The following is a 288,358-nucleotide window of genomic DNA, read 5'->3' as shown; positions in this document are numbered from 1 at the left end:
TATAATTTTCTAAATCGAACAAGTCTCATAAAATACATTGTGGTACTCTATTTCTTATAGAGAATTATATAATTATTGTAGTGAGATTTTTTTTTATCTTCAACAGACTTTGACATAAAAAATTTCTATTGGCAGTGAATTTTTTGTACTCCGTACGCAAGCAAGCTTTGAGAAAGAAATATAGTACTACCACTACAAAGAAACTAGTATTAGCAAAATTTGACATAGAAAAGTGATGATAAAGAAATTGGGTTCTATAATATTTTTTTTGCTTTATAAAGTTGAAGCTCGTTAGGATTTAGGTCCGACATGTATTTCCTACTTATTAAGGTTCACGCACATCAGAGGTGTGATACACGATTCAAAAATATAGGTATATAGTATATTAATTTTTTTGTTGAATGAGTTGACCTTTAGAGCATGCGTAACGCCATGGGCCGGGCCGCAAATCGCGAGTCCCGGCCTGTCCCATGCATTACACGGAAGGCCGGCACGGCTCAGGCCCGTCCCGGGGCAGCGTTCCCGGCCTGGGGAGCGTCCCGCGTCACGGCCCGGGACGGCGTTGCACGGTGACGGGCCGCAACTGGCGAGTCCCGGCCCAAGCGTTACAATGTCCTCGGGCCGGGCCGCAACCAATTTTTTTTTAATTTTAAATTCAAAATTTTTTTCTATAAATACTACTCCATTTTCATACACATTCAACTTCACATTCAACTTCAAATCTCTTCCTAGAATTCGAAAAAATGCCTCCTCGTCAAAGAATATTCGAAGATCAATTGACCCGAGTGTTAGAGAGGCGGTACCGGCATCCAAGAAGAAATGAACAACGAAGTAGTGAACGCTTCCAAGCTGCTATTCAAGCTTGGAACGAACAACGAACCCGGGTACCACGTACCCGGATGTATATTTCACCGAGACCGTGAACAAGCTGCCATGCGGCTTTTCACGGATGATTTCTCTAGAGATCCGCGATGGAGTGATCAGATGTTCCGTCGCCGGTTCCGGATGCGGAGGCCTTTGTTCATACGCATTGTCAACGCCGTTGTAGCTCGTGACCCGTATTTCTGCCAAACTACCGATGCTGTGGGCCGGGAAAGTATATCGACGTTGCATAAATGCACGTCTGCCATTCGTCAACTCGCTTACGGAACTACATCAGATATGTTCGATGAGTATCTCCATGTAAGCGAGCCTACTGGACGGGAGTCCCTCGCTAGATTCTGTCGGGCAGTCGTCGAAGCATTCAAGGATACGTACTTGAGAAAGCCAACGACCGACGACGTTAGCAAGTTGGTCGACATGCACGAGCGGGCCCACGGCTTCCCGGGGATGCTTGGAAGCATCGACTATATGCACTGGCAGTGGAAGAATTATCCAACGGCTTGGAGAGGACAATACACTAGCGGGCACAAGGGCACACATCCCACGATTGTGTTGGAGGCCGTTGCCGATTGCAGATTGTGGATCTGGCATGCCTACTTTGGTGTCGCGGGGTCCAACAACGACCTCAATGTGTTGAACGAGTCTCCATTGTTCAACGACTTGTGTGCTGGGCGAGCACCGAACGTAGAGTTCACGGCCAACCACCGTCGGTATAGTATGGGGTACTATCTGGCAGACGGGATCTACCCTCGATGGCCCGTGTTCGTGAAGACTATCACAGCTCCGACAATCGATCGGAGGGCAATGTTTGCCCAAAGGCAAGAGACGGCTCGGAAAGATGTCGAGCGTGCATTCGGAGTCCTCCAAGCGCGGTGGGCTATCGTGAAGGGAGCGGCCCGTGGTTGGCAGCGGTCAAACATCGCCAACACAATGTATGCATGTATCATAATGCATAACATGATCGTTGAGGACGGACAAGATAATGTCACTTTGTGGAGCGACGATCCGCTCGCCAGCACCGGGAGTAACTACGTTGTCACCGAGCCGCCCGTGCAGGGCCTTCCTCACGACATCCGCAATGTCATGGCTCGTTCAGCTGCGATGCGCCAAGAGGAACAACACACTCGCCTCCAAGCCGATCTAATCGAAGAAATTTGGACTCGCAACAACGTTTTCCAGCATTGACGTTATGTTTTTATGTATTTTATTTTCAGTTTGAAAATTTATATGTTGTAATTTTGCAGTATTCGATGAAATTAAATTTTCCGTGTTATAAATTTTCAGCGTTTTTTTATTTTACTTTCAAAATAGGTTGGAGTTGTGAATAGTGTCATTTATTAGTTGCGGCCCTGGCCGCAACCTGCAGGGTTACAGCAGTTGGGGCCTGGGCCGCAACTGTAGAAGAATGATGACGTGGAGGGGACTTGGGGCCGGAAATGGGGACGGGGTTACTGATGCCCTTAGATCCCCGGTCATATGCTTTGTTGGATCTTTGTGCAATAAAACCTCTATAAAGCAATATTTTTAGGATTATTCTTAAATGAAAGTTGACTAAAAAAGTGGTCTAATTAAGATGAATTTCATTTTAAAAATATACAGTATAAAATACATGTAAGTGATCAAACTAAAGGGAGTGTATCTTTTTCCGGTGAGACCTCAAAAATTACTTATAAGTTATGACAATTTTAAAAGTAATTATTATTTTAATTAATCCCAAGTGGTGATCATTAATTTGTATTTCCAAATAGTATAGTTTATTTCTCAATATAGTAGTATTCTTTTAGATATTTTACAGCATTGGTAATGGAGTACATAAGTATTAACATAAATACCGTCCGAGGAGAATATTGTTTTTGTAAGAAAAATGGTTTCATTTCACTTTTGAAAACTAGCTTGAAAATGATGCTTTTGTTTTTGTTCATGTCTATACTTTTGTAAAATTTACTCATTAATCTTAGTTTGTAACATTACTAACTTACAGTTAAGGGGCATCCACAATGGCACGCCTGATGGCACGCCCGATGCGAGCCATCGTCCGCGGGCGCCATCGTCCGCCCCATTGTGGGTGCCCGCCATCGCCAGCGCCCTATCCCCACGCCTGATGCATCGTACGCCCCATTGTGGGCTCGGCGGACGATGGGCGCGGACGATGAGCTATCGTCCTCGCCATCGGGCGCCCCATTGCGGGATCGGCGGACGATGCCACGCGTTTTTTAATTTTTGTATAAATACCCCTACCTCACCTTCATTTATAACGTTTCATTTTCACGATTTCACTCTCGAAACTCACATTTTTATTATTTCGACGAAATGGATGCAAGTCCCAACAGTCCGATGTTTGGGGAGGCGCGTTGGCCGGGTACAGAACCCGACGAATATCGGCCGTTCGACGCCAACGCACAGTACGATCCCGAATTCAGCACGGAATCGTACGGTTTGTCTGACATGGAGCCGTCACTAAACCGACCCGTCGCCCCTCCCGGCAGCGCGCGCAGAAGTTGCCACCTCCGGTAGTATGTGAAGAGTACGCCCCCGGCCGTACAAACTAACAGCCGGATGAAACCCTCGTATTGGCGAGGTGTTGGGTGGATATATCGGAGGACCCGATATTCGCGAACAACCAGAGGCAGCATCGCCGAGCGCGTACAAGCGCCAACGGGAGCAGCTCCGCAAGCACTGGGACCAGGTGAATAAACAAATCAACCTGTTCTCGTCGGAGTACAAGAAGTGCGCGAGGGAGCAGGGGAGCGGCGAGAGCTTGAGCGACGTGCGCGCTAAAGCGCTGTTGTCGTACCAGTCCCTGTACGGCGACTTCAAGCACGAGGCTATCTGGGCGCTCTTGAGGGACAAGCTGAAGTTCCAAGGCCGGATTCTGCACACCGGGGCGACAAAGAGGACGAAGACCACCGAAGCTGGTGGTTACACGAGCAGCGAAAGCGGAACTCGTCCGGTGGACCTCAACCGGATGTACATGGAAGACGATAGTACCGGCACACTGATGTCCTCCCTGCGTCCCATAGGCGTCAAGGCTGCGAAGGCCAAGGGGACGGCGGTGGCGACATCATCCTCGACCGCAGCCGCGCCATCGCCTATCCCGATCCCGGCCCCGAGCGCGACGGCCGCCGCGTATGAGTCGTTGGCAGCATCCTCGATGGCGAAGACGTTGTTGCAGACGCAAAAGGCCCTCAAGAAGTGTACGGACCCCGCCGAAGCCGAAATTCTCCGGGGGTTGATCGATGAGTTGCGCCGGAAGTTGAGAATTGCGTAGATTAGCCAACTTGAATCGTGTAACTTTTGTGTATTTATTAATGCAATATTCGTCGGTTTTCGATTACTCGTTGTGTTTTTAAATTAGTTTGCATTATATATTTGAAAACATTTAAATTAATTAACAAAATAATATTAAAACATATAGGGCGGGCTTTAAGACGCCCCATTGCAGGTGGGAGGGTAAAACTGCTGACGTGGCGCGCCTTAGGGCGCACATTGTGGATGCCCTAAGATAATAATGTTTATAATGATTGAATTTTTTGTTCATTTATCAATATAAAAAATAGCGTCATTAAACTCTTTCAAAGCATTAAAAGTGTAGTTTTTTGTTAGCATTATATTTTAATCTTTATATAAAAATTTCATGCCTAGGTTGTCAAGAAGGTCATCTCCAATAGGATGCTTACACCAAATTTGATGTGAAATTTGCACCATTTCAATGCCAACCAAGCTCTATATTCAACACTCTTTTTAGCATGAAATAGAACATATTTTTAATTTCCACACTGCTCTAATTTAACATCACTAACTAACTTTTGCAGTAATAATTAGCTCCACTCATGTTCCCATTATATTGTCTAAAATATCTGGTCATTTAGTGTTAAATTGTTACTTCCTAAGTTTAAACAGTAGTACTTAGATTTTAATTACTAGTAGTAGAGTATTTCATCATGTGAGAGGAAAAAAATACTACTCCCTCCGTCCCCAAATAAGAGTCGCTAGTTTCCATTTTGGGCCATCCCCATTAAGAGTCAATCTTCTTTTTTATCATAAATGGTAGTAGGTCTCACATTCCACTAACTCACTCCACTCACATTTTATTATAAAACCAATCTACAAAAGTGGGTCCCACATTCCACTAACTTTTTCAACCAACTCTTCTTTACATTTCTTAAAACTCGTGCCCGGTCAAACAATGACTTCTATTAGGGGACGGAGGGAGTAATAGTTTTGAACAAAACATTAATTAGATGAAAGTTGCAACAGCGACTTGTGAGTCGAGGCTCAGAGTGAGAAGTAAAAACGCGTTATTGACACGTGGATAGTGGCGATTGGGTGGATGGGTAAGCCTTTGATTTGAATAGCGGATAGACAAACGCGTTTCTAGCCTTTGCGAATTGGAATGTGTATTTTGTTTTATGCAGTGAATGTTTTTTCATGGATTTATGATAATAATAAAAAAACTTGTTTTTGAATCGGATCAACTCCCAACATTGGTTATTATAATTAATATTCTCAGCGTAAAGTGGTGATAGAGCGTTGTACATTTGTTGTTAGGGACAAAGGCCCGTGACCAGGGCCAAAATCCGTAATTTTCTGAGAAGTTTCAAGGGCATTCTCGTCATTTCAAGTCTCGTTTTTGTGGTTCACAACCACCCACCCTAGTTAATAATTGCTGTCTTTTTCATCTTTAATTTTATCCATTTATTTCTATTTTCCTTTTTCTTATTTAACTGATGTTACTGTAACTACTACTATTATTCTTGAGGTCTTATTTTGTGTACTTATGTGTGAGCTGAAAGCGACGCGTGTGTCATGAACCTTCATTCGATCTACATCAACATAGTTAAATTATAATTGATGGATCCGCGAATTTCTGATGTTCGTAAATGCTGGTAGAGAATGAAGATTATGACACAAAGAATTTACGTGGTTCGATTTACTGAAGTAAATCTACGTCCACGGGAAAAAGGGAGGGCAAGATTGTATTGCTTGATCTGTTTTCTACAGCTTACAAATACAAACTTGCTATTTGCTATATGGTGTTTTATCTCTAGAGAGCTTAACCTTCTCATATCAGATCTAAGTTCTATTTATATCTTGAACTAAGATCGTGGCTTGCATCACCACCCTAAGTCGTGGATGTCGTGTAGGTCATGGCCTAAGATCGTGGATGTAGCGTAGGTCATGGCCTACGATCGTGGCCTGAGTTGACACCACGTGGTAGTGGGTGTGTTGGACATCCTGTATGGGTCCACTAACTCCTTGTTCGGTCGAATACTGAGACCGAACTGCTTTGGTTGCCGATCTGAGAGTAGAGCTTGATGCCGACCTGAGAGCAGAGCTTGATTGGATGGCTTTTACCGAGCTGTAGGCTGAGGCCGAACTCTTTGGTATGCCGAACTCATACTCCTGCTTTGGTTGCCGATCTGAGAGCAGAGCTTGATAGGTTGGCTTTTACCGAGCTGTAGGCTGAGGCCGAACTCTTTGGTAATGCCGAACTCATACTCTTCCTTGGGCTTTGGGCTGATGGGCCGTCATTGCTGTTGGGCTTGTTTAGTACGCACCCCATCACTACCCCCCCCGAAAAGCGAAGTGAATCACTTCGGCGAAGCGAGTCACTTCGGCATTCTGAAAAAGGGGACGGGGGAGGCTGAAGTCAGGGGACGTGCCTGCGCGTGACTGCATTAAATGCGGCATTAAATGCGACAGTAAAATCTGGCCGTCGAATCCTGAAAAGGTGGGATATGAAACGGTGCGATGATTTGAAATCTTTTCCAAATCTGATAAATACCGCCTTTCTTCATCATTTGAACACCTTTGCTATTGGCTTCTTCTGCACTCTCTATCTTTTGCGTGAAAAATTTCCTTCCGCTTTCAAAAATTTCCTCAGGATTTCTTCAAACTTTCAAAGAGTAAGAACCATGTCTGCTTCTTCTTCGTCTGAGTCTGGTAGCGGTAGAAAAGGGGGTAAGGGGTCTTCTAGCCGGAAAGAATCCGGGGAGAAGACCGTAGAGTATTTTCACAGTATCTTGAGTAAGGATACTGTGATATCCCTTTACGAAAAATACTCTTTTCCTGGGGGGAAGGCGGTGGTTCCCGACGATGATCATAGGGCTAACGACCCGCCGGAGGGTTTATGCCACCGTTTACGAAGCCTGCTTAGAATGCGGGCTTCGTTTCCCTCTTCCCCCACCTTTTGTAGAGCTTCTTGATTTTTTTTCAACTCCCTTTAGGTCAGGTGACTCCGAACTCTTGGAGGCACTTGTCGGCTTTTGCTGCCGAACTCCGTAGGTTAGATAAGGATCTGTCTCTGCGGGCAATCCTTAATTTTTTCCAATTTAAAAGGAAGGGATCTTGGTTTTACTTGATCCCCTTACAGCCGTTTAGGGCATTCTGCAAAACCAAGTGGCCGAAATGGCAAAACCGCTTCTTTTTTTATAATAGGACAGCGGCTCCGGGCTTCCCCTGGAGAGGGCCGAAGTCCGTGATTCCTCACCCTCGGTTAGAACCATTGGCCGAGCTCGATGACGAGCTCAACAAGATTCCCATAGTTAGGAAACAATACACGGAGTCTGAGCTCGTCAAGGGCGACGTCGTGTTCGACATCTCGTCTTCGGACGAAGAGGCCGAGGGTGAGGATTTCTCTTTACCTTTTATTTTCTACTGCTTTAACGAAGAAAACTAACCTTGCTTTCTTGCTTTTTGGCAGTGTTCATGCTGAACAAGGCTACCCGAAAATCTTCGGAGTCCAAGGAGCCGGAGAGGCCGAAACCACCAGCTCGGCGTCTGATGCCGAGAGGACTCCGAAAAGGCAAAAAACCTCTTCGGATCCGAAGAAGCCGGAGTCAACTTCGGCAAAGGGGAGGGGGAAGGCCCAGAAGCCCCCGAGAGCGCCAGAGAAAGACGTGGTCTTGGCGCCTCCTTCGGAACATATCTGTGAGCCGTTTTTATGGCCCACGGACTTCGCCGAGGTGAATTCTCTTCTTGATTTTCTGGCCTTGCTTTTTTTTTCTGTATTTTTTGTGGTCCATTTGTTGACTTTTTTCTTTATTCATTTCAGAGGAACGATATGCTCTCCAAGCTCGTCGCCGTCGAACTCTCCAAAGCGTCCAATGACTATGCCGAGATGCAGAGGAAGTTGGCGGCTGCTTGTCATCGGGCCGAACAGGCTGAGGCTAAATTTGAGAAGGCCAGAGCTGCTAGGATTTCGGCCCAGGATGAAGCTCAGTTTGCCAAAACCAGCTCGTCATCCAGCGAGAGCAGGCGAAGCGGAGCGATGCTGCTGCCGTGGTTGCCCAAGGGAGGCTCTCCGTGTTTACACGGAGAAACTCTTTTTGAGCAGCCAGTTCTCGGCCTTTGTCGGTAGTCTGGTAAGGCTAATTGCCGATAAGGGCGAGCAGGGGGCCGACGTCGTGCTGCCTCTGTACAGCCGAGAGATAGCAGCTCGGCTTCAGAATCTGCCGCTCCTTGAGGAGCTCGCTTCATCTTCGGTCCTGCTTTCTGCAGACCGAGTCCGGAGTTGTCGAGCTGATCGGGACGAGAACCTGGAGGCTATCTTTGCCTCCGTGGGACCCGTTTCACCCGCTTCGACTTACCACGGAGAGGGTGAGGCCGAGCCGCTGGAGCGGGAGGCCGAAGTCGATCAGGCCGGGCATCCGGAGAAGGAAGCCGATCAGGAGGCGGAGGCGTGGCCGGCAGGAGGCGAGGCTGAGGCTGAGGTAGCCCAGGAGAAAGAAGCTGTACCAGACCGAGGAGCCGGAGACGAAGCTGGCGGAGTATGATTTCGTCTCCCTTCTCTTAGTCTAGTTTCTTCCTTGTAAAATGGCCTTGAAGCCCTAGTGTAAAAAATTTTCCTTGTGAATGAAAAATTCTCTACACTTGTCTTCGTATAGCTTTTCGTACTCGCCTTTATTCCTGTTGTATTTACTATCTGCTCGGTACAGCTGCCGAACTAATATAGCTGCTCTTGTACCCAAGGAGATGGAGATACTTCACTGGAAACGGCTGTACTCTTCGGCTTTGGACGAAGCTGAGAGAAGAGCTATAGCCGATCAGACGAAAAATGACGAGCTTCTGGCTCGTTTAGTGAAGCTGGATGCCGATATCAAGGATTTAGAGTCCGATAAGAAAGATCTGGAGGCCGAGCTGAATACGGCCATTGCTGAGAGGACTGCGTATGAGGATTACATCCGTGTGCGCGGGGGAATGACCATATCAGATGTTCAGAGTCGAGTTGACGAACTGTGGGAGGAATATCATGTACTCCGTATGAACAATGTGCTGGAGAGCCCGGCTTGCCAACAAGTTGTGACATCACTGCGGCGTTGGGCTTCTCGGTACAACATTGTTCTTTCTCGGCGCCCCTCCATAGAAAGATTCCTTCGGCATATCGCGCCAACAGATGCTCGCACTCCAGATCAAACCTCTGGTTCCCTTGTTCAAAATCCTACTCCCAGCCAACAACGAACTCCGGAACAGCCGGAAACGTCAAGACGAGAACGGGCTCAGGAGCAACCGGAATCGTCAAGACAGGGACGGACTGAAATTCGCCGAGGAGTTGTGACTATGAGCGAGCAAGATCAGCAGATGCTTATTGCAGAGACTCTTCATCGCCGAGGTGTTAGGACTTCTCGGGCTCGGGGAAGAGGCGTTGGGTCGAGGATAGCATCTCGTCGACCTGCTTATTCTTCATCTGCTCGGAACAACCGAACTCGGCTTCCAGAGGATTTTGCAGATAGGTGGCTTAACTTCAGCAACCCTGGACAGTAGAATAGTCCTTTGTAATAGCGTAACGCCATTTTGTAGGGTAGCTAAGTTGTATGCCGAACAAGATTTGAAAAATGAAATTTTGTTTTCGCTTCTAACACTGTATTTACAGCTTAGCGAAAAAATTTCATCGTACTCGTCCTCGGTCTTATGAAGTAAACTTCTTTGACCGGACTTGGGCCTTGGTCTTATGAAGTAAACTTCTTTGACCGGACTTGGTCCTTGGTCTGATGAAATAAACATCTTTGACCGGACTCGTCTTTGGTCTGATGAAATAAACATCTTTGACCGGACTCGTCTTTGGTCTGATGAAATAAACATCTTGACCGGACTCGTCTTTGGTCTGATGAAATAAACATCTTTGACCGGACTCGTCTTTGGTCTGATGAAATAAACATCTTTGACCGGACTTGGTTTGTGTTCTAATTTGGCGATTTTTGTCGCCGGGATCGAACTTTCCCTTGTCCTAATTCGGCGAGTTTTATCGCGTGGATCGGAACTTTCCCAGTTAACCGAAGTGGTCTTATGCAGTAAACCTCTTGACTAGACGTGGTCGTCCCCGGCCTTATGAGGTAAACTTCTTTGACCGAGCTTGGTCGTCCTAATTCGGCGAGGTTTATCGCGTGGATCGGACTTTCCCTTTGCAGTTCGCTTCAGACGAAGTGCTTATTAAGCTGAATTGCGGTCTTGTATCCTCCTTGGAAGCTTGGACTCACAATCGTTGGCTTATTGCAGTTCGTTTCAGACGGACTGCTTGTTAAGCTGAATTGTGGTCTTATATCCTCCTTAGAAGCTTGGACTCACAATAGTCTTTAATAATCGATCTAAAAAGGGGATCAGTCTTTAAAGAACGATATACCTTGGTACCATTTGTAAGAGACGACAAGCACATAGAGACAAAACACATAGGGAAAAAATGAAAAAGACGAAGGAAAAAAACTTTAAACCTTTTTTTAAAACGACAAGTAAAAGGTACAAAGTAAAAAACAAACAAATAAAAACACATACCCCTATGACCGAACTAGACACGAGACGGACTGACCGGACTTTGTCTCTTACAAGTGGAACTTCTTGAGGTTGGAGACGTGCCATGTTCGGGGTACTTGTTCTCCTGACATGTGAGTCAATTTATAAGACCCTTTGCCGAGGACTTCGGACACCCGATATGGACCCTCCCATGTGGGTTCGAGTTTGCCCAGCTTTTCTGCTCGGCTTACTTCGTTGTTTCTCAAGACGAGATCTCCCACTTGAAATTGAAGCTTTTTCACCCTTTGGTTATAATACCGGGCTACTTGCTCCTTATACTTGGCTGCTTTTATGCACGCCAATTCTCTTCTTTCTTCGGCGAGATCTAGTTCTGCTCTCAGTCCGTCGTCATTCATTTCTGAGGAGAAATTTAGAGTTCGGGGACTGGGTACGCCGATCTCCACCGGAATTACGGCTTCAGTGCCGTACACCAGGCTATACGGAGTTTCACCGTTGGAGGTTTTGGGTGTAGTTCGGTAGGACCATAGGACTTGAGGGAGATTTTCTACCCATTGTCCTTTGGCTTGTTCTAACCGAGCTTTTAACCCTTTCACCAGAATCCGGTTCGTTACTTCCGTTTGTCCGTTTGCTTGGGGATGGGAGACCGAAGTGAACCGCTGTTGAATGTTCAGCTCTTGGCACCAATTCTTGAACGTCTTGTCGGTGAACTGAGTCCCATTATCCGAGATGAGGATGTGGGGTATGCCAAATCGGCACACTATGTTCTTCCAGACGAAGTCCAATGCCTTTGAGCTCGTTATCGTAGCTAATGGTTCAGCCTCCACCACTTCGTGAAGTAGTCCACGGCAACGATAAGGAATTTCATTTGCCGAGGAGCTTGAGGAAGTGGTCCCACTATGTCTATGCCCCATTGCATGAAAGGCCAAGGGCTTTGCATAGTGTATAGATCGGTCTGCGGCATCCTTGGGACATTTGCATGAATTTGGCACTTCGTACACTTCTTGACGAGCTGCACTGCCTCTTGTACCATGGTTGGCCAATAATATCCCCATCTCAGAACTTTTTTAGCTAAAGCTCTGGCTCCGATGTGGCTACCGCACGATCCTTCATGAACTTCTCTGAGGATGTAGTCCGTCTCTTCTGGTCCTACGCACCGCAATAAACGGCTGGAGGTAAGACTTTCTAAAGAGGACTCCTTCATGAAGTTCGTACCGAAGTGCTCGGCACGTGATCTTCCGAGCTTCTCTCTTATCCTCGGGCAATTGTCCTTGATCCAGATACTGCAAGATCGGCGTCATCCAGTTCGGCGAGCTGGATACTGAATGTACCTCGGCTTCATCAATGCTTCGATGCATTAATTCTTCCGCCTTTGAGCTCGGATCTGAGGCCAACTTACTTAAGGTATCTGCTCGGCTATTTTCCGCTCTAGGAATGCGGATTATCCGAAAATAGGAGAAACTTCGGCTGATTGCTTTCGCGCTTTGTCCAAATACTTCTTCATTCTCTCGTCACGAGCTTCACTTGTACCCAACATGTGATTTACTATGACTTGTGAATCACAATGGACTTTGAGAGATTTGACGAGCAGACTTTGCGCTAACAGGAGTCCGGCCAGGAGGGCTTCGTACTCCGGCTTCATTATTAGTAGTGGGGAATAGGAAACGAAGTGAGTAGGTTACCTCGTGTCCGTCGGGAGCGACAAGTAAAATACCAGCTCCACTTCCCATCTTGTTTGAAGCTCCATCTACGAATCCGCTCCAGCAGTCCGGCGGCTCTACTTCGGATTCCAAGGGCTGTGCTAGTTTCGGCATTGGCAGAATTCTTCTGTTCGGCAATAATAGGAATTGCTTGATCGAACTTCGCTTCTGCAGAAAATCTGCCAAGGCTTGTCCCTTGATGGCTTTCCGAGGTAGATATTCAATTGTGTGCTCTCCCAACTCTATAGCCCACTTGGCGATTCTGCCTGATGCTCCTGGTTTGGTCAACACTTGCCGAAGTGGCAGATCAGTTAAGACGCATACCTTGTGAGCATAGAAGTATGGCCGCAGTCTCCTTGCTGCATTTACTAACGCCAGAGCAATCTTTTCCAGTGGTTGATACCTGGTTTCTGGACCTCTTAATGCTCGGCTTGTAAAGTAGATGGGAAGCTGCTTTAGGCCTTCTTCTCGAACAAGTACCGCGCTGATGGTTTGATCCGATGCCGCTAAGTATAAGAATATTACTTCGGCTTCGGTTGGAGCAGAGAGAATAGGAAGCTCGGCTAGATAACTTTTGAGCTCGTCAAAGGCCTTTTTCTGCTCGGCTCCCCACTCGAACTTTGGTGCCTTTTTCAACACACCTTGAAGAACGGTAGTTGCTTTTCGGCTGCTTGGGAAAGGAATCGACTCAGTGCGGCTAGACATCCGGTTAGCCTTTGCACGTCATGTATGGACTTCGGCATTGCCATGTTCTGAACGACTTGAACTTTTGAGGGGTTTTGCCTTGAGTCCGTCTTTTGAAACCCAACAACCCAGAAACTTTCCCGAATCTACCAAAAAGGTACACTTTTGGGGATTAAGTTTGAGGTTGGCTTTCTTGAGCACGTTGAGAGTGGACTTGAGGTTGTGCTCGTACTCCGAGGTGCTTTTGCTCTTGACGACTATATCGTCAACATATACTTCGACTTCCTTTCCAATCAGGTGCCGAAAAAGCTTGTCTACCATCCTTTGATAAGTGGCTCCGGCATTCTTTAAACCGAATGGCATCTTTTTATAAGCGAAAATGCCGAAATCAGTAATGAAGGCCGTTTTTGAAGCGTCAATCTCATCCATTAAAACCTGATGGTATCCTTTGTATAGATCAAGAAAACAAAAAATTTCAAAGCCTATCAGAGCTTCTACTTTTTTATCTATGTTCGGAAGGGGATAGCAATCTTTGGGACAGTGCTTATTTAGATCGGTGAAATCTATGCACATCCGCCATCCTCCTTCCTTTTTCTTGATCATGACAGGATTGGCCACCCACGAAGGATACTTCACTTCGAATAACACATCCGCCTTCATAATTGACGGACTTCGTCATGGATGACTTGACTTCGTTCTGCCGCAAAGAGTCTTTGCTTCTGTTTTATCGGCCGGACCGAAGGATCAATATTTAAACGATGAGTGATTACCTCGGGGGGCACTCCGGTCATGTCCAACGGAGACCATGCAAAGACGTCTTTGTACTCCTTGAGGAGCTGGATGGTTTTTTTCCCGAAGTAGAGGCGTTCCCGCGAAGCCGATCTTAACCGTTCTGGATGGATCGTCTTCGTACAGCTGAACTGTCATCGAGTTCGGCTCCGGTATGACTTCGGTCATCGCCTCTGACTCCGGCTGCTGTGATTGCTATGCTTGGTGGTGCCGATCTGACTGCTCGGCACTTCTAAGCGCAATTTGCAGACATTCCTTTGCTCTTTTTTGGTCACCTCGGATGACCGCTATCCCTCCTTTAGTAGGGATCTTGATGGTGAGGTGATAGGTGGAGCAAACGGCCCGAACTGTGTTGAGCCAGTCTCTTCCCAGGATGACGTTGTACGGGGACCGAGCTTTTACCACGAAAAACTCAATCATCGTACTGGAGCTAGTAGGCGCTTTCCCCACCGTGATCGGAAGGCTGATAATACCTTCAGGGCGGGTGTCCTCCTGGGCGAAGCTCTTCAGGGGAAGCGGAGCCGGGCTGAGCCGAGCTGGGTCCACTTCTAGTTTGTCGAAGCACTCTTTAAAAAGAATGCTGACTGACGCTCCTGTATCCACAAACACCCTGTGGATCAGTTTGTTTGCCATTCCGGCTTGGATGACAATGGCGTCTTGGTGAGGAGAGATGGCCGGGACGGGATCAGCATCCGAGAACGTGATCACTTCGTCCTGCTTCAGCCTTTTATGCGTTGGCTCCTCTCGATTGGAGCCCCTGCGCTCTGACTTCAGGGACGACTTGGTCTTCCCGGCAGGGAGAGCGTCAATAGTCAGGATTACTCCATCATATTGCGGCTCGTCATCGTCTTCGGGATCCGGCTGCCTTTTCGGATCCTGAGGAGCGCAGTTCGCACCTCTCTGCTTCTTATTCTTCTTTGACTGCTTGCTTTGGTATTTTTTCAATGTCCCTGCCCTCACAAGAACATCGATACCTGCAGCCAAGTTTCTGCACTCCTCGGTATCGTGACCGTGGTCTTGATGGTAGGAGCAGTAGTTATCCTGGGGTCGGCGCGCGGCAGATTTCGTCATCCGCTTTGGCTTTTCGAACAGGTCGGAGTGTAGTTCGAAAAATTTCCGCTCTCGGCTTGTTCAGCGGTACGAACTGAGCGGGCGGCTTCTCGGGATTGAGACGGGGTCCCAATCTGTCTTGCACCGGAGTCCTTTGAATCCTTTCAAAAGGAGTTCGGCGAGGATGTCCCTGATCGCCAAAAGGAGTTCGGCGAGGATGTCCCTGATCGCTATGATCGGGCTTCCTCCTGTCTCCTCGGGACGATGAGCTGTCTAACGACCGTTTGCGACGGTCTGCCTCATCGGCCCGGGAGTACTGGTCCGCAATGTCCCACATTTCCTGAGCTGTCTGCGGACCGCACTCAACGAGCTTCCTGTAGAGAGCTCCGGGCAGGATTCCATTTTGGAATGCCGAGATGACAAGCAGATCGTTGAGATCGTCTACTTGCAGGCATTCCTTGTGGAATCTTGTCATAAAGTCGCTGATTTTTTCGTCGCGACCTTGACGAATGGAAAGCAGCTGAGCCGAAGTGATTCGGGCTTCCGCTTTCTGAAAGAACCTCCTGTGGAAGGCATCCATTAGATCTCGGTAAGATCTGATGCTGCCCTGGGGGAGGCTATCGAACCACCTTCTCGCGTTCCCGATGAGCAGCTCGGGAAACAGCTTGCACATGTGGACCTCGTTGAGACCCTGGTTCGCCATGTTATACTGATAGCGCCCCAAGAAATCGTGAGGGTCCACGAGCCCGTCGTAAGTCATCGACGGAGTTCGGTAGTTCTGTGGTAGGGGAGTTCGGGTGATGTCGTCCGAGAACGGAGTCTTCAGTGCTCCGTACACGGCGAATCCGATATCTCGTCGGTATGGAGGAGATTGAGTTCTCCTGTGATTCCGGTACCGAGGAAGAGCAGGAATATGTCGGGGTTGAGGATTCTTCTTCCTGGAAGACACGGCACTACTTGCGGTAGTGACTTTCATGTCTGGATGAGGAAGGAGAATCCTCCGCTTTCGTCTTCGGCTCTTGGCTCTTTTGCAGGAAGGCTAAGAACTCATCCTGCTTCTCAGCCAAGAACAGCTTGACAGCCTCATTCAAATCAGGCTGCTGGGAAGACTCAGTGGGACGATTTTTGGAGCGGCCTGTTCCTTCGCCATGAGAACTGGTGGTGGATTTATCCCTAGGCTGTTTTCCAGACCTATGGGATGGATTGGCTTCCTCCTGGTTCTCACGAGCAGGAATACGGGTACTCTGCGATCTGGTATGCATTTTTTGGGTGGAAAAAATGGATCAAAAATTCGCTTTATCACAAATTTTGTTCTTCGTTTCCCACAGACGGCGCCAGTGATGGATCCGCGAATTTCTGATGTTCGTAAATGCTGGTAGAGAATGAAGATTATGACACAAAGAATTTACGTGGTTCGATTTACTGAAGTAAATCTACGTCCACGGGAAAAAGGGAGGGCAAGATTGTATTGCTTGATCTGTTTTCTACAGCTTACAAATACAAACTTGCTATTTGCTATATGGTGTTTTATCTCTAGAGAGCTTAACCTTCTCATATCAGATCTAAGTTCTATTTATATCTTGAACTAAGATCGTGGCTTGCATCACCACCCTAAGTCGTGGATGTCGTGTAGGTCATGGCCTAAGATCGTGGATGTAGCGTAGGTCATGGCCTACGATCGTGGCCTGAGTTGACACCACGTGGTAGTGGGTGTGTTGGACATCCTGTATGGGTCCACTAACTCCTTGTTCGGTCGAATACTGAGACCGAACTGCTTTGGTTGCCGATCTGAGAGTAGAGCTTGATGCCGACCTGAGAGCAGAGCTTGATTGGATGGCTTTTACCGAGCTGTAGGCTGAGGCCGAACTCTTTGGTAATGCCGAACTCATACTCCTGCTTTGGTTGCCGATCTGAGAGCAGAGCTTGATAGGTTGGCTTTTACCGAGCTGTAGGCTGAGGCCGAACTCTTTGGTAATGCCGAACTCATACTCTTCCTTGGGCTTTGGGCTGATGGGCCGTCATTGCTGTTGGGCTTGTTTAGTACGCACCCCATCAATAATTAATGGCATCGACTTGTATAATGGAATGCAATAAAGTTTAAATTAAATAAGAATAAGAAATAAATCTTGAATTATTTTTATGTTTAAAGAAAACAAGTAAAAGCAAAATTTGGAGAGAGAGAGAGAGAGAATAAGTTTTGTGCATGAGAAGGAGATGCTCCAAATCTCAAATAATACAATGGTTACATAAAATTTTAAAATTAGAAATATATAGAGTTATACTTTAATTACTTACATTTTATTTCAAGATGATGACATCTTATTTCATCTTGTGCACAAAATGATGGATCCAACTATGATTACATCCAATCAGTTGGCATCCTATATTTAGGTGTGTATAGAAATTCTCTTATGTTAAATATGTGTCACAGAGTCAAAATAAATTAATAAACTCGTCTAGTTAGTTGGATATTCCGTGGACTTTAAAAAAATTAATACACTCTTATAATTAGTTGGACATTCCGTGGACTTTCAAAAAACATAGATAGGGCATGCATTAATTTTCGGTAGAAAATCCTAAAATATTTTGGATTTATTGGAGTCCAACTACCTGCACCTCTTGTCAGTGCACTACATTCAAACGAAGTTAAGGAAAATACTGAAACTATTACGTATACAACACCTTACGATAAAATAAAAAAATAAAAAAATAAAAAAAATCAAAGTTTAGCGTCATGAAAAATAATAAATTTGTCCCATTATAAGTAAGTCAGATGAGTATTTGTAATAAAAAGGACCTATTATTTTTTTTTCATATTTATTCTCTCCTCACTCAATTCACCACAAAATATAGTTTTTATAAATTTTGTACCAAAAAAATACCTCAATTATAATGGAATGATGAGTAGATAAAAATTTGCATGCGCTGCTGTTTATTGCAAGTATTTTTAAATATCACAATAGATAGTGATATCTGTTAAGTCTACTGCTTGATGTATAAATTAAAGTTAGTTTTTATTTATTTAATATGCACAATCTAATTTATGTTGTTGTACTTAATAATACTATAGTAGACACGCAAGAATATAGTACTCCCTCCGTTTCGTTTGATATTAGATGTTTCATTTTTATCGATTCAAATTTTATGAAATTGCTAGTGATGTAAGTTAGTGTAATGTAGAGTCTAATTGTCAAATGTAGTAAAAGTGAAATAAGATATTAATTGGCGGTGGAAAAAAAAGAAAAATAAGATATTTAATGGCGGATAGAGGAAGTGTGTATTATTATCTGTGGATCAAATCCACGAAAGGTGAGAGCCTGAGAGGTGTATTATTGTTTAATTCAACAAAAATAGTAGATTAGACAAGAAAAATACTCAAAATAAATTAAAAAAGGAGCACATACAAAAATGAGCGAATAAAATTTGAATTATTTACAAGGAAGCAATCATTGTTTATAACTAATTCATTCAGAATTTCTGACGAGAAAAATATTCAAAATAAATTGAAAAAGAAAAACATACAAAAATGAGCGAATAAAATTTGAACAATTTACAAGGAAACAATGATTGTTCATATCATCATTCAGACGGGCTGTGTTTATATCAATTCTTAATTCAGTCTCGTTTCATGTCTTCAGAAATATTGCATCAATTTTCACTCTCAAAATAACTATTGTCGTGACAATTTTACTTAGATGAGTGGAAGATGATGAACATTCCGCACAATCTATATGTCCGCCCACACGGAATATGGTGACAATTTTACCAAATCATGTGAATCAATATATATAAGAAACGATGTTGTTTTGAATAAGTGAAAATAATGTCGTTTTATACGTTGCTAGAATTTAAAATTTTCTCATAAATTTGGTGGAACTCCAAATCGTAGGAATTTCACTACTTTACATAAGTTTGTGATTTTGATTACCTTTATAAGTTCATGAAGGAAACACTAGTTTGACCTTTGTGTAGTTTTAGCATGATATTTGAAGTGTTCCACCGTTCGAGAACATCAAACCATGCGATTTCCTGATTCATAACACAAAGATTAATAAAGGTTCAATCATCATTGTTCTCCTTGTCTATATTTCAGTCTCTAGGAAAATTTAAACTCTCAAAATCTTCCGATCATCACTGGATAATTGCCATGGAAATTAAATACAGTACATGTAGACGGACGGACACATGAGTGTCAATTATGAAAATTTAGCATGCCATGTCAATGGGACCGAAAATACAAAGTATTAATTTTACAATAAATCAAAATTTGATGATATGATTTACAACGTTTTAAAGGTTCGTAAAATAGAATAAAACCGTGCATTAACAGGCCCTCCGATCCGGCCATGAACTATTTATTGACTTCTGTGGATAAAAAAAGGTATCTAAAATATATTTTAAATTTAAATAACGTAATCACAGATTGTGATATTCTATTTTACGCCCAAAAGATATCAGACTCTGATAAAGGAATAAATCATGATGTTTAATCCACTATAAAACTACACTATAGATATAGAATAGGTTTAGTGGGCCATAATTGCACTCAATTATAGTAATATTGTGTTAGCCTTAAAATGAATTCGAAACCGAAGATTCTAATGGATCAGTTTACAGTACTATAATTTAAATTGACCCTACTTAAGCTATCAGACTATATTAATTTATTTGATTAATTATGAACTGATTGAAGTCTCAAATAAGCAAAAAATAACGGCAACATTTTATATATACAATGATGAAAATAAACAATAATAGAGTTCCTTTCGTATTTAAAAATAGAACTCTCTATGATTAGGTATTTGACACAGTTTGTGTAACCTGCAAAGACTTAAATTTACGTGGTAGGTAGCAGATGAAATTATGCTTGATTGTGATACTATAAATGTGACCTGACCTGAATTTATTGGGGGCAAGTCAATTTAGATAAGAAAAAGTAAAACTAAAGAAGAATCAAAGACTTGCCTGGGAACATCAATATTCGGAGTCTTGAGCGCGCAGAAAAGACATTCAAAATTGTCAATATAAATAAAATACATTACATTACATTATAATACTGATAAGTTAATGCACATGACCTACTATGATATTGAAAAGTGTTACAATAGGGCATTTGAATGTGTCGCAATTGGTAAAGCGTGGACCATGGGCGATTATAAAAGTTCATGTCATTCAGAAAAAGGATAAACGCGATTTTCACGCAAGAATGTTTTTGATTTCCAGTAATTCCCAATCTCGCGAATTGCATCAGCACTACCTATTTTGACACTTATTGTGACATTTGCGATGTTATCATTTGAAAAATGATTCAATAGGTGAAGCTCATATTTTTGTGTACGTCTATCAACAATATGTAGTTCAGCAACACCAACGGTAGGTAAAGCCTAATAAATATTAGTACTACTTTTTTTTGGATAAGTATGGAGCATGTTCAAGCCATTTAAAAAAATTAATATCACACTGATATTAATGTAAGGGAATTGATATGATTTTAGTTCTCAAAATCCTCATTTTTAAAAAAATTCACTTGAACCATTCACCCCTACTTCTCCTATATGAGCTATAACAAAGTTCCGGGATTGTTTGGTTTGTAAAATTATATCACATGGTTAAATATAGAATATTATGTTTGATTCATGAAATTGAAGATAATGATCCATACTATAATCTCACAATTAAAAACAAAACGACACCTCCATATATTATGAGTATTATTCAAGAACGCGTATATAATTTTATATATACAACTGCCATATATTATGAGGGGAAATGCTATGTGGCCACATTATGACTGACCATAATAGGATATTTTGGTCAATATACATACCAAACAATTAATAAATTAATAAAATCATGAAGATATTCATATATTCTGATTTAAAAGTAGTTATAGATATTAAACAATTAAATTATAAAATATAAAATAATAAATTAAAGTCTAAAAAAACTAAGTGGATATCTAACATAAGAAACGAAAATGAGCTACATATTCAAAGTTCCAAGATGATTTGACGACTTAGTCTTTTATGTGTATTATTTCGGGACAAAGGGTAAATTAGTCTTAGATAATTATTACTTTTAAGATGAACTAAATCCAAGTAAATAAACATTAAAGGTAACAATATTTTATTTTTATGGTCAGCCACATTATGGCCATTTAGCACTACTCTATAATAAGTATCATTTAAGAACGCGTATATAATTTTATATATATAGCTGTGATACATGCTAACAATATTTAGGTAATTGTTCTTTTCTATAACCTTATGCATCATAGGGGCGTCACCTTTACATCATAATCCTTAATATATAAATAAAACTTTTCAAGTAATAATATCGAACAATGTGCTGGAAATTAAAATTTGTCGATCAATTCGATATGGAGTGTTAGGGCCAGTGCTGTATAGTGTTTACCAGGTCAATCCCCACAAACTTGCATTTTATGAAAAAGAATTATTAGTATTTATTTGTTAAATTGAATGATATTGGACCTGTTACCCCACCAATTTGCTAATATTCCGTTGTCGAAACTTCTACTAATATAGGATTGAGTATTTTGTTTTGGCTAAATGTCTAGTCATTTAAGTTTTATGATCAATGCTTGAATCGTAAGCTACACTGATCCTACTTGGATATAGTATACAATAAGATAAACAAATTAATTTCTTTTTTGTTATTGGAGAAAAAACTTAACATTTTTTTATTAATAAATAAATATAAATTTCAAAGGCGTGAATGAGGAATTGAAAGGATTATTTAAATAAATTTTGAAAATCAACTGTTGCCATATGGATATAGTGGAGCAAAAATTTATTCATGTATGATTGTATGCATAGTGTATACCATGTGGAGCTAAACAAGGAGCTTGATAATATCTACAATAATTTTTTCCCATGAGATCTTGCTCTATCTAAGATATTTGTATCCTCTTGCATTACATATAATATTAACTGGAAGTAGATAAATTTGTCTTATGTTTGTCTAAATATATTATTAACACTTACTGGAATACATTAAGTACATTTTGTTTTGAGACAAAATTATACTACTAATTTTATTATATGTTTTGCAATTAGCCGTTAAGTTGGTATATACAGCCTGTAATTTTGTGATATCCACGTGGTACAGTTGATTGATGCTCCCTCCGAAATAAAATAATTCAATTATTATTGGGGAACAGTATTATAGTTTCACTAATATAGGCAATTGATTAACCATGTGACAAATATACTTATATATATATATTTAAGTTCCTTCTTAATCTGGACAGTTAGATCTCATTCATCAACGCTCCAGATGATCTGCATTATTACACTATAATGGTGCATTATTAGTCGGTGTGCATTATTCAACTGAAAATGTGCATTATTACACTATAACGGTGCATTATTTGTTGGTGTGCATTATTTAATTGAAAATCTACATTATTAAATGACACGTGGCATCAATCTAACCGTCGGATGACAAAATCGTGGGGCTGAGATCAAGAAGGAAATAGGAGAAAATATGGAAAAAGGATTTGAATACAATCCTATATATATATATATATATATATATAGGGAAGCGTTATTCTCCTATTCATCCCTTAGATCCTTTATTCTTCTTAATATGAGCCGTTAGATCTCATTCATCAACGGTCCAGATGATCTGCATTATTACACTACAATGGTGCATTATTAGTCGGTGTGCATTATTCAACTGAAAATATGCATTATTACACTATAATGGTGCATTATTAGTCGATGTGCATTATTCAATGGAAAATCTGCATTATTAAATGACACGTGACACTAATCTAACCGTCGGATGAAAAAATCGTGGGGCTGAGATCAAGAAGGAAAAAGGAGAAAATATGCAAAAAGGAAATGAATACATCCCTATATATATATATATATATATATATATATATATATATATATATATTTAGGGATGTATTCAGATTAATGTGTATAAAATTAAAAAAAATAATAATTACATCCATTGATTAGGGGCAATCTTATGGTTGACATGGAAGCCACTTGCATTGAATAAATTAATAAAAAAATTTAAAAGGGCAGAAAAGGAAGACTACATATTGGACGTTATTTTCATTCCCTAAATAAACGCCTATTGTATTAAATTAATCATTGCAAGTTATTTTCACCCCCTAAATAAACGCCTATTATATTAAATTAATCACCAACTCATTGATTCACGATTCTTATATTTGATATGTTCCTTAGACTATTAAATAGTATTATCTAAAAATGAACATATTTATACTATGTTGCAATTAAGTTCGCTGACTAGAATATGAATTCAATTTATTTTTGATGTACATTGAATAAGTGAGTAATGTACTTATATAATGTACTTATATAATGTTACCAAGTTGGTACTACATCATAACCCCATGGATTACTAAACCCTTGGTGAATGAATTAAACTTTCGGTTAGCAATCCATAGGGCTAGGGTATATAGTGCCACAACATGCATTGAATTTTATTTTTTCATGTGTATTTAGGATTTCATACGGTAAATAATATATGAAAATTGGCCTTTCATGTAAATGAATCATACTAAATGATGTACCTATCTAAGGATTTAATGTTTGGTGGGAGTTGAATCCATACCCTCTGGGTTTAGCGATCCATGTGGCTAAGTTGTAGTACCCACTCACAAAATGAAATCATCATCAATGGTAGAGAGTTTGAATCATTCCCCTAGGGGTTTAGCAATCCATAGGGCTAGGGTATAGTACCACCACATGCATTGAATTTCGTTTTTTATGTGTATTTAGGATTTCGTACAGTAAATAATGTAGGAAAATTGACTTTAATGTACATGTATCATACTAAATGATGTACCTATGTAAGGATTTAATGTTCGGTGGGATTTGAAGCCATACCCTTTGGGTTTAGCAATCCATGTGGCTAGGTTGTAGTACCCACTCACAAAATGAAACCATCACCAAGGGTACGAAGTTTGAATCAATCCTCTAGGGATTAGCAATCCATGGGGCTAGGGTATAGTAGCACCACATGCATAAAATTTCGCTTTCTAATGTGTATTTTGGATTTTATACATGAAATAATGTACGAATATAGTTTTACAATGTATATGCCTAACAGTGAATAATGTACGAACGTAGTAGTTTAATATATATTTTTTCCTTCAATTTGGTTTAAGTCATTTTGGTAATGTACATATTTATGGTTTTAATGTACAGTACTAGCAAATAATGTAACAATTAACCTGAATAACTAATAAGTGTAAGAATACAACAGATACTACTACACAAAACAATAAATAATTGAATACTACAAGAACGACTCTAACTCCTTTGCCCTTAGTGAACGTTGTGTTACTGGGTTGGTACTACTCCCTAGCCTCATGGACTATTAAACCCTTGGGGAATGGATATAACGATTAACTTCAGCCCCTCATCAAACAAATTATAGTCTACATTAAAATATAATTTTCGCACATTATAATCTACAACACAATACTAATGTAGCAGATCTTTGAACATCTTTAAAGCTTGTCATTGCGTTAATGCAATGAGCATATCATCGTCAAAGTCATCCTCGAATCGATTCTTGCACTCGTTGAACCTATTCAGAAACACATACAATGCAGTATCAGTTAATGTACATCTATGGCTAAATAATGTAATAGAATATAATTTACAGATCTAGCTACATGATGTAACAGAACATGATGCATAAAATTAACATCAATTGATGTACTAATTTATCTAAATGATGTAACAGTAACTGATGTTTTAAAGTCGTGTACAAGCATGCATATATAATGTAGCATTATTTCCTACTGAAATAATATACAAATACAACCCCTAAATGTAGTTTTTTAATCAAAATACTGCACAGAAACAATGTACAATGGTAGTAGGAATAAATTTAACAGATTTGGTTTACAATAATGTACAATTATCAAATAATAATGTAGTAACCAATGATGTACAGATAAGCTACCATGATGTAGCACGAAAAGATGCATATAATTTGAAGCTATTCATGTACTAAACTGCCTACATGATGCAACATAAACAGAGGTTCTTAAATAACGTAAAATAGGAACTTATAATGTAGCACATGATCATACAATAATGATATTGAATAAGCAGTATACAAAAACCAGAGGGGAAAAAACAGAGCATAGTATGAAGAAATTTTCAACTGCGAATCCCGATTGTAAAATCAAATCCACGCCAAATGAACAATACTCGCATCCAAAAAAAAATGCAAAAAGGACGAAATCCAAACGTGAATTGCACAACAACATCAATTAAGAAAAGCTTCAAATTCGTAGCAATAATCGACCATTCAATCATCGAGAAACCCTCATCAACATAAACTACACTAGAAATCAAAATTGATATGAAATAATGTACACAAACAATTGAATAACGGTTCCTCAAGTTTAAAAAATACTAGAATTCAAAGAAAAGTTTTAATTTTGGGCCTTACCTTTCACACCGCCGTCGAAATCAGTCAGGATTTCAACTGCTTTAGTTATCCATCAAATCATCGTCGTCGAAACTGATTACTTTCGTATACACCGTTTTTCACGCTTCGTGATGGTCACCGATTCGCTGTCCTCTAGGCCGTGCGAAAAGTGTCGAGAGGAGAGACGGTAGAAGTGATGGTGAGTGAGGCGGCAGCTAGTGTTCTGGGTCAATGAGGGAGGAGAGACGGTTTAGGTAATGGGGAGAGAGAGATAGAGAGTGGGAGGGAAATGAATAGTTGCTGAAAATAAATCCCATAAATCTTGCAAATGCATTTTTGAATAATGAACCGTCTAATAGGGTGATATCAAAATTGTCCTTTAATGTACGAAAACACTATTATAATGTACCGACTGACATTTAATCAAAGCCAATAGATTAATAGATCCAAGAGATTATATTAGTGCTATGTTTTATACTAGGAGGTGATAAGAAGGGTAATGCACCCCTATATATATATATTATATATATATATATATATATATATATATATATATATATATATATATATAGGGTGCTGTTAGGTTGAGATTATTTTGCTAAATTGAGAAATTAGATGCAATCTCAACCACTAATCCACAAGATTAATGAAATGTCAACAGCTATCACATTATGTCAACACGGGGGTATAAGTGTCATTTCATTAATAATATGGCAGAAAAAATAAAATTGTATTTGAAATAATTTTCTAAAACCCTCTCTAAAGTCTCGCTGAAAAATCTGTTGATCTTCATACAATTCACACAATTGTGCAAAATCGAAGACCTTCAAAATCTATGAAGTATACAGAAGCTGAAGCTGAAGCTGAAGAATTTGAGCAATACCGTTTTTTCCCCCAAATTGAAGCTGAAGAATTTGAGCAATTGAAACATGAATATAAGAAGTAAACAGAAGCGGAGAAGACAATTGTGATGGCGAGAAGGTATGGGATGAAGACGAGCATGTTGGCGATTAGGTAGGAGGAGAGGCGGTAGACGCCGCTGGAGGCTTCTCGGAGGAGGATTGGGCGCTCGTTGATGAAGATCGGGAGGGTTTCGGTGGTGGAGGAGAGAAGGAAGGTGAGCGTGAGCGTGAACGCTAAGAGACCTAATCGTTTCTCGATCCCCAATTTGTGTAATCCGATGTTGATGTAGATCGTGCCGAGCACGATTCCGACTCCTACGGCTTGCAATGTGTTGGTGACGAGCAATTGCTTCGTTCTATAAATGATTTTTCAAAATCGGAAGGATAGGAGTGTGAATTCGTAGATTCTCGAGCTTCCAGATCTGATTTTGTGTTCAATTGGAGGAGAGATGGATTCAATTGACATCTGCTGTATACTGCCCAAAGAACAGTAGTTATTTTGATGTTGGTACATCTGCTGTTCAAATTTACCATGCTTTCTCTAGGTTAAGCTAGTTATTATCCATCCTTTTGTCCTATGAATATCGTTAGAGAAGTTTAAATGCAGTTTATACCATGCTTCCCTTGGTTTGCTTTCTTGAGTTCGGTCCTTGTTTTCATGTTCCCATGAAAGTGCAGTTTATTGAATCTAAATATTTCTATTTTCTTTAAAACTATGCTTCTTTTCTTAAAAATATTTGTATGGCAAGCATGTTGATATATATTTGAGATGAAGGATACTAACATAATAAAGAAATCCTCATGTAAATTTTGGATGTCCTGTTTCTTGATCATAACTTTCCTTTTGTGATGTATCCCCTGCCACCCTCCACCGTGTCATATCCTGCTCCGGCTGTTCCGGTGGTTGGAGGTTGGTGAGGATTTCCATGGCGAATTCGAGGGGATCGAGCTGAGGGGGACGGTGAAGCCGTTGGAGAGGAGGAAGGCTTCGAGGGAGAAGATGTCGTCGTGGTGGATCTCGAAGCAGCGGTAGCAGCAGCCGCCGCAGGGCGTGACGCCGGAGCTCTTCTCCGTGCTGCAGTAGGTGAAGAGAACGCCGGTGTCGTTCCGGAGCCACCAGCAGCGCAAGGAGACGGCGGAGGTGGTGGAGCTCGATCGGATTCTCCAGGTGTTTGATGAATTAATTCAGAAGGTTTGTGTGTTTGTGCGTGTCAAAGTTTAGAGTGATTTGTCTAGCTAATCTAACTATTAAGATTTGATTTTTTTTCCAGAAAAAAATGTTCTTTTTTCTTGTTTATAGTGATGGTTGAATGTATTATGTTTTTCTAGCAAATGTTTCCTTTCTTTTAAATGAGGGATTTTTTTTGGTGGATTGTTTTTCTTATTCTTGAGCTGAAATTGTTCTTAATGGAGTTGTTGTCTTAGTTAATTCTGCTGATTTTTTTATTAGTCTTGATATTTTATCATAGGTAATCTCTCTCTTTGTTTGCCTCTTGAGCTAAGATTTCCATAGCTTCTTGGTTCTTGTAAGAAACATATTGATCTATTTGAGAGAAAGAGTGCGAGAGAGAGTGAAAAATATCTTGATCTTATGTCAACGGCAAACGTTATTTATGTCAACTACGATGTCAACATCAAACGTTATTTTTGTCAACAATTATGTCAACAACAACATTTTACAAATAATTAATGTCAACAACAAATATTTCCATATCAACGGCCTACATTATTTATGTCAACAACAACGTTTTACATATAATTCATGTCAACAGCAATGTTTTACATATAATTTATGTCAACAACATTTTTCATAAAATTTATGTCAATGACCTATATAATTCATGTCAACAACAAACGTTATTATGTCAACGAGCTATATAATTCATGTCAAGAATAAACATTTTCATGTCAACGACCGATATAATTAATGTCAACAGCAACGTTTTACATATAATTAATGTCAACTGCAACATTTTACGTATAAATTATGTCAAATAACAACATTTTACATATAATTGACATTGTATATATATAGTTGACATTGTTTTCGTACTCAACAACAAACATTTTCATGTCAACAACTTATATAATTTATGTCAACAATAATATTTTAGGCAATATCACAACCACCTTATCTACACAACTCACAAATTCCAGCAACACAATCGAATTAAAAACTGCATCCATATATTTCACAAATTAATCGTGATGGTTGGACGTCAAATAAATCGCCTTCTCAAATTCATCTACATATTTCACAATTTCATCTACAAGTTCAAAGCGGGACCCACAAACCAGAAGTGAATTCATCCCCCAATCACGATGAAGATGGAAGCGTAGGCGAATTTGTTGAGCCAAAACAGCAGCCCTTTCTTGCCGACATACAGCCCCACTGCCTTCTTACTCAAGCTCATCGATTCCCCATCCTTTGGCGCTTGCTTTTTCGCTGCTGTTCTGCCTCCGCCGCCGTCGCCTTCATCCTCCACCTTTGAATCTGATTTCTACGGTCTCTGCCTAGATCTAAGTAAATGCTTTCTTAGATTTAAGAAGATTTCGGCTAATTAGCTTCACACACAAAGAACTAATCCACAGGAAACTGCCACTCTATTCTAAAGATGGTTGCATATCACAAAACAGGCTGCTTGAAGGAGAAAGCTATAATTAAGTGATTAACTATCAAAATTCAAAGCTATGCAACAAGAAATTAACCATCCCTACAATATTACTCTCCTTCAATCTTTAAAATCCATTTCCAGCAATGAAAGCCTTTCAATTTACACAAACAATACACATTTCCGCCAATCGCCAAACCACTATTCAAATGCAAAGCCAAATAATAGAACAAAACTACTAACAACTGAGAAAGGTAAAGCGAAATTGCAATAAAATCAGCGAAATTTCTCCGAAACGCACCGGTGAGTAAACCTCGCAGAAGCCAGCGGCTTCACGAAATTCATTCCATCACTAATCTCAGCAGCACTCAACATCGATTTCGCCACCGCAACGCACTCATTCTCCTTATTACACACGGAATCGTCTGTGCCGCTGACATTATCCGGCGTCGAATATTCACTCACGCCTCCGATTCCGCCTGAATCGAGCTTATCAGACTCTGATCCTCTCTCCACGCCTTCAAATTTGTACTCCACAGAAATTTGGTTTCACCGATCTCGATAGGCAGCTGCTGCACATTCTACGGCGTTTCAATTTTCATCTTCTTCTCGATTTTCTGTATTTTCTGATCTCCAATTCTCACTCTGATGGAGGAATACAATCATGAGATGAGAGGGAGCTCGAATTGGAGGTGCAATTTTGTGTACGGAAGCGTATGGAAGGAACACCTCAGAGATGGAGAGAGAGATCGAGAAGCAGAGAGCAAGAGATGAGAGTTGCTGAATTTTAGTTACCATAAAATTACCATTATACCCTTTCATAATAAATTAATTTAAAAATATTTTTTGTGTGGCAAAATCTAGACCACTCATTTAATAAAAATGAGTGGCTGAGATTGCATCTCATTTCTCAATTAGCTTAAAAAATCTCAATTGATCATGGACCTATATATATATATATATATATTTGGAATGAGCAAGGGTTTTGACTCGAGTATAGACAATTATTACAACACTGAAAAAAGTGATTAATTATGAGATAAATTTCATTATTATTATTATTAGTAGTATTTTATATTGTGATGAATGATTGAGAGAAATTATTGAGGCCATTTTCAAGATTTCAGCTCTCATAAAATAGGAATTTCAGTTCAAACTGGGATCCATTAATAAGTAAAGTTTCTCTTATAAGTGCAACTGCACATGCCGATGATCATAATTCCTCTTTAATCATATTCTTTATAACGACATATCAATGTCAATCCATGTTGGATTATAATGTTGAAGGCAACCCAATTAATAAATATAGGTATAGTTAAATTAAACATATGTCACATATGTATGGAGATGTAGCCCACATGATGATGGAGAATTGGGATGATATCTTACTGAGTTTGATTAACTTGGTATAAACAAATGAAGCATGCATGCATTATCAGAAAATTATAATAAAAATATGATTTCTTTGTAGATTTGTTAAATATCTATAATTTGATCTTACTTTTGTTTTGATTTCAAAAGAAATGCTGAGTAGGCTATGAATTGTCTTTCTTGGTCCCAACGCTCCTATATAGTCTCGGCGGTCATATATTGTAGTACTATATTATTAGCATACATATTGATTTATATATACGTACGCAACTATTTTTAATTTTGATAACAATTAATACGAGATATATAGGGCAATCCAAAAATTGCAGGACCAAGCTACCAAATTGAAGGTTTCATTTATTTAGGCAATTTGAAAACAACTTGTATGCATTCGCCAAAAAGAAGTCTTTCCAACTTAACTTCTACCTTTGATTTGAGATCATGTTTCTTAATTAATCCATAAATTATTAGAAGAAAACCGACCTCTTTGATGTGCCAGTCACGTTCAAAATATCGAAAATTTTTAGTTATACGTCTCATATTCAAATTACCAAAAATATCAAAGATACGCGTAATTTGACAATTTTCTTTATGTTGGGAACATATATTCCATTTAAATTGAAGAATCGTCACATGTCATTCATATGATTGAGATTTGAGACACATTTATTTGGAGGCAGAGTGTAATACTTGTGCATAACATGCATTAAATATTCCCTTAAAAAACATGCATTAAATATTCTCTTAAAAAATATGCATTAAATATTAAGTACGAAATCACGTCAAAATCTAACTATTAACTGTAAAATTGTTAATTTGAATCTCTTATATATATCCATTAATGCAATCAACATTTAAGTTTCTGATATGACTGTAAATGCATAATTGAACTTTTTATATATTTTATATTAAAAATTGATTTATAAATATTAAATTAATTTATTATAAATTATCTATTAATCATTTTGCAACAATTTGGGAAAATATAAAAAATCTAAATTAATCTACATAGTTAAGAAAAAATATATAGTGTTTTTTTAATTGAATAATGTATAATTATTTCAAATCACACTAAAAATCATATGAAATATTATCATAAAATTTTCATGTTATTTCTTCTTTTATTGGTATACAATCATATAAATAATAATAAAAATATATTTGTATTTTAATTCAATTGAATTTAAAATTTAGAGTAATTACATAAATGTGCAATTTATATATATACATTTATCTTTATTCTTTTTGAAGTTACAATAAGCGTATATGTTTTTTATAAAAGCAGTAATATGTGCACATGTTTTTTTAATAGTGGTAAAAATCTCAAACCACCAAGAATGGGTAATGTAGAGTGCAAATCAATCACATGCCAATTACAACAATAAGAAAAAGCGAAAGATAGCACATCAACCACGGAGCAAACCCGAAAAAAGAAGGTAACAAAAAACAGAGTTTAAGAGAAAGAAACCAAAAGCTAGCTAGAATAAATCGCGCAGCTAGCCACCAAGAACATCAACCAAGAACCAACGAGACCAAGGCAAACAACAAGCAAGGAGCAATAGAAGAGAGGCAAACATTTACCCAACAAGGTGATCATCTACTGTTAGAGCATCCGCAGCAGCGGGCGTCCCGACGGACGTCGGACCGGCGTGCCGGACGTCCGCCATTAGGCGAGCGACCGGCGGACATGGACGTCGCTTGTGGACACCGGAGTTCCGCGGATTTCCGACGACGTCCGCCATTGCGGGTTCCCGACGGACGTCCCGATTTTTAAATTTTTTTTAAATTCCGTAAATTGTTTAATTTGGTGAATTTGTGAATTTTTATTATTGTGGATGTCCGTCGGGATGTCCTTGGGGATGTCTGCCATTGTGCAGTGGGATGTCCTTATGACGTGGCAGGAGGTGTTTTTGGGAAGTCCATCGGGATGTCCGCCGGGACATCCGTCCCACTGTGGATGCTCTTGGGGCTAGTTGTCATCACCCACATTCTGATATCATCAAAATTTTCCATAACCTGTCCAGGTGAGAATAGAAACTTCGGGCACCATCCTCTCATCCAAGTTCTAATGCGCCACAAAGCAGTTTTTTTCCCAAAATCTCAATTAGGCTTGGAGTTTTGAAAAGTGATTTTATTATAGATATCCCAAATTGATCAGGAAATGACATAGAACACGGAAACCCAAATTTGCTTGTCAAACTTGTTAAATGGAGTACCTAGCCAAGATTAGAGGCAAGCTTTTGGTTGATTTGGGAAACATGAAGAGATATTCCACCGATCATAGCAATGGTACCAGAAGCTACTTGAAATCTTGTGGCTGAAAAAAAAATGTTCAATAGACTCTGGCTCCTTTTTACATCGATCATATTCTACTCTTATCTCTGCCCAATTTAAATAATAGAACTTTGGTGTTTAATCTTCCAAGGAAAATACACTACATTGTAGTTATGCATTATTTTGTTGAACTTTGAAAACGTAATTTATTGGTTTAAATATATACAAATGTCGTCAACTTTCTCATAAACTATCTTTAATTTGTAGTATAGTATATTTCAAGAAAAAAACAGAATTAATAAACAGAATATAAAATTTGAGATATTTGTAGAGAAATTAGAATGTCGTCAACTATCTCATATTAATTTGGAGTAGAGTATATTTTAAGAAAAAGGTTAAATTAATAAACAGAAAATTAAATTTTGAGATATTTGTATAGAGAGAGAGATTAGTTAACTTTAACCAACTACTCCATCCGTTTTATAATTCGAACATCCAAATCTGTTATACTATATTTTAAAATTAATTATCAAAAGTTCACCATCCAATTATAATATCTTGAAAACCCTTTTATGTAATGATTTTAATTAATTAAAACTTCACACGACTACATTTTAATCATCAAAGACTTCAATTACATGTCAAAAAGTTTGAAAACAAAACCTAACATCTATTAGCGAAGCTATAACCGCAAAACTTGATTTTGCTTTTTTTTCCCCTCAAAGCAATGCCAACACTTCAAAGTGGTTTTAAATTCTAAAATGTTTGATATGCTTGTAAATGTTGTACATTTGTCGCTAACACATTACAGTATTTGAAGAGTTTAATATGTAACTCATCATGACCAATGACATTTTATTCAAAATATGATCATTTTGTTATTTGTAAAAACTTAAAATTTTGTTATCGCGCGTATAATAGTATAATTTTAAAAAACACCATAGCTATAATTTACCTAATTGTGAAGTTGGCCTATGAAAACTTTTCTACAATACAACTATACAAGCTAGCTAGTACTCCCTCCGTCCACGATTTAAAGAGTTCTTTTGCCATTTTGGTTTGTCTACGATTTATAACGTCATTTACTTTATTCCATTTTTAATATGCAAACCCCACAATCCACAAACTTTTTACACTCCTAATCCAATATAAAACTTATACTTTAAATGGGTCCCACATTTCACTTGCTTTCTCCTTTTACTTTTCTTCACAAAGCCAAATAATTTCTTAACACCCGTGCCGAGTCAAAAGGGTTCTTGGACGGAGGGAGTATCTTTAACTCTTACTTTTCTGTCTTTTATTTGCTTTTATTTTCTTTTATTTCCTTTGGGGGTGATGATTTCATTTGTTCAACTACAATAGACTAGACTCGTACATCGATCAATATATATCAAAATTTGAGTAACTATTCTTCTTTTGTTATGAAATAGGTTAAATATTGAAAAGGAAATAACAGCCGAGAGATTATTCTTGCATCTCTCTTTCTTGGAATATGTATATCTCAAATTTGGCCATATTCTCCTGCAAATTTAAAGTTTCTTCGAAACAATGTTATCATAACGCATTTGTACATATTTGGTCCCTGCTTTAGCCTTGTACGACTTTCTGAAAAAATAAAAAATAAAGTTCAAAATAATTAAAGCTACAACTTACAAGAATATAATGAAAGTATGAAATAACAAATTTTCAAAAGTATAAAGCATATTAAAGTAAAGGGCGTGATGAAACGAGGGAAACATATGTATAAGTGCCACCAAAGGTGTGGTTATCAAACTCGTGCTTTTTTTTTTCATTTAGGTGAATAATAATATCATAAAAGAGAAAAATTATGTGGCTGTATAATCTCATTCATAATTAAAATATGCGAAATTCAAATTGAGTCAATTTTTGCATTAAAGTACGTATGGTGCAAATGGGCAGAAATTCATTAATGGGAAGAATATTAGCTATTTATAGTTAGGAAAAAAAGTTGTAGACGCAATAATTTAGGAAGTGAAAGACAAAATAGCTTTTATAATTTATATGTGCATAAATAAAACTTTAGCCGGACTTTTTTGCGTTATATACTACTCTCGTGTTACGTCATTATAGCATATTTTACTTCTTGGTAAGGGATAGCAACATTAGCACATTAAAGTTTTCAAGTCTACTCATCATTCACTACCTTTTATTTTGGTTCGGTTTTTTTAGAGAAATAGAAATTAGAATACTAATTTATCTTGTACTCCTAGCTACTACTTATTCATTATATTGTAATAAGGATCATATTCGCCAGAATTTATGTTAAATCTAGACTTCATTTATTAGAGTGAGGTGATCGGCTTTACAATCGATAGATCGGTTACAAACACAAAATAATATTCTCGCTGTCCATCAATAGTTGAGATACTTCTTTTTTTTCACTCGTATAGAAAAAATGTTAATAAGGAGGTAGAGAGAATAATGTAGAAAAGAGTTCATGGTCATGGGTCCCAGTCCGAGTCAGAGCGAGGCATCCGAACTGGATTAAGGGTTTGGTTATTAGGCTTTAGACATGGGCCATAATTAAAACGGACCTCTAACTCCACACATTTCAATATTTATTTTGAAACACAACGCTTGATGAATTGATTTTTCATGACCGTAACTTAAACCCTTTTCTATGAATAATATTTAAACTAATACCCGATATCATTTTATATGAATACGAAATAGAATATTACTTTAAATATTTATTGTAGGGGTTATTCGAATTAATTGTGGCTAATATATTTTGCACATTAAACACTTATTCTGATGGACTAAGATACCCAAAGTTTCATTAGATTTTAAATGGGCTTAGCTCAAATGTTATTAATAAGGCACAAAACTATTAGTCGTGGGCCTGTTGGGGCAGCTAAGTTAAATGTTTTAAATAAGGGCCGTGATCTAATCCATTTCGTAGGCCAGCCTATATATAATCCAGAAATAACTACTCATTTAATTCGACAAATAAAATATCTGATCAAAATCTTGGAGAAAACAATAAGAACATCAAGTAAACGCTGGTTCATAAATCATACTCTAGGTTTTTATGAGACAAAAAAAATTACCTGTTTTTTCTTTCATAAAATCCATACCGCAATAATTTAAGTTAATGTTTCAACTTTCCGGTTAATTGATAGTAGTACTATTTATGTTTAGTTAATTCATAATTATTTATTTAGGTTTATTCATATTTAACGTATCCCTCCAGATTGAATACATGTCAATAATGTCATTGCGGATGGTCCCAAAAATATAAATATAGTATTTGCCTTGAACTGAAGATATTATATTTGGACAATGTGATGAAGCATTCATTTATGCATTAAATTGAGGGTTTTGAGGCTTTTTTTTTACTTTCCTTTTCCATTTGGCCCAAACAATCAGAACAAAAGTATATAATTACGCCATAATTTTTCTATTTAATATCCACGGCTGATTCTTCAAAATATAAAAGGCAGAAAAATAGAAAATGGACTTACTAAATTTAAAGAGATTATTCGTTTTAAATATAAAAAAAATATATAGAAGAATCCAATAAACTATTTTACAAAATCGAATAAGACTTTTACAGTCTTATCTGTTTTAAAGAGAAGTCTTATTTACTATAAATACAATTCTTATTTGATTTTATGATGTGTATTATCGACTTGTTATTATAAATGGAGAGAAAAAGAGAGATTTATTTGAGTTTCACAAAAAGTGAGTATTTGTTGTAAATAAAAAATCTTGTTTAAATTGTGAAAATATGAAAATCTATTTATAAGTTGTGAAAAGAGAGAAAACACTTTAACTAATATTTTTATTCCAAGAAAATTGTTCTTCATACAGTATCTACTTTACCTATAATTATTTCACCTATTATAAATTTAAATTTACAAATCAACGTGCCATCTCTTTTTTCTTTTTCCTAATATTTTCTGCTTTAGAAAACCTTTGGCAGTTGACTTCACACCATTTAATTATTCTGATAATTTTTTTCCATCTTCTGTCAATAACAGAAGAGAATTTTGAATTATCAAAAGTACCATTTGTATTGTCCCAAAAACTGATTTATTTGGCAATTAATTTTATTTTCCCTTGCAAACGAATAGAAAAGGTCGTATCCTAAAAAATATGTTTCGACTTTCGAGCCACAACGGCCAACTACGTTTTGACCATATAAATATGGTAATTATCATTCTAATTAATTGTTTTTAACCTAATTAATTTAATATTTAAAATTTGTAAATTATTTTGCCTACTTACAAAAAAAATTCTTTTAAAATAAGTCATGATACAATTTATGGGATTTTTTTGACAAACTTAAGTATGTTTTATCTTTTAATTTATAATAGTAATTAACTCATAAATTTAGTTGATTGGAATGATAATTTACTCACTAATATGATAAAAATGCAATTTACTGATGGAACTGTGAATTATGACAAAAAATATTAGGATTAGAAATTAATATACTTAATGTGTAAGACCGAATTTTTTGAACAAAAATAGAGATTCAATTTTAGACTTTAGTCTTACACAATATATTAATGTCATTTTTCCTCTTTGGGTTGACAAATCTCATCCACATACAGATTTAGGATCTTATCTCCATATACTTGGCTATTACTACTAATTAATAAAATATGCCATAAATTTTGAAGGAAAATTAGTATTATTGGGGAAAGAAGGATAAAGAAGATTGCACTTTATGAAATAATGTATCTGTCTTTTCCTTTCGATTTCATTTGTTACTATATAAATTAATGATAGAAGAAATACGCTAATTAATTATGAATTTATCCCTGTGTTTTTTAAAATATGAGTATTTCCCAAGGCGGATCCAGAATTTGATAATGAGATAACCTAATCACTAATTATCACCAAAACCCATCGAACAAATGTAGATATATATTATTACATTGTCGGGTTCGATAACTTTACAATTTGGAAATAATTAAATAGAAGTATTCTGATAAAAAGTGGTTAGCACACTACAATATTGCATGTTCCGGCAACATGCACATTTTAAAAGAAAAAACAAATGCATAAAAGGGTCCTTAATTATAATTTATATACGCCCTTCCCCCTTTAGGATTTAAGTCATACTTTTTGTAGAGCACATAATAAAAATTTTTATAAAACACTAGAATTTGACTAAATTAATGGGTAGGAATGAAAATGTAATGAAGAAGATAATCAATGATTCGAAAAGTTGGCATTTGACTTGCCCATATAAAATCCCCACTAGCCACACTATCCTCTCATGACTTAATTAGGCCATCGGAAAGTAGTGTTTTTGTTAACTAAAATGATTACTTAAGTTTGACGTAGTTTCATTTAGTTTTGATCCATTCTCAACCTCAATACGAGTGTTTAAAACTATTAAATATTAAGTTGTGCCGTGCGCTCTATAGGGATTAGGAAGAGTTTGTCAAATATATTTACAAATAGAAGTGATTCGAGATATTGTACTATGTAATGTTTAAAATTGGATATCACTTAATCGAGTTAATTAAATTAAGTTATGTTTTGATATAAGTAAGAAAATTGATATTGGAGCATAGGCAATGATCCGTTTTGGGCGGAAGCAGTTCAACATTGGTCCCCACTGCAATAATATAGATAGTCAACGTCAATTAATTTTGCAGTTTTCTCTTGCAATCTGGCAATTATTGCACAGCTTGGAATTTTCTGTCACTAAATTATATAGTACATGGTAATAAAAGGATAAATTCTCTATCCATTGAAACAGTCCCAAATTCTTTCTTGTCCTTTCAACAACAATACTAATTTTCCTTGAAAAACTTTAGGCATATTATCGAAAAAATCATGAGTTCTAGTCAAATTTTGGTGCATTCTGCAATATTACACGTTGTCGTAAAAATTATAAATTTTAATATTTTTCTTAATTTTCCTACAATGTCTAATTTGAATGAAATTGTATCAAATGTGGTAAAAAAAATACTACGAATACGATGCTGTCGGTGAATTTTATCATTTTTTTTTACCACACTTAGCAATTAACTTAACGTCATCATTAATTTGAAATATGTGTGACCAAATCAACAACCACTAATAGGAAATAATAATATTTTTTATTAAAAATTGAAAAAATTAATTAAAATTTAAATTTTCAAATCATGATAGTTGGTAATCAGTTCATTAAGGTTTATTTTATTATTCGGTTTTCTCACATATTTAATTACTACTCCGTACTCCCTCCGTTCTATAGTAATGTAGGCGTTTCTTTTCGGCACGGAGATTAAGAAAATTGTGTTAAGTGAGTTAAGTAAAGAGAGAATAAAGTGAAAAATAAAAAAGGTAGAGAGATGAAGACAAAATAAAGTAGGTGTGGAGAAATGTGTTGACTTTTACTAAAAAAAGAAATGACTCTATTACTATGGAACGTACCAAAATGAGAAAATGACTCTACTATTATGGAAATGAGGGAGTATTATTTAGTGACGCAATGATATCATTTATCAATATATATGGAGAAAACTAAACATGTCAAAAAAGTGACTAGGAAATTTTTAGGCTTGAAATTGTTGAGAAATTATTACAGTACTGTCTGAGATAAAAATTGATAGAAATCCATGGGTTCCATCCTAAAACCAATTGGTTATAGGAGGAGGGGCCCACGAGACTTATATACTAGTTTCAGTTTTTAGTTTTCTCTTGACACCGATGTGGGACAGTAATATGTTATATTTTTAGTTTCAATTGCCAACAAAAATTATACCATGTCGATTTTTCTGATTGTTGAATTTGTTCAGATACGTGCCTTTATTGTGATGTTGTACAAAATTTTTCAGAAAATGAAGTTGATGAATTTCAATCAATTGATGTAGATCTTCCATATATCATTTGTAAATTCTAAAATATTAGTAACATATTGTAATTGTAAGGGCATTTCCATTTAATAGAATAATAAATGTAATCAGTGAATTGTAATAAGGATTAGTGAATCCTAATTGACCGTAAATTATCATCCTCGTAACTGTTTGAGCAGTTAGTCAGAATTTATTGATACACATAAACAAATATAGTAAGCAATCGAGAATAGCAAAATGTAATTAGAAAGAGGAAAAAATGAGAAAAAGGGTGAGTCGGTCCACTCCCACATGTTTTGATGTGCGCCATCCATCCATACTGCTGCGTTGAATATTCAGTCATCTCTCACTAACCACGGTTAGGCATCCTCTAACCATGGTTACTTCCGGCACTACTATAATAGAACAAGATCGGCCTGGCCTTTAGGACGCATTGGTTTATTCCCAGTCAGAGAAAAGATTTCTCAGGAGAAAAAGGTCCGTATCATCATCCTCCCCCACAATTCATTATTCCTCCTCTTTTTTCTTCCAATCGCTACCTCCATTCCTTTCCATTTATTTTTAATTCTGACACCCTCAATCATACATTTAGCATGCGATCGATCTCTTGTTTACTGAGTTATAATTGTTTGTTGTTTTGGGGAGAAACAACAATTTTTAAAATTAGCTAGATGTTTAGCATGTTTTTTTGGGCGGATCATTTGTGATCAGAGGCCATGGACATGGTTGAATACAAAATCTGTATTCCAACAGATTTCTTTATTTCGATTTGACCTACCTGTGATTCTTTTTGGAGCTAAAATTGGTGACCTAGCATGCACATTTGATGAATTTAGGAAAGTTTTTTTTGATGATGTATTCAGATAAATTCTGGACATTTTTTGTTTTGTGCAGAAAAGAGAGTGAAATGGCGTTGGAGGTATACGAGGAAGCCATCGCAGGACTTAAGAACCTTCTGAGGTATTCAATTCTTCGTATGATTTCCTCGGGATTCCCCCACCAGAAAACCAAATTTCGCCTTTCCCGAGGCAAATGAAGCTATCTTCCGCTACGGCCGGATTAGTCGGCCTATGGAATTGTCATGATCCATCACTGGGCCCCACCTTTTCAACCCTGACTGACTGCTTTTGTTTCCTCCAGTGAGAACGGCGAATTGGAAGGCGCCACAGCGGCCGAGGTTAAGAAGCTGATGACGGAGCTCTCAGGCGCCGCAGCCGCAAAGGTGGCCTTCGACCCGGTTGCCAGAATTCAGGCCGGGTTCGAGCATTTCAAGAAGGAGAATTACGAGTATGTTGACTTTTATTTCAGATTTTGAGGATAAGATGGAAATTAAAGGCGTTTGGAAGCATAATTCATTAAAAACACAACTGCGACATTCTTGGAGATGTTAATTTACGGGGTTCTTATGATTAGGGATGTCAATCGGGCCGGTCCATCGGGATGCGGGTCAATCGGGTGCGGGCTAATCATGTTGTGAATTCTTTCGGGTTGTAAAAGTTCAACCCTAACCCTAAGAGCTCGGGTTTCGGGCTAGCCCAGCGGGTTAATCGGGTTGCTACCGATAAGATTAACATGCTATCAATCCAATAGATAATGATGAAAATTAGTTATATTCATAAAATGTAAAATATTTAATTATGATAAATTTGAGATATATGGTCAAACTAAATCATGAACATGATAAATACTAATATTTGAGATATTTCGTGAAATTTTAATGCATGTTTTAGAAATTTAAATATTTTTTAAAGTGAATTTGATGTTTTTAATTTATTTATCAATTATTATATTAATAAAAATTTAATATATAATATGTATATTTAATATAAAATTGAAAGTTATTTTTTTAGTTATCGATATTATAAAATTAATCAATGAAGTGTCGAATTATGAGTAAAAAATAGAGTAATAGAAATTTTATCGGGTTTTCGGGTCTAACCCTAACGGGTCGTGGGTTAATCGGGTGCGGGATAATCGGATTTTAATTTTATCAGGCTAGAAATTTCCAACCCGAACCCTATAAATTTGGCTGGCTATTTGGGCCAACACACGGGCTGCAAGCTATATTGACCTAATTGTGACCTTTTTAGTTAGCCAGTGTGTTAGGTTAGATACATTTTTTATTAGGACGTGATGAACTGATGATGCATGATGTTTATAAGCATTGATTGGATGGGATCTTTCCACTATTTTGATGGGATTGATACAAGTAATACGAAATAAGTGGTCCTCCTTCATTTGCGCCAATAATTGATAAGTAGTGATAAGCATTAGTATTTTTTTTATGGTAATTACAATCAATTTCCTCGTTAATTCCCTTTGTGATACGTCATTTGGCATGCTACTGGTCTGGTCTAGACATGTCTAGTTTTATTTTACTAGCACTATTAAACTCAAATTTGGTCTGATTTAACCATAGGAAAAATCCTGCTTTGTACGAGGAACTGTCCAAAAGCCAAAGTCCAAAGGTAAATCACAAGATCAAAATGTATACAAACAAGACAGGATTATTTGATGGTTTACCATTTAAAATTTGATGGAATGAATAAATGCAGTTTTTGGTATTTGCTTGCTCTGATTCGCGAGTATGCCCTTCGCACATATTGAATTTCCAGCCTGGTGAGGCTTTTATGGTGCGAAACATTGCTAGCATGGTTCCACCATATGATCAGGTAAACATCAAACCCAAATAATAATAATAATAATAGTACTACTTTTAATTCTTTAATATCTCTATCTATTTATTAGTGACGCTTTTCCAAGTAAGCTTACCATGGTTAATTTTTATACGTTGCAGAAGAAATACTCAGGGATGGGGGCTGCAATTGAATACGCAGTGATTCATCTGAAGGTGGTTATTATTCTTTACTTTTTACGTTTTAATTTTAGTCTAAAAACTTTTAATACTGGCGCTGGTCAATTAACTTAGAAAGATGAGTCTTTCAATCAAGTATACAGGTCATCTCAATATTTGTGTATCAATTTGCAAGAGTATAGAATTGCTACGTATAGCTATATTAAAATTTTGGATTATAAGTTTGTCTACATTTTTTTGGTAGATAAACCTTCATTCTTCTTGGTGTCAACAATTCTTTGTACGTGCTTATCTACAACTTAATAAGTTGATAGTCAAAAGCAAAAGTTGTGGTGTTAGTATATGTGGAATGATGAAAATTTCTGCAGACATATACCACAAACTTCTTAATGTTATTATATATGTGCCACTTTCTCAGCCACAGGACAACCTAATTCCACAAACACTTTTTTGCTAGTGTTGTTTTCTCCCATAGGATAAAGTGTTCCTTAATGTGGAAGTCAAATAGTCATAATTTCCAAAATTCAATCAAAACTTAAATTTGGCTGTGGGAATCAGTACTAAACAGCTTCAAATTCTCTTCAAGAAAAAGGAAGATCCATCTTTTAGTTCAAGGTAACCAAGGAAATAGTTTTAGGTATATTCTGAATTAAATCGCATAAACTAATCAAACTATTCATTAATCATATGCCAGTACTTTTCGTACCCTTAACCAAAGAAGGTGCTCACGCATGTTGAACTAGTTGGGAATAGATTCCTCATCCTCATAATCATTACTTTGCTCAATCATTTAATTTGACTAATATAGACAACGCCAAATGAGTCATTTTATTAATTCAAAATAAATGTTTACTTTAGTATTTATTCTGTGATACATGTGATTTGTGTTGACTAGAAGAAATTTGTAATGTTAGGTGGAGGATATATTAGTGATTGGGCACAGCTGTTGTGGAGGGATAAAGGGCCTCATGTCCATCCCTGATGATGGGACCATGCAAAGGTTAGTGTTCTGTTATGTTCCCTTCACATCCCTTTGTTATTTTATTACAATGTCTTATACGAAAGTATCACTACTTGTACTTGGAATGCGCTTATTTTATGCTTCTTATCCTCTTTTTTTTGAATTGCAATCTTGCCTCGTGTCTTATTCTATTGTCTTTGTTTAATAATTCTGTACTTCAGTTTCATCCTGCATTTTGTGTTAAAGACACATATTTCACTATTAGTTACAAGACTGGAAAATGGTCGTTAGTTACAAGAATGGAAATTTTGTTGTGTCTTATTTTTTTCTGCGAATGCTGTAGTGATTTCATAGAAGAGTGGGTGAACATCTGTAAGGTGGCTAAGGCGAAGGTGCGGATCGAATGTAAAGACTTGGATTTCGGGGAACAATGCACTCATCTGGAGAAGGTAACGAATCCTCAACTAGTCATTTGATGCTTTGATATAATGCAAGAAAAAAAGAATCTGATTCTGATATATGGTATAAACTGGTAATGGTGACGACGATGATGATGAACAGGAGGCAGTGAATGTGTCTCTGGGGAACCTATTAACTTATCCATTTGTGAGGGAAGGTGTGGTGAACAAAACTCTGTCGCTTAAGGGAGGCCACTACGACTTTGTCAACTGCGCCTTCGAGCTCTGGGACCTCGACTTCAACCTCTCCCCTTCTCTCTCGCTATGAGCTATACCAACATTAATTCATGCTACTTCCTTCGGATCAAATGTTGTATATTATTGGCATTTCATCGCCACAGAATAAGGTCTCTTCACTGTAAAATGAGGTTACTTTCTACAATTTTTTGTTTTTCCGTTATAGATATAGCCAAGGTCTCGAAACCTTGCAAGTGTGTGCATTTTGTGAAGTGACTTGTGTTTTGAACAATACCAACCTTTCTCTTATTGCAATGGCCAAAAAGGCACGTCAAAGTTAAAAGTTATCTGTTCTTAAAACTGTTGTGATTTTGATTATATAGTACTTAATAATCTAAGGAGTGGGATATATGACGACCTTTCCAGTAGCACGACCGGTTTCAAGATACGAGAAAGCTTCATGAACCTTGTCGAAAGGGAATGGCCCCTTAGGATCCACAATGGCCTTGAGCTTCCCACTCTCCAGATAAGGATTTAGCTTCTTCAGGGTCTCTCCTGTTGAAGTTATCACAAACCTAAAACCGGGTGGCTCGGCAGGGCCAGTTAGGACGACAGCGCTTCCTCCTTCCTTCAACGCCTTAACAGCCCTATCACCTTGCCCTGTTTCCATTTCCCACATCAGCATCACCATTTTACTTTGAGACATCCATTTTTAGGTATATGTTATCTTACCAACTGTGTCGAAAACCAGATCGAATTTGTCCGGCAAGTCTTCAAAGTTTTGTTTAGTGTAGTCGATAGCCAAATCAACTCCTAAGCTTTTGAGAAGATCCAGCTTAGGTGTGCTAGCAGTAGCAGCCACTTTAGAAGCGCCAAACACTTGCTTTGCCAACTGTTAGGAGAAGAAGAGTTAGGCACATTTCATTAACACAATTTCTCTGCTGACAACACTACCTGTATGACTAGGGATCCGACGCCACCAGCTCCACCAAGAACAAGAATGGATTTTCCCTGGGAAAATGCAGCTCTTTCAAGGCCTTCATAGGCAGTCTCAACTGCAAGAGGGAGGGAAGCTGCCTCTGCAAATCCAATGTTTTTGGGCTTAAGAGCTACCAGTTTCTCCTCGACGGCTGTGTACTCCCCTAAGGATCCAAACTGTTTCGGCCCCTCCAGTGTTTTCTCACTAACATCTGCATAAACTTCGTCTCCTTCCTTCAAATCCTTCACTTGCTTCCCTACTTTCACCACCACTCCAGCAACATCATACCCTGGAACAGTCTTATATGCATTTGGATGAACAAATTATTAATCTATGTTTAACACTAACTACGCACAATATCAACAAGCAGAAACAGAATCATGCTAGTTTTCAAAGATTGTAACATGAATGTGGAAGACAGTCAAGGAGAGTTACCGGAAGAGGCGAATCAGTGGCCTTGAATTTGCCGGCTCGCCTTTTGGAATCAACGGGGTTGAGAGCAGCGGCAACCACTTTGATCAGAACCTGGTCCTCACCGATCTCAGGGACTGCGACATTGGTTTCAAGCTTCAACACGTCGACGCCACCATACTCGGAGTAGGACCATGCCTTCATTTCAGATGGCACGAAGGAAGAAGCCGTGGCGGCGGAAGTTGCAGCAGATTGTGAAGCTGCAGATATTCTGAGAGGCTGGTGAGGAGGAGAGGATAAGGCTCTTTGTGACTTGTTGAGCCTGTTTATGGTGATTTTGGAGGATGGAAATGGAGGTTGGTGGAGGGAGAGAAGGGGGTTTCTCAGTTGGAAAGTGGTGGAGGAGGAGAGGATAGAATCCATGGCACCAACGGAGTTACCAACTCATCATTTTCAACCTCATGTTTTTATATCATCTTATTTTGGATTTCTCAGTATGTGGCATTCATTCAGAGGTCCACATTCTGGTACGTTCTAGAACTAGAACAACCCCACATTTTAAAATTTTGCCAATTCAACGTATTTAGACATATTTCTCAATGGAAAGAAATAAGCTTTTCTAATACTGTACAAATCCATGCTGTTTAAGCTCCCTCTTTTGGATTATGCATTTTTCACCTAAAAACATGATAACATAGTGAACACTGAAATTATGGGAATGCCTTGCAGTTTTTCTCCTGACTGCCCATCTCTCTGATTTGCTCGCTGGTTATGTCTGTTGCTCTAGCTTCAACCTCGATGCGATTCTTCCTCTGCTATTGTTGCAAGCGACGTACTCCGCAACAGAACTGAGCTTGAAGGGGCCATAGCTCTTCATCCACAAATAAAGGTTGCATTTTCCAGCTACTTTCAAAATTTTCAACGAATCCTGATCTTCCTGATCTTGTCTGTTCGAACTTCAAAGAATCGCATCGAGGTTGAAGCTAGAGCAATGGTTACCTACACAGTGTTGAAAAATCAAATAGCAAGATTTAAAAATAAAAAATCAGTAGCACTAGCACCGGCAAGGCCTATTTATTCCTTCAGTCCAAATATGCTAATAACAGTAAATAACTAGGCTTGCATCTGTTCTCTAACAACACAAAAACTAAACCATATTGTAATGACATGGGGATTCAATCTCTGTGGAAAATGTCAAGCTTTTGTCACAATCCACCTACTCTCGATTTTGTTTCCATGCCAACTCTTTGATGTTTCTTGCAAGTAAGTCAGAGGATCTGAAATGGTATTTCTTCTTGAACAATGCCTGAGGGTTATAGGCCACTACAACTTGATGTCCAACCATCAAAAGGACATACTTAAATATCATATCATACTCAATCATTACGGTATTATATGCCATAAATCGAGTGGAATTTTACATTTCGTCCACCAGACTCAATATGTTGAAGTATTGCTACAACAAATATGTTGAAGTAATTGAAGAATTAAACCTTTTGCAGCCCAGAAAAAGTAACGCAATCCGCAATGGCATTACAGTTGTTTTACAAAAGTATAAACTTGATCCAACAATCTATTACGACACTTAACTGTACATAACAATGGCATATTGAGCTTCCAGATGGGAAATTCAACCACAGAATTGGGTAAAGCAAGACTTGATTGTAACAGTCTTCAAATCAAATTCAAACAACTCCAAAACTTAGAACGAAGAGATAAGTTAGTTGGTGAAATAAAGTAATAAACCCAACAACGGAAAAAACCGCAATCATCAAAATCATGGTCTAGTCAGCTAATATTCATCAACAGAATGCACATATTCAAGATGCAATTTTTTTCCCTAATTAATTACCATTGAAGAAATGAATGCCGATCACCTTCGACAATCTGCTCCAAGAATCCCAGAAAGCGAGCTGAAGATGGATGGGCCATACTGTATTTATTTGAAAGTGGGAATTCTTACCTTTTTCAGTTGAATAAAATATCCACAACATAACAAATTTTTTGTGAAATCAACATTTGTAAATACTAAGCAATTTTGAGAAATCTAACATGTATTTCCTCATATTGTTTTTCTTTATATATGCATGTTATTGGGCTTTAGCGTATACTTGAAGGCCCAATATACCTTGGGCTAACGAGTTAAGCCCATTAAACTTAAATATTCGTTTTTTCGTAAATTTCAAGGCCTCTTCGTTTTAGCTAGTATATGGAGTCTGTTTAAGAGCATCCACAACGGCAAGCTGCAGCTCGTCCGTCCGTCCGTGCCAGCGGCACGGAGACGCTGTCCGCCACTGCGCTCGCGCCGCTGGCACGGTGCTGCTCGATGCATCGAGGCTCGAGCACGTCCGTGCCAGCGAGCAGGCGACGTGGCAGGCGGGGATTGGCCAACGGCTATTTATTTAAAAAAAATTGTTTTTTAATTAAAAAAATCGATTAAAAATAAAAAAAATATTTTTCCACTTCCCAAATAATTATATCCGTTTTCTACCCACCTTTAATTTATTTTTCAATTCCCCCCCCCCCCAAAAATACACATTTTCATCTATAAATACCCCCCACTTTCACACCAAAAAATTCACACCACACAACACAATTCTCATCTACATTATCTCATTTCCATTCTCAATCTTTCTTCCACTCCTACAACATAACATGTCCGGCCACGACGATCACCCCCGAGCTCCCACGGTTGGAATCCCGATTGGTTCGGTTCACAACCGTTTCCTAGTCCGGAAACGGAATATTCGGCCCCTCCTCAAACCTAAAGTTCGGGAGTTCCGGGTGGTTACCGGCCTTACCCGATCGACGACCAAGATGCCCCCGAAGGGCAATACGGGTGGACACCCGAGCCTAGAGCGAGGTCGAGCGGCCCCTCCCAAACTCCGACTCCTCCTACTCGCGGTGTCCGCACACCGTACACTCCGACGGAGATGGAGCAATTGTTCAAGACGTTCTTGTCAATCTCCGAAGATCCGGAGGTTGGCACGAACCAATCCGGCGATCATTATTGGTGGCGCATCTGTCGCCGGTACAATGAAAACCGGCCGGCGGGAACAATCGAGCGCAACGAGAGTATGGTGCGCAATGCCATATACAGAGCCAACGAAGAAATCCAAAAGTTCCAGGGGTATTACCTCCAGGAAGAGCGGTCGGCGGAGAGCGGCCGGAGCGAAGTCGACATCATCAGTTCCGCCTTGTCGACATACCAATCCATGAACTACAAGCCGTTCAAGTACCTCAACATTTGGCAGAAGACGCGGTCGCATCTGAAGTATAGAGGAGGCGTAACATCCTCCTCTAGCGGCTCCTCCAAACGGTCAAGGTCGGTATCCCTATCCGACGCCGTCTCCGAAGACGTGGCTAGCCAACTTGCCGGAGCTAACTTGGGTAGCCCCGACGCCGGCCTGAGCGGTTCCCAACGCCGACGATGAGGCCACCTCCACCCCCTCCCGTTCCCGTTCCCTATGCGCCACCTCCACCCCCACCAACTCGTTGTGGTGGATTTTGGCCCAACTCAATATGGTCGATAGGTCAACTATGACCCATGAGCAACTTCGATCGCATGAGGCCATGATATTGGGCCGTCAAAAACAATTGGGGGTAGTGCCGCCGGATGAATAGTCTTCCGCGGGGGTATTTTTAGCCTTTAATTATGTAATTTTTAATTTGTAGGGGTTTAATTATGTAATTTTTAATTTTTAGAATTTTAATTATATAATTTTTAATTTTTAGGATTTTAATTATGTAATTTTTAATTTTTAATGTATTTTATAATATTATTCCAGGTATTTTTAATGTATTTTAATTTTGTGGAAATGTTTTTATTTAAATTGAATAATGGTATGATGAGACCCTTGTGCTCGTCCTTGCCGAATAGCACGGATGTGGGTGTTATGCTTTTACCTAAGAGCAGACAGAAAAAGTGGGGCCGGGCCCACAACCGTGCTCGTTGGCAAGAGCACGGTTGTGGATGCTCTAACTTTTAAACCATCAAACTGCATTACATGTGAGGTGGAAGTGACCATCATAAGAGTAGAATTCACCTATTAAGTATTTCATAAGTTTGATCATTCCATACATGATACAAGTGATAAAACAACAAATGTAGCTAATTAAACCTAATATCATACGCCTTGTTCCCATCAATCCCAAAAATCCCAAAATGTTTCTCATACTCAGTCCCAGTCTTGCCATCCTCATCAAACAAATCAAACAAGAAAACCTCGACCCCAACACCCGGCCTCTTGGGCGTCCCAACATCCCCCAACGCCCTCCTCACCACATTCCCATTATAAGCAAACGCATTCTCCGCCGAGCCCCCGTCTCCTCCTCCCGTCGGCCACCCCGTCTCCGTCACCACCACCGGAATCCCCTCGAACCCCTCCCTCTCCATCGCGTACACGAACGCATCCACCGCCGAATCAAACATGTTACCGTAGGCCAACCCCTCATCCATCTCAACCTCCGACGACCTAAAAGTAGCATACTCCAACGTCACATGCTCATGTTCATTCTCAACGTAGGTGAAAAAAGGGTAAATGTTGACCATCAACGGCGAATTAGTATCGCGCAAGAACTGGAGAAGAGGGATCAAAACCGGTTTCACATCATCGTGGAAAGCGCCGGTTGAAGGAGGGTAAGAATTGGATAAAATCGTTGCTGCGTGGGAAGATGAAACCCTAACGATGTCGTTTAGCCCTAATATTTGAAGGGCTTGGTGAATGTTGAGGATTGCGGGGACGATGAAAGGGGTGTAGAATGGATCTTTTTGTAGGACCTCGTTTCCCACGGCTAAGTATCGGAGCTGAGAGGGTGCGATGTGTGAGAAGATGTTGGATTGGAGCCAGTCGAGAGAGGCGGCGACGGTGCCGTTTGCGAGTGTGGGGAGGATTTCGTTGGGGACGCCGATGGTGAGCTCGATTCCGGTGCCGGAGAAGGGGGCGAGGGCGGCGGGGTCAGGGTTGAAGAGGCGGATTCTTGATATGCCGTTGGAGTTGAGGAGGCCGATCACGGAGGCGGGCGGGGGAAGGTCGGCTGCCACCCTGCCGTAGCAGACTCCCACCGGTGCGGCCCCTGCAAATAAAAATAATTAGGGCATGATTAACTTGTTGTGGAAAGTGGTGTTTGATGCAAACCTGAAAGCAGGGGAGAGAGGGAGAGGAGAGAGATTAAAAGGATGGTATGAGTGATTTTCATTTTCTTGACAGATGGATACAATTGTTGATTGGCATGATTTTGATGGTTATATATGGAGTGTTTTTTGTGATGTTTTGGTTTGATTCTGGTTTAGTTTTATGTTTCTGTGATCGTGTTTAAGATTGATGAACTGCATTTTTAAGTTTGGTAAAACTTTGTTAATGTTTCTCAAAATACAGTTGAACAGACCCAGACAAGTTAATTAGGCCATTTGCAAATCATAACATACTACTAGTATACTATTGGTATTGTTGATCCAATAAGTCTGGTTAAGATGAGTGAGTGCAAAGTGAATTACTTTGTTAGTAGGGGCGAGCAAAAAACTCGAAAAACAAATCGAATTTTGAAATTTAGTTCGGTTTGATTTTATTTTTAAAAAATTTTGGTTTTTCGACCGGGTATATTAGTACTTGTATTGGCTGAAGAAGACAGTGTGACTGTGACACTGCTTTTGGTGCTTTATTTTTTTGCATCTAAATCTGTCTTATTATATTTATAGGATTTGGAAAGAGAAACTTGGTTGGTGATCTGGAGGAGGTTAGGGTGGGATTGTGATAGGCATGCATTGTATTGTGGTTGAGACCAAAAACAGTTGTTTCAGCCATAAAGCAGTGGCATTCCATCTTTTCAAACAGAGCCTTACTTACCCTCTGCACAAAATGTTCTCTTCTGCTTTTTTATGTTTCTTTACAATTAAACCACTAATCCATGTCTCACGGACATAATTCCATTAATCATAACAATTAAACTCACATCCAACTAATTGAAGCTACATAATAATTATGTCATTTAATTTATGAGAAGTCGAAGAATATATATAATTATAAGATTAAAATGTAGGTAACAAATGTTGGTGGAAGTGGAAGTGGAAGTCTAAGTAATGAGTAGTTTGATGGTGGAAACAAAAACAATAATTGGTATGTTTCCAGTGATAACTGTATTTGTTTACCACTTTTGAATCATAATTGGGCTCCGGCCCAAAATAATCACAATAATTTGAAGAAGTAAAAAAGTACTAGTAAAAAACAAAGCCGTAAAATAATTGAGCTTCATCATTATTAGAGTGGATAAAATATGACTTACTCAGTTCAGGTAGCTTTAACTATAACCCTTCCTCCCACTAAGAGAAGAGGACTCACTCAGTTAATTAAACATTAAGAATCTGCCCATTATTGCGTTATTGAACAAAATAATTAATCTTATAATTATATCGATCATTATAATGATTGCGGATTTTTTGTAGGTTGATGGATCGAAAGTGGGATCTGTAGTAAGAAGAATTATTGATTGATATAAAAATATTTCTTTTCTCATCACCGAGGCATCTACAGCACCATTATAATATTTCTAGTAATAATTGCACGCCATCGAGCCCTACCCTAACAAAAGCAATACAAACAAAGATATAAAAACAAATAAAGCATCGAATAGTTTATCGGGGCAATCGACATGATATTTGCACTGTCATGATTCTTAAATTTTTTTTCATGTATATATGTTTCAATATTTTTATTTCCTTTCTTGATCAAGATATTAGATATTCAATGATCAAATAGGTTCTTTTCTAGATGAGGTGTAACATTAGATTAGTACTATACGTAGTATCTTTGAGATCAAATGTTTAAGTTAAATCTGAATTACTTTATTAGATTGGGTTTGAAGGTTTGTTAGGCCATCCACAACGCTGTTCCTATACCGTTCCTATACCGTTCCTTAAACCACTATTTGAGGGCCCCACTGTACTTTTTTACTCCATTCCTTAACTAAGGAACGGAACCTGCAACCCTCCGTTCCTTAACCGTTCCTTAACCGTTCCTTAAATTACTATTCATTCAATTTCATTAATGTCCGCCTCTTCCTCCCGGTTACGATGGATGTACGTACGGGAGCGTCGTTGGGGCGGCGCGGCTTCTTCCGCCTCCCGTCGTCGATCTTCTTCAAGTGATTGTTCCAATATTTGACGCATTTATTCATAAGGATCCATTAGTTTGATTAAATTTGGGAGAAGGAAAATATAGTTGATTTGAGATGAAAATTGGGGTGGAAATAGAGAGGAATAGATGTGTGTTTGTGATTGAAATGAGTATGAAATAGGAGTATTTATAGAGTAAATAAATAAAATTAAAATTAAAAAAAAATAAAAAACGGATATAAAAAAAACGGTCTCATTACCGTTGCAAAAAAAAATTTTTTTTTATTAAATTCGAATTAAAAAAAAATGAATTATTGCGTTACCGGACGAAGCCCACTCGCGGGGCAGCGAGTGGGCTTCACGCGTCGAATGGGAGGCCGCCACGTCGCCTCGGCGCGTGGCGGAACGTTCCGTTCCGCGTTCCTCCGGAACGGAACGCGGCACGGCATAGGAATGGCGACGGCACGGAACGGCGACGGAACGCACCCCGCAACGCGTGCCGCCGCGGAACCGTTTCGCCGGAACGGCATAGGAACCGCAACGGCACAGCGTTGCGGGTGCCCTTAGTACCTATATTTTCACGAATTTTCATCATCATAGAAACAAAATTCTGTTAAACACTGAATCATACTACAGGTATGGCCAACATGTTAATGACATTGTCTTACTACCACAAATATCGTACTCCTACACCAATTTCTACATGCATTGAATAATAATAATAATAATAATAATAATAATAATAATAATAATAATAATAATAATAATAATAATAATAATAATAATAATAATAATAATAATTTTGTACCCGATAAAAAAACACAAGCTAAAAATACAGATATGTGAAAGATGCTTTAGCAATGGGAAAACTTGGTCTCTATACACATTGATGAAAGCAATAGCGATGTGTCAATTTCCAACAATTGTTCAAACCAACAAAAAAGCAAAAGCTCTCACAAAATGTTTCTCCCATCTTTCATAGATTATTGTGATGTTTTAAAGGATCCAAAATATTTCTTTCTCACCTCACTAAGCTACAAAACCAATCACACTGATCACAAAAAAAGAAAAGCGACAACGAGAATATATCTTTAGTTGTCACTCTCTTTATTAAAGAAAAGCCCTTCCTTTTGAATTCAAACATCCCCTCTCATTACAATCTTGCATAAAACCACCTCCTCACTCCATCACATTCTTGTTTCACTCCTCTCTCTCTCCCCCAAAACCATAATTCCTTGCTTGTACCAAAATAGTTCAAAATTAAAAAAAATGTCACAACCAATTGATGCATATCCAAATCCAGAGATGACTGATCAAGCAAGCCCCTCGCCCTCCAACGGCTCGTTCGGGCCGGTTTTCGCAGTGTTGGCTGTGATCGTGGTGATATCGGCGGTGGCGTGCGTGCTGGGGCGGCTGTGCAGCAAGCGGATCCACCACCCGAAGAAGAAGGCGGAGCACGACCACCCGGCCAAGGGGAGCAAGCAGAGCAAGGGGCTCCCTAAAGAGTGGGAGTCTAAGCAGAAACCCTTCGATATCGAATTCGGATTTGATAAGAGAATGCCGCCCAAGAATGGAGGAGGGAAGCCGAAGCAGCAGCAGCCGCAGCCGTATCAGAACGGAGGAGGGAAGCTGAAGCCGAAGCCGCCGCATCAAAATGGGGGACATAATAAACCAGTAGATATCAGATTTTCAAACAATGTTTAAATTTTAATAGTGATTGCATGCGCATGGGCCGGGGGTATAAGTATACTTGGTGGTAGTACTACTATTATACTACTAGTAGACTAGTAGTAGAAGTATTGGGTTTCAATTTGATGTCAAAATCTCATGGTTAAGTTCTGGCTTAATTAGTTTTGAAGTATTTTATGCAAGTTGTGGACTAAATTTCCAAAGAATGGTGAAAGTGTAATGAATTTAATGAAGGGTTTTAAGAAATTACTTTGCAAGTACTTTGTAGTGTTTCTTTTTTTTACTTGAAAAATCTATCAACATGTTACAGGGGAATTAAGATCGCTTAATTATAAAATGGTTATATTTTTTTGGTAAAACAGCGTAATTTTTTGGTCTATGATGGGGGATTTTCTTATTTGTTCACTCTCATTTTGTTTGCATAGTTGATGAGGCCCATGTCTCTTGCGGCCCATATCAACACAATCAAAATTGAATTATAGTACGAAAATAGTAAAAGTTATTTTGAGATCCTATTTTGTTTCTTTTATGTAATCATACAATCCACAAGCTAGAATATGCAAGGATATAAAATGATACTTGCAAATGGCCACCAAGGTACAAAATACAATTGGTCTAATACTCTATCTAAAATCCAATGCGAGCAAGCAACGCTCCAAGTTTTCATACATAATTAATGCAAAAGCAAAATCTTTGATGAACTTCTCTAATATTTGTTCAATGAATTAAACTTTATGGGGCCATCTTTCCCAGTGTGTTCCACGTCAATTCTTATACAGTCAACCAAAAAAGGGAAGGAGTTTTGTGAGCGGCGCCGCCGCCGTGACTGCCGCGCGCTTTCTTTCTCTAGTTCTATATTTCTCCCAACTCTCCCTCTATTGATATATTTTTCTTCCAACCTTAAATGGAAAAATAAAATCATGAGTTGATTTACAAAATACATCAAAGCAATGTTTAATTAAACAAAATAATTGCATCACTAATGTACGAATGCTTTCGGCAGTAATGGACTCATAGACCCATAGTAGTTGGTAACGCCGTATTAGAAATTTAGAATGATATAATTGCAATTTGATTATTGATTAAATTCGAATTTTAATTTGAGATTTATTTACTAAATTTATGAATATAGTACAAAACAATATTTAAAATAGTAAAAATATGATTAAAAGCTCTTGTAATTTAACAACTGAGATGAAGAATGTACTATTGAGAAAGCGGGTAGTAGTATTTAATTTGAAATATGCGTTGCTCCTTAATTTATCTTAATCCTTCTGTAATGAAGAATGTATAAGATAAAAATATCATCGGGATTGGAAAGATCCCACTACACACTACTAAGAATAATATAAAATTTATCTTTACACAACCAAACCAGATGTGCCCATATTTTATAAATTTAACACTATTTTTTCTATTTACGTTAGGAAGCCCCTCAACATATGTACAAAATATAGTGAATTCTATCACACCAGAGCCTGTCATGCAACAAAAATAAAAACTAAGCTAACCAAAACACTGACAACACAATCGCGCCAGCCAAACAAAAGAGAGTCACTGTGAGAACGGAGACATCAAAACAAAAACCAAGTTAACTACGACGCAAGCAAGAACAAGGGTGGATCCAAGAATTAATATGACTTATAAGGGGGACAAAAATAAACTATAAACAAAATTTTAAGATATTAAGAATGGACATTTAAAGAAGAATTTCAAATAAATTTATAAATTATAAGAAAAATAGCATGAATAAAATTTTTTGAAGAGGGGCATTTACCTCACCATTCCTCCATGTAGCTCCTCCGCCCATGAACAAGACAACCAAGAAACATATTTAAAGTGCATGTCATCTTTGCATTCAATCCACTCCCAGCTTCCCATTATCTTATGTCACCAAATTTATCAATCATCTCACTTGGAGAAAGGGGAAGAAGATCAGGACATCATCCTCTAATCCATGCTCCAAGATGCCAAAATAGCTACTACTTTTTTTCATCTTCCAATTGGGTTGTAGTACTTGAAACGTTGCTTAATTTATTTCAAATGTTCCATATGTACCACGCTATGACATAGAACATTGAAATCCACACCATTTTATCAAATTTTACAAAAGATGTTCCAAGCCTCGCCAAGAAAACATACCTTTGGTTCCACTTATCACAACAGTGGTACCATATAGTTTGCTTGAAAATCTGCAACAAAAATATATGTGATCGATAGTCTCTGCTCGTCTTTGCAAAACACACAATTATTATCTTCGGTCTCGCAATTAATTCCTAGCAAACCAATGTAGAAATTTTGTTCGTTGTGGGGCGAGGTTCTTTCATGCAAATTATATTGCTCGTCTATCATATTGATTTTTCTTCTTCATATTATTTGTAGCTAGCTACCAAGAGAAAGTTAAAATCTAAAATAAATTTAATTTATCAAAATACCATAAATTTAACACCATAATCAAATAACATCAATAAACCTCATTTCCCCGTCCCATACTCTTAAAGATGGTAATCGAGAGAGGCATTGTATTGAAGATAGAACATGGTGGCAAAGATATAGGAATAGCTAAGATTGTATTTTCTGTTGTTCTATTTTTGTTTGATACAAGTCATTCCCTTTTATAGGGAGATTACAACTCTTAGGAACTCCCACTAATTAATTGTATGCCTAGGTAAATTCCACCTATTAAATGTAAATGTAATTACCAAGTGATTGGTACTTGGTACTAGCCGTTTTTCTCATCTTGGTATTTGACACTCCCCCTCAAGTTGAGCGATGGTATCCCCGATGTTCAACTTGGTCAAGACTTCTCTGAAAGTTCTGGGATTTACTGCTTTGGTTAAGATGTCAGCCAATTGTTCCTCGGATCGAACAAACGGGAATTCTATGACTCCACCTTCCAATTTTTCTTTGATGAAGTGGCGATCGACTTCAACGTGTTTGGTTCTGTCATGTTGTACTGGGTTCTTTGATATGCTGATTGTTGCTTTATTGTCGCAGAATAACTTACTTTTTCAATTTGGGGGAAAACCGATCTCAGTAAGTAATCTCCTTAGCCATATGATCTCCATGAGTCCACTCTTGATACCTCGGAACTCTGCTTCAGCACTTGATAAGGCTACAACCTTTTGCTTCTTGCTTCTCCAAGTAACTAGGTTGCCTCCTATGAAGGTAAAGTATCCACCGGTTGATTTTCTATCGACTGGATTACTTGCCCAATCAGCATCTGTATAGCCATCTACTTCAAGGTCCTTCCTTTTTTAAGAACACCCCATAATTTGTTGTGCCTTTGAGGTACCTTACTATTCGTAAGGCCGCATTCATGTGCTCTTCTTGTGGTTGGTGCATGAACTGGCTGACAATCCCTACTGCATATGCAATGTCTGGCCTGATGTGTGATAGATAGAGTAATTTTCCAACTAACCTTTGATATTTCTCTCGATCTGCAGGTTCAGCTCCCTCAACAATTTTAGCCCATGATTCGGTATCATTGGTGTGTCAGCAGGCTTGCAGTCTAAGAGGCCAGTTTCTGCCAACAGGTCGAGGACATATTTTCTCTGTCTTAAGAATATTCCATGATTCGATCTGAGCACTTCTATTCCTAAGAAGTATTTTAGAGGGCCGAGATCTTTCATGTCAAATTCTTTAAACAGATTGGTCTTGAGATTGCTGATTTCTTCTCTGTCATCCCCTGTGATGATCATGTCATCGACATAGATGATAAGACAAGTTATCTTATCTCCTTTCCTTTTTGTGAAAAGTGTATGATCAGAAAGACTCTGTTTGAACTCATGCTTGACCATTGCTTGGCAAAATGTTCCAAACCAAATTCTTGGGGACTGTTTCAAGCCGTATAGAGTTTTCTTCAATCTGCACACTTGCCCGGAACCAAATTTGATCTCGAATCCAGGTGGAACTGCCATATAGACCTCTTTTTCTTCACCTAATTCTCCATGGATGAATGCATTAGTCACATCAAATTGATGTAACGACCAATCCTTACATGCTGCAACTGACAGTAATGCCAGGATCGTGTCAAGTTTAGCAACTGGGGAGAAAGTCTCGTCATAATCAATTCCATACACTTGAGTATATCCTTTGGCCACCAATCGCGCCTTATATCTCTCGATTGATCCATCTGCACGCCTTTTGATGGTGAAAATCCACATACATCCGACTGGTTTCTTCCCTTCTGGTAGATTACATTTCTCCCACGTTTCATTCTTGATCAGGGCATCAACTTCCTTCTTCATGGCTTCCCTCCAATGTTTGTGCTTAACAGCTTCTTGGAAAGATTGAGGAATTTCTTCTTCTTCTTCTTCTTCTTCTTCTTCTTCTTCTTCTTCTTCTTCTTCTTCTTCTTCTTCTTCTTCTTCTTCTTCTTCTTCTTCTTCTTCTTCTTCTTCTTCTTCTTCTTCTTCATACAAGGCAGCCTCAAATGCTCGGGCCATCTCTGTTAGGTGTCTTTGAGCTATGTTTGCGATTGAATATTTTGTCTTCCTTCATTTCCATTCTGGAGAGTACCTTTTGGGAGGGATTCCCCTTGTGCTTCTGTGTGGTAGTTTATACCGCTTTTCATTGTCCTTTTTTTGGCTTATCTTGTCAGTGTTAGTGATTTCTAATGGAACTGTGTTGAGTTCAGCAGAATTGTTTACCTCAGGATTCGAAGATGGAGTTGATGGTTGGGTGATGTCTCCAACTCTGTGGCCTGACTAGTGGATTCTGATAGCTCATTGGCATGGCTTGTTTCCTCGAATGGAACAATTTCTGTGCCAAGAATGGGTTCCTCTTCCCTTGACTCATCCCTCTCTTGCTCGGTTTCCCTTGGTATAGGTTCCGGATGATGGATTGTGTCCTTTGGGATGTATAGCCAATTTAGTGGGTCGTTAATTGGACTATGTGGTTGACTCCCCCTGACCGCTAGATTGGCTGTATGTAGTAGTATTCACCCTCAACAAAATCACAGTTCATGGTAGTATACATGTGCTTAGTTATAGGGTCATAACACCGGTAACCCTTTTGATTGAACCCCATACCCGAGAAAAAACACATTTAACGGCACAAGGAGAGAATTTAGTACGGTCATGTTTTGGGATGTGGACAAAGACTGTACAACCAAAGACTTTTGGATCAAGGGTGAGATAGGTTGGTTTCTGTATGGCTTCATGGTTGATAAATGTATAATGGGAGTTTTGAAGTTGAGGATACCTGTTGGAAAACGGTTCATAAGGTACACCGAGGTGGCTATAGCTTCTGGCCAAAAAGATGTGGGGATTTTTGACTCGATGAGGAGAGCTCTGGTGATCTCTAGAATATACCTATTTTTCCATTCTGTTCAGGTGTATAAGCACAAGAAGTTTGGTGGATAAGCCCTTTTTCAAGAAAGAAGGTTTTCATGTTGGTATTTATATATTCCCCTCCATTGTCGGACCGTAAGACTTGGATATTTTGTTTATATTGGGTTTGGACCATACTGTAGAATTGGGTGAATTTTCCAAAAACCTCAGACTTATTTATTAAGAAATAGACCCAAGTCATACGAGAAAAGTCATTGATAAACAGGAGAAAATAACGGAGACCCTGACCCCCAGTGATTGGAGTAGGACCCCAAACGTCAGAGTGAATCAGAGAAAACGGGGTAGACACTCGAGTATTATTCAATTTAAAAGAATGACGATGACTTTTGGCCAAATGACAAGTTTCACAATCAAGAGAGTGCACACTAGAGATCATCGTAGGAAACATTAGTTTCAGATATCCTAAAGAAGGGTGCTCTAACCGACGATGTAAAAGCCAAGCCTTTGTTGTAGTTGCATCACGGGTTAGTAACGCCGCACTTTGTTGAGCTATCTCATCCACATAGTACAATCTGTTTCGTTCAGTGCCACGCCCAACTATCGTCCCCGTCTTGGTATCCTGTAACACGTAAAAATAAGGTTGCATCGTAATTTACAGTTTAACTCCTTTGTCACATGACTGACGGATAATAATTTGTGTGAGAAAGTTGGGACAAAGAGGCAGTTAGAGAGCCGGAGAGTTGGAGAAATATTGATAGTGCCTGCCCCCTCGACTTGAGCTAAATCCCCCGTGGCAGTTTGGACATAGGTTTTAGTCGGTTTTAGACATTGTGAAGAAGTCATTTGGATCGAAGGAGATCGTGTCAGTAGCTCCACAATAAAAAAATCCATTGGTTCTCTTTTTGTTCGACTATGGTGGATGAGGTAAAGGCTAAGGCTTTAAAAGAGTTGTGACACGGGATATTAGGTTGAAAGAACTGATCGTATGATTTGACGGGGAAATTGCTGGATTTTTCTTGGAATTTTTAGGATTTTCGAAGTGTTGTGGTGAATTTGGGATATTGTGGTGGTTTTGGGGTTAAATTGGGATGTTGTGGAAGTTTTGGGGTGATTTCGGGTTGGCATACAAACGCGGGGGTTGGGGGGGGATTTAGAAGAGTTCTGGGGGGATTTCGAATTCTTTTAATTTGGGGGTGTAAATGCCCCCATGAACCCTAATTTCATGCGCCTCCACCCATTTCTCCTCTCCAGTCCTCAATTCCGCCTCCCTCTCGGTCGATGTTCCGTCGGTGCCAGTGAAACTCGGCGTTGGGTTACCTTCTGACCAGACCCTGGCGACTGAGATCGATACGACGACTTTCTTCTCCTCGCCGTCGTTTCCCGCCGGGACAAAACCGTGGCGACTGGGACCGTTGATCTGCCCGCCGCCGTTCCCCGTCGTGCTGGACTGACCGATGTTGCCAGCCCGCTGAGTTCTCGGCGTTGGTAGCTCGGTCCCCAACGGTCACCGCAGCCGTTGCTCTGCCTCCTCCACTCCGATTTCAGTTCTGTCTATTTTTCTTCATGTCTTCCCACCAATAGGGAATACGTGGAGGTGGAAGAAGGGTTATTCAACCGATTGGGCGTCTTACCACACAATGGCGATGCACGTCCATTCTGTTCTTGTCGGGTCGGAGCTTTGCAGAGGGAGATTAAGAAAATTGTGTTAAGTGAGTTAAGTAAAGAGAGAATAAAGTGAAAAATAAAAAGGTAGAGAGATGAAGACAAAATAAAGTAGGATGTGGGAGAAATTGTTGACTTTTACTAAAAAAAAAATGACTCTATTACTATGGAACGTACCAAAATGAGAAATGACTCTACTATTATGGAAATGAGGGAGTATTATTTGTGACGCAATGATATCAATTTATCAATATTATGGAGAAAACTAAACATGTCAAAAAAGACTAGGAATTTTTAGGCTTGAAATTGTTGAGAAATTATTACATACTGTCTGAGATAAAATTGATAAAATCCATGGGTTCCATCCTAAAAACCATTGGTTATAGGAGGAGGGCCCACGACTTAATACCTAGTTTCATTTTTAGTTTTCTTGACACCGATGTGGGACAGTAATATGTTATATTTTTAGTTTCAATTGCCAACAAAATTATACCATGTCGATTTTTCTGATTGTTGAATTTGTTCAGATACGTGCCTTTATTTGTGATGTTGTACAAAATTTTTCAGAAATGAGTTGATGAATTTCAATCAATTGATGTAGATCTTCCATATATCATTTGTAAATTCTAAAATATTAGTAACATATTGTAATTGTAAGGGCATTTCCATTTAATAGAATAATAAATGTTAATCAGTGAATTGTAATAAGGATTAGTGAATCCTAATTGACCGTAATTATCATCCTCGTAACTGTTTGAGCAGTTAGTCAGAATTTATTGATACACATAAACAAATATAGTAAGCAATCGAGAATAGCAAAATGTAATTAGAAAGAGAAAAAATGAGAAAAAGGGTGAGTGGTCCACTCCCACATGTTTTGATGTGCGCCATCCATCCATACTGCTGCGTTGAATATTCAGTCATCTCTCACTAACCACGGTTAGGCATCCTCTAACCATGGTTACTTCTCGCACTACTATAATAGAACAAGATCGGCCTGGCCTTTAGGACGCATTGGTTTATCCCAGTCAAGAAAAGATTTCTCAGGAGAAAAAGGTCCGTATCATCATCCTCCCCCACAATTCATTATTCCTCCTCTTTTTTCTTCCAATCGCTACCTCCATTCCTTTCCATTTATTTTTAATTCTGACACCCTCAATCATACATTTAGCATGCGATCGATCTCTTGTTTACTGAGTTATAATTGTTTGTTGTTTTGGGGAGAACAACAATTTTTAAAATTAGCTAGATGTTTAGCATGTTTTTTTGGGCGGATCATTTGTGATCAGAGGCCATGGACATGGTTGAATACAAAATCTGTATTCCAACAGATTTCTTTATTTCGATTTGACCTACCTGTGATTCTTTTTGGAGCTAAAATTGGTGACCTAGCATGCACATTTGATGAATTTAGGAAAGTTTTTTGATGATGTATTCAGATAAATTCTGGACATTTTTTGTTTTGTGCAGAAAAGAGAGTGAAATGGCGTTGGAGGTATACGAGGAAGCCATCGCAGGACTTAAGAACCTTCTGAGGTATTCAATTCTTCGTATGATTTCCTCGGGATTCCCCCACCAGAAACCAAATTTCGCCTTTCCCGAGGCAAATGAAGCTATCTTCCGCTACGGCCGGATTAGTCGGCCTATGGAATTGTCATGATCCATCACTGGGCCCACCTTTTCAACCCTGACTGACTGCTTTGTTTCCTCCAGTGAGAACGGCGAATTGGAAGGCGCCACAGCGGCCGAGGTTAAGAAGCTGATGACGGAGCTCTCAGGCGCCGCAGCCGCAAAGGTGGCCTTCGACCCGGTTGCCAGAATTCAGGCCGGTTCGAGCATTTCAAGAAGGAGAATTACGAGTATTTGACTTTTATTTCATTCAGATTTTGAGGATAGAGATGGAATTAAAGGCGTTTGGAAGCATAATTCATTAAAACACAACTGCGACATTCTTGGAGATGTTTAATTTACGGGGTTCTTATGAGTTAGGGATGTCAATCGGGCCGGTCCATCGGATGCGGGTCATCGGGTGCGGGCTAATCATGTTGTGAATTCTTTCGGGTTGTAAAAGTTCAACCCTAACCCTAAGAGCTCGGGTTTCGGGCTAGCCCAGCGGGTTAATCGGGTTGCTACCGATAAGATTAACATGCTATCAATCCAATAGATATGATGAAATTAGTTATATTCATAAAATGTAAAATATTTAATTATGATAAATTTGAGATATATGGTCAAACTAAATCATGAACATGATAAATACTAATATTTGAGATATTTCGTGAAATTTTAATGCATGTTTTAGAATTTAAATATTTTTTAAAGTGAATTTGATGTTTTTTAATTTATTTATGCAATTATTATATTAATAAAAATTTAATATATAATATGTATATTTAATATAAATTGAAAGTTATTTTTTTAGTTATCGATTTATAAAATTAATCAATGAAGTGTCGAATTATGAGTAAACAATAGAGTAATAGAAATGTTATCGGGTTTTCGGGTCTAACCCTAACGGGTCGTGGGTTAATCGGGTGCGGGATAATCGGATTTTAATTTTATCAGGCTAGAAATTTCCAACCCGAACCCTATAAATTTGGCTGGCTATTGGGCCAACACACGGGCTGCAAGCTATATTGACCTAATTGTGACCTTTTAGTTAGCCAGTGTGTAGGTTAGATACATTTTTTATTAGGACGTGATGAACTGATGATGCATGATGTTTATAAGCATTGATTGGATGGGATCTTTCCACTATTTTGATGGGATTGATACAAGTAATACGAAATAAGTGGTCCTCCTTCATTTGCGCCAATAATTGATAAGTAGTGAATAAGCATTAGTATTTTTTTATGGTAATTACAATCAATTTCCTCGTTAATTCCCTTTGTGATACGTCATTTGGCATGCTACTGGTCTGGTCTAGACATGTCTAGTTTTATTTTACTAGCACTATTAAACTCAAATTTGGTCTGATTTAACCATAGGAAAAATCCTGCTTTGTACGAGGAACTGTCCAAAAGCCAAAGTCCAAAGGTAAATCACAAGATCAAAATGTATACAAACAAGACAGGATTATTTGATGGTTTACCATTTAAAATTTGATGGAATGAATAAATGCAGTTTTTGGTATTGCTTGCTCTGATTCGCGAGTATGCCCTTCGCACATATTGAATTTCAGCCTGGTGAGGCTTTTATGGTGCGAAACATTGCTAGCATGGTTCCACCATATGATCAGGTAAACATCAAACCCAAATAATAATAATAATAATAGTACTACTTTTAATTCTTTAATATCTCTATCTATTTATTAGTGACGCTTTTCCAAGTAAGCTTACCATGGTTAATTTTTATACGTTGCAGAAGAAATACTCAGGGATGGGGGCTGCAATTGAATACGCAGTGATTCATCTGAAGGTGGTTATTATTCTTTACTTTTACGTTTTAATTTTAGTCTAAAAACTTTTAATACTGGCGCTGGTCAATTAACTTAGAAAGATGAGTCTTTCAATCAAGTATACAGGTCATCTCAATATTGTGTATCAATTTGCAAGAGTATAGAATTGCTACGTATAGCTATATTAAATTTTGGATTATAAGTTTGTCTACATTTTTTTGGTAGATAAACCTTCATTCTTCTTGGTGTCAACAATTCTTTGTACGTGCTTATCTACAACTTAATAAGTTGATAGTCAAAAGCAAAAGTTGTGGTGTTAGTATATGTGGAATGATGAAAATTTCTGCAAGACATATACCACAAACTTCTTAATGTTATTATATATGTGCCACTTTCTCAGCCACAGGACAACGCTAATTCCACAAACACTTTTTTGCTAGTGTTGTTTTCTCCCATAGGATAAGTGTTCCTTAATGTGGAAGTCAAATAGTCATAATTTCCAAAATTCAATCAAAACTTAAATTTGGCTGTGGGAATCAGTACTAAACAGCTTCAAATTCTCTTCAGAAAAAGGAAGATCCATCTTTTAGTTCAAGGTAACCAAGGAAATAGTTTTAGGTATATTCTGAATTAAATCGCATAAACTAATCAAACTATTCATTAATCATATGCCAGTACTTTTCGTACCCTTAACCAAAGAAGGTGCTCACGCATGTTGAACTAGTTGGGAATAGATTCCTCATCCTCATAATCATTACTTTGCTCAATCATTTAATTTGACTAATATAGACAACGCCAAATGAGTCATTTTATTAATTCAAAATAAATGTTTACTTTAGTATTTATTCTGTGATACATGTGATTTGTGTTGACTAGAAGAAATTTGTAATGTTAGGTGGAGGATATATTAGTGATTGGGCCACAGCTGTTGTGGAGGGATAAAGGGCCTCATGTCCATCCCTGATGATGGGACCATGCAAAGGTTAGTGTTCTGTTATGTTCCCTTCACATCCCTTTGTTATTTTATTACAATGTCTTATACGAAAGTATCACTACTTGTACTTGGAATGCGCTTATTTTATGCTTCTTATCCTCTTTTTTTGAATTGCAATCTTGCCTCGTGTCTTATTCTATTGTCTTTGTTTAATAATTCTGTACTTCAGTTTTCATCCTGCATTTTGTGTTAAAGACACATATTTCACTATTAGTTACAAGACTGGAAATGGTCGTTAGTTACAAGAATGGAAATTTTGTTGTGTCTTATTTTTTTCTGCGAATGCTGTAGTGATTTCATAGAAGAGTGGGTGAACATCTGTAAGGTGGCTAAGGCGAAGGTGCGGATCGAATGTAAAGACTTGGATTTCGGGGAACAATGCACTCATCTGGAGAAGGTAACGAATCCTCAACTAGTCATTTGATGCTTTGATATAATGCAAGAAAAAAAGAATCTGATTCTGATATATGGTATAAACTGGTAATGGTGACGACGATGATGATGAACAGGAGGCAGTGAATGTGTCTCTGGGGAACCTATTAACTTATCCATTTGTGAGGGAAGGTGTGGTGAACAAAACTCTGTCGCTTAAGGGAGGCCACTACGACTTTGTCAACTGCGCCTTCGAGCTCTGGGACCTCGACTTCAACCTCTCCCCTTCCTCTCTCGCTATGAGCTATACCAACATTAATTCATGCTACTTCCTTCGGATCAAATGTTGTATATTATTGGCATTTCATCGCCACAGAATAAGGTCTCTTCACTGTAAAATGAGGTTACTTTCTACAATTTTTGTTTTTCCGTTATAGATATAGCCAAGGTCTCGAAACCTTGCAAGTGTGTGCATTTTGTGAAGTGACTTGTGTTTTGAACAATACCAACCTTTCTCTTATTGCAATGGCCAAAAAGGCACGTCAAAGTTAAAAGTTATCTGTTCTTAAAACTGTTGTGATTTTGATTATATAGTACTTAATAATCTAAGGAGTGGGATATATGACGACCTTTCCAGTAGCACGACCGGTTTCAAGATACGAGAAAGCTTCATGAACCTTGTCGAAAGGGAATGGCCCCTTAGGATCCACAATGGCCTTGAGCTTCCCACTCTCCAGATAAGGATTTAGCTTCTTCAGGGTCTCTCCTGTTGAAGTTATCACAAACCTAAAACCGGGTGGCTCGGCAGGGCCAGTTTAGGACGACAGCGCTTCCTCCTTCCTTCAACGCCTTAACAGCCCTATCACCTTGCCCTGTTTCCATTTCCCACATCAGCATCACCATTTTACTTTGAGACATCCATTTTTAGGTATATGTTATCTTACCAACTGTGTCGAAAACCAGATCGAATTTGTCCGGCAAGTCTTCAAAGTTTTGTTTAGTGTAGTCGATAGCCAAATCAACTCCTAAGCTTTTGAGAAGATCCAGCTTAGGTGTGCTAGCAGTAGCAGCCACTTTAGAAGCGCCAAACACTTGCTTTGCCAACTGTTAGGAGAAGAAGAGTTAGGCACATTTCATTAACACAATTTCTCTGCTGACAACACTACCTGTATGACTAGGGATCCGACGCCACCAGCTCCACCAAGAACAAGAATGGATTTTCCCTGGAAAATGCAGCTCTTTCAAGGCCTTCATAGGCAGTCTCAACTGCAAGAGGGAGGGAAGCTGCCTCTGCAAATCAATGTTTTTGGGCTTAAGAGCTACCAGTTTCTCCTCGACGGCTGTGTACTCCCCTAAGGATCCAAACTGTTTCGGCCCCTCCAGTGTTTCTCACTAACATCTGCATAAACTTCGTCTCCTTCCTTCAAATCCTTCACTTGCTTCCCTACTTTCACCACCACTCCAGCAACATCATACCCTGGAACAGTCTTATATGCATTTGGATGAACAAATTATAATCTATGTTTAACACTAACTACGCACAATATCAACAAGCAGAAACAGAATCATGCTAGTTTTCAAAGATTGTAACATGAATGTGGAAGACAGTCAAGGAGAGTTACCGGAAGAGGCGAATCAGTGGCCTTGAATTTGCCGGCTCGCCTTTTGGAATCAACGGGGTTGAGAGCAGCGGCAACCACTTTGATCAGAACCTGGTCCTCACCGATCTCAGGGACTGCGACATTGGTTTCAAGCTTCAACACGTCGACGCCACCATACTCGGAGTAGGACCATGCCTTCATTTCAGATGGCACGAAGGAAGAAGCCGTGGCGGCGGAAGTTGCAGCAGATTGTGAAGCTGCAGATATTCTGAGAGGCTGGTGAGGAGGAGAGGATAAGGCTCTTTGTGACTTGTTGAGCCTGTTTATGGTGATTTTGGAGGATGGAAATGGAGGTTGGTGGAGGGAGAGAAGGGGGTTTTCTCAGTTGGAAAGTGGTGGAGGAGGAGAGGATAGAATCCATGGCACCAACGGAGTTACCAACTCATCATTTTCAACCTCATGTTTTTATATCATCTTATTTTGGATTTCTCAGTATGTGGCATTCATTCAGAGGTCCACATTCTGGTACGTTCTAGAACTAGAACAACCCCACATTTAAATTTTGCCAATTCAACGTATTTAGACATATTTCTCAATGGAAAGAAATAAGCTTTTCTAATACTGTACAAATCCATGCTGTTTAAGCTCCCTCTTTTGGATTATGCATTTTTCACCTAAAAACATGATAACATAGTGAACACTGAAATTATGGGAATGCCTTGCAGTTTTTCTCCTGACTGCCCATCTCTCTGATTTGCTCGCTGGTTATGTCTGTTGCTCTAGCTTCACCTCGATGCGATTCTTCCTCTGCTATTGTTGCAAGCGACGTACTCCGCAACAGAACTGAGCTTGAAGGGGCCATAGCTCTTCATCCACAAATAAAGGTTGCATTTTCCAGCTACTTTCAAAATTTTCAACGAATCCTGATCTTCCTGATCTTGTCTGTTCGAACTTCAAAGAATCGCATCGAGGTTGAAGCTAGAGCAATGGTTACCTACACAGTGTTGAAAAATCAAATAGCAAGATTTAAAAATAAAAAATCAGTAGCACTAGCACCGGCAAGGCCTATTTATTCCTTCAGTCCAAATATGCTAATAACAGTAAATAACTAGGCTTGCATCTGTTCTCTAACAACACAAAAACTAAACCATATTGTAATGACATGGGGATTCAATCTCTGTGGAAAATGTCAAGCTTTTGTCACAATCCACCTACTCTCGATTTTGTTTCCATGCCAACTCTTTGATGTTTCTTGCAAGTAAGTCAGAGGATCCTGAAATGGTATTTCTTCTTGAACAATGCCTGAGGGTTATAGGCCACTACAACTTGATGTCCAACCATCAAAAGGACATACTTAAATATCATATCATACTCAATCATTACGGTATTATATGCCATAAATCGAGTGGAATTTTTACATTTCGTCCACCAGACTCAATATGTTGAAGTATTGCTACAACAAATATGTTGAAGTAATTGAAGAATTAAACCTTTTGCAGCCCAGAAAAAGTAACGCAATCCGCAATGGCATTACAGTTGTTTTACAAAAGTATAAACTTGATCCAACAATCTATTACGACACTTAACTGTACATAACAATGGCATATTGAGCTTCCAGATGGGAAATTCAACCACAGAATTGGGTAAAGCAAGACTTGATTGTAACAGTCTTCAAATCAAATTCAAACAACTCCAAAACTTAGAACGAAGAGATAAGTTAGTTGGTGAAATAAAGTAATAAACCCAACAACGGAAAAAACCGCAATCATCAAAATCATGGTCTAGTCAGCTAATATTCATCAACAGAATGCACATATTCAAGATGCAATTTTTTTCCCTAATTAATTACCATTGAAGAAATGAATGCCGATCACCTTCGACAATCTGCTCCAAGAATCCAGAAAGCGAGCTGAAGATGGATGGGCCATACTGTATTATTTGAAAGTGGGAATTCTTACCTTTTTCAGTTGAATAAATATCCACAACATAACAAATTTTTTGTGAAATCAACATTGTAAATACTAAGCAATTTTGAGAAATCTAACATGTATTTCCTCATATTGTTTTTCTTTATATATGCATGTTATTGGGCTTTAGCGTATACTTGAAGGCCCAATATACCTTGGGCTAACGAGTTAAGCCCATTAAACTTAAATATTCGTTTTTTCGTAAATTTCAAGGCCTCTTCGTTTTAGCTAGTATATGGAGTCTGTTTAAGAGCATCCACAACGGCAAGCTGCAGCTCGTCCGTCCGTCCGTGCCAGCGGCACGGAGACGCTGTCCGCCACTGCGCTCGCGCCGCTGGCACGGTGCTGCTCGATGCATCGAGGCTCGAGCACGTCCGTGCCAGCGAGCAGGCGACGTGGCAGGCGGGGATTGGCCAACGGCTATTTATTTAAAAAAATTGTTTTTTAATTAAAAAAATCGATTAAAAATAAAAAAAATATTTTTCCACTTCCCAAATAATTATATCCGTTTCTACCCACCTGTTAATTTATTTTTCAATTCCCCCCCCCCCCCAAAAATACACATTTTCATCTATAAATACCCCCCACGTTCACACCAAAAAATTCACACCACACAACACAATTCTCATCTACATTATCTCATTTCCATTCTCAATCTTTCTTCCACTCTACAACATAACATGTCCGGCCACGACGATCACCCCCGAGCTCCCACGGTTGGAATCCCGATTGGTTCGGTTCACAACCGTTTCCTAGTCCGGAAACGGAATATTCGGCCCCTCCTCAAACCTAAAGTTCGGGAGTTCCGGGTGGTTACCGGCCTTACCCGATCGACGACCAAGATGACCCCGAAGGGGAATACGGGTGGACACCCGAGCCTAGAGCGAGGTCGAGCGGCCCCTCCCAAACTCCGACTCCTCCTACTCGCGGTGTCCGCACACCGTACACTCCGACGGAGATGGAGCAATTGTTCAAGACGTTCTTGTCAATCTCCGAAGATCCGGAGGTTGGCACGAACCAATCCGGCGATCATTATTGGTGGCGCATCTGTCGCCGGTACAATGAAAACCGGCCGGCGGAACAATCGAGCGCAACGAGAGTATGGTGCGCAATGCCATATACAGAGCCAACGAAGAAATCCAAAAGTTCCAGGGGTATTACCTCCAGGAAGAGCGGTCGGCGGAGAGCGGCGGAGCGAAGTCGACATCATCAGTTCCGCCTTGTCGACATACCAATCCATGAACTACAAGCCGTTCAAGTACCTCAACATTTGGCAGAAGACGCGGTCGCATCTGAAGTATAGAGGAGGCGTAACATCCTCCTCTAGCGGCTCCTCCAAACGGTCAAGGTCGGTATCCCTATCCGACGCCGTCTCCGAAGACGTGGCTAGCCAACTTGCCGGAGCTAACTTGGGTAGCCCCGACGCCGGCCTGAGCGGTTCCCAACGCCGACGATGAGGCCACCTCCACCCCCTCCCGTTCCCGTTCCCTATGCGCCACCTCCACCCCCACCAACTCGTTGTGGTGGATTTTGGCCCAACTCAATATGGTCGATAGGTCAACTATGACCCATGAGCAACTTCGATCGCATGAGGCCATGATATTGGGCCGTCAAAAACAATTGGGGGTAGTGCCGCCGGATGAATAGTCTTCCGCGGGGGTATTTTTAGCCTTTAATTATGTAATTTTTAATTTGTAGGGGTTTAATTATGTAATTTTTAATTTTTAGAATTTTAATTATATAATTTTTAATTTTTAGGATTTTAATTATGTAATTTTTAATTTTTAATGTATTTTATAATATTATTCCAGGTATTTTTAATGTATTTTAATTTTGTGGAAATGTTTTTATTTAAATTGAATAATGGTATGATGGGACCCTTGTGCTCGTCCTTGCCGAATAGCACGGATGTGGGTGTTATGCTTTTACCTAAGAGCAGGCAGAAAAAGTGGGGCCGGGCCCACAACCGTGCTCGTTGGCAAGAGCACGGTTGTGGATGCTCTAACTTTTAAACCATCAAACTGCATTACATGTGAGGTGGAAGTGACCATCATAAGAGTAGAATTCACCTATTAAGTATTTCATAAGTTTGATCATTCCATACATGATACAAGTGATAAAACAACAAATGTAGCTAATTAAACCTAATATCATACGCCTTGTTCCCATCAATCCCAAAAATCCCAAAATGTTTCTCATACTCAGTCCCAGTCTTGCCATCCTCATCAAACAAATCAAACAAGAAAACCTCGACCCCAACACCCGGCCTCTTGGGCGTCCCAACATCCCCCAACGCCCTCCTCACCACATTCCCATTATAAGCAAACGCATTCTCCGCCGAGCCCCCGTCTCCTCCTCCCGTCGGCCACCCCGTCTCCGTCACCACCACCGGAATCCCCTCGAACCCCTCCCTCTCCATCGCGTACACGAACGCATCCACCGCCGAATCAAACATGTTACCGTAGGCCAACCCCTCATCCATCTCAACCTCCGACGACCTAAAAGTAGCATACTCCAACGTCACATGCTCATGTTCATTCTCAACGTAGGTGAAAAAAGGGTAAATGTTGACCATCAACGGCGAATTAGTATCGCGCAAGAACTGGAGAAGAGGGATCAAAACCGGTTTCACATCATCGTGGAAAGCGCCGGTTGAAGGAGGGTAAGAATTGGATAAAATCGTTGCTGCGTGGGAAGATGAAACCCTAACGATGTCCGTTTAGCCCTAATATTTGAAGGGCTTGGTGAATGTTGAGGATTGCGGGGACGATGAAAGGGGTGTAGAATGGATCTTTTTGTAGGACCTCGTTTCCCACGGCTAAGTATCGGAGCTGAGAGGGTGCGATGTGTGAGAAGATGTTGGATTGGAGCCAGTCGAGAGAGGCGGCGACGGTGCCGTTTGCGAGTGTGGGGAGGATTTCGTTGGGGACGCCGATGGTGAGCTCGATTCCGGTGCCGGAGAAGGGGGCGAGGGCGGCGGGGTCAGGGTTGAAGAGGCGGATTCTTGATATGCCGTTGGAGTTGAGGAGGCCGATCACGGAGGCGGGCGGGGAAGGTCGGCTGCCACCCTGCCGTAGCAGACTCCCACCGGTGCGGCCCCTGCAAATAAAAATAATTAGGGCATGATTAACTTGTTGTGGAAAGTGGTGTTTGATGCAAACCTGAAAGCAGGGGAGAGAGGGAGAGGAGAGAGATTAAAAGGATGGTATGAGTGATTTTCATTTTCTTGACAGATGGATACAATTGTTGATTGGCATGATTTTGATGGTTATATATGGAGTGTTTTTTGTGATGTTTTGGTTTGATTCTGGTTTAGTTTTATGTTTCTGTGATCGTGTTTAAGATTGATGAACTGCATTTTTAAGTTTGGTAAAACTTTGTTAATGTTTCTCAAATACAGTTGAACAGACCCAGACAAGTTAATTAGGCCATTTGCAAATCATAACATACTACTAGTATACTATTGGTATTGTTGATCCAATAAGTCTGGTTAAGATGAGTGAGTGCAAAGTGAATTACTTTGTTAGTAGGGGCGAGCAAAAAACTCGAAAAACAAATCGAATTTTGAAATTTAGTTCGGTTTGATTTTATTTTTAAAAAATTTTGGTTTTTCGACCGGGTATATTAGTACTTGTATTGGCTGAAGAAGACAGTGTGACTGTGACACTGCTTTTGGTGCTTTATTTTTTTGCATCTAAATCTGTCTTATTATATTTATAGGATTTGGAAAGAGAAACTTGGTTGGTGATCTGGAGGAGGTTAGGGTGGGATTGTGATAGGCATGCATTGTATTGTGGTTGAGACCAAAAACAGTTGTTTCAGCCATAAAGCAGTGGCATTCCATCTTTTCAAACAGAGCCTTACTTACCCTCTGCACAAAATGTTCTCTTCTGCTTTTTTATGTTTCTTTACAATTAAACCACTAATCCATGTCTCACGGACATAATTCCATTAATCATAACAATTAAACTCACATCCAACTAATTGAAGCTACATAATAATTATGTCATTTAATTTATGAGAAGTCGAAGAATATATATAATTATAAGATTAAAATGTAGGTAACAAATGTTGGTGGAAGTGGAAGTGGAAGTCTAAGTAATGAGTAGTTTGATGGTGGAAACAAAAACAATAATTGGTATGTTTCCAGTGATAACTGTATTTGTTTACCACTTTTGAATCATAATTGGGCTCCGGCCCAAAATAATCACAATAATTTGAAGAAGTAAAAAAGTACTAGTAAAAAACAAAGCCGTAAAATAATTGAGCTTCATCATTATTAGAGTGGATAAAATATGACTTACTCAGTTCAGGTAGCTTTAACTATAACCCTTCCTCCCACTAAGAGAAGAGGACTCACTCAGTTAATTAAACATTAAGAATCTGCCCATTATTGCGTTATTGAACAAAATAATTAATCTTATAATTATATCGATCATTATAATGATTGCGGATTTTTTGTAGGTTGATGGATCGAAAGTGGGATCTGTAGTAAGAAGAATTATTGATTGATATAAAAATATTTCTTTTCTCATCACCGAGGCATCTACAGCACCATTATAATATTTCTAGTAATAATTGCACGCCATCGAGCCCTACCCTAACAAAAGCAATACAAACAAAGATATAAAAACAAATAAAGCATCGAATAGTTTATCGGGGCAATCGACATGATATTTGCACTGTCATGATTCTTAAATTTTTTTTCATGTATATATGTTTCAATATTTTTATTTCCTTTCTTGATCAAGATATTAGATATTCAATGATCAAATAGGTTCTTTTCTAGATGAGGTGTAACATTAGATTAGTACTATACGTAGTATCTTTGAGATCAAATGTTTAAGTTAAATCTGAATTACTTTATTAGATTGGGTTTAAAGGTTTGTTAGGCCATCCACAACGCTGTTCCTATACCGTTCCTATACCGTTCCTTAAACCACTATTTGAGGGCCCCACTGTACTTTTTTACTCCATTCCTTAACTAAGGAACGGAACCTGCAACCCTCCGTTCCTTAACCGTTCCTTAACCGTTCCTTAAATTACTATTCATTCAATTTCATTAATGTCCGCCTCTTCCTCCCGGTTACGATGGATGTACGTACGGGAGCGTCGTTGGGGCGGCGCGGCTTCTTCCGCCTCCCGTCGTCGATCTTCTTCAAGTGATTGTTCCAATATTTGTCGCATTTATTCATAAGGATCCATTAGTTTGATTAAATTTGGGAGAAGGAAAATATAGTTGATTTGAGATGAAAATTGGGGTGGAAATAGAGAGGAATAGATGTGTGTTTGTGATTGAAATGAGTATGAAATAGGAGTATTTATAGAGTAAATAAATAAAATTAAAATTAAAAAAAATAAAAAACGGATATAAAAAAAACGGTCTCATTACCGTTGCAAAAAAAATTTTTTTTATTAAATTCGAATTAACAAAAAAATGAATTATTGCGTTACCGGACGAAGCCCACTCGCGGGGCAGCGAGTGGGCTTCACGCGTCGAATGGGAGGCCGCCACGTCGCCTCGGCGCGTGGCGGAACGTTCCGTTCCGCGTTCCTCCGGAACGGAACGCGGCACGGCATAGGAATGGCGACGGCACGGAACGGCGACGGAACGCACCCCGCAACGCGTGCCGCCGCGGAACCGTTTCGCCGGAACGGCATAGGAACCGCAACGGCACAGCGTTGCGGGTGCCCTTAGTACCTATATTTTCACGAATTTTCATCATCATAGAAACAAAATTCTGTTAAACACTGAATCATACTACAGGTATGGCCAACATGTTAATGACATTGTCTTACTACCACAAATATCGTACTCCTACACCAATTTCTACATGCATTGAATAATAATAATAATAATAATAATAATAATAATAATAATAATAATAATTTTGTACCCGATAAAAAACACAAGCTAAAAATACAGATATGTGAAAGATGCTTTAGCAATGGGAAAACTTGGTCTCTATACACATTGATGAAAGCAATAGCGATGTGTCAATTTCCAACAATTGTTCAAACCAACAAAAAAGCAAAAGCTCTCACAAAATGTTTCTCCCATCTTTCATAGATTATTGTGATGTTTTAAAGGATCCAAAATATTTCTTTCTCACCTCACTAAGCTACAAAACCAATCACACTGATCACAAAAAAAGAAAAGCGACAACGAGAATATATCTTTAGTTGTCACTCTCTTTATTAAAGAAAAGCCCTTCCTTTGAATTCAAACATCCCCTCTCATTACAATCTTGCATAAAACCACCTCCTCACTCCATCACATTCTTGTTTCACTCCTCTCTCTCTCCCCCAAAACCATAATTCCTTGCTTGTACCAAAATAGTTCAAAATTAAAAAAAATGTCACAACCAATTGATGCATATCCAAATCCAGAGATGACTGATCAAGCAACCCTCGCCCTCCAACGGCTCGTTCGGGCCGGTTTTCGCAGTGTTGGCTGTGATCGTGGTGATATCGGCGGTGGCGTGCGTGCTGGGGCGGCTGTGCAGCAAGCGGATCCACCACCCGAAGAAGAAGGCGGAGCACGACCACCCGGCCAAGGGGAGCAAGCAGAGCAAGGGGCTCCCTAAAGAGTGGGAGTCTAAGCAGAAACCCTTCGATATCGAATTCGGATTTGATAAGAGAATGCCGCCCAAGAATGGAGGAGGGAAGCCGAAGCAGCAGCAGCCGCAGCCGTATCAGAACGGAGGAGGGAAGCCGAAGCCGAAGCCGCCGCATCAAAATGGGGGACATAATAAACCAGTAGATATCAGATTTTCAAACAATGTTTAAATTTTAATAGTGATTGCATGCGCATGGGCCGGGGGTATAAGTATACTTGGTGGTAGTACTACTATTATACTACTAGTAGACTAGTAGTAGAAGTATTGGGTTTCAATTTGATGTCAAAATCTCATGGTTAAGTTCTGGCTTAATTAGTTTTGAAGTATTTTATGCAAGTTGTGGACTAAATTTCCAAAGAATGGTGAAAGTGTAATGAATTTTGAAGTGGTGTAGCTGCATTGCAGTAAGGCTTGAAGAAACTGAGCCCAGGCCCACATCAGATTACTCTCTCTGGCCCAGCTCAGCCCAACTCAAGAAGAAGCTCGGGTTAGATAGACGGTTTTACCCAAATGCTAGTTCTGGAAACTGTGTATATATGTTGTATAACAGAAAGAGAGAGAGGGCGAGAGATACACACAATACACACAACACATAGCTGATCCAAGAAGCAATTCACTCGAGCAAGATAGTTTCGATTGAGAGAGATTAGTTTAGAGAGTTCAGTTGTAATTGTATCTCTGATTCTTAGTTGGTGATTGAATAAGAACAACTCCATTTTCGTCCGTGGATGTAGATCTCGAAAGAGATTGAACCACGTAATCTCCTCGCGTCGTCTACCATCATTTGTTCATTCGATTTGCACAACAAATTGGCGCCGTCTGTGGGAAGGATTCGATGACGACGCCGAGGATCGAAGCGGAGAAGTTCACAGGCCGGAATGATTTTGGGCTTTGGCGGATAAAGATGAAGGCCTTATTGATTCAGCAAGGGCTAGCTGAGGCGATCAAGTCCAAGACGCCAGAGGTCGCCGATGGAGAGGATCCGAAGCAGACTCTCAAGAAAAAGGAGATGTTTGAGAAGGCACATAGTGCCATTGTTCTGTGCTTGGGCGATAAAGTGCTCAGGGAAGTGTCAAAGGAGACTACAGCTGCTGGAATTTGGGATAAACTCGAGCATCTCTACATGGTGAAGTCTCTTGCCAACCGCCTCTATATGAAACAAAGATTGTACTCCTATAAATTCCAAGAAGGGAAAGCTATAGAGGAGCAGCTCGATGAATTCAATAAAGCGATCGATGACCTTGAAAACATCGATGTAATTCTTGATGCTGAAGATAAGGCCATCCTGCTTCTCAATGCGCTACCAAGATCATTCGATCACCTCAAAGACGCCATGTTGTATGGGAGGGAGAAAACAATTACCCTCGAGGAAGTGCAATGTGCCTTGAAGGCTAGGGAGTTGCAGAAGGTATCAAGCTCAGCAGCAAGCACGAGCCGTGACAGTGCAGCTGAGGCTCTGAATATTAAGAAGTACAAGGGAAAGAAGCAATCCAAGGGCAAGGATGGAGCTGGCAAACCCAAGATGCAGGGGCAAAAATCTCTTGACAGTGACAAAGAAACCAGGAAATGTCATTGGTGTGGCAAGCCTGGTCATCTCAAGAAGAATTGCTACGCATTCAAAAGAAAGCAAGCTGAAGAGAATGGGAATTCTAGCACTGCTGATTGTGCGGAGGAAATGGAGCCAGCTCAAGCTTTGAACGTGGTTGGCAAAGAAATAGCAGAATCTTGGATAATGGATTCCGGCTGCTCGTTTCACATTTGCTCACATAGGGCATGGTTTGAGAATCTTAAGGAAGCTACTGGCACAGTCCTTTTGGGGAATAATCAGGTATGCAAGGTACATGGAATTGGTAATATTAGATTCAAGATTCATGATAGTTCGGTTAAGCTTTTGACTGGAGTTAGATACATCCCTGATATAAAGAGAAACTTAATCTCTTTGGGAACGTTGGAATTAAAGGGGTATTCATTTGAGTCATCACATGGCTGTATGAAAGTACTGAACGGGAAGGACATCATCATGAGAGCTATAAGAAAAAATAGCTTGTATTATTTGGATGCTGAGACCATCCAAGGAAGCGCACTCGTGTCAGAGAGCAGTGATTATGAAACTTGGCATAACCGGCTTGGTCATGTGGGACAGAGAGGGATGAAGGAGTTAGCTCGCAAGGGGCTAATCCAAGGAGTCGATCCTGAATACTCGAAGATGTGCGAATCATGCCAGCTTGGAAAAGGAAAGAAGCTCCCATACCAAACAGGTAAACACACCTCGAGTAAGCCTCTTGATTATTGCCACAGTGATCTGTGGGGGCCATGTTCAACCAACTCGATAGGAGGGGGGAGGTATTTCTTGAGCATTATTGATGATTTCAGTAGGAAAGTTTGGGTGTATATTCTCAAGGAAAAATCAGAGGCATTTGAAAAGTTTAGGAGTTGGCATGAAGCTGTGAAGGTGGAAAAGGGGCATGGTCTGAGGTGCCTTAGAACGGACAACGGCTTGGAATTTTTATCAAGAGAGTTTGAGAACTATTGCAAGAAATATGGGATTAAAAGGCACAGGACCCGCACCTGGGAATCCGCAGCAAAATGGGACAGCGGAACGAATGAACAGAACCTTGTTGGAAAGGGTTAGGTGTATGTTGATCACATCTGGTGTTCCAAAGAGGTTCTGGGCAGAGGCAGTTTCAACGGCTGCAAAGATGATAAATAAATGTCCTAGTTCAGCTATCAGCCATGATACTCCCGACAACAGATGGTATGGCAGTCATGGCAGTTACAGAAACTTGAAAACCTTTGGGTGCAGGGCATATGCACATATTAGGCAAGGGAAGCTGGAGCCGAGGGCCTTAAAGTGCATTTTTCTGGGATATCAAACTGGAGTCAAGGCCTACAGATTATGGAGTACAGAAAGTGGGAACCAAAAGATTATTATCAGCCGAGATGTTGTTTTCAATGAATTGGAGATGCCGTACAAAGATGCAGCTTCAGTCACGGAGTCACAAGGTCAGAGTGTGAAGTCTGACATAAACCATGATCTTGGTGATAAAAGTGATCAGGATGATCTTGGTGATAAGAGTGATCAGGATACCGTGATAGGTGCTGATTATGAACACAACTCAGCAGATTCAAGTGATCATGGCAGTTCATCAGGCCCACAACCTGAGTATCCTCCACCCTCAGTTGGTAACCAAGGTAATGATGATGGTTACTTGCTAGCAAGAGATAGAACTAGAAGGGAGGTCAGACCACCTGCAAGGTTCAGAGATGCAGATTTTGTATATTATGCTCTTTGCATTGCAGAAGAGCTGGAGTTGAATGAACCGAGCAACTACAAAGAGGCTATTGGAAGCAGGGATAGACAGAAATGGATTACTGCAATGAATGAGGAAATAGAGTCACTGCTAAAAAATAAAACTTGGGTTTTGGTTTTGAGATCCATGATCCAACAGAGGCCCATTAGTTGCAAGTGGATATACAAGAGGAAGGTGGAGGCCTCACAGAATGACTCTATTAGGTTCAAAGCAAGGCTTGTGGCAAGAGGTTTCACGCAAGAGGAGGGGATTGACTACAATGAGGTATTTTCCCCGGTTGTAAAGCATAGCTCTATCCGAATATTGTTGGCAATAGTGGCCCATCGGAATTGGGAATTGCAACAGCTAGACGTAAAAACTGCCTTCTTGCATGGGGAATTAGAGGAAGTTATATATATGGAACAGCCACAAGGCTTTGTCAAACCCGGAGATGAAGATAAAGTTTGTCTTCTTAAAAGGAGCATCTATGGGCTGAAGCAAAGCAGCCGACAGTGGTACCTTAAATTCGATGAGCAGATGATGAAGATGGGATTTAGGAAGTCATCATTCGACAGTTGTGTATATATCAGATACAAGGAAAGTAAACCAATCGCATACCTGCTACTATATGTAGATGATATGCTTGTGGCAGGACCAAGCAAATCAGAGATTGCTCAAGTCAAGGTGGAGCTTGAGGCAGCTTTTGAAATGAAAGACTTGGGAAATGCGAAGAGGATACTTGGGATGGACATCATAAGAGATAGAGCAAAGGAAGCTTATGGCTGATACAACACAGCTATGTCAGAAAGATGTTGAGTAAGTTTCAGATGACTGACTCTAAACAAGTCTCAACTCCATCAAGTCAGCAATACAAACTGAGCTCTGAACAAAGCCCAAAAACTGATGCAGAAAGAAAGAGGATGTCTAAAGTGCCTTATGCAAGCATAGTAGGCAGTATAATGTATACTATGGTTTGCACCCGTCCTGATTTGGCCTATGCTATAAGCTTGACTAGTAGGTATATGAGTGATCATGGAGAGACTCACTGGCAGGCATTGAAATGGACTTTAAGGTACTTACTAGGTACTCAGAGTCATGGCTTGTTATACTCTAAGCAAGACGATGTAGAGACTGATGAGTTGATTGGGTATTGTGATGCTGATTATGCAGCACATTGGATAGCAGAAAATCACAATCAGCATATATATTCAAGATTTATGGGACAGCAGTTAGTTGGAAGTCGAGTTTGCAATCGGTGGTTGCACTCTCAACAACGGAAGCTGAGTACATTGCTTTGGCTGAGGCAGTGAAAGAGGCAATTTGGTTAAAGGGGATCCTTGAAGATTTTGGAGTCCATCAAGATACAGTGACTATCCTCTGCGACAATAATAGTGCTATAAGTCTGTCAAGACATCAAGTTTTCCATGAAAAGAGTAAGCATATTGATGTCAAACTTCATTTTGTAAGAGATGAAGTAAGAAAAGGGGTAGTGTGTGTAAAGAAGGTGCATACTACAGAGAATGCAGCTGACATGCTCACCAAATCTCTACCAAGTTCTAAGTTTGAACATTGCTTGGACTTGGTTGGGCTTGTTCCTCGGAGATGAAGGTGGTTGATGAGGATGGAGGTGTTCCAACAATTCAGCTAAGGTGGAGATTTGAAGTGGTGTAGCTGCATTGCAGTAAGGCTTGAAGAAACTGAGCCCAGGCCCACATCAGATTACTCTCTCTGGCCCAGCTCAGCCCAACTCAAGAAGAAGCTCGGGTTAGATAGACGGTTTTACCCAAATGCTAGTTCTGGAAACTGTGTATATATGTTGTATAACAGAAAGAGAGAGAGGGCGAGAGATACACACAATACACACAACACATAGCTGATCCAAGAAGCAATTCACTCGAGCAAGATAGTTTCGATTGAGAGAGATTAGTTTAGAGAGTTCAGTTGTAATTGTATCTCTGATTCTTAGTTGGTGATTGAATAAGAACAACTCCATTTTCGTCCGTGGATGTAGATCTCGAAAGAGATTGAACCACGTAATCTCCTCGCGTCGTCTACCATCATTTGTTCATTCGATTTGCACAACAAATTTAATGAAGGGTTTTAAGAAATTACTTTGCAAGTACTTTGTAGTGTTTCTTTTTTTTACTTGAAAAATCTATCAACATGTTACAGGGGAATTAAGATCGCTTAATTATAAAATAGTTATATTTTTTTTTGTAAAACAGCGTAATTTTTTGGTCTATGATGGGGGATTTTCTTATTTTGTTCACTCTCATTTTGTTTACATAGTTGATGAGGCCCATGTCTCTTGCGGCCAATATCAACACAATCAAAATTGAATTATAGTACGAAAATAGTAAAAGTTATTTTGGGATCCTATTTTGTTTCTTTTATGTAATCATACAATCCACAAGCTAGAATATGCAAGGATATAAAATGATACTTGCAAATGGCCACCAAGGTACAAAATACAATTGGTCTAATACTCTATCTAATCCAATGCGAGCAAGCAACGCTCCAAGTTTTCATACATAATTAATGCAAAAGCAAAATCTTTGATGAACTTCTCTAATATTTGTTCAATGAATTAAACTTTATGGGGCCATCTTTCCCAGTGTGTTCCACGTCAATTCTTATACAGTCAACCAAAAAAAGGGAAGGAGTTTTGTGAGCGGCGCCGCCGCCGTGACTGCCGCGCGCTTTCTTTCTCTAGTTCTATTTTTCTCCCAACTCTCCCTCTATTGATATATTTTTCTTCCAACCTTAAATGGAAAAATAAAATCATGAGTTGATTTACAAAATACATCAAAGCAATGTTTAATTAAACAAAATAATTGCATCACTAATGTACGAATGCTTTCGGCAGTAATGGACTCATAGACCCATAGTAGTTGGTAACGCCGTATTAGAAATTTAGAATGATATAATTGCAATTTGATTATTGATTAAATTCGAATTTTAATTTGAGATTTATTTACTAAATTTATGAATATAGTACAAAACAATATTTAAAATAGTAAAAATATGATTAAAAGCTCTTGTAATTTAACAACTGAGATGAAGAATGTACTATTGAGAAAGCGGTAGTAGTATTAAATTTGAAATATGCGTTGCTCCTTAATTTATCTTAATCTTTCTGTAATGAAGAATGTATAAGATAAAAATATTCATCGGGATTGGAAAGATCCCACTACACACTACTATCATGAAGATTTACTAACGATCGCATATGAATCGACTTACTTAACCCAGAAAAGTAAGAATAATATAAAATTTATCTTTACACAAACCAAACCAGATGTGCCCATAATTTATAAATTTAACACTATTTTTTCTATTTACGTTAGGAAGCCCCTCAACATATGTACAAAATATAGTGAATTCTATCACACCAGAGCCTGTCATGCAACAAAAATAAAAACTAAGTGACAAACTCATATTTTCATAGGTGTAGTTGGTATGTTGAAGTGCTAAATGTCAATTTTATCACTCGAAATTGACTTCATCTAACCGATTATTATACCTTTGGAGTTCTATGTGTTTTGTTGAGTGTTCTAGGAAAGATAGCTGAAAAGAGGAGAAAATGGAGCATAAAGTGTTCAGAGGCAGCATGGGCACGAAAAGAAGGACCCAGCCGGGTGGATTTACAGTGCAATAATCCGACCCGGCCGGGTAGAGCCAGAGTCCAGCAACGGTCGTAAAATGGGGACCCGGCCGGGTTAATTTATAGTTCAAAAATACAACCCGGCCGGGTAGGAGTGTCTGACGCGTCTGAAAGCTGAAAACGAGATTTTTGAAGAGAATAAAAGAGAGAGAAAGCCTAGGGTTCGAGATATTCTGGACCTACCGCCTTCTACATTCACACACACCCCAAGAACACTTTGGAGAGAGAGATTTGAAGATTGAAGAGTCAACATCGGAAGATTGAAGCTTCATTCCATAAATCGATCTCACAAGAGTACTTAGTATCTTTATTTCATGTTTTTGTTGAATTCCTATGTGTTGAACATGGTTTTTGTCATGAGCATGAGTAGCTAAACATTTCTTGTAGAATTCTTGGTGATGATGCACTAATTTCATAGTTTTTATCCGATTGATTTTGTTCTTGCCTTGCTCTTGTAGTTATTTGATTATTCTTGGGTTTATTCCTTTCAATTGCTTGATCACCACTTGATTGTGTAGGATTAATTAGATTAATCGGGAGATGAAATAGTTAATCCGGAAAGAAGAATAACTCACACCTTAATACAATAGAACTCGGGAGAGTTGAGGTTTTGAGTGAGGTCATTAACCTAATCAAACTATTGGGAGTTAGGGGTTTTAGGATTAGAAGGAGACTTCAATTCTAGCATCTAATCTACAGGTTTCTCACCTCGGGAGGGGGTTTAATCTATAATCGTGGTTGACTTAGTAACTCTAGAGACACCAAAAGGTAAGGCGAATCAATTGGATAAGAGCTTGGAATTGTGCATCGGATCCTTGAGTTCTACAATTTCTCCATATTATCTTTCATATCATTATCACACCGTGTTTTCTTGTTCTTAATTGTTACTTGCCTATTATGTGCTTTCAGTAGTTGTTAGAACAAACCAAACTGCACTTGATTGTCTAGATAGTCGTTGATCTTTGTTCGTGGTAGTTAAGTTGATACAAAATTGTCTCTGTGGGATACGATACTCTTGCTTACTGTTTGCTACACTAGCCCCGTACACTTGCGGGTATTACTTGTGTTAAAATAAGTTGAGTCAAGTTTTTGGCGCCGTTGCCGGGGACAATTGTGTGTCATTATAGCTTAATATCGTGATAATAATTGAGATTACTAGTCTAGATTTTACTTGCTTTATTTTTAATTTTTATTTTGAGTTGTCTAATAAATGTGTTTCCTTGTTCAGTGTATGCACACGCGTTCTAAACGTCCACCTCTAGAGCCTATCGATCCCGAGATCGAAGTATCCAACAGAAGGAGGAACGCGCAGAGAAGGTTAAACCAAAGGATTCGGGTTTCTTCACCCGCTCACAGGCGTCTACCTTCTCATATCCAGAGAACTCCATCACCCAGTCCATCTCCACCTCCATCACCTATCCAGTACGAGCCTCATTCTCCAATTCTAATGGAGAACGACGGGGAGAACAACAATGAGGATCCTACCATTCGTGAACTCCATCTGCAGCTGGCTGCCATGCAGAGGCAATTGGATGAGCAGAACGCGAGGCCAGTGCCCGTACAGAATCAGTTTGCCTACAGACAGGTCACTAATCCCCCTGTCAACAATGCGGGGATAGCGGCCAACAGCTTTGAATTGAGACCGGGGTTGATAGACAGAGCAGAAGCGAACGCATTTGGTGGGACAGGTTCAGAAGATGCAAACAAGCACCTCACCAAGTTCATACAGATCAGCAACACAGTGAAGGCGAATGGGGTCACAGATGAGCAAGTTCGCCTCCGATTATTTCCATTCTCTTTGAAAGACGAGGCGAGGGACTGGTATGACAGCATGGGTCCTAATTCTGTGCCCACATGGGATGCAATGGTGGAGCTGTTCTTGGAGAAATACTATCCACCTAGCGAGGCACTCAAACGCCAAGCTGAGGTCATTCAATACAAGATGCACCCTCAGGAGAATATCATGGAGGCTTGGAAAAGGTTCAAGCAGCTGATGAGAAGATGCCCCAATCACGGGCTAACTCCGGGACAACAAATCTTAACCTTCTACAGGGGAGGCACGCTGGAAGCAATGCGTGAACTAAACATGAGCGCCGGAGGATCTCTCTTGAAATTGGGGGAAGCTGAAGCACTTGAAGTGATTGAGAGGGTGGCTTCAAATGATGATGGATGGAGAAACGACAGAGGCAAATCTTATAGAGTGGCATCCACCTCCGATAATGATAGGATGGATGCAATATCCAAGCAGCTGGAATTCATAACTGACAAGCTGGGGTATATGGGAACGAGTTAAGTTGGGACTGAGATGCAACAAGGAGTAGAAGATGTGAACTATGTTCATCAAGGTGGCAACAACAGAAATTTCAACAATTACCGCCCCAACCAAGGAGGAGGCAATTACAACCACTATGGGAACAAGGTGCATCCCAACTTGTCCTACGGGAACCCGAATAATGCCCTGCAACCACCACCCGGATTCCAGGTATCAAATGGCCAAATCATAGAACCGAAGAAGAATGAGCTGAAAGATGTGCTAATGGCCTTTATGAAGCAAACGGGAGAGTGCATGAAGGACTCCAACAAACGGCTAGTGCAGGTTGAAGCTAATGTGAATGACCTGAATATTCACATGAAGAGCATCGATAACCAGATGAGCCAGATTTCATAGGCCGTAGGTATTCAGCATCAACCGGGCCAATTTCCATCACAAACGGTTGTAAATCCTAAAGACTTTAAGGATTGCAAAGCCATTAATCTTAGGAGTGGAAAGAGCTATGAGGGCCCAACCATGCCTACAGAGAAGGAGGGGATCTCTAAAGAAGAGAGAGTTGTAGAAGAAGTGGTGGAAGAAGAAGAAGCAGTGGAAGAGGTGCCACCTCCTAAGGCGAGTACCGTGATACCTGCACCCCCTGCTGAGATCAAGATCCCTTTTCCACAGCGCGTGCAGAAGAAGAAACTAGATGATCACTTCTCTAGGTTTCTTGACATATTCAGAAAGGTGCACATCAACATTCCGTTGGTAGAGGCGTTACAGCAAATGCCTAGCTATGCAAAATTTTTGAAGGAAGTGATCTCCAAGAAGCGGAGGTGGGTGGAGCACGAGACCGTCAACCTGACAGAGAGCTGCAGTGCTATTATCCAGAAGAAATTGCCCGCTAAGATGAAAGACCCTGGAAGCTTCACTATATCATGCATCGTGGGGGATAGCCAAGTGGGCAAGGCTCTATGTGATTTGGGAGCGAGCATTAACCTTATGCCTTTCTCATTCTTTCAGAAGTTGAAGATTGGGACACTGAGGCCCACTACCATCACACTCCAGATGGCCGACCGATCTGTGTCGTATCCTAGGGGGATTGTTGAAGATATACTAGTCAAAGTCAATAATTTCATATTCCCCGTGGATTTTGTGGTGCTTGATATGGAGGAAGACCGGCATGTCCCTCTCATCCTGGGAAGACCTTTCCTCGCTACAGGGAAGGCAATGATTGATGTGCAGAAGGGAGAGCTCACACTCCGACTTAATGATGAAAGCGCCACATTCTCTATCTACAATGCGATGCAAAGACATGATGACGAGGATGCAAAGAGAGTGGAGCACTGCAACATGGTTGAAGTGGTCGATGACTGTGTGAGAGGGATGGCCCGAACCATCTCTCCACAAGACCAATTGGAGCGATGCCTATCGCAATCTATCTTTTCTCCTTATTATACTGATGTTATTGAGCCTAATGATGAATTATTGAATTTTGTAGGAGCTCTTAACTCGGCTGAGGAAGTCCCAAGGTTTCAACAGAAATTTCAGCCATTAAGGGACCCAAATGAGGAGGAGAAGAAATAGGAGAAGAAAGAGGAGCTTAAGCCGTTGCCATCACACCTTAAGTATGCATTTCTCGGGGAGAATGCTATTTATCCGGTAATTGTATCATCCTCACTCAATACTAATGAACTTGATAAATTGCTAAGAGTACTTAGGAAGCATAGGGGTGCAATTGGGTGGTCTATCTCGGACCTTAAGGGGATAAGTCCTACGGTTTGTATGCATAGAATTCTCCTAGAAGAGGGGTCTAAACCCAAAGCTCAAAACCAAAGGAGACTTAACCCAATAATGCGAGAGGTTGTTAGGAAGGAGGTGTTGAAGTGGTTAGATGCCGGGATTGTTTATGCTATATCGGACAGTGATTGGGTAAGTCCTACCCAAGTGGTAGCTAAGAAAGGGGGAATGACAGTAGTGAAAGGGGGAGATGATGAAATGATAGCCACTAGGTTGGTGACCGGGTGGAGAGTATGCATAGATTATAGAGCCCTCGATGCTGCGACTAGGAAAGACCATTTTCCCCTCCCATTCATTGACCAGATGTTAGATAGGTTGGCGGGGTATGAGTATTATTGCTTTTTAGATGGCTACTCCGGATATAATCAGATCTTGATTGCCCCAGAGGATCAATATAAATCTGCTTTTATTTGTCCTTATAGTGTTTATGCTTTCAGGAGAATGTCATTTGGCCTTTGCAATGCCCCCGCCACCTTTCAGAGGTGTATGATGTCCATCTTTCACGACATGGTGGAAGATATTATGGAAGTATTTATGGACGACTTCTCCGTCTATGGTAGCTCCTTTGATCATTGTTTAGAAAATCTAACCCGTGTTTTACAGAGGTGTGAAGAAACAAACTTGGTGCTCAACTGGGAGAAGTGCCATTTTATGGTGAGAGACGGTATTGTGCTTGGGCACAAGATCTCTGCAGGAGGACTCGAGGTGGACAGGGCCAAGATAGTGGCTATTGAGCAGTTGCCACCACCATCCAATGAGAAAGCTGTGAGGAGTTTCCTTGGACACGCCGGGTTCTACAGGCGTTTTATTAAGGATTTTTCTAAGATAGCAAGGCCTTTATGTCATTTACTTGCTAAGGATGTAAAGTTTGAATTTTCTCTTGAATGTTTGCAGGCATTTAAGACATTAAAGAAGGCGCTTGTGAGTGCACCCGTGCTCATCTCACCGGATTGGTCACAGCCGTTCGAGATAATGTGTGATGCTAGTGATATAGCCGTGGGATCGGCTTTGGGGCAGAAAAGAGACAAGCTATTCAGGGTGATCTACTATGCAAGCCGGACACTGGATCCGGCACAGGCAAATTATACTACTACAGAAAAGGAGATGTTGGCGGTTGTATACTCGTTCGACAAGTTCCGTCCCTACCTCATCGGGGCGAAGACTATTGTGTTCATAGACCATGCCGCCATCCGCCACCTATTTGCCAAGGTGGATGCCAAGCCGAGGTTGATAAGATGGGTCCTTTTACTGCAGGAATTTGATTTAGAGATCCCAGACCGGAAGGGATGCGAGAATGTGGTGGCTGACCACTTATCAAGATTGGAGCACTGTTTTGAAGGTGAAAATCTGAAGATGCCCATCAATGAAGAATTTCCCGATGAGCATTTGTTCTTTGCTCAAGGCTCATCTCCGTGGTACGCAGATATTGTGAACTTTTTAGTGGCAAGAGTCATCCTCGAAGAGTACAAGGAATATCAAAATAAGAAGTTCTTCCACGACGTCAAGTTCTACTTTTGGGACGAGCCGTTCTTGTTTAGGCGATGTGCCGACATGGTGATAAGAAGATGCATTCCCGAAGATGAATGAGAACTTGTGATGAGGAAATGTCACTCTAGTCCTAGTGGAGGACATTTTGGAGCCAACCGAACGGCGATGAAGGTGCTTCAATGCGGTCTTTATTGGCCAAGTATATATGGGGATTGTCAAACATTTGTGCTTCATTGCAATGAATGTCAAAGGACCGGGGGAGTTTCAAAGAAGAAAGAGATGTCTTTGACTACTATTGTGGAGGTGGAGCTTTTTGATGTATGGGGGATCGACTTTATGGGTCCCTTTCCACCTTCATCCGGGCATCAATACATACTCTTGGCGATTGACTATGTCTCAAGGTGGGTAGAGGCTATCCCCACCCACGCCAACTCCTCCAAGGTCGTGATTACCTTTGTACAAAAGAACATCTTCACAAGATTCGGGGCTCCAAGAGCTTTGATTAGCGATGGAGGGTCCCACTTCAAGAATAGGTGGCTCGAGCTCGTGTTACAAAAATTTGGTGTCAAGCACCGAATTACTACCCCCTATCACCCTCAAGCAAATGGTCAAACGGAGCTAGCTAATAGAGAGATAAAGGGGATACTTGAGAAGACGGTGAATGCTAATAGGAAAGATTGGTCTATGAAGCTCGATGATGCTCTTTGGGCATATAGGACGGCGTACAAGACGCCGATTGGCATGTCACCATATCAATTGGTGTTTGGCAAATCTTGCCATCTTCCCGTGGAGCTAGAACATAAGTCTTATTGGGCGGTGAAGCAATTCAATGCCGATTACTACAAGGCGGGGAAGGAGAGACAACTCCACCTTAACCTTCTCGACGAGTTTAGAAATGAGGCATTTGAGAACTCTTCCATCTATAAGGAGCGTCTCAAAAACTATCATGACAAGATGATCGAGAAGAGGGAGTTCTTCCCGGGGGATTCCGTGCTACTCTTCAATGCTCGAATAAAGCTCTTCCCCGAAAAACTCAAATCCAAGTGGTCCGGACCGTTCAAGGTGAAAACGGTGATGAAGAATGGAGCCATAGAGCTTCAAGGAGATGATGGAAGATTTTTCACGGCCAATGGCCAAAACCTAAAGAAGTTCCATAGCTATGAGCAAAAGGAGGAGGTGTTCGTGCTTACCTTGGAACACTCCCAATGAGCTTGCAAAACGTTGAGCATGCGACGTTAAAAAGTTGCGCTATAGGGGAGGCAACCCCTAATAGGTAATTTTATTGCTTTTGTGTGTGGTTGTGCTTTATTGTTTTTGGCTTGTTTGCTTTTTGTTCCTTTTCTTTGGTGTGTTTGTTTCCTCCTTCATCTAGTATTAGATCTTTCTAACTCTCAGTCGGAGTGGCTTCCTCTTGGAATTTTGGAATTGGGACTTGTGGTATTTGAGTTTGGTGCAGGGCTTGGAAAGGAAAAGAAGCATTAGGCGGCAGAAACCTCCCAAAAAGTGAAACCCGGCCGGGTTAATTTTCAGTGCAAAAATTCGACCCGGCCGGGTCTGGTTTGCAAATCGTCTGAAGTCAGGAAGGGGACAAAAATTGCAACCCGGCCGGGTTAATTTCCAGTTCAAAATTCCGACCCGGCCGGGTCCGAGTGGCGCGTCAGAGAAGAATCCAAAAGTGCAACCCGGCCGGGTTAATATTTAGTTCAAAAATTCGACCCGGCCGGGTCCGTATGCGCGAGCCCTATCTGTTTAAGGTACGAATTCTTTTTCTCTTCCTTCCATACCAGCCGCTGCTCTCTCTCAACCTCCGGTATGAGTCTCTCTCAACCTCCTCTCACCCATAATCTTCTCTCAATCCCACACAATTCCCTCCACCCATCTCTTATACTTGTGATTTGGAAGAGTTTCACCGATTAATTTGCGGATTTTGGCAAATTGCACAAGAATTTCAACAATTTTCTCCTTCTAAACAACCAAGGTATGTTTTCTCTTTTCCACCCCTCTAGTTCACGAAATTATTGCTATGCATTTAGTTGGATTTGAAGTTTATGGAACATTTGAGTTGAATTTGATAAGTATGGTGCTTGAGATGTGAAATATGCCTATAATTGTTGAATTGCTTGTGGGTATAGCCTTCAATTAGGAATGGGTATGGTTGAATCGTTGAATTGCCTGTTGAATTGCTTGAGATTGAATTTGTTGAAATATACCAATATGCTTGGTTTTGAATTATAACTTGATAATGTGAGCTTTGGCGTAGGGATCGAGTCTATCTCCCTAATTTTGATGTTATAGCTTTTGATCTTAGGAATTGAGTCTAACTTCCTAATTTCACCTTGTTTTTGTTTATAAACCTTTAATTGTGGACTAAAGTTTGGGGGAGTTGGCTCCTTGTTGTGGTTGATTTCAGGTACGATTTCAGATGGCCAACTTTGCTAACCCTCGGGCTTTGAATGTGACCTTAAGAAACAGAGATGAGAAGAACAGATGGCCAGCATTGGCACTTTTGGATAGTATGCCGTCCCGGTACCCGATGGTTGACTTACTCACCGATATGGGCATTCAAGAATCTTGGGAAACGCTCAGGGAAGCGGGCCACCTTAACTTTCTCTTTGCACACCGCTATGGATCTTACAAGGCTTTAACCTTGGAGTTCCTATCCACTCTCCAAGTGAATTACATCAACAGAGTATTGGTCTCCATCACTTTTCGCTTGGACAATGTCGCCCACACTCTCACTTTGGCGGAGTTCAACTCTATCTTTGAGTTACTCGATGACAATGAGGAAGGGTATACTGAAGAGCCTCAGGATTATGACAGGCACGACTTCTGGGGTCGCATTACATTAGATGAGGCTACGTCTAGCCAGGGCCCTACTTTTACCCCATCCCGTGCCAAAATCAACTCCATTTGGAACCCGGTGTTGAGATACATGGCCAAGGCTTTGGTTTGTTTCCCGTTAGCACATAAGGAACTGGGAAGCATTTCCCAAGATATTCTCTTCATGCTATGGGGCATGTTGGCCCATCGAAGAATCAATACTGGATACTATATGATCAAACATTTGGAGAGACATGCGAAGAAGAAAAGTGGGAAATTATGCTGTGGAGGTGTGATCACCCGCTTGGCCCTCCATTTTGAAGTTGACATAGAGGAGCGTCACCCAGATTCGGGGAGCATGTCAATCGATTGGGACATTCTGAAGAAATCAGGCATAATCACTGTGGACAGCAGGGGCGCCGGGCACTTTGTTATAGACCCGAATACGTTCTTCAGATTCCCCTCCCCTCAGCTAACCGCGGTTGGAGGGTGGACCTATCAGGCCAACTGGAGGATGAACTCCGAGGATCATATGGCGAGAATTGCAAGTGACCCCCCACAGGGCGAAGGATTTATAGGTCAGCGGCCAATGCGTGTGGGCACACATCACTTCCCACGCCCAAAGATACCCGACGAGCCCCTACCCGTTCAGGAAGATAATCCATCCACGGAAGAAGATGAAGAGGAGGCCGAGTCCAGCCAACCAAAGAGGAGACGTCTGGTTGGACGACCATCCAGGGACAGCCGATTGGCGGAGATAGTTGAAGGGTTTCGAGGCATACATCTTGAACAACAACGGTTGAGGGATGAGAACCAAATCTGGAGGGCCCAGCAGGAGTCCCGACTAGATTCCTTTGGGGAGCGGATAGACCACCTACAAGCTCAAGGTGACGCTAGGTGGGCGGAGGAGCAGACCTTCTACCGTGCTTACTACTCGAGATTTCCTCCACCTTCCGACTAGAGGTATCCCACCCCATCCACTTCTTTTCAAACTTATTCATTCCTTCGTATTGAATAAGTTAGGGGGAGTCTGGCGTGGATTGGTGGTGCTCCCCTTCCTTCCCCGCTATCTCCGTGGATGATTGTTGAACTCTTTTGTGCTTTAGTTTTTTATTTTTTATTTTTATTTTCTATTTGATTTGTGTACGTCTCTCCTGTGAGACTTAAATATGGGCATGTACTGATCGCATAATCATTCATACTATGAGGTGTTTATTTTGGGCGCTTATGACGATTTCTTATGAAAATGGTGGGGATATGCGTTATTGGTTATGATTTGCTTTTGAGTGAATTGCTTGTTTGCTTGTTCAATGCCGATACCCAGTGAGATTTGAGCCGAACCTTTATTTCAGTGTGATATTATCAAATACTTGTTGTTGTTTCTAGAACTTGCTCCCAATCATATTAAGTCTACATAGTGAATGTGAGTTTAGGAGATGACGTTAGGCCATCCTTCTTAAGCCACGTTATACGTCCAAATCTATGACCTTATTCAAAATATTTTTCCCTAGCTAGCCACTTTGAGCCTTTAAAGCCTTTTTCCTTGAAAGCTAAAACATAAAAAAAAATATTTTGTGAAAAGAGTTGGAGAGATAAGGTAGAAGGAAAATTAGTGGGCTTACTTGTGAAAAGTGCATAATCATGATAATAGGTTGTGCATATAAAAAAAAGGAAAAGAATAAAAGGGAAGAGAAAAGAGGTTAGAAAAAAAAATGGAGGTATAAGCTAGACGAAGTCTAGAGGGTCATTGGTTGGGTTCCTAAATAAAGGGGGACAGGAGGGTAGGAAGAAGTTTGACGCTAGTCGTGCTTTTCTGAGATGCGTTTTGGGAATTGGTTTTTTTTGTTGGTAACCGTAAGTTGGGGGGTACTTGTGCTTCCTATTCTTTTAGTCAATTGAGCCAAAATATCCCCTACCGTCCAAAGAGCCACATTACAACCTTATTAAAGTCCTCTCTGATCTCAGACTCACATTCACAATCTAGTAGAGGAGATGCTTGATTTTGAGCAAGCCTATGGTAAACACTGCTTGTATTTTGATTTGAGAGATTATTATTGAATTCCTATACACTTGAGAGTGAGTGAGACATAAAAATATATATATATTTATATATATATATATATATATATATATATATATATATATATATATATATATATATATATATATATATATATATATATATTACACTTCATAAACCTGCGAGGGCATTGAGACCAAGTGATACACGAGCCAGTAGCTCAAGGTAATGTTTGATTGATTTTGCAGGATTCCATGCCGTTGTTTTAAATATGAATCTGAAGCAAAGCCCAATTTCACCTTTTGTATGAGTTTATTCTTTTGTGCGATATTCTTCTTGATTATTTGAGGACAAATAAGGTCTTAAGTTTGGGGGAGTTGACAAACTCATATTTTCATAGGTGTAGTTGGTATGTTGAAGTGCTAAATGTCAATTTTATCACTCGAAATTGACTTCATCTAACCGATTATTATACCTTTGGAGTTCTATGTGTTTTGTTGAGTGTTCTAGGAAAGATAGCTGAAAAGAGGAGAAAATGGAGCATAAAGTGTTCAGAGGCAGCAGGGGCACGAAAAGAAGGACCCGGCCGGGTGGATTTACAGTGCAATAATCCGACCCGGCCGGGTAGAGCCAAAGTCCAGCAACGGTCCTAAAATGGGGACCCGGCCGGGTTAATTTATAGTTCAAAAATACAACCCGGCCGGGTAGGAGTGTCTGACGCGTCTGAAAGCTGAAAACGCAATTTTTGAAGAGAATAAAAGAGAGAGAAAGCCTAGGGTTCGAGATATTCTGGACCTACCGCCTTCTACATTCACACACACCCCAAGAACACTTTGGAGAGAGAGATTTGAAGACCAAAACACTGACAAGACAATCGCGCCAGCCAAACAAAAGAGAGTCACTGTGAGAACGGAGACATCAAACCAAAAACCAAGTTAACTAAGACGCAAGCAAGAACAATGGTGGATCCAAGAATTAATATGACTTATAAGGGGGACAAAAATAAACTATAAACAAAATTTTAAGATAATAAGAATGGACATTTAAAGAAGAATTTCAAATAAATTTATAAATTATAAGAAAAATAGCATGAATAAATTTTTTTGAAGAGGGGAATTTACCTCACCATTCCTCCATGTAGCTCCTCCGCCCATGAACAAGACAACCAAGAAACATATTTAAAGTGCATGTCATCTTTGCATTCAATCCACTCCCGGCTTCCCATTATCTTATGTCACCAAATATATCAATCATCTCACTTGGAGAAATGGGAAGAAGATCAGGACATCATCCTCTAATCCATGCTCCAAGATGCCAAAATAGCTACTACTTTTTTCATCTTCCAATTGGGTTGTAGTGCTTGAAACGTTGCTTAATTTATTTCAAAATGTTCCATATGTACCACGCTATGACATAGAACATTGAAATCCACACCATTTTATCAAATTTTACAAAAGATGTTCCAAGCCTCGCCAAGAAACATACCTTTGGTTCCACTTATCACAACAGTGGTACCATATAGTTTGCTTGAAAATCTGCAACAAAAATATATGTGATCGATAGTCTCTGCTGGTCTTTGCAAAACACACACTTATTATCTTCGGTCTCACAATTAATTCCTAGCAAACCAATGTAGAAATTTTGTTCGTTGTGGGGCGAGGTTCTTTCATGCAAATTATATTGCTCGTCTTGTTAGTAATTCTTGTATTCATCTAATGAGCGCAGCGGAAATTGCATACAAGAATAACAGATCTAGATTCATAATCATATTGCAAGTTGAGCACGTAATACACAACGGAACTAAATCTTACTTGTTGTGTTGTTTTCTTCTACGATTGTGTCCTGCAAGTTGAATCCACTACTATCGAGGTCCACGTGTATTCTGATCCGATGCAGGAACAATTCCTCGGTACAATCGTTCTATAGAGAAAGCTAGGAAATCTCTTGTGAACGTAGCGCCGCTTTTCTCTCTTAGAGAATTAGGTTTTCTGTGTTATGTTCTCTACAATAGAGAATATATATAATAGAATAATTGTAACATTGGACCAAGCCCAATAGAATTATTTCCTATTAATCTAATCTAGCCCATTAATCTTTCAATCTCCCACTTGGACTAGCATTAGATATAATACACAGCTCTAACATTGCACCCTTGAGCGGATCAAAATACACATATAGTGTGACCCTTTAGGCCCTCATTATCGACGACGATCTAATCGAAGTCTGCACAAAACTCCTAGACTGCGTTGGCAGCGTAGCTCGATATATGAAGGACGTTTACGTGAATTCGGTAAACAAGTCTTTACACAAAGTTTATAGTAATATCCTTTCATTCACAAACCACCCGATTGAGCCTAAGATTTGTCATGTGTCATCCAAATAGCTCAATCACTTTATCTCATCTTTATTAAATGACCCATTCGATCATATTCAATTACTTTAATTGAATATATCTTTGCATTGACCAATGACTTAATGGTCAAGTAATATAGAGAATTTGAGTGTTCTCTCAAAATTCTAATCGAGGAATGAATCTCATTCTTGGCTCAACTACCATTTCCATTTATCTTATGATGTACCCAACACAAGTCCGTGTCTTAACCCTCCGAGGGGAGGCAAAGCGTTGTACAATGTCAAAGCACACCACTCAACAAACAAAATGTGTAATGACCTCAGATCCAAGGACTATTACATACTTCATGTACTAATAAACTGTAGACACTCAACAAAACAGTTTAATAGTAGGGTATACCAATACTCTCCAAAGTATACCATGTGTCCATCACGAGTATCTAATATCTCATAGTTGTGAGAACAACTACATTCTCGAAGAATGTGATGCAAACCCCATGCTAACCTATAACATATCATCAATATCCCATTCTTGATGATCATTGGTTAGGGCTATTTTAGAATTATACTATATCATTAATGTCTCACACCATTAACGACAGTCATAATTCAAGGAACAAATATTTAGAATAAAATCAAACATTTAAAACAATTATTCCAATAAGTGCACAAAACCCATAGAAAATGAAATTTTCATATAATGTGATCAAGTAATATTGTCTCAACACAAAATGTTTCTAAGACATATAAAACTGTAACTCCCACTGATTCAAAGCCATCTACCAACATGCATAACACCTAAGCTCTCAAAGTGCTTGTTGTGTTTTGCTATACATAACGGTTTGGTGAAAGGATCAGCCAAGTTATCATCAGTGGGTACTCTTTCTAATTTTATGTCGCCTCTTTCAATTATTTCTCTGATCAGATGATATCTTCTGGGAACATGCTTGTTCCTGTTCGTAGCTCTGGGTTCTTTTGCTTGCGCAACAGCACCAATGTTGTCACAATACAAAGGTATTGCACTATTGGCACTCGGAATGACACCCAGTTCTTTAACGAACTCTAACAAAGCAACAGCTTCTTTGGCAGCTTCAGATGCAGCAATATACTCGGCTTCGGTGGTGGAATCGGCAGTTGTACCTTGTTTGGAACTATTCCAACTCACTGCTCCACCATTAAGGACAAAAACATATCCAGACTGAGACTTATAGTCGTCATGGTCTGTTTGGAAACTAGCATCAGTGTACCTAGTAACTGATAACTCTGGTTGTCCACCATAGACTAAGAAATATTCTTTAGTCCTTCTAAGGTACTTAAGAATAGTCTTAACAGTTTTCCAATGTTCCTCACCGGGATTTTGCTGAAATCTGCCTGTCATGCTAAGCGCATAGGCCACATCTGGCCTAGTAGAAATCATGGCATACATAATAGATCCTATCGCCGAAGCATACGGGATCCTTTTCATGGTGTCTCTTTCTTTGTCATTAGAAGGACAATCCTTCTTTGACAATACAATGCCATGTCCCATAGGAAGAAAACCTTTCTTAGAATTCTCCATTGAGAATCGCCTTAGCAACTTGTCTATGTAAGTGGATTGTGATAATCCCAACATCCTATTCGGTCTATCTCGATAGATCTTGATTCCAATGATGTAGGAAGCATCACCCAGATCCTTCATCATAAAGGAACTAGACAACCATTCTTTCACGGATTGCATCATGGAACGATCGCTTCCCATAATCAAGATGTCATCAACATATATGATGAGGAAGACAACGTTTCCATTTTCGCGTTTACTATAAACACATGGGTCCTTTTTGCTTCTGACAAAACCAAACGATTTGATTGTTCTGTCAAAACAAATATTCCAACTCCTCGAAGCTTGCTTAAGTCCATAGATGGACTTCTTTAGCTTGCACACTGCATTCGGCCTTTCTTTCAATACAAAACCTTCTGGCTATGTCATATAGACATCGCCTTCTAATTCTCCATTGAGAAATGCGGTTTTGACATCCATTTGCCAAATGTCGAAATTGTAGTATGCAGCAATTGCAAGTAATATCCTAATGGACTTGATCTTAGCAACTGGCGAAAAGGTTTCATCATAGTCAATGCCTTCGCGCTGACTATAACCCTTTGCCACTAACCTAGCCTTGTAGGTTTGTACTTTGCCATCTGCATCTCTCTTCTTTTTGAAGATCCATTTGCAACCTATGGGGTAAACCCCATCTGGCAAGTCAACTAGTTCCCAGACTAAGTTGAAGTACATCGAGTCCATTTCAGATATCAAGGCTTCGAGCCACTTCTCTCGATCGGTGTCCGACACCGCCTCGGTATAGGTCTTAGGCTCATCATCATCTAAATCAACTTCATCATCTTGGTTCTCAACCATTAGATTCAGTCTCTCAGGTGCACGACGAATCCTTCTAGGCGTATTGAGTTGGTTTTCTTCTGGCTCGGGCTGTTCATTCTGATTGTGAGTAGGCCCGGGAATATCACTATGATATTCTTGAGGTAGAGGTGATGCAACTATTGTATCATCTTGTATTTGATGCATCTCATTGTCTTGAGGAGGTTCTTCGAGAGTCCCTCTAAGGTCTCCTCTAATAGTATTTTCCCCTCCCAATAGATCATCAAAAACTCTCACTGAGTTATTGTTCAAACCATTTGACAATACATCATCCTCATTGTTAACTTGTGGTTCTTGAATTTCTTCAAGATCTACTGTATTTTGACCTTGTTCCTTGCAGACATAACTGTCTTCAAGGAACGTCACATTCCTTGATGTTATCACCTTGTGATTTTCAGGACAGTAGAAATCGTTTCCCCTAGTTTGTTTAGGATATCCCATAAAGTAACACTTCTCACTTTTAGATTCCAACTTATCAGTCATTAGTTTCTTAACAAAAGCTGGACAACCCCAGGTCCGCATATAGTTAAGACAAGGCTTTTTGCCATACCATAACTCATATGGTGTTTTCTCAACTGATTTAGATGGAACTCTATTCAGAATGTAAATAGCAGTCAATAAAGCATGACCCCAGAGAAATAAAGGAAGACTAGCTAAACTCATCATGGATCGAACCATATCTAATAATGTTCGGTTTCTCCTTTCAGATACTCCATTCATTTGTGGTGTACCAGGAGGTGTCCAGTCCGACTGAATTCCATGCGATTTCAAGTAATCAAGAAATTCTCGGCTCAAGTATTCCCCTCCTCAATCTGATCGAAGAGTTTTTATACTTTTCCCAAGTTGTTTCTCAACTTCACACTTAAACTCTATAAATTTCTCAAAGGCCTCAGATTTGTGTTTCATAAGATACACATATCCATACCTTGTCAAATCATCAGTGAAAGTAATGAAGTACGAATAACCACCTTTTGCTTGAGTTGGAAACGGTTCGCACACATCTGTGTGGATCAACTCTAGCACATCATTAGCACGCACCCCTTTCCCAGAAAGTGGCTTATTAGTCATCTTTCCTTTGAGACAGAATTCACAAGCACCATATGATTCAAAATCAAATGAATTTAGATAGTCTAACTTTCTCAATCTCGCTATCCTTTTCTCATTGATATGACCAAGTCTACAATGCCAAAGATAAGTAGCATTATCCGTATTACATAGCTTAAGTCTTTTATTTTGCACATTGAGAATATCCCGTTTGCATTCAAGCATATATAATCCATTCTCTAAAGAGGCATTTCCATAAAACAATCCATTATTAGAAAACGAGCACCTGCTGTTTGCAAAATGGAAGGAAAAACCTTCGATGTCCAACATCGGAATGGAAATAATATTCTTTGAAATAACTGGAACGAAATAACAATTATGTAAATCTAGTCTATGTCCTGAGGGAAGATCTAATCTATAAGTTCTCACGCGTTCGGCAGCAACTTTTGCTCCATTTCCAACACGTAGGTCTACTTCTCCAGGCCTCACTTTCCTGCTGTCAATTAAACCTTGCACATTATTACAAATGTGTGAACCACAAGCGGTATCCAATACCCAGGATTGTGAGTTATTCATAGACATATTTATCTCAATGACAAACATAGCTGAGCTCCCACTCATTGCACCTTGTGCCTTGAGTTTTGGGCAGTCTCTCTGCCACTCCGTGAAATTTGACCTAGTCAATTTGTTTGTTTCCATCATACACTCATAAGATAAGTTTGACATATTATCTGAACAGAAAATAAAACGAAAAGCAAATTAGGAAAGCATACAAAGATCACAGTCGCATCACTAATCAAACAAGGGTTTATTGTATTGATTAGCTCCCACTAATTTTAACATATATTATGTCCCCCAAGCATAAAATACGAATTTATATCTAATATAAATTTTAGTGGTCCAAGATCCAAGTCTATATTATTGCAGCCTCTGCGAGGGCTGATGACTACAATAATATCACCAGGTAGGCCTCCAAGCCAATTGTAACAACAATTTTACAATTCTTGGTTTATTAATCTAATTAATATACGTCCATAAATTATTCTGGTTGCGAGGGCTACTCAAAATAATTTAAGCAAGTCAACCCCATCACACGATGCCAACCATGCATCTATGAATGAGCCTAAACCTTGTAGATTTAGAGTAAACGCGAGGGCGTAAAACTCGTGGTCGAAAAGGCTAGGAGCATCAAACAATCGTGATGGACGACGCGTTTGTTTCAAAACGAGACTTATATTTTGTGGGGAATAATTTTGTGATACTAATTGTCAATTTAATATCTAATATTAAAATCTTAAACAATTACTGGGCGCCGCCTACCCAGACATAGTATAACACGGACTACAAATACTGGGCGCCGCCTACCCAGACATAGTATAACACGGACTACAAATACTGGGCGCCGCCTACCCAGACATAGTATAACACGGACTACACATACTGGGCGCCGCCTACCCAGACAATAAAACGGTCTCTAACTACTATAGTTAAAATAAATAAGCATAAATCAAATAGCATGCTTATCACATAAGATATCAAAGAATGCTCAACAAATAAAATCAAATTTTATTCTCTAATTAAATATGGATTTAATTATATTAATTCTAAATTAATATAATTATACATGTTTAATATTAATTCCAAATCAATATCAAATGTGGTGATCGAAATTATGATTTACTAGCCAAATTAATAAATCAGTAATTGAGATTTTACTATTAGTTAAAGAAACTTGGAGCCAAAGAAAGATCCAATCTTAAAATCGAGTCAAAAGAAACTCGCGGCCATGCCGCTTCTTAGCCGACTCTCTGTTGCCCAGCAATGCTCCGGGTAACATCCGTTAATCTCCTACTGTCAGTCGCCATCTTCACAAGCAATAAGCATAAACACCGACGCCGGTGGAGTGAAAAACGGCGTATTTCGAGCAGGAGATTTAAACCCGAATTCAAAACCTTCTCGTTTTTATTTCTTTCGAAAAATTGAAAACTGATTTGAGGTTAAAGTCTCAAATATGCTTTGAAATAAAACAATATTTATTGTCTGCACCATTTTGGAACAAGAAGCTGAATCTAATTCAAAACTAATTTAAAATTAGTTTCTGAAAACAGTTCAAAACTTTCGACTCATAGATGTAGAAAATTCCTAAAATAAAAGAAAAATCGGAAAGCAAGGATGTATGTGTGATTTTTTTGTATACTCCATTTATCAGCTTGCTTCCAAAACCGCCTTATTTATAAATCTTCAAACTAACTTATAACTGCCCCTTTCCATTCAAATCTGATTTGTGTGAGATGGAGCGGGAACCGCAGATTTCTATGACGGTGGACGAATACGACGCCGCCACGGATTCCGACTGCGAAACGTCGTCCGCACCCAATTGGGAGATTTCGCGACGAACGGGATGGAGAGGGTGGAAGTGGATGAGGCCAAGTACGGCGAGGTTGAGAGGATGTTTAGGGATGGAATGGGGGGAGCTCTCAGCCAGGATGTTAATGTGGTTGCTCTACACAAGCCTTCTTACTCCACCCTCGCGGGCCATGCCAGGCTCGAAGCTTTCCGCCTCTCTCTACTCTAATGCGGTGGCGGCGATGCTAATATTGTGTATGCTTGGTACGGCGGTGCGCGGGATGAGATCTTGGGGATTGTCACTCATAGATTTGGGAGGTGTGGCGATTTTGAAGACCGCATTTCCAACGGCTTTGGGGTTTATTTATTTTCCGGTTGAATGGTGACTCACTCGCATTACCTTATCTCAATTTCAATTTCAAATTCAAAAATTGTGATGTTTGGCAGCGCGCTGTGGGCACCTGCTGCTCTGCCGCGTGATATTGGGGAACACAGAGAAGATCGCGGCTGGATCGCGGCAAGCTCCACACATTTCGACTCTGGAGTCGACAATGTCATCCCACCTCTACAATACACAATTTGGGGTGCTTATATGAATTCACACATTCTCCCAAACTTCATCTTCAGCTTCACTGCCCCTTCTTTAACAGGCAATTACTATCACTGCCCCTTCAGCTTCATCCGACGACAAGATTGAGGACTTTAGCTGGGTACCAGGTCATGCTTTCATTGCGAAGAATGTGCATATTTCGTCCGAGTTATATAAAGGTTTTTCCTACACTTTCTTCATTTTGGATTTTGTGTTTTTAATTCTTCTTCACTGATGGGGTACGTACTAAACAAGCCCAATAGCAGTGACGGCCCATCAGCCCAAAGCCCAAGGAAGAGTATCAGTTCGGCATTACCAAAGAGTTCGGCCCCAGCCGCATTACCAAAGAGTTCGGTCCCAGCCTACAGCTCGGTAAAAGCCGACCAATCAAGCTCTACTCTCAGATCGGCAAAAGCTGCTCGGCAATAGTTCAGAAGTTCGGTCTCAGTATTCGACCGAACTGGGAGATAGTGGACTCATGCAGAACCTCCACGACCTCCACTACACGATCTATTTAGTGGTGTCAACTCATGCAGGGTCTCATGCAGGATAGCGGACCAAACAAAGAGATAGTGGACCCATGCAGGATCTCATGACCTCCACGACATCCACTACCTAGTTAGTGGTGATGCAAGCCACGACCTAGTTAGTGGTGATGCAAGCCACGATCTTAGTTCAATGTATAAATAGAACTTAGATCAGATAGAGGGGGGGCGCTAGACATCAAATAACATATAGCAAGTCTGTATTTGTAAGCTGTAAACCAGATCAAGCAATATAATCTTGCCCTCCTTTCTTCCCGTGGATGTAGATTTACTTCAGTAAATCGAACCACGTAATTCCTTGTGTCGTGATCTATATTCATTACCTGCATTTACTATCATCAAAAATTCGCCCAACCATCACTGGCGCCTAGCAATACAATCTTGCCCTCTTTCTTCCCGTGGATGTAGATTTACTTCAGTAAATCGAACCACGTAATTCCTTGTGTCGTGATCTATATTCATTACCTGCATTTACTATCATCAAAAATTCGCCCAACCATCACTGGCGCCGTCTGTGGGAAACAGAGAACCAAATTTGTGATAAAGCGAATTTTTGACCCTTTTTCCACCCCAAAAAAAAAAAATGCATACCAGATCACATAACACCCATAATACCGTTCGTGATAACCCTGAGGAAGCTAGTCCAGCCCGCAGGTCTGGAAAACAGCCTCGGGAGAAATCTACTTCCAGTTCTCACGGAGAAGGAACAAGCCGCTCAAAGACTCATCGCACCGAGTCTTCCCAGCAGCCCGATTTGAACGAGGCTGTCAAATTGTTTTTGGCCGAGAAGCAGGAAGAGTTCTTAATTTTCCTGCAAAAGAGCCAAAAGCCGGAGACGAAAACGGTGGATTCTCCCTCCTCATCCAGACATGAAAGTCACTACCGCAGTAGTGCTGTGTCTTCCAGGAAGAAGAATCCTCAACCCCGACATGTTCTTGTTCCTCCTCGGTACCGGAATCACAGGAGAACTCCATCTCCTCCATACCGAAGAGATGTCGGGTTCGCCATGTACGGAGCATTGAAGACTCCGTTCTCGGACGATATCACCCGAACTCCCTTGCCACAGAACTACCGAACTCCGTCGATGACTTATGACGGGTTAGAGAATCCTCATGACTTCCTGGGACGCTATCAGTATAACATGGCGAACCAGGGTCTCAATGAGGTCCATATGTGCAAGCTGTTTCCCGAGCTGCTTATCGGGAACGCAAGAAGGTGGTTCGATAGCCTCCCCCAAGGCAGCATTAGATCTTACCGAGATCTAATGGATGCTTTCCACAGGAGGTTCTTTCAGAAAGCGGAAGCCCGAATCACTTCGGCTCAGCTGCTTTCTATACGTCAAAGTCGCGACGAAAAGATCAGCAACTTTATGACGAGATTCCACAAGGAATGCCTACAAGTAGATGATCTCAATGATCTACTTGTCATTTCGGCATTCCAAAATGGAATCCTGCCCGGAGCTCTCTACAGAAAGCTCGTGGAATGCAGTCCGCAAACAGCTCAAGAGATGTGGGACATTGCGGACCAGTTCTCTCGTGCCGATGAGGCAGACCGTCGCAAACGGTCTTTAGACAGCTCATCCCGAGGAGACAGGAGGAAGCCCGATCATAGCGATCAGGGACATCCTCGCCGAACTCCTTTTGGCGATCAGGGACATCCTCGCCGAACTCCTTTTGAAAGGATTCAAAGGGCTCCGGTGCAAGACCGATTGGGGCCACGTCTCAATCCTGAGAAGCCGCCCGCTCAGTTCGTACCATTGAACAAGTCGAGAGCGGAAATTTTCGAACTGCATTCCGATATGTTCGAAAAACCAAAGCGGATGACGAAATCGGCCGCGCGTCGACCTCAGGATCAATATTGCTCCTTCCATCAAGACCACGGTCACGATACCGAGGAGTGCCGACATTTGGCTGCAGGTATTGATGCTCTTGTGAAAGCAGGGACGTTAAAAAAATACCAAAGCAAGCAGCCGAAAAAGAACAAAAAGCAGAGAGGTGCGAACTGCGCTCCTCAGGATCCGAAAAAGCAACAGGACCCCGAAGACGATGACGAGCTGCAATATGATGGAGTAATCCTGACTATTGATGCTCTCCCTGCCGGGAAGACTAAATCGTCCCTGAAGTCAGAGCGCAGAGGCTTCAATCGAGAGGAGCCAACGCATAAAAGGCTGAAGCAGGACGAAGTGATTACATTTTCAGATGCAGATCCCGTCCCGGCCATCTCTCCTCATCAAGACGCTATTGTCATCCAAGCCGGAGTGGCAAACAAACTGATCCACAGAGTGTTTGTGGATACCGGAGCGTCAGTCAGCATTCTTTTTAAAGAATGTTTCGATAAACTAGAAGTGGATCCAGCTCGGCTCAGTCCGGCTCCACTTCCTCTGAAAAGTTTCGCCCAGGAGGACACCCGCCCTGAAGGTATTATCAGCCTTCCGATCACGGTGGGAAAAGCGCCTACAAGCTCCAGTACGATGATCGAGTTCTTTGTGGTAAAAGCTCGGTCCCCGTACAACATCATCTTGGGAAGAGACTGGCTCAACGCAGTTCGGGCCGTTTGCTCTACTTATCACCTCACCATCAAGATTCCCACTAAAGGTGGGATAGCGGTCATCCGAGGTGATCAAAAGAGAGCAAAAGAGTGTCTGCAGATTGCGCTTAAAAGTGCCGAGCAATCAGATCGGCATCATCAAGCATAGCAATCACAGCAACCGGAGTCAGAGGCAAGCGAAATGACCGAAGTCACACCAGAGTCGAACTCAATGACCGTTCAGTTATACGAAGATGATCCATCCAGAACGGTCAAGATCGGTTTCGCGGGAACGCCCCTACTCCGGGAAAAGACCATCCAGCTCCTCAAGGAGTACAAAGATGTCTTTGCATGGTCTCCGTTGGACATGACCGGAGTGCCCCCTGAGGTAATCACTCATCGGTTAAATATTGATCCTTCAGTCCGGCCTATAAAACAGAAGCAAAGACTCTTTGCGGCAGAAAGAAATCAAGTCATCCATGACGAAGTCCGCCAATTACTGAAAGCGGATGTATTATTCGAGGTGAAATATCCTTCTTGGGTGGCCAATCCTGTGATGATCAAGAAAAAAGAAGGAGGATGGCGGATGTGCATAGATTTTACCGATCTAAACCAGCACTGTCCTAAAGATTGCTATCCCCTTCCGAACATAGATAAAAAAGTAGAAGCTTTGATCGGCTTCGAAATTTTCTGTTTTCTTGATTTATACAAAGGCTACCACCAAGTTTTAATGGATGAGAATGATGCTTCAAAAACGGCTTTCATTACTGACTTCGGCATCTTTGCTTATAAAAAGATGCCATTCGGTTTAAAGAATGCCGGAGCCACATATCAAAGGATGGTAGATAAGCTCTTTCGGCATTTGATCGGAAAAGAGGTTGAAGTGTATGTTGACGACATAGTCGTCAAAAGCAGAAGCACTTCGGAGTACGAAGACAACCTCAAATCCACCCTCGACGTGCTCAAAAAAGCCAACCTCAAACTCAATCCCCAAAAATGTACCTTTTTGGTAGATTCGGGAAAGTTTCTGGGTTGTTGGGTTTCAAGGGACGGACTCAAGGCAAATCCCTCAAAAGTTCAAGTTGTTCAGAACATGGCGATGCCGAAGTCCATACATGATGTGCAAAGACTAACTGGATGTCTAGCCGCACTGAATAGATTCCTTTCCCAAGCAGCCGAAAAGCAACTACCGTTCTTCAAAGTGTTGAAAAAGGCACCAAAGTTTGAGTGGGGAGCCGAGCAGAAAAAGGCTTTTGACGAGCTCAAAAGTTATTTAGCCAAGCTTCCAATTCTCTCTGCTCCAACAGATGCCGAAGTGATATTCTTATACTTAGCGGCATCAGATCAAACCATTAGCGCGGTGCTTGTACGAGAAGAAGGCCTAAAGCAGCTTCCCATCTACTTTACAAGCCGAGCATTAAGAGGTCCAGAAACAAGGTATCAACCTCTGGAAAAAATTGCTCTGGCGTTAGTAAATGCAGCAAGGAGACTGCGGCCATACTTCTATGCTCACAAGGTATGCGTCTTAACCGATCTGCCACTTCGGCAAGTTTTGACCAAGCCAGAAGCATCAGGCAGAATCGCCAAATGGGCCATAGAGTTGGGAGAACACTCAATAGAATATCTACCTCGGAAAGCCATCAAGGGACAAGCCTTGGCAGATTTTCTTGCAGAAGCAAAGTTCGATCAAGCAATCCCTGTTATTGCCGAACAGAAAAATCCTGCCAATGACGAACTAACACAGCCCCAAGAATCCGAAGTAGAACCGCCGGACTGCTGGAGTGGATTCGTAGATGGAGCTTCGAATAAGACGGGAAGTGGAGCTGGTATTCTACTTATCGCTCCCGACGGACACGAGGTAACTTATTCACTTCGGTTCTTATTCCCAACTACTAATAACGAAGCCGAATACGAAGCCCTCCTTGCCGGACTTCAATTAGCGCAAAGTCTATTTGTCAAATCTCTCAAAATCCATTGTGATTCACAAGTCATAGTGAATCACATGCTGGGTACAAGTGAAGCCCGAGATGAGAGGATGAAAAAATACTTGGACAAAGCGCAAAGCATTAGCCGAAGTTTCTCTTATTTTCGGATAATCCGTATTCCCAGAGCGGAAAACAGCCGAGCAGATACTTTAAGTAAGTTGGCCTCATATCCGAGCTCAAAGGTGGAGGAATTACTACACCGAAGCATTGATGAAGCTGAGGTACATTCAGTAACCAGCTCGCCGAACTGGATGACGCCGATCTTACAGTATCTAGATCAAGGACAACTGCCCGAGGATAAGAGAGAAGCTCGGAAAATCACATGCCGAGCACTTCGGTATGAACTTCATAAAGGAGTCCTATACAGAAAGTCCTACCTTCAACCGTTATTGCGATGTGTAGGACCAGAAGAGACGGACTACATCCTTAGAGAAGTTCATGAAGGATCTTGCGGTAGCCACATCGGAGCTAGAGCTTTAGCTAAAAAAGTTCTGAGATGGGGATATTATTGGCCAACTTTGGTACAAGAAGCAGTGCAGCTCGTCAAGACATGTACGAAGTGCCAAATTCATGCAAATATCCCAAGGATGCCGCAGACCGATCTATGTGCTATGCAAAGCCCTTGGCCTTTTATGCAATGGGGCATAGACATAGTAGGACCACTACCACAAGCTCCTCGGCAAATGAAATTCCTTATCGTTGCCGTGGATTACTTCACGAAGTGGGTGGAGGCTGAACCATTAGCTACGATAACGAGCTCGAAGGCATTGGATTTCGTCTGGAAGAACATAGTGTGCCGATTTGGCATACCCCACATCCTCATTTCGGATAATGGGACTCAGTTCACCGACAAGACATTCAAGAATTGGTGCCAAGAGCTGAATATTCAACAACGGTTCACTTCGGTCTCCCACCCACAAGCAAACGGACAAACGGAGGTAACAAACCGTATCTTGGTGAAAGGGTTAAAAGCTCGGTTAGAACAAGCCAAAGGACAATGGGTAGAAAATCTCCCTCAAGTCCTATGGTCCTACCGAACTACACCCAAAACCTCCAACGGTGAAACTCCGTACAGTCTGGTGTACGGCACTGAAGCCGTGATTCCGGTTGAGATCGGCGTACCCAGTCCCCGAACTCTAAATTTCTCCTCAGAAATGAATGATGACGGACTAAGAGCCGAACTAGATCTGGCCGAAGAAAGAAGAGAATTGGCCTGCATAAAAGCAGCCAAGTACAAGGAGCAAGTAGCCCGGTATTATAACCAAAGGGTGAAAAAGCTGCAATTTCAAGTGGGAGATCTCGTCTTGAGAAACAATGAAGTAAGCCGAGCAGAAAAGCTGGGCAAACTCGAACCCACATGGGAAGGTCCATATCGGGTGTCAGAAGTCCTCGGCAAAGGGTCTTACAAATTGACTCACATGTCAGGAGAACAAGTACCCCGAACATGGTACATTTCCAACCTCAAGAAGTTCCATTTGTAAGAGACAGTCCGGTCAGTCAGTCTTGTGTCTAGTTCGGTCCTAGGGGTATGTGCTTTCTTTGTTTTTTACTTGTTTTTCATGTTTGTCTATGTGCGTTTTGTTCGTCTATGTGCGTTTTGTTTGTCTATATGCGTTTTGTCTGTCTATGTGCGTGTCGTCTCTTACAAATGTTACTGAGGTATCTTGTTCTTCGAAGGCTGATCCCCTTTTTAGAACATATATAAGCCAACGATTGTGAGTCCAAGCTTCTAAGGAGGATACAAGACCACAATTCAGCTTAAGAAACAAGCAGTTCGTCTGAAACGAACTGCAACAAAGGGAAAGTCCGATCCACGCGATAAAACTCGCCGAACTAGGACAAGGGAAAGTCCGATCCACGCGATAAAACTCGCCGAATTAGGACAAGGGAAAGTCCGATCCCCAAATTAGGACAAGGGAAAGTCCGATCCGAGCGATAAAACTCGCCAAATTAGGACACAAGCTTAGTCCGGTCAAAGAAATTTACTTCATAAGACCAAAGACGAGTCCGGTCAAAGAAGTTTACTTCATAAGACCAAAGACGAGTCCGGTCAAAGAAGTTTATTTCATAGGACCGAGGACCAAGTCCGGTCAAAGAAGTTTACTTCATAAGACCGAGGACGAGCACGATGAAATTTTTTCGCTGAGCTGTAAATACGCAGTGATAGAAGCGAAATGAAGATTTCATTTATTAAAACTTGTTCGGCATACAACTCCGCTGCCCTACGAGAAGGCGTTACGCTATTACAAAGGACTATTCTACTGTCCCTGGTTGCTAAAGTTGAGCCATCTATTCACAAAATCCTCGTGAAGCCGAGTTCGGGCGTTCCGGGCAGCTGAAGAATAAGCAGGTCGACGAGATGCTCTGATCGACCTACCGCCTCTTCCTTGAGTCCGGGAAGTACTGGCACCTCGGCGGCGAAGAGTCTCTTCACGAAGCATTTGTTGATCTTGCTCACTCATAATCACAGCTCCTCTACGAACTTCAGTCCGTCCTTGTCTTGACGTTTCCGGTTGCTCCTGAGTCCGTTCTCGTCTTGACGTTTCCGGTTGCTCTTGAGTTCGTTGCTGATTTGGAGTAGGATTTTGAGCAAGTGGATCAGAGGTTTGAGCTGGAGTATGAGCATCTGTTGGCGGGAAATGCCTAAGGAATCTCTCGATTGAAGGACGCCGGGAAAGAACGATGTCGTACCGAGAAGCCCAGCGCCGCAATGATTTCACAACTTGTTGGCAAGCCGAGCTCTCCAGCGCATTGTTCCTCCGGAGTACATGATATTCCTCCCACAGTTCGTCAACTCGTTCCTGAACTTCAGAGATGGTCATTCCCCCGCGCCTGCTGATGAAATCCTCATACGCAGTCCTCTCAGCGACAGCAGTATTCAGTTCGGCCTCCAGATCTTTCTTTTCGGACTCTAAGTCCTTATTGTCGGCCTCCAGCTTCACTAAACAAGCCAAGAGTTCGTCATTCTTCATCTGGTCAGCTATGGCTTTTTTCTCAGCTTCGTCTAAAGCGGAAGAGTACAGCCGCTTCCAGTGAAGTACCTCCAGCTCCTTAAGAGTTAAGAATACAAAGCAGCCTATGTCAGTTCGGCATTTCAGTTTACTGAGCAGGTAGTAAACCACAACAGGAGTAAAAGAGAGTACGAAAAGCTATACGAAGACACAAGTGCAGAAAGAAGAATTTTTTCATTCATAAGAAAAAAAATTTTTACACAAGGAGGGCTTCAAGGCCATTTTACAACAAGGAAGAAACTAAACTAAGAGAAGGGAGACGAAATCATACTCCGCCAGCTTCGTCTCCGGCTCCTCGGTGAGGTTCAGCTTCCTTCTCCTTGTCTGCATCAGCTTCAGCCTTGGCCTCCCTGCTCCCCCCAGCCTGCTCGGTGCCCCCATCACCGATCAGCAGCACCTCTTGCTCGGCCTGCCTGTCTCCGGTCTGCCGATCGAGCTGCTCGGTCTCACCCTCTCCGTGGAAAATTGGAGCGGGTGAAACTGGCCCTAAGGAGGCAAAGATAGCCTCCATATTCTCGTCCCGGTCAGCTCGGCAACTACGAACTCGGTCAGCAGAAAGCAAGACCGAGGACGAAGCAAGCTCCTCAAGGAGCGGCAGACTCTGGAGACGAGCTGCTATCTCTCGGCCGTACAGCGGCAGGACGACTTCGGGCCCCTGCTCGGCATTATCGGTCATCAGTTTCAGCAGATCACCGACAAAGGCCGAAAATTGATTGCTCAGAAAGAGTTTCTCCGCGAAAGCACGGAGAACCTCCCCTTGGGCAACCACGGCGGCAGCATCCCTCCGTTTCGTCTGCTCTCGCTGGATGACGAGCTGGTTTTTGGCAAACTGGGCTTCATCCTGGGCCGAGATCCTAGCAGCTCTGGCCTTCTCAAAGTCTGCCTTAGCCTGTTCGGCCTGGTGACGAGCAGCCGCCAACTTCCTCTGCATCTCAGCATAATCGTTGGACGCTTTGGAGAGTTCAACGGCGACGAGCTTGGAGAGCATATCGTTCCTCTGAAAATGGAAAAAAGAAAAAGTCAACCGAGGGGCCACAAAAAATACAGGAAAAAGCAAGGCCAGAAAATCAAGAAGAGAATTCACCTCGGCGAAGTCCGTGGGCCATAAAAATGGCTCACAGATATGTTCCGAAGGAGGCGCCAAGACCACGTCTTTCTCTGGCGCTCTTGGGGGCTTCTGGGTCTTCCCCTTCCCCTTTGCCGAAGTGGGACTCCGGCTTTTTTGGATCCGAAGAAGAGGTCTTTTGCCTCTTCGGATTCTTCTCGGCATCAGGCGCCGAGCTGGTAGCCTTCTGTTTCTCCGACTCCTTAAGCTCGGAGGATTTGCGGCTAATCTTATTTAGCAAGTTCACTGCCAAAAAGCAAGAAAGCAAGGTTAGTTTTCGCCACAAAAGCAGTAAGGCACAAAAAAGAAGTCCTCACCCTCAGTCTCTTCGTCCGAAGACGAGGGAGTCGAACACGAAGTCGCCCTTGACGAGCTCAGACTCCAGGTACTGCTTCCTAATCATAGGAATCTTATTGAGCTCGCCCTCGAGCTCGTTCAACGGTTCTAACCGAGGATGAGGAATCACGGACTTCGGCCCTCTCCAGGGAAAGCCCGGAGCCGCTGTCCTATTATAAAAAAAGAAGCGATGTTGCCACTTTGGCCACTTGGTTTTGCAGAAGGCCCTAAAGGGCTGTAAAGGGATCAAGTAAAACCAAGATCCCTTCCTCTTAAACTGGAAGAAATTAAGGATTGCCCTCAGAGACAGATCCTTATCTAGCCTACGCAGTTCGGCAGCAAAGGCCGATAAGTGCCTCCAAGAGTTCGGAGTCACCTGACCTAAAGGGAGTTGAAAAAAATCTAGCAGCTCTACAAAGCAGGGGGAAGAGGGAAACGAAGCCCGCATTCCAAGCCGGCTTCATAAACGGTGGCGTAACCCTCCGGCGGCGAGTCAGCCCTATGAAGGTCGTCGGGAATCGCAACCTTCCCCCCAGGAAAAAAATATTTTTCGTGTAAGGATATCACAGTATCCTTACTCAAGATGCTGTGAAAATACTCTACGGTCTTCTCCCCGGATTCTTTCCGGCTAGAAGACCCCTTACCCCCTTTTCCTACCGCTACCTGACTCAGAAGAAGAAGAAGAAGACATGGTTCTTACTCTTTGAAAGTCTGAAGAAATTCTGAAGAAATTCTTGAAAGTGGAAGGAAATTTTTACGCAAAAGAGAGAGAGAATGCAGAAGAAGCAATAGCAAAAGTGTTCAAATGATGAAGAAAGGACGTATTTATCAGATTCGGAGAAGATTTCAAAATCATCGCACCGTTTCGAATCCCACCTTTTCAGGATTCAACGGCCGGATTTTACTGTCGCATTTAATGCAGTCACGCGCAAGGCACGTCCCCTGACGTCAGCCTCCCCCGTACCTTTATCCAGAATGCCGAAGTGACTCGCTTCGCCGAAGTGATTCACTTCGCTTTCGGGGGGGGTAGTGATGGGGTACGTACTAAACAAGCCCAATAGCAGTGACGGCCCATCAGCCCAAAGCCCAAGGAAGGAGTATCAGTTCGGCATTACCAAAGAGTTCGGCCCCAGCCGCATTACCAAAGAGTTCGGTCCCAGCCTACAGCTCGGTAAAAGCCGACCAATCAAGCTCTACTCTCAGATCGGCAAAAGCTGCTCGGCAATAGTTCAGAAGTTCGGTCTCAGTATTCGACCGAACTGGGAGATAGTGGACTCATGCAGAACCTCCACGACCTCCACTACACGATCTATTTAGTGGTGTCAACTCATGCAGGGTCTCATGCAGGATAGCGGACCAAACAAAGAGATAGTGGATCCATGCAGGATCTCATGACCTCCACGACATCCACTACCTAGTTAGTGGTGATGCAAGCCACGACCTAGTTAGTGGTGATGCAAGCCACGATCTTAGTTCAATGTATAAATAGAACTTAGATCAGATAGAGGGGGGGCGCTAGACATCAAATAACATATAGCAAGTCTGTATTTGTAAGCTGTAAACCAGATCAAGCAATACAATCTTGCCCTCCTTTCTTCCCGTGGATGTAGATTTACTTCAGTAAATCGAACCACGTAATTCCTTGTGTCGTGATCTATATTCATTACCTGCATTTACTATCATCAAAAATTCGCCCAACCATCACTGGCGCCTAGCAATACAATCTTGCCCTCCTTTCTTCCCGTGGATGTAGATTTACTTCAGTAAATCGAACCACGTAATTCCTTGTGTCGTGATCTATATTCATTACCTGCATTTACTATCATCAAAAATTCGCCCAACCATCATTCACATTTATCTTTATTTGATTGTTGCAGAGATTTGTTTGATGTGCCACTGTATTAGTTCGGATAGAGAAGGGGCGGTGTAGTCAACTGTTTTCTATTTTTTTAATCAAATATCTGTAATTGTATATAATTAGACTTTTTCGAAATTTTATATACGTTTAGAGCATCAGCAATGAAGGCGTCAAAACCGCGACGCCGATTTTTCGCCGACGCCGGTTCTGACGCCGAACCATTGCGACCGGCGTCGGCGAAATCGGCGTCAACTTCGGCGTGGCCATGCCGATTCGTGTGATGACGCCGGTTCTAACGCCGATCCTCACAGCGCCATTGTAGGCCCCGGATCGGCGTCAGACCGGCGTCAGATTTTAATTTTTAATTTTTTTTTCGAAAACACTATATATACGCGCTTAGAACGTCATTTTCATTCGCACCACTTGTTTTAACAAGTACTTTTTTAATTATTGTACTTTTTTTAAAATTATTGTAGTTTTTAAAAAATTAATGTACTTTTTAAATTTTAATAGTATTATTCGAATTTCCCGTATTTATTTCGTAAATTAAATTACGTATGTTGATACGATTGTAAATTAAATTATATAATTGTTATTAGTGATGTGGATAGGTAGTGGGGAGGCTATGTGAGGGCTATTTGATGTCCAGTTGATGTGGCAAGCTGATGTGACATGAGAATTTTAGTGCTGATCATGTGGCAGTGTGAAGGCTATATGAGAGCTATGTGAAGTCTAGTCTTATTGTGGATGCTCTTACCTTTGTTCTTGATTCAGTATTTGAGAGGCCTATCCAATCATTCAAACAGCTCATAATTTTTTCATTACAACACTTATTTTGTTTAAATGCGTCTTTATTTAAACGGATGTATGTATGCCCTGCTATCCGTGAACAGTCAGGTTATTATAGTAATATATTCCGTTTAAAATTATAAGTGCAAATTCTTCATTTCGGTTCGTTCATAGTTAGTAATATATTCCGTTTAAATAAGTTCTACATTTCACTAACTCATTTCACATTTTCACTCAAATTTTATTAGGTAAAAACTATTACTCCTAATATATTAGTACTTAAAATAGATTATACATTCCACTATTTTTTCACACATTTTTTTATACTCCCTCTAATAGGGACCTGATATTCTATTTTATTACGGAAGAGAGCTGATATTCTCTCCGTATATTTATTTAGTTTATTTATGTTTTAGTATTATTTAGTTATTATGATTTTATTTACTTTCCCTAGTAGTTAGGATTTGATTTGCTTTGTTTTACTTTCCTAGTTTATAGGAGATGTTTTTGTACCACACATATTATAAATATGTTTGAAGTCTTTCAATATTATTAAGCAGAATGAATTAAATTAATATTTATCATTCTCTCCCTACTGTTCTCCCTCTTGGAGAAACTGATTTCTCTCTAATCTCTATCAATTCACGCCTCTTTCTCTCAAATACCTCTTTTGATAGGTGAAAGCCTATCAAATTGATGCTTTAATTAGGTTCTCATCCTCCTATTGATTCATACCACTATGTCCGTCTTGCTGTCAAACTCTCCTCCATACACTCCTCCTCGGTTTTCTGGTGTTAACCATGTAAGATGGATTTTGGATATTCAGGAATGTTTTGATTACCACTTGTTCTCTGATGATGACCGTCTGTTTTTAGTGAGGTTATTTTATGACCATCCAGCATCCGTATGACTCCACGAGTATCGATGCTCGAATCCTGATTGTTCATGGCAAGAATTTCTATATGCTATTTATCATAATTTTGATGAGGATGCCATTTATTTCGCCGAGACGAATAAACTTCTCAACAAAATATTGGAGTCAGTTGCATATTTAGCAAAAAAAAGAGGCCATGGCTAAAAAGGAGGCCATATCTGATTCTATTGTCGAGACTATTGCAACAAACGACGATGAGTCAACGGCAAATGTCAGGTCTGATCCATCATCGAAGAGATAGTAAAAATTGATGACGAATCGCCTCAAAAGCTGGATGAGCCAACGGTTTTGGTAGAAACCAAACTTCCTCCGAAATCCCATAGTCCAAAAATCATTGTTGTCATCATTGGTTATGTTGTTGAAGTCCCGAAAGAGATCTCATGTCCAAAGACGGTTTCTCCATCACTCGTTGCGGTCCCAAACGATACAATTTTGTTTGCAGACGAAGATCCAAACAAACATATTGACAACAAGATAGAAGATTATTTTTCTGACTTCCACCTTGAGGGCAAGGTGGTTTTCAACGGTGGGGGAGTTGATAGGGACCTGATATTCTATTTTATTTCGGAAGGGGGCTGATATTCTCTCTGTATATTTATTTAGTTTATTTTATGTTTTAGTATTATTTAGTTATTATGATTTTATTTACTTTCCCTAGTCGTTAGGATTTGTTTTGCTTTGATTTGTTTTCCTAGTTTATAGGAGATCTTTCTGTACTACACATATTTAATGGAGTCTTTCAATATTATTAAGCAAAATGAGTTAAATTAATATTTATTATTCTCTCCCTACGGTTCTCCCTCTTAGAAAAATCGATTTCTCTCTAATCTCTGTCAATTCACGTCTCTTTCTCTCAAATACCTCTTTTGATAGGTGAAAGTCTATCACCCTCCGTCCTAAAGAAGATGATCCCTTCCTTGCAGGGACGGATCCACCTTAATATAAGGTGGGGCAAATGCCCCTCCTCAAATATTTTTACTATATGCTATTTTGTCAATTTTGTAATTTTTTTTTTGAAATTTCTTTATATTTGCCCCTTCTCAAATTCTAAATTTCCAATACATATAATTTTGCCCCCGTTCATTTATATTCCTGGATCCGTCCCTGCTTCCTTGGGCGGCACGAGAATTTACGCAACTATGTTTTGTATGTGAAGTGGGGAGAGTAAAGTAAGAGAGAATGAATAAGGTAGAGAAAATGTGTTTCTATTTTTAATAAAGGGTCATCTTGATTGAGACAAATCAAAAGAGAAAGTGAATCATTTTTTATAGAACAAAGAGAATATTTTTTAAAACTCAGTTATGAACTTAATTAAAAATAAGAGAGTAATAGAATATTGATTTCATATAAGTATATTTATTCGATTATTGAACAAGAAGCCATAAAAATGAATATGGCCTATATTTGTCGAATAGGTTCATTTCAAAATTGAGATACTATTTTGGTCATTAGTGAACAGTGAGACATCATTAATAAATGGTTGGCCTATATTTAATTATTGAGTACTTTTGATTTATAATTTGAGATATATTTTCAAGATTTATGTATTTACAGTACAAAATCTAAAATTGTAAAAGTATGATTAAAAGCTCATGTATTTAATAACAAGAAAAAATTTATGCGATCTACTTTATCTTCGTCGTTCCAACTTCCAATGAAGAATGTATATAAAATAAAAATATTCATATCGGGATTGCAGCAGTAGCTCTGATTTATTAGGGTGTCCACCACAAGCGGACGCCCCCAATAGCCATGCCCCAATTTTTGTTCATAGCTCCAGTTTTTTTCAATAGCCACAGTTTTTTTCCATAGCCCTAAAATTTTATTTCCGCCATTATAGTGGACACTTCTAATAACCCTCAACTTTTATAATCAATTTTCATTTTAAAATATTTTTAGTTTCAATAAGTATAATTAAAATCATTGCAATGTAAAATTATAAATAATTAGAAAATGAGGTAATTGGACCGAATATTCGTTGTATTGTAAAAGGGTAAAATTATACATCGAATATTTAAAATAAAATACAACTAAAAACTCCGCCACCGTCTACTCGGTGTCGGAGTCAGCTTCCTCGTCTTCTTCTTCTTCTTCTTCTTCTTCTTCTTCTTCTTCTTCTTCTCCCCCTCCTCCTCCCTCGCTGCTGCCGGTCGCATTTTCCCCAGGAGCATCATCAGCCAACCTTAGCCGACTCTCAATCCGAGTGATGAGCTTCCTATAGACGTTCCTGACGTACGGGTCAGATTCTGATGCGTATTTGCTGCATACGTCTTGCAGTTGATGTTGTTGCATCAACTGCACATCTATGTTATCCCTCAAGACCTCGTGGGGACCTTGCATCATGTGCTGTGGGATTGGGGCGGGCTGGGGGATGCGAGATCCAGACGCGGCCGACGATAGGCGGGAGGCACTTCTAGCCCCTCTGACGCTGCGGATAGAGGTCTGTTGTCCCGGGGGCCGTCCTCGCCTAGTGTGTGTAGCGGCTGACTCTTCGACTTGCTCGTCGGGCTGCTGGAACGAGTGCGAGCCGCTTCCGCTGCTGTAGTCCCTGGCAAGGTTGTGACTTGTACGCTTCGGCCCAGGAGCTGTGTTGACTTTCGGACAATCCGCGAGGACTAGATACTCCTCCCACAGTGTGAACTTCGGCCAGCCCTCCGTGTTGTATTGGCCCATCGACAGGGCCTTCACGTCTGTATCGCTTCGGCCACTCTCAGCGTGGAGAAGGTTGTTCTGGTATATGGACGTGAACCGCTTGGTAGCCCGCAGAATCCTACCCCACTTTTTTCGGAGCTGTTCCGGGTCGCGCTTATCGGCGCCGTCGGGTTTGAACTCATCGTATGCCATCATGACGCGCCTCCATAAGCTCCCCTCGGGCTGATCGGTGCCCACCATGGGGACTGATGTGATGGCATCCCACGCCCTTGCCACGGCAATGCTCTCCGATTTGGTGTAGAGCTTGCCCCCGTTGGAGCCAGAGCCACCGCTACCGCCGACGCCACTGCCCTCGCCACCACCACTGCCGACGCCGCTGCCCAAGCCGCCACCGACGCCGCTGCCCAAGCCGCCCCTACCGCCACCGCCGCCGGCCCCGCTAGAGCCTCGGGCCGGAACCGAAGTTTCCACCCGTGCTGCCGGCGTATCCGGGACGCCGGAACTGAGCAGACCCATCATAGTATCCAGTGCGTCTTGATCTGCTTCGGTGAAAGGAGATTGGCTGGATTGGAAGGGGGACTCCGGACGCGGCTGGTTAAGCGCGTCGAGGTTGGGTCTGTTATCTTCAAATGCGGAGCGACTCAGATTCCGCTGAAAAGGTGGGGGCGTTGGAGAAGACCTCCACGACTGAGATGGAGGTAGGTTTGGACTCGATGCCCACGGCGGGGAAGATTCACTCCAAATCCACTGCTGGGACGGAGACCCGTCATATCCCGACGGCTGAGAAGGATAGCCACCATATCCCGATGGCTGTGAAGGACAGCCGGCCGACGGCTGTGAAGGATTGCCGCCATAGCCCGATTCCTGTGAGCCGGGTGATGTGTCGTCTCCACCGTGCATTTTTAGAGAGTGAAAGTGTAGATAGTGAATGGAGGGATTGTGTGAAAATGGTGAGAAAATAGGTGGTGGAGAGTGGTATTTATAGAGGTAATTAAAAAAAATTAAAAATTTGACCGAAGACCGCCCGGCGCGTCCTCGCCCTCATTTCGCCTATCCATCGTCCGCCGCCCCCCATTTCCTCGTCCGCCCCGGGGGCTGACATTTCCTTCACTATAAACCGCCCCGGGACCGCCCCCGCCTTGGCTATAGGCGCGGCGGTCCCATAGTGGATGCTCTTAGCGCATCAATAATTGTCCTTTAATACTCCTAGTACGTAATAAAAATAGCAGTTTAGATGTACACGCATGACGCATGTTTCCAAAATTCCTCTGGAAAATATATATATATATATATATATCTCGGAAAAGAGAGGATGCGATGCGATGCGTGTGTGGATTACGTATATAAATCACCTTCCTAAACCGCCTTATTTAGGCCATTCACAATAGGAATAGCCCAGCAATAGCCTAGCCATAGCCTAGCCACTGCCACATCATCAAAACAAGCAAATAGCCCAGCCATAGCCTAGCCACATAATATCCACATCACTATTAACAAATATATACAAAATGAAATAATTAACAATCACACAATATGCGAAATTTAATTTACGAGACATATACGGGAAAAAGTTTAATAATACTATTAAAATTTAAAAAAGTACAATAATTTAAAAAAGTACATTAATTTTTAAAAAAAATACATTAATAAAAAAGAGTGACAATTCACTCCTCGTCTCCGTCGTCGTCGCCTCCGTCGCTGTCGCCTCCGTCGCCACCATCGCCGCCACCGGTCTCCCTCCGTATAGCCTCCAACTCGTCCTGCAGGCTCATGAGCAAGGTTTGAAGCACGCTCTTCTCCACGGGATCCGTCGCCACCCGCCATTCGGCCATCGTCTTGATCAACTGAGCGCGCGTTTGGGCGCGAGCGAAGAATTTGAGCTCCTGGGTGGATTGGCCAAGGGGGGATGCCGACTGGACCTCCTGGGAAGCCCCGGCGTTCCCTCTCGCCGCCTGCTGAGCGCGCTTGCGCCCAATCGGGCGAGGTCGGCCACCGACCGAACGCGGCGTGGGGAACTCCTGCGTCGTCTCGGGGAGGTCGTGGGAACCTCCGCTGCTGCCGCTGTAATCGCCGGTGTAGTTCAGTCGTTGCTTCTTCGGCCAGCCAGAGTCGACACCTACTCGGAACTTCTCGGACTCGCTCAGTACAAGATAGCAGTTCCAGTATGTGAAGTCCTTGTATAAACCCTTCAGTGGGAAGGCTTTCTCCGCTATTCTCCTGCAGTCATCCTCCGTTTGGCCACTGCTCATCATGCAGAGTGCGTTGGTATACAAACTCGAAAATCGGGAGACCGCCGCCCTGATTCGGTTCCAGCCCTTCAGGCAATCCTCCCCGTTGCGGGGCCTCCCCTCCGGGCAAAATCTCTGGTAGGCTGCTGCTATCTTGCCCCACATGTTGACGATCCTTTGCTCGTTCGAAACGAGAGGATCGTCGCAAACACTCACCCACGCCTTGCTGAGCGCGACGTTCTCGTCGTCCGTCCACCTCCTCCGTACCTCCTCCTCACCCGGCTGCGACGACTCGCCGACCTTCTTCTTGCCCTTCTTCTTTGGGGCGCCACGCCCCGGCACTGCCCCCCCTTGAACTAGAGTCTCCGGAGCTCCGAGAGTATCAAACCCCAACTCATCTAAGGAGAAACTATCAAACCCCAAGGGTGTTTGGGTCGATGTGTGCGAAGACCCAGTCTAAAAATCAAAACTGGGGCGATAGACATTCCCCGCCGTCGCCGGGGACCCCCCAGGAGTCCCCTGTGTAGCCGGTACGACCCCCGGAGTCCCCTGTGTAGCCGGTACGACCCCCGGAGTCCACTGTGTCGCCGGTGCTCCCCCGGGCATCATCTGCAATCCCGGGTACCCACCCCGGTATCGGCGGAAACCCCCCCGGCGGACTCCCCCCATTGGGGCCCCCGGGCATCATCTGCTGCCACGGGTACATGTTGTAGTACCCGGGCACCTGACCCCATCCACTTCCCACAGGGATCGTCGGAGTTTGTGACCCGCTACTCCCGGAACTAGGCTCGTTGTTGAGATCCATTTCCCGTTGTTGATCTTGAACAGAAATTAAGATAGAGAGAGTACTCGTTAAAACAAGTAGTGCGAATGAAAATGACGAGCAAAGTGCGTATATATAGTGTTTCGGAAAAAAAAAAAAAATTTTCGCGCTAGGCGGTGCGCTGGGCGATCCGGGCGCTGCAATAGCGCCGAACGGACCGCCCAGCCGACCGCCCAGCGCCACATAACCGCCCAGCGCTGCGCGGTTTCTCTCTCCACTCAACCGCTGGGCGGCTGCAATATACCGTCCAGCGAACCGCCCAGCGCCGGCGCTCGGCTGGGCGGTCGCTGGGCGCCTATTGTGGATGGTCTTATGAATCTTCAACGTTCAAACTTTCTTATAACGCCCTTTTCATTCTGCCTTGTCCCCTAAGTTTGTTTCCCACTCTTTTTATGCTCACAAATACTTGCATAATTCAAATCTGATCTGTCATTTTGTGAGATGGAGCAGGAACCGCGGATTTCTATGACGGTGGAAGATTACGACACCGCCATGGATTCCGACTGCGAATCGTCGGTTGTCCCCCAATTCAGAGATTTCGCGAGGAACGGGATGGTGAGGGTGGGAGTGGATCAAGCCAAGTACGTCGTGGTTGAGAAGATGTTTAGGGCTGGACTGGGGGTTCTCGGCGAGGGACTTAATGTGGTTGCTCTTCACATGAATTCTTCCTCCAGCATCGCGAGGCACGCCAGGCTTGAAGCTTTCCGCCTCTACTCCCGCGCGGTGGCGGTGAATCGCGGGGGCGATGCCAATATTAGGTTTGCTTGGTACGGCGGTGCGCGGGATGAGATTTTGGGGATTGTTACTCATGGATTTGGGAGGTGTAGCGATTTTGAAGACCGCGTTTCCAACGGCATTGGGGTTTATTTATCCCCCGCGAATTTTCCGATTGATGGTGACTCACGTTATCTTATTTCCCCTTTTATTCAACATTAATGATTTCAATTTGAATTAAAAAGTGGTGATGTTTGGCAGCGCAATGAGGGTGAAGGAAGAAGAATTTGGAGTGAAGCACCTGCTGCTCTGCCGCGTGATATTGGGGAACACAGAGAAGATCGCGGCTGGATCGCGCCAATTCCAGCCAAGCTCCACCGATTTCGACTCCGGAGTCGACAATCCATTATCACCTTTACAATACACAATTTGGAGTGCATACATGAATTCCCACATTTTCCCAATCTTCATCATCAGCTTCACTGCCCCTTCTTTAACAGGTAATTTATTACTACTATTTGTTTCTTGCCTGAATTATTATTAACTGCTTTCTGCAGTTTGTAGAACAAGTAAATTCCCCAATTCACCAGGCGTGGAGTTTTCAGTGCTCATGAACGTGCTTTCCCGGTTCCTCAACCCTTCACAGATGACCTTGATTCTGAAATGTTACAACGAGTTTCAGGTATGCATTCTCGGTTTTTGATATGAACAGTGTGGTTTTGTAATTTTTGAAGTTATTTACAGGAGAAGAAGATTGGTAGGCCTCATCTGATCACAAGATGGAGGAGTTTGGTTGGGGACAAGGTGTTACTCTTAGCGATAAGAATGTGCGGAATTCGTCCGACCTAAAGTTTGGATAGACGGTGCAGTTTTGGGCACTTTGTAAATCACTTTTTTATATCCAGGATTCTATAAGTTTTGGGCCTCAACAGATTTTGTTTCTATATTTGTCTATCTAGATTGTACACAATGTTTAGGCTTAGGACTGATTTTTTTTCTTTAATTTCCTTTGTTATTCGCGAACCAACTTGTGTTACTTACTAATACCAAAACATACCCTCAAGGATTAGATTGATTTTTTTTCTTATTTTCCTTTATTATCAGCGAACCAACATGTTTTTACTAATAACACAACTTTTAGTTTGCAAAGATTTTAAGCTTTTTTCAAAAAAAAAATGAGGCTAAGGATCTATTCATTTGTTTTGTTGTTATAATATATTTATATGTATTTATCTTTTTTTAAGCTCTTTAACTTGTTAGACACAATGTACTATTAATATTATATCCATAAACGTACATGAATTTTTTATACCTATATAATCAGAATTTTTTCGATATTTTATAATTTATATGTGTTAATCTTTTTTTAAATACTCCAATCTGAAATTGTTCATATATAATTACTCTTTTTCAAAATTTTATAATTTATATACATTTATCTTTATTCTTGATGATTTTGAATAATGGCCAGAAAAACGAATATGGCCTATATTTGTCGAATGGGATCATTAAAAATTGTATGAGTATTTTGGTCATCAGAGATTCAGAATCCAAATTTAGAAAATTAATATGGTTGGGCTGCCTTTGATTTATTTTCTCTTCTAAAAAGCCCATCAACAATCAATTTTTATTTTCAATAGTCTCAATAAAATATAAGCATTTATTATCCCAGTAAATTTCTGCCAACTCTGAAAGTTGATACTTTTGTCATAGCAGATTAATATTATATGGTGACCTTTTATTTTATTCATTACAGAAGCCGTGTATATTAATATGTAGCTATAAATTCAACGTCAGCTTCGACTAAGTATTAAGTAATGATGTGTGGATAATTAGTGGATTAGTCATAAGACTAAGTCTATCATTTATCTTGGTAAGCAAGAAGATTATGACCTCGAAGGCATCGAAACGCGTATATAAAAATAATTAAACACCTAAAGATTTCGAAAAACCAGTTTACGCATTTTGGCCTTTTGGGGTTTCAGAAGAAAAACAGAATTATAGATAGTTTTAGATATATGAAATGTGTTTCAAGACATGGGTGGGAACGTGGGTTGTTACTAGTTAACTAAATTTAAGGGAAAACGCAAACCACTAAAGTCTTCGCAATAAAAGATCTAAACATGCCAAAGTGTATAAAAGTAGGCAGAATAGCAATATAACTACAATAGGCATAGGAAAAGGTTCATTGAATTAATTTCCCAAAATACAAAAGAGAGAAATAAATTCATTGAACACATATGTTGTTTAACGGGTCCATATAAGCATATACAACGTGACTATCATTTTGGAGCAACGCCAAAAGTAATCGAAGCATTGATCACTTGAATTTGGGGCAAGAAACTCACTCGATAAATTATTAGGAAAATGGGCTGGAGTATGTAAAGTTAAGTTAGATATCCTAAATTTCAGAAAAGGACTAAAAATCTTATAGTACCATACTAGAGCCTTTTTAAAATTTATTTTTTCTACTAACTTTCAACTTTTCATATAATATCATGAATTAAATAGTATTTATTTTTTTCCACCAGCAACAAAATCCAACTACATTAAAAGAAAATAGATAACTATATCTGGTTATTAGGGACTTTATAGTCACATCACTGTCATTTTTCAGTGATAACCATACCTTATGTGATGTAATAACAACTGAAATGTACTTGAATTTTGTCGTTGGTGGAAAGAATTAAATAATTATTCAAATCCGTGATATTATATGTCAACCTTAAAGTTTGTGGGAATTTTTTTTTTTTAAAGTTTCATGATATTAGGTGTCAATATAAAATTTTTTATGATATTTGATCAAATTTTGGTAAACCTAGCAATTAAAAAAACAACTTTAAAAAATCATAATATTTTAATTTATTCACAATTATTTCAAGATGAATTTATGATGAAATTGTATCTGATATGACAGTCTAAAAAATTGTACGTGAACAACACTACCAACTTATTAAATAATGTGGCATATACATAGAGAAAACGGCATTGTTTGGCTAAAAATCCATAATTGAGAGCAAATAAAAAATTCATAATTTTTGCCTGATTTTTAAGATTGTAGACCATAATTAATTTGATAAAATTTCATTGTTTCCATGGTAATTTTCCATTTAAGAAAATAATATGAAACCAAGTTGGGAGTATTATGTTCGAAATAAATTATATGCAGCTACAATTAGACATGCATAAATTAATAATTATGGTCAAATACTATTTAATTATTTTATATAACTTATAATTTATTAATAACATAAATTTTTAATTTACAAAGTTGAAACTTAAAAAGAATTATAAAAAGGCGTGGGTATAATGTGAGGAAATAAGGCTGGAAATTGTAAAATAATATTAAAAAAAGAAAAACGAGTAGTCAAAGTCAAGCAAGTTGACATGTGAAAAACACGGCATATAATTGGGTGCACATCAACTAGTTCGAAAGTGGATTTGTAGCACAACTGCTGCTTGTAATTATCAATTAATATTACAACATTTCATCAATTAAATGATTCAACTGTACATCTAATCTACTCAGTTGACCTGAGAATATATACTCCTACAATTGTTCTCCCACTTAATTTTTCTGTGATTTTGTTGGAAAAGTTGACTTATATACATTTAATTGAAGAATATTAGTATATTATAGTAAGAGTTTAATTGCAGTGCAAATAGAATTGAGTACATATAATTAGTCAATAGCATTTGTGGATCAATTGAGGTGTCGTTAGGTTTATCAGATAAAATAATACTAATATAGTATAATTTAGGATTGAATTGTGATATTATTTTAGTTAAAGTGGGTATAGTATAATTAATTATCACATGATTATCCACTACATATTTAATCCCGAGACATAATCTTACTAATCGGACAGCCCCTGAATGTCTAAGGGCCAACTCTAAGTAGTCTCAAGACATGTAAATTAAGATTGTAATACAAAATTATAAATATAAGTAAGATAAAGAGAAAAATATGTTCAACATTATTAGAGAGATAGATTTATAAGAAATAGATTATGAGACATTTTTATAGACAACATAAAATAAAAAAATAAGACTATTAATTATGATAAGAGTAATAGCATTCATTATTATAATATCTGGTCCTTATATTAAAACATTATAAATTTATTTTTTTGTTGGGGAATTTATAAATGGAGTATCATTTTATTCCTCTTGAATTTGACACAAATATTGGAACGTGGTATTCTACGTTTGAATTTAATAACTTAATCCTAGGGAATAATTTTAGAATATTTAGTTATAATCAATCTCTTTTAATTAAAATAATATTACAATTTAATTATAGATAGATAATTAAATGATAGTGAGTTATGGCAACCACGGCACCTAAATGAATCATATAATGTGAAAAATTGATTTTGAAATTAAAATGTGATTAAACAAATGTATTTGAACGATGCAAGCTTAGTTAACATTATCGAACTGTTTGAGGGCGTCACTTCATATCAAATCATAGTTATGGTATGTTCTTCAATAATTATTATTATCGGAATCGTATTTATTTTACATGTGATTATTTGAAAATATTACTTATGCATTTCCTATTTTAGGCAATGGATTTGTAGTGTAGTGTTCCATCATGGACAATTGGACATGGCTTTATTTACCCTCAAAATATCTGCAATAGTAAATGCATAGATTAGTAAATGCCCACGTATCCTTTTGCCGATTTATTGCAATTTTGTTGCCCTATACTATAAACACAATCCCTACAACCTTAACTTTAATTTAATTCCATACACACATTTTGCAGATGTAATAACTTAATTATTATGAGGCAAAACTCCATGCATCCAGAATTTCAGATGTCCGGATATTCTAATTATAATTTATAAGTACTTGATTCTAATTGAATTCAGTTTGTTTATAAATTAATTACAAATTGATGAATCCAAATTAGACTAATTAGGCACACAAGTGATTGCCTTCAAATTTCAATGTAAAACTGGTATGATATCTTATTCATCAAAAAGAACTCATACCCACAAGATCGGAAAATCATCTAGAACATATATAGAAGAAAACTCAATATAATTTGTATTCAATAATATTTATATTGATTAGTTTTTTTGAAGAAATTTATATTGATTAGTTAGGCGGTATATATGTTGGTATCTAGGATTATGACGCGTGTGACCACCCAAATTCTATAAACTTATGCACAACAAATTTTGAAACTTTTGTCATAAAAAACAGTGCATATGTATCGTGGTAAGTATTTATTGCGTACATCGATCATATCCATTATAAATCATTAGTAAAATTAAAGAGAAATGTTCAAATCTTAGTAAGAATACTCGCAACTCTTATGCTGAATTGAGAAATAGTATAATTACAAAGACTTAGAAAAATACGAATATAAAGAAATAATTATAAAGTACTTATAAAATACGAGTATAAAGAAAAGGTTCAAACATCAAATCGATGATATAGGTACTTGAAATCTGTATAACGACGACAACAGGAAAAGCATTTTAATAATTGTAGATTTGTAGGGGCTATATATTATAAAATCAATAAGTTACTTTCTTTGCGCTTGATTAATTTTCTCCATTTTAAATTTCGTTTCTTTTACAGTCACTGAATTTCATTTATACTTAAATGGTATTCAGTGACACGGTGTACGTATTTATTTATACTATAATGGTATTTAATGACACGTGTACGTAGAATTTTATTGCATCAAGTGTAATCGTCATGGAGTTCATAAATGCTTATTTGCAAATTCAATTGTATTGCAAGTATCTCCAAATGAGTTCATAAGACATAAATGCACATTGCAATTCAAGTATAATGATTTCATGAAGAAGTTGCCATAATATCTTTTAATGATTTCACACATATTAAACAAAATATTCATAATTTTTATAGGTAAATAAATTTAAATTTAAAGACTGAAAAACTCACACATCAACCTTTCCAATACTTAACCAACTTACAAATATAAATAATTACCATTTCAATATTCAATCTTTGGGGAATAGTAGCATTTAGAAACATCAACAGTGTTAATGTGTATTAGGAAAAATCTGTTAGGCTTAGTGAAAGCGGCGTAAAATAGTTGTAAAGATTATGTTATAACAGTACATTAGATTTGTTTGAAAATCGCGATATAGCGGCGAAATCCAAATGATGTGTACAACGTTAAGAGAAGTGTTTTGAATTTTATTTTCTCTATATGGTAAGTTAAATACAGCTTATCCATACAAAATAATCGTATATCCATAGTAGTTGGAAGAACACATATTACTCCCTCCCTTTAAAAAAAAAATACTTAACACTTTTAAAGTGACACATATTTTAATATAAAATTGATACAGTAAAAAAATATTTTAGTAAAAAATGAGTTCTATCTTATAAAAAACAATTCCTAAAATTAAAAAAAAATTATTTATAAAAAACTGATCAATATGAAAATTAAAAATAAAAGAAATATATAATTTTTTAAATGAGTATAAATAACAGGAAAAATTTTCTTATACAGATTGTCCATAACACAGAACAATAAATCCAAAAAGAAATACCCACTACTTACCAAAATTTTAGACCGATGATATGTTTCTAATTTATCTCCTTTTTTTTTAATTTTATTTAATTCGCTAAGTAAATACAGGAAGCACAATCACGAGAATGATTTGAACACAAGGAGTAAACGTTGCTCCTAATAATATTTGACGAACTAAACATCATCTCTAAACTAATGGGGAAGCACATACTGAATGTTGTGTCATCCCACCATTTAGGATTTTTGCATATATTTACCGTTGTTGATCTTGTACAGAAATTTAGATAGAGAGAGTACTTGTTAATACAAGTGGTGCGAATAAAAATGACAGGCAAGTCGCGTATATATAGTGTTTCGGAATAAAAAATTAAAATTAAAAATTCGCGCTAGGCGGTGCGCTAGGCGATCCGGACGCTGCAATAGCGCCTAGCGGATCGCATAGCGCACCGCCTAGCGCCGCGGAACCGCCGAGCGCTAGGCGGTTTTTTTCCGCGAAATCGGCTAGGCGGCTGCAATAGTTCGCCTAGCGCCGGCGCTCGGCTAGGCGGTGCGCTAGGCGCTATTGTGGATGCTCTTATAGAACACCAGAGCTTATTTATACAAATAAAATTCCAAAATAAATCTAAAAATGTGATGTGACAAGTGAACATTTTGTTAGAAATAATGGGAAGAAATTCTCAAGCCGTGTACAGGCGGTACTCTAACTATTACAATCGAAAGGAAACTTGCAACAAATAGAGGAATGAAAATTACAACGAAAATAAAGCAAACCAAATTTATAAGTCGAGTCGAGGAAAGCCCTCTTTCCGCAAGACAAATTACGCCCCGGCTAGTGCTCACGGAATGGCGTATTGCCCCCAAAGATAAAACGACTTCCTTCTAGCGTGTAGAAGCACTTCAAACCCGCTAGGCACCGGCGAACTTGATGGAGTTCCGAGAACCGAGCTAGACAATGCTCCTAAAAAGCAAACTAGAATGCTTGAGAGCTAGAGAGAAGATAGAATGTTTTGTTTGTGTGTCCTTCCTCTCTACAACTCTATGCCTTATATAGGCTAGAGATGGAGACATGAAAGATCCATGCATTAAGACACTACATAAAAGAATGTGGGGGTTACTCAAAGTGAAGGGCCAAAGGCCTTGCCTTTTCCAATTTCCACACGTTTTCCTACAATCCCTCACATTGGTTAGAGCGCTGCAAGCTCAAACCAACACTAGACATGTATGCATGTATGCAGACTTTTTGCTCAATTCTCGAGAAACAATATTGCATTTGGAATAGTAGCTTGGGGCTTTGAACTTTCCATAGTCAACACTATCGGGCATACCGGCGGCCTGGTGGACATGATGCCTTGAACCATTCCTCCTTGGTGTATACCGAGACAATAATATTGACACAATATTATTTACAAACTCATCAGTTCTCACGTTTGTGTCCTTTACTGGCCATGGAACACCACTTTGGATTCATAAGTGATTCACATGTTGAAGCGGCCCACACTTCTTCACTTACATAGGTGATTCTTTTCCAGGTATCCTGCAATACCCACCTCCTCGAGGTTTCTAAGAATCATTAAAAGTCAAAACTTAGCCTCTTACCACATGCAGGTTACAACACTCAATGCTTTCTAAAGAATGGGCGAAGATTGAAAATCTTCCGAGTGTTACAACTAGATTCATATAGCTTCGTTTTCCCATTGAACCAAGCCCATGGGATCTCCAATCGTATGGTTGGGTTACCACTATAATCATCTTTTAAGATGTGGTTTTCAGTCCCATTCCTTTTAGCAATTTATGCATTTGATCACGGTTTAAACCTTTTGTTAACGGATCCGCTAAGTTATCAACTGACCTTACATAGTCAACTGTGATAACACCACTTGTGATCAATTGCCTGACGGTATTATGTCGCCGACGAATATGTCGAGACTTACCGTTGTATAAGCCACTATGTGCTCTCCCTATAGCTGCTTGGCTATCACAGTATATCACTACTGTCGGCACTGGTTTCTTCCAACATGGAATACATTCTAGGAAATTTCTGAGCCACTCGGCTTCTTCCCCTGCTTTATCCAATGCAATAAACTCATATTCCATGGTGGAACGAGCAATACACGTCTGTTTCGTTGATTTCCACGAAACAGCACCACCCCCAACAATGAACACATAACCACTCGTCGAGAACGAGTCTTTTGAATCAGAGATCCAATTTGCATCACAATACCCTTCAAGTACTTGGGGATATCTTGTGTACTGCAGCTCAAAGTTAAGAGTATACTTCAAGTATCTCAAAACCCTACGCAGAGCTTTCCAATGTTCCTTGCTTGGGTTGCTCGTAAATCGGCTCAGCTTATTCACCGTACACGCAAGATCTGGTCGGGTGCAGTTTGTGATAAACATCAAACTCCCTATGATCCTTGCATATTCTTCTTGAGCTACAGGCTCACCCGTGTGCTTACTCAAATGCACGTTGGGTTCCAATGGAGTCTTAGCTGGCTCACAATCGAATGAGTGAAATTTCTTTAGCACTTTCTCAATATAATGAGATTGTGTCAGAGCAATTCCCTCATGATTCCTTTTAATTTTTATTCCGAGAATCACATCAGTTAAACCCATATCTTTCATGTCGAAATTTCTCTTCAACATGTTTTTGGTTTCATTGATAATGGCACTATTGCTGCCCGTAATCAACATATCATCTACATAAAGACACACAATAACGAAACCGTTATCTGTGTTCTTAATGTAAACACACTTATCGCACTCATTGATAGTGAAACCATTTGCCAACATCACGTTGTCAAATTTTAAATGCCATTGTAATGGTGTTTGCTTCAACCCATATAATGACTTTACCAGTTTGCATACTTTACGCTCTTGCCCAGGCACAACAAACCCTTCGGGTTGTTCCATATATATTTCTTCTTCCAGATCACCATTCAGAAACGCAGTTTTCACATCCATTTGGTGAATCTCAAGATTGTGCAAAGCAGCAATCGCAAGAAGCACCCGAATGGAAGTGATTCTCGTAACAGGTGAATAGGTATCAAAAAAGTCATGCCCTTCTTTCTGCTTAAAGCCTTGGACAACTAGGCGAGCTTTGTACTTATCTATAGTACCATCGGGCTTATATTTCCTTTTCAGAATCCACTTGCACCCTAAAGTCTTACAGCCTTCAGGCAAGTCTACTAACACCCAGGTGTCATTTCTCATGATGGATTCAATCTCACTGTTGATAGCTTCTTGCCACCACGCTGCGTCTGGGCCAGACAAAGCTTCCGCCACTGACTTTGGTTCGTCATCCAACATAAAAGTTATGAAGTCGGGACCAAATGTCTTAGCAACTTTAACTCTTTTACCACGTCTTGGTTCAACATCCTCAGGACTTGACCTCGTCCTTTTTGGAGGATTAGAACTAGTGGATTCATCCATCATTCTTTCACTAGAGCGATCCTCTTGCCTCTTATAAGGGTAAACATTCTCAAAGAATATAGCATTCCTTGACTCAATCGTTGTTCCTTCAGCCACGTCAGGCACAGCTGACCTATGGACTAGGAAACGATTGGCACTACTATTAAGTGCATGGCCAATAAAGATGCAATCGACTGTTTTAGGGCCTATTGCAACTTGTTTCGGAGGTGGCACTTCTACCTTCGCTAAACACCCCCACACTTTGAGGTATGAATACGAAGGTTTCTTCCCTTTCCACAACTCATAAGGAGTTACATCCCTATTTTTTTAGTGGAATTTTGTTCAGGATATGATTCGCTGTTAACACAGTCTCCCCCCACATGTTCTGGGGTAATCCTGAATTAATCAACAAAGCATTCATCATCTCTTTTAGTGTTCGATTTTTGCGTTCAGCAACACCATTTGATTGAGGAGAATATGGAGCTGTGGTTTGGTGAATTATACCACTTGCATGACATAATTCTGCAAACGGAGCTACATACTCACCACCTCTATCACTTCGAACATACTTAATTCGACAATTAAGTTGATTTTCGGCTTCATTTTTGAAGTCTTTAAACGCTTCAATTGCCTCATCTTTACTTCTTAATAAGTAAAGGTAACAATACCTTGTGCAATCATCTATAAATGTGATGAAGTACTTTTTACCACCTCTTGTTTGCACAAATTTCAAATCACATACGTCTGTATGGATCAATTCAAGAGGTTTTGTGCTTCGCTCTACCGAATGGAACCGCAGTTTAGCCATTTTGGCTTCAACACACACTTCACATCTTTCTTGTGAGTTAAACTTATCTACTTTTAGTAAATTAAGATTTACTAATCTTTTTATAGCATTTAGATTTACATGTCCCAATCTATTGTGCCATAAGTCAGAGCTTTCAAGCAAATAAGAGGATGTGTCATTTTCCTTATTGCTTATTCCTTTTCCACGGTGAATAACTGTAACATTCAGCTCAAAAAGCCCATTCACTAGGTGACCTTCACCTATGAACTTTTCATACTTGGTCAATATAACCTTTTCACACTCAAATTCTAGTGAAAATCCATGATTTACTAGAAGTGAGCCTGACACCAAATTATTTCGGATGTCTGGGACATGCAGTACATCCCTAAGGGTAAGAGCTTTTCCAGATCCTAATTTTAGGAACACATTACCCACACCAACCACCTTAGAAGAGGCTTGGTTTCCCATACGTACTTTTCTACCTCCAACAGATTTATAGGTAGAAAAAACGCTTCTTTCGGAGCACACATGACATGTAGCACCTGTATCAACAAACCATTCATTTGGATTGTTACCATGGTTCACATCGGAGACCATTGCGATCACCTCGTGATCTTTGTTGTTTATAACAACACGTTCAAATAATTTGCACAATATTGTCTCCAACAATAAGTACACAATTATATTGAACCATATGTGCATTGGTATATTCAACAACCCATGCATCCCAATTATTACTACCAAGTCAAAATTGGTCTTGCTTGTCAACTGACAAACGATAAACACAATTCTCAAGAGAATAGATCTCAAGGAATTAACCATTTCGTAGCTCATGAACATTGGTACTGTTCGTTTCTTCATTCCAGCTTTGGTGCTCATGTTTCCTCCAACTTCAATTGGTATAACCCTGTCTTAGAAGAGTACACTAATTTGTCTTGCGATTGTTAGAAATAATGGGAAGAAATTCCCAAGCCGTGTACAGGCGGTACTCTAACTATTACAATCGAAAGGAAACTTGCAACAAATAGAGGAATGAAAATTACAACGAAAATAAAGCAAACCAAATTTATAAGTCGAGTCGAGGAAAGCCCTCTTTCCGCAAGACAAATTACGCCCCGGCTAGTGCTCACGGAATGGCGTATTGCCCCCAAAGATAAAACGACTTCCTCCTAGCGTGTAGAAGCACTTCAAACCCGCTAGGCACCGGCGAACTTGATGAAGTTCCAAGAACCGAGCTAGACAATGCTCCTAAAAAGCAAACTAGAATGCTTGAGAGCTAGAGAGAAGATAGAATGTTTTGTTTGTGTGTCCTTCCTCTCTACAACTCTATGCCTTATATAGGCTAGAGATGGAGACATGAAAGATCCATGCATTAAGACACTACATAAAAGAATGTGGGGGTTACTCAAAGTGAAGGGCCAAAGGCCTTGCCTTTTCCAATTTCCACACGTTTTCCTACACATTTTTTTCTCATAAAAACTTGAGAAACAAGGGTTTATAGTCTAAAATAGATGGACGAATATTCGTCGCTCGTGGGCGCTATACCACACTAATATTCCCCTCTCAAATTTTCCTTTCTCTTAGTCAATCGTCAACAAAATATACTAGTCTTGCTCACAGCCGTTGTAGAACCTTCCAAGAAATCACAAACTTATCCGTCATAATTTAATACTACTTGCATTTAATAATATTTTATCATTTTGTGTGATAATACCATATCATATACCGCCATCCTATGATATTAAAGCAATATTCCATATAGTAAAATATCTGACGAAGTAGTATTATCTTTAAAATAAAAGGCGGCAATAGATAATTATTGACTTAATATAATGATATTAAATGCGTAGGTACCTAAAATAGAGTGAAACAGTCACATGATTGACGGCAAAAAGATTAAGCGTAGGTTGCCAAGGAAATTTCTTGACAACCAAATAAAGTATACAATGTAGATGGAGACAAATATGATGATTTCCCATACAATAATTGTGTGTCAAACTTCGACAGCAACAATAATATTATTAAAAAAGTAGGAGTAATAGAAAACCAAACCTAAATTTCCTTCTAACCAACCAACCACCCATATAAAATAAATAACCCCTCACTTAATCCAATCTTCTCATCAATCCAACCTCTCTCTCTAAAACCAAACACAACCTTGAGAGAGAATTGCAGATATGGAAACTCAATTAGAAACCGAGATGAGCCAAGATTTCCTCACGCATCTGAAACTCAGCAGTGATGAAAAAGGCGAAGTTGATGTGAAATTTGAAGAAAATCAAGCTGATGTCGAAGAGGATGAGGAGGAGGAAGAGGAATTTTCGTTTATGTGTGGAGGAGCGAACACGTCGCCTATAGCGGCGGAGGACGCGTTCATCAATGGTCAGATCAAGCCGATTTTCCCCTTGTTCAGCCGCGATCTGCTATTTTACGGCGAAGATCCCGCCGCCTTGCACGATAATTTGCCGATGAGGCCTCCGGTGAAGGTGTTCGTGGAAACGGCTGGAGCTGCCACGTCATCGGAAGCGGAGAACGAGCGAGCCGCCGGTCCGAGCTGCGACTGGTCGGACCGGAAGGCGGTCGAGGCTTCCCCCGAGGTCTGCAAAAAGAGCAACTCGACCGGGTTTTCCAAAATTTGGCGGTTCAAGGATTTGCTCGGTAGGAGCAACAGTGACGGCAGGGACGCTTTCGTATTCCTTAACAACAACAACGCTCCGTCTCCGGCCGCGAAGGGAGAGGAGAAGTGCGAGAAAAAGGAGGCGGCGGCGGTGAAAGTGAGTGGAAAAGCGAAGAAGGGCGGGAAGGTGAAAACGGCGCCGTTGTCGGCTCATGAAGTGTATTTGAAGAGTAAGGCGAAAGGGGAGGAGCGGCGGCGGTCGTATTTGCCTTACCGGCCGGAGTTGATGGGGTTTTTCACTAATGTTAATGGCGGATTAAGTAAAAATGTACATCCCTTTTAAGCATTAAGGGTTGCTAGTTTTTTAACTCTATATTTTTATCTAGTTTCTATAATTCTATTTTAGGTCTATTTCATTTTTTGGTGTTTTATTGGTGGCCATATATTAAAAAGATTTTGGGTCAGGAGTTGCTGACACTAGAAGATCAATTATTCATTCCTTGTAAATTTTAAACAACATTATATAGTGTATGTGGGTTTTTGATTAAATTGTACTCCATGATACAAAATCACCTAAAATCCTCTTTTCAAAAACTTTGAATTTATGTTAGCGGCAAATTCTTTATTGTCAACAGTGAAAAAAGGAAAAAGGTTGGGATATGGCAGGTCTCAAGTATTTATGAATTTATCAGTTAAAAGGCCAAAAAGTTGAGAGACAATGGTATATCTTGGGAGTGATGCTAAATGGCCATAATGTGGCCGGCCATAAAAAGTTAATTTAGTCCATTTACATGTATAAAAAAATTAGAATTACCGATATAAACTTATATGTGTGTGAATGGACTTGTGAGTTGATACTTATCTTTGAATTCCATTACGTAAAACACATTAATATCACGAATTACTGTATACGTTGAGCAACAATCAAGAAATGACAGTAGTAATAAGTTGAGCAAATACTACGAAAGAGCAACACTAACATGTTGAGCAACAGATAATGAAGATGATATAAAAGTAAAATAAAGTAGTATTAAATCAAAAATTTGAAAAAAAAAATCAATTTTTTTATTATTTAATTAATTTATGGCTGGCCATAATGTGGCCACATAGCATTATTCATATCTTGGGTTGAAAATATGAAATAAAGTTGTAATTCCGATGATAGTTAGTATATTAATTGGTGTTGAAAAAAATTGTTGCAACAGTAGGAGCGCAACTTTCTAGTGTGCACAATTGGACCTCTCTCACAAATTCCAACCATGAAAAGAAGATAAAATCAAGAAGATGATTAATTACATTAGGTGAGAAATGGTAACAACTTATTTAATATTGGGGGCCCCAAAACCCCAACTTTGTTACCACATGTGTGTGTATATAAAAAAGAAAAGAGACGGTATCTCAGTTATCCCCTATTATCTCAATAAAATAAGTTAGAAGAAGCCAAGTTCTGAGGAAGCATATAAATTTAGGAGAAAAACATGTTGATTATTGTTGGAGGAAGAGATTGGTTTATTCTGTTGTCCACAAGCATTGTGCAGAACCTAATTACAGAGTGCACATGGGCTGCCTTTTCTTCTCATGTTGAATTGTACCGTAGGGGCCGCCACCCCTTCCCTGCACAAAATATACATGAATTGATTGCACATGCATGCTCAGTACAAACGACAATCATGCTCTACTTAACATTCTCCATATGCTTAACTCCATTTAACATCTGCTTAATAATAAACAGAATCAGTTTATGCGCTTATATTATCTTGTGTAACGAGCAATACTGGTATGTGGCGGTTCCATCAGATGGTGCATTGTGAATTTGGAAGCCCCTCTCGACATTCTTCGATGATGTTCGTTCCATTCCATCAGGGTCGGCTAGCTTCAATATACCGCATTGTCTGAATTAGTTCAGACAAGTTATGGGGGACTGAAGGTGCATCAAATGCTAGTAACAGATCATGTTTATATGGTGGTTTGGAATGCAAGTTGTAACACTACAAGTCTTTAAAACCATGAACTCGACTCATAATATGATTGTTCATAATACTAATACTGGTCGATGATGGTTACAATTAAGAAAATATGAAGCATATCAAACAGACAGCTTAAGGTATAGGATGGAAGCAAACAGGGACCATTTACATATATAGCTGCATAGAAACTAATAGTATCTGCAAAGCTCCAACTAAACCTGAGAAATTATCTCTTATGAAAAGGTTCTATAAATGCCATCTTACTATCTTGTCCACTACACAGTTTGCTTTGGATAAGTGACCATATCAGCTGACTGAAGAAAGAAAGATGGATGTTGGGATTCAATACGCACAAGACTTTCACACACTCAGGTGAATCACACACACACTCACAGTTGTATGATAACTCACAATGCAGAAGAACACACACTCACACTTAGAGTATCGAAGATGGTAATCTTGGAGAGAAAACTTGAAAACTCTTTATTGATTTTCACTACTAACTACGTACATGGTTTTGAGCTATTTAAAGCTCTACAATCAAGTAGCAACTGCTACTAACTAACTACAAGAAGAATCAAGAAAGCAAGAAGAATAACTGCTACATCTCGGCTAACTAACTGCTGCACCAACGGCTAGTTTCTCTAGGCCGAACTTCCTTCTCGGTTCAAGCCCGAACTGTTGCTTCTTCTTTTCCCGGCTCAAGACGAACTCTATTCTTGACTCAAGACCGAACTTTCTTTTCGGCTCACAACCGAGCACTCTCTTCGGCTCACAACCGAGCTCCCTTCTCGGTTCATAAACCGAACTCCTTTCTCGGTACACAAACCGAACTCCTTTGCTTCTCGGCTCAAGACCAACTGTCTTCTCGGCTCAAAGCCGAACTCAAAGCCGCGCTCAAAGCCGAGCTTCCTTCTTCTTCTGCTAGTTCCAAGCTAGTTCCAGCTCGGTAAGCCGAGCTTACCGAACTCCTCTCTAGCCGAGCTTCTTCCAACTGAAATGAGCACTCCATTATTACAATTCTCCACCTGAGGGCTCATCTCAGTTCTTGCACAAACATTGATCAACTTCTTGCAATGATCAAACTTGTCTCTACTTAGAGATTTAGTTAGCATATCTGCCGGATTGTGCAAGGTGTTAATCTTAACCACCTTCACCCTTCCCCTTTCAATCTCATCTCTAATAAAGTGCAACTTTATGTCTATATGCTTGCTCCTTTCATGGAAACCCGGATGTTTGGCCAAGCATATAGCTGAGCTGCTGTCACAATGAATCACCATTGTTTCTTGGTCAAAACCAAAATCAGAAATTACTCCCTGGATCCAAAAGCTCTCCTGTACAGCTGCAGTGAGAGCTATATACTCTGACTCTGTAGTTGAGAGAGCAACTACACTCTGCAGACCTGATTTCCAACTGATCACAGTTCCAAACATGGTGAACAAATAACCTGTTTGAGACTTTCTGGTGTCCAGATTTGCAGCATAGTCTGCATCACAATACCCCTGCACAACCTCCTCAGATCCACCTTCCCAGCCATTGAACACAATCCCCCAGTCCTTAGTTGACTTCATGTACCTCAATATCCATTTAAGAGCATTCCAATGCTCCTTCCCCGGGTCTGCCATGTATCTGCTAGTCACTGAGATAGCATGAGCAAGATCTGGTCTTGTACAAATCATAGTGTACATGATACTCCCAACAACACTAGCATAAGGGATAGCCTCCATCTCATCAGCCTCTTGCTTAGTTTTAGGAGCTTGTTCCTTTGATAATCTGAAACTCTGGGACAAGGGTGTTGAGGCAGGTTTAGCATTCTCCATTCTGAATCTCTGCATAACTTTGTCAATATAATCAGTTTGCAGCATCCACAGCTTCTTGCAGCCTCTATCTCTCTGAATATGTATGCCTAGGATCTTCCTTGACTCTCCTAGATCCTTCATTTCAAAACTCGACTTCAGATCTTGTTTAACTTTCTGAATTTCTGTCATAGAAGGGCCTGCAAGTAGCATATCATCCACATAGAGTAATAGGTAGGCAATGGGAGTCCTGCCTGCCTTCTTGATGTAAATACAATCATCATATTCTGACTTGGAGAAGCCAATCTTCTTCATCTGTGCATCAAACTTCTTATTCCACTGTCTAGGACTTTGCTTAAGTCCATAAAGACTTTTCTGTAGCAGGCACACCTTGCCTTCTTCTCCAGTCTTCACATAGCCCTCTGGCTGTTCCATAAAGATAGTCTCCTCTAGATCCCCATTGAGGAAGGCTGTCTTCACATCAAGCTGTTGTAGCTCCCAGTCTAGCTGGTTCACAACTGCCAACAAGATCCTAATCGAAGTGTGCTTCACAACTGGAGCAAATACTTCATTGAAATCAATTCCTTCTTGCTGTGTGAAGCCCCTAGCCACCAGCCTTGCCTTGAATCTGATTCTATCTTTATCAGTGGTCTCAATCTTTTTCTTAAACAACCACTTACAACTGATCAGCCTCCTTTCTTTTCCATCTGTGGTCAGTCTGGATTTATCCACCAAGATCCATGTTTTGTTCTTGAGTAAAGATTCCATTTCCTCATTCATGGCTTCAATCCACCTTTCTCTGTCTTTACTCTTCATGGCTTCTTTATATGTGAGAGGATCTGCAATATCAATGCCCTCAGCAGCACAAAGTGCATAGTAGACCACATCAGAGAACCTTTCAGGTGGTCTTGTATTTCTTCTGCCTCTATCTCTTGCTATCTGGTACTCTCTGGCAGAATCTGCTGTAGGCTCATCAATTTTTCTACCTCGAGCTAGAGCACCATCATCCTCTGGTTCAGACTCACTTTCTGAGTCAGAGGCTCCACCTGCTCCTTGGCAAAGTCCCACTGGCTCCACCTTGAGGAAATCACTCTCAATTTCATTGGAGTCCAGCTTCCTTTTTAAGTATGGCATCTGATCCTCCAAGAACACAACATCCCTACTCACCACCACCTTCTGCCTACCAGGCTCAATACACCAGAGCCTATACCCCTTAACACCCCTCTGATACCCCAGCAATATGCATTTTAGAGCCCTAGCCTCAAGCTTACTTTGCCTAGCATGAGCATAGGCTGCACACCCAAACACCTTGTATTTTGAGTAGTCACTATGGGCTCCATACCACATGTAATCAGGAGTCTCAGACTTAAGGGCAGTAGATGGACACTTATTGATGAGATAGGCTGCTGTATTCACAGCCTCTCCCCAAAATCTGTTGCTCAGACCAGAACTGAGTAACAAGCACCTTACTCTCTCTAGGATAGTCCTATTCATCCTCTCCACAACACCATTTTGCTGGGGGTTACCAGGAACAGTGCGGTGCCTCTTCATACCCTTCTCTTTGCAAAACAGATCAAACTCAGTAGACAAGAATTCCAAGCCATTGTCAGTTCGTAGGCATTTAACACTTCTTCCCTTCTCTAGCTCCACCTCTTTACACCATATCTTGAATTTTGTGAATGTCTCTGATTTTTCTTTCAGTATATACACCCACAGTTTCCTAGTGTAGTCATCAATAATAGCAAGGTAGTATTTCCCACCACCAATTGAGCTTACAGGTGAAGGGCCCCAGAGATCACTATGTATGTAGTCTAATGGGGCTGTAGAAGAGTGAATACCTGTAGGATAGGGTGCCTTCTTTGCTTTTCCAAGTATACACTGCTCACAGGGGTCCATCTTGTTGAAATCTCCAGAGATCAGGCCCTTCTTGATGAGTTCTTTCAAGCTTCCTTCTGCTGGATGGCCCAATCTCTTGTGCCATAACATTATGGAGTCATCTGACACTGCATTGCTTTCTCCATCAACAGCCTTAGCCTTCAGATAATAGAGAATGTGCTCTCTGTCGGCCTCCATCATCACTGCATTCCCAGATTTCACAAGCATCTTTCCCTGACTCATCAATATGGTGAACCCTTTCTCCTCCAGCATTCCCAATGAGATGAGATTTCTTTTCACCTCCGGAATATACCTCACCCTAGTTAGGATCTTTATAGAGCCATCTTGCAAACTTAGCTTCACTTTCCCTATCCCTTTGATCTGACACACATGGTTATTTCCAAGAACTACAGTCCCTGATGCTTTCTGAAGATCATGAAACCAAGATTTGTTGGGGCACATATGGAAGCTGCACCCTGAGTCCATTATCCACCTGTGACTGATCCCATTATCACTTACATTCATGAGTTGAGCAGGGGGATCAGTACTCTCTACACAATCAGAAGTGTTGTGGCCCTCAGAGGCTAGTTTTCTCTTCCAGGCATGGCAGTCCTTCTTCAAGTGCCCTGGTTTCTTGCACCAAAAACATGCTCTGGTTTCCTTCTGAGCATCAGAACTTGAGGGTTTAGAGCCCTCAAACTTTTTCTTGAAATTCTGCTTTTTGAACTTCTTCACATTCAAGGCCTCTGCAGTTTGAACATTGGAGCTTGCAGAGCTTCTGCTGGTAGTCTTCTGGAGTTCCTTAGCCATCAAGGCCGAGTAGACTTCTGCATAGGTGATAGCCTTATCTCTGCCATAGATAATTGCATCACTCAACTGGTCATACGAGCTAGGCAAGGCATTCAATGTAAGAATGGCCTTGTCTTCATCTGAAATTTTAACATCCACAGAGCCCAGATCATCAATGATCTTATTGAACTCCTCCAGCTGCTCTATGATAGATTTTTCACCAGAAAAACTATAGGCATAGAGCCTCTTCTTGAGATACAGCCGGTTAGCCAAAGATTTTGCCAGGTAAACTTCATCTAACCTGTTCAAGATCTCCACCGCAGTCTTGGCTTCTTGAACTTCCCTCAAGACCTTATCTCCAAGGCACAGAATCACTGCAGAATGTGCCTTGAGCTGCATCTCCTCCATCTTTGCCTGAGCTTTATCATCAAGCATTGGAGCCTTTCCTTTCTCTTCTGTATTTGCAAGAACTGCGGCCAAGCCTTGTTGAATCAAGACCGCCTTCATCTTCATCTTCCACAGGCTATAATCATTCTTGCCTGTGAACTTTTCTGCATCAAGCCTTGCTGCCATCTTCCCACAGACGGCGCCACTTGTTGGGATTCAATACGCACAAGACTTTCACACACTCAGGTGAATCACACACACACTCACAGTTGTATGATAACTCACAATGCAGAAGAACACACACTCACACTTAGAGTATCGAAGATGGTAATCTTGGAGAGAAAACTTGAAAACTCTTTATTGATTTTCACTACTAACTACGTACATGGTTTTGAGCTATTTAAAGCTCTACAATCAAGTAGCAACTGCTACTAACTAACTACAAGAAGAATCAAGAAAGCAAGAAGAATAACTGCTACATCTCGGCTAACTAACTGCTGCACCAACGGCTAGTTTCTCTAGGCCGAACTTCCTTCTCGGTTCAAGCCCGAACTGTTGCTTCTTCTTTTCCCGGCTCAAGACGAACTCTATTCTTGACTCAAGACCGAACTTTCTTTTCGGCTCACAACCGAGCACTCTCTTCGGCTCACAACCGAGCTCCCTTCTCGGTTCATAAACCGAACTCCTTTCTCGGTACACAAACCGAACTCCTTTGCTTCTCGGCTCAAGACCAACTGTCTTCTCGGCTCAAAGCCGAACTCAAAGCCGCGCTCAAAGCCGAGCTTCCTTCTTCTTCTGCTAGTTCCAAGCTAGTTCCAGCTCGGTAAGCCGAGCTTACCGAACTCCTCTCTAGCCGAGCTTCTTCCAACTGAAATGAGCACTCCATTATTACAATGGACAACTTACATGGAAGCATCCAATAGGAAATAAGGCTTTTTCATGTCGTATGGCGTATAAATCTTCCTCATTTACCGCCTGAAACCGACAAAAAAGAAGAGAAGACGAAAAAGAAAAAATACACAAGGCTGATGTGCTAGGAAATGGAGTTAGACTCTTGTTTTGAGATTATCAAAGTAGTAACATAAAAAGTCTGTTCCTGCAAAATTCAGGGAGTACCAAGTAAATTTCAAATTACAAGCTTTGAAATCATTCCATAATATCCCGAGATGTATGTAGAATCAGAAACTATGAAACATGAAACAGCATTCCACAAAGCCTTGACAATGACACCATGATATGAATAGACTGTTAGGAAAAGGTTGTACTGTACCTAAGACCATTGCAGTTAGTCATATTATAAAAAGCTTCAATGAGGAACTCAGCTTAGGTTTCATAGTAAGAGAAGGACAAGAAAGAAAGCACTACTGATTAAATTGAGCATCTATCAATAATAATTAAGAACAAAACACCCAAAGACAAGGCCAACTGGCTGTGGAAAACATACTAGGCAGAAAATCTATGTTTCAGTTTCACTATCATGACAAAGATTGTTCATAACTTTGAACCTTCATCAATGGGGCATAATACAGTTATTCATAGCCTGGAAATTTGGTTGCTCACTACACAATTTAATGCCAATCCTTGTACTGTTGAACATATTGCATATTATCAAACATAACATAATCAGATTTTGACTAGCAAGGAAAGCACCAAGAGTTCCACATGTTTCGAGATTCTTTTTTCATATTTTCACAATGGAAAAAATCCAAAAACAATGATGGAACTACATATTGATAAACATCCTCAATCAAGCGTCCTGACTGATGATATTTCACACACAAAGCATCTGCTATCGAGTGAATTACATAAGATTGTATTTAGCACTGAAGGATTTTGGATTCAAATGAGTCAATAATACAGAATTTTGGATTTTTAACATGTGGTCAGAACACTAGTAGTACTTATTATGGACTCTCTTACCTTGTGAATACCTTTAATATGTTTAGAAGCTTATTGCTCTTCGCTTGAGTAGTTTCCATGAGACATCTGGTCCATGAGGAAGAGCCTGCAGAAAGGATGGCCCTGGGGATAGAGAGGACTTTGTAACAGGATGAACATCAACCTGGCAACAATTTCCACCATCCATGGAACTGCCTAAGTTGCCAACAAACTCTATTATCAAATATGCTGAATATATCACAGAAAAACTAGATTGGATTTAAACTACTTTATATAGCATTTATGACTAATTAGTGACAAATTGGGAGATAAAAAAAAGAAAAGGCATTCGAAGGTTCTTACATAAGGTTAACTTGAGACTGTAAACACGTTCTTAGAGAGTAAAATAATGAGAATAGCATCAATCATCGCCAGTCAGATAATTTTTTACTAAGGATACATACAGTAATATTCTGTGGATAATAGTATAACAACAAGAAGAAACTACTTGTGATGATTCCTCTCCAATAAACTAGATAGAGGGTGTGGGTTGAAAATCTTAAATCCCTGGGATTTGTATGTTAATATACGATACTGCAAAGTGCAAAGTTAACTCGGCACTACAGCAAGTAGTTTCAATACATTCTACCGACACCTATGGGGTTAGGTTCGACTTTACTGTGTTGGTGCTGAGAAACACATCACTAAATATCTTCATCTTTGCAGACCAAATCTTGTGCAATTTCACAGGATTGTTCCATAAATTGATGAGTGATATCTGTAAATCCATTTTTCTTGTAGTTCATAAAAGCTCCCAGTGCCCCAAGAAACCCTTCGTACCGCAGAAATAGAGCTTTTGCTTCACCTTTCGACCTGAAAATTATGCAATGTTTTTAAGAGAATCAAAATCCACTAGTGATCATTTAAAACAGGAGTGCAAAGATAACTATTTATAGCAAGGGATCAATGAAAATGCCAATTGGATTTTCCTTATGAACATCATACTATATTTTATTTGAGCAGAAAAGCAGGTCACTACCAGAAATTAACTGCTACTGAAAGTGTGTCCATTGTGTATGCATGTCCTCGAATGAAAAATCCTCCGAAAAATATCCTCTTCAATCCAAAACGTAATGCGTTCAAGTAAGCAATCTGACATTGGCAGATAGAGGAAACAGTTAAAACACAAGTATACCTCAAAACCAACATGACATGCTAAAATGATGCTAAACAGATACAAAAAAATGTTTACCATCTTCTTCAAAAGGAGTAATGGATATAGTGGGAATATGATGATAAAAAAAATGATTTCCTAAATCTAGTATTGCAATTAAATTGTTTGTCCTAACATAGCTTAACCTTCATGTAAAATGTGTCTGATGTGTCTTACCAGAATTGAGTTTTACAGAACCCAACAGTAACACTGGCTATTTTATGTTCTTATTTTTTCTATATCTAATGCAATTACCCACAGTTTTTTAGGTGTAAAATAGCCGCTTTCATTTGACTGACCTGTCCAATATTGTTTGAGATCATTCTTAGTAGGGACCTGGCTACATCCTCAGGTCTGTAATCATCAAGTTCTTTGTTTGCAGATATTGCCTTGCCAAAACTCGAAGCAATTGTTGTTGACGTAAGACCAATCTGAAATATTTAAACAGATAGATATTGTTATACCGCCTACCTGGCCACTCTTCTAAGAGTTACAAGATTCTCACACAAGAGGATGCAATATACTGTTAAAGCGCTCACTTCAAATACAGATTAGTGAATTTAGTTTGTCGTACTGAAATTTCTAGACACTGATTGAAACAAATAAAGAAGGACATCGAGGAGATGGGGACATGCTCTCAAGGAAATAAACCTTCGAGTAATCTGTTCCACCGTATATGTCTCCAACAAGCATGTCTATCACTCTGTTGTTTCCTTGGCGACTCAATTCTAACAGCTCATCAAAACTGTAACCAGAAATGATCATGAGGCGAATTATGTGGGACAATAAATTGCACCATACAAAAGGTCTAAGAGCAACCTTTGGCACTTCGTTAAAAGTCTTCCCAACCCCAGAATGTGCCGCCACCAACACTTGTTCCACTGACTTGCTCAAATTTGTTGTCTCCATCTACCTAAATTCACAGGGAAAGATAATATAGGATGTTACATGAAGGAACTAAAACCTTCAAATTCTCATACACGTGCAAAAGATGCAACAGAGTCATGTCTGGTATAGAATCATAAAATAGTAATCACATTAAGTACGGGGAGTAACAGATGAATGTACTCCGTTAACTAGATGATACCTTTCATGGTAGTTTCATCCTATCATTACACCGAGTTATTCAGAAAAAAGTAGTATTTTGCTCTAATCAAATATAATTTGGCTAGTCATAGATAGAAACCTTTATTCTAAAACATGAAAAGGAGAGGTTGAGAAAAAAAGAACAAGATATAGTGAAACAGAGTAAGATTACCTTGATCATGCTGACTCCAGACCCCACATTAACTAGGAGATAAGGGTACAGATCTTTGTGGTTAATCTGGACATAGTCCTTCCGGTCATCCATATAGGTGAATGCTTCATGGTTCACTGCCTAACCAGTAAAAGTAAAATGTAACCTTCATATGCAAACCTAATTAACAAGATGCACAGCAGAAAGGGCCTACAGGCAATGAAACAAAATAGACAACAAAGGAACTTGAATTATTTGTAAAAATTGTAATCTGGAGTGTAATGGAATATGATGACTACTTAATAGCAATTTATCCTTATTAAAGGAAATTGAAAAGTTTCAAATTGGTGCTGTACCCTTAATGGAGATTAGAGACAGAATTGCTCATAGAAAAATATTAAAGGAGAAAGAGTAGATGATACAATGCAAACTGCAGTAGAGTCACCCAGAGCTAATGAAGAACGAAGAAAATTCAAGATTGTAGCATTAAATGGTCAATACCTTAAGTAGGAAATTGGCTCCAGCAACAAGGCAGCTCATTTCATCTACCTTGTCCAGAACAATACCTAGCTTTTCTTTGAATAAATCAGCAAATTTAAATGCCCCGCCACCCGTGGCCTTCAGAAACAGAATCAATCAGATTATCAATTCATAATGTCTAAGTGCCAAGACAAAATTTTATGCTTGACTTGAAAAGTCTACACATTACATGATCAACTGAATAAGGGAAGAAAGGATAGGAAAAATATCCTCCAGTTCCGGTCTATGATAGAAAGACATTCAGATCTATATCCACTCTTATTATCAGAAAGAGGGAAAAACAAGCTACGACTGGCAGAAACTATTTATTAGTTAATTCATAATTTTTGTTTCAAATTCACTAAAATGATTTTCTCGTTATGTTACTATTAGATTACAAATCATAAACTTCTTTAGAAACCATATCAACTCATAAAATATCTGGAGACTAACTATAAGAAACCTACTTGGTTTCAGGACAAGGCAATGACAAAAGGACATTTTCTAATCATCTAATCGGCATTATTCAAAAAATTACCTTAATAATGTTTTCCTCACTGGCAAGGTCCTTATCATCCTGACCACCTGGATTCAGAGAGCCGGTAAGAAGGCAGATATATGCAATACTACTGTACAGGATTCACAAGCCTCTAAAAAGGTAATAAGTATGCAGAAATACTGAGAAAACTGTTCAGCTAAACATGTGTGATCAGATTATCTACTGGGTTGATGAACCCCAAAACGGTTGCTCATAATCTTGATGTTACATCTAGCCCGATTCACAAATTTAATGCATTACCATCTCATCAGAGGCAGATCATAGCAGAATAACATTGCAATCATTTTCCAAAGCTACAATAATGCACTGAAGGAGCAGGCAGAAAGGCACCACTTGTACATATGACATATGACACATGACATATAGTAACATAACAATTACTTAAATGCATATTTCACATATGTTGAGGTATTGATCATAATAGAAAAGTTCGATGGTTCACCATTGTGTTGAAGGTGCTTGGAAGATATGAACTTGATGCATTCGTCGATTTTGCTTGTTTCAAACTTCAGAAAGTGAAGTTTCCCTCTTAGGCCATTATGATTGGAGGTGCCAATGGATGTGTTAGTTCCATCTTTTAAATAGTTGTCTTTCTGATCATCAGAGGGGGAGCTAGAGCCACTTGAGAAGTAAACCATCTTTATTAGCGAACCTACAGATAATAAATGAAAGATTAAAGCAAATTTTGATTGGTTGATCAACTGACTACTGTCAAACTTGGATGTTTTGTAGCACCGACAGTTACAGCTATACAATCCCGCAATGTGCAGTTTTCAACAAGCAGAGGGATAAATGATCCTTAGTCCAATAGTATAACTTGAACTAAATCGAATTATATGAAGTAAAACGAAAATGTATAGTTTTGTCAAGCAGAATGATAAATGATCTTCAATCCTGAATTAGCTAATATCTTGCGCTGTGATCAGCTAACTCGAATTAAAACTTAAGAAAAGCACCACAAAGGCACAAAGAAAGAAAGTTCGATTTCACCAAACCATAGAAAACAAAAGGTCGAATCAACATGCCTTTTAAGCTTTAAGAAAGACCCCACTTGAAAATTTTGCTTTTTACAGAAGGTTCCAGATTGTTTAAACAGTAAGGGCCCAAATCACAGCTGAAAATGGGAAAAAAAGGTAGTAGTCGAGAAATGGCAATCATAACAATTCGAAGCGCAACAAATGAAATAAAAGCAATAATTGCATTTGCGAAGAAACGATTCAGCAATTAAACAGGCAATTACCTCCTATATCAAGAGAAAGATGCGAGACATCATCTCGATCACATGACTTGAATTCCCTCTCACCCATATTCGGTGCTTCAGTTCCAACACCCTTCACGGCTATCACTGTAAATCCGCCTCGTTGCGTTGAATTGGACCAAATTCGATTGTGTAGAGAATCCGGGTAGTGACTTCATGATTTATACATAGAAAACAGGATCGATTGTCAACTATCAAATCAACCTAATAGCAGAGAAATCTAATGAAGTGGGGACATCTCTTTTTCTCCAAAATTCGATTTTTATTCATTTTTGATGTGGTTTAAAAGTTAGGGGGAAGGGTGGCGGAGTAACTGTGTCAGAGAAGAGGGAAATAGTAATAGGCGATGGAATTTAATAACCGCTTTTGTGAGTAAATCCTGCAAAAAGATGGGTGCTTGACTAACAGCAGTATTCTTTTGATATCTATCATATTTCATTCATTTTGAATTAAAATTCGTGTTATAATTGAAGATTAATGGAGACCTACATAAATTCTTACAACATTTCAATTGTCAATAATTCTTGATTCAAACTGGCTGCACATTGACGTTCTTGCACGACACTATTGATTATTCTCTCGCTGCACCTTTTATTTCCTTCCCCCTTTTGATAGTATGTTGAATAATGAAATGGTGGGACCCTTGAGCATGTTCTTGCGGGAAAAATATGAATGTGAGTGTTGTACTCTTACATAAGAGCAGTAAGAAAAAAATTAATAAATGTGAGTTCGGACCCATATCCAAGAGCATTGATGGGGATGCTCTTAATTAAGGCAACATCCGTATTATAAGGCTACCATTTTAAAGCTAGGCAGCCATCTATGTGTATTTTCAATGTATCAATTTAACCAATCATTTGTAGACAATTTTTTAAGTAATTCTTGTATACTAGTACAACTTATTAGGCCTGCAAATTCGGGTACCCGTGGTACCCAAATCGAAAATTTGGGTACCCGAACCCGAAATCTTAAAAATATCATACACAATGTCCGACTCGTATGTGAATTCGGGTACCCTAATACCCGATGCGGGTACCCGAACCCAGCTAATCGGGTATCCATAAACCCGAAATTATTATATTTCAAATTTATTCTTTTATATAAATTATATTGTGATGAGAATAGAAACTATTAAAAATAACACAATACTACTATTTATTAACTATTATTAAAAGTCGAAACTTCAATTCTAAATTTCTAATGTTTTAGCTTTCGCTATATAAAATAGACATTAGACAAATCGACACTACTTAATTTTAAAATAAAAATAAAGAAATTTTTGGCATAAATTGAAATACAAAAGAGATTAAAATAACTTTTTAAGACATTAAATGAACATGTAAATAAAATGGAGAAAGCATAAGTATATATTTTCAAAAGATAACAAGTAAAAACATAAATAATGCAACATGAACACAACACGAATGTAAAGAAGTATTAAAGTCGAGATAATAGAACAATAAAATGTCAAATCAACCTATACTAAATCAATATTTATCACAAATACATAATTAATCAGGTTTAATCAGGTATTAGTCGGGTACCCTAATACGGGTTTCGGGTAGCCTAAATCCGAAAATTTCTAACATTAACTACCCAAACCCGTACCCGAACCCATAATTTCGGGTTTCGGGTACCCAAAACCCGCCGGATATTGGATAGGGGCAGGGTATATCCGAAACCCGCGGATTAAATTTGCAGGCCTACAAGTTATTATTGAGACAAAGGTAATAGTAAGGCCTAAACCGTTGAAGTGAAGTTTGAATTATAAAAAAGAGCAGTGATCATCGTACACAATTGTATGTATTGGTAACTTGAAAAATTAGGATAAACTTACTATAATTATAAAAAATGAAAAATGAATTCCATAAATTTTAAGCGTTGGGATAAAAATGATAAGACCAAAATGTTATAAATTAGAAGTTCATATTAGTACAATTCAAGTACTTATATTATTGAAAAATAAATACTCCTACTGAAAGTATTTACTGAAAAAGTCAAATTAAATGAGAAAAGGGGCTATCGCTAAAATTAAAGATGAGTGTGTGCTAAAACGATTAATTAAATGGGCTGGATGCGACCATAGATTTAAACAACATATAACAAAATTGTAGTAGTACAAAGATATCAATATCTAGCTACCTATAATAGTATGTCGATATAATTTCGCATATAAAGTGTACGTGTGTTTGAATACATAGGACTTCAATTTCAACTCTGCAAAGCTCACTTACATATATCCTGTCTTTAAAATTTTGCACAAACTTAATCAAGGATTAGTTATTAAATGGAGTATGATAAAACAAACATGAGGTGATCTAACATCATTGTGAATTTTGAAAAACCTTCCTAAATTATTGTACAGGGATATATTTTTATGGCAAACTTATGCCATCAAATCATTCTGCGGTATGCACGAATCTATAAGTATAAGTAAGTAACTAACTAAAACTAAAAAAGCCATTAATATTCCAATTTGAAAGGGTGAATAAAACATGGTAACTCAAATTCCAAAATCATTTTGAATAAAGACAACCAAATAAGTAGTACTACATGTTGGTTGAAAAATTGTCCAGCTTTGACTGTGATACAAATATACACTAACCGAGCGTACTACAATCCAATGAAAAACGGAGAAACTAAACGGAAATAAACTGAATTGAAATAACAAATTAGAAACTATAAACCGTAGATATAATTTGTAAGCCGAGTCGAGGAGTCCTCTTTCCGCAAGACGAGATACGCCCCGGTAGTGCTCTCGGTTTGGCGTGTCGTCCCCAAAGATAAAACGGCTTCGTCTCTGAAGTAGCAGCACCGCTAGCAGCAGAGCTCCGGCGAACAGGAGTAAGGCGGAGGCAGAGCTTCAACGGGAAGACTATGCAAAGAGGGAGAGAGCTATGCAAATGATATGAGTTTGTTGTGTGTTCAATCGTATGCAATGCATGGAGTGACCGCCTATTTATAGGCCAAGTCCACCCATTGGGCATTGATGGAGCAACAACCATTATGTGAGCCATGATGGCTTAACTGTAACCGCCGGGGGTTACTGACTGGTGCACTAGCCATTGGGAGCTGAAGAAACACGATGCATCTGGACACACTACACGACGGGATACACCATGGACCGTCGGGGTCCATCGAGGACTTTTTGTCTCCCGTTATGCGTCGGGGTCCAGCGGGGATCTTTTGTCTCCCGTTATGCGTCGGGGTCCAACGGAGACCTTTTGTCTCCCGTTATGCGTCGGGGTCCAGCAGGGACATGACGTGGACCAGAACAACCATGAGTCGGGGTCCGTCGGGGATAGCGTGGAGTTTGAGGTGATCTAAAAAGAACAAGCGGGACTTGAACCCTGCTCAACGAGCAGCTCCAAAGAACAGCCCAAAGACCACCCAAAGATCAATTGCCAAGATCCAAGGCACAAGGGGCCCGGTGCACGAGTCACGAGTCACGGTGCGCAGCTCGCGGGCGGGCGGCGGCGGCCCGCGCGTGTGGGCTCTGTCACCCATCTTATTCCACGATAATTATTACACATAATAATTCATCTTATTAAATACTTCATCAAAGAAGTTTATCATCCCCAATGTGGGATAATTAACACTCAGTTAATTAATCCCTTAGTTTTTCTCATAGCTCATTTCTAGCTTTATTGTGACCAACTTTAATATATTATTTCTCACTCACCGGGAATTGGATTTGAGAAAATGAATATACTACGGTCATCTACTCGGAACGTAGATCGGCGCTATTGTATTTAATTTCATAAAATTAAATATATTGTAATATTTATTATTAGTCAAAGTTGTTTGACCAAGCACGATTCCAACAATCCTCCACATGAGTGGAAATTTCCAAATGCATGTGTATGCAGACACAAGCTCAACCCTCAAGAGGTATGTAAGCATAAGGATAGGTAGTTTTTGGATTTGAACCATCCATAGTCAACACCATCGGATACACATGCGGACTAGTAGCGCGACGCTTTGAATTATTCCTCCACGGCGCGCACCGAGACGATGATGTTAACACTTAAACACCTCAACCTCATCCGTTCTCACGTTTTGTGTCCATTTCAGGCCTTGGACATGAAACATCTCATAACTTAGTTTTCCCATTGAACCAAGTTCTTAGAATCTCCAGTCATCATGGTTGGGTTACCACTATGACAATTCTTTAGTTTGTGGATTTTAAACCCATTCCCTCTAACAATTTATTCATTTGATCACGATTTAACCATATGGTTAACGGATCTGCTAGATTACCCAATGACTTCACATAGCCAAATGTAATCACCTCTGTTGTGATCAAATGTCTCATGGTATTATGTCGTCGACGAGTATGTCGAGACTTACCATTGTAAAAGCCATTATTTGTCCTTCCTATAGCAGCTTAGCTATCACAATGAATCAACACTGGAGGCACCGGCTTAGACCACCATAGAATATCATCAAGGAATTTCTTAAGCCACTCGGCTTCCTCACTAGCTTTATCTAAAGCTATGAATTCCGATTCCATGGTTGATCGGGCTATACATGTCTGTTTCGTGGATTTCCACGAGACAGTACCCCCCAATAGTAAAGACATATTCACTTGTTCAAAGTGAGTCTTTGTTATCGAATATCTAGTTCGCATCACAGTACCCTTCAAGTACCGGGGGGTATATCGAGAACTATAGCCCATGATTTTGAGTATAATTCAAGTACCTCAAAACTCTTACAAGAGCTTTCCAATGCTCCTTGCTTGAATTGCTCGTGTAACGAATCAACTTGTTTATTACACAAACAATGTCAAGTCTAGTGCAATTAGTCAAATACATAATGCACCCAATGACCTATGCATAATCTTCTTGTGCAACAGGCTCGCCCTTGTTCTTGCTCAAGTGAACATTGAGCTCTATAGGTGTCTCAACCGATATGCCATCATAGGCGTTGAATCTCTTTAGTACTTTCTCAACATAATGAGATTGTGTCAAGATTATTCCTTTGAATTAGAATTTTTTATTCCAAAAATCACATCGGCTAGACACATATCCTTCATGTCAAAGTTTCTCTTTAACATGGTTTTCGTATAGTTAATCACTTATGTGTTACTACCCATGATTATCATATCATCAACGTATAGACACACTATAACATATCCATTATCAGTGTTCTTAATGTAGACACATTTGTCACATTCGTTGATTTTAAATTCATTTGATAACATCACACTATCAAATTTCAAGCAACGATGCTTGTTTCAATCCATAGAAGGACTTAACCAGTTTGCAAACATTTCTCTCTTGTCCAGGTACTACAAAACCTTCAGGTTGTTCCATATAGATTTCATCTTAAGTCACCATTTATACTTATCAACTGTTCCAACGACCTTAAACTTGCTTTTAAGGACTCATTTTCATCCTAAAGGTTTAGCACCTTCAGGTAGATCAACCAACACTTAAGTTTGGTTTAGCAAAATTGAACCAATTTCGCTTTGAACAATTTGTCTTTAATGCAGCCCGTCTGGGCCAGCAAAGTCTACTTTTATCGATGTTAGTTCTTCATCCAACATAAAAGCAATATAGTAAGGACCACCTGTCTTTGTTGTACTGACCCTACTACCACGTCTTAGTATTGTATCGTTAGGATCAGGCCTTGTTCGCTTGTGCGATTCTGGCTCTTCATCCGCTGATTCAGAACCAGTGGCTTCATCCTCAATTCTCATCTCATAATTGGATGCAACATTTTCCTTGTCTTTGCGAGGAAATATATTTTTCAAGAAATACTACATTTCTTGACTTGATTGTTATTCCTACGGTCGCAGTCGGTATTTCAGACTTGTAGACAACAAATCGATAAGCACTCATATTAAGTGCATACCCAATAAAGATGCAATCAACCGTGTTAGGACCGATTGTAACTTCTTTCGGCAGAGGAACCATCACCTTTGTCAAACACCCCCCACACTTTGAGGTATTTTTAGGATGACTTCCTTCTCTTCCACAACTCATAAGGAGTAACATCTTTACTTTTGAGTGGGATTTTGTTTAGGATGTAGTTGGCTGTCAAAACAGTTTCCCCCCACATGTTCTTGAGCATCCCTGAACTAATCAGTAATGCATTTATCATCTCTTTAAGAGTTCAGTTTCTTGCGTTCTGTACCACCAATAGATTGTGGTGAATATGTTGCAACCGTTTGAAGAATTATACCACTTGTGTTGCATAATTCCTCAAGCGGGGCTACGTATTTGCCTCATCTATCACTTTGAATCATTTTGATTTACAATCCAAGTTGATTCCCGACTTCGTTCTTATAATTTTTGAACACTTCAATTGCTTCATATTTACTTCTTAAAAAATAAAGATAGCAACATCTTGTGCAATCATCTATGAACGTGATAAAGTATTTTATACCACTTCTAGTTTGCACGAATTTTAAATCACATACATCAATGTGAATTTTCAAGGGGTTTCATGTTTCGTTCAATAAAATGAAACGATAATCTAGTCATTTTCGCCTCAAGACAAGTCTCATATTTGTTTTGGGTATTGACTTCTTTTGTCTTTAGTAGATCCAAGTTTACTAAACTTTTATAGCATTATGATTCACATGTCATAATCTATAATGCCACAAATAGGAGGAAGTATTTGCATTTTCATTATTAGCCAATGGCTTTTCAACGCGGCGAATAGCCGATACACTTAGTTTAAAAAGAACCCTCGGTTACATAACATTTTCCGATGGGTTTTCCAAACTTATACACAAAGAACTCATCAGACTCATATACAAGTTTAAACCCCTATTTACAAGTATTGATCCAAAAACTATATTCTTGCGTATGTCCGGGACATGTAGCATTTTCTTAGAGTGATTGTCACGTCGGACGTCATCTTGAGGACCACATCTCCAAAGTCGACACATTTGGACGAGGCTTGGTTCCCCATGTTGAGCTTTCTCCCCTCAATAGTCTTGTAAGTGTAGAAATTACTTCTATCGGCACACACGTGGGGAGCGACGCCCATGTCGATATACCAACCACCATTGTTCTAGACGTGGTTGACTTCTTCAGTTACCACGACGGCTATGTTGCCTTTGGCATGTTTGATAAATTTGGCTCCACCAAGCTTATTGGTTGGTGGCTTCATCTTTCTCCCGACATCTGAACGGGTGCTAAATGTCTCCCGACATCTCTCATGGAATGGGCAGGGCCAAATGTCTCCCGACATTTTTTCAAGACACGGACGAGTGTCAAACGTCTCCCGATATTTTCTAAGGGACCGACGTGTGCCAAATGTCTCCCGACATTTGCTAAGGCACGAACGGGAGCCAAATGTCTCCCCATGTCTCCCGATGAACGGGAGACTGACGGGTGCAAAATTTCTCCCGACATCTCACATAGGATGTAAGGGTGCAAAACGTCTACTGACATTTCCTAAGGCACGGATGAGAGCCCATGTCTCCCGACGAACAGGAGGCCAACGGGTGCAAAATTTGCTCCTGACAATTCCCACGGCACAGATGTGTGCCATACGTCTCCCGAAATATTCTAAGGCACTAACGGGAGCGAAATGTCTCCCCATGTTTCCTGACTTTTTGAAGTCACGGACGAGTGAGAAATGTTTCCCGACATTTCCCATGCCACGGATGGGAGTCAAATGTCCGTCATGACTCCCGACGAACGGGAGACGTCTCTTGGGACCAATGTGAGCCAAATGTTTTCGAACATTTTCTAACGCACGAACGGGAGCAAAACGTCTCCCATGTTTCCCGACGAACGGGAGACGTCCCTTGAGACCAATTGAACACGCCCAACGACCCTATCCATGGGAACAACGGGAGACGTCTCGTAGGACTTACCGACCATTCACATTCACGAGGTATCTCCCCCACATTGGAGTCAGTCGTGTTGATCCCAAAGACATCAACTCTCGTGTTGGACCCGGCCACTCAATCCATTAGAGGATTCTATGGAGCCACTAAAAATAGAACCCCCAGTTCTCGTGTTGGCCCCTAATGTCCTAACACACGTGTTGATCCCGAAGGCCTCAACACTTGATCCGTTAGAGGATCTCAAGGAACCACTAACAGTGGAACCGTCAATTTGCGTGTTGGCCCCGAAGGCCCCAACACTCGTGTTGATCCCAAAGGACTGAAGACACGATCCATTGGAGGATCTCGTGGAACCACAAAAAGTGGAACCGTCATTCTTCGTGTTGGTCCTGATGGCCCCAACACCCATGTTGACCTCGAAAGGTCCAACACTCGATCCTATCAAGGATCCCATGGAACCACTTAATGTGGAACCATCGGTGCCACCAAAGGTGGATACACCAGTCAACCCAAATGGGTTAGTAATTGCTCATGGCGTTATGGGTAGTCATAGGTAATGATGTGGACTCGACGGGAGTCGTGGTCATGGCGGGGACCCGACAGGACCCAACGGGGAACGGTGGGCACGTCGGTGTTGGAGTCGGGAAAAGCTGCGACGGCAAACTAGCAACGGGATCCATCTCCATGCTAAGGTATTAGTTTCGAAAGTTTTATATTCAATTTAAAGTCCAAACTCCTTCTTCAACGGCAAGTATATCTCGTCTTGTGATTGTTGGTTGAAAAATTGACTGTGATACAAAGATACACTAACCGGGTGTAATACAACCCAATGAAGAACGGAGAAACTAAACGGAAATAAACTAAAAAGAACAAGCGGGACTTGAACCCTGCTCAACGAGCAGCTCCAAAGACCGCCCAAAGACTAATTGCCAAGATCCAAGGCACAAGGCGCCCGGTGCACGGGTCACGGGTCACGGTGCGCGGCGGCGGCGTGCACGTGTGGGCTCTGTCACCTATCTTATTCCACGATAATTATTACACATAATAATTCATCTTATTAAATACTTCATCAAAGAAGTTTATCATCCCCGATGTGGGATAACTAACATTGTTAATTAATCTCTTAGTTTTTCTCATAACTCATTTCTAGCTCTATTGTGACCAACTTTAATATATTATTTCTCACTCACCGGGAATCGGATTTGAGAAAATGAATATACTACGGTCATCTACTCGGAACGTAGATCGACGCTATTACATTTAATTTCATAAAATTAAATATATTGTAACATTTATTATTAGTCAAAGTTGTTTGACCAAGCACTATTCCAACACTATATGCAAAATTCCAGAAATGAATGAAAATGAGAAAGATCTACAATTTTTTTTAAAAAAATGTACAGTAACAAGGAAAAAGCTATAGATTTGAGGATCATGAGTATGGAACACCAAGTAGTGTCAGAAATTGCATAGAATATTCCCAGACTGATGATTTAACAATAATAATTGCAATTGCAAAGATTTATTGACTGCATATGAATAGAAACAGAAGCATAGAGTTTAGTTGCACATAAAAAAATCAAGCCAAGCAGCCTAAGAAAAAACAGAGAATACATATGTTTAAAAAGAAAAGGAGAATACTAGTAGTAATAAAGATTGCATTATTGCATATAGTATAGTGGGGGTTGGTTGGTGTGAATTAAGCAGCAGAAGGAGCAGGTATGTATGAAACCGCAGGCTCGGGGAGGGAAGCCAAGATGGATGGCCTTGATGCAACTGCCTTGAAATCCAACGACTCATCGTTGTACACGTCCCACCATTTCTTCACCAGCATCTTGATATCTTCCCTCTCCATGTTCGCTTCTTCCCCTGTGTACCTCCATGGCTTCGATCCCTGCACCCATTTCCTCGTTTTTCTTATTAATCTCCTCTTTCTAAATAATACTATTAATCAAAAAAAGAGGCTTACAGCAGCGCAGTAGTGAACAACTTGGACTTTGTTGAGCTCAACGTTTTCCGGGTGGCGCCAAAGCATCGCTAGAACGAGGTTGTAGATGAGAGGAATTGGCTTGTACACTTTCTCAAAGAACATGTTCAAGAAATCCTGCTCAGCGAATGGCGTGGGCGGGGTTATGCGTAGGGTGTGGAGGAGGTCGTCGTAGGTGGCCTTGCTAGGCTCGAACACGAACATGCCCGCGTTGAAGTAGAGCGCAGGAGGTGACCCCATCTCACCCGGCCACGCCACCCTCTCCGGGCACTGCTGGCAATACCCCACCGAGTATTGTTTCGAGTGGCTCCATGTCTTCTCGCAGAAGCAGTCCATCACCGCGTAGAAATACCCGTCCGGTGTCTCCAACAGGTGATCGATGTTTTCGTATACTTGGATGTCAGCATCAAGGTACACCATCTTCTTGTACTCCAAAAACTGTTATCACACGAGAACTCACCTCAAAAGACAGAAAGCAACTTTTTTAGCAACGAAAACTTTCCATCAGTAATTGCCGACCCTTTCTTTTGTAAGTCTATCAATGCATTTAGTCTATAAAACCCACACCACTAAAACTACTTACATTCCATATACGGAGTTTGGAGTAGTTGATGACGTAGTAGGCCATGGCGAACTGAATCTGGTTTTCGGGCGGGTAGATGGGGACGATCTCCTTGACGATGCAACCTTGATCCCTCAAGATCTGGCGGTGCTCCTCCGGGACATCCGGCAAGATCGCCACGACGAGAGGGTAAGCGCTCTCGACCTTCCTCAAACCCTTAGCCAACCCGACCACGCCTTTCACATAGTCGCCCGCCCCAGCTAGGAACGTCACGTAGGCTTTCTCCGAGTCGAGCCCCGAGACTTTCCCGTCGCTGGGGAGAGCAGATTCCACCGGAGCCATTGATGCTGAAGAGTTTAGGAAAATAGGAAACCCTAATTGCCTTTTTCTTCCTGGCATTCAATGGCGAGGCTTCTCGTCTTTATATACTGCTCAAATGACATGCAAATCAACTCCAAATGAAACTCGAATAAATGGAGGAATATTCTTTATTTCCTATATTTTTTTTTCATTACACTTTTTTGTTATAAAAATGTGGAGGGAATGAAAGAAGGTGAGCTGATGTTTCAGTTAACTCTTCATCTGAGCCTTATCAACGGAAGCAAAGGCTGAGAATTAATGGGCTTATTAAGTCATATTCGCGACATTATAGTTAGATATTACTCCTCTTTCTATTTCCTAATTTCTTCCACGGGATTTTCCTAGAAATTTTGTCCATGGAATTTAACCTAATTAAATGAGAGGTGCATGTATTGGATGTCATTGTCTTCGTGGAATATGATTTTTCGATGAATATATATATATATATATATATGGTAGCGATCTATGGCAAACACCTCTTAACCAAATAACTAGAGAACAAATAATAGCCCCAAGATCAAAAAATCAAGGGCTGACATTCAACATATGATCAAGAAAATTAAGGGCTGAATTGGTTCACTATAATAAGGCTGGGGCAAAATAGTCATTTACAAAAGTTGGAAATAAGAGCAGAAGGATCCCTGGATGCCGATCGCGCCTGTGATGATCGGCGCAAGAGAAAAAGGCAGTCGGGGTCGCCTTGCTGTAGGATGTCCTCGACCGGGCGGTGGAAGAGGTCAAGGACATGGAGGAAGTTGTTGAACATCTCGAGAGTGGTGGTGGAGGAGAGATCCTCGCAGCCGTCGGCGAGACAGGCTTCGCGGCAGGGGAATTTGACTGTCAGCTGGTCGAGAGAGTTCTCGAAGTTGCCGATCTGTTGGTTGAATGGGATTCGCCTCATCTGCATGCCCACATCACATTACTAAATAAATTTTGATGCTCCCTATATTTTATTTGTAAGATTTAATCAAATACTATAACACCGTTAATCATTTAATTATAAAAATTGTAAAATGTTCATGAATTTAATTATTGCCATTAAAGTAAAAATATAAAACGGCCATTTTCATAATTATATATAGACGATCTGTTCTTATACTCTTTAATTTCTATCTAAATATTTCTAATAGTGATGTGTTTTGTTAACAATAGTGAAGTAAAATTATGCTAAGAGTGGTGTGTTTTTTTAAATAAGAGTGAAGTAAAATCATGCTAAGAGTGATGTGTTTTGTAAACAAGAGTGAAGTAAAATCATAATAAGAGTGATGTGTTTTGTAAACAAGAGTGAAGTAAAATCATGCTAATAGTGATGTGTTTTGTAAACAAAAGTGAAGTAAGATCATGATAAAGGTGATGTGTTTTGTAAACAAAAGTGAAGTAAGATCATGCTAAGAGAGATATATTTTGTAAACAAGAGTGAATTAAAATCATGCTAAGAGTGATGTGTTTTCTAAACAAGAGTGAAGTAAAATCATAATAAGAGTGATGTGTTTTGTAAATAACAGTGAAGTAAAATCATGCTAAGAGTGATGTGTTTTGTAAACAAGAGTGAAGTAAAATCATAATAAGAGTGATGTGTTTTGTAAATAACAGTGAAGTAAAATCGTAATAAGAGTGATGTGTTTTGTAAACAGAAGTGAAGTAAAATCATGTTAAGAGTGATGTGTTTTGAAAATAAGAGTGAAGTAAAATCATGCTATGATGTGGGAATTTATCCATATTTTATAGAGTTATCCCAATTTTAAGATCTTTCAAAATTTACAAAATTTCCAAAATACTCAATCTCCAAAGCTCAAACATTTTGGAGGATAGCAACAGTACAAAACTAGTTAGCTACCATTCAGCTAAATAAAATGCCTCCTCTTAATCACCTACTCTACTCTAATCTCCTCTCACAAGCGTAAACAAATCCCATCTCTCTCTCTCTATCTAAATCTGCTTCCTCTCTGGAACCCATCGCTGCGCCTATGGAGAACTACTCGTACAACTCCTCCTACCCGAGTCCGGCGACTCCTCGCCGCACTCTCGCGAGATGATTTCGAGAATCCGCCGCCGTGGGAGGATTCGCAGGGGAATCATCCACCTCCTAATTATAAGGTCAAGTTTATGTGCAGCTATGGCGGGAAGATTCACCCGCGCCCGCACGATAACCATCTCTCCTAGATCGGAGGCGAGACCAAGATCCTCTCCGTCGATCGCAACATCAAATTCGCCTCTCTGCTCTCCAAGCTCATCGCACTCTGTGATAAAGAGCAACAATGCACATCTCTGCTTTCGTGCTATGAAATCCGAATGCAGGCTGAAACCCAAGATGAAGTACAACAAAGGCCATTACAACTAAACCTTGAGACGAAAAACACATCTTGAATTTAGTTTCCAATAATGCCCTTCTTAATTACTTTTTATCTAAAACATGTAAAAATAGCTAAGCCAAAGGATTAATTTGGAGTATTAAGATGTGTGGCCGTGATTTGTTCTCTAGTTATACACTTAAGATTAGTTATATCTTGATCACTACCCTATATATATATATATATATATATAGTCCCATTATTCACAAATCCACTCTTAAAGACCGAACCACCGAACCATACCAAATTAGGGTTTTTAGATCTAGTTTTTTATGGATGAGAGACACAAATTTATCAATTATTTTCGCCTTCATCACGAGCCTATTTTAATTCATCCGAAGGTAAATAAGTCATACTAACATGTTACGAAGATTTAACTTCATTCCAGTAGGTTTTTAATTCATTCCAGTAGGTTTTTACTTCATTCCGGTAGGATTATTACTTCATTCCAGTACGTAAATGCGGTTTCGCCGTCGCGTGCCATTCTTTCTCTCTAGAATATCTATCACCACCGCCACAACGCTGATATGGTGTAATAAACACATGGAATGATGTAATAAATTATTGGAATGAAGTATGTATAGAAGCATTTGAAGTCCAACTGGAATGAAGTAAAAACCTTATCCAATGAAGTAATAACGTTTCTGAATGAAGTAATAAATGCACTTGATTAAATTGCATTTTTTAATGTAAATAAAGTAAAAACTCAGGTCAATGAATTCAAATGAAACATATGTTGAATCATTTCAAAACCTACTGGAAGAAAGTAAAAACATGTTGTAGTTTCAAGGTATTACGTACGGAATGAAGTAATAAACCTATACAATGAAGTAAAATGAGCTTGTAATGAAGACCGAAAAATTTACACAACAGCACATCTCATAAAAAAACTAGATCTAATGGCCCAGATTTGGTCTCTAGTTCGGTCTTTAAAATTGGTTCGACATTGATCACAACTCTATATATATATATATATAGGGAGATGATCAAAATAAGTACGTGTTTAAATCCAGAAATGCAGACCAAATCTTGGCCCTAGGATTAGATGATCTAATGGTCAATAATTAACCAAAAACACGGAAGGTCATAATTAAGCAATTTTAGGTCATATTATAATATTTGGGTTTAATGTCATGCTAAGATCGTTTTAGGTCATGCTTTGTTAGCATGACCTAAAAATTACCTAATTATGACCTAAAAGTGACCTAATTATGATATTGTTCTGCGTTTCTGTATTTAAATCTAGTTTTGCATAGATCAAAACCCTATATATATATATATATATATATATATATATATATATATATATGGTGAGAAAAAGTGATCGAGTTGCGTTTATGTATGTTTTTCTATAGTCGTCAATATGTCGGTCGACGCATCACAAAAAGATTAATGTACGTAAACGTAAGGGTAAAATTTTGCAAACTTTAGATAAGATAAATTAAATCAACTGAAAAGTGAGAATAATGAAACAAATATAGGTAGTGATTATTAATGTCATCCATATGAAGGGATCTAAAAAAGCGTTTCTATTAATGGTTTAGTGAGACAAAAGGTTTTTAATAAATACATTAAATTGAACTTATGCAATACTAGTGTTTTTTTATTTACCTTCTCTTTTCTGGTTTTTAAGCCTCCCATATTAATTAATTGTAGTACTATATATTTCTGGTTTTTAAGCCTCCCATATTAATTAATTGTAGTACTATATACTCCTGGGGTTGGACATAAATTATATATACCTTTCAACTTCCCTCACTCATCTAAGCCTCCCATATTAATTAATTGTAGTACTATATACTCCCGGGGTTGGACATAAATTATATACACCTTTCAACTTCCCTCACTCATCCGATGTGGGATGGGTTTGTAACCCAACAAACCTTCCCTTAAACTGAGACCACATCGGGAACGCAGTTGAACTCATCCGATGTGGGATGGGTTTGTAACCCAACAAATCTCCCCTCAAACCGAGACCACATCGGGAACGCAGTTGACACGAACATGGGTCATTCCAGCCCTGACCCTGGGTCATCCTGGACCCGACTCTAACCCGAGTCCTTTAGGGCAGACTCTAACCCGAGTCCTTCAGGGCCCAACCCATAGCCATCTGGGCTCTGATACCACTTGTTAAGATCGTCGACTGTAACATTAGCTTGATATTGTCCGCTTTGGGTCAAGCCCACACAGATTTGTTTTTAGGTCACTCTCAAAAGCCCTCAAACTAATTGGGGTTGGACATGAATTATATACACCTTCCAACTTCCCTCACTCATCCGATGTGGGATGGATTTGTAACCCATCAAACCGAGACCACATCGAGAACGCAGTTGAACTCACATGATGTGGGATGGGTTTGTAACCCAACACTAACACGTTCGCTCAATTTGCAAAAGAAGACAAAAGAAATAAATAGAAACCAATACAGTACTTTTTATGGAGCCTAGCTACTTGGCCACTTGGAATTTCTAAATTACTGGTTCAGTTTCCATCTCATGACTAACTAAAGACATTTATATAATCTCGCACTCTAAATTAAGTATATCGCTTTATGTTAATTCGATTTATGTGAACACAAATAATTGGCATGAATCTGAGGGCGACAATGGAGTTATCCGTCGCCAACTATGAGAGAGACATAGAGAGAGGGACTTCTACAGCTGTAAATGCAGCTACAGAAAGCGGCCAAGGTGGCGCTATGCTCCGGCCTTGAGCTCAGCTGAGGTGATGCTTCTCAACACTCCCACCATGCATAATTTCAATGGTCATTTCTCACTCTTCATATCCTATATTTTATGCTATACATAGGGCACTGATAAAAAAATAACGAAATCTTAATGTATAATCAAATAATTAAACAAAATTAAATATTTTTTTTAATAACAATTAGATCATTTTTAGATCGATTTAGCATATATCCTAGGCTATTCACTAATATTAATGATTCTTAAAATTTAATTTAACAATGAGTACAGAAATTGCAATTTGGTTACAAATTTAGGAAATCGCTGAGCCAATCGATCGTGCAGGTTAAGCTGTGGTTATCATCAATTTCATCATAAAAAATGTATTATCGCTATCTTGGTTTGGCCACATATCAAAATATTTATTTCTTGATGTATACGTCCTTTAAGATTGATTAACACGTGCTCTGGAATTTATCATCCTGCTGATGGTGCTCTCCTTCATAAGCAAATTAATAGTACTCCAAGTTTAACCTTAACCCTAAAAGCTCGGTTTCGGGCTAGCCCAACGAGTTAATCGGTTACTGCTGATAAATTAAAATGCGATCAATTTAATAAAAAATGATGAAAAATAGTTATATTTATAAAGTTTAAAACATTTAATTATGATAAATTTGAGAGATATGCTTAAACTCAAACATAAATGTGATCAAATACTAATATTTGTGATTTCAAAATGAAACATAAGCATATTTCAAGAAATTGTAAAGCATGAGAAATTTTAATATTTTGTTTAGTGAATTTGAAGTTTCTAATTTATTTTTCTATTGTACTCCCTCCGTCCCGCACTACTCGCACGTATTTCCTTTTTGGGCGTCCCAAGTTACTTGCACTCTTTCCATTTTTAGTAAAAATTTTCACCTATAGCCGTCATTTTTAACTTTCCTATACACTCATTCCTTAATCTCCGTGCCGAAAAGGAAATGAGCGAGTAGCTCGGGACGGAGGGAGTATATTAATAAAAATTTAATATATAATTTGTATATTTAATATAAAATTGAAAGTTATTTTTAAGTTATTTATGTTATAAAAATAATCAATGAAGTGTCGAATTAGGAGTAAAAAAACAGAACAATATTAGTTTTATCGGGTTTTCGGTTTGGCCCATCGGGTTCTCGGGTTTGGCCCTAACGGGTTGCAGACTAATCGGTTTGTGATTTTATCGGACTAGAAATTTACAGCCCTAACCCTATACATTTAGCGGCCTATTCGGGTCAGCCCACAGATTGCGGGCTGCACTGACATCTCTAGTCCTAATGAACAACATAGATTTTAATACTATAAAATTAGTACTCCCTCCGTCCGCCATTAGGAGTCTCATTCCTTGGCGGCACGGGTTTTAAGAAATGTTAAGAAAAAATGTATAGAAAAAGTTAGTGGAACATGAGTCCTACTTGTATATATTAGTTTTAAATGAAATGTGAGTGCAATAAGTTAGTGGAATGTGAAACCCTATTACCATTTACGATAAAAGAGAACCGAGACTCCTATTCGTGGATGGACTAAAATAAAAAAAATGGGTCTCCTATTCGCGGACGGAGGGAGTAGAAGATAAAACCCACTTTATTGAAAAAAGAAACTTAGTATAAATAATGACTATTTCAGTTGACAGATTAAATAATAAAACAATAATATTTTTTCATGGAGAGTAAATGTTATAAGTATACAAATAAATGAAAAAGGGTATGTATTTTTCTAATAAATACTTCATTAATCTCATAAAAAATATACTTTTCGTTTGGTTTATTTCACAAAAATAGTTCAATTCTATTTTTAGTAAAAAAAATCTCTAAGAAAGTAAACCTCATTTTCTTCACTATTTTTATAAGACATAGAGAGTACGCCATATGGTTCCATAAGCAAGCAATATGGGATACATAGGTAAGCAACTCGTCATATGGTTCAAAGTAATATGTGATATGAAATCAAACATAATCAATCAATCTACGATACATAGGCAAACAAATATGCCACGTGACATGCTAAAATTGAATCTACTCCTAAGGATTCTCATTGGTGGTACTTTGTCATTTTTAAAATGGTTATCATCTTAATACAATCCTAGGGAGTACTGTATAAAATCCTAGGAAGTACTGTATAAAAAAGTGAAAGAGTCTCTGTATTTATTTGTGTATTTGTTGAAGATTTAGCAGCATTCCCTTAACACGGTTTAGTTCTGTAAATCCTTTTATTTTAGGCAAATTTCATGGAAGGAACTTATTTTCTCTTATTCATACTATATACATAAGACTAGTCGGTATACTGTATATTCGAAGAATACAGCCTATAGCAACAATTTAACCCGTCCAAATACCCGAAATTTACTCGGTTCATACACCAAATCCGATTACAGATACATTTCTAAATAATGAAAATATAATTACCTTGCCAATTACTAAGACTCTAAGATACAATTCAAGCCAGATAGAAAGCAAGAAAACAGTGATCATCTATCTATCTAAATTCAAACAAACGGAAGTCACCTAAGAAATAAGGTAAAGTTCATTCTAGTCTTTATTTCGAGCAAAGATGCCACAACTAAACGAAAAACTGGGACATACACACCTAGCAATATATCACTACCAAGTTGTCAGGGCAGTTAAGCAGACAATATTAATACGTTTTTATGAATAAATGTAGCAATACATTTAGAACTAGTGTACCGCAAACATATGAAACAATTTCATTTAGTTTTTACACAGCCATTTCACAGGGTACTAAAGCACTTCCAAAAATTTTGAAACCAAAACATCCCACACAGGCTAGTATGAAAAATACAGCTGCACGCATTATCCAAGCAACTCCCAAGAACACTCAAGTCTGTAACAGATGAGTCGCAGAAATCAAATAAGGTCAATCAAAAGTCCGGACAAGGACAAAATACTTTTGAACATAATACTATCTCAAGAACTTGCCTTGTTAGCAATATTGTTTGAGAGCCAATCCAGCCCCTCATATAGCCCCTCCCCAGAGGTGGCACAGGTGCTCTGGATGTACCTGGAGGCAACACATGTTGGGGTAAAATTTGGAATAGCAAATTCAAAAGCATTAGGGATTACTACAAAACAACCAAAATAGGGTGAAAATGCATACCAGTGACGCTGCCTCAGTGAGTGCAGGCCAAGCTTGTCAGTGATTTCAGCAGCATTCATTGCATTGGGAAGATCTTGCTTGTTTGCAAATACAAGTAATACAGCATCTCTCAGCTCATCCTGAAAAGGAGAAAACAAAATCCGAATATTTTCAGTGTTAATCCAAATAATTAACAAGAGCACCATCACCAAAGCAATGTTATTCTGACAGGAAAACCAGTTTGCAGAAAACACAAATATCACTTGAATGGAAATGTCCAAAGCTGCTTGGAGGACGGTTGATAGAATGCAAACAATCCACTCAAAATGCTTTAATTTATTATTGGCCTCCTAACTAAGCCAATGATGACAAATTAGCTTAAGCAGCTATTCACCAGGCTACTCAAAGAGGCACATACAATTAGAACATTCCATAAGTTACCATACACCAATGATACTAGAAATGGCGATCCTACAATACTCAACTTGACAAAGTTTGACTCAATTGCGGGTTTTCCAACATTGCATATATGATAAGTAAATGAAAGTTATTCCACTGGATTATAAGAATTTCCTTTAAAAAGTTATTGACCTTGATTAGAAAAATCGCCAACAAAAATATTAAGTAAATATCTGAGGGAAATTTCTAATCAAACATCGATCTTTGCATGACTTTTCCTGAATGATAACTAACCTTATGACACTATGTTGTCTAGGTAACATGGACATAGTATAGAAAGGATTATTACCTCATTTAGCATCCTATGCAATTCATCCCTAGCCTCCACAACACGGTCCCTGTCATTGCTGTCAACCACGAAAATGAGACCCTGTGTGTTTTGGAAGTAATGCCTCCACAATGGGCGGATCTGAATAAAAGTAGATAGCATGTCACTACAAGCATGGCAGCTTAAATGATAATTCTACCATCTTACTGATACGGATTACAGATATAAGCAATTGGGATGTTGGTATCTATTTACTTCAAGAAATAAATGAGCAAAACAAATGAAACGTTAAAAGGGAACAGTCCCACCTTGTCCTGACCCCCAACATCCCACACAGTGAAGCTGATGTTCTTGTATTCAACAGTTTCCACATTGAAACCTGCACATATATGGTTAGCCCAGAGAAATTGATACCAGAAAATTGTTCGATGCAAAATTGCAAATTCCACAAATTAGGTATACTACTATGTCTTAAAGAAAAAGTTGTATAAACAAGACAAAAAGAAGTTAACGTAGTTCCAGTAGAGCACCACAAAGGATAAAGCATACCAATGGTTGGGATGGTGGTGACAATCTCTCCGAGCTTGAGCTTGTACAGGATGGTGGTCTTACCAGCAGCATCAAGACCAACCATCAAAATGCGCATCTCCTTCTTAGCGAAAAGCCGGCTAAACAACTTTGTGAAGGTCAGCCCCATTTCTGTTTTCTACTTAGGTCCCTGCATATCATTAGGATGGATGTTGGTGATTTATATACATACGAAGCAAGATTTCCACCAGTTTTTACATTGGCGTTGATATGTGCATACAAGTTTAAGCTAACAAGTCACACAAATATGGACCTTGAATTGGTGCATTAACCATACGTAAATATTAATAGAACGAATTCTGAAACAATAAATGTCTGATATTATGGCTAATTCTAAGCCACTTGAATTATAAAGAATACTGCAAAGAATGAATTAACAAAAAACAAGACTGTACATGTACACCACAATCTATGTTGAGAACAAGCTAAAAATTTTACAATGGCATCCTAGACTTCTGAAGATGCATGGAACAATTCACTAATGGCAAATCATTTTTAAATGTACCCATCAAATGAACACCTAACATGCAGCAATATGATCTGCATCTTATAAGTTCTAAATCTAACCAAACGCAGTTGTAAAATTTATTTCTGATCCGAAAATTATCAGCATGCAATCGCTTCGAGATATTCTGATGTCATGATCCTTATGAAATATAGAGCCATATGCAATCAAAACCGATTCCAAATATTTTCCAAAATTCTCAAAACATAAAAAAAGTTTTAGATCGAGATCATTAGGTTAAAAAAAGCTTCCAGATCAGAGATCACGAGAGATACGAAAGCAGAAATGATCAAATCCGCCAAAAATTAGCTGAATCGAAATCAAACGCATATTTGAATAAAACCTAAACATAAATTGCAATTACATAGAAAACACGAAGTAATATAAACCGACTTATTGCAAAACTCATATATACCAAAACAAATCAGAGAAACCCCAAAGTCCGATAATTCTATCCACACAGAAGATTTTGAAGCGGAAAAACACGATCGCAAGCATAAGAAAGTCGAGCTATATCAGATCTAAAAATCGGCATCCGATCTCAAAAATTTACGTACCAGAAAACGATAGATCTGGGGAGGTGGTAGAGAGTGTGGGCAGAGAAACAGGCACAGCTGCTTCAGAACAAATTGTAAAACTTTCAATTTTCCTTTTCAGGGAAGCAGATATTTATACTGGAATGCCCCCTCGGGTGTTCCACTAAATGACTATACTGCCACCAGAATTTGTCTAAAATAACAGCGTTGCCCTTTCAAGAATGACACTGTTCCATAAATTATTCGCCGTCGATTCCACTGGGTTGAGCTGGCCAAGTGAATAGGATCTTGCCACGTCATTTTTGTTATATTTTCGTGTGTATACAGAAGGAGCATCATCGGCTGGATTGGGATCTCTGCTTTCTAGATTGTCGATGGAATATTGTTTGATTAATCAAAGTTTGTAAATGTAATTAACTTAACATCACAAGGTCTCCTTTCTCTCCTCATTGTTTTGTAATTGCAGGATCGCATATTTCTGATGAGGCGTTTTGAAAATGAAATGAAGGATAAATAAAAATTATTCTCCTTCAATAAATAAATCAAATTATTGATATTCATGTCACATTACAAATCTGATTTTTTTTTGCCAATTCGATTCTATCCGAAAATTCAAAATTGTATGAAAAATGAATCCGATTTGAATTATCTGAAATTTCAAATTCGATCCGATCCAAATGATCCAAAATTGCATAGAAATAGTATATAAAAATAAAAAAATTCAAATACCAAGAATACCGAAATTCAAAAATCTAATATACCAAATACAATAGAATTTTTCATCACAAATGTTTTATATTAGGTTTATAAAACAAATTCACTTCTTTTGTGTATTTAAATAATTCTAAATATTATATGCATGATTGCATGAAGCTAATTAAGATCATATAATTCAAACAAATTCAAAAGCTTCACACTTTAACTAAAATTGGAGAATAATAAATAAATAAATAAATAACTGAGAGAAAAACAAATTCACTTCTTTTGCGCAGTAGGTTTTCAAGTTAATGTTCGTATAAAGTTGGATTTAAATAAGATTTAAAATTTAATTTTTAGCTTTTAATTTCCTATTTTTAAGAATGAGTTATGATCAATTGCTAACTAATTTGCAATCGATCAAATTTTAGCCACTAGATTAGGAGATCTAGTGGTTGAAATAATGACACGTAGATTATATTTTAAATTTAAAAAAATAATTCTATTAAATAAATTTAAAAGGTATTAATGTCAATTTTTATATATGATAGTTAAAATTAACCACTTTCTCTCTCCGCAAAATCATCTTAAAATTTTAAATGTACGTAACACTTAATTTAAATATTTTTTGGTAACACTTTTCTCTACCTTATTCTCTCTTATTTTAATATTTCTTGACTTTAACTATTTATTATCATTTTTATAAAAACAAGTGCAGAAAAGCAAATGTAACCGTTAATGCGGGACGAAAGTGGTATCAAATTAAAGATAATTTCATAAGGATTCTAACGAGACCTCAATTGCATATGTTTCGGCGATGATCGGTTGATGAAATTTTAAAAATTTATTTCAATTTTCGTATATATTGATAAGCATATTTTATATCAATAAATGCATCAAACAATATCAATATAATGCATATATAATATCAATAAAACCGTGTTAGATATTTTCTGGTACTTGGGTTGAGATTCTCATGTCACTGTTGATATTTGTAATACACTATGTTGATATTTGTAATAGACTGTGTTGATATAAAAAAAATTCGTGAAAATTATAACTATGTCATAACAGATGGACTATTTTATCATTTTGTTGATATTTTATTACTATTTATTGAAATTCGTGAGCTTTAATCTCATCCACCAATCTTAAGATCTAATGGGGTAGGATTAATTTTGGGGCGGATTGAATCCTATAAGCATTTTAATAGGACCCAACGGCCAACACACATAAATTTTCAACTGAAAAATTCCTTTGAAATCCATGTAACATGAGCACAAGCAGATACAACGTCTCACCACTAGAGAGAAAATAAGAAGCGCGGGAGAAACTACTTATTCCACTAATCCAAACACCAAAACAAAACACATATTTGCCCCTCTCACTTGCAAAATTATTATTTCGAAACACACATTATTTAGTTCATAGTGATGAACATAATAAACTCAAGGAAGACGAGGAAATCTCGAGAAATCAGGTTTCCTGCGCTGCAAGTAGGCGTTCTTCCCCTCCGTACCTTCCTCCGTTCCATAGAACAGAAGGGTCGCATCTCCTCCCATTTGCTGAAAGCGAAAAACATCACAGAAAATCAGTATGAATTGCCTATAAAATTAATAAATACTACTACTACTACTATAAGACCTGAAGTCCAGAATGGCCATCATCAACGGCATTGAGAGCAGATTTGGCAACACGGATCGCCATAGGACTGTTCCTTAGGATCTCTCGACACCACTTAACCGTCTCCTCCTCCAACTTCTCCAGCTGCAAAAATGCATTAACAAATTCACACATGAACTTACTACTGTTTGGGGAATAAAACTCACTTACAGGGACAACGGTGTTGACTAGCCCCATTTTATCCGCTTCAACAGCATTATAAAACTTTGCCATAAACCACATCTCTCGAGCTCGTTTCGGACCAACCTGTTCAATAAGCACCATTAGTCACTAACTATACAGAAAAAGTGGCTCAAACAAAATGTGAGTTGAAGATTCTGGAATCACCAAACGATCCATTACAGAAGCTCCATAACCAGCGTCGACGCTTCCAACCTGTAATATCATCTCATCTCAAACAAAATTATACTTATGAAATTGTTCTATGTTTAATCAAATATGTGCGTGTGAGATTACCTTGGGCCCTGTTTGGCCAAAAACTGCATTATCTGCTGCAATTGTTAGATCACAGACCATGTGAAGTACATGTCCACCTCCAACTGCATATCCTGCAACCTTTTTTTCAATATATTTGAAAATTAAGTATAGCAATAACATGGAAAATAAATGCTATAATTAAGAACAAAAATTACAAATAAATATAGAAAAAGGTTACCATAGCTATCACTGGTTTGGGGAGACGACGGATTTGGACCTGCATCGGTTGATTAAATTAGTTGAAGGGATATATTTTAGTTGAAACAAAATTACAATTTTGAGTTTTCTTTATTTTTTTGAAGAATAAATTTTGCCTGCAAATCAAGAACATTTAGTCGTCCGAAACTATCATAATCAGCGTAGCCTTCCTTTCCCCTGAATGATTGGTCACCGCCACTGCAAAATGCCTTCGTTCCCTGCAACCACATGCAAATTAATTGGAAAGGTATGACTAGAGAAATGACAGAGTTGTGGTTTGGCAAAGAGAATGATAACATAGGGGTGGGGAGGCATTGACTGTAGATTCTCCAACTAACTAAAGAAACCATGAAATATATGGCAAAAAATTGAAAATGTAGAGATATACAATTATACAAGTTGGTACATGCTTATAAGTGTTAGTAGTATAATTTTACCTTTCCTGTGAAAATAATAACACCGATAGAGTTGTCATCTCTAGCATCATTGAACGCACGCATAAGCTCCTTCACTGTTTGAGGCCGGAATGCATTTCTCCTCTCCGGCCTATTTATAGTTATCTTTTTGCAATAACAAAAAAAAAAAGCATATCCAATTATGTAATGAACAAAAACTTGCATGGGATAGGAAAAAAGTTATATCTAACATTACCTTAGCAATCCCTTCAGCCTTTTCATAGATGATATCGGTGAAGGGGTTGGCGGGATCATCAAACACCATTTTCCAGTCAGGAATGTAAGTCGGAACCTCACCGTGCACGCGGTGGTAGGTATCGTCCATTCTGGAGCTGCAGTTTGACAAGGCGATGTTGGCATGTTCGGCCGGAATGAGATGCCCTGAAACAGAGCCCATCCGCCTCTTGATGGTCTCAATATCTTTATCTGTCATTCCATCTGCCATTGGAGAGGGAGGAATTGAATTGAATTGAATTGAATTGGATTAGTTAGTGGTCAAGTCTGAGATGTGCACACTTGCTTGGCCTAGCTAGTGCACATTTATATATAAGTTGAATAACATGAGATTGATAAATACAAAGTTGAAGATCATATTCCTACACTGCCCCTATCCATTTACTATAATTTTATGCCTAATTATCTATGGGCTATGTCTTTTTAAATTCATGACTTATTTGTAGGGGTGGCAAATCGTGTGGATTGAGTCAATTTGATAACGACTCAATCCAATAAGGCCTAACCTCGAACTCGACCTGTTATGAAAACTGCAAATCCGAACACGAACTCGGCTTGCTACCCTCAAACCCGAACCGACATAAACCTGTTAACGACACAATATAATTCGGGTTGAGACGACATGATAACGATTCGAACACGATATTACATGATTAAAACTGATTTTACACGATTAATTCTAATATACTACTCCCTTCGTCCCGCTTTAGTAGTCCCAGTCACTTTTAAGCATTCATTTTGTAAAAATGATAATAAATAGTTAAAGTGGAGAAATGGTAAAGTAAGAGAGAACAATTCTCTCTTACTTTACCATTTCTCCACTTTAACTATTTATTATCATTTTTACAAAATGAATGCTTAAAAGTGACTGGGACTGCTAAAGCGGGACGGAGGGAGTATTAAACTTGATTTACATGATAAAAATCATTTTTCCAAGATTTAAACCTGATTTACAAGAAATTAAATAACTAAAATAAAGCATCATTTCCTAAAAAAGTAGTAATAAAAATAATGAAAATAATAATATTATTTTTTAATGGGTTTGTATCCAATTCGTTTTTACCCGAAATTATCGGGTTCTTAATGAGTTCGATTTCGTCCCAAAATATTGTGCCGGCTCAAAAATTGCCGGACCTACGTATTTGGGAAACAAACAGTCTAAATCTCATGGTTGACTGCAAATATCATAAATGATCCTTTTGGAGATATTCAGATTGTGAAAACATTAGTATGTGTTAATTTATAGGGTTATTTTCCCAAATCAGATTGTGCATGAATGTGTTTTTATATGTGGTCTATACAATTCCACACATTAGATTAGCAATGAAAATGCTCAATCTATCAAGAAATTGTTTACTTTTTTTCAAATGCAGTTAGCCCTATCTTCTCACGGATTTTTTTTCCTTCTTGGATAAATCATGATTTGTTTTTTTTCTATTCCATGTTTTTTTATTGATCATACACTGAATCATACGCGTGATAGGAGTCGGGCTAATTAAGAAATGTGGAATTTTATAGTATCGTTTAAATTTTATAACTCTAGTCAAATATTAGGCGGCATGCTCTTGGTAGAGAGTAGCTGTTAATGTCTTGATTCATGCTTCACTTGCTTGAGATTAGATCTGTATTTAAATGATTGAATCGATTCGTATTTTTATTGTGTTTGGTCAGGGGCGGACGCAGAAATAATAATTCATAGGGGCTGAGATTTCTAAATTTTATTTAGATGTATACTTTTGAATAATTTAGATAATTTGTAGGGGCTTTTACACTATAACTTACACTAAACTTGACTAAATTTTAAAAAAAATTAATAGAAAAAAGTTTAAAAAAATATTTCATTGAGGGCTTAAGCCCCTCCCCTTTACACTTTGGGTCCGCCCATGTGTTTGGTTATATTAAGAGGAAATATAAATATTCCATACATCTAGAAAGTCCTTTTTTTTCCTCCTCATCTTCTTACTCCCTCCATCCCCAAAGAATATGCACTTTGGATTCAGCATGAGTTTTAATCTAAAATTGGTAAAGTAAGAGAATGGTAGAGAGAAAATGTAATTAAAGTTTTGTTAGTGAAGAATGGATCCCGCCTCATTAGAGTGAAAATACTTTCTAAAATTAGAAAGTTCATATTCTTAGGGGACGGATTAAAAAGGAAAGATTGCATATTCTTGTGGGACGGGTGAAATATACTTTTAGGATTTCTTCACTCTCAGATTGTTGTTTTCAATAAATTAGTTCCTTTCACAAAAATATAGTTATGGACAACACAAATTTTGCAAATTGATAAAGTAAGAAAGACATAGAAAAAAGATAATTAAAGTATTGTTAATGTAAAATGAGATCTACCTCTTTAGATATAGAAACTTATTATAAATAGATATAGAACAATTTTAATGGACAACTCAAAATAATAATAATAAAATAACTATTTTTTGTGAATAAAGGTAGTATATAACAAAACAACTACGTTGTTTTTACCAAAACGATGATGTCATTATATTTTGAGTGTCAATTAATATGTTGATATATTCAAAATGGGGTGATTTTTTTTTTGGTAAGAAAAGCAAGCAAAGCTTGATTACACATTAACGAGCGTAAGAAACACATAATCTATTGACTATCATGCATCAACCAAATACTAAGACCCGAAGGAGGAGACTCTAAAACATGGACGCATTTATGAAAGTTGTATGTGTAATGTGACAGAAAGTCAGCAACGAAATTTCCTTCCCTGTGCACGTGACGGAGCACTACTGAGTCAAACTCATGTAACAAACTCTGCACTTTCCGTACTATAGATCTACAATTGATGGTCACTTCAAAGTTCCCCACAATCATGGACACACCAGTGAAATTATCACTCTCCACCTCCAACTTTCGAATACTCATATTCTTTGCCAATTGTAGCCCATGAAATAAGCACCAAATTTCGGCAGTCAAAATAGAACACACTCTAATATTAGCAACAAAACCATACCTCCAAGATCCTGTAGTATCACGGATGAGACCACCACCAAAAGCATGTCCTGATCCTCCCTCCAGCGATGCGTCAGTATTGAGCTTGAGGATATCCGACAGAGGGGGCCGCCAACTGACAAAAGTGGGTAGTCGAGCTACTCCAGTGGCTGCATCGTTTGCCATTTTAGCCTCTTCTACCGTCTTTGCTATACTAACAATCTGAGTCATGCTCTCTATCAGGCTAATTCTCTCTCCTTTAAAGATGAAGCTACATCGCCTTTTCCAAATTTGCCAGCAGCCTACTCCTTATACCGTGCACCATTTGACTCCACTTCCTAACAAGATTTTTGAGCTGATATTTTGAATAATCCAATCCGTCACATTTAAGGCCACATAAAAAAACCCAACCTCTCCTCCATACCTCATCAGTCCTTCCCATATCCTTTTTGCGTGGATGCAATCCCGTAGCATATGTAGGGCAGTCTCCTCTTCACAACCACACATGCTACACATAGCTGACGGAGAAATATGTCTTCTTGCTCTCTCCGCATTTGTTAGGACCCCATTATTCAGGAGCATCCAAAAAAAAGTTTTAATCCTTTGTTGCCCGTACCAGCTCCAAATTCTCTTACATGGTAAGAAGGTCTGTGACCTCTGTCCTTCCACCTGAACGTCATAAGCTGATATGATAGAAAACATCCTAGATGATGAAAGACCCCAAAACACTTTGTCTTTCTCATGTTCTAATCCCGGCGGCATAATAGCAACTATCAGATCAAGCACCAATTATGGCAACAAGTAACTGAATTTAGACCATGCCCAAGCTGAATCTTCAACAAAAAAATCCACTGTCCTATACAACAAGTGATCAGGGATACGTTGGATAACTACTTCAGAAAGTTGTCCCTGCAGAGCTGGAACCCACCGTTGATTCCAAAATTGAACATTGCTCCTCGTGCCTAACGCCCAAACCAAATTCCTGCGCATAGTATCCCAAGAGCTGCAAATTAATCTCCAAAAGGGTGTACAAGAAGCTGGAGCAATAGGATCAAATCCCAAAAGTGAATCAAACTTATATTTAGAGCAAAACTGAGTTGCCCATAATGACGTTTTGTTATCACATCATAATTGATTTGTTATAATATTATAATAAAACAATTACAAAAAATTAAATAATAAGATTTTATATTCTACCTTCAAAAGGTATAAACTCCCCACAAGCCCATAAAGATGCGAGTGACAATTATTTCTTTACTTATTTATAGACAAGTTGAAAAGCTAAATTTTACTACTCCTTGTTAGCAGGCGCATGCGCATGCGCATATGTAATTTGTCTAAATTAGTAGGAGTATAACTTACTAGATACTGGATTTTGGATGGGAGTGTGTTTTGGGCCATCAGCCTATTAAGCCCATAGCGGAAACGCCATCCCAAAATAACCAAATTGCTCTGTATAGGAGAACTATACTGAACCGACCGAATCCCCAGCCCTAGACTAAGCCCTGAATTCAAAATTAAAAATCGATCATAGCTAAATAATGAGGCACCAGTTTGCAATTTAAATCCGCTCCATTTCTCATATATATCTCACATTCTATTGAACTGGAATGAATTTTAATAGTACATACAGAAAATTCGAATGTTATCTCATCAAGCTCATATTCCGCACATAAAATCCCCTTTACACATGACTCTTCTCCACACCACACAAAGCGTAACAACAAATAAATCGTGTAAGCTAACACTACTAACATACTATAGTATATTTAAATCTAGTGGGTGCGAATTCAGGGGCCAGCCAAATCCTGGCCGTCCACTCCAACGTTAGCACCAATTGAATCTAAAATTGTAGAGCTGAGCTTAGCAAACGTCGTCGTCCCCCTGAATGTGGTTGTTGGCCGGCTTTCCAATCTGCAGACAATCGAGCGGTGGAACGGTGGGCGTGTATAGCTGCCCAAACGTCTGCCAGCAAAAGGGATCATACATATGGTATCCCTCCTGCTGCGGCTTCAGCTGTATGTTCATGAGCGTGACCTCCGTGCACGGCGCGTTGTCGCTGCACGAGAAGTGCACCGGCTTCACCGTGTACGTCCCCCTTATGTTGGCGTAGTTGATCCCCGACAGCGCCACCGCTTCCGTCTGGTTCGTGCAGCTCCTCTTGTCGCAGTAGTACTGGTCGATCACGATCGGCACCTGCACCTCCGACACCTGAATATTCGAAAACTGAACATTCTTCACCGACCCCGACCCCCCCTGCCACGTCTTGATCCTCACCCCGTTCATCGTGTTGTGCATCACGATGTCCCGGACCGTGATGTTCGACACACACGCCTTCGTGTTGTCCTTGCCCAGCCCCCCGATGCTGATCCCGTGCCCCGGCCCACAGTTCACGTTGTGTATGTACACGTTGGTGCACCCTGTTTGAATCGACACGCAATCGTCCCCTGCGTAGCAACAAATGCAACATGTTACGATAACTAATTCACGAGCCAGTCTCAATCGCGAACATCATTTTTGTCTTTTCTAATGTGGGGGCCTCAACACATGTTCTCGCACTTCCTCTTTTATTGGTCGGAAAGTGACACATCTGTCTCAAGTCTCAACCATTGGGGCCAAAAGGTTGAGTGGTTCATATGTGTCCATTTCTCAGTGGCTTGTTTTCCATTTTTACGGATAAGATTTTGATCAAGAATTAAAAATGGAATTGAGATTAAGAGTAATTTATTTACCGCAGGCGAGATTTGAGCTGCGAATGAGCACATCTTTAGAATTCTGGAGATGGATTCCGTCAGTGTTGGGGCTGTTGCCGGGCGATGAAACCGTGAAATTGTACACCGATACTCCGATGCAGTTGTCGAGCTTCAGATGGCATTGTGGGCTGTTTTTTATTGTGATCCCTGTCACCGTTACGTTGAAACTTCCGTAGAATCTAAGCGCCTGCATTATACTATATGTTAGGATCGTCGACTGCACCGTACACTATCACTACAAGCTCAAAAAGAGACCTTTAAAAAAAATTAGAAAATTTTCCAAAACTACTTACAGTTGGTTTAACGCTTGGCATTTTTGCAAGTGAGCTACTTACCTGAAAACAGACAAAGATGTGTTAGTTACATAAAGCTGACAAAAATGTGGTGATTTAACATAATTGAGTGGTAAATTTTGATTACAGGGAAGGGAGGCTTTGGCAGTGCTGTGGCGTTTACGGGGATGATGTATTTTGATTGGTCATCGAGGGGATCGTCGTCGTCGGAGGCGCTCTGCCACCAGACGGCCCCGTTTCCATCGATGGTGCCGCTTCCCTTGATCGTCAGCCCCACTAATTTGGTGAACTGGAGCCACTGCAGCAAGCCTGAACCCCAAGCACTCGAGCTCGTCGGAGCAATGATCGTGCCGTCTAACTACACAAATTAAATTAGAAAACAGATTAACACAATTTTGTTACTGAAATTGGGGAGTTTTGATTTTGATTTTTTTTTCACCTGGAAAACAATGTTGTGTTGACAGTATGGGCCGGAAAATGAAATGGGGCCGACGTGGAACACGTAATCCGATGGCACGTTAACGACAGAGGCTTCGACCTTACATGCAGCAGCCCATGCTGCTTCGAATGCCTGCATTTTCACCACATGATTTCTTCATCAAAATGTTTGCTTATCATACTTTATTTGGAAATATTTGTTGGTTTATGAAGATAAAATGTTGGAGTCAATAATAAATCGCCGTAACAAGAATAACTTTTAATGGTCCCCTCTCCTTCTTCTCATGTCTATTTCCTTTGTCATTTTGTATTCTCACCAGCTACTATTTGGATTAATTAATCGTTTTGGGGAGTAATTTTTTTGACCATATAGTCTTGGAAATGTGTTATTTGTCACAGGTGCTTAACTTTTGTCCTCGATTCCTGAAATTATGTATGGATGGATCTTCCTCGTAATTTTTACTAGCTGCCACATGATAAAATAATGGTATACTAATACTATTTGAAGACTAGAGGAAAAGTTATTGCATCTAATGGTATACTCTAATACCAGTGGAAATGAAAACTGTCTCAAGTTGCTGATATGACAGGGAAACTTTTTTGTTGTAAGCAGTTATACTAAAGTAGTTAAGAGAGAATGTAATAAATGCAGTCATCAACTATAATGGAATTTCAAATTTATGTGAATTCAATTTTGCAAAGTTTGAGAAAAATTAAAATTTGAAAACAGAGCATACTAGTTAGTTCAATTTATTTACCTTAGTGTCATCGGTGCTTCCATCACCTTTGGCTCCAAAATCCAGCACATTAAAGACAGTGGAATCTGGTGGGGGAGTTTCAACTGGAGTGGTGGCTGGCGGCGGCAATGGAGGCGAGGGCGTGGGCGTTGCTGGTTTTGGAGATGGTGCTTTCTGTTTTGGCTTGCTAACGTGGCTGTTATGGTGACGGGAGCCGTGAGCTTTTCCTTTCTTCTTTGAAAGAGAAGACGCGATCGCTTGATTTTTCCTCCAATGCGACCCTACTCTTCTCGCATTGCAAGTTTCTATGTAGGAACACCACATGAGAAGGAGAAGCAAGAGAAGGAATGACATGTTTTTGAAGGTAAAGCCTCTCATTTTGAGTTTGGTAGCGGAGGCAGTGGAGGAGGGATGAAATGAGGAATAGTTTGAGAGTTAGGCAGTGATGGTTTATATAGCAGAGAGAGATGAGGTTTAAAAGGTAGTAAAAAATTTCAAAGTGTTGTGGACATGAACAAAAGATCGATTCACAATGGACCTGTGTTTGTTGCTATTGCTACTGTATTCTTGTATTTAATGTTTGGCATCCCTTTTTTGTGAATTTAATTTGAGCTCAATAAATGGTCTTAATATTTGTATATTTCTACGTAGTTTGTCTGTAGCATGCAAACACATTGATTTGAACAGGTTAGTTTATGTTAACGGTGTCTTAATTAACCACTATAGTTAATCAAATGCTGCCCAATTACAGAGTAACACACACGGACGGCATAGAACAGACAAAGTGGGACTAGTATATTAGAGGGAGAAAAGGAATTATATAAAATGATGTACTACTAATTTTTTGAGATGAAGAAGAGAAATGAATAATATGGTTTGAGGAATAATTAGTGAAATAAAAAAGAAATGTGATGTAAAAGGCCAAAAATACACGTGAGTGGGTGTACAATAATATGTTGAGTGATTAAAACAGCAGAGTTTTTAAGCATCACATGCAATGCAAGCTTCACGGGCTTCGTTTTTGTACGTTGTCTTCTTAAACCATCAAGAATTATCTGAAAGATATGCCACACCCACACCCACACCCTCAAACCTACCTACCTTACTCCATTTCTCTTTTTTTCTCTCTGCTTTCTTCAAATTAAAACCAAGAAAATAAAAGATTGAAGGTATTTATTCATTCTTGTGACAGTATACTTATATTAAGTCCGTGTACTGCTACAGCGAATTAAAAGATTATACAATATTTGTGGAATTTTGCAATAGAATGTGGAATAATATGGTATGATACATAGATATGAGAAGGAAACAACTAAAGTACAGACGCCCCTGGTTTTCACAAATCTTCATGCTTATTACCATCCTGTTCCTCACACTACGTACTAAACAAATTTTAGTAATTTCATACAACTGTCCAACTACCAATAATTTATGTGTGGACTCCACATTTATTCATCAACAAATGACAGGAATCCACAATGACAGAATCAATTTAAACCAATAAAATAGCAATCTTATTGGTCCATAAAATTAAATAAAGTGTACACCAAATTGCAAATATATATAACAAATAATTCCAAAACTTTTATTTCTTCATCTTCTGTTTCTGTTTGGTAAATGTGGTAGGGGTTTGTCTATACATGATACTAGCTAGCACCACATTTTTTAACCGATGATTAGAGTTGATTATTCCTTAATTAGGGCATATAAAATGTTAATTATGATAACTTTATTTAGGAGAGTTCTATGATGGATTTGGTAAGATACTCAATGTAAAGCTATTACCAACTTACAAGAAGGCGAGCAACTCAATTAATTAGTTAATTCTCCCATAATCGAGGACACAAGAGGAAATAAAGTGACAACAAAGTTACTGGGAGAAATAAATAGTATGGTAGTAACAAAAAATGAATAAATATGGACCACATTAATGAAAATGAAATGAATGATGGAGGGAGGGAGATTTAGGGAATAGACATACTCGTGAACTTATACTTATCTCGTGAACTTGGGATATATGGATTAGGCTTCTCCTACTTTTAACTTTAGCTCCGTCACACATTTTGTTCTGCTACATTCAGCATTCTTTCCCTAAATGCCTCTGCTTTTTTGCTTTCACTTTTTAATTTCCCATCTCCAAACTTAATTTTAGACTTTTAAAAGTTTATGGAGAAGAAGAATATTGTATGTTCTAGTCAAATATTATTGCTACTTATTTATACAAATAGTTGACTCGTGAATGTAAAGTAAACAACACCACCTAACAAAATAGTATTAATTGTTCTAGTATGTAAAACACAACTCACACCTTCTTTGTCAAATTTGGTGTCTTATTTCCCAGGGTGCTTGACATGTTTTGAAAACGATTTTTTTTTACAAAAATGCAACTACATCAAAATTAATTTAGAGAGACTCGTCACATATAGATTTCATTCCATAGTCCACACCACTGATTGATTAGATGCTGTCGATTGGGCCTTGAATTTTAGTGGGTTTGGATTGAGATTAATTGTGTCGATAATATTAATCTGACCTATTATGGGTAAATTTTGTATTGGTATCATCAATTAACTTGTAATTGCATGAATGACATATTGAAACAAAATCACAACAATCAATTTCAGTAAATTTCTCAACTGATAAACGTTATTCATTTCACTCAATTGAATCACCAATTAGAAAACATTTATGTCTTATTTTTAAAGTTAAGTTTAATTCACTAACCATTAAGTAAATTAAGAATTTCCCCATAATTTTTAAAATTAATGTCTAAATACATAAATAGACATGTGCATTGAAAAATTGACAACGTTCATACTTTGGTTATTAAAAATTAATAATAGAAAATTGTAATTTAAATAGTGTTGAATTCATGGAAATTTCAAAACATAATTAGACATCTTAATGAAATAACTCAGAATTGACTAATAATTTAGTGGATTTATAACCAATTAGTCTTTTAAATTTTAGATATATTGACTTTAGATTATACTATCTCATAACCATGTTAATGTCGTGACTAGATAATACTCCGTATACCAATAATATAATTACGAATTGCCATGTTCAATAATCACCTGATCGATCCATATATATGATAGTTGACAATTCAGATTAACATTTTGTGCACAGATTATTAAATAGATAAGGTGGACATGACATATGAACACAAATCCAACCGCATTTGAAAACATAACAACCACTCATATTTATCTTCCTATCTTTAAAATTTATAGTATATGGTTATTTTTTGTTATTTTATATACGGAAATGTGTCTTGTAATTCGAAAAGCTGGTTTAATTTGGTCTTATAAGTCCAACCCGATGGTGTTTGACTCTAGGAACATCTTCTCGAGTCCAATTACAGTTTTGGTGGATTACTTTTCTTTAAGTTGGCTTCGAATTGTGACAATGAAGCAGAACTTAACCGGTAATACCAAATTAAAGGGTTTAGGTAGGGGTAATTTGTCTAATTTTAAGGGCCTCTCTCTCACACACTGAGAGCGAAAGGGTTTAGGTAGGGGTAATTGGTCTAATTTTATGGGGCCTCTCACACACACACTGAGAGCGAAGGGATGGGATCCCCTGCTGTGGTGGGAGCACAGCAGGGGCTGCTGCTCCTCACAAAAATATTTTAATTTTTTTTTTTTTTTTTAATAATTTGAATTTAATATTAAAATATTTGTATGGGAGAGGCACAGCAGCCCCTGCTGTGCTCCCACCACAGCAGGGGATCCCATCCCGAGAGCGAAAGGGTTTAGGTAGGGGTATTTGGTCTAATTTTATGGGCCTCTCTCTCACACACACTGAGAGCGATGTGTGCATAAGTCGTCATTCACCAATTCTGACAAAGCCAAAACACACACACACAGGCTCTGCCATATCCACAAATTTGTGAGGGCATTATTGATCACATGCTTGATTTGATGGTAGGTATTCTATTTATGGTATATGGGTATATGGAGTATTTAGAGCATCTGCAATGGTGCGGATGGGACATTCGGCGGACTTCCCAAAAACACCTCCTCCCACGTCATAAGGACGTCTCATTGCATTGCCACGTCATAAGGACATCCCACTATACAATGGCGGACATCCCCAAGGACATCCCAGCAGACATCCACAATAAAAAAAATCACAAATTCACCAAATTAAACAATTTACGGAAATAGAATTTCGACACGAATACGGACGGAGAAAGTGCAATGATAATTTCATTAAATAAAAAAATTGAAAAAAGTACAGTTCAACAAAAAAAAATTAAAAAATTACATTATAAAATATCAACGTGCGCCCCTCCGCGTCCATAGCTCTTCAATTATATCGTTCTGGAGTCGAATATAAGCTTGTTGTTGGCGCATGTCGGCAAATGCACGGACCCGATCGGCAGCTCCATGGGGTATCCCCATACGCATATTGGCGGTGGTCACGTCGTGGCTTGGACCGGCAGCATGAACATCATCATTGGCCCAATCAGTCAGTGTTGGACCTTCATCTTCGACAATCATATTGTGCATGATAATACATGCGTACATGACATTAGCGATGCTGTCAATATACCACAACCGTGATGGACCCTTCACTGCCGCCCATCGAGCCTGGAGCACACCAAATGCCCGCTCCACATCCTTGCGCGCTGCCTCTTGACGTCCCGCAAAATAGATCTTCTTTTCGTCTGGTGGGCATCTGATGGTCTTCACAAAGACGGGCCACATAGGGTATATCTCATTCGCCAAATAGTAGCACATATTGTGCTGGTCGCCGTTGGCGACGAAACTGACGGTCGGACCAAAGCCCATGCACTACTCGTTGAAAAAGGGTGACGACTGGAGGAGGTTGATGTCGTTGTTCTACTCCAAAATACGCATGTCAAATCCACAACCCGTAGTTAGCTACCGCTTCAAGGACAATCGGGGGATGCCTGCCTTTGAAGCCGGTAGTGTACACCCTTTCCAGGCGACGGGGCAGTTCTTCCACTCCCAATGCATACAATATATGTTGCCCCAACTTTCCCGGAAACCCGTGCTGACTCCCGTGCATATCCATCAGAGCCTGGCAGTCTTCGGGGGTAGGCTTCCGAAGATACCTATCCTCAAATATCTCCCTAACGCCCTCACAAAAATACTGTAGACATTCACAGGTAGTCGACTCACCGATGTGGAGGTACTCGTCGAACATGTCGGTCGAGACTCCGTACGCCAGCTGTCTGATTGCGGCAGTGCACTTCTGTATGGGCGTGTGACCGGGTTTACCCACTGCATCCTCCCTGAACCTAAAATACTCGTATCGACGCTCTAAAGCGCTCACGATACGCATAAATAGCGGACGATGCATCCTAAAACGTCGCCGGAATAAGTTATCCCCAAACCGCGGCTCCGGAGTGAAGTAGTCCTCATACAACCGATGGTGTGCAGCGATGTGGTCCCGAGGTACTATAGTTCGACGATGGATGGGGCGAGGTACCGCCGACTGCTGCTGCTGCTGCAAGGCCACTTGTATCAGGCGATTTATCTCCCGGGACGTATAGGCCCACCACTACCACTAGCCATTTTGGATATACTGATAGGAACGTAGAGAGAGAAAAAAAACTCATTAAAACAAGTGGTGCGAATGAAATGAAGTTCAACGAGCCGTATATATAGAGTTTTTATAAAAAAAATAAAAAAAATCGGGCGTCCGTCGTGGCTCTGCAATGGCGGACGTCGCCGGAAGGCCGCGGGTATGCGGTGTCCGCAGCGGACATCCGCATCCGCGCCTCTCACGTTTAATGGCGGATGTCCCGCGTGGACACCCGACACTCCGGTCGGATGTCCGCTGGGAAATCCGCCATTGCGGATACTCTAATAGGTGGCAGGGGAGAGCTATGAGAACCATATGCACTCACAATTATTGCACTGAAATTCCTCCATCTATATTTACTTACATATTTGTCGTCTCGCTTATTACTTCTTGACTTGCCAGATAATAGATTGAGATGCATGAAGAACTTCTAGCTTATCAAATTAAATACATAAAAAAAATGCTAGCTAGTAGGAACTACTTCAACAATATAACATTCTATAAAACATTATATCAAGATTTTTTCACTATTTCATTCGTGTGTATATATATATATATATATATATATATATATATATATATACGAAGCATGTATAATACATGTATGTATGGGGATGTATGTATATGCATCCATATTTCCAATTTTAATAAAATCAAAATGTCTGTAACCGAGATGCATATATTTTCTTACCCATGAATTGATGAGGTGATGAGAATAAGATTATGTTTGTCTATTCTAGAATACAAGGAAAAAATATTTTGGTTGTTTTTTATGTTTTCTCTTTTCACATTACAGTTGATTATATGTTTCATAAACTACTGCATATATAAGAATGTAGGTAAGAGTGAATTTTATTTTTATTTTAATTTTTATTAAGTATTAAAGAAACGCATAAGAAGTTACAATAAAACCTCTTTTAATTATCAAATTTCTGTTACAAACTATATAAATAATTCAGCTACTTACAAACTAATCCACTTACTAAATAGGCTAATCCCAAAAATTTAAACTGTAAACATACATATAAAAAAGGCCTGATAGTAATTAAAATAAAATACTCTTATATCATTTTCCATCACGTGTCTTCTGTAGGAACGACTTTCAAAAGAAGTTTCTAATATATTTAACTCTTATTATAAAATACGGAGTATTAGTCTACATTATAATGGGCCGCCGACTATTGATGGATATTACTCTGCCTCGCCGTTACATTTGATCAGGCCCAATGCACAAAACCTACATTTCATTAGATCAAGTTACAATTTCAGATCTCATCATTTAGGTTGCACAAACTTTAATTCACTCTTTCTCACTTACCACGAATCTTTAATTCACTCTTTCTCACTTACCACGAATCGATTTAGAAAAATACGATCATCTATTCAGAATGCAGATTGCTTTTATGTTATTCAATTTCATTTCACAAGTTTTTTTATCACTCGTACAACCTGACACTAGGAATCAGTCTAGAGAAATACGATCATCTACTAAAATTGTGGGTTGATTCTATATTATTCAATTTCATTTCACAAATTTAACTTTTTATCACTCGTACAACCTGGTTAAACTATAATAATCGGGCAAGGTTCCAACATTGCTTATATAAATAATTACTCAAAGGTGTCATATTATTTTCTATGAGTTGCTGTATCATCTGATAAAAAAAATTGACTCAAAAAGCATCAATTGGTAATATGGATATATTATTTGAGTTATAGAAATATAATTTTTATATACTTTATTCATCCATAAAAGTAGTTCCAATATATTTTTTACCTCGTCGACCAAAACTAGACTTATTTCTATTTATAAAAATTTTCTCATCATTTTTTCCTCAACCTAGCTTATCTCACTTTACACATTTTTTTTTTCTTTTTCATTCAAATTTTACCGATTATGTATTAAAATTTGTATAGTCCTTAAATAAAACTTATGAAATTACCATTAAAATGGCTCCGCCCTGCCCTAATCCTTCGGTGCATGATGCATCTCAAATTTATTTGTACTGAAATGACTCAGTGCGATAACTAAGTATGGATCCAAGTCCAATCAATATTCTGTGTATAAATAAAATTTATGAGGAAAACGGAATACCAAACTGAATAAATAAAAATAACAACGCGAGGTTAAAAAAAATTCAATGATTAATTTATTTAATGTATAATCGGTCCATTTAGAAAAAATAAACGTGAAATATTAAATGCAGGGTCGGAACTAAAACTTTGAATAAGCCGGTGCTAAAATTATAAAAAGTAATAGTATATATATCTATAATAATATTTTATTATTCTTACCTCCTTTATTTATTTTAAAATTTATAAAATGATGAAAACACAATTACATTATTGAATTTCAAATACATTCAAATTAATAAATGTAGGAACGTTTTGGTCAATTTCATTATGTTCGGAATTAGAATATTAAATTATAAACTTTCAAATTTTCACAATTATCACATCCGATTACAAAAGATAGTCTTTTATTAAAATGAGAAAACAAAAAAAAGAAAAGAATATATATATATATATATATATATAGGTTAGTGATCAAGATATAACTAATTTTAAGTGTATAACTAGAGAACAAATCTCAGCCACACAAATAAATGGAACAAATATTATTTATTTTAATAATATAAAATAGGCTAAGGGTATTTTTGGAAATTAAATTATAAAATTTCACTGTATGTTGCCGTTTTTTCACGTTGCTTATTCTGTTGAAGCATCGTGTTGCTGCTGTTGTGGCAGATACTATCGTGGCCTTGGCCTTCCTATGCCTGGCGGCTTCGATCTGGTTAGTGTCCTCATGGGAGGACTGCAGATCGGAGTAGTAATCGGCCATGGCGCGGCACTTTTTGGTGTGATTCTGCTCGAATTGGAGCTTCTCTTCGTGTAATTCGTCTAACTCGTGCTTTTCCTGGTCGTCGAATAGGATGAGGGAGGTGATGATGTCGCTGAGGCCTTTGGTCGGCGACGGCGGAGATGGTGGTGGCGGTTTTGCGGCGCTTGCGGTGGTGGAGGAGCTTGTTTTCGATCATGTCGAGAGGAAAATGCGTGAGAGGATGTGAACGCTTCGACGAATGTCAAACAACCGTAATTGAATTTGAAAAGGGAAGAGTCAGAGGTGTATACGAATATACAATATGCAATACGCATATACATATATGTGATATAGCGTGTGGGAATGTGAAATAGCGTGTGCAATTGAGATTTGAGAAGTTTAGTAGAGAAGTGGGTAGAGACGGTGACTAATAAAACACATCACTCCTAGCATTATTTTACTTCACTCTTGTTTACAAAACACATCACTCTTAGCATGATCTTACTTCACTCTTGTTTACAAAACACATCACTCTTAGCATTATTTTACTTCACTCTTGTTTGCAAAACACATCACTCTTAGCATGATCTTACTTCACTCTTGTTTACAAAACACATCACTCTTAGTATTATTTTACTTCACTCTTGTTTACAAAACACATCACTCTTAGCATGATCTTACTTCACTCTTGTTTACAAAACACATCACTCTTAGCATTATCTTACTTCACTCTTGTTTACAAAACACATCACTCTTAGCATGATCTTATTTCACTCTTGTTTACAAAACACATCACTCTTAGCATTATCTTACTTCACTCTTGTTTACAAAACACATCACTCTTAGCATGATCTTACTTCACTCTTGTTTACAAAACACATCACACTTACCATGATCTTACTTCACTCTTGTTTACAAAACACATCATTCTTAGTGTGATTTCACTTCACTATTGTTTACAAAGCACATCACTCTTTAGCATGATTTTACTTCACTGTTGTTTACAACGCACATCACTCTTAGCATTATTTCACATATAAGGATATTTTTTTCCCACCAGTAGACTTTGAAATAATTAATTTATTCAACACATTTATTAATGAGTAAATGAGATGCTTTTGCACTGAATCCGAGGAGGCGAAGGAATGGTAAGTTGTGGCTGAAAAAATTATTGTAGCATTAAAGTTGCACCGAACGCATTTTGAGAGAGAAATAATATTTTCAAATGAATTCAATTGAGGCGGGCGGGTTTGGGGGAGATCATGTGCATGCGGTCGTACTCTATCATCATGTGCTCGACGACGTCGTCGTCGATTAAGGAGACGAGGGCGTCGAGGTCCTCACCGGGGAGCTGGTACTTGGCGGAAATGTCTGTGGCGTCGGAGATGAGGGATTTGAGCTTGGCGGAGATTTGAGAGAATTTGACGGAGCGGTCGACGGCGACGATTTAGGTGTCGCCGCGGAGGTAGGAGATGTGGTGGTCAGTGACGGATCCAGAAAATTGAGCAAGCCGGGGCTGAAATTTAAAAAATATATATAAATATTAAAATATATAACCTTACATGTAATGTCTGCTCAACTTTTACGACACACTAGATGATAACTGTTTCCGGCGAGTCGCCATGTCCTGAAATCGCCGAAGAATGGTCTCATTTCCAATTTTTTTAAAAATTCCCCTCTCAATGTATACAACTAAGATATCATTCATCCATTTGTCTCCCATTCTATTGCGCAAATCTGTCTTAATAATTTTCATGGCAGAAAATACTCTCTCGACAGAAGCTGTTGCAACCGGGAGGATCAGTGTCAACTCAATCAAACGGTACACCAAGGGGAAAGCTTTATCGCTTGCGGTAGAAACCAAAATCTTTGCTAAATTTCCCAAATCTTCAATGTTGGAGAACTCAACTTTATCAACTATATCATTGATATAAGTTTTAAGTTGATATGGAAGAGACATACATTCTATAGGCGAGAAGTCATTCGGATAAAGTTCTGCAAGACGAACCAACTTGTCAACATTGAAGCTAGCAAATGAGTTTTTTGGACTAAGGCAACTCATGCAAATAAGCAATTCCGTATTCACTTCTGGAAAACGATTCTCCATCTCTTGAGTAAGTAAATCAAGAACCTAACAATATCAAAATGTGAGTTAAGTATTTAATAGATAATTAATTGTAATCATAACTGAGAAATAAAATGTGAATCTTACTTGACAATAAATCTCCACTTTATAATGATGATAATTAGTAACACGCCCATCCCGATTCATACGCACACGATGATTGATGGTATCATTCATACCAATGACATCAATGGAATTAGCCACACAAAACTCTTCAACTTGTCCCAAGAATTCATTCCACCCATTCTCTCTCAAATCTCGCAAAGTCCTTTTGGTTGTATCAATCAAAGATGTAGCTTGAACAATATTTTGATCTCCAAGTTGTAGAATTGTTGACAAATCATTTGTTGTCCCAAGCAACTCTATCATCAAGTGCAAAATAAAAACAAAGTCATAGCTCACCATCCTCATGACCAATGTTTTTGATATACCTCTATTATCAGGATTACAACCATCTTCAAACACATTTTCAAGCACTTCAATTATCGACGACCACATTTTTTTTAAACGAAGCAAAGTAGTAAAGTGTGACCCCCATCGAGTGTCGCCCGGTCGCTTTAAACTCATCTCTTGATTTAAACCCCTTCCACTTTTAATTTCTCCACTTTCTATAGCTTCGACAAGCTTTTCATGCTCAATCTGCCGTAGTTTGTCCTTTCTTTTACAAGATGAACCACATGTGTTGACAATCATAGTGGTAATGGTAAAAAAATCACTTACAGCACCATGCGCTTTTGTAACATTTACCACAACTAATTGGAGCTGATGGGCAAAACAATGAACGTACTTGGCAAATGGATTTTCTTTCAATATAAGTGATTTCAAACCATTGTACTCACCTCGCATATTTGATGCACCATCATAACCTTGACCTCTTAATCGTGACAAAGATAAACCATGCTTAGCAAATACAAAGTCAATCCCTTCTTTCAAAGATTTTGCCGTGGTATCAGTGACATGAACCAAAGCCAAGAATCTTTCTACAATCTCTCCATCATTGTTAACATACCTCAAAACCAATGCCATTTGTTCTTTTATCGATGCATCGCGCGCTTCGTCAACCAAAAGAGAGAAATTGCGATTTTTAATATCTTCCAAAATAACTTTTGTAGTTTCAACAGCACAACAATTTGTCAATTCCTTTTGAACTGAAGGACAAACCATCTGATTATTGCGAGGAGCATTCTCCAATGTCACCGCTGCTACCTCAAGTTTTTGCTCACGCAACCAATCAAGTATCTCTATAAAGTTTCCCCTATTTTCAGACTCCAATGATTCATCACTTCCTCGAAAAGCCAACCCTTGTTTCAACAATATTCGAGTCACATTTAAAGAAGCAGTCAAACGAATCCGATAGTTGACTTCGTCTTCCCTATCAAATTTCATCAAATTATACTCTACACTTTGTCTTTGATTTTTAAATCCTTCAAAAAGTATTCTTGCCTGATCATGCGTGCTATTAACTGAACCCTCGTGTTCTCTAAAAATAGCAAGAGCATTTTTCCAATTTTTACACCCTGTGCTCACAAAGACATCATCACCAAACCGATTGTCATTAATAGGCCTAAAAAGATAACACCAAAAACAAAATGCTGCATCTTTATCCACACTATACTCTAACCAAGCATGTCTTTCAAACCATTTATATTGGAAACTCCTTTTCTCCTTGCCAAATGAGCTTTTCTTAAACACATGACCTTTTGGTTGGAAAGGTCCCTTCGACATATATTCTCTTCGAATGCGATCCCTATCTTGGACATCATACTCAACAATAGGTCTCCGTCTTCCCGGGTCACAATCTATGTTTTCCACAATAGATTCAACACTTGCAACATTAATTCTTTCTTGGTTCATGATTGGATTCGGAATTGGAATACTACTATCATTTGAAGCACTTGTAGTAGTTGAATCATTCCTTGGTCTTTTGGAAAAATATCTATGCATAACTACAATCAATAACAATAAAATTTCTTAGTGCTAGATGATATATATATTCATACAATAATAACTTTACAAACATACTATTTGGACAATGTAAATGATTTTATACTAATTCTATTTTTACCTAACAAAATTAAAAAGCATTGAGGCAAATAGAACTTGAGATTTGACAAATGGGATGTACTGCACTAAGCCCTAAATTACATACCATGTATGATATATCACCTATTTACATGAATTCGTACCTAAATCGCGCTGAAGAACTCCGGCAGCGGCGGACGAAATCTAGCAATTCGAAAATCCACGCGAACTCCAGGCAGCGGCGAGCTCCAGGCGTGAAGTTTCTGTCAAGATTTGGGCAATTGGGCTAATTGTGTAGGGTTGGCAATTTGGCATTGTTTGATTGATACTTAGTTTATTAAAAGGCCCAAAATAAATGAGCAGCCCAATAATGAATTTAATAGCCCAAAATAAATAAGCCCACTTTTCATTCTTCTTCTTCTTCCCCAATTTTCAGTTTCAGATTTTAAAATTGAGGCGGAGACGGAGTCAGGGCTCGGCGGTTCGCTCCGGGGCGGAGACGGTCGGAGCACAGCGGTATAAGGGGGATTCGAGGTCCGGCGCCGGGCAAGCCCCCGCTGGCGCGGGGGCTTGGCACTGAGTAGATCCGTCGCTGGTGGTGGTCGGAGGGGCGGGACTTGATCTGGCCGCCGTAGCTGCAGAGTAATTTCCAGAATAGAGAAGGAGGAGAGAGAAGAATCGCGGGTTTCTTTTCAAATGAATTTAATTTGCATACCTAACCTGATGTTGGCTTAAATTCAATTGGCTATGCAATGACCATAATACCCCTGCCTTGTTATTATGGAGTAAATTTGTGATTGATGGAACTAATTTCTCCTTAAATTCAAAAATTAATACTAGCCCTTGATTTTATTGATCTTGTGGCTATGATTTGTTCTCTAGTTATTTGGTTAAGGGGTGTTTGCCATAGATCACTACCCTATATATATATATATAGTCTAATAAAAATTGAAAATTCATGATTTCATATTCTATTTTCAACTTTTGACTAACATTTTATACATTAACATAGATACACATAAATTTTTGATAGTTTGGAGATATGTAAAATAATTTGTTACGTATAAACTCAATATTATCCTATAAATGCAAGTAAATTAGCATATGGAGTAGCATTATTCCACAAATAAAAAAAATGCAAATTTGATTATTCATTATATCCACTAATCCCAAATCTCGAAACAAACTAGAAATTATAGTAGTAGGAGGACCCCACACCGCTGGAAATTTAATTGTCATAATTACTTCCCTCTTCTCTTTGGTCTCCTTCGTCTTCTTTATGTAATAAAATGTAAAAAGTGCAGTGTAGACACAGACAACCATGATGTGAGTACTAGGATGGGCACCGGCCAAGCCCCCGCTGGAGCGGCGGCTTGGCCACGCCTAGCTCCGTCCCTGAATTTAAATGTAAAATCAGCGATTAAGCTGAGAGTGAGACGTGCTTGTATTATTTGGAATTTGCATGTGGCGCCTCATAATATTCGTCATTTCACCCTTTTGATGCGTGCTGCTTCGTCATCTTTAATCCAAGCTTAATCACTTCCAATTAAATTTCTTTTACCTGTAAAAATTACGGCCCTCAATTTTTTGTGGTAACGTGCCTAATGGTAATAGTCTCTCCGTCCCAAAAAAAATAGAGCATATTTACCATTTTTGATTGTCCATGAAAAATAGAGCATATTTAAAAAAGAAAAGTTTTCAACAACTTTTCTCTTACTAATAATATGGACCTCACATTCCACTAACACTATTTCTCTCCTACTTTTTTCTCTTATCTTTTACTTTATCAATTCTACATTAAAACCCGTGACATTCACAATGTGTCTTATTTTTCGTTGACGGAGGGAGTTAAGGTGAAAATGAATTGGGACGTATATCAATTAGCATGTTAAGATTTAAGTCACGTCCAAAATCGCGAAATACATAGATAAATTAATATGAACCTCTCCTTTTTTCGTATATGACCACACAAAGAGCATTCTTATCGTCCACAAACGAGTTCCTGAAATTAATTCTTAACAAAGTCATTTTATTCATAGATTTCTTATTAATTTATTTATATATATTATTTCATACTAGTATTTTACATTCATAATATATTTTGGACGCATCAAAGATCCAAATCAAGAATTCAAACAAAAACGCCAATTTGAAGATTGAAGACTAAAAATTGGGACCAACCAAGTTATTGTAGCCAAATTGAATAATGCGGGACCAAAAACTGCAACAATTAGAGTGACATTGAATTATAAGGATTGGCTAAGATTGAAGACAGTGTCATCATCATCAACAACTAATCTTTTCCAACCCTAATGCAAAAGAATATTAATGCTCTTATCTGATATGAGATGAGGTGAAAGGTTTTGTTTGGATTGCTCCTGCTTTTTTGGCCCTTGGATTGGATCTTCTGGATAACACTTTTATCACGCCTTATGACCCCGATAAGACCTCCCAAATATCTTCCTTACTTTTATTGCATTTGTTTGCTTCCTAAATTCTTACACTGATCATCTATTCTTGAATTTGCTTTTTTCTTGAACAACCTTGTTCTTGTTTTTTTCTACAGAATCATGGATAACCATCACCATCTTCACTCTTTCCCTTGTTTGAATTGCCAACCTCACACCTACATTAGAATGGTACTCCACTATATATTAGTATTAAATTCATGCAACATCTATTCAATAATTTTTGCAAATTAATCATGAGTTTGTCTTGGAGCTACAGGTTCAGAATATGATAGAGAGGTGCTTGCTATTCCGTATGGACAGAGATGAATGTGTGAAGGCGTTGGCTGAGCATGCTCGTATTCGACCTCTTGTAACTCTCACAGGTTTATCTTCACTTCATATCATAAGCCTTGCTTAATTTGTGGAGTTTGTAGTGTGTGATTACTTTGGAGATAGGTGCAAACAGTTTTTGCATGTTGTGTGTTGATCATTTTTTTTATGTATTTAGTGTGGAAAGAGCTGCTGAAAGAGAACAAGGACTTTTTCCAAGCATACTTCCAATCTCTATCTCTTAGGCCATACTCAAGTAAAAATCTCTTTATTCTCATTTCTTCTCACTATAAAAAAAGTTTTTATTCATTAAGTCTCACTCTGGAGATTTGGTTTCAGATACAGATATGTTCAAAGGGCACCAAGATTTGGAAGAAGAAACCAGTGCAAATACATAACTATAAGAAGATGAAAGAATTCTATAAGGGAATACATGTAGCAGCATTGGAGTGCTGCATTAGTTAGAACCTCCTAAATCCATAATTATCTTATCCCCAATACTTTTACAGTACTGTTTTTTTGGATGAATCAAACTTGCACTATAGTTATTATTTTGTTTGATATTGTTGTATCAAGAAGTGTGTGTGAAAAAAAAATATCTTATGAAAGCAATTACTAGTAGTTATTAATGTTTACTTTTCACTATAAATTTGAAGGTTCATGGTGCTGAAAAGATATTGTCCTTGCATAGCTTCAATTTGGACAAAAGCAGAAAAAAAAGCATACTTAATTATTAACAAAGCACAACCAACTGTAATCAATGAAGTCAATTCATGATCTATAAAAAGAAAGATAAAATAAAACTCAATTTTCATCAAGCCCCTTAATCAGCACTTGCAATTCTCTCTTTTTGAATGGCGTTGCCCGAGAAATTGACCCCTTCAATAGAAAGGTGTTGTGGTTCAATGCCTTTGTTTCATGGAAAGCATTGCCAAGAAAATGCACCTGAATTTTTTGTAGCAGCAGATAGCAGTTTAGCAATTTCCAGCAGCATAAAATTGACCTCTTAACATGCTAAATTTGAATGAGTTCTAATCTCATTATGTTGATGTTTCTGGTCGATACTAATTAGCTGTTTCTTTTTTCATACTAAAGAGCTACACTTGCAGCTAGAACATCAAAATTATTACAAAATCTTGTACTGGTTATATATAACAGTGATTACCTCATGATGGGCAATGGATTGCATGACCATGGTAATTTGTGTCTCCTTCATCACAAGCACTGACTTGTCCATCTCTATACTCTCTTTGTGGGCAATGTGCCCACTACACAGTTTCAACATGTGTAAAGAAATTACTACTGTAATAATTAAGCCACAGTTAAAATTTCCTAACCAAAAAAAAACTTACATTTTTGGCAGCTGCACTAAAAGCTTCCTTGTGAGTGATGTTGGGATGCTCAGCCTTGAGCCTCTTGATTTCATACTTGATGAAGCGATTGTATGCAGTCGGACCACGCTTCTTCTTTTCCGGTGCTGCACCACAACAAATTGCCATCAGATCATTCATGATAACTAACAATAACACAACAATTCATTAAGATTCAGAAACAGCTTTACGTTTCTGGATAACATGGTTGCACCATACATAATCTCTGTCTTCGTCGTCATTATCATCATCATCATCATCATCTTCTTCTTCGTCCGCAACCTTCTCAACACATACACACTCATGACTGGTTCAGTTCTTTGCAGTTAAAACAGTAATACGGCATTTTTACCAATTTACGGTGCTGGTTGATTGATGGAAAGAGGTGTAGCATGTTGAGAGAGAAGATATTATCGCAGTGGCCGCAATTGATTGTCACCACCATTGCTAAGCTGTTGTAAGGAACGATAACCTGAACAAAACATACCAAATTAAGTTATGTAATCAGCCACTAATCACGCCATTAATACTCAAATAGTGGATTAATTAACTACAAGTAGGATGGTATTGCAAATGCAGCATTCCACATAGCAAATTTGCTCCTGCAAGCTCTCTAATGCTGGCATTTCTCAGAGAGAGAAACAAGAGGAAATAAAAGCAGTTTGGAGATAGATGAGAATGTAGAAGAAAGTATCAACTGTGTTTCCTGTTTTATCAAACTCATGTTTTCATGTTTCTATATACAGTGACACATGTATGTCTGATACATACATTAAAATTTCAGCCTAAACTAGGAATATGAGGAGAGAAGTCTTATTACAAGTCCAGTGCTTCCTATAATGAACTATAATTGCCAATTCTTTCCCTTGTGATCAGACTATTTATTTTTCTCTTGAAAAATGAAACTGATGCTAACTACGAAATCTGCCATCTAACCAGTTTTGTCTTTCTTCAAACAAAAAAAATTGCAATTTAAGTCAAATGATTAAATAAGTGCTTCTCCAGCCATATATATATGGTCGTTGTGTGAATATTGTTAATTATCTAATTAATAATATAAACTATAGATAATATAATAAAAACATTATCTTTTAACAAAATTGCTTCCTCTATTAAATATAAATATAATATTAGAAAAATGATCTTGTACATAAAATTGCTTCTTGCATTTCTTACGTAGTCCTTATAGGAGTATGTTAATTTGTGAATTTTCTGTTCGTATAGTGACTACTAATATTTGTAGAATAGGTTCTGAGCAAATTGATTTGATGTTTTTATAACTCAAGAAAATTATAAATAAACTCATCTGAATAAGTTTGCTTATGAAATTATAATCCGTACAAAATGCATGAAGTAGATCAATTATAAATTTTCTTGTGAAATTGATTAATCGACGTGACAAAATTTTCGATGTAAGAATTTTAATTTTTGCCACACCTTAAAAACATGAGTTAGACTACTAAGTAATTTTTCGGATATAATCTTGTTACAAATTTTGTTGCAGACGACGCGATTCTTTCTATTTTCTCTGCCATGGAGTCCTGCTTCTTGCTCAGATAATGGAAAGTAAGCGCCGAAGTATTTGATATCAAGAAGACAAAGTTAGTGCTCAACACTCAATCGATCTCTAGTTCTATCCCATTCTAATAAAAAAAGGAAAGGAAAAATAAAACCCTCATCCTCACCGTACAAATTTGACTGCCAATTCAGTTAGTATTTCTCTTTTCTGAAACGTACAATACTTGTGAGGAATTTCTTTAATTCCTTTCAATTGCGGAGAAAACAGGACACGCTAGTTTCATTTTTCCCAATCACAGCTGGTGAATCGCTCGCATGTGTTTGTCGTGGAGTTGTTACTTTGATTTTCATTTTCCAGTTTAATCTCTTGGTACTTTCTTAGGTGTTGGTAAATTAGAGCTGCTGGTTTATGCAATCACCTAATTCATGATTTATTTTTTTTAATTGCTTCGATTACAATTCGGCGAGTAGGTATATATACCTGCATATGTGCATAGCTCCGCTATTTAGAATATAGAATAGATTGATGATTGGAAGTGTTTGAATTAAGAATGAGATTGTTAACAAGACTGCTTGATCATGCTTCCCCAGTTATGGTGGATGATACAACGGGTCCAAGTTATTGGTTGAACTGGAGATTCTTGCTATGTGCAGTATGGATTGTGTTAGCCATGTTGTTTTCTGCATTCCTAATATGGAGACACGAAGGGCATAGGGAATCCGGGGATGGCTCGGGTGGGGATCAGCAGGAGGCAGCAGGGGGCTTGTATTGGGATGAAGTTTGGGGGACTTGCTGGAAATCAATCCATCCTATTTGGTTGCTTGCTTATAGACTACTTGCTTTCTCTGTGCTGTTTGCTGTGCTTCTAGCTGATCTAATCATCAGTGGTGTTGGGAAATATTATTTTTATACTGAGTAAGTTTAATTTGATTTGTGACAAATGATTATTTGAGAATTTGATGTTTTCAGCTGTTTTCGTGATTGGTTCGTGTTTGTAGTCATAGTTGGAAAGGATGGATTATATGGTTATGAATTTGTTGTATAGTTTTTTAACCGTTGCTTGGATTCCTCCATTTATTAACTTCAGTTGCAACTGAGAGGTTCCACTATATATTTGAATAACTCTATGGCATCAATTGCGATATTTTGGGGGTAATAGTGGAAAGGTTGACAGATTGAATTGATATTGTGTTTGTTCTAACTTTCGTTCACGCTTTCCTTTGTCGAACAGGTGGACGTTTACTTTGGTAACTATTTATTTTGGGGTATGGTAATCTTTTCTGGATCTGCCTCTAATGCATTTCAAAGCTGTCTTAATTTTCTGGTAAATACCAAATTTGATTATGGCATACATTTGGTTGTAGCTTGGTTCTTCACTATCAGTTCAGGGCTCTCTGCGTTGCCGCCATGAAGTTGAACCAGATAGGAATAGCTATATATCGGCCAATGCAGAGCATTGCTCTTACGTACCACCGCAACTTGGGGAGCATGAAGATATATCCACCCAAACTAGAAACTCAAATTGTTCTGGTGAACCTAATTGCAGAACTGCTGCATCCATATGGGGCTATATCATGCAAGTAGTATTTCAGGTAAGAATTCACCTTCAGTCCTACAGATTATCTTAGCAACAATTGCTCGAATGGTATTATGGCAAAAGAAAGGTGTTTCTTTTCCCTTATAATTAGGCAGAGATTCATTTTGTCTTATTTTGAGTATCTCAGTTGTTGTCGACATAGAACGTACATTATAGGCTTATACGCAGTCCTGCTTTCAAGTTGCTGTTTAGTAGCAATGTGTATCTACATGCTTATGTGTGAATTTTTTCTTGTTAGTGTAACTTAGGAAACCTGCATCATATTTTATTTGTCATCTGCAGAAAGTATTGTGTTAAATTTATGTAACCTAAGAAACTTATGCAAGTTTCTCATACATTCATTTTATTCTGGTATAGATGTCTGCTGGGGCTGTGATGCTCACTGATTCCGTCTTTTGGTTGGTACTCTATCCAGCTCTCATTGCCAGAGGTTACAAATTAAGTTTTGTGAGTATAATATTTCCCAGTTATTTTTTTATGATTATCTTTCCACCATTGCGTTGTTTCTAGCATAGCAGTTCCTAACATGAAGGCCAATATCAAACTTTTTCATTATTAAGATGTCTTACTTCACCATATCTGCCTTCTTCCGTCATTGAGTCGACACTTTATTATTTTCTGCAGCTAATTGTCTCTAAGCATTCTGTCAACGCGATCCTTCTCCTTGGTGACGCAATTTTGAACCGCCTGGTAGTATCTCCAAGACCAAGTTACTATCGTTTCTAATGAGCTTGTGATTAACGGATCTCTAATTACTTACAGAGATTTCCCTTCTTCCGTATGGCATATTTTGTTCTGTGGACGTGTATCTTCGTCATTTTCCAGTGGATCATACATACTTGTGTTTCAATGTGGTACAGTTTCCCCATTTCTTCCCGATATTGTTATGATAAGTCTTGCAAGTTCTAACAAACAATGTGTGAAATTCTCTTGCTGAACAGGTGGCCCTATCCTTTCATGGACTTGTCGTCTCCATATGCCCCTCTGTGGTATGTAATACCATTCTTTGCAACTTATACATGTTTTTCGTAAATCCAAGAACAGCAGATTCTCTAACCCTCATCTTCTCTACCCCTTCTCTGATTTTTGTCCCCGTTGACATTTCTATCGTAAATTAGTTGTGGTTTGGTAACACTGTTAAACAAAATTTTGCAGGTATTTAGGCATTGGCCTTCTGGCCCTTCTCTGTTACGGAATATGTTTTTTCATATTCAGAGCAAAACAGAGTTATTTATCGAGATAAAACAGTCAGATGCCATTGGAATGCTTGAGAGCTTGAGCAATGTGGCTGCATATAGGTCATCCGCATTTCTCCACATTTCGCATAACATTGTTTAGTGATATGAGATATGTGTAACTTTTACTATCTTATATAAGCTCTGATTTTCATCTAGCGTCACGTTACAATTTTGTAAATAGAGCCTGATTATACCAATAGACTCTCCATTTTATATTTCACTGTGAAATACAAGGAATAGAGACAACCAATGAATCCATAATCTTACAGTAATCGAAAAATGAGGCATCAAAAAAATAAGTTATCAACACATGCATGGTATGCCATTTCAAACAACCAGGAATCATTTGCAGTTGGTAATTCTACAGTTTCGAAAATACAAGATATCATCAATCGGCCTCTTTGAAGTTGTATACTCGGCTCCCGTTCACATGTATCCATGGTGGACTGGTTTATTAGCAGCAACCATCTATCTGATTCACACATCATGTTAAAACAATGGAGTCATTGATGCTAGTACATGACTTTTTTTTTCTTCATATCTTCACATCTATGAATTTCGATAAATAAAAGTAATTCATGAAATTTGATTTTGATGTGGTAATACAAATATTCATTTGTATTTGTAACATTTGACCAAAAAATTAAGATCCATTATTCATAAATTGATTTTGTTAGGATTCGCACACACAAGGCTTTCACACACTCAATAAGATCACACACACACTCACTGTTGTATGAGATCACACAATGCAGAAAACACACACACTCACACTTTGAGTATTGAAGATGATAAACTTGGAGAGAAAACTGGAAAACTCTTTATTGATTAAACTCTTCTCTAAACTACATACACGGTGAGCTATTTAAAGCTCTATAATCAAGTAGCAACTGTTACTAACTAACTACAAGAAGAATCAAGAAAGCAAGAAGAATAACCGCTACATCTCAGCTAACTAACTGCTGCTCCAACGGCTAGTTCGGCTAGGTTGCTTCTACCTTCTCGGTTCAAGACCGAACTCCTTCCTCGGTTCAAGACCGAACTCCTTCCTCGGCTTACAACCGAACTCCTTCTCGGTTTACAACCGAACTCTTCCTTCTCGGCTCATTCCAGCTCAACGCCGAGCTTCCTTACCGAGCTTCCTTACCGCTGAGCTTACCGACTTCTGCCTTCTTCTTCTCGGCTAGTTCCAGGCTAGTTCCAGCTCGGTAAGCCGAGCTTACCGAACTCCTTTCTAGCCGAGCTTCTTCCAACTGAAATGAGCACTCCATTATTACAATTCTCCACCTGAGGGCTCATCTCAGTTCTTGCACAAACATTGATCAATTTCTTGCAATGATCAAACTTGTCTCTACCTAGATCCTTCATTTCAAAGCTTGACTTCAGATCTTGTTTAACTTTCTGAATTTCTGTCATAGAAGGCCCTGCAAGTAGCATATCATCCACATAGAGTAATAGGTAGGCAACGGGAGTCCTGCCTGCCTTCTTGATGTAGATGCAATCATCATATTCTGACTTGGAGAAGCCAATCTTCTTCATCTGTGCATCAAACTTCTTATTCCACTGTCTAGGACTTTGCTTAAGTCCATAAAGACTTTTCTGTAACAGGCACACCTTGCCTTCTTCTCCAATCTTCACATAGCCCTCTGGCTGTTCCATGAAGATAGTTTCCTCTAGATCTCCATTGAGGAAGGCTGTCTTCACATCAAGCTGTTGTAGCTCCCAGTCAAGCTGATTCACCACAGCCAATAGAATCCTAATCGAAGTGTGCTTCACAACAGGTGCAAACACTTCACTGAAATCGATTCCCTCCTGCTGTGTAAAGCCTCTAGCCACCAGCCTTGCCTTGAACCTGATTCTGTCTTTATCAGTGGTTTCTACTTTCTTTTTAAACAACCACTTGCAACTGATCAGCTTCCTCTCCTTTCCATCTGTATTCAGCTTGGATTTGTCCACCAAAATCCATGTTTTGTTCTTGAGTAAAGACTCTATTTCCTCATTCATGGCTTCAATCCATCTTTCTCTATCTTTACTCTGCATAGCTTCTTTATATGTGAGTGGATCTGCACCATCAATACCTTCAGCTGCACACAGAGCATAATACACAACATCAGAGAACTTTGTTGGTGGCCTTGTTTCTCTTCTAACTCTGTCCCTTGCAAGCTGATAGTCTCTGATAGAGTCTGATATAGACTCACCAGCTTGGTTGCCCTGAGTTGGAGCCTCTTCTTTATCTGAATCAGACTCACTCCCTGAGTCAATAACTCCACCTGCTCCTAGGCCAACTCCCACAGGCTCCACCTTGAAGAAATCACCCTCATCTTCACTGGAGTCCAGCTTATCTTTCAGGTATGGCATCTGATCCTCCAAGAACACCACATCCCTACTCACCAAGACCTTCTGCTTACCGGGCTCAATACACCAGAGCCTATACCCCTTAACACCCCTCTGATACCCCAGCAAGATACATTTCAGAGCCCTAGCTTCAAGCTTACTTTGCCTAGCATGAGCATAGGCCACACACCCAAACACCTTGTATTTTGAGTAGTCACTATGAGCTCCATACCACATGTAATCAGGAGTTTCAGATTTCAGGGCAGTAGATGGGCATTTATTGATGAGATAGGCTGCTGTATACACAGCCTCACCCCAGAATCTGCTGCTCAAACCAGACCCAAGAAGTAGGCACCTCACCCTCTCTAGGATTGTCCTATTCATCCTTTCCACAACACCATTTTGCTGAGGATTACCAGGAACAGTCCGGTGCCTCTTCATACCCTTCTCTTTACAAAACAGATCAAACTCAGCAGACAAGAACTCTAGGCCATTGTCTGTCCTTAAGCATTTAACACTTCTACCCTTCTCTAGCTCAACCTCCTTACACCATATCTTGAACTTTGTGAGTGTTTCAGATTTTTCTTTAAGAATATATACCCACAACTTTCTTGTATAGTCATCAATGATAGCTAGATAATACTTTCCTCCACCAATTGAACACACCGGTGAAGGCCCCCAAAGATCACTATGTATGTAGTCTAAAGGGGCTGTAGAAGAGTGAATACCTGTAGGATAGGGTGCCTTCTTAGCCTTTCCAAGTATACATTGCTCACAGGGGTCCATCTTGTTGAAATCTCCAGAGATCAGACCCTTCTTGATGAGTTCTTTCAAGCTTCCTTCGGCTGGGTGGCCCAATCTCTTGTGCCATAGCATTATGGAATCATCTGACACTGCATTGCTTTCTCCATCAACAGCCTTAGCCTTCAGATAATAGAGAATATGCTCTCTGTCAGCCTCCATCATCACTGCATCTCCAGATTTCACAAACAATTTTCCTTGACTCATCAATATGGTGAACCCTTTCTATTCCAGCATTCCCAATGAGATGAGGTTCCTCTTTACTTCTGGAATATACCTCACCCCAGTTAGGATCTTTATAGAGCCATCTTGTAGGCTTAGCTTTACCTTCCCTATTCCTTTGATCTGACAAATGTGATTATTACCAAGAACAACCGTACCCGATGCTTCTTGAAGATCATGAAACCAGCTTCTATTTGGGCACATATGGAAGCTGCACCCCGAGTCCATTATCCACCTATGACTGACCCCACTATCACTGATATTCATGAGTTGAGCCGGGGGATCAGCACTCTCCACACAATCAGATTGATTGTGTCCCTCAGAGGCCATCTTTCTCTTCCATGCATGACAATCTTTCTTCAAATGTCCAGGTTTCTTGCACCAATAGCAAGCTCTGGTTTCCTTCTGAGCATCAGAACTTGAGGGTTTAGGGCCCTCAAACTTCTTCTTGAAGTTCTGCTTCTTGAACTTCTTCACATTCAAGGCCTCTGCAGCTTGAACATTGGAGCTTGCAGAGCCTCTGTTGGCTGTCTTCTGGAGTTCTTTGGCCATCAAGGCTGAATAGACTTCTGCATAGGTGATAGGTTTATCTCTTCCATAGATAATTGCATCACTTAGCTGGTCATACGAGCTAGGCAAGGCATTCAATGTGAGAATGGCCTTATCCTCATCTGAGATCTTGACATCAACAGATCCCAGGTCATCAATGATCTTGTTGAACTCCTCTAGCTGCTCAATGATGGACCTATCTCCAGAAAAACTATAGGCATACAGCCTCTTCTTGAGATACAGCCGGTTAGCCAAGGATTTGGCCAAGTAAACTTCATCTAACTTGTCCAAGATCTCCACCGCAGTCTTGGCTTCTTGAACTTCCCTCAAGACCTTATCTCCAAGGCACAGAATCACTGCAGAATGTGCCTTGAGCTGCATTTCCTCCATCTTTGCCTGAGCTTTTTCATCAAGCACTGGAGCCTTTCCTTTCTCCTCTGGTTTTGCAAGAACTGCCGCCAAGCCTTGTTGAATTAAAACCGCCTTCATCTTCATCTTCCACAGGCCATAATCATTCTTGCCTGTGAACTTTTCTGCATCAAGTCTTGCTGCCATCTCTGAAACCGTTTGATCCTCTGCAAATCAGCTTCAATATCCCTTTCCCACAGACGGCGCCACTTGTTAGGATTCGCACACACAAGGCTTTCACACACTCAATAAGATCACACACACACTCACTGTTGTATGAGATCACACAATGCAGAAAACACACACACTCACACTTTGAGTATTGAAGATGATAAACTTGGAGAGAAAACTGGAAAACTCTTTATTGATTAAACTCTTCTCTAAACTACATACACGGTGAGCTATTTAAAGCTCTATAATCAAGTAGCAACTGCTACTAACTAACTACAAGAAGAATCAAGAAAGCAAGAAGAATAACCGCTACATCTCAGCTAACTAACTGCTGCTCCAACGGCTAGTTCGGCTAGGTTGCTTCTACCTTCTCGGTTCAAGACCGAACTCCTTCCTCGGTTCAAGACCGAACTCCTTCCTCGGCTTACAACCGAACTCCTTCTCGGTTTACAACCGAACTCTTCCTTCTCGGCTCATTCCAGCTCAACGCCGAGCTTCCTTACCGAGCTTCCTTACCGCTGAGCTTACCGACTTCTGCCTTCTTCTTCTCGGCTAGTTCCAGGCTAGTTCCAGCTCGGTAAGCCGAGCTTACCGAACTCCTTTCTAGCCGAGCTTCTTCCAACTGAAATGAGCACTCCATTATTACAGATTTCATCTCATAGACTCATGTATAGCTTATATGTTAATCTCTAGACTACTATTTGTAATAATTACTCTAAACTTTGATAAAGTCACCAAGAATATATATGCCTTCAAATTCACATTTCCACGCACGTGGCGTGAGGCCAACGTTTAAAACTATGATCTGATCATAATTTTGAAATATGTTTAGTTGTCCCACGTCCCACCATACACCATGATTTTAAATTTGAGGAAAATTATGTATGATGTGGAATATAAAATATTATGTTGCTAAAAATTTGACTACTTAAACGGGGTTGTTTAATATACATAATCGTTAACGTCTTTAATTTTTACACATATGTGTGCCACGTCAATAAATTCATCCAAAATTTTCACCGTGGAACAATTGAGATTGCAATATTGACCCTAATTTGACTAAACTTTTTTTTTTTACAATTTATCCTTTAAAAATTCTATGTTACTCGGGTTGAATCTAAGATCATCTTGATCTTGACTAGATTATTACAAGACATTGTAACAACTACTACAAATTATCCTCTTCCATTTCAGAAAATATTGAAATAAATATAGCATCAATAGTTGGATTATACCTAGAGATAAGAGCAAAAACTTCAAAAATTGAATATCCGAATCCGAATAAATCCAACCCAAAATTTAGAATTTAGTATTTTTAAAAAAAAAATGGAAATGGTTTGATTTTATTTTTTTCAAAAAATTTTGATTTTTTGGTCCAGTTTAGGTATAAAAAACCGAATTTTATTTTATTATTATAGTAATGTGGATATGATCGATTGCTAACTTTTCTTAAATTGCTAACTTCCTAACTTATCAATGTTGTACATTAAAAATGTCAACACAAATTTAGTTGACATAGTTATGTTTTGTGTTTACATCTATTTTATAAAAGTCAATAAAAAACATAAGTATGTCAACTAAATTTGTATGAATAAACTAATGTCATTGTGATGACATACTACCGTAATCGTGACATTTTTAATGTGTTGTGTTAGTAAGTTAACAATTTAAGAATTAACACTCTTGTTATTGATGTAAATTTATATTTATATACTAATTTATACTTATAAACTAAAAGTCAACTTAAGTAAAATAATTTAATTATGTCATTTATCATCACTGAAATATATGTATGTAGCACACATATACTATTTTGATTTTTGAATTCTTTCTATTTTTTTTATTTTTCAGATATTGTTATACAATTTCGGCCGATTTAGTTTGGTTTGGTTCGTTTTTTCTTGTTAGATTTTATTTAAATCTCAATTTGGCTCGGTTTTTAGTTTTTAGGAAAGTTCAGTTTTTCAGTTCGATTTAATTTGCTTTTTCCCCTAATTATACCTTGACTTTGACAGGTCAAATTCGGGAGGCTGAAATTACTGACTTTTTTACGTTTTTAATTTTAAGTGCTACCTTAACAACTAGTGGGTACATTTAATAAACACTAATTAATAAATAAATGTTTAAATAACTAGTGCTTCCAGTGGTTTCCGTGCAGTAGAGTATTTATATTAGGCAGGTCATCACCATAAATAACACGAGTATTTATACCTATGCTAAATGATACTCCTAGGGATGTCAATCGGGCCGGCCCGTCGGGTTTCGGGCCAACCCGACTCGGGTTGCGGGTCAATCGGGTGCGGGCTAATCGGGTTGTGATTTCTTTTGGGTTATAAAAGCTCAGCCCTAACCCTAAAAGCTCGGGTTTCGGGCTAGCCCAGCGGGTTAATCGGGTTGCTACCGATAATATTAACATGCGATCAATCCAATAAATAATTATTAAAATTACTAATATTCATGCAATGTAAAACATTTAATTATAATATATTTGAGATATATGCTTAAACTCAATCATAAACATGATCAAATACTAATATTTGAGATATTTCGTAGAATTTTAATGCATGTTTTAGAAATTTAAATATTTTTTCTTGTGAATTTGAAGTTTTTAATTTATTTATCAATTATTATATTATTAAAAATTCAATATATAATTTGTATATATAATATAAAATTGAAAGTTATTTTTTTAGTTAAAATTAATCAATAAAATGTCGAATTAGGAGTAAAAAAATAGAATAATAGAAACTTTATCTGGTTTTCGGGCCAGCCCATCGGGTTTTCGGGTCTGGCCCTAATGGGTTGCGGGTTAATCGGGTGCGGGCTAATCGGGTTTTGATTTTATCGGGCTAGAAATTTCCAACCCTAACCCTATAAATTTGGCGGGCTATTCGGGCCAGCCCACGGGTTACGGGCTACATTGACATCCCTAGATACTCCTATTTCATGTTGTATTTGCACTATAAAGTTTTTGTCACACATAACCCCTTAAAAAGTGATATACTAATGATTAAGATATCTTGAAATTGCACCGGTATCATTCGTCGCAATATTTTTCTATATCCCATTATTAAATTCATATTCATACTAGCTAGTATAATATTTAATAATAATAAAATTAATTACTATAATGAAATTTGCTTAAAATTTATTAATGTACTTGAAATTAAAACTAGATACCGCTAAGAAATTAAAATTAGACAAAAGTTTAAACTAAACTTAACAATTGAAAAATAAAGCATAGAAACATAGTGATGGGTTTAAAATTTAAATAGATTGAGATAGCATCTCCAGTCATGATGACGATATAGGTTTAGATAGATTAAGATAGCATTTCCCGTCGACGCACCTTATATCTTATGTAAACTTTCTAATCTGAAATTAAAATTTTTGAAAAAGCTATTTGATTAAAATATGGTAATCATAAGTACATTTATTTACAAGTATTAGCAATAAACAAAATAATAATTTTAATTCAATTTACATATAGTATAACCTTATACAGATTTTTATAGATTAGACAAAATATTTTGTGATCAATCATAATATCCAAATATTAATACTGCTCTGTGATAAAACGAGGATAGTGCTATCAGCTATAGGAAATTGAGGCATTCCATTTACCATTATTGCATTCCATCTCTATTTTCTATTACAATAACTGAAATTCACATGTGATTATGTGAACGTGCGAGTTTCAATATTTGAAGCGGAAAACGAAGTACTGTATTCAGCATTACAGTATTGACTCGGAATATTTATAATATCCAATATTCCACATCACAGCACACTTGACTTATTGCATCAAAACTTCAAAATCGATCGACTCACGAGTATGAAGTGTTGATTTCAAACTTGATTACTAAACTAAAATATAGAATTGCATCGGTCTCACATTATTCTTTTCTACATTATTTTATCTCTTGATTGCTCAAAGTGACTCTTAATGTGGAACGGAGGGAGTGCTATTAAAGAACAAATCACACACTAACCAACTCTTAATGCATACACATGATATTGACTTAAAAATTATTTCCAAATATAAGTGGCATATTTTAATTGTGTATATTTGGAAAATGGAAGTGAGATTCAATCCTAATATATCTGGTATTATGAATATAAATATATGTGACATAAAAAATACATACCAAACAAAGTGTGCATTTTTTGGAATATTAATTAGCATTACAATAGGTGTACCATTTTGCCGGACCTGGGTAGGTGGGTTATATGTCAATTTCGGCGGTCCATTTCCCGCTTGATATAAATATAATTAAATGAAAATTGCAAATTATACTAATTTTTGTCATGTTAATTGACCCCCCTAACTATAAATATAAGTAGGTGGATTACCAGATTTCAAGCTGTGAGTCGTTCTAGTCTGCGCCAACAAATTCTTTCAGTCTCACCTCCTATCCGCATTCGTTCAAACAGTAACATCTCTGCTCTCTTTCTATCTTCTAATCTCAGCTATATATATGCAATGTTGAGTTTTGATTTGTTGATTTTCGACTGTGATTCTTAGATTTATTAATGCTTGTTTCTGATCTGGGGATTGGATCAGTATTTTTCTTTTAATTAGCTGGTTTGGAAATCAGGTTAATAGGAAAATGGCGAGGAAGAAGATCAGAGAGTACGACTCCAAGAGACTGTTGAAGGAGCATTTCAAGAGGATTTCTGGATCCGATTTGGAAATCAAATCTGCTCAGGTGAGCTCGATGTTTGTGGTAGTTAGTTAGACTGATTGGTTTTGTTGAGATCTAGTCTTTTTTATATAGTTTCGTATTATTTGGTTAGAGATTTACATTCTGCATATTGTTAGGGAAGAATATGTGGTAGAATTAAATCTAGCATGGTGAAGTTAGGTGGATATAATGCGATCTAAGGAACATAATGATACTCCTAATATGCTATGATTGGCGGTGCAGTTCACCTGATTCTCTTTTGCCTGTTACTCAAAGTAGCTGTACTTTAGATTGGTTTCTCATCTGAGCTAATCATATAGAACTGTAGCTAACTTATGCTCCATACTGACTAGAAATTAATCTGCCGTTTTCAGTGACAATATAGATTAAAACACCTAAACTTAGGTAAAGATTTAGGACAACTGTATTGAGCAATTTTTTGTAGTGTAGTTTCTTGAAGATGTACTGAAATGTTCAGATAGGATACTCATCCTCCAAAGACAATATGAATGTTGGAAAATATGCATCAAACCAGTTTGCACATCAATTTTACTTTGTATTTTTATCAGCTTTGTTGAAAATTGATGCGACAGTCATGCCATGGTACTTGGCTTGTATGTGGCAGAGTTTACATTTATAATTCAATATGTTAGCTTGCATCATCTTAACTAAGAACCAACATTCAAGCCCCTTCATGCTTCAATATCTAAGATTTTCTTGTACTTATTTAGGTGACCGAGTCTACTGACTTTAATCAACTAGTGGACAAAGAGCCATGGCTTTCATCTACAAGATTGGTTGTCAAACCAGATATGCTGTTTGGGAAACGTGGTAAAAGTGGTCTTGTTGCTTTGAACCTAGATTTGGCTGGAGTTGCTGCTTTTGTGAAAGAGCGACTTGGCAAAGAGGTACTTGTTGATTTTTAGTATTTCTTCTGCTAATTCAGTCCTTATACTGGCACAGTATCAGATATCCTAGTACCTACAGATAAGAAGTGATTTTAGCTTAATTCAATACTCTGCCTAACACATATCTTGTGTGAACAGGTAAAGATGGGAGGCTGCACAGGACCCATTACTACATTCATTGTTGAACCCTTTATTCCTCACAATGAGGAATTCTACCTAAACATTGTCTCTGATAGGCTTGGTTGTAGCATTAGCTTTTCAGAATGCGGCGGAATTGATATTGAAGAGAACTGGGACAAAGTCAAAACTATATTTGTCCCAACAGGTGCATCCTTTACATTAGAGCTATGTGCTCCACTTGTGGCGACACTTCCCTTAGAGGTAAATTTGCCAATAATCAATCTTCCTCTTAACATTATTGTTGCTGTTTCACTTGTTTACTGCAAGTATAGAATATATACTTCCATATCGCCATTGCTCATACATAACTTTTTGTGCTGCAGGTCAAACCTGTAATTGAGGAGTTCATCTCATTCGTATATGCTCTATTTTTAGGTAGGTGTAAGATCTTGCAAAGAAAGTCTGCTTCTTAAGGTTAAGGTTGTAATTTTCTCTAGAGTTTTGAAAATAACCTGGTTTATTTTTATTTAGATTTGGACTTCACTTTCCTTGAGATGAATCCTTTCACCTTGGTTAACGGAAAGCCTTATCCTTTGGATATGAGAGGCGAGCTTGACGATACTGCTGCTTTCAAGAACTTCAAAAAGTAATACTACTATGATTTTATTTTTCTGATTCATTATATGAGATTAACTTTCAGGCAGTTCAAAAACATATTAACCTTTGTGTATAAAAAATCATCAAACTATATATGTCGCTTATATGACCATGATCTTGCAGATGGGGAAATATTGAATTCCCGCTGCCATTCGGAAGAGTTATGAGTCCAACAGAGAGCTTTATTCATGGACTTGATGAGAAGGTACTCATTGATATGTGATTCTCTTATAAAGCTATTTGACTCCCAATTGGTATGCAGACCATTTTAATCTCAAATGTGGAAGCATTTTGCCCCGTTGCGTTCTTCACTCACAAAACCTGCACCTGCTTTTCTAATGCATATTTAAAGTTTATATATAATTATATATCATTATTTGCAGACAAGTGCATCATTGAAGTTCACTGTCTTGAACCCCAAAGGGAGAATCTGGACCATGGTTGCTGGAGGAGGTGCAAGTGTCATCTATGCTGATACTGTATGTTCCTCGTCTTGATGTTATTATATTTCACTTGACTTAACTTAAATTGTTCTCCATTTTCTTGTCAATTGGTAACTATCCAAGTCTCACATGGTTTCTCAAACCTGGTAATAGGTTGGAGATCTTGGTTTTGCTTCTGAGCTTGGGAATTATGCAGAATACAGCGGTGCTCCTAACGAGGAGGAAGTCTTGCAGTATGCCCGGGTAGTGATTGATGTAAGAACCAATTTCTTGCATTGAGTAGAAACATGGGATCACTTTTTACACATGCTAAGGAGTTGTTTACAGTGTGCAACTGCAGAACCTGATGGCAGAAAGAGAGCCCTCGTGATAGGTGGTGGAATAGCTAACTTCACCGATGTTGCTGCCACATTCAGTGGCATCATCCGTGCTCTAAGAGAAAAGGTATATACCAAAACCTCACGCAGACTAATATATATAGCTTCCTCATCAAAAGCTCAACTCCTGATGTGGTTGATGTCGTTACCAGGAAGCAAAACTCAAGGCTGCCAGAATGAGCTTGTATGTCCGAAGAGGAGGGCCTAATTACCAGAAGGGACTTGAGAAAATGAGGATTCTTGCTGAAGAAATCGGCCTTCCTATTGAGGTATACATACATGGTTGATATAATGTAGTTGAAACCTGCAAAGTTTTTCAAGGCAAAAGACCTTACTGATTGATTTTTTTGGGATGTAGGTTTATGGACCTGAGGCAACCATGACTGGAATCTGCAAACAAGCTATTGAATGCATCAGTGCCGCTGCTTGAAGATGCTAATCCTCATTACCAACTCTTTTATCTGTCTTTTTTATTTTTAGTTTAACCAAACTTTCCAATCATTTTGGATTGCGCTGTTTTCGTAAATGGGTCTCAGAAATTGGTCTGTATGCCCTTATCCAGTAATATTGTGAGTTAGAAGGTCAAGGATTTGTTATGAATGGTGAAGTACCTCTCAATTTACTTATCCCAATAAAATGCTGTATGAAATTGCAATGAGATTCTGTTTTTTGCTTTTCTATTTCCATGTACCTGAGAATGTATACGCATAAAGCCGTACTTATAAAATTAATACTACAACTATAAAGTTGTGATCATCACCATGAATTCAATATGTTCCTTACTTCAATATTCCATATCAGTTGTGTAAGATAATAGGTTTGGGTTTATAAGCCAAATGAGCTTTTTCTTTAGATAAATTTGTTTTTAAGTTGAATTCTCCTGATTAATTTGTGACATTGGTATTTTTTTTTTGAAAGATCCGTTGATTTTAAAGTTATGGTTTGAGAAAGGACCAAGGTGATAGTGAATCGATGAGATTGTCTGAAACACAATTAAAAGTAGTAGCCTAAAAATCGGTTGTAACCTACAAACGTTGGCCGTTTAGAAGGTCAATTGTTATGGACTTTAATGTCTCACACCCCTTATTTAAAATAATTAGTGTGGGAGTATATAGACGTTTGCCCTTAAGTGAAGCTAGATTAATATGAACTTCAATGTTTCACGTCACTATGTACGGTAGTAATTTGTAAGTATGCTATTTATAGACTAAATAAATTTTCTTTTCTTATTTTCTCTATTCTAATTTTAACACTTTAGAGACCGCTCGAGTTTCATTGTCACATGTCAAGATTTTTGGAGAAAGAGCAACCAAACAAAATACTCCTATAAAAGTAAACAACCAAACAAAATACTCCTATAAAAGTAAACATGACCTCTAATCATGAGCTATAGTGGACAATTGAACGGACCTTAATTTTAATCTGATGCTTTGTGAAGAAACGTTTAAAGGGATCAGAAGAAGGTAATTCTTATTGCTTATCTTGTGTTATTACATTTGATCATTCTACTAGTATTTATAGGGATAAATGTGACCCTTCAGGACCCCTAATAAATGAGATTGGGACTATACACACTTGGGAACCCAACATTGTATTGGAACTCAAGTCCCATAAATGAGGAACGGCTCTTTATGTTTTGTCTTTCCAACACTCCCCCTCAAGTTGAGTAACGGGGTTTCCGATACTTAACTTGCTCAATACTTCCTTGAATGATTTTGAATTCACCGCCTTGGTTAAAATGTCTGCCAACTGATCTTCTAACTTCACATATGGAAACTCGACAATCCGGGCTTCAATTTTCTCCTTGATGAAGTGTCTGTCAACTTCCACGTGCTTCGTTCTATCATGCTGAACTGGATTCTCAGAGATGCTAATCGCAGCTTTGTTGTCGCAGAATAGTCTACACGGTTTTGGTACATACAGGTCAAGCTCTGTCATGAGCTTTCTTAGCCACAATATCTCAGTGAGGCCACTTTTGATTCCACGGAACTCAGCTTCCGCGCTTGAGAGTGCAACAACCTTTTGTTTCTTACTCCTCCAAGTAACGAGATTTCCTCCAACTAGCGTAAAGTACCCTGCCGTGGATTTTCTGTCATTTGGGTTCCCTGCCCAATCTGCATCAGTGAAGCCACTGATCTCCAAGTGTCCATGTTTCTGAAACAACACCCCATGCTCTGCAGTACCCTTCAAATAACGTACAATTCGGAGAGCTGCTTCCCAATGATCTTCTTGTGGTGAGTGCATGAACTGACTTACCACTCCCACAGCATATGTTATGTCGGGCCTAGTATGAGATAGGTAAATGAGCTTACCTACAAGCCTTTGATATCCCCCCCTGTCTGTGAGCTTTGCTCCTTCTACTACCTGTAATCCGTGATTCTGTATCATTGGGGTGTCTGCCGGTCTGCAGTCTATCATTCCCACTTCTGCTAAAAGATCGAGGATATACTTTCTCTGATTGATGAAGATACCCATTTTTGACCTCAGAACTTCAATTCCCAAAAAATACTTAAGAGGACCTAAATCCTTCATCTCAAATTCCTTGAACAAGTTTTTCCTCAATTTGCCGATCTCCTCTTCATCGTCCCCTGTGATGATCATGTCGTCAACATATACGATAAGACACGTGATTTTCCCATTCTTCTTCTTGATGAATAATGTGTGATCTGAGTTGCTTTGCTTGTAGTCATATTTCTTCATTACTTCAGTGAATCGACTAAACCAGGCCCTTGGAGATTGCTTAAGTCCATACAACGTCTTCTGGAGTTTGCACACTTCTCCAGGCTGAAACTCATTTCCGAATCCTGGAGGAGGAACCATGAAGATCGGTTTAGGCAGTTCACCTTTGCTACTGGTGAAAAGGTCTCAGCGTAATCAACTCCGTATGTTTGAGTATATCCCTTTGCTACCAGTCGTGCCTTATATCGCTCGATTGAACCATCTGGTCTTCGCTTGATAGTGAACACCCATCTGCACCCTACAGCTTTGACTCCTTCTGGCAGTTTTCCTTTCACCCATGTGTCGTTTTTCATTAATGCATTCATCTCTGTAAACATGGCCTCTTTCCAGTGTTTGTGTCTCATTGCCTCCTCGGCAGTTTGTGGGATTTCCTCTTCCTCATATAGTGTCGCTTCAAACGCACGTGCCATCTTGCTCAAATTTCCTTGAACAAAATTTGCAACTCCATATCTGCTCTTTGTACCAATCTTCTCGGGAGAGTATCGTTTCGGAGGGATGCCACGAGTACTCCGATTTGGAAGGACATACTTCCCAGTGTCACTATCAATGGTATTATCTTCTTCTTCTTCTTCTTCTGTGGTGTTAGTATCAACTATAGTATTTTGTTCAGGCAGTGATATAGGGGATACCTGGGATATCGGTTGAGGTTGATCTTGAGGTGGTTGAGGAGACTCTGGTGGGAAGGCGTGCTCGGCGGCAGCGACCGCTATAGTCTCTGGTGGTTCCGCAATTGAAGGACTTGGAGGTGACACAAACCAACTTAGGCAGTCCCCATGATTAGTTTCAGGATTTTGCTCCCCCTGACTGCCAAGGTGGTGAGGGTAGAAGAACTCGTTTTCCAAGAAGGTACAGTTTATAGTGGTGATAATCTTTTTAGTGCTTGGGTCAAAGCATCGATAACCCTTCTGGTTTATCCCATACCCCACAAAAACACATTTAGTAGCACACGGAGAAAATTTTGTTCTTTCATGTTTGGGAATATGGACATAGACTGTACATCCGAACACTTTAGGTAACATGCTAAGGGATTCGGGTATTTTGGCTTGTTGGGAGAGGATATCAAGGGGTGTTCTTTTGTTGAGGATTTTTGTGGGCAGCCGGTTTATGAGATAGATAGAGGTTGCCACGGCTTCTGGCCAAAGAAAGGTTGGGACCTTGGAGTCAAGCATAATAGCCCGGGTTACCTCTAGAATTGTCCTATTCTTTCTCTCAGCAACCCCATTTTGTTCCGGTGTGTAGGCACACGAGGTTTGGTGAACCAGACCTTTTTTCCTAAAAAATTCAGACATATCACTATTGACAAATTCCCTCCCATTATCTGACCGAAGGACTTTTATGGTGGTTTGGAACTGGGTTTGAATCATTTGGAAGAAAAGGACAAATTTATCGGCTACTTCAGATTTGTGTTTCAAAAAGTAAACCCAAGTCATCCTAGTACAGTCATCAATGAAAGTAACAAAATATCTAAATCCCTTTCCCCCAATAACTGGCGCAGGGCCCCACACATCAGCATGCACAAGTTCAAACATAAATTTCACACGAGTATTGGAAGGTTTAAAAGATTGTCTGTGGCTCTTGGCCAAAACGCATGTCTCACAAGAAAAATCTTTAGGAATTTTAAAGTTTGGAAACAAAAGCTGAAAATAACCATAGGAAGGATGCCCTAGTCTTCTGTGCCACAGACAAGCTTCTTCTCTCGCAGATCCGTGAGCTAGCATTGCACTGCCATGTTGAGCTACCCCATCCACGTAGTAGAGTCCTTTGTTCTCAGTGCCACGCCCAACGATCTTCCTCGTCCGAATATCCTGTAAAACACAATAATTTGGGTGCATCAGGAGAGTACAATTTAATTCTCGTGTAACATGGCTAACTGACATCAATCTTTGAGACAGACTTGGTACAAACAAACAGTTTGATAATCGAAGACTTGGAGAGATTTCTATGGTTCCCGTCCCTGCTACTCTAATTAATTCTCCATTTGCAGTTCTAATATAGGTCTCCGTGACTTTACTAAAATCACTAAAGTCTGTCCTTTCGGGAGTCATGGTATCTGTGGCTCCACAATCAAAAATCCACCCTCTTCTATCAATCCTATCACTATTTTGCACGTTTAATGCAGCGGAAATATTTATCAGAGGTGCAAAACGGTTTTTTGTATCAATTGGGTCAACTTTTGGGGTCAAACTGCAATTTCTAACAGGTATGGACGGCTTAATAAAATATAAGGAATCTGGGGTCTCCTTTTTAATAACATGGGGTACTTTCTGATATTTTAGGAACTTTGGGGGATTAAATTGCAAGGTCAAGGGTTTGTTAGGGCTTGATCGAAGATCAAACCCTTTACCTCCTGTAACTGCGCCGTTTTTCCATTGCTGATCTTCCGTCATTGCTCCGGTCCGTTCCACGAAATTTCCGATTCGGATGCCCCCTCCGCCGCCGCAACCACTACCACCGCTAATTTCCGGTTGGGGAGGGTTGCTGGTCTGATTCCCTCCTCCAATTGCTTCTTCTCTGTTCTGGTTCGATGGATTCTGTCGCGGGTTGTTCTCCGCGATTCCGACTGCGGCGAGCTTTCCTTGTGCTCGTGCCTTCTGTTTTTCGTCCCACCATTCCGGGTATCCTACCCGGAGGAAGCATGTCTCCCTTGTATGCTTGTTCTTCCCGCAGTGGGAACACCACAGCTTGCTTTTGTCCGGTTTCCCTCCGGCTCCGGCGGTTTGGTACGTGTTTCTGGCTGGTGGCGGAGGTTGTTGGCTTCCTCGATTATTTGGTCGGTACCTCTGTGCTCCAAATCCGTAGCCTATTTCCCCCGATGATGCATCGGCGCTTCCTACGCCAGAGGAGTCTCCGGTGGGTGGAGCGGATGCCGGTGGCATGATCTTCTGTCGAGCCGCCTCCTTCTTCACCCACCCGTAGGCTTCTTCGACTGAGGGGTACGGCTGCTCTTTGAGGATTTCCCGTCGGATGTGGTCATACTCCTGGTTCAGACCCGTGAGAAACTTGATAAGTCGCTTATCACTTGCGTGTTGTCGGTATTGCCCGATCCCCTTGTCACAGCACGTGACCAGTTGCTTCTGAGTTTGATCGATTTTCACCCACAATCCGTGGAGACGACGGTAATATGTTTCAAGATCGAGACTTCCCTGTCTCATGTACATTATTTTGTCTTCCAGGTCATAAATCTGATATGGATCGGCCTTTCCTTCGAACGTAATCGCAAGGTTATCCCACAGTGCCTTGGACGTTTGATGGTGAGCGAAGTCGGAGATAATATCATGTTCGATATTATCGATGATCCACGAAAAGACAACCAGATCGGTCTCTTCCCACTCTCGATATCCTTTACTGCCCAGTTCGGGTGGTTCGTCTTGGATATGCGAATATCCCCTCCTGCTTCCTATCGCGACTTTCATCAATCGCGACCACAACGGATAGTTCTTTCCGTTTAATTTGAACGCCACTGTGACATTCTTGTTCGTCCTCAATTTTGAGGATTCAATTGTTGGTTTTTCTTCATCTGTGTCTGACATTTTGATGATATTTGGATTTTGGTTTTAGGTAAAGGCCGAGAAGGGTATTACACGGCTATGATGAGATTTCTCTGAGCCAAGAATCTTCCTGCTCTTGATGCCATGAAGAAACGTTTAAAGGGATCAGAAGAAGGTAATTCTTATTGCTTATCTTGTGTTATTACATTTGATCATTCTACTAGTATTTATAGGGATAAATGTGACCCTTCAGGACCCCTAATAAATGAGATTGGGACTATACACACTTGGGAACCCAACATTGTATTGGAACTCAAGTCCCATAAATGAGGAACGGCTCTTTATGTTTTGTCTTTCCAACACTTTGCACAACATATTGTTCCTATATCATATAATAATCACAAAATTGTGTTGGTACATAATAGGTTGTAAATAACTGTACAATCTTTTACCCGCATTTTTTACTTTCTATAAAGAATATGTTTGGCAACAACAAATGTTAGAAAACCTAACTAGACAAGCACAAAAACTATGGTAATGTCTCGCACTATGATCATCAGAATAGCCTCTTGTAGCGAATAAAAGTATAGCCGTTTACGTTTATTACCAGTCGTTTTGGGTTTGAAAAGAGGTCACCTAACCTTATTGGGTCTGCTTTTGTTTGATTATTCCTATTACTATATAATTATATTTTTTCGCTTCTAAATTAAATTCTTGAATAATTAATTGTAGCAGCAAACTTCATGGCAAAGGTTACGCACACATATTGCTTGTAGTCATTTGGAACACTAAAATTTACAAGTATCAATTAATTTAAAAAAATATCCATTTCTTCCCAAGCTGTCGTTGGCCTGCCTCTTTTCTCATTTATAGGAGTACTATATGGAGAAAAATTAAATTTGTTGAACTAACACCAAGCTGGACCGCCACAATTTAATTAGAAAATGGCAACCGTAATTGACATAATTTAATATGATGGCCACTGAATAGACGTCTCGCGGGGTCTATGCAATTTCGCTAAGTCAACAATCACTATTATCTGCAATCCGATTGTCGAAAATTCTGCATGACTAAAATGAATTTCACCAAATATGTAACAACTACGTCTCATATTGGATTATATTACTCCATTCCTTCTTGAAATTTGTCACTTTTTTTTATTTTTATTTGTTCCTAAAAATTTATTGCTTTTAACTTATATTATTTTTAGTAGTGGATTACATATTTCACAGACTCATTCTCACTTATATTTTATTATAAAACAAATATATAAAAGTAAGACTCACATTCTACTAACTTTTACAACTAATTTTCTATTATATTTTTTAAACTCTGGGCTGGATCAAACGGAGTACTTATAGAACAGTAGATTGTACTCTCTACATTTCATTTAAATTGAAGCACATTCTTTTGGAAACATAAATTAAGAAATTGTGTTAAATAAGTTAATTGAAGATAAAATTAAATAGAAGAGGGGATAAAAAAAATTAAAATTAAAGAGAGTAAAGTGGGATAGTAAATAAAGTATAAGTGATTAGACATTTTACATTTTATCGATTTTTTTATTTGGATCATACTAAAAAGAAATTCAACTTAATTAGGACAAAAGTGAGTACTAATTAAATATACACATTAACTCTTTTTTTAACTTTGCAACCGCCCATTCTAAATAAGGCCGCCCTTATTATAATCTCAATTATATATATTGATGGCCGGGTCACCGGTCAACTTCGAAGATAGTTTTCAAAATATTTTCAAAAATAGTTTAATATTGAAATGAATTTTGTTTACGCTTGCTATCCATGACCAGATCCAGATGTATATAGCAGAATTTCAATTGAAGAATAACTGGCTAGTGCTAAATCGATGGTACATACTCTACTACGCATATATAGGGAGAGAGACAATTTTAGTTTATAGGTATATTATGTATTTATTTATATATGTATTTGGAGATGTCCCAACATTAATGAGTCATTTTTTATTTTTATTTTGCAATATCAACAATTTTAATACTATCTTTTTCTTTATTTTTTCATTTAGTACCACTTTTTTTAAATCTCATATTAAAAAATATGGAGTAACAAAGGAAGGAGATAATACATTTATTTAAACCACGTATATTAAATAATTAATCGTGACGTTTTGTTTGGCATACCGTATTTTTCCATATTTTGTCAATTTATCCTTTCCAGATCGTCAGTAGTAACAGACAAATCGAATAAGATAACAATTGATGACCTATTCATCATAAAAATATTAAAACCTAATTAAAAAGAGGAGATTTTTGACAGTTTAAATTAGCCCGCCAACCACATGCCACACATTTTCTGAGTTTATATAATAGTCAAACAAATTAATCAGCCCTTACTAGCATAATATATTTGACTCGAAATCCAATTAATTCACCATTCTTTGATATGGCATCAAACAGAGAAAATCAACAAGCGGCGATGGAAGAAGAGGGAAAACAATTCGAATTTCATGCCGATGAATTGGAGAACATCCTCTCGCACGTGCCGCTCGTCGACCTGGTTTCTGCCTCGCGCGTGTCCAAATCATGGGGCGACGCCGTGTCCTCCTCCCTCCGCCACCACAGCCCGCCGCGCCCCTGGCTGATCCTCCACGCGCACGCCGCCACAGCTCACGCATACGATCCACGCTCCGGCCTCTGGATCAAAATATCTCAGCCGGTGAAGACCTACGCTGCCGGCGGCCTCCGATCATCGCACTCCAGCTTCGTCTACATGCTCTCCTCATCGCGCTTCTCCTTCTCCTCCGATCCTCTCAATCTCGACTGGCACCACGCCGATCCACCGCTTGTGTGGCGGCAGGACCCGATCGTCGCGCGCGTTGGAGACTTCGTCGTGGTCGCCGGTGGCGGATGCGATTTTGGAGACGAGCCTTTAGCGGTTGAGATCTACGATCTGAAAACACGCGCGTGGCGCTTTTGCGACTCGATGCCGGGAAATATAAGAGACTCGCCGGCTTCGTCCTGGCTCTCGATCGCCGTCGCGGCGGAGAAGCTGATCGTCGCGGAGAAGTCGTCCGGCCAAATGCACTCCTTCGATCCGGAAACCAACTCATGGTGCGGACCTTTCGATTTACGTATCGGTGAGGCGAAATCGATCATCGATTATAGCATCGGATGCAGCAATAACAGCCTGATTGTGGTCGCGCTTTGCCGAATTAAAAATGTGGAGAGAGTGAAGATCTGGAGAGGTGTGGGAGATGAATTTGAATGCGAAGAGATCGGAGAAATGCCATTGGAGTATGTGGCGAAATTGAAGAGCGACAGTTTAGGTGAGTGCAATTCGATCAATGTTCGGGTGGGTGGGAATATTGTGTACGTGTACAGTGATATGTGGAACGTTGAGGAGGTGGTGGCGTGCGAGCTGGTGGGCGGCGGTGGGTGTAGGTGGTGGAGCGTGAGGAACGCGGTGGCGCGTGAGAAAACGGCGGAGCGGTTGGTGTGTACGTGCGCCGAGGTGGGGATTGATGAGTTGCAGCGAGCCAATAACGTTAGATTTGAATATTTGGTTAGAGATCTGCAGCAGCGGATGTCGCGACGGACTAGCGGCTCGTCCTACCCGACGTTCGCTATTGGAGCCAGCGAGCAGGTGACGGACGTCCCAAGCGGATGAGAGGTTGTCCGTCGGACTAGCGGCTCATCCTACCTCTGGTTCGCTATTGCGCGGACAAGAGGTAGGAGTCCCATTTTTTAATTTATTTTTATTTTTACTTTTTTTTTATTTATACTCAATATTTACAACTCACTGCACTTCATTTTTTTTATATTTGATAAACACTAACAATTAAAATGAATTAATCGTATTTTTCAATTTATTTTATTAGCTAGGGCGTCGGCAAGTCCTAGTGCTTGTCCACGATTATGCAGTGGGATGTCCTAGTGACGTGGCATGAGGAGTTTTTGAGATGTCCTAGTGCTAGTCCGTTGGGATGTCCATACTATTGTGGATGCTATTAGAGCATCCACAACCGTGCTCTTGCCAGCGGCACGGTTGTGGGCCCGGGCGGTACTATTCATGCCTGCTCTCTGGCAAGAGCACAACACCCACAGCTGTGCTCTTCCGCAAGGACGAGCACAATTAATTTAAAATTCAATTAAACAATAACATTTCCATAATACTAAAATTTATTAAAAAACCACAATAAATATTACAAATTACAAATAAAATAAAAAAGACATAATTAAAATCCTAAAAATTAAAAATTACATAATTAAAATACTAAAAATTAAAAATTACATAATTAAACTCCTAAAAATTAAAAATTACATAATTAAAATCCTAAAAATTGAGATTGAGAGAGTTGTTTAGTATAGTATCATTTTTTGTGTTTGAAATGAGAGTATTTATAGATGAAAGTATGAATTTTGGGGTAAAAATAATGAAAAAAATAAATTAAAAGTGTGGAAAAAATGGATATATTTTATTAGGAAGTGAGACAATATTTTTTTTATTAATTTTGAATTTTTCAGATTTTTTCGATTTTTTTAAAAAAATAAATAAAAAAATGATAAATCAACGGGCCAATCGGAAGCTGCCACGTCGACGCGCTGTGCTCTTGCCGCTGGCACGGACGTGCTCTATGCATAGAGCAGCGCCCTGCCAGCGGCAAGAGCGCAATGGTGGCGGAGCGCGTCCTTGCCAGCGGCAAGGACGGACGGTGAGCTGCTGCTCACCGTTGGGAATGCTCTTAGTTCGAACAGTTTTATACTAGTATTTGATATTTCTATCAATTTGAATTTTGAATGCATCAATTTAATTAGTGATTTAGTTTTTATAAATGTGTCCTCCAATAAAAATACTAAACAGTGTCTTTTCTTTTTTCTTCGTTGCTTGAGCCTTGATGGATTCTAGCCCTAATGTCTACATATCAACCATGGTTCACAAACTATTTCAAGAAGTAATATAAGAATAGCAGTGCATTGTAAAATGGCGCACTTTAGTAGATAAATATTCAAAATCTCTAAATAAACAAAGTGCTTTTTTTTGTCATTCATGAGAATTATATGTGGTACTTACAATTTTGATTAATTAGTTGGTCCAGTTATTTATTGGTTGGTCCACCGATGGGCCATGCGTCAATCCATGTAGATAATGCCTCAAGTAAACGTTGGATGGAGAGATACCTTGGAATGTCCTCGTCATTTTCCACCTCTTCTGGTTTACCAAGTCGATCTAAGAGAATCTGAGTGTTCTTGAGTTTTCTAAAGAGGTGGAGTAGAAGTGACAGTATGGTTGTTGTAGTCGATGCTATTTAGCGTTTTAATGTTAGCTATTTTGAGTGTCTTTTCACTGTCTTCCCTTGAGATATTTGGTAAAAAGGGTTTTCGCGTGTGGTCTATGTCTATGCGACATTGGGTCATAAATTTCTCCGATTATTTTGTGTTTATACTTCATACTTGGTTTCTTTGTGATATGCAGTACTAATGCTGAGTACTTATTAAGTGTGTATGGTCTTGAAGAAGACTTCGAAGTTGGAACTTGATTGGCCTTTCTCTAAATTTCTTGTATTTCTTTTAGAATGAACTGCAGTCTACATGAATAGTGCCTGATCTTTCACTTTTCTGCAAAAATGATGCATGATTTTTTTTATAACATTTTTGGTATCACATGACAAAAATAACTCTAGGTACTAAACATTTGATTTTTTTTTCTTCCTTTCTTCTTTCTTTTTTCTTCTTCAGTTTCTATTTCTTATTCTTTATCTTCATTTCTTCTTTCTTTTTTCGACTTCAGTTTCTTCGTTCTATTTTTCATTTCTTCTTTCTTTTTTATGTGATATAGCGAGCTCGAAATAATAGGGTATGTATTTCGAAGCTAAAGATCGTATGTAAAGGAAACCTTTTAATTTATCTTTATTTCTCTGATTACTAAGACTTTTTTGGAAAAAAGAAACAAATGTCATGAAGAAGAAAGATGCACATAGCATGATGTTCTATAACTAAATATTTGAATAATGGCATTTAATATCACACAAGTTTTTCATATAAAACCATGATCCACTATTATATATACTAATGTTTAACTAATAGTAATTATTTTATAAAATGAAGTTGTAATACATTGACCACTTTACTTTTATTTTAAAAAATTTAAAAAATTTGCCTACAAATTGGGCACACCAATTAAATAAAGACGAAATGAATTAGGAAAGAGAGAGAAATGAATTACTTCACTCTTTTTTTACCGGTATCTTGATAAATGTAATCCCTCAGTCCTAGAAAGTTTGTCAATTTTTCCATTTTCGTCTGTCCAATAAAATTTGTCACATTTCACTTTTTACTGTTTTTGGCACTGAACCTCATATTCCACTAACTCATTCTCACACACATTTTATTATAAAACATTATCAAACCAATATATATAAAAGTAGGATCCACATTCCTCCAACTTTTTTAACTCACTTTCAATTATAGTAGTATTTTTTTAAATTCATGCCCTATCAAAGTGTGACAAAATTTATTTGAGGGAGGGAGTATTATTAATGGAAAATATTTTGATAAATAACGCGAGAAAGCTCATAATATATGGTTGCTTAGGGCATCCGCAATGGCAGTTCGTTGCTGTCTCGGTCTCATCTCGGCTTGACGACACAGCAACAAGCTGCCGCTGCGGGTGCTCGGTCTCGTCGCTTAGCTCGGGGGGAGGGTGGGTCGGCGAGCCATCTCACCACGCGCCGCGCCACGTGGCGAGCTCTGGCGCGCGGCGTGACGCCCACTCGCGGGGGGCGTCGTCATTGCTGACGCAATAAATATTTTTTTAAAAAAAATTGATTTTTTCGCAAAAAAAAATTAAAATTTTTCAGCGGTAATATTACCGTTTTTAAACGGTACTTTTTTCCTTTCTTTCTTTTTTTCTTTTTTTTATTCTATAAATATTCCTACTCTTTCATTTTACATACAAACACACTATCCCTCATCTTTTTTTCTTCTCATCACTATCATATCATCTCTCTTTCCTCTCCAGTTATTTTCCCAAATTTAATCCATTCATGGATCCATTTGAGCAAATGCGTCGAATAATGGAAGAATCGCTAGAAGAAGAGCGACGTAGGGAGGAGGAGGCCGTCGCGGCGCGTCAAAAGCGACCATGGAAATACATCCATCGTGACAAGGAGGAAGTCGCCGCAAGGTTAGTACGAGATTACTTTTGTGAGAATCCGGTATGGGGGGTAACATACTTCCGTCGCCGTTTCCGCATGCGGCGGGAGCTATTTCTGCATATCGCAAATACATTGGCGGCCCAGAAAGAGTACTTCCAAGAAGGGTTCGACGCTACTGGCCGTCCCAGTCTCACGACGCTCTAGAAATGTATTGCAGCAATCCGTCAGCTTGCTACTGGACAAATGACGGATTTGTTCGACGAGTACCTGCACATTGGGGATAGCACTGGGAGACTGTGTTTGATGAACTTTTGCAAAGGCATCCGGGCAGTCTTCACCGACGAATTCCTGAAGAAGCCAAGCACCGCAGATTGTCAGTTTCTGCCCCTACTTCACGAACAAGCGCACGGATTCCTCAGGATTCTTGGCAGCGTCGATTGCATGCATTGGCAATGGAAGAATTGCCCTGTGGCGTGGAGGGGATCATACACGAGCGGCCACAAAGGCACCCACCCCACCGTTATACTTGAGGCCGTTGCCGAATACCGGCTATGGATTTGGCATGCATTTTTCGGGGTCCCCGGATCGAACAACGACATCAACGTGCTCAACCAATTCGACCTCTTCACCAAAGTTTTGAATGGTAAAGCGTCAGCCATCAACTTCACCGCTAACAACCGCCAGTTTAAAATGGGGTACTATCTTGCCGACGACATCTATCCGAAGTGGTCAACCTTCGTGAAGACGTTCAACAGGCCGATAAACGAAAAACATGCTCTTTTTGCGCAGAAGCAAGAGGTTGCTCGCAAGGAGAGAGCGTTCGGGGTTCTACAAGCTCGATTCAACATTATCAAATCCCCGGCCCGTACGTGGTTTATGGAGAATATGGTCGACATCATGTATACGTACATAATCTTCCACAATATGATTATCGCTGACGAAGGACCTAATGCGGGAAATTGGTTCGACCCTGAAACCGCGGGAAGCTCTTCCGCAAGTAGTCCGCCTCGCAGTGGAGTGCATCCTTCTTTGCAAGAGCGAATATCTGTTCGGGAAAGGACACGTGATTCTATGGCCCACGCCCAACTCCAGGAGGATCTAATAGAGCACATTTGGGCAAAATTTGGCAACCGTTAGACGATCACCGCATCATTTTCCATGATTATGCGGATTTCAATAAATTGTAATATTAAGATTTGAATTATGTATTTTTTGTATTTTTGGATGTTGTAATTTTCGTGATTTTCAATGATTTTATGAATTATTAGTATTAATTTAATATTTCAATGAAATATTAATTGAATTTGTTGGAAATAGAAATAAAAAATGAAATTGAATGAATAGTTAAGTGATGAGATGATTAAGAGATTGAGGGATGCATGTGTTGTCTCTTAGTTAAGAGATGAGGTAAAAAGTGCAGTAGAGCCCATGCATAGTGAAAGGATGAGACGGTTAAGAGATGATATTAAGACACGGATGTGGATGACCTTATGCCCTGTCAAAGTGTGGCAAAATTTATTTGAGGGAGGGAGTATTATTAATGGAAAATATTTTGATGAATAACGCGAGAAAGCTCATAATATATGGTTGTCATGGAGAGATAAAATTGATATTAAAATCAAATTAAAATTTGAGCAATACAAATTGAAATTTGACTTTCTATATATTTTATAATAAAAAATCTTGTAACCAATTTGAAATAAAAAACTGAGTAGTAGTAAAGTAGTAGTAATAACTGTAGCAGTAGGAAATTAACTTGTACAAATAGTATGTCGAGTTTTCCTCATGTTATATTGATTGGATCTGGGTATAACCATTATCATTTCAGCAGTGGCCCAAAATGTTACCGATATTTTTAACGATCCATTGAAAGAGTGGTGTTATTTACAACCCTCATTTTAATTATTATAACCACCTAACTAAATAGTAATAATATTAGTTAAGGTACACTTTTTCCCACTGTAACCTCTAATAATCTGTTTTTGCTGAAAATTGGTGATTGAGATTGGAACCAAAAAACACTCAAATGTTATAAAGAGAATAAATACTGTATCACTTAAGTTATGGCATATGGATATAAATGAAAATATTTTAAATAAATTGGTTAGTCAGTATAACATACAGTATTATCTTAGTCCACGAAAATAGTCTTGCATTTTTATTTTCAATTGTCTACCAAAATTAGCCTTTATTTATTAATGGCAAAAAAATTTCTCTAAAAATGTGGATTCGATTTTTTACTAATAATATTTCTAACTACTTTTTTTATCTTTTTTTTAAATACTTTTTTATGGAGGCGTGTAATACTATGTGATGTAAGGTTTGTAGAGTATGTTTCTCGAACAAATTTGTGGGCCATTTTCCCTTTTCATGGGCCTACTGCTGAGCACCTAATCCACATTCCTATCTCTTATCTCTTGCCACTCCCCTACTTTATAGTTTTATGATCTAGTATGAAATACTATCTATCATTATAAAAATGAAAAATATTTACTAAAACAATGTACAAACCGTGAAAGATGGATAGTACTAACAAAGAGTGTTTAGAGAGTATCAGTAGTATAATTGAAAAAATATCTGACAATGATAGGAAAAAAAAACAATCCTTTGTTCTAATTAGTTGAGAGATTTGAATAATTATATTAAGAAATTGTCAAAGAAAAAAGAAATACTGGAACCCTAAAATGTAAATTGCCAAATTGGCATCCTCTAAGAAAGTACTATTACAGATAATAGTACTATAGTACATAGTACATCCTCATAAGCTTATAAAATAAATTATAGCCTTATATCTGAATTTCATTTCCCAACAAAATAAATTGTCCCAAATTGGACGTAGTTAGTTATGTGCAAAATGAAATGTGGTACATAGAAAGTATGTAAGATAAATGAGTAGTCTCAGTCGATGGGCACTTGCAAAAGCTTTTCCATGTGATAGGATGTCATGTCACACAACATTTAGTTGACCACTCAAAACTTGACACGTAGACACGGTGGAGAACAAAGATTTTCCTCCTGTCTAATAAATGCTTTGCCTATTTGGGTATTTCAATCATTTTCCTAATGGATATCTAATGGTTTTGAAATTCAATTGTCTAGACTGTATGCATAATATTTGATTTAGTTTATATAAAAATCAAATAATGACTACAGTCAAAACTAGTGACAAAGTATTGACATATAATATAGGAGTAATTTAGTCAGGTACAATCTTGATAATATCGGATTCATTCGGGGCTCCTTTTACACTTTACAAAAATTTCATGGGGTGAAAAACATACTATATTTTCTTTGTTATGCTGGTGCTGGTGGTCCTCGAGGCTAGAGAAAATACCTCTAATTAATAATGTAAATTGGAATCGGGAAAAGGGAAAAAAATTCCTCATTAATCTAAGCTAGAAATAAATAATAAAGAATACGAGTTTGAAATATTATAATAAAGAGTTAAATCAGTTATCAGCAAGTGTAGACCAGAGAATATTCAGCTTTTCCAATGCGACAAAAATACCTCGAGGCCTAGGGTTTCACAAATTAACAAAGATTAAGGAACCTTTTCTCAATATTTAATCATGTTTTCTTTTTTTGGAGGTGAAACTTACTCTCTACACTCATGCAGTTAATGATGTTATGCATATGATCTATCCTAATGTTGTGGGGTCCTCCCTGGCATACAATGGGAACAAAATTTAATTAAAAAGAGAATATTTTGGTGAAAATGATAACTTCAACAATTTCTTTTCAATTAAAAGATAAAATAAGGATAATTAAAACCAAATTAATTTTCTGAAGCAATAAGAAAAATATGACTATTTTGGAGAATATAATTGTTCTCTAACTAGATTAATACCAAAGTGACAATAATCCTACAAAGTATTACTCCTACTATAATATTGGATCTGTCATATGCACATTAGTCTATCATAAATTAAATAACATCTCGTTTTTGTTTTGTTAATAAAAATAATAGTAGTACTATAGTATTATAAGCATCCGCTGTTTCATGTTTGGCATGGGCAATGAATCGAAAGCATCCTTGATTTAGGGAATACAATATTTGTTTTTCGCAAATGATCGGATGGTGAAGTTTCCAAAATCATTAAAAATAAGTGTCATCTTACAAAATCTCAATAATGGAATATTTTATTCTGTAGAAATGAAAATATATATTCTTACAAAATTCTCATGTCTGATTAATTATTTTACCTAAATAAGGTGGAAACGAAAATACTCCGTATATCATAGTAACTTTTATCATATACTAGTAAATTTTAAGATCACGTAGTATAACTTGTTAATCAACAATCAAGTAAATTTAATTCTATATTTTACAATAATAAATTAAATTCGAGGGAAAACCAGTAAAAGAAGTCCTCCATAATGAATGTGATTATCATTTTGTACTGATATTAGTAAAATCGAGGTTTTAATTTAACTGTTTAGATTGTTTGATCAACCCATGTGGGCATGTGCGCTGTAGGCGCACTTTAAAGAAAAAAAGAGGAGGTGTTAATACTTAAGTTATCTAATTAAAATCATGTCCTATAATATTTTATGGAATAAATACTTGTAATTATAGTGGGTTGCTTTTCAAATTTCAAACCATACCAACTCTTGCCTAACAGCCATCAAATAAATACAAATATTTCTCTCTGCCAATAACGGCATCACTATTCCTTTTCTCACTTGCCTCACCTACCATATTTTATTCAAGAATTGATGTAACAAAATTTTAATACCTCACTTTGTATATTATAATGATGCACCATCACTAGATAAAACATCAAGGGCGTGTTTGACATGGCATGGTAATGGTACTCATAAAATATGAGGGTAGAAAGGTGTGGAGATAGAGAGATAGATAAGGTTTCTTGATGTTTAGTTTGTATGGCAGCAAATCAAATTATAAATTGAATGGAAATCTCAATCTATTAATTATATTACATCCGTTCCATGTTACTTGCACTGTTCCATTTCAGCTCGACACAAACTACTTACACTATTTCTAGTTAAAGTTAGAATTAATGTATTTAATTAATATGTTAGATTAAGTTAAGAGCTCATTTATTAAGTGATATCTTGTTACACTTCAAATTCTAATTTAATTACGCTAAAAAATCAATTCCAAATTTAAGGCCTAAAATGAAAAATGCAAGTAACATGGGACGGAGGGAGTATTATTTCCCCTCTTAGCCCTCTATTAACATTAAATTATAATTGGTCTCTCTTTTGTGGCTTCTCCGTAGTGTTTCGTTTGTCTTCAATGACATAATTATATGTAGAGGATTATGATATTATACGCCAAAGCGGTCTTTGTGTAGAGGATTCTGATATCATATACAAAGCGGTCTTTGTTGGTTTCAACTTTTTTTTTCATGTTACGAATATGCTTAGGTATTGGGTTTTAATGTTCTCATAGTGTGCGTCATGTAACAACATGTGGATCATCACATCACTCACTAATGTGAGATGTTGTGGTTGTTCCTCGTCAATATTAATCTCACCCATATTTTTCGTTCTTGCCATGTAATCTGCATCCCGAAACAATGGAGCCCGTTGGGGGCAAAGCGGTCTTTGTGTAGAGGATTCTGATATTATATACAAAGCGGTCTTTGTTGGTTTCAACATTTTTTTTTCATGTTACGAATATGCTTAGATTTTAACGAAATAAGGGAGTGGCCCCCACAAGCCCCCAACGGGCTCCATTGTTTCAGGATGCAGATTACATGGCAAGAACGAAAAATATGGGTGAGATTAATATTGACGAGGAACAACCACAACATCTCACATTAGTGAGTGATGTGATGATCCACATGTTGTTACATGACGCACCCTATGAGAACATTAAAACCCAATACCTATGTATACATACATATTACATACTATGCAAAATCAATTGCACCGTCAAAGAGAGAATGAAGATAAGCATGTGCAATTAGGGTTCGTATGTCCTCGCAAAAGAACCCTACTGGGGAAGAAAAGATTTAGTCAGAGATAGAGATAGAGACAGAGATATTGACATCAAGGAATGTGGTAGAATTATTTGTCTTTATGAATCATGCCGTATAGCCCTCGATCAAATATGATTCGAAAATGTAACCAATAGTGTGAGATTATTTACTCAAATTTTGTCGAACAAGGAGCCTTTTTGCGGCCTAAGGATAACCTAACTATGGTATCAAACGTGCATAAATATAAAAAATTGTACACTAGTTATTTAATTGTCTATTTCTAGCTACCAAACAAACCATGGTATAACTTTTGTATCTCATCAAAGTAAGAAAATCAGTGTGATAATCTACTTTAACAAACAGAGTGATGGTAGTAAACAACGATGTCTGCCCAAAAACTTAAACAGACCAAAATCACTACTGTATAATTTAAATTGCAAAAAGATAAAAACAGTTCATAAACCAACAAAGACTGGACTCACCAAGCACGTGACCTGCGAAAAATTTGTTTTATTTTTTTTGCTTTATGTAATTTGATCTGCTTTTTGGACCAAAAGACATACCATTGTTCTCTCTGAATCAATCACAAGCACATCCCTTCAGTCCAAATCACTGAATATAAAGCAAATTTTTTGCTTCCCCAAAAATACAACAAGCCTTTTTCATTACATAAAATACACATTTTATAATTTTCAAATTACAATCCACATCTGTATCTGCGATGCCTTGGCCTTTTGTTTTGGACCTTTTTGCAGTATGTTGTTTCTATCTAGATAGTATATAGGAGTAGTAGTATTGAAATGTGTGAATTATGAGATGATTGATAGAGGTTGCGAGTGTACGCTGTTCATCAAAAAACAAGTTGGATTTTTTACATTTTTGTGAAGAATCAGAAGTGATAAGCTGTAGAGATTTTTTTTCTTTTATTACTACTCTACCTCTTTGGTAAGAGATAGGAATATCTAGGATCAGTTAAAACTGCGTGGAATTCACATACAAACTCAATTCCCAGATCTCAAGAAAATACCCCTCATTTCTTGGTTTCACTTCATCCCATATTTGTGAGCATTAATCTGCTCCGTTTGGTTCAACACAGCAACTTTGTCATCTGGGCCTTTTGGTTTTTTTGGGGTTTTTTGTCGAATTTCATGGAGATTCAGTGAGAAGATTGTGGTGATTTGGGATTTGAAAAGTGGGAATCTTTCTTTGGTTATGGTGGGTTTTGGGCTATCATTTGTTCTATGAAGGGAATGAGAATTATGCAGAGAAGGTGAAATTAGTGGACTGAAGGAGCTGTTTAGCAGGGTATGGAAAGAGGAAAGTTTCTGCTGTGGCAAGTGGGATTGCTGGTTTTGGCAATAATTGAGGCTTCTCATTCAACTCTATCTCCTTCTGGTGTGAATTATGAAGGTGGATTTTCTTCTTTCTCAATTCTTTTTCTTTGCATATAAAGAAAATAGAATTTCTTTTCTTTTTATTTTTTTCAGTAATTTGATGGAATGTTTTTTGTTTGGAACTCAATCCTTGTACCTAATGTTCTAGATTGTGTTTTCCATTCATTTTTTCGTCTGATAGGATTTATATAGTGGCTCCACTAATAAATGTTTCCTGATTTTTCATCTACTTGTTTGCTATCTTTAATGCTCTGCATTTACTTATGTCTTTTGGCTCTCTTGTGAGGGAAGTATAAGACTGATTAGTAGCTTTGTTTCCGCCTGCAGTTGTTGCTCTAATGGCGATAAAGAACGACTTACACGATCCTTACAATGTGCTGGAGAATTGGGATGCTAATTCTGTTGATCCTTGTAGTTGGAGAATGGTTACTTGTGCCCAAGATAATTATGTCTCTGCTCTGTGAGTTGCTTGCCTGCACAAACTATTGCTTTATGATGTACTCCAGTTTTCTTAATCTCATCACTAATCTTTCATGGTTCACCAGAGGACTGCCTAGCCTTGGCTTGTCCGGAACTTTGTCGCCCGGAATAGCGAACCTCAGTAATTTGCAATCTGTGTAAGTATATTATCTGTTTGTTCTTTTCAGTTTGGCAGCATTAGATATTACTTACTTGTTGGATTGAGTGTGGTTTCATTAATGAGATAAGTTGGCAATGCTTTCATGCGTCGGTGTAGGTTACTGCAAAACAATGCAATCACCGGTACTATTCCAGCTGCCGTTGGGAGGTTAGAAAAGCTTCAAACCCTCGACCTCTCTAATAACGAGCTAACTGGCGAAATTCCCAGTTCTTTGGGGGATCTGAAGAACTTGAACTATCTGTGAGTTAAATGCCAGTTTTAAAATTGCAAAATATCAACACTTTAACATTTCTTTAGATTGACTCTCATGTCCGCTATTCTTCTGGCAAGACAGGCGGCTTAACAATAACAGCCTTACTGGACCCATTCCCGAATCGCTGACCAAAATCGAGAGCCTCACCCTCGTGTATATGCCAATCCTTCATTTGCTATGGTCATTGAGGGGCCGTAGTCTCTTCCTTCGTTCAACATTTGTAGGCTTATTGTATTACCATTTGTTGCAGGGACCTTTCCTTCAATAATTTCAGTGGCTCGTTGCCGAAAATACCTGCTAGAACGTTTAAGTGAGTTATCTTTTTAGCTACTGAATGTTTAAGTGAGTTATCTTTTAATTAAAGTAGCCTCATTGCTCCAATCATTTTTCAGATTAGTTGGGAATCCTCTAATTTGTGGACAGAATCAAAACAATTGTTCTGTTGTCTATCCAGAGCCTTTGTCCTTCCCACCAGATGCTGTGAAAGGCAAGCCCCCGTCTCATCTTCAAGATGTAGCATCTATCACCTGTGGCTCTTAATTGAGATGATATTGTCTGACGTCTATTTTCTAACCAGGTCAATCGAACTCTGGAGCGAAACATCATGTTGCAGTTACGTTTGGAGCAAGCTTTGGTGGCGCTTTTTTGATCATTGCTATTGTTGGCTTGATTTTTTGGTGGCGTTACAGGCGCAATCAGCAGATATTCTTTGATGTTAATGGTAAGTTTACATTTTTAGAACTAGAATGAATGTATGTACTAATTTATATTGATATGTTGATGTTTCTCATCTGGTAATGGTATTCTCTTTTCATATCAGCATGTGCACTTTTACAGGCCTGGAAAGTTTATAAATATTCTGATAATGGAATTAAGGTGTTTAGAACTGAGCCCGAAAAGTTTCTTTGCGCGATAGTTTCTTTATACTAACTTATTGAACTGATCTTTAACACACTTCTGCTTGCCCTTTTGTTGTAGAGTTATACTCATTTATGAGTTATGCGATGTGTTTACTTCCGTTATAATACCTGACATCGCAGCCTCCCTTGCAACATTACTTGTGTAAATCGTAAACTTAACTCGTCTTATTATTCTTCATCGATCCTCTTTACCTGTGGAGAATCAGCTGATGCAAAGCTTTGTTTGCTCCTTGTTACATCATATACAAATACTCCTATGTTTATTTTGTATGTTCTAATAGTTTAAGTGAATCGCAGAAACTTATCTTATCCTTTGCCTTCTTCTAATAAGCATTTGTTTGGTTTGAAACTGACTTCCCTTTCTACGACTTTTAACAGAGCAATATGACCCCGAGGTACGCTTGGGGCATTTGAGAAGGTATACTTTCAAGGAACTCAGAGTCGCAACGGATCATTTCAACACAAAGAATATATTGGGGAAGGGAGGATTTGGTGTTGTATACAAGGGTCGCTTGAACAACGGGACTGTGGTGGCCGTGAAAAGGATAAAGGATTACAATGCTGTTGGTGGAGAGATACAATTCCAGACGGAAGTAGAGTTGATCAGCTTGGCTGTTCATAGAAATCTCCTCCGACTTTGGGGGTTCTGCTCGACTGAAAGTGAGCGACTCCTAATCTATCCCTACATGCCAAATGGCAGCGTCGCATCCAGACTCAAAGGTATGCAGCAGCCATTCATTACCTTAGTCATTATGAGAAGGAAAGAAACACATCATTTGCTGGCTTTCGAGCGAAATTGACATAATTTTATTTTCTTCGCAGACCATATCCATGGGAAGCCAGTACTGGACTGGTCGAGGAGGAAGAGGATAGCGCTGGGAACTGCACGTGGCTTGGTGTATCTGCACGAGCAGTGTGACCCCAAAGTCATCCATCGTGATGTCAAAGCAGCCAACATTCTGTTGGACGAAGACTTTGAGGCTGTGGTTGGCGACTTTGGATTGGCAAAGCTCTTAGACCACCGCGATTCTCATGTCACCACAGCTGTCCGCGGCACTGTTGGTCACATAGCGCCTGAATATCTCTCAACGGGGCAATCATCGGAGAAGACTGATGTGTTTGGGTTTGGAATCCTACTTCTCGAGCTGATTACAGGGCAGAAAGCAGTCGATTTTGGACGGGGAAACAACCAGAAAGGGGTTATACTGGATTGGGTACGACCACCACACTCTCACCTTATAACTCTCTCTCTCACTCGCGCACACACTTTGAACGATGTGATGGCGTTGCTTACTTGCTCTTGATTTAGGTAAGGAAGCTCCACCAAGAAGGGAAGCTGAGCCTTATGGCAGACAAAGATCTAAAGAATGAGTACGACAGAATGGAGCTTGAAGAAATGGTTCAGGTGGCACTTCTGTGCACTCAGTTCAATCCGTTGCATCGCCCTAAAATGTCAGAGGTCTTGAGAATGCTGGAAGGCGATGGCCTAGCAGAGAAGTGGGAACAATCACAGAACAACGAGACCACACCTAGGTTCCGAACATTCGAACAACCTATTCAGAGATATTCGGACTTCATTGAGGAGTCCTCCCTCGTAGTCGAGGCTATGGAGCTCTCGGGGCCAAGGTAGCGTAGCATCTTTTTCATGAGGTTCGATTGTCTTCTTTTACTACTAAGCTAAGCTAAAAGCTTTAAAAAATTGCATTCACTCATCATGTGTATAGTGTTTGTTTGAACCTCTGCATTTGAGATCACCTGTATAAAAGAAAGAAAAAGTTATGTGCATTTACTTGTTGTTCAAAGTACTATTAGATTCATTAAGCTCAATCCAAATCCTAGATTTTCAAGAATGCTGATGGTGTATTATTTTTTGAGAGCTTCCACTACATTATGATTTATGTCATGACTATTAATTAAAACCAGTAAAAAAGCATAATAGTAGCAAATAAGGGTTTTGCTATAGAAAATAGGGTAAGTCTATGTGACCATAATGTGGGTGACCATAAATGGCATTTCAGATTAATAATAGTTGCTTATTTATATCCATGATAATTTTGAACTATCAGATTTATTTATTAGAGAGAAAATATCATACCCTTGATTGAAATACGTTTCATTAGAAAATTAGAATTTGAAGTGATTTTAGAAAAATAAATTCCAAATAAGAATTTTTATATTATGCAAAAGGGTTTCATTTAACCGCAAAATAAAGTAAAAATTAAAATTTGAATACACCAAAAATAAAAGGGTTCCCATTATAGAACCTTTTTTCATAAAATCACAACAAATTCGAAGTTTGGCGCACTTCTTTACATTTATATTATAAGATATTCGTTCTACATTCATTATATATTTTTGTACTAATATTTATTACTATATGCAAGTGATTGATTTAATACTTTCATACAAATACATTTACGTTTGCTTACTTTATTTGCTCTATTTTTAGCTAAAAATTGGGATAGTTTAAAAAGAAAAATAACTCGTCTATTATAAAACGAATGAAGTACTACTACTCCTAGTATTTATTTTCGGTAGATGAAGATACACTTCTAACTGTTTTAACTGAACAGATAAAAGATGCATTAATATATGTGTCATCATATTAATTTTACATTTACTATACAACAAGATCACCCATAAATGGTGATGCTTACTTAAAAAAAATTAAATGCAACAAGACGTATTTGTTCATTAGTGAAAAGAAAATTGATTTTATCTCATTGTTGTTAATAGTATAAAGTATCAATTTTCTTTGAAAATGATATGCACAAGCTTAAAAAATATACTACTCATTTTTAGGTTTTGAAAACAAAATCTCTTAAAATAAAAAAAAATAAATGTACAACATCACACCTTTCTCATGCCCTTGTGCAAGGTAACTCGAAAATATCAAATTATACTAAAATTTTCCTTTCCAGTCTAACAAAATAAAGTGCTACTTCTGTGAATGAAAATTATTGAAGATAAATTAGACGGAAATGCTATAGCGTCAATGAAAAAAATACTTTTGTGGAAATAAGATATAGAAAGTAATTTAGAGCATCGGTAACGCACTGGGCCGGGCCGCAAATCGCGAGTCCCGGCCCGTCACAAGCGTTAATCGGAGGGGAGTCACGGCCCAGGCCGATCCCGGGGCCGCATTTGCGGCTCGGTGACGGTCCCGCGGCCCGGCCTGGCCAGCGTTAATCGGGGACGGGCAGCATCCCGCGAGTCCCGGCCCAGCATTACATGCTCTTCGGGCCGGGCCGCAAGTCCCCAAAAAATTTTTTTTTTTCAATCTTTTGGCTATAAATACGAGACTTGTTTGCATCATTCTTACGTGTATTATCCATTTCAATCCTCTATTATACACTTTGTTTCGGCGTCAATGGATTGGTTCAACAGCGATGAGCGTCAGATGGACGAGTTCGTTAACTCGAACAATTGGTACATGCCGGCGTCGCCACCATCGCAGCCGACGCCTAGTCCGGGAGTCGGTAGCAACGTCGACGTAACATCGCCGGTCAACACCGAAGAGTTCGAGATCAAGGGCAAGGTCGGCGAGGAGGATGGGCCGAAGAAGTACAGTCCGCAAGAGACAATGTGGCCCGGGTTTCTAGTATTTTTAATTTGTTTCGTCTAGGAAATGTAATGTTAATTTCTAATGAACAATAACAGTGCATTTTCCCGGTTTCAATTGTTCAACGAATTGCATTTACGAGTTAAATATGTTGAAGTTGTGAATAGTGTCATTTATTAGTTGCGGCCCGGGTTGTGGTCTGCAGGGTTGGATCAGTTGGGTCTGACCCGCAATGTAGATGAATGATGACGTGGAGGGGACTTGGGGCCTGAAACCAGGCCGGGGTTATTGATGCCCTTAGTTGCCCGTAAAGCTGTGCGCGCATCTAGCGTTTACATTCAAAATCCCGTTGATTAGTTAACAGCGAGGTGTTGCGATTCGAGCTCGAAGCCAGCGAGATCGCAACGATCACTGCAAGTCACACAGCAAAAGCAAGAAACACCACCTCACGTAGCAGAGTAACCGAGCTAAGATAGATAGATCTGGGTAATCGAATGTAAATTGCAAAAGAGGAATTACAAATAGCAACAACAAAGCAATAACGATAACAATGAGAATGAAACTCCTAATTGCTACGGATCACGGATCCTAGCCCAAATCAACAATCACATAACTAACATAACAAAATGAGAGTGTGGTCCCCCTTCTTATAGTTCACGCAATGCACACCGCATCCACCTATATTCCTCGGTGCCGAACTCACGTACTCCCCTTCCCATGCCAGCTCGGTGCCGAACTCACGTACTCCCCTTCCCATGCCAGCTCGGTGCCGAACTCACGTACTCCCCTTCCCATGCCAGCTCGGACGTCCACGTGGACCTATTATTATCCGCATACGACCCTTATTCCTTCATTTCATAACGCGGCTATTCCGCGAATTGTTGCATGCACGTACGTGGATTATGCATGCAACAATACCCCCCTCTTAAGGTTCCTTGTCCTCAAGGAACCAGGGAAAACGTGCTTTGATTTCATCCGCATATTCCCACGAAGCATCCGCGGGTGAATACCCATCCCAATGTATGAGCCATTGAGTAACAGCTTGATTGTGCCTCTTCACCATTTTTCGCTCAAGTATAGCTTGCGGCAGAGCATCCCTAATGTGAGATATAGCAGGTAGGTTGGGCACTGGACCAGTAGGCTGAGAAGCCGGCCTAAGTAGAGAAACGTGGAACACATTATGGATGGTGGCTGATGAGGGAAGACTCAGCCTATAGGCCACCTTGCCGATCTTGTCCAGAATCTGGTAGGGCCCAAAAAACTTTGGTTCAAATTTGTGGTGCTTGCCTCGGATGGACTTTTGTCGATAATCCTGCAGCTTCAGCCACACCCAATCACCAATTTCATACTCGCGATCCACCCTATGCTTGTTGGCTTGCCTTTGCATCCGGTCCGCAGCCTTCTGTATATTCATTTTGAGCACTGAAATCATTTCCTCTCTGTCCCGTAAGGCAATATCTACTGCCTCCACCCGTGAATCCCCGGGCAAATACGGCACATGTAGAGGTGGAGCATACCCATACAGAGCTTCGAAGGGAGTCATTTTGATACTCGAATGGTACGAAGTATTATACCAATACTCGGCGAGACCCAACCATTGATGCCAAGAATGTGGCTTCTCCCCAACCGAACACCTTAAATAGCATTGCAAGCATCGGTTAACTACTTCGGACTGGCCATCTGTCTCCGGATGATAGGCCGTGGAGTACAAGAGATCAACTCCCAACAAGGCAAAGAAGTCGGCCCAAAAAGCACTCATGAACGTTGCACCCCGGTCACTGACTATCTTTAGTGGCATCCCATGAAGCTTAAAGACTGAATTCATAAAGGTTTCAGCCACTTGTTTAGAGGTAAAAGGATGAGTCATTGCCATGAAATGAGCATACTTGCTCAGCCGGTCCACTACCACCAGTATGGCATCCTTCCCCTGAGAAGTTGGCAAAGCCTCCACAAAATCCATAGTTAAGTCAGTAAAGAGTGAAGTTGGAGTAGGCAATGGCTGTAGTAGCCCAGCGGGGGGAGAATTTCCTGCCTTGAATCTTTGACAAACGACACAAAGCCTCACAAACTCCCTTACTTCCTTCATCATCTTAGGCCAATATAGTAAGGCCGATAGTCTCTTATAAGTAGGCAGAGCCCCAGAATGCCCCCCTAGAGCAGACTCATGAAATACTGCCAATATCTGTGCCTTCAATTGGATGTCATTTCCCACCACTAACTTCCCATATCTCCTCAACTCCCCTTTCTGCCAACTAAATTTCGGATGAGATTCAAGGTTTTGCTGTTTTTCTGAGATAATCTGTTGTAGCTGCGGATCCTTCTCCCATGTAGATTTGATTTTAGCTATGAGTTCCAGGGGAATGATGTAAGAGGTGAGAGCATGAACCATAATTTCAGGAACTCTTGAGAGGGCATCAGCTGCTGAGTTCTCTACCCCTCTTCTGTACTTAATTTCATAGTCGAAGTGCATCAACTTAGCCATCCAAGCTTGTTGTGTAGGTGTTGTGAGTTTCTGCTCCAAAAGGTACTTCAAACTTTGATGATCAGTCACAATCACAAACTTTCTGCATTGCAAATAGTGATACCATTTTTTTACCGCCAAGAGAATAGCCAATAATTCCTTCTCGTACACTGATAGAGATTGATACCTAGGAGATAATACCTTGCTGATGAAGGCAATTGGATGCCCCTCTTGCATCAATACTGCTCCTATTCCCACCCCAGATGCATCAGTTTCCACCACAAAGTCCTTGGAGAAATCCGGTAAGGCCAAAACAAGGGTTGAACTCATCAAGAATTTCAACTTTTCAAAGGCTGCCTGGGCTGCTTCTGTCCATTCAAAGGTCGACCCTGTGATAACTTCCACCAGAGGCTTTGCTATAACACCATAGCCCTGCACAAATCGCCGGTAATACCCCGTTAGACCCAAGAAGCTCCGAACCTGTTTAACCGTTTTAGGCTGAGGCCAGTTTTTGACAGCCTCAATCTTAGCTTCATCTGTAGCCACCCCGTTTTCTGATATTATATGGCCTAAGTATTCCACCTCCTTTCCCCCAAAAACACACTTGGACCTCTTAGCTAGAAGAGAATGCTCTCTCATTAATTCCAACACCACCCTAAGATGCCCAACATGTTCAGCTTGGCTTCTGCTATATACCAATATGTCATCGAAGAATACCAACACGAACTTCCGCAAGTACTTCCTGAATATGGTGTTCATCAAGTTCTGAAAAGTAGCTGGTGCGTTTGTCAAGCCGAAGGGCATGACAAGAAACTCATAGTGGCCCTCATGGGATTTGAAAGCAGTTTTGTGCACATCCTCCAGATTCATCCTAACCTGCCAATAGCCTGATCTGAGATCAATTTTTGTGAACCAACCAGCCGCTCCTAGCTCATCTAACAGCTCCTCAATCACCGGAATAGGGTATTTATCCTTCACAGTGGCTGCATTCAAAGCCCTGTAATCTACACACATTCTCCAGGTATTATCCTTTTTCTTCACCAATACTATAGGGCTAGCATAAGAGCTCTTGCTGTTCCTTATAACCCCGGCTTCTAGCATTTCCTTAATCATTATTTCAATAGCATCTTTCTGATGAGCTGCATACTTATAGGGCCTCACATTGATAGGCTCAGTTCCCTCCTTCAGAATGATCTTATGATCTAGCTCCCTTTGTGGTGGTAGGCCTTTAGGTTCTTCAAAAATCTCAGCAAACTCCTCAAGTAGCTGCTCCAACTCAGGCCACATTTCTTCCTTGCTTATTCCATTACATTGCCAAGTAACTCCCTCCACCGCTGTCACCACTTGGCTCATTTTTACTGGTTGACCAGAGACCTCCTCTTGAGTTATTAGTTGGATGCAATTGAGCTGCTTCTCCTTAGAATTCCACTTCTCTCCCTGCAGCTGATACAACTGACCATCTAACTTGAACACCATACTGAGTGTGTTAAAATTCCAGCCAATGTTCCCCAATGTAGATAGCCAAGTCACTCCCAATATCAAATCATAGGTTTCCAAGTTAACAACATGAACCTCAGTAGTGAATTTAGAACCCTGCATTTCCCATTGGAACTCCTTGCATTTTTTTGTGCACTGCAGTAGCTGCCCGTTGGCTACCTCAACTGCTGCGGTTGCTACTTGTGTCCACTTGCATTTGATCTTATCAGCTATGTGGCTGCTCAAAAAGTTGTGTGTGCTTCCTGTATCCACCAAAACTCTAAGGTATTTTTTCTGACAAACTCCCCTCATCCTCATAATTCTTTCCCCATTAATTCCCCACATAGCATGCAAAGATAGCTGCAAGTCCTGGGCTACTTCACAATCTTCCTCCTCTTCCTGCTCCTCAGACTCTTCTTGCTTCAATTCCTCAAGCAATTGCATCACGTAGGATTTCCTTTTAGAGCAGCGGTGATTCGGTGTGAATTTCTCCGGGCACCAAAAGCAGAGGTTCTTAGCCTTTCTCTCCTCCATTTCCTTACTTAGAAGTCTAGGTGGTGGTCTCGTTGGATTCCCTCTATCACTCTCCTTATTGCTCCCATAGCCGCCCGCACTTCCACTTGGCTTGTAGTTGGTGGTAGTCACCGTCAGTGATTTGTTATTCGCACTGTAGCTGCTCCCCTGCGAACCTCCCCCTTGGCTCACTTTAGGCTTGCCCTGCATTGCCTTGACAGTGAGATCCTGCAGCTTGGCTAAGGCATAAGCATCGTCTAAGCTCTGTGGCTTAAACATCCTCACGGGCATCTGTAACTCATCCACAAGCCCGGACAGGAAGAAACTGAGCGCCTGCTCTCCTGACACCTTTGATCTCGGGTATAACTCATCAAATTCGTCCATGTACTCCTGCAACGAACTGGTTTGCCTCAAATTTCTCAGATCAGCTAATGGATCTTCATAGGCGTGTGTCCCAAACCGCGCTGACATAGCTTTCACATATCCACCCCAATCTGCGTAGGCCCCTTCCCCTTGCAAACTCACAAACCCCCGGTGCCATTGCAATGCCTTCCCTTCTAAGTGCAGCGCTGCTGTTTTCACCTTTTCCCTATCCTCTGTCACCTTCGCGATTTCGAAGAAGAACTCCGATCTCATCACCCAACCTTCTAGTCCAGTTCCATCAAACTTAGGAAATTCGTACCGAGTAGATCGGCCGAGATCATTTCCGCCTTCATTCTTACCTCCACCATCGCCTACGACCTCCCGTTCCCTTCTCACTTCCGCCGTCTGATTCTGTACGTTTATCGCCACAATCGCTTTCATCATCTCCTCCATTCTCGCCTCCGCTCTCTCCTGTTTCTGACTCAATTCCACAATCATTTCCATCACCCGCCTCTCCGACTCCATCACCTTCCTATCCGCCTCCGTCGATCCCCTCGTGCTCACCGGCGTCATTTCACTGAGAATCGGTGGCTCTGGATACCACTTGTTGCGATTCGAGCTCGAAGCCAGCGAGATCGCAACGATCACTGCAAGTCACACAGCAAAAGCAAGCAACACCACCTCACGTAGCAGAGTAACCGAGCTAAGATAGATAGATCTGGGTAATCGAATGTAAATTGCAAAAGAGGAATTACAAATAGCAACAACAAAGCAATAACGATAACAATGAGAATGAAACTCCTAATTGCTACGGATCACGGATCCTAGCCCAAATCAACAATCACATAACTAACATAACAAAATGAGAGTGTGGTCCCCCTTCTTATAGTTCACGCAATGCACACCGCATCCACCTATATTCCTCGGTGCCGAACTCACATACTCCCCTTCCCATGCCAGCTCGGTGCCGAACTCACGTACTCCCCTTCCCATGCCAGCTCGGTGCCGAACTCACGTACTCCCCTTCCCATGCCAGCTCGGTGCCGAACTCACGCACTCCCCTTCCCATGCCAGCTCGGACGTCCACGTGGACCTATTATTATCCGCATACGACCCTTATTCCTTCATTTCATAACGCGGCTATTCCGCGAATTGTTGCATGCACGTACGTGGATTATGCATGCAACACGAGGGCAGTTTCGTCATTCCGTAACTAGCATGTTGCCAGTGAAGAACTAACCATCCATCAGAGCATCTCCAATGCTGGCGGACGTCAAATAGCCGTCAAATAGCCTTCACACTGCCACATCATCAGCACTACAATTCTCCTGCCACATCAGCTTGCCACATCAACTGGACATCAAATAGCCATCAAATAGCCTTCACACTACCTATCCACATCACTAATAACAATTATATAATTTAATTTACAATTGTATCAACATACATAATTTAATTTACGAGACAAATACGGAAAATTCGAATAATAATATTAAAATTTAAAAAGTACATTACTTTTAAAAAAAAGTACAACAATTTAAAAAATTACAAAAAGTAAAAAGTACATTAATTTAAAAAAGTAAAACAAAATCACTCATCGCCGCCGTCCTCGTCTCCGTCGTCGCCCAACGCTTCTTCACTGCCGTCGCCGCCGCCTCCGTCGCCACCTACGCCGCGGCTATTCCCGCCGGTGTCCCTCCTCATCGCCTCCAGTTCTTCACGCTGGCTCTGGAGCAATACGCGAAGAAAATCCTTCACCTCGGGGTCCACCGCCGCTTGGAAGTCGGCTAAGGTCTTCACCATTTGAGCGCGCGTTTGTTGGCGCGCGAAGAATTTGAGCTCCTCGGTAGACCTGCCGAGGGGGGATGCCGAATGGACATCCTGGGAACTCGGTGTGCCCCCCCTCGCAACCTGCTGCGCCCGCCTTTGCCCAACCGGGCGAGGTCGGCGACCGAACGACCGAGGAGTCGGGACCCTCCTGGGCCGTCTCGGGGAGGTCTGACGAACCACCGCTGCTGCCGCTATAATCTCCGGTATAGTTCAGTCTCTGCCTCTTCGGCCAGCCAGCGTCGACGCCTGCCCGGAATTTCTCCGACTCGTTGAGCACAACGTAGCAGTTCCAGTAGGTGAACTCATAGTACTTCTTATCCGGATCGGGGTAGGCTCTTTCCGCAATCCTCCTGCAGTCTTCCTCTGTTTGGCCACTGGTCTGCATGCGGAGGGCGTTGGCGTACAAACCCGAAAATCGAGAGACGCCAGCCCTGATTCGGTCCCAGCACTTCCGGACCTCCTCCCCGGTGCACGGTCTCCCTTCAGGGCAAAATGCCCTGTAGGCTGCAGCTATCTTCGCCCACAAGTTGACGATCCTCTGGTTGTTTGAAACGAGAGGATCGTCGCAAACACTCACCCACGCCTTGGCAACCGCAACGTTCTCCGCGTCCGTCCACTTCCTCCGGCCCCGGATTTCGGCGCGGGGCTGCGACGACTCGCCGACCTTCTTCGCCTTGCCCTTCTTCTTACCCCGCCCTACTCCCTGGCTTTGAATGAGAGTTTCAGAAACGTCGTTAATATCAAAACCCAAGTCCGCTAAGGAGAAGGTCTCCGAATACTGTGCATCCGTTGGGGTCGATGTGTGCGAAGAACCGGTGGAAAAATCAAAAGTCGGCCGATAGGCGTTGTCCCCCCCGTGCGTCGCCTGCGACTGTGGAATCATATGTTGCGCCGGTGGCATCATCTGCTGCGCCGGTGGCTGCATGCCGGGTGCCCACCCCGGCATCATCTGCATAGGGGGCTGCATGCCGGGTGCCCACCCCGGAATCATCTGCTGCCACGGGTACACGTTGTAGTACCCGCTCATTGGAGGCCAACCACCTCCCCCAGGAGCCGGGGAAGTATGGGACCCTGCCCCGGGAGTCGGGGGCGTCTGAGACCCTACACCGGGAGCCGGGGGAGTCTGAGACCATCCCCCGGGATTAACTGGAGTACCTTCGTAGTTGTTCTCCATTGCTCGTTATTGATCTTGTACAGAAAGTAAGGTAGAGAGAGAGTACTCGTTAAAACAAGTGGTGCGAATGAAAATGAGGTTCAACGCGCGTATATATTGTGTTTTGCGAAAAAAAAAAAAAAAATATTTAAATCCGACGCCGGTTTGGCGCCGATCCGGGAGCCACAATGGCGCCCGTGAGGATCGGCGTGGGAACCGGCGTCAGCGCGGGAATCGGCATGGCGACGCCGATTTTGACGCCGATTTCGCCCACGCCGGTTCCAATGGTTCGGCGTCAAACCGGCGTGGGCGAAAAATCGGCGCTCCGGTGGTGACGCCGACCATTAGAGATGCTCTCACTAATCCCTCTTCAGTTCAATCACTCTTTAACCGAACTTTATTAAATGCTTTGGCTTTTGGCGGAATCATTCTTTTCAATACTAATCTCAGAACTCTACAACCAGAAACAAACTGCTAGAAGACGAACTTCACATTTCTTGAAAATTAATACGCACATTGATATACTCCGGCTACGCCGCTACGCCACTTTTACATCGAAAGGAAAAAGAAGAAAGAATTTGGCTTCTTTGAGGTTTTGGGTGTATTCCACCAAGATGGTGAATTTGTATTCTAGTCTATCATCAATGGATTTGAAAAGGATTGCATTTTCAGATCAGGTGTTGTCATCTCAGAGGAGGAAGATAGTTTCGCCGTGTAGCTTCGGCATCGCGCTGTTCTTCATCTTCTTGAGCGTATTGCTGTTTTGTGTTACATCCAAAGGCCCTTTTCTTCAAGGGCTGTACAATCTTGGCTCACGCGGTAATAATACTTCTTTTGTTTCTTGGACTAATAGTTCTAGTTCAAGTGCTACTCCCAATTTGCAATTTCCTTTGAATGAAACCCTTGATGCAAATGTCACTGTGAAATCTGGAAAGGGGGTGAAGGGTTTTGAGAGTGCCCCCGCGGGAGATCAGTCGGTGAAGTTTGAAGATGTGAGCTTTATTGTTGAGGGAAGTGTTGGTGCGAGAAACAGGTCACAGCCTGTTGGGGGTGCAATCTTGGTGGATGATACTGGGGGAAGAAGGGAATCTGGGGATTCCACTGCTAAGTCTGTTGGGGATGAACAGAGCTCGTGTGGCCCGGGGATTGAATCTTTGGAAGGCGGCCGTGTTGGTAATTGTTCGAGTGAGGGCAGTAATGGAGGTTTAGGTTTAGGGGATGAAGGAGTGACTGCACCTGCATCTGCTGGAAGTGACGGATCCTACAAGAACTGTGACATCTTCAATGGTAGATGGGTGAGGGATGATGCAGAGCCATATTATCCTCCTGGTTCCTGTCCTTATATCGATAGGGACTTCGATTGTCACCTGAATGGGAGACCTGATAGTGAGTATATTAAGTGGAGATGGCAGCCATATGACTGTAGCATACCCAGGTATGATTTGTATTGTGATTTCGATTAATAGAGGATCTTGGGATTACTCTATTTAGGTAATTTTGGAATGCATTGTTGCCTATATTGGTGTGGTTATAACAATTTTGACAAATTAGAGTTTGAAATTATATACTTATGGAAGCAAATGAGGACTCTTCTCGAGCTTGTTTCTAACTATAGTAATGTAGTGGACAAGATGCATACATGAATGATAGTGCAGTATGGATTGTAATTCGAACAATGCTAAATGTTTGTTGCATTATCTAAGTTTCCAGATATCTGTTGCTTTTGAACTTTAGAGCCTCCACTAAACAAGTTCTTATTCAGCTAGGCTTCTCGATACTACAGGTTCTTGTTATTGTTAAAATTAAGAAAATGAAACCTTTAACATAAGTTGTTAAGAGGGACACAGTGAATGCTTCAGATTGCTTTGCATAGAACTGATACTTATATGCTGCTGCTGGCTAGGCAAACACTATGGTACACTTCTTTTCGTTTGATGTATGAATGCACTTTTTATGTTTTCTAGGTTCAATGTGATTGATTTTCTCGAGAGACTTAGAGGGAAGAAGCTAGTATTTGTTGGCGATTCTTTGAATAGGAACATGTGGGAATCTCTTGTTTGCATTCTCCGCCATGGAGCTGCAGACAAAAGCCGAGTCTATGAGATATCTGGGAAGCACGAATTCAAAAAGAAAGGATTTTATGCTTTCCTATTTGAGGTATGTTCTCTACATTTCAAATTGAAAAATAAATATTGAAACACTCGTTTCTAATTCTTTATACTTTGGCTGTATTTGAAATTTGAAGGACTACAACTGCTCCGTAGACTTTGTTAGTTCTCCTTTCCTTGTAAAAGAATCATCCTTCAACGGAAAGAATGGCTCTGTTGAGACATTGAGACTGGATTTGATGGATGCTACAACTTCAATGTATCATGATGCAGACGTACTCATTTTCAATACCGGCCACTGGTGGACTCATGAGAAAACTTCCCGTGGGTGAGTTTGTCTTATCTCTCTCATGAAACATGGTTCCATTGGAACACATACCTTATTTTAGATACAAGTACTACTATATGTCGATTATTCCTATTATTTGTAATATTTATTTTCTTTTTATAGAGAAGGCTATTACCAGGAAGGTGATTATGTGCACCCGAGACTTAAAGTTTTGGAAGCATTCAAGAGGGCGCTCACCACTTGGGCCAGATGGGTCGATAAGAACATTGATAGTAACAAAACTGAAGTTGTTTTCAGAGGATATTCGGTCACACATTTTAGGTATGTATGTAAACCTCGGTGCCTTGCTTTGGCCTCACATATAACTTTATATGCTATTGATGTTAATCGTCGCTTGTTTTCTATTTATGACCATAGCATAATGTTTGTGAAGATTGAGGTTCTTAAGAAATGATGCTAATTTGATTTAGCTAGTTGAAAAAGGGGGAAATGCGTTTATTCTAAAAAAAAAAGACAATCTTTACCTAGAATCATGTATAACTATATGTTTAAGATATTTTATTTTCTTAGATTGTGGATGGATTGATTATATCAGGTTTAAGATTAGATTTTTTGATTGGGACTTAAATTAAATGTTTGAGAGGTGCATCTCCCATTTATTCAAAGTAATACAAGTGCATTGATAGGTGCATAATACCAAAGTGCATAATTAAAGACTTGAAATAATTGAGCTATTTATGGTCGAAGATGATCTGAAATGTTTGTTTGGTGCAGGGGTGGGCCGTGGAACGCGGGAGGTCAGTGCAGCACCGAAACGGAGCCAATAATGAAGGATGCTTATTTAGCGAAGTACCCTGCGAAAATGAGAATTCTAGAACACGTGCTGAAGGAGAGGAAAACACCGGTGGCGTATCTGAACATAAGCCGGCTGACGGATTATAGAAAGGATGGGCACCCGTCAGTGTACAGGCCGGAATCACAGAACGAAGTCCACGCGCAAGACTGCAGCCACTGGTGCTTGCCCGGAGTGCCGGATACATGGAACGAGCTGCTTTATGTCTCACTCTTGAAGAGTGGAAAGGGATGTTGGAGTGGTTCCCTTTAGATTTGTTCAATATATTTTTTGTTTGTTGTGGTGCCAAATGTATAAAAGTAGTATAATGTTTGATGCAACACACCATTGTTAATCAATTAAGTGCTTATTAAGTTTTGAATTGAAGTTCACATAAAAGAGAGGCAATAGAAATAGGATAATAGTACAAAGTAAGTGAAGGTATGAAATACAAGAGCCAATAAGGTGAGTCCTTGCCGTAGGGTGACTTGCCGGTGAGGTGGAGAGATGGAGCAACGCTATTGGTCGCTTCAAATCGCCGCCGCTGGGTTTTCAAGATGCGTGGAATTCCTCATTCCACCACATTTTTGAACTCTCACTGTGACCGCTGATTACACCAGCCGCATAGAAAGCTGAGGAGGAATTTCTATCTGGATTTAGGGGGGGTTTAAATAGATGATGTTTGTATCATTCAATCACTGTGTGTGTGTGTATGTGTGTGAGAGAGAGGTGGTAATGGTATGATGATATCATGAGCAACTTATGAATTCCCTAATCTCTCTTTCTGTAGACATTCCACCATTATCTACTTGTTATGGATTCTTGTTTCTACGATTTTGTTAGTATGATGCCAAATTCGATTTTTACTAAATGGACACAATCTCACGAATTAGGGGTTTTAGATAGAGAAAATTACCCCATAATTATGGCAAAACTTCATTGGAAAAGCCAAATCAGTATGTATTCGATTTATTGTGCACGCCCGAACTCAACATGCACGATATTACCTGCTTTAAGTAAAACCCTCACGATTTTACTCTTAGGTACTCCTCAAAAAGCCTCATACTAATGAAGTTGGGGTAACCTATATAGACCTGCCCAAGGTTTATCGAACGGACAGTTAAAACCGAAACCGTGAGAATTTACCCGAACCGAAACCGTTGATTTTTGAACCGTGGTTCGGTTCAGGTTAAAAAAATTTCGAACCGGAACCGCAAAAAATCACTGAAAAACTGTGAAACCAAGCCGGAACTGCAAAAAACCGACAGTTCGGAACCGTGAAAAACCGTACAAACCACCGGAAACCGAAACCGTAACCGCGAAACACCCTCGCGGTTCGGTTCCGGTTCGGCGATTTCCAAGAACCGGCGGTTCCGAAACCGTGGACACCTCTAAACCTATATATATGCCTGCAACTCTTCATTCTCCAATAAGATACTTATATTGTTTGCTTCCACGGTCACTTACCCATTTTCTTGTCAATGGTGCAAAACATATTTTAGCCTGAATCGAAATGGAACAATTATCTATCAGTTCAATAAGATTTCAATTAAAAATGAATATAGAAATCGTCATTCTATTTGGCCTTATACGTTATCAACATACACTTCTTACTTGTATTGATATTAACATGCAAGCTTTTGGTAATTGAGCTACTTTAGTGTGGTGTATGAGTAGCACTGCACCCACTAATTAGTGCTACTTCACCACTTTCTCTATTTCACAATCAATTAATCTTCCACTTGTATCACATTACGTGTCGCCCATTAACAACAACTACTATTATCTTTTTCTAAATTTTAGTATAAAATTAATTTCAAGAAATCATTCCAAGAGTTGAGTCACCATTTGGTGACCCCTAATCTTAATCAATGCATAGAAAAAGTTGTCCATGCGAGGTGACTCGACTCGACTCTTGGACCATTATATCTCCTATGGACTTTATTTTGCAAATTTTTTTCGTTGGTATTCCACATTTATTAATTTAGCATTCTTATCTACTTAGCAAGTGATTTCTGTCTCTTGTGATTTCCCGCTGAGCAAGTGAAGCTTACTCAAAATCAAATTAGCCATCATCAAATAATATAATAGGATAATATGTATAGTTTGTTGGAATGTAAATTTTTTTATTAAATCACATATATAGCTGTGGTAAAATTTAAGAGTCGTTACATATAGTGAAAATAAAAATTAGTTAATTTCTAGAAATTCGAATAAATTGCTTAGAATAAATTTAATCAATTTTACCATTGTACTATATTGACCAAAAATTATTTAATACATCTAAAATTTATTATAAATAAAATGTAGTTTCCACTATCCATTTTGAATAGTTCTCACCATTTACTTTATATCATTCCTAGCTAGGTTTTTAACAAGAAATACATACTACTACATGGTTAATAAAGCGGCATCTATTTAAATGATAGAAAGTGGGAAATTTTGAGCGGTGTGAACCGAAAATAAGGAGAAACAATATTAGATTGGCCGACACAAAAATCATTAAAGTAATACTACTATCAATAAAGACGTCTACTTTTATAGTACTGGAATATATTTTATCGTGAGTCACCAAGTTTCAACAGCTACCTAATTCACAGCCCAAAACAACTCATGAATATCCAAAAATTTAAAAATAGGGGATTCACATTATATTTCTTGCTTGAATATGTAACAATGATCTCATATACAATAACTATTTAGAAGCTAAAATTTTTAAATATTGACTAAATAGTAAAAAAAACAAGATTTTCTTAAAATACTAGGTAGATTCCAATCTTATAAATAAACTAATCGAGCTTACTAAGTAGTAATTAGTACTTGGTTTAATGAGTTCCCAAAGAAACCGAGTGGTGAAGACTTGTCTGTAAATAGTGATGTAAGGTTCAAACTCCGCCGTCTTCTATCTAGGTAAAACAACTTTAGTGAATGAATATACAAATCTCACTATCAATATACGTCATATATACGTATATATATTTATAATATTTACATATTACAGTAGTAAAAGATACTCCTAAATACAAGTATAGTACATTGACAGATGTAAACTAAGTGTAGCACAATCATTTCCACTATTATGCAATTATTTCGGCCCACTAGAACCGATGCAGCCCATAAAAGGCTAGATACGATAGACGACCTTTTATATATTTCAGCCCAAAGAAAAATTAAAATTTTGGTATTAATTATCCACAACTTAAGATTTGTCAATCAAGTGGATCGCAATAGGCCCAAACATATATAGTCCTTTTATTATAAGATCAGTGTTAATATTTTAAAACTATATTATATCTCTAGCCAATGTTCCTTGAAATCGGCTATCATATTTTAATCATAGTATTTTGAATGTATATTGAATTTGAAAATCCATGAAGAACATCCAATCCAACCATAAAAATCCTAGTTAATAGAAATGTATAGGATTCAGTGCCAACCGTACTCATTCTTTCACCTATAAACAACATGGAATAACGCAATTTTCATGAATATCAATAATATTAAATCATATGTTGCTATTTTCCAGTGAGGAAAAGGTGAAAGATAATGGCGCACCTCCATGATTAGGGTTACGACTTACGAGACGATGATAATATAATAATTCAACAACTTGATTTGCTCGCCTCTTCTATTTATGTCCTATTGACTAACCATTTAAAATAGCATCACTTTATCCTACAAATGGTTAAAGCCCAAAGAATCTATGCATCTTTTTGACTGTTAACTCCAATCCAAGACTATATTACAATCCACTTGCAATAAGTACTCATTCAACAACGTAATAAATTAATTAATTAGTCTCAACAATTTTTATTTTATCAAGGGATATGATGCCAGGTGCCAACATGATAAGGGTAATTCCTTTATCAAGATGCCGGAGACGATAAAAGAGAAGTCCCGGGAGGCAGAATCTCGTCGACAACTCAAGGTTTAAACAAAGTGCATAAAATAAAACATAAAGAGACTAAATTCATATATTCCTCCCCAATGAAAATAACAATAGGTCCTATTTATAATACTCCTACGAATAACCTAACTTGGTGAATAAGATAACAAATATATGGAAAATATATGATAATATAATAATAAAGATATGGTAGATATTTCCGAAGATATACTCGTATCACAACACAGCCACTTATCAATATTAGCCTTAGGGCTGGGATGTTTGCAAAGCTTGTTCAACAAGGAAATTAATGATTAACCCAAGAAACTGTTACATGATTTCAAATTAAATTTCTGTTATTTAACCATGAAAAGAAAATATAAAGAAGAAGAATTGGATTTTCTGACTAAAATAAGTTAATTGATTGAATTATATGAGCCATGGCCCATGTAACGAGGGGAATGAATTGGTTTAAGTCATTACAGCTTATAATTAAATACTATCGTGTATCCATGTTGCTTTAGCTATATTATATTTCTAGATTTCCTACCCTGAAATATTTTTTAATTAAAGATAATACCGGGATTTAAATATGTTTTAAAGTAAATAAACAATTCTGGATATGGATATATGAAGTGTTCTGTCTAGGCTATGACACTATTTTCTATCAAGATAGACTAAATTCTAAAGCCTAATCGTGAGTGTAGCAGTAAAAGTCAACTAGTAAGTCCTCAAAACAAAATTAACAAAAAGAAGTAAAAGTCAATTAGTAATTAAATTTAGCCAACCAAAGACGTCGTGATTGTTCATAATTATAGTTTACCATGTATTATAATAACCCTTTTCAATCCCAAAATTTTCTATTCATCCACGTGTTTTTTCACAAATGACAAGCAACGTAATAGATTCATATTTTGAAGTACTAGGAGTCTAAGGTAGAAGCAAAATGATAGCCTTCTACAAGTTCTTTTATCCAAATAAATGCATACAATACTCAATAATAAAAAGAGTGACATATAAAATTGAGGGAAGAGCCCTATTATTCTCATGGACCATATGTTGTTGGGCATGACATATAGCACAATATACACTTTGGAAAGACATAGTATTCCATCTTTAACATAAATAACTTCTTCCACCTCAAATTATGCAATGCTTTTCATTTTGGCACGATAATTAAGAAATTAGTCTTTAGTGAGTTAAGTTAATAAATTTGCTGGAGAAAATAGAATAAAACAAGATGAAATGTAGGAGTATCATTTATCTTACGGTCCCAATAAAAAAATGAATTACCTAGTAATCTGGGACGGAAAAGTATATGATTCATGATCTCTTTCGATGCTACTTTAACTACTACTCGTGCCGCAAATTTTCATTACTCAATCTTATTTCAAAATGGTGATTTTTATATTTCTCTTGTTCATCTTTGATAACCCAATCATCATGCATGCATGTTGGTTTTATATTTTATCTCTATGCAGTGCAAAACCCATGATGATCATGACTCACATAATTTGCGATTAAAAAAGTACAACTCCTATATTACTAAAATGAAAAATGTTTGCCAGTTAATAATTCATTGATCATTTCATAAATAAGTACGTATATATCAATTTCGTAAAAATAAGAAGCTACAAGATTTTAAAAGTGGAATTCATTCAACCATGTAAGTATATCTCAGTTGGTGAAAGACATATATATGAATGAAAATTTTGTAAAATATTCATCAATCTAATGAAGCTTCACATCAATATTGTGCACGCGGGAATCAAATATATGCAGGTGGATGACAACTATCCCTACCACAACGTAAGCATTCTTTGCTTTAAGGAGCAGTATAATAATTTAAAATAGTTATATATGGAGTAAATAGCTATGTGTACTCGGTATATTTACAAGGTTGGAAATACCCTTGAACATTTTATTATCATTACAAAGAAAATAAATATGCTGTTGGAATCACAAATTATTATTTTACACATTTATACATGCAATTAAAGAAGTATATGCAGAAGTGTAAGTAGGATTTATCGTCTTCTAAACGATAAAGTATAAAACCATGGAACTAGTTCATATAATTTCATTATAATTTTAATTTCCTCATATAAAATCGAAGTTATCTAAGTATTTGCGCAATAAGTGTTCATTAATATACTCCACCTTCAAACAATTTATATTAACATAATATACTACTTAATTGGATTATTCATTAATATACTCCACCTTCAAACAATTATGTTCCGCGACCATATTATATTGTTCCAATATATTATACAACTAGTACATTTTTATCTTGGATCAAGGGATGCCTTGATCCAAGAGACAAAGAAAGATTAAAGAACATGAACTGGGACCAATGGAACATAGTGTCTTGCAACAAGGCAAAAATATTATTACATTGTTACACAAAAATAAGCAAATCAGTGTGACGAAACGAAGTGTAAATCGTGTAACTGACTTACTATAAATATAAATGTATAGCTGGGCATTAATTAGACATTAAATTGTGCAACTTAAATCCTACGCGCAGATTAATTCACATGTGGAAAATTCAACGCTAAACATATATGACTATACGTAGCATTAATTACTTTCACCTTCAATTCAATAAGTTTGATTATTTTTGGAGTGTTGGTTTCGGTAAAAGGACTAATATATTAGAGTAAAAAATGTTCTATTTTGGGTACGTAGCTTGTGTGCGTCAGTAGATATTTCACAATTTTAGCAAAGCAAGATAACTACGAGCCATATGCACGCGAGACTCTAAGAGATAGGGTTAAGAAAATCTAACAACGTATTCTAAAAAGGGTAATAATGAGCGTATTTTAGTAAATTGGCAAATATATGTATATATATCTAGAGGGATGCATTAATATACTAACTAATTTACAGTAATAACTAATAACTTTCAATTCTATGTATTAAAATTATCAACACAAAGACATAATTATATCAATACAACATGTAAATTTAAATATCAACACAAAGACATAAGTTTATCAACATAAGAAAATTGATAAATTTATGTCTTTGTATTGATATTTTTAACATACAAAATTGATATTTAGTTATTAGTTATTACTATAAAAATTTATTATTTGATCACATCCCTATATCTAGAAAGTATCATCCGAATATGTTATAAATAAGTCATTCATTCTCCCTCCTATAAAAGGCTTTATAAAAAAAATTATTAATTCATTTATAACGGATCTCATGACCACTATTTTTAATCATGTAAAACAAAAAAGAATTTCAATACAATTAATCTGTAGTATTTTTTTTTATCATGATTCAGTTTTTACTTATTTCATATTTTATCTTAATATAAAATTATCTAAACAATAGAACGACACCTTAAATTGATTTGTTGCTCGGACAATTCACAATGAACTCACGAGCGTACTTGGACTTAATTTAACCGTCCATATAAAGCATAACCTTTTTTATTTGTTTATTTGAAAGAGAATTTTTACTTTACAGTTATAATATGATTACTTACGCATATTATACAGTAGTGTGATAAACTTCGGATATTCTTTTTTGTTCAACTCAAAAGATAAGGCTCATTTCTTTATTTTCATAATAATTTCCGAACCACAGTCGTATATATATATATTTACATAGAAATTGACCCAAACATATTGTATATAATTGCTCCTAATTGCAAAAAGAGATAAGATTTATTCAAAGTGCTAAATCAACAATGGTCCTAAGTTTTGCTATAAATATAATAAAAGCAGTATTAATTTTCTTACGTTGTCTAAGAAAGAATTTTTGTATGGACAATTTTTATTGTCTTCAGGCTGCCAAATGTGTCACGCTAGCTAGCCAGTACATATAATTATTGATGAGTATTATTGGTCCAAAGATAAGTTGGGAATTTTATGTTTCTGAAAAAAGGAAATTGTTTTTATGCGATCACTTATCTTAGCCATTCGTTCCATTTCAAGCGTGATGTTTTCATTTTGTAATTGTTAAGGATGAAGTTCCTTAACGATAGAAAATCGCGTCGAACGTCGCGGGAACTTTGCCCGTCGATTAATCCGGCGTCGAAATTTCGTGCTTTGTGTACGAGAGAAAAACGATAAATTGCGTGAAAAAGTATTTTATTTCTTGAGGGAAAGAATAAAATACACGCCTATTTATAACTAAGGACCCTAGGGTTGATTCGACTTCGATTCGGGAAAGAATCAACAAAGAAAACCCGAAAAGAAGCTTAACGAGCACTCAACGATTAAAATAATTAAACTAGAATATTCTTTAACTAACTACCGAAAATAAAGGACTCTAAATAAGGAAAATATCACAATCCCATGCAGCTATCGTGCGACGAAGTCGCCGTACCGTGCTGGCCTCCGCGTTTGCCTCCGTTCCGATCGGTCTTGACGCCTTGGTTCCGCCTGCCGATGCTCCGTCGCCACGTTCGTGTCGACGTCAAGTTCCGCTTCTTGCGACGCCTCGCGCTTCTTTAGTCTTGCCGACGGGGGTCCCGTAACAACTCCTCCTCCCCTAGAAAGCTCCTTGTCCTCAAGGAGAGATGAGAACTTCCTTTGTACCAGATTGCTGGCTCCCACGTTGGACTATCACCAGCATCATCCGACCAGTCCAGCTGAACCTCCTCAACTGCCGCCCCATTACGCCAAACCGTCCTACTACCCAACACCCGCACCGGGCGCGCAACCGGTTTTCCTCTTGCGAATAAGGGTGGAAGCTCCGAGTAAACCCCAGTGGCACTTTCCACAAACGGCTTCCTTCCGGCAACTGCAAGCGATAGGCCACCTGACCAATTCTTTTCAACACCTCGAAAGGACCATAGAAGCGTCGTGATAGCTTTGAAGACAACGGCTTTGCCACCGAATGCTGCCTGTATTGCTGTAGTTTGAGTAACACCTTATCCCCCACGTTAAATTCCACCTCGCGACGATGCATATTAGTAGCCTTCTGCATTCGTTGCTGCGCTGGCTCCAAATTTTGCCGAAGCGACACCATAGTCTCCCGACGCTGTCGGATCTGCGAAGCTACAACTGGGGGAGTCCTCGACGACGGCTGTGCCATGATCAAGGGTGGGGGCTCGCGTCCGTACAAAGCCTCGAAAGGTGATGTCCCTAACCCATCATGATGGAAACAGTTTAAGGCGAGCTCGGCCCAAGGTAAAAAATTCGCCCACTTAGTCAGGCTGTCTGCAGTGAATGCCCAGAGATATTGCTCCAGACCCTGATTCCTAACCTCCATCTACCCATCCGTTTGAGGGTGATATGCCGTGGAAAAATGAAGCTTAGTTCCGCTGAGGCGAAGCATCTCCTCCCAAACTTCATTCAATAAAACAAGGTCCCGATCCGACACCAAGGTCTTAGGAAACCCATGGTGCTTGACCACTGTCTCGACGAACAAGTTTGCAATCTTCAAAGCATTGTAGCGAACTGGTAGTAAGGCGAAGTGAGCGTACTTCGAAAGGCGATCTACAACGACCATAACTCCTGTGTAACCGCGTGATGGCGGAAGCCCCGTAATGAAGTCCATCGAAACATCCTCCCAAACCTGCGAAGGGATAGGAAGTGGTTGCAAAAGCCCCGCCGGTTTCTGAGTGGAGTACTTGGTAGTTCGACAATCGTAACAAGAATTGGCAAACTTCTTAACATCTTTACGTATCCCTCTCCAGTAGAACGATGTTGCCAATCGCTTAAACGTTCTATCCACACCTGGGTGGCCAGCTGTCGGAGATGAGTGATGTTCTTGTAAGAGTGTAGTTTTTGCCTCGGAGTCTCGGCTCACATAAACACGACGGTTAAAGTATAGCAACCCATCCACTAAAGACACCGCCGGGTCCGCCTTTCCGTGCTGCAGCGCCGCCTGTAATTCAATCAAGTTAGGCGTGGTGTGTGTCTCTCGTCGCAGAAGCTCCCAAACATCCGGGACCAGGTGTGCGACGCCATCAAGGCCTGCCCGAGGTCCTCCGCCGTGTCCAGGGGCTCACTGTCCGTCGCGGTCTCCCCCGCCACGCCCTCTTCAGCCGATGTCACGGTTTCGCCATCCGGCACGTCCATATCCCGTCTTGACAAAGCATCCGGCACTTTATTGGAAGTCCCGGTCTTGTATTCGATACGGAACTTGTACCCCATCAATTTCTGGGCGTAAAACTGTTGGTCTGGAGTTTGAATTATTTGCTGAAGCAACTCCTTTAGGCTCTTCTGATCACTGCAAATGACGAACTCCCAGCCCAACAAATATTGGCGCCATTTTTGTGCCGCTTCTACAATGGCATATAATTCCTTATGATAGGTTGAGGAGACTCGTCGCTTTGGACCCAACTTCTTACTAAAGAATGCCAAGGGGTGTCCGTCTTGAAGCAATATTGCCCCAATTTTGAAATCCGACGCGTTAGTCTCCAAGTAAAAAGTACGCTCGAAATTTGGCAGCCACAGGACAGGGGCGGAAGACATTGCCTGTTTATGTGCTGCAAAACCGTCGGCTGCCGCAGGAGTCCACACAAAACTATCCTTCTTCAATAGCTCTGTCAGCGGTCCAGCAATGGAAGCATAATGCTCAATGAAACGACAGTAGTACCCAGCCCGAGAAAGCCCCGCAACTGTTTCACCGTCGTGGGAGTCGGCCATGCCACCATTGCTCCGATCTTTGCCGGGTCAGCCTTCAGATTATCTCCGTTAAGAAGGTGACCTAAATATTCCACCGTAGAGCATGCGAAAGTGCACTTCAACAACTTCACAAAAAAATGATGAGCCTTGAGGATATTCAGCACCTCATGAATGTGATGGGCATGAGCTAACATCGACGGGCTATAGATGAGTATATCGTCAAAAAACACTATCACTGATTGACGTAAGAGGGGCATGAAAATTTCATTCATAACTGCCTGAAACGTAGAGGGGACGTTAGTCAGCCCGAACAACATCACCAGAAACTCAAAATGGTCGTCATGAGTACGAAACGCAGTTTTGAAAATATCCTCGTCGCTCATGCGAATCTGGCGGTAGCCCGATCGCAAGTTTAACTTTGTGAAGAACCTCGCCGCTCCTAATTCATTGAATAGCTCATCCGTCGTTGGAATGGGGAAGTGATCGGGGACGGTTGCTGCGATCAGGGCCCTGTAATCGATGCAGAACCTAAAGGACCCATCTTTCTTCCTGATTAACAGAACTGGTGAGGAGAACAGGCTCTGGCTCGGACGGATCAACCCCGACCCCAACATATCTCTCACCTGTTTCTCTATTTCATTTTTCTGGAAGTAGGGATAACGATATGGCTTCACATTAATCGGTTTGGTGTGCGGTAAGAGGTGGATCTTGTGGTCAAAGCGCCGTTTGGGATGCATGCCCGTCGGAAGACCAAAGACCTCTCCGTGCGATTCTAGCACGCTCCAAATTTCGTCCGACAGGTCCCGTGGGAATGACAGTGATCCATTGGTCACCAGCACCTGATCATCCGTCGCTGGTGCTTGAATCAACTCATATAGCTCCGCCCCCCCTTGAAGTGTCAGAAGGGTCGAGAATGTTTTCAAATAGACCTCTTCAGCCGATGGCGGAACGAGCTTAAGGCAAACCCTCTTCCCATTCCTGTTGAATTCCAACGTGCCATCGACATAGTCGCTAGTCACCCTGCGCATCTGCTTTAGCCACATCCTTCCTAGTATCACATCAGGACCATGCACGGGCAGGATGTGTAGGTCGACCAAGAAAACATGCTTCTGAATTACCACTCTGGTCTGTACGCTGGCCATAGAACACAGCAAAGACTCTTTGTTCCCCACGTACACCCGGAATGGGCGTATCTGCTGTAGGGGAAGAGCCAGACTCTCCGCCACACTAGGGTGCAAAAAATTGCGGGAGCTCCCAGAATCTACCAGAATCCTCACCGACCTGTCGCCAATTAACCTGCACAATTCAATGTCATCCTCTCTCTGCTGGCCATCAAACGCATAAATGTGGGATAAATCTGCTGATATCACTAGCTGGTCAGTCTGATCTTCCTGGAGGTCCTCCGATTCCTCGTCCGACTCCCCATTCGCACCCATGTATACCAAAAACGGCCCCTGCAAGAGTGTCCCGCAACCCACTTCTCCGGGCAGTACCAACATAGTCCGAGTTTAGAGCGTTCCGATCGTTCTGCTGCCGACAGCCGCACTACTGGCAGCTTAGAAAACTCCGATCCCTTGGAGAGGGTTGGCCGATTCGGCTGGACCGGGGGTGCCGGCAAAGCCAGCTGCTGTTCCGTCTGCGCTATCGGTCGCGAGTCGCGATTCTGCCAAAACCGACGTTGACCACCCGACGGCGGTGGGGGTCTCTCAATACAGCTATCGTACTCGGTTGCTAAAGCCATTGCTGCTGCCACCGAGGACGGATTTTGATGTTTCACCTAAATTTTCAACAAGCCGCTGAAGACCCTCGACGTAGATTGGCAGTAAAATATACTCCGGAACCTCGCTTACCCTGTTTATCATTGTCTCAAAAGCAGTGTGGTACTCTGTCAATGAACCCGACTGGCACAGTTTGGCAATCAAACCAATGAACTTCTGAAAGTACTGTGGATCAAAGCGTCGACGCACGTCCTCCAAAAAATCCGGCCAACGTGCATGCGAATTTATATTAAGTCACATATTGGGCCCAGTCAGGGATCTAAGGAAGAATTTGGACATGGCCTCACCCAATTAGCTTTTCACTAATTAAATTGAACCCACAATTTAATACAAGCTTATATTGGAATATTACAAGCAGCCACTACAGAAGTAATATTGCACTGCCTTTCCAAATCTGAAATTACAAGTATTCCAGGTTTCCTTTTAGTGTGTTACATTCATTTCCCGCGCTTAACATAGAAACATCCATTAATTAATCAATGTCTGCTATGGACTTAATTAATTAACATATTTTAATCTCCAAGAGTGGACTTAGCAAGAAACTCTTATTTATTATTCATAGAGTAATCAAACTCCAACTAGCTAGGTTCCGACATTTCAATAAGGCTTATAAATAATCGGACTGACATTTCAACCTTTCACGATAGGCAGTGTAGGCCTATCTAGGTTGTGAAATTCTTATTTTTTCTTTGTTCAGAACTGACCGTGTTACCTTAAATTGGACGCGGTCCACAACCGGTCTACTAAAACAAAGACTTAGACTTTGTTACGTTCGCTTATACATTTAAATATGCAATAAACATCCATTAAATGTAAAACATAACAACATTATGACAAAAATAATCTGTTGCATTTACTTGGAAAATAATAATTAGAGTTTTACAGTATTCAATCACTCGAAAGGTGATTTCTAGTATACAAACCCTAACACTAACTGGATCGCGGATCGCTTCCAGCATTCTCTCCATCGTCGTCCCAACCCTAGTTATCAGGACCAGTTGGGCGTGGGAGTTCTCCACTAGCTGCGTCATCATTTGCTCCATGCGGAGCTTCCATCCATCGTCGCCTTGAGCAGCCTCCTCTTGCTCCGTCCTCTGGGTGGCCACCACTACCAGTTGGGGCCTCTGTTGCTTGCTAGAGCTCGTTGTGTGTTCAGCTGGCCGCTGCCTCTCCTCCTGCTGGCCCTTTTGTTGCTCCCTCTAGCCGGTGGCGTAGAAGCAAAGCTTCCTCCCACTGCACGCCTTCTCAAGTACCTGTATTCTAACAAAGAAATCCAGGTCAAATAGTTTAGGTTTGGGGCATCGGCGGGGGTGCTCTACACTCTCTTGGATCTCCAAGATCCAGTTTCTCCTCAAGTATGCTCCTAGGAGATGGTGGATGTTTAAGTGGCGGGCAGGTCGGGTAGCAATCTGATTTATGGAGTAAGCCAGCCAAAAGCCCAGATTGAATTTCCTCTGCTCCCTCATGCTCCACATGAAGTAGAGCTCCGCCAGGGTGATGGTAGCAATGGTATTGGCTTGACCCAGCAGGTTGCAGCCTAGGTAGACCTGGGTGAGGCGAAGCACTGGGTCGGCGTGCACAAACCGAACCGGACCGGCGGTTAACCGACGGTTCGGGCCCGCCGGTTCATGAACCGGAACCGGGCCCGAAACTGGCGGTTTGAACCGTCCAGCGGTTTCCCGGGTCTTAAGGGCCGGTTCAGGTTTGCAAATTTATTGAACCGTGAACCGGCGGTTCGGCGGTTTGAACCGCCAGTTCAACGGGTCAAATAGTGTTAAGTAGGCTAGGGGATCGTAGGGGTTCAGGTATGGTTTAGGCTAACCGGCGGTTTTCTGGAAAAACCGGCGGTTTTCGTTAGAAACCACCGGTTTTCGGTCAGAAACCACCGGTTTGGCAGCCAGTTTCCGCCGGTTCCGGTGACTTTTCAGAGGCTAGGTCGTAGGTGCAGTGTTTAAGCCTGCAAAACCGGTCATAAACCGCCGATTTTCTGACCCAAACCGTCGACGAACCGCCGATTTAGTTGCTTGATCAAACAGACTACCCAAGAGTACTCAGTCACTCCTTATACCTGCTTTCACTGGAGTGAGTTAGGCATGAGCAGTGGAATGTCGTCCACCACACAAACCTCGGCTCCATCTCTGTAAGGCTTCATCATTTCCGGGCAGCTCGCCTGTCATCAGATAGTTGGCCATGTCCGCAAACCATGGCTCCTTCTGCCTGTGTTGGATCTCTCTCCCTTGGTTAACTTGATCAATCATCTCAGCTCGGTTGATCCACTGAAGGCTGGACGTTGACTTGATCAGGTACAAGTGCTCCTCAGGGAAAGCGTCAGGAATGGCTTCCCTATTGTCTTCTTGCATAATTCGGCTTAAGTGATCAACCACTCTATTCTCGCTCTCCTTCTTGTCAACTGCCTCCCAATCAAACTCTTGCAACAGGAGTACTCATCTAATCAGCCGCGGTTTTGACTCTTTCTTCAACAGAAGATACTTGATAGCCGCATGGTCTGTGTATACAATCACCTTTGCGCCCAGCAGGTAGGGTCTGAACTTCTCGAAGGCATAGACTACTGATAGCATCTCTTTCTCGGTCGTATCGTAATTCTTCTACGCTTGATTTAGAGTCTTTGAAGCGTAGAAGATAACATAACTTTTCCCATCGATCTTTTGACCCAAGACCGTCCCTACTGCATAATCACTTGCATCACACATCACCTCGAAGGGGTGACTCCAGTCGGGGGCGCGGATAATCGGAGAGCTGATCAGTCTGTCTTTCAATAGCTGGAAGGCGGCTTTGCAATCATCAGAAAACTCGAACTCCACATCATTTGGGAGCATCCTTGTCAAGGGCTATCTTCGCAAAATCCTTGATAAATCGCTTGTAAAAACCCGCGTGACCCAGGAAGGCTCGGATCTCCTTTTGATTCGTCGGGTGTGGGAGCTTCGCTATAATCGCCACTTTGGCTTGATCCACTTCTATCCCTCTGCTTGACACCACGTGGCCCAGAACTATTCCTTTAGTGACCATGAAATGACATTTTTCAAAATTTAAAACCAAGTCCTTCTGTCGGCACCTTTCCAGCACTCTGTTTAGGCTATGTAGCCCTTGATCAAATGTGTCCCCATAGACGGTAAAGTCGTCCATGAAGATCTCTATACAGTCCTCCAATAGATCAGAGAAGATGCTCATCATGCATCTTTGGAAAGTGCCTGGGGCGTTGTAGAGGCCAAACGACATCCTTCTATAGGCGTAGGTGCCGAAAGGGCAGGTGAAAGTGGTCTTCTCTTGATCCTCTGGATTCACCGCGATCTGGAAGTAGCCACTGTACCCATCAAGGAAACTGAATATTGCTTCCCCGCCAATTTCTCAAGCATCTGGTCAATGAATGACAGAGGGAAGTGATCCTTCTTTGTGGCCGCGTTCAGCTTCCTGTAATCAATACACATCCTCCACCCAGTGACAGGTCGTGTCGGAATCAATTCATTCTTCTCGTTCTTTACAACTTGGATCCCGCCCTTCTTTGGCACCATATGTACTGGACTGACCCAGTTGCTATCAGGGATGGAGTAGATGATTCCTATAGAAACCAGCTTGACTATCTCTTTGAGTACCTCTTCCCACATGTTGGGGTTGAGTTTGCGCTGCTGGTCACGATGGGGCTTAGCTCCTTCTTCCAATCTGATATGGTGCATGCATAAATCTGGGCTGATGCCCACCAGATCTGTCAACTTCCACCCGATGGCCTTTTGATTTTGCCTCAGCACTTCCAGCAATTTATCTTCATGTCCCTGGTTCAACTGACTGTTGATGATAACGGGCTTTGTTTCGTCCTCCCCCAGATAGGTGTACTTCAAATGTGCCGGAAGTGGCTTTAACTCCTTCGCGGGTTTCGGCACTTCAGAAGGCAGATGATTCTCTTCCGTTTCTCTTCTCAGTGACATGCCTTGATCAGGCAGCTTCTCGAGGCTAAACACTTGAGCGATTCCGCTTGACCCAGCTGGTCGCGGCCGCTCGCAAAAATCCATCACCGCCTTCACGATGGCTTGATCATCCATTTCACCGACGTTCATGGCTTCATACCATTCGACGACTTCTCTCTCAACTTTCTCGTCCGCGGCGGAGTCTGTGAACTGCCTTTGTAAGAACTCCTCTTCCAGATACTCATGCACCAGCGGCTCGGTCACATCCACTGAATACACATTTTTGCTGTCTGCCGGCCTCTTCATTGCTTCGTCGATGTTGAACATAAGATGATCTCCGTTGAAATCCAAACTGATCGTCCCATTACGGACGTCGATTATAGTGCTGGCCGTCGACAGGAATGGTTTTCCCAACAGAACTCCGCTGAACTCCTTCGCTACTGGCTCTGTCATCTTGATGACGAAGAAGTCGGCTGGGTACAAAAAATTGTTCACCTTCACGATTACATCTTCCAGAATTCCATCCGGGTGAATGCAAGATCTGTCGGCTAGCTGTATCATGATGTCGGTGTCGACCAACTTAGCCTCTCCCAGCTTCTTATAAATAGGATACGGAAGAACGTTGATAGATGTCCCAAGATCGCACATGGCGTGCTCCACTTGAATATCCCCAGTTGAAATCGGGAGTGTGAACATCCCTGAGTCGGTCTTCTTTGAGGGGAGGTCGCTCCGCTGGATTACTGCAGAGACATTCTCTTCTATGATCATTCTCCCGTCTTCATTGACATTCCCCGCCAGGTAGTTCTTGATAAACTTGCTGATCGGGGGCTTCTTCAACTCCGTCAGGAGTGGCACCTTGACTTCCACGTCTTTGAACATACTGGCCACATCGATTGTGGCGTCTTTCTTCTTGGTCACCATTCAGCGGTATGGGTACAGCTTGACCTTCTCGGCTTCTTCTCCTTGACTCTCTCTTGAGGTCTCGCCGCCCACTTTCGCTTTCCCTTTATATCTTCCTTTGGCCTGATCAGCTCCACTGAACTCTCCTTGTTCTTAGTGGCTCTGTCCAGGCATAGACACTGGGGACACCGCAGGTGGGCTGGGGCTCTGGTATACCTTCCCTGACCTCAGGGAGACTTCACTTATGTTCTCACGCCCAGGCTGCTGCACAGTAGCAGGGATTATCCCTTCGTTGCCTCTCAGCTCTCCTAGCGACATGGCAACTTGAGATAGTTGTTTCGTAAGCATGTCCAGCGCTGCCCTCTGCTCCTTCTGAGCCTCCTGAATTTCTCGCATCGCATCATTAGGTTGGTGCGGAACTATCATTTCTCCTGGACCTTCATTGGGGTGTCGGTTATACCTCTGATTTGACGGCCCCCCACCATGGTTTGGCTGAGCGTAGTCAGATGGCCCATAGTGCTCCGGCTGACACTATGGCTGGTTGTGCTGTTGGTTACCTCTTTGATGCGGTGGAACATAGCTAACCACCTAGTTGTTCGGTTGTCTCTCCTGGTTGCTTGACTGGGGGCCTTGATGTCTGTAGCCCCAGTTTCCCTCCTGCTGTCTGCTTGACCAGTTAGGCTGTCCTCCACTGGACCAATTCCCTTGATGACCGCTTGACCAATTGCCTTGTGGTCTACCTGACATCCTGTTCCCTCCGTTGTTTGGTCTCTCTTGATTTCGAGCGGGCTAATTGGGCTGCCTCTCTGAGGTTTGTATTTGTTGTGTGGACGGTTAAGGCGGTTGGCTTTGGTTCTGATCACTCCACAGAGCATCCCTCTGCTTTCCCTGGATCCAGTTGTCGTTTGCGTTCCAATGGCCGACGACATTCACTTGAGTTTGCGGCTCCACTTTAGGTGGGAACTCGCAGTAATAGTAATGGTGCTCCTCCGGCGGTGGTGGCACATAAGGCTTCTCCTTGGGTGCAGGCGGTGGAGGCGCTCTGGACTTTTCTACTGCCTCTAGCAGCTTCTTCTCCATCTGCTCAAATCGAGCCTCTAGCTTCTCATCACTTCTTGTCTCTGCTGTGTGTACCGCTCCTCGTCTGTATTGGCCACGGGAGGTTTCATATGATCTCTTCGCTCGATTAGCCTCTCTAGAATACTCTTCGCTTGACTGAATGGGGTTTTTGAGAAATCCTCTTGGGCTGCTAGGTTGAGGTCGTTCTTGATGTCCACTGTGAGTCCGCCATGGAAGGTTGAATAGACCTCACGATCTCCCATCTTGTGGTTGGGGCACGCTTGAAGTAGTCCCTGGAATCTGTCCCAGTATTGGCCCAGAGGTTCATCATACTCCTGTCTCGCCTCTGTGATCTCTCTCTTCAGGGCGCTCGTCTTCGACGCTGGGAAGAAGCGGTCTAAGAATATCATGTGAAATTCGGCCCATGTTCTGATTGATCCCTCTGGCAACCTCGACAGCCAGACTCCTGCATCGCCCTTCAAGACGAAGGGTATGGCCTTGAGCCTATAATCCTCTGATGTGGATCCAGCATGCACGGGCTGAATATCACAGTATCCACAAAATTCTTCCAGAAAGGCGTAAGGACATTCCTTCGAGAGGCCATATAAATTTGACAATACGGCTAACACCCTGATTTGATCGCGATAGTCCGCATTCCTGGAGTAATAGCGATGGCATGGGTGGGCTCCTTCTCGTCGTGGGCATGTAGGGAGCCAATTCCTGAATCATTGTCAACGGGGGCCATCTCTGCTTCTGCTTGCTCAAGTGGTGGTGGCTTAGGTGGTGTGTTCTGTTCTCCTTCTTCCTCACTGGTCAATTGCTCAACGGTTGCTGCTGCTGCTAACGCGGCTCTGTATCGAGTGGTAACAACACCGGCTTCCTGGACTCGCCAATGAGCATTTGTATCTCTGTATATGAGAGGATGATTCCAGTGTCCTCCGCGGTGGTACCTTTTCATAAAAGGAAAGAAAAATAAATTAGAAAAGAAGGAAATAAAACTATTTACACCTATGAACTAAACACATCCATGTAATAACACCATGTTTCCCCGGCAACGGCGCCATTTTGGTGGCTCGATAGGTGGTACGCGCAGATGGATCAAGCTATATATAAGATAACCGAACCGAGTGGATCAATTAGCAAATGTCGTTGCCACTTGATCAAGGCGTTCTCTCTCGTTCACCCAAATATATTTATAACTCCCAGGCGTGCACTACTTTAACAATAAAGCGGAAAGTACAAGGTCGATCCCACAGAGAAACCGGTGTGTTGAGTGTGTGAATAGTGAACAGGGGTCGGCTGCTGCCACACTTTAAATTGGGAGTTTTAACTATTGGATTAAGGGACTCATCATGTTGGAAAATAACTGACGGATCAAGTAAGCGATAATCTCAAATAAAGACCTAACTCACTAAAGATGCTTCGGCACTACAAATCACTTTGTCATTCAACATAGTTAAACACAAGATCGAGAATTTTAAAGTTGAAGCTAAACTGGAATAGTAAACAAGATCCGGAAACAAAATAACTTCGATTTTTATAAAAGATTTCAAACTTGGAACTGGAGAGTGCGGAATACAAGCAAGAGTCTACGAAACAAAATGAAATTTAACTAAGCTAACAAGTTCAGAAAGCAAGAAAGTAGGAAAGCGAATAAAGCCGAGAAGCTCTCGGTCGGAACTTGAGACAACGCCGAACAGATATTGATTTCTCTGTCGCGCTCCCTTCGGTCGCTCTCTTCTAACTAACCATTACGATTATCTAACTAAGCTATCTTTGGAACTGGCGAAAAATTGGAACTGGAAACTAGACTAAAAAGAAAAGCTAAACTAGAAGCGGAAGGGATATTATTTTAATGGCGCTGCATCCTCTATTTATAGCTCCTCGCAGCAATCTCCAGCTAGGATAACAATTTTGGCAGCGAATATTCGTCCTTGCTGGGATTGAGCGCCTCATCGATTGATACGTGCCATTCTTCTAGAATGCAGCGGTTCTTCAATAACGGAATGGGGATTTGGCTTCGTCTTTGCGTTTTACGCATCAACACGTGCCCCCTTCTAGAATGCAGTACTTGATGATCGCCATCCAGCGCATCAGCCCCACGTGTCTTTCTTCTGGAATGCAGTGGTCCCCCGTCTAACGGCTTGATTACCCCCTTGATCAACTCTCCTGATTTTTGGTCTTTTTCGCCTTCTGCGCCAACTTGATCAGCTTGGCCTTATTGCCTTTGGTCAAGCGGCATTCCTGCACAATTAACACTTGCTTTGCGCGATAAACTGATCAAGTAGCATACATTTTACCCTTAAACCGATGTATGAAATAGGCCTTATCATCCACTAATTCTACTTTAACTACCATTCTCCTCATCTCTTGTACTTTATCGTACCATTTTCCTCATCTCTCTTACTTTACTAATTTTCTTTTAATTCACATGTCATTCTCATCCGCTCATATTCAGATTTTTATAGGATGGAGGGAGTATAAGAAAAAGTTGAACTACTTATTTTTATACAAAACTGAAAAGATCACATACCATTTTTTAAGTTCACTATTCTTAATTTCTTGATCTATAAAAAATTTCAGCGAGCGTATTAGTTGTCTCAATAATTGGGAGTTCGCATTAACGTCCCTCTCCCGCACACATAAATTGCTAGTAAAATTTAATGCGTTAAACTCCGAAATCAAATTTGGTCACTCTAAGCACACAAATATTAATGATTTGAAAAAAAATTGCTTACAAATTTTTAATGTGTTAATTTCTTGTAATTATTTTCCAAAGGATGATCAATTAATGATTTATTTGGATTGTATATCATCGAAAAACACATTGATAGGTTTTGAAAGAGGTTACCGGAGAGTGTAAATAATTAAATATTAAGACGGGATATTTAAGCTTTACAATGTCAACTTTGCATTTTACCGAATTTGATTATAAATAATGGATAGTGGGCAATATAATTTTGTTAAAATGACATATTTATAAAATAAAATTTCAAAATGATGAGAAAAATGTCATGATTATATTCCTATTTTTAAAATGTAACACTTATTAGGAAAAAAGGGACAAATTTTCAAATGAAGGCGAATCACAACGAAATTAATAAAACTAATGACACACTTTGTAATCAAGTAATTAAATCAATTCATGTGTATGACTCGTAATCTTTAACTGTGTGTGCTGTGTAAAACTCTAAATTGTACTGTACGTCCTAGTAGTAACTCAAAAAGTAGCATATCATTTTAAATAGCACTAGATGAAATTTGTTAAACATAACGCTTCATTTTAGTAGTACTAATAAATTTTTTTTAGGGATGTCAATGTAACCCGAACCCGCAGGTCGGCCCGAATAAACCGATAAAAATACAGGGTTAGGGTTGTAATTTCGCAGCCCGAATTTAAAATCGGGCCATTCGGGCTGACCCGTTCGGGTTAGGCGGGCTGACCCGTTCGGGTTACGGGTCGGCCCGTCGGGTTGAATGCTTCTGCACAGCGAGCAGTTTTTGTAACGGTCATAACTTTCTCTACAAAGCTCCGATTGAGGCGTGCAATATATCCACGCGAAGCTCTTTCGAAGACGAAGAGAATGATATGTATTAGAGGTTTATCAGACTTCAAAATCGCGAGAAACATTGACTCAAACAAGGCTGTTGTACATCCACATATTTTGTGTACATTTTCTAATCCATTTTCTATCATTTTTCAACAAACATGTAAACATACCAAAATATAGAAATATAATCAAAATCGTCCAAGACAACCCTGTAAAACCATGCAAAATCCAAATACGTCAACCGACTATATAAGATCACGAAAAAAATCACTATGTGGTTCATGGATTCATAAATACTCGTATATAAAAGCTTTCTTTTAGTATATTTCCAATATAATAGTGCAAAGTGTTTTGACGCCGCTTCGTCATTGAATTATGAGTACTTTGATGATTATTAAAACAAAGCTACATTATTATTCGACTTATTTACAGCTAGAATAAATTAAATTTGACCAATCATAATTCAAGAAAACTTAGAGTTACTCCAATTAGCTAGCATCTCGATAATTCACTCTTTAACAATTCAAAATATTTTTGTTACATCTACGATGCACCTCTCACGTTATGAAAATTTTATTTAATTTTCTACAAATTGATTTATGTTTGAATTTTGAAACAAAGTGTTGATTTATGTTTTAAATACAAAAACATAAACATACTATTGATAGATATTTTGTAAATAATTATGTAATGAATAAGTTATTTAAATTTAAATAACTTAATCTTTTTTAAAAATATTAAAGAAAATTAAAAATATGTATTTCATTGTTGAATGATTAATTAAAAATATGTATATAATTAAAGAAAATTTAAAATACTTATTATTTTTTTGAAAATATTAAAATAATTAAAAATACTCATTGGCCCGAATAACCCGGTGGGTTAGCCCGAAACCCGAAGGGTTAGGATTAGGGTCAAACTTTTATAACCCGAAAAAATCATAACCCGAATAGCCCATACCCGAATGGCCCGACAACCCGAAAGGGTTGGCCCGAACCCGAACGGGTTGGCCCGATTGACATCCCTAATTTTTTGTATTTGAGAGAGTGACCTGTCAAAATAAATTGAAGCAGTAGAGAATAAATAGAAATTAAAGGCAGGTAGTTGTATAAAGTAAGAGGAAAAGATATATATTCGAGTATTACTATAGAAAGTATAAAAACTGGAAATTTTTGATAAATTAATAATGGAAAGAATGGGCCTCCCCCATCACTCCTCCACCTCACCTTCACCATCTCCACTTCTTCTCCAATCACCTCCCCCACTCTCCACCACCCCTTCCGCCGCCGCCGCTGCTGCCCTACCGAACTTCACAATCCACAGTATACATTAAATTTTCTTCATAATAACAATATACTTATATCCAGGCTGAGATAAATATATGGACGAAATGTATGGGTTTGATTCGGCGGGAGATTACTATCCGGAGAATATGATGATGCCGGAGGACTACAATCACAACCACTACCATTCTCCGATGTTGTTTAATTCGGATGAATTGGGGTTCCAGTGCTCTGTGGTATCTCAGGATTCAGCTTCTGTGAATGTCCAGAATCAAATAGTAGATGAGGATGATTCGAGTTTGATCAAGGCCAAAATCGCTTCACATCCTTCCTATCCAAAATTGCTCCAAGCCTATATCGATTGCCACAAGGTTCCATCATCAAAACACACTTGTTCTTTTTCTTCTTCTTCTTCTTTGTTATTTTGTACTACAAGTACTTACTAGTTATTTTGTGTGTGGTCACTGGTCAGGTTGGAGCTCCCCCAGAAATAGTGTCTGTGTTGGATGAGATCATGGGAGAAAACGACTTGTGCAAACAAGACGCTGTTTCCCTTCGCACACAGACTGATCCTCACCTCGACGACTTCATGGTCTCTCTCTCTCTCTTCACTGCACACGCACGCCTCACACTTGTTTCCCTTTCAACTACACGCACGCACACACATATAGTACTCCTACTAGTCTTCTTCTGCAACTTTTCAATTAATTGATTTTCTTCTTCTTCTTCTTCTCTATAAATGAAGCAATCCTACCGCGACATACTGGTCAAGTACAAGTCGGATCTGTCGCGGCCTTTCCACGAAGCAACCTCTTTCCTCACCCAGATTCAAACGCAGCTCCTCAATCTTTGCAATGGTACTCGTCTCATAATCTCTCTCTCACACACCACACGCACAATCACAAACACAAATACGCGTTATGATATGCAACCATGTGTTGATTTAACCATTTATGAGCTAAGGACAACTGCGCTGCTGATTACGAAATATTCCCTGCGAAAACCCTAGAATTGAAAGAAAGGGCCTCTCCCAATCTAAATCTGAATCCAAAATTATGTGTTTCCAATGTCCGTAACTATTCTAGGAAAGTGCAAACCTTAAACCGTTAAGTCTTTGCTTCTGCTACCACTGTTACGCCCCTTTCCCCTTTTCTTCATCAGTTTTTTTCTGGGTTTCCCACTTCTCCATCCCTGCCCATTTATTTTTTGTCGTTTAATTATACCTTTTTCCCTTTTCTACCTTCGTCTTTGTTTCATGTCAGGGGAAATTAAAGCTTCAAAATATGCACGTTCATTTGCTAGAGATTCTGATTTGACCTATCATTCACCACAGTACGACTCACTTCCCTTTTTTTCATTTTCTTGCCACAGTAACATTTTTCTTTTAATTACTCACATACAATGCTACTAAATGAGCAACTCATTTAGGTTAATATGGACTAATTTCACTTGTGTGCATAATATGTAGCCATAACTTATTATCCAATCAATTATTTCCTTATTTTGTGTATAATGTCCGGCTCATAGCGTATTAGATGCACTATGGGGGAGGCGAGCACAATGAAAAATTGCAATTGGAGTTAAACTTATCCGGGAATTGATTCCGTATAATAAATAAAAGTGTTAAATGAACATAAATTTAAAGATTGAGCCACGATGGACTCTTCTCGATGACCCTCTTGTGTGGTGTAGTGTTACATTGCAAAAGATAAATAAGAGCAAGTTGAAATAGAAGACTCCGAATTGAACTAGCGTATATTTATTGTGTACATTAATTTACCTGCCTATGTAACAAATCTCAGGTGTTGCACTTGTATATTGTATACTATTCAACTCTCTCTCTCTCACACACACATACACTAGGTAGCTTGTTGGATATTTGATTTCATAGATAAAATCATAGTAAGTGTATCTTGTTGGATATTTGATTTCATAGATAAAATCATAGTAAAAGTGAAAGAAGGCTAGATAAGAATGCATGAATGACTGTCTCATGATAAAGATCTTACAAATTTTATTTCACATGTTACAGGAAATTGACAAGTAGTTGTTGCCATAATAATGATAAGGTGAAATTGAATTTATAAATTTTCATATATAGGAGATAGAGGCTCCAAGTTCCAACAAATCATGTGTTGAACGAGCGTGCATGAAATAAGACAAGATATATAAATAACATGTGAAAAGCGTCAAGTGGTTTATTAGTTGGCAGTTGAAGACATTGCCTTCTATGTTAGTGGTAGTTGCTCCCTCCATTAAATGATTTTAAAAAGAAAAAGATGATGTACATGCACAGAATATAACAATTCATCACTTAACTTATGAAAAATCTATCCTTATCATAAGACTCCAATTACTATGAGAATCTCATCACATTGTTTAATAGCCATATTTAAATATTATATACTCCTATATTGGATATGATTTTCTTGTTCCTTCCTTCTTTTCACTTGTACATAGATTACCGAGCTTGAGCTATAGTTAATTGTAGTTAAGTACACTTGGGATCTGTTGCATGCACAAAGAATCTGGGATTGTTGCAGCCTGCAGGGCGTGGAGGTTATTTATATATGTTGTGCAGCTTTAGATGTTGTGCTAATCTAAGAATATTAGTTAATTAGTGATAACACGTAGATAAAGAGATTGAGCTCGTTTTCGTTTGGTTGACAAGGAATCATCCTTTTAAGTTGGAAGTACAAGTTTATTTTCCAGATGTGTTAATTTTGGAGCACATTTTCACGTGCTTACGACACCAGTAACCTCATGGTGCTGTCTGCATTTGGAATTAATTTGATTCGCTTTTCTTGCTTTATTACTTTCTTGATCATCATCATCATTATAAACTGTTTTTCATGTGCCTGACTTGGATTCTGTCAAAAAACTCGAGGCTGTGCATTATTTGTGTTGTTTCTACATGCGTGTGTTGTGATTTGTGTGGTATGGTTTCTTTGTGCATTTTGGCCTTGCAGAACTGTGGCGCTCATTTGTTTCCAAATTTTGCTCTTTCATCATCCCTAGTTTCTATTGACCCAAATCAATAAATTGGTGTGAATAACACTTCCCTTATACAGCTTTTCAAACCCATTTCTAACATGCTATCGAGTGTGGGGAAGTCATCTAATCATTCCGGCCCACACATTGCGCATATAGACCAAATTAAGTGGACTTAGTGCCTAAATCAGAGATGATCAAATTAAATAGTAGTGTAGTTGAATTGAGAGTGTTGTAAAAACGTAGTATGGAATGGGTGGGATGTGGATGAATTGGAAGGAAGTAGAACAACCTAGTGGAGAGTATGGTGGCCAAATAATTGAGAGAGAGAGAGAGAGAGAGGACACGCTTTAATAGGTAAAAACCCGGATAGCGCGGGTGGTCGTATATTCACATGGACGCCCGGGGTTTACGCTGACGCAGGGGCCCTTCCACTCTTTCATTCATACTTGGAATTAAATTAAAAATATACTCCTACTACACTAATACTAATAATTTCATACACAAGGTTTGATAATTTATATAAATTCATGGTGCACCGTGGCCCATCACTAGTGATGTCAGAATTTAGTCGACGAAAATTGGTCGCCCCGGTTTGGGGCCCAATAGAATTAGTGGAGTATGAAATTAATTGGTGTTGTAATTTGGGTTTAGATGAAGGAGAAGGAGAAGAGACGGAGTTGATAGAAATGCAAGATGCAGAGACGAAGAGGGAAGATCGGCAGTTGAAGGAGAAGCTGGTGCGGATGTATGGGAGCCATATCAGAAGCCTGAAGCTTGAATTTTCAAAGAAGAAGAAGAAAGGGAAGCTGCCAAAGGAGGGCAGGCAGACTCTGCTCGCTTGGTGGAATTTGCACTCCAAATGGCCCTACCCTACGGTTTGCTCTCTCTCTCTCTCTCTCTCCTTCAACGCGTCGCTACTAATTTTTTTTATTTGCAGGAATCGGATAAGATTGCGCTTGCTGAGACAACGGGTCTGGATCACAAGCAGATTAACAATTGGTTCATAAATCAGAGGAAGCGCCACTGGAAATCGCCCGACAATATGCTTGCGGTTGCGGATAGGAGGATCACTACCCCACATTAACATTTCTCTCTTCTTCTATATTGTTCCAATTTCCCATACCATACTCTCTAAATTTTAAATAAACTACACTTTTATCATTTTTTTTCTTTTCTTCTTCGCCATTTTTATGAGTATAATAAGATCTACTCCATACTACATATTTCTCTCTCTAATAAGTTTACTTTGCACTAATTTTGTTAACTTTGATCCCGCTGGGCCTGCCATTCTACAACTCAAATAATCTCTACATGCATATCACTAATTTTATTTTTCTATATTTGATCAGTCTTTTTTCTTATAGCATAGTCAATTTTTATTTTTCTTTTTCTTTTCATAATTAATTATGGTATCATATTCTCTTGCCTTATCTATAACACAAAAGGAGAACTGAATCTTTTTATTCGGTCCATAAACATGCTAATTCATTTTATTTATATTGAACATGTAAATTTAAAAATATAAAGACAATTTTTTTGGTTATTATTATTAGTATGCAGTTGTGTACATGAACAAAAAAAATAATAAAAAAATCTCAGACCAACATTACTCATCTCATGGTGTTTGCTACCAACATATATATAGACCGTTATGAGAACATGATGCAAATCCACAATCCATGTCACCTCGGATATAATATGCTGTGGGAAATGGTTGCAACTGAAGCTGCACCATTCCCATAATGGCTGGGAACCTCACTAAGTTCCATTGTGGTGTCATCCAAGAATGGGGGGCTGGTTGGTGCAGCCCAGTTCTGCTTCATTCACCAGCATTTGCATCACTCTCGACATCATCGGCCGCAGCAAAGATATTTCTTGAGTACACAATAGACCTATGTGAACCACTCTCACTGCCTCATCTTTTCTGCTGCTACTCACTCAACATTAGGTTAGTGTCAAAGAGCTCTTCAACTCTCTTTTCTTGGAAATGCTTCCATGCCTGTTTTGTTCAAAAGTCAAAACACTTCATTATCTTATACTACTAATACCCTTACTACAATATCCATGTTTGTCATGAAGATTAAAACATTAACTCACAATATAGATCAAGCTATCAGAGTAGTCTGTGTGTTTGCTTCTGTTGTTCTGCCTGCCCGTTACTATTTCCAGCAGCAGCACCCCGAAGCTATACACATCTGCCTTCTCAGTCAGCTGCCCATGTGCCAAATACTCTGGTGCCATATATCCCCTGCTCATAAAAATACATATATAACATAACACAGCTAAATGTAATATAGAAAACACTTACAGAGTCCCTGCTATGGTAGTGCTGATATGAGTCTTATCCTCCTGAAACGACCTAGCCAATCCGAAATCTGCAATTTTTGCACCAAGTCTGGAGTCGAGGAGGATGTTACTAGCCTTGATGTCTCTATGAATGATCCGCGTGTTGCTGTTCTCATGAAGGTACGCTAACCCCTCCGCTGTTCCTAGAATGATCTCCAGCCTCGTCTCCCACCTCAACGCATTGCCTCTGCTCGAATCTGCCCACATTCCACATCCATTAATCACCACCATGACTTTAAACATTCTAGTCTACCTACAACTTACCAAAGATGAAGCGGTCGAGGCTCTTGTTTGGCAAGTACTCGTAGACAAGTAGGCTCTCGGGTCCTGAGCAGCTGCACCCCACCAACCTCACTAGATTCTTGTGCTCTACTGTGCTGATGATCTTCACTTCGTTGTAGAAATCTGCTGCTCTGTGTTTGTTATTGAAGTAGAGCCTCTTCACTGCAATCTCCCTCCCATCTGCCATTACTCCTTTATATACAGAGCCAAAACCGCCTTCGCCAAGCTTGTTAGCCTCGTCGAAACAGCCAGTGGCTTTCTCCAGAGTCGAATATTTGAAGTTCAAGCTGCTGTCGTTGAGGCTCTTCACATATCTCTCTGCTTCACCACAACCTTTTCTCTTCCTTTGGATCTTTATCTGATTGCAAAAATAGACCCCAAACATTTCTCCAATGGCAACAACAGCACCGACACTAACCGTTGCTATTACAATAACTATCACCACCCCTGTATTATAAAGTGTGTTTGTTAGGGAAGATAATTAAACAAAACATGATAGAACACACATTTTCAAGTCATATAACTGCATAGATAGATTAATGCGTAGCTTAGTTGGTAAGACGTTTAGAGGTTTGAATTCAATTTAGTAGATGTGAAACCATTATTAATATTTAAAAAAAAAACAATAAGAATGCACATTTTAGGTCCAAAAAGAAAAATGGAAGTAAGAAACTAATGTTTGTTATCACACTACCTCTTTGACTCCGATTCCGAGGAACAGGATTCATGAAATCACCATCGGAATACCTCAGGAAGCAGCCGGTGTTCAACGCCCTGCCATCGGAGGAAGGCAAGCACCGCAACACAGAATCAGAGGCGTTCTCAAGACAAGCTCTGCAAGCTCCGGCGTCGATAGTCCTCCAGCATTCTGCCGAAACATACGCCGACTGATTGGCCTCAGCCACACGCGCCGCCCGCCCCCACCATTGACAGCGTCGGAAACCGCCTCGGACACAGCCTGCCTCGCGGCGGCCTTGAACGCAGAGGGATCACGATCCCTCCGCGTGGTGTTGCCGCAGAGTGCGCGGTCTCCTGGGCCGGCGTGCTCGCGGAAGAAGGGGTAGTTCTCGGCACGCATGAAGCAGCCGTCGAGGAAGATCCTGCCGCCGTTGGAGGGAAAGCACTGCGGCAGGAGGGTGCGGGCCTCGGAGTAGCAGAGGACGCAGTCGAGTAAGGAGAGATCGCCGTAGCATTGGGCGAGGCCGTAGTTGGCGTCGGGTCCGAAGCCGGTGATGGCTTGGCCGAAGCCAGGGGATCGCATCTGCGCGCTCATGGTCTCCATGGTGGCCACGAAGTTGGGCACGTAGAGAGTGGCGTTGTGCTCCGCCTGCTTCCCGCACATCATTTTAACCGTTTCCGATCTCGGCGAAGCCAATGCTGCGTCGGGATATAGCATGGCTGAAACTACTACTATCGCCGTCAAGATTGCTTCCTCAAACATCGTGGCTGAATTATTTCACCAGTAGAGATTGTTTGATACTACTCCATTTGAGAAGAATAAGAAGAGAGATGATTAGGGGACCTAACTGGAAGTATTCACACTGGAATTTCAATCTATAACAATGATTGTAGCGCCGGCCACATTAATTTCAAGAAACCGATATAGGGCCCCACTTTTAACTTCAACTACGGCTACAATTACACACACCACCACCAGCCTTTCACATCGCTCCAACTATAAAATTAATAATATTCATAATTCACGTGAACGATTAGAATTACTTTCTGGTGAGAGTGAGACCATATTCATTATTCAAGATATTAAATCTGCAATTAATGCTCTGGAAGTATATTGAAAAGATTAGATTATGATTATATTTGGTGTATTTCTTTCTTCTTCTTGCATCGTTAGAATATCCATGTTCACATTCTCTGATACTATCATCAAATGCTACTTGCTCAACATTTGTATTAGAGGTGTTACTCTTAGGATCTTAACTTCAAATTTATACGCAGATTCTCTGTTTGGGTGAATTACTTATTAGCTTTGCCCACTGGAGTTGGTTGATGAAATTGATTGTTTTAGTTTTAGGAATTAATACTTCTGTATATTTGTGCATTTTGGGAGAGAACTACTTTGACTCTAGTAGGCCAACAGGGAATTAACTTGTGCTAGTATTTTTGTTGGCAAACACAATTTTAAGTTAGGAATTAACATGTCTTCTCTCAACTATACATATATACACCACTAACTTTGGTTGCTTAATGGTAGACCGTAGACTCAGTGACAATGAGAATAATACAGCAAGTGCAAAAAAAAGATGCTGATTTCATGTACATATGTACTACCTTAACTAACCTAGTCACTGAAATCGACATTAAATTATCTTGGCTCCACAATGCTCTCTGTTATTTCATTGTTACCAGAAGACTGCGTGTAAGAATCTGGCCTCCTAAACCGGCTGATAAATTCCGCAGAGGCGGAGTTGAGAAAGGGCGGCTGAGTTGGCTGATAAATGTCTCGATCACCGTTAAGCATCATCACCACCGTTGACATGGATGGCCGCATCTCTGCATTGGCTTGCACGCAGAGTAGGCCGATTCCAAGTAACCAAGCCGCCCCCTCTTCTGGAAACTTCCCCTTTATCGATGGATCAACTGCTTCTGTCACATTTCCCGACCCATACAGATCCCACACCTAATCAACAATGCCAAAAAATCATCATCAGTTTGGTTTGAGCCATTTACAAACCACTAACCACTGAGCACAGGAAACAAACATACCCTTTGGAGTATTGATTGAGAATTCTGAGAGAAAGCATTGTTCCTTGTCCCGGTCACCACTTCGATTACCACAATTCCAAAGCTAAAGACATCTGCTTTCTCTGTCAGCTTTCCACGAACTATGTATTCCGGTGCCATGTAGCCACTGATCAAATCATAACCAAAAGTATTATATGTGATACTATCATATATAACTTTGGACATAAGCATATATATAGAGAGAGGAGAGCAAGTGGAAATGGATAGACTCACAGTGTACCAGCAAGACCAGTGCTGATGTGAGTCTTGTCTTGTGGAAACATCCTAGCAAGCCCAAAATCAGCAATTTTGGGAGTGAAGTCCTCCTCCAGAAGCACATTGCTCAGTTTTATGTCTCTGTGTATTATCTTCAAGTTTGAGTTATCATGAAGATAAGCCAGACCCTCAGCAGTACCATTTATGATCCTCAGCCGTTGCTCCCACTCGAGAGGGGGAACATCCTTCCTAACTGGAGACAACCAAGTATTAGATCAATAACCTCCAAACTTGGAAAAAAAATGGATTAGCTAGGATTCAACTAGTACCGAATAGATAGTCGTGGAGGCTTTGGTTTGGCACATATTCGTACACAAGGAGGCTCTCGGGGCCAGTAATGCTGCAACCCAAGAGCTTCACCAAGTTTATATGATCCATATCTTTGATCAAATTAACCTCGTTAAAGAAATGATCAGCCCATTGCGTCGTGTTGAAGAATAGCCTCTTCACCGCAACAGTCTGGCCAGTTGGCAATACGCCTTTGTAGACAGAACCAGACCCCCCTTGGCCTAGTTTGTTCGAGCTATGGAAGTAACCCGTGGCCCTCTCTAGAGTTTCGTACGACAAGTTGATCTTCGACTTTGTAACAATGGACAACAGAGCACCTAGCTTCTTCTTCACTGTCACACCAAACACGTTATTTATCTCCCAATCCATTTTTGTATGTACTACTAACAATCATATCAATTGATATACTCACTCACCTCTCCTTCGTTTAAGAATCTTGTTCCTCACAAAAAATGAAACCATAGCTACAAATAGCAGGAAAGAAAATGCAGCACAAGTTGAGGCAATAATAGCAGCACGGCGGCGAGTACCCCCTTACACATGACAAGATTAATTAAGAATCTAAATCTTACTAGTACTACTTAGGAGCAATGGAAAAGTCATAGTCACCTCCGTTTCCAGTGGGTGAATCGATGATGGAATTGTTGTAAAATTTGGTGGTGGAGAATCTCAAATAGCAGCCTGCATTGAGAGCTCTCCCTTCCACCTTAGGAGGGCAGGAATCAACTCTTGTAACAGCATCTTCTAAACAATCCACACAGCCACTCCCTCTCACAGATTCCCAACACTGAGCCAATCCGTAAACACTCAATTGCCATCATTCACAAATCCAGTAAAAAAACCGTTATTCGTGGGGCCACCGCCGTAACGTTCCTCAACAACTTGGAAACGTTATCCTTGAAGAGAGTCCGGTTCCCGGTAAAATCAGCGGCGGCGCACACGGTTCTATCGACGGAGCTCAAGCTCTCGTTGAAGAACAGGTAATCGTCGTACCTGAGGTAGCAGCCGTCGTAGAAGAGCCTGCCCCTCTGGTGAGCCTCTGGAAAGGGAGGCAGCTCAGGATGTCGGTCTTGCCACTGGCGAAGCAGAGGTTACAGTCGTTTTGGGAGAGATCCTTCATGCACTCGCCCATGGTGTAGACGGTGTTGTTTCCCGTCCCGTTTATGACGGTGCCGTGCCCTTGCCTCGAGATCTCCGGCGAGATGGAAGCCATGCTGGCGAGGAAATTAGGGACGAAGAGTTTGCCGGTCGGATTCCGGCGCTGTTTTGTTGCTGCATATTTGAGCCGCCTCTGTGGCTCTTGGCTCGCAGAGTGATTGTTTCGTGTTGGATACGATTAGTACAAGGATCACCAAGAGAGTTGAAGATGCCATTTTTTTTATTACATCGGATTGGGATGTAGCCAAACTATGTATAATTATATCGGATTATAATGATGATGAAATCATGTTGGACAGACATTGACTTGGATTTTTCTAAGTTGAAATCATGTTGGACAAACTGGTGGGGACCACGGTCCACTCACAAAAATTGAAGTCGGTTTTGATAGGAGATGACTCTATTTTGAATACTTGGATGTCAAATGACTAGGGAATGTATTTGTGTTATTCATCTTTGCAGAGTATTACACGCCATTTGTAGGCTTAGGAGTTAGGACTGAGCTGTACATACAAGACTAGAATTAGGGGAAGTATACGGTAAGGAATAAGGATCATTTGACATTTCCTTCTTGATTTACTTTTCAACACGATATATATATGAAAAATCTTCGACAAACTGGTCATGAGATAACGTGCGATTTCTTGACTAAATTAAAGAAGAAGAGAAGTTGAATGCAGGTATTCTTTGGCGTCCATCCCTTGCTATTGCTTAGTTTCAGAGATCCATGGTTAAGCCCTCAAAGGTAAGATTTTCATCATTATTACTGCATTTATTTTTAGTTGATGCATTACGGAATGGGAGCCCTAACTATTGCCCCAAAATGAATTCCTTCATTTTCTCTCCAGTTTATCATATTTTGCTTACTTAAATTCGTGTGTGAGTTTATGCTGATTTGATATATTGATGAAAAAACTGAGAGAAATACAAAAGTGCAACTCCCAACAGCATTGAATTTTGACTGTATGTAATACAAACACAACATATAGTAGAATTTAGAAAGAACAAGTTTTTACAGAATCACACTCAACAAGCCTATAGTACAAAAGCAAACAACATATATTCTTGAGTTGTGTAAAACAAAGCATAAGTAGTTTGTTTTACACATGCATTTGGAGTGGCAAGAGTTGGTGTAGGTGCTGGTTTGCCCCTTTCGTTTCTGCTGTTCTCCGAGAATTTCAAGCTGGCGGTGTGGAAACCCCGGTCCTGCTCAGCTACAGTCCATTCAGACAGGTAGTAATCTTCCTCCGTGGCGCCTTTTGAAGACGGGCCACAGAACATCCCACCCCATTGTGGGAAGTGTATCAACATGATCACTAGGGTGCAGCACACTATCATCACCCCCATCAAGGTTATACCTGTTTCTGTAGTGTAGTGTGATCCTCTAAAAAAGATCACCTGAGTTAGAACCGCCCCCACGTTCCCACCACCACCCGTCATCCCTGATATGAACCCTAGTGACCTGCCACGAAATCATATTCTAGTTTATGAGGTCAGTTGAGATTTGTGAACTTCATACTGTTTTTTTGCAACTCATACCTTCTTCATACAAAAGGTGCAACCCCGAAGGTGAGGCCACACGCTGCTTGAACGAACACGGAGAATATCAGCATCACTGCTACTGATACCCCAAGAGATCCCACTTTCCCCAAAAGGACGCAGAAGACGCCTCCTAGCGTCTGCACGGTCCAAAGAGTCCAGAGCCTGCCCCTCATTCCATACCTCTTTGCCACGATATCTGATAGGATTCCTCCTCCTGGCCTGGAGAAGAGATTTGCTAATCCGAAACTGGCTGCTATGATCCCTGCGGTGTGGAGGCTGACATTGAATCTGTCGTAGAAGTACTGCGCGATTATGTTGTCTATTGTCAACTCAACACCAAAGCAGTAGCCATAGGTCAGTGCCAGGATCCATCCCCTGTAGTTTGTGACCGCGTGATACAAAACCTGCTTGAAACTATCCTTGTGCTTGTCTCCTGATTTGTGGAGCTGAGAGTAGTTCCCATCTGGCAAATCTTGGCCTAGAAAGAAAATTCCATATGCAGAAAGAGTCTGAAACAGACCAGGGACGAAGAAGGCGATCCTCCACGCTGTGAACTGTGGCGCGCCTATACGCTCAATCAAGTTGAACACCAGAGGCATGATCAGCTGAGTTGCTCCACCACCTAGGTTCCCCCACCCTCCGGCCACACCATTGGCTGTCCCAACAACTTTAGACTAGAACAACGAGCTCATCCAGAACTGCGTTGACACGAAGGTGGCTAGGGAGAAGCCAGTGAAGAAGCGGACAAGGAGGAAGGAGGTGGGAGAATTGGCAATGGCAGTGCAGTAAACTGCTGGTGCAGTAAGAAGGGTAAGAGAGGCAGAGGCAAGGCGAGGCCCAACCAGATCACAGGCTGTCCCCATGGCAATCCTGGCAAACACTGCACCGGAAACAGCAGCTATGCCTGCATTCCCAATGTCGGTTGCAGTTAGGCCAAGATTTTCGCGGATGACTGGTAGCAGAGGCGGAGCAGCCAAACTAGAGACGAAACAGGCAAAGAAAGATATCCACGATAGATGAAACGCCCGCATGTGAGGCGCTGCCACTGAGAACAGCCTGAACTCGGTGGATTTGTGCTCAGAGTCCACAGGAAGTGCAAACTTCCTGTGACAAGTCTCTTCTGCTCCATTGGACACCTCCATTTTGGTATGATCAGTTTAGGATAGTGGGATCCTTTGCTATCGAATAGGTGACCAAATACGCTCTAGTTTCTATATTTTGGAGGTTATAGCATCAAAATCTTGGGATTATATAGCATCAAAATCTTGGTAATGGCATGTGAATCTGCATTTAGGTGTGGAGAGATTGGCGCTCAAGCTTGTAGTGGAGTTATTTCTCTTTATTGTAAAAGTAACAAAATTCTTCGTACTTACTTTATTAGTACGTAAAAGAAACTCTGTCACTACCGTGGAACAAGGGTCTCTTTTATGTTAGCAGGGAGTTGTTGGGAAACACAAGTGTCTCAATATTTATATTTTCTTCCACACTTTATTGTTCATTTCCCATACTAATACTAGAAGAACTGAAATTCTAGTTCTTTTCAAATAAATTTGTCAATTTATCTACTGAAACAAAATACAACTAACCAAATCACAAATTAGTTAACAAAAAAATAATTAATCTAACCAAATAATCAAAACATTAGACTCTGATGTTCGAAACTTTGATTAAAGAGACAATTAAAATAATTCAATTGCAATTTGCCAGACAGACAGCTTGACAAAAGTCACACCAACAACATAAGACAATTTCAATTTTCATTCCATGCTTTCAGTTTCCAACAAATTTACCACAACAAAAAAAGCTAATTAGTGACGGTGGTCCATCCCTCAATACACTAATTAGTGATAGATTAGTTTATCACTAATACGAACTTACCGTGGCAAGTCACCCTATGTTTTCCGTCATTGGGTTAGTAACTTTAATGATGGACAACTTCGACAATAAAAAATTTTAGTGACAATCTTTTTAATTATGGTTTTATCCGATACTAATCTGTCTCTAATCCTATTTAGTGACAGATTTTTGTTGATTATTCCGACACTAAATAGCGAGTTTTTTTTTATAGTGCCACAATATAATTATACAAACACATTTTTTTACGTTCACACCCAACTCAACTAAGACGAACTCATCTGCTAAGGAAAAACAGTAGTGCGATTGAATATTTAGGATTGCTTAAAAGTTATTGTCATTTGTTCTTGCTAATGACATCTTGATTCTTGATTCAATTAGGTGTGAAGTGAGATTCGTCGGGAAAAGGATCTCCACAAAGTTGAGCATTTGCCAATCCAACACGTATTGTATATACATGTCACAGCGCCGCTTTCCCGTCACATCAAAACTGGCAACCGTTTTGGCTCCAAGGCGGACCAGGATCCTGCCTGGGGTTCATGAACCACAACGGCTGAGAGAAGACGAAGGCCTCCTATGAGTCCCATGTCCGGCATACTAAGAGCCTCCTTAACCCTGGCCCGGATTCAGGCCCCAAGTCCCCTCAAAGTCATCACTCCCCTAAATTTGAGTCCCAGACCACAACTCCTCTAATCCCGCAGGCCTCATCCCAGGCACAACTATTAAATTGCATTATTCACAACTTCACCTATTTTACTCGTATAAATTAAAAACGTTGAACAATTATAACACGAGAAATTCATTTTTAATTCAAAAATAATAAATTATAAACTAAAATATTAAATTAAAACATTAAAAAATGCAAAAAAAATTACACTTCTTCCTCTTCCTCTCGCCCCTCTTCATCCTTCTTCAAAATGCAAAAAAAAAAGCTCACACTCACCCTCTTCCTCTCGCCCCTCTTCATTCCCTCTTCCTCCCTCTTCTTCCTCTCCCCCTCCCCCCTTCCTCTTCTAAATGCAAAAGAAACCCTAAAATTGGGGCCCGGGACTGGAAAAAGCTCTCCTCCAACGCCGGCCAGGCCGGACCCCGAGCGCGTCCCCAGGCCGCAACTGAGGCCCCAGGACCGACCTGGGCCGCAACTTCCTCTCCTCCATCGCGCGGGGCCGCGGGCCGGGACCCAGGTGCGATCCGGCCTGGGGCGTTAAGAGCGTCCACTATAATGTGGACGCGGATATAGCCGCGAGCGGGGCGGAAGCGGGGCGGCTTATAGTGGGAAGGGTGTCCGCCGCGGGGGTGGACGCGGTGGGTGGGGGAAGGGGCAGCGGACGCGGAATCGCCGTGTGCGGGGCGAGGACGCGGCGGGGGGGCTATAGCCGCGCCTATAGTGGCACGAAGATAAAGCCGCGGCGGTTGAATGCGAATTTATTTATTTTTTTTACACTTCAATTCACCTATAAATACACCCCACTCCATTCATTATTTTCACATCATTCAAACACAACATCTATACAAATTTCTCTCACTATAATTTGGGGCACGAGTTTGGCACGAAGATGATGTCGCGAATATTATGTTAGTCTGTATCATATTGCATAATATGATAATAGAAGATGAAGGATTTGCGGCAGAGCGATGGGCGCCGGAAGAGGGTGCAAGTACAAGTCACGGTGTCGCGTCCGTGCCGATCCAGATGGGCGTACCACGGAGCAATGAATATTTGATCAAGCGCTTCACTGATATGCGCAGGACTACATCAC

At 39.6% G+C, this 288,358-nt stretch overlaps 22 protein-coding genes, 1 non-coding gene and 7 pseudogenes across 27 annotated transcripts; 14 read left to right on the top strand and 16 right to left on the bottom strand.

The window, feature by feature from the left end:
* The first annotated feature begins 39,720 nt into the window (after positions 1-39,720).
* LOC121798248 (carbonic anhydrase 2-like) lies at positions 39,721-44,032 on the top strand. The gene is made up of 9 exons (XM_042197154.1): positions 39,721-39,755; positions 40,173-40,238; positions 40,419-40,565; positions 41,698-41,746; positions 41,834-41,950; positions 42,076-42,129; positions 43,008-43,093; positions 43,398-43,503; positions 43,616-44,032. Exons 2-9 carry the CDS (start codon positions 40,186-40,188, stop codon positions 43,778-43,780), a joined length of 777 nt encoding a protein of 258 aa, XP_042053088.1. The 5' UTR covers positions 39,721-39,755; positions 40,173-40,185; the 3' UTR covers positions 43,781-44,032.
* Positions 43,972-46,025, bottom strand: LOC121798247 (2-methylene-furan-3-one reductase-like). Its single transcript, XM_042197153.1, has 4 exons — positions 45,104-46,025; positions 44,644-44,967; positions 44,422-44,581; positions 43,972-44,349 (listed from the first exon to the last, which is right to left on the bottom strand). The coding sequence occupies exons 1-4, from the start codon at positions 45,500-45,502 to the stop codon at positions 44,084-44,086; spliced, it is 1,149 nt and encodes a 382-aa protein (XP_042053087.1). The 5' UTR covers positions 45,503-46,025; the 3' UTR covers positions 43,972-44,083.
* A 3,084-nt stretch (positions 46,026-49,109) lies between these two features.
* LOC121799192 (glucan endo-1,3-beta-glucosidase-like) lies at positions 49,110-50,428 on the bottom strand. Its single transcript, XM_042198534.1, has 2 exons — positions 50,218-50,428; positions 49,110-50,155 (listed from the first exon to the last, which is right to left on the bottom strand). Exons 1-2 carry the CDS (start codon positions 50,276-50,278, stop codon positions 49,191-49,193), a joined length of 1,026 nt encoding a protein of 341 aa, XP_042054468.1. The 5' UTR covers positions 50,279-50,428; the 3' UTR covers positions 49,110-49,190.
* Positions 50,429-53,459: 3,031 nt separating this feature from the next.
* On the top strand, positions 53,460-53,894 carry LOC121800577. Its single transcript, XM_042200125.1, has one exon. The coding sequence runs from the start codon at positions 53,460-53,462 to the stop codon at positions 53,892-53,894; it is 435 nt and encodes a 144-aa protein (XP_042056059.1).
* A 7,976-nt stretch (positions 53,895-61,870) lies between these two features.
* Positions 61,871-66,169, top strand: LOC121798757 (annotated as a pseudogene).
* On the bottom strand, positions 66,092-67,740 carry LOC121798756 (annotated as a pseudogene).
* A 3,479-nt stretch (positions 67,741-71,219) lies between these two features.
* On the bottom strand, positions 71,220-72,524 carry LOC121799415 (annotated as a pseudogene).
* Positions 72,525-85,528: 13,004 nt separating this feature from the next.
* LOC121800576 lies at positions 85,529-86,578 on the top strand. The gene has a single exon (XM_042200124.1). The coding sequence runs from the start codon at positions 85,529-85,531 to the stop codon at positions 86,576-86,578; it is 1,050 nt and encodes a 349-aa protein (XP_042056058.1).
* Positions 86,579-101,667: 15,089 nt separating this feature from the next.
* On the bottom strand, positions 101,668-118,117 carry LOC121800575 (harpin HrpN-like). The gene is made up of 2 exons (XM_042200122.1): positions 117,582-118,117; positions 101,668-101,836 (listed from the first exon to the last, which is right to left on the bottom strand). Exons 1-2 carry the CDS (start codon positions 118,115-118,117, stop codon positions 101,668-101,670), a joined length of 705 nt encoding a protein of 234 aa, XP_042056056.1.
* Positions 118,118-121,093: 2,976 nt separating this feature from the next.
* On the top strand, positions 121,094-121,588 carry LOC121800574 (probable inactive poly [ADP-ribose] polymerase SRO2). Its single transcript, XM_042200121.1, has one exon. It carries the CDS (start codon positions 121,094-121,096, stop codon positions 121,586-121,588), a length of 495 nt encoding a protein of 164 aa, XP_042056055.1.
* On the top strand, positions 121,113-122,389 carry LOC121800350 (probable inactive poly [ADP-ribose] polymerase SRO2). The gene is made up of 4 exons (XM_042199923.1): positions 121,113-121,547; positions 121,628-121,866; positions 121,924-122,048; positions 122,111-122,389. Exons 2-4 carry the CDS (start codon positions 121,632-121,634, stop codon positions 122,213-122,215), a joined length of 465 nt encoding a protein of 154 aa, XP_042055857.1. The 5' UTR covers positions 121,113-121,547; positions 121,628-121,631; the 3' UTR covers positions 122,216-122,389.
* Positions 122,390-134,261: 11,872 nt separating this feature from the next.
* Positions 134,262-135,044, top strand: LOC121800573. The gene has a single exon (XM_042200120.1). It carries the CDS (start codon positions 134,262-134,264, stop codon positions 135,042-135,044), a length of 783 nt encoding a protein of 260 aa, XP_042056054.1.
* Positions 135,045-142,287: 7,243 nt separating this feature from the next.
* Positions 142,288-148,581, bottom strand: LOC121800045 (annotated as a pseudogene).
* An 8,897-nt stretch (positions 148,582-157,478) lies between these two features.
* LOC121798242 (galactinol synthase 1-like) lies at positions 157,479-158,939 on the bottom strand. The gene is made up of 3 exons (XM_042197147.1): positions 158,557-158,939; positions 157,956-158,411; positions 157,479-157,880 (listed from the first exon to the last, which is right to left on the bottom strand). Exons 1-3 carry the CDS (start codon positions 158,932-158,934, stop codon positions 157,686-157,688), a joined length of 1,029 nt encoding a protein of 342 aa, XP_042053081.1. The 5' UTR covers positions 158,935-158,939; the 3' UTR covers positions 157,479-157,685.
* A 7,650-nt stretch (positions 158,940-166,589) lies between these two features.
* LOC121798244 (ADP-ribosylation factor 2-like) lies at positions 166,590-169,572 on the bottom strand. 2 transcript variants are annotated; one of them, XM_042197149.1, is made up of 7 exons: positions 169,440-169,572; positions 168,339-168,507; positions 168,098-168,168; positions 167,811-167,930; positions 167,084-167,202; positions 166,906-166,987; positions 166,590-166,810 (listed from the first exon to the last, which is right to left on the bottom strand). In XM_042197149.1, the coding sequence occupies exons 2-7, from the start codon at positions 168,484-168,486 to the stop codon at positions 166,805-166,807; spliced, it is 546 nt and encodes a 181-aa protein (XP_042053083.1). In that variant the 5' UTR covers positions 168,487-168,507; positions 169,440-169,572; the 3' UTR covers positions 166,590-166,804. The 2 variants fall into 2 exon arrangements, with proteins under 2 accessions (XP_042053083.1, XP_042053082.1); XM_042197148.1 differs by lacking the exon at positions 166,590-166,810 and having other exon boundaries at positions 166,894-166,987.
* On the bottom strand, positions 167,334-167,426 carry LOC121801675. The gene has a single exon (XR_006050619.1). It is a non-coding gene; the product is annotated as a small nucleolar RNA U19 (small nucleolar RNA).
* A 1,777-nt stretch (positions 169,573-171,349) lies between the features above and the next one.
* On the bottom strand, positions 171,350-173,427 carry LOC121799383 (1,4-dihydroxy-2-naphthoyl-CoA synthase, peroxisomal-like). The gene is made up of 9 exons (XM_042198742.1): positions 173,124-173,427; positions 172,910-173,032; positions 172,589-172,690; positions 172,453-172,491; positions 172,254-172,352; positions 172,125-172,172; positions 171,948-172,043; positions 171,759-171,881; positions 171,350-171,679 (listed from the first exon to the last, which is right to left on the bottom strand). The coding sequence occupies exons 1-9, from the start codon at positions 173,370-173,372 to the stop codon at positions 171,563-171,565; spliced, it is 996 nt and encodes a 331-aa protein (XP_042054676.1). The 5' UTR covers positions 173,373-173,427; the 3' UTR covers positions 171,350-171,562.
* Positions 173,428-177,669: 4,242 nt separating this feature from the next.
* On the bottom strand, positions 177,670-180,834 carry LOC121799382 (polygalacturonase At1g48100-like). The gene is made up of 6 exons (XM_042198741.1): positions 180,359-180,834; positions 179,602-179,733; positions 179,290-179,520; positions 179,163-179,204; positions 178,849-179,056; positions 177,670-178,563 (listed from the first exon to the last, which is right to left on the bottom strand). The coding sequence occupies exons 1-6, from the start codon at positions 180,713-180,715 to the stop codon at positions 177,980-177,982; spliced, it is 1,554 nt and encodes a 517-aa protein (XP_042054675.1). The 5' UTR covers positions 180,716-180,834; the 3' UTR covers positions 177,670-177,979.
* A 9,465-nt stretch (positions 180,835-190,299) lies between these two features.
* Positions 190,300-192,696, bottom strand: LOC121800571 (zinc finger MYM-type protein 1-like). Its single transcript, XM_042200119.1, has 2 exons — positions 190,930-192,696; positions 190,300-190,848 (listed from the first exon to the last, which is right to left on the bottom strand). Exons 1-2 carry the CDS (start codon positions 192,694-192,696, stop codon positions 190,300-190,302), a joined length of 2,316 nt encoding a protein of 771 aa, XP_042056053.1.
* A 2,573-nt stretch (positions 192,697-195,269) lies between these two features.
* On the top strand, positions 195,270-196,273 carry LOC121799683. The gene is made up of 4 exons (XM_042199119.1): positions 195,270-195,503; positions 195,592-195,697; positions 195,823-195,900; positions 195,984-196,273. The coding sequence occupies exons 1-4, from the start codon at positions 195,435-195,437 to the stop codon at positions 196,040-196,042; spliced, it is 312 nt and encodes a 103-aa protein (XP_042055053.1). The 5' UTR covers positions 195,270-195,434; the 3' UTR covers positions 196,043-196,273.
* Positions 196,274-196,810: 537 nt separating this feature from the next.
* On the bottom strand, positions 196,811-197,640 carry LOC121800570 (axial regulator YABBY 5-like). Its single transcript, XM_042200118.1, has 5 exons — positions 197,569-197,640; positions 197,367-197,486; positions 197,206-197,296; positions 196,997-197,160; positions 196,811-196,912 (listed from the first exon to the last, which is right to left on the bottom strand). Exons 1-5 carry the CDS (start codon positions 197,638-197,640, stop codon positions 196,811-196,813), a joined length of 549 nt encoding a protein of 182 aa, XP_042056052.1.
* Positions 197,641-198,380: 740 nt separating this feature from the next.
* Positions 198,381-201,581, top strand: LOC121801440. Of its 4 annotated transcripts, none has more exons than XM_042200927.1 (9): positions 198,381-198,426; positions 198,519-199,448; positions 199,765-199,798; positions 199,898-200,125; positions 200,488-200,577; positions 200,755-200,820; positions 200,893-200,984; positions 201,072-201,119; positions 201,286-201,581. In XM_042200927.1, exons 2-9 carry the CDS (start codon positions 199,084-199,086, stop codon positions 201,371-201,373), a joined length of 1,011 nt encoding a protein of 336 aa, XP_042056861.1. In that variant the 5' UTR covers positions 198,381-198,426; positions 198,519-199,083; the 3' UTR covers positions 201,374-201,581. The 4 variants fall into 4 exon arrangements, with proteins under 4 accessions (XP_042056861.1, XP_042056862.1, XP_042056863.1 ...); XM_042200929.1 differs by lacking the exon at positions 198,381-198,426 and having other exon boundaries at positions 198,476-198,615; positions 199,124-199,448; XM_042200930.1 differs by lacking the exon at positions 198,381-198,426 and having other exon boundaries at positions 198,483-198,615; positions 199,187-199,448.
* An 8,582-nt stretch (positions 201,582-210,163) lies between these two features.
* On the top strand, positions 210,164-213,701 carry LOC121801233 (ATP-citrate synthase alpha chain protein 1-like). Its single transcript, XM_042200680.1, has 12 exons — positions 210,164-210,286; positions 210,452-210,562; positions 211,270-211,446; positions 211,585-211,827; positions 211,950-212,001; positions 212,098-212,212; positions 212,347-212,428; positions 212,607-212,702; positions 212,820-212,921; positions 212,994-213,110; positions 213,196-213,312; positions 213,402-213,701. The coding sequence occupies exons 2-12, from the start codon at positions 210,464-210,466 to the stop codon at positions 213,471-213,473; spliced, it is 1,272 nt and encodes a 423-aa protein (XP_042056614.1). The 5' UTR covers positions 210,164-210,286; positions 210,452-210,463; the 3' UTR covers positions 213,474-213,701.
* A 7,942-nt stretch (positions 213,702-221,643) lies between these two features.
* On the top strand, positions 221,644-223,041 carry LOC121800224 (F-box/kelch-repeat protein At1g23390-like). The gene has a single exon (XM_042199807.1). The coding sequence runs from the start codon at positions 221,691-221,693 to the stop codon at positions 222,912-222,914; it is 1,224 nt and encodes a 407-aa protein (XP_042055741.1). The 5' UTR covers positions 221,644-221,690; the 3' UTR covers positions 222,915-223,041.
* Positions 223,042-232,912: 9,871 nt separating this feature from the next.
* On the top strand, positions 232,913-237,406 carry LOC121798239 (protein NSP-INTERACTING KINASE 3-like). Its single transcript, XM_042197143.1, has 11 exons — positions 232,913-233,759; positions 234,071-234,203; positions 234,289-234,360; positions 234,480-234,623; positions 234,718-234,789; positions 234,887-234,946; positions 235,029-235,123; positions 235,214-235,357; positions 235,935-236,276; positions 236,379-236,770; positions 236,866-237,406. The coding sequence occupies exons 1-11, from the start codon at positions 233,657-233,659 to the stop codon at positions 237,184-237,186; spliced, it is 1,878 nt and encodes a 625-aa protein (XP_042053077.1). The 5' UTR covers positions 232,913-233,656; the 3' UTR covers positions 237,187-237,406.
* Positions 237,407-247,326: 9,920 nt separating this feature from the next.
* On the top strand, positions 247,327-250,525 carry LOC121798809 (protein trichome birefringence-like 2). Its single transcript, XM_042198001.1, has 5 exons — positions 247,327-248,349; positions 248,879-249,071; positions 249,160-249,350; positions 249,474-249,632; positions 250,086-250,525. The coding sequence occupies exons 1-5, from the start codon at positions 247,529-247,531 to the stop codon at positions 250,414-250,416; spliced, it is 1,695 nt and encodes a 564-aa protein (XP_042053935.1). The 5' UTR covers positions 247,327-247,528; the 3' UTR covers positions 250,417-250,525.
* Positions 250,526-273,098: 22,573 nt separating this feature from the next.
* On the top strand, positions 273,099-277,331 carry LOC121798237 (homeobox protein knotted-1-like 6). Its single transcript, XM_042197142.1, has 5 exons — positions 273,099-273,487; positions 273,589-273,708; positions 273,862-273,973; positions 276,762-276,985; positions 277,048-277,331. Exons 1-5 carry the CDS (start codon positions 273,215-273,217, stop codon positions 277,192-277,194), a joined length of 876 nt encoding a protein of 291 aa, XP_042053076.1. The 5' UTR covers positions 273,099-273,214; the 3' UTR covers positions 277,195-277,331.
* A 291-nt stretch (positions 277,332-277,622) lies between these two features.
* Positions 277,623-280,364, bottom strand: LOC121798238 (annotated as a pseudogene).
* A 492-nt stretch (positions 280,365-280,856) lies between these two features.
* LOC121798236 lies at positions 280,857-283,417 on the bottom strand (annotated as a pseudogene).
* An 820-nt stretch (positions 283,418-284,237) lies between these two features.
* LOC121800473 lies at positions 284,238-286,218 on the bottom strand (annotated as a pseudogene).
* Positions 286,219-288,358: the final 2,140 nt, after the last annotated feature.

This window comes from Salvia splendens, chromosome 4 (genome assembly GCF_004379255.2).
Source record: "Salvia splendens isolate huo1 chromosome 4, SspV2, whole genome shotgun sequence".
In the NCBI taxonomy this organism is placed as follows: Eukaryota; Viridiplantae; Streptophyta; class Magnoliopsida; order Lamiales; family Lamiaceae; genus Salvia; species Salvia splendens.
Note: the sequence above shows the minus strand (reverse complement) of the source record. Positions and strands in the feature narration are given on the sequence as shown.

Bases quoted from the DNA above. Each gene is read 5' to 3' on its own strand.
- LOC121798248 (XM_042197154.1), top strand. From the start codon at position 40,186: ATGGCGTTGGAGGTATACGAGGAAGCCATCGCAGGACTTAAGAACCTT. The intron at 42,130-43,007 runs GTGGTTATTATT...TTGTAATGTTAG, and splicing joins ACGCAGTGATTCATCTGAAG to GTGGAGGATATATTAGTGAT. The intron at 43,504-43,615 runs GTAACGAATCCT...GATGATGAACAG, and splicing joins AATGCACTCATCTGGAGAAG to GAGGCAGTGAATGTGTCTCT.
- LOC121798247 (XM_042197153.1), bottom strand. From the start codon at position 45,502: ATGGATTCTATCCTCTCCTCCTCCACCACTTTCCAACTGAGAAACCCC. The intron at 44,968-45,103 runs GTAACTCTCCTT...AATGCATATAAG, and splicing joins CCACTGATTCGCCTCTTCCG to ACTGTTCCAGGGTATGATGT. The intron at 44,350-44,421 runs GTAAGATAACAT...AAATGGAAACAG, and splicing joins TCTGGTTTTCGACACAGTTG to GGCAAGGTGATAGGGCTGTT.
- LOC121799192 (XM_042198534.1), bottom strand. From the start codon at position 50,278: ATGAAAATCACTCATACCATCCTTTTAATCTCTCTCCTCTCCCTCTCT. The intron at 50,156-50,217 runs GTTTGCATCAAA...TTTTATTTGCAG, and splicing joins CCTCTCTCCCCTGCTTTCAG to GGGCCGCACCGGTGGGAGTC.
- LOC121800577 (XM_042200125.1), top strand. From the start codon at position 53,460: ATGTCACAACCAATTGATGCATATCCAAATCCAGAGATGACTGATCAA.
- LOC121800576 (XM_042200124.1), top strand. From the start codon at position 85,529: ATGCCTACAGAGAAGGAGGGGATCTCTAAAGAAGAGAGAGTTGTAGAA.
- LOC121800575 (XM_042200122.1), bottom strand. From the start codon at position 118,117: ATGGGTCTGCTCAGTTCCGGCGTCCCGGATACGCCGGCAGCACGGGTG. The intron at 101,837-117,581 runs GTGGGAGGAGTA...TGTGTATTGTAG, and splicing joins GGCTGGCCGAAGTTCACACT to AGGTGGGATGACATTGTCGA.
- LOC121800574 (XM_042200121.1), top strand. From the start codon at position 121,094: ATGGAGCAGGAACCGCGGATTTCTATGACGGTGGAAGATTACGACACC.
- LOC121800350 (XM_042199923.1), top strand. From the start codon at position 121,632: ATGAGGGTGAAGGAAGAAGAATTTGGAGTGAAGCACCTGCTGCTCTGC. The intron at 121,867-121,923 runs GTAATTTATTAC...TGCTTTCTGCAG, and splicing joins CACTGCCCCTTCTTTAACAG to TTTGTAGAACAAGTAAATTC. The intron at 122,049-122,110 runs GTATGCATTCTC...AGTTATTTACAG, and splicing joins AATGTTACAACGAGTTTCAG to GAGAAGAAGATTGGTAGGCC.
- LOC121800573 (XM_042200120.1), top strand. From the start codon at position 134,262: ATGGAAACTCAATTAGAAACCGAGATGAGCCAAGATTTCCTCACGCAT.
- LOC121798242 (XM_042197147.1), bottom strand. From the start codon at position 158,934: ATGCCAGGAAGAAAAAGGCAATTAGGGTTTCCTATTTTCCTAAACTCT. The intron at 158,412-158,556 runs GTAAGTAGTTTT...GTGTGATAACAG, and splicing joins CCAAACTCCGTATATGGAAT to TTTTTGGAGTACAAGAAGAT. The intron at 157,881-157,955 runs GTAAGCCTCTTT...AAATGGGTGCAG, and splicing joins TTGTTCACTACTGCGCTGCT to GGATCGAAGCCATGGAGGTA.
- LOC121798244 (XM_042197148.1), bottom strand. From the start codon at position 168,486: ATGGGGCTGACCTTCACAAAGTTGTTTAGCCGGCTTTTCGCTAAGAAG. The intron at 167,203-167,810 runs GTAATAATCCTT...TCTCCTTTTCAG, and splicing joins TGCATAGGATGCTAAATGAG to GATGAGCTGAGAGATGCTGT. The intron at 166,988-167,083 runs GTATGCATTTTC...TGTTGCCTCCAG, and splicing joins TCACTGAGGCAGCGTCACTG to GTACATCCAGAGCACCTGTG.
- LOC121799383 (XM_042198742.1), bottom strand. From the start codon at position 173,372: ATGGCAGATGGAATGACAGATAAAGATATTGAGACCATCAAGAGGCGG. The intron at 172,173-172,253 runs GTAATCTCACAC...ATGATATTACAG, and splicing joins TTGGCCAAACAGGGCCCAAG to GTTGGAAGCGTCGACGCTGG. The intron at 171,680-171,758 runs GTCTTATAGTAG...TTTCGCTTTCAG, and splicing joins ATGGCCATTCTGGACTTCAG to CAAATGGGAGGAGATGCGAC.
- LOC121799382 (XM_042198741.1), bottom strand. From the start codon at position 180,715: ATGAGAGGCTTTACCTTCAAAAACATGTCATTCCTTCTCTTGCTTCTC. The intron at 179,734-180,358 runs GTAAATAAATTG...GTGAAAATGCAG, and splicing joins GAAGCACCGATGACACTAAG to GCATTCGAAGCAGCATGGGC. The intron at 179,057-179,162 runs GTAAGTAGTTTT...AGTATAATGCAG, and splicing joins TGCCAAGCGTTAAACCAACT to GCGCTTAGATTCTACGGAAG.
- LOC121800571 (XM_042200119.1), bottom strand. From the start codon at position 192,696: ATGAACCAAGAAAGAATTAATGTTGCAAGTGTTGAATCTATTGTGGAA. The intron at 190,849-190,929 runs GTAAGATTCACA...TGATATTGTTAG, and splicing joins AAGTGGAGATTTATTGTCAA to GTTCTTGATTTACTTACTCA.
- LOC121799683 (XM_042199119.1), top strand. From the start codon at position 195,435: ATGGATAACCATCACCATCTTCACTCTTTCCCTTGTTTGAATTGCCAA. The intron at 195,698-195,822 runs GTTTATCTTCAC...TTATGTATTTAG, and splicing joins ACCTCTTGTAACTCTCACAG to TGTGGAAAGAGCTGCTGAAA. The intron at 195,901-195,983 runs GTAAAAATCTCT...ATTTGGTTTCAG, and splicing joins ATCTCTTAGGCCATACTCAA to ATACAGATATGTTCAAAGGG.
- LOC121800570 (XM_042200118.1), bottom strand. From the start codon at position 197,640: ATGCCAGCATTAGAGAGCTTGCAGGAGCAAATTTGCTATGTGGAATGC. The intron at 197,487-197,568 runs GTAGTTAATTAA...TGTTTTGTTCAG, and splicing joins TTTGCAATACCATCCTACTT to GTTATCGTTCCTTACAACAG. The intron at 196,913-196,996 runs GTAAGTTTTTTT...GAAACTGTGTAG, and splicing joins TTAGTGCAGCTGCCAAAAAT to TGGGCACATTGCCCACAAAG.
- LOC121801440 (XM_042200927.1), top strand. From the start codon at position 199,084: ATGAGATTGTTAACAAGACTGCTTGATCATGCTTCCCCAGTTATGGTG. The intron at 199,449-199,764 runs GTAAGTTTAATT...TTTGTCGAACAG, and splicing joins AAATATTATTTTTATACTGA to GTGGACGTTTACTTTGGTAA. The intron at 200,578-200,754 runs GTGAGTATAATA...TATTTTCTGCAG, and splicing joins GAGGTTACAAATTAAGTTTT to CTAATTGTCTCTAAGCATTC.
- LOC121801233 (XM_042200680.1), top strand. From the start codon at position 210,464: ATGGCGAGGAAGAAGATCAGAGAGTACGACTCCAAGAGACTGTTGAAG. The intron at 210,563-211,269 runs GTGAGCTCGATG...GTACTTATTTAG, and splicing joins TGGAAATCAAATCTGCTCAG to GTGACCGAGTCTACTGACTT. The intron at 212,002-212,097 runs GTAGGTGTAAGA...ATTTTTATTTAG, and splicing joins CGTATATGCTCTATTTTTAG to ATTTGGACTTCACTTTCCTT.
- LOC121800224 (XM_042199807.1), top strand. From the start codon at position 221,691: ATGGCATCAAACAGAGAAAATCAACAAGCGGCGATGGAAGAAGAGGGA.
- LOC121798239 (XM_042197143.1), top strand. From the start codon at position 233,657: ATGGAAAGAGGAAAGTTTCTGCTGTGGCAAGTGGGATTGCTGGTTTTG. The intron at 235,358-235,934 runs GTAAGTTTACAT...GACTTTTAACAG, and splicing joins GATATTCTTTGATGTTAATG to AGCAATATGACCCCGAGGTA. The intron at 236,277-236,378 runs GTATGCAGCAGC...TTTTCTTCGCAG, and splicing joins CGTCGCATCCAGACTCAAAG to ACCATATCCATGGGAAGCCA.
- LOC121798809 (XM_042198001.1), top strand. From the start codon at position 247,529: ATGGTGAATTTGTATTCTAGTCTATCATCAATGGATTTGAAAAGGATT. The intron at 248,350-248,878 runs GTATGATTTGTA...TATGTTTTCTAG, and splicing joins TATGACTGTAGCATACCCAG to GTTCAATGTGATTGATTTTC. The intron at 249,072-249,159 runs GTATGTTCTCTA...TGAAATTTGAAG, and splicing joins TTTATGCTTTCCTATTTGAG to GACTACAACTGCTCCGTAGA.
- LOC121798237 (XM_042197142.1), top strand. From the start codon at position 273,215: ATGGACGAAATGTATGGGTTTGATTCGGCGGGAGATTACTATCCGGAG. The intron at 273,709-273,861 runs GTCTCTCTCTCT...CTATAAATGAAG, and splicing joins CTCACCTCGACGACTTCATG to CAATCCTACCGCGACATACT. The intron at 276,986-277,047 runs GTTTGCTCTCTC...TTTTATTTGCAG, and splicing joins CCAAATGGCCCTACCCTACG to GAATCGGATAAGATTGCGCT.